The sequence below is a fragment of the Lates calcarifer genome, linkage group LG2 (assembly GCF_001640805.2).
Source record: "Lates calcarifer isolate ASB-BC8 linkage group LG2, TLL_Latcal_v3, whole genome shotgun sequence".
Taxonomy (NCBI): Eukaryota; Metazoa; Chordata; class Actinopteri; family Centropomidae; genus Lates; species Lates calcarifer.
The window spans coordinates 9,638,360-9,876,656 of NC_066834.1; the positions used below are offsets into that span (position 1 = coordinate 9,638,360).

The following is a 238,297-nucleotide window of genomic DNA, read 5'->3' on the forward strand; positions in this document are numbered from 1 at the left end:
CATATTCACAGCAGCTGCTGCTGGACTGTATTACCTATACCTATAGATACATTTCCTGTAATGGGAGGTATTCTGCTGTGGTGTACAAGGCTGGCTCGTTTGACCCCATCGTATTGTTGAGTGACAGCGCATCACTGTCATTATGGCAAACAGCAGCAGTTACTGCATGCAAACACAGGGAGGCAGCACCTGCCAGGCTTTCACCAACACAACACCACACTGATGAAAACAGCTGGTGAGAGTGTGTGCAAAACACCCAGAGGATATTGAGGATTACCCCCTCCCCAAACACACACACACACACACACACACACACACACACTCTTTACTAATTCAGAATGGCAGAAAAGCTTTAATACAGTTTCCCAAAATGTTCAGGAGGGGGAGGTAAAAAGTGAATGTGTTTTTGTTTTTTTACATGTGCACACAGTGACAGATGTCAGTGAGTCATTGAAGTTTACCTGCTTGCATTTTGTTTGTGAAACACACTAATGATTAATCTGAAAATATGCTTCTCAGGGTGCTATGAAACGAGCCAAAAGGAAATCAGATTTCAACCGGTCAGCTCACAGCTACTGACTACTAATTGGTTTCCGCTGGGACTGCTAACAATGCAAATTAAGCCATTTCTCAGTTAGCGAAGCAGGCAGTGCAAAAACATTTCCCCTTTGTGTAGCAGGCGCACATGGTGAAATGAAACGACAGAGATCAGTGTGTATTGTCATAGTACCCCTTGAAGGTGCTTTCACAGCACACCTCGTGAAAGCTGAGTCATCCCTGGCAAAATGAGCGGGTGCGTTTTGTTTTTTTTTTCTCCCTTCCCTCATAGGGGTGGGGTTGGGGGGTGGGATTCAGTATTTAATGTTTCCATTGGAGTGAAAGTAGTTCAACACATGGCAATTTTAACAGGGCACTTTTCCAAGGAGCAGACATCTGTGGAATGCAAGTCGTCTGCCCTGCTCTTGACACAGCCACTGCCTTTGCTTGTTGCCGGAGTTTGACTTTAAATAGATGACAGAAATTATGACAAGCCTTTGAACAACCAGTGTGTCCCAAGCAATTGTGCCCTGCTGATGAAAACTATAATAAATTTCCCTCCTCCTTGCCAGCCGTGCAGGCCTCCCTGCCTGTTCCGCTTGCTTACTGTGACAGCCTGCATACAAGCTAACACAAGGGGTATGCTAATAATGCCAGCGCATGACATTTCCAAAATATCTCCTCCGATACTCTCTAAGCAGTTGTCCATTCGGTGCACATGTCACCCACTGCACCTTGCCGTTTGGCCCATCCAGCAGAGAGGTATGCTATTTTCAGTCCGGGAGGGGGGGATCCTTGTACACCCTTCACCTTTAAACCTTTTTGTCCTGGGAGGTGATGTGATTTCTGTGCCTACAGGACAAACAGACAACAGGGAGCTGTGCTACAGTTTGTCTGCAGCTGATGACAGGAAGAGGAACATGCGGGCTTTTGTTCCCAGGGTCGCACAAGGGCAGGGGGAACCCAAGGGTACAGAGAGAGACCTGTGTCTAATTTTGGGTGTAGTTTGTATAATTTTCAACTTTACCTTTAACTGCTGAGGTTAAGAACTCGTCATTCCTGATTTGGTTTCAGAGCAGTTACATTTACCATGAGCTAAAATGGTTCCTGTCTTCACTGAGGGTTGAGTAAAGGTTAAGGTAAGTATCAGTTATGGTTAAGTTTAGGATTACCCATAAGGTAATGAATGTAAACTCCAGAGATAAACATCGCATTGGTTTTCAACCTGTGGGTCAGGACCACCCAAAGAGGTCTTAAGATAAACCCCAAGGGTCATAATGATTAATGGCAGCGGAAAGACAAATCAATATTGTCTGCAACTCAAAAATATGTTTATTTGTTAAGACTTTTCTTGAAGTTTTGCTTTTCTGCTAGTGAATTACTGAATAATCTCACCTCTGAGGCTCTTAAATGTTCAAATAACTCAATCTGAAAAGGAAAAATGACTCTTCTTCTCTCCGTTCATAATGGGTAGAGATATACCGCCTTTGACAAGGGACTACAAATAGACATTGCATTGTTTTATGAGGTCACAAGCCAAAAGGGTTAGAAACTACTGAGCACCATGTTGACATCTGTGTGTGTTTTTTTTTTTTTTTTTGTGTGTGTGTGTGTGTGTGCATCACATAAAAAGAGATAGTGAGTGAGAAAGCATTGCAGGTAAGTCTGCAAGGGCTCTGAACCTTTATATCTGTGACTGTGACTTTCAGCCAGCTAATCCTGTGCTGTTACTACAGGTGAATACTGGAGGGTCTAAACATAATCTGCTCTCATGCTTAGCTGTATGTATGCTCTGCATCCCAGACGTCTCCACTGCAGGCACCGACAACTCTGGCCATTTCATTTTCATTTTCATTCAAGAGCTCAGCTGTTTACATTGTGTATATGTGTGTGTGTGTGTGTGTGTGTGTGTGTTTTGGAGGGGGTTGGGTGGGGGTACAAATGTAATCTTGAGTCTGTAGATGGCAGCAACACTCTTGGCCAATCTGTCTCAATAAAATTGAAAAAAGTCTTTTGTCTTGGCTGTCAAGGGCTGCCAACTAAAATTGAAATTAATTGGAAAAATCCAGCATGGAGGGAAAAAAAAAAATTTCACTGTAATCGTGAAATAAATCCACTCGCTACCACACTCTGTCCTTGTATAACTGTGCACATATAGAGGCCAAATACATGCAGTCGCGCTCTTGGTGTATTTTGAAAACAAAAAAAACAAAAAAAACAAAAAAACGTGGATATTAGTTTATTAAAATCCACAACATGCAGAAATTGATTAATACAGAGTAACAGCTTCTACGTCACCACACGATGATCATGACTCAGGTCAGGGATAAGCCTCATTACGCAGCAGAAGAAGCTACATAAAGTGTCACTTTTGTTCTGCTCACTTGGTGTGAACTGTAAATTGACTTGCTGAACATGACTGATTATATTTGGCTATTTTTACACAGCTATCAACAGTGTTATTAAGTGCTGACTTCACATTTTTCGGGGGTGTGTGTCTTAGGAGGGTGCTGATTACATAAGTCATTTACATTTCCTCCAATTTGAGAGTGACTGGCTCAGCGAAGTGAGAGACTTTGAGCCCCAGCAGCTTTCAAGCTCCCCTCAGACTAATACTGAAGAGCTGTGTGAAATAAAACCTCTCTCTGAGCTGCCTCTTAGCTTTTAGGAGATGTCACTTGTGCATCTGTTGAAGAAAGGAGCCACTACAAGGATGCACGTCAGGGTAAAGCTGCTATGTGCTGACAGGAGGCTCACATGTGGCTCTTATCCCTCTGCATGCAGATACAGTACCGTACACCACATACATCTCTCCCCCTGTCACTCACTTGCTCACTCAGGCTCAGTTCAGCCCTCGCTCGCTCCCTGAAGCATAGCGCCTCAACATCTGGCTCTCCATCCCCTTCATCTTCTGGGTCACATCCCATTCAGGCAGAGGAGATTCTGAGTCCTGAGGTGTTCAGACTCTCTCCAAGGTGGTTTGACCAGCTGGCTTTTGAGCTTCCTCTTGGGGGTTGGGTTGTATCTATGTGTGAGGGGGGTTATTAACTGGGTGTGTACCCTCAGGGATGGCAGCAGGGCTGCATCTGTAGATGTGGAATGAAGAGGTGTCAACGAGGCCATGGCCTTGGATGTAATACTACAGTACAGATGACAAAAGACCCTGCACCCTGTTGTGTGTCACCCAAGAACAAAAAGGGATATATCTTGAGTTTGCACCATATTTTTTGACTCCTTCTAGCTTAGGCCACAAACTTATCACTCACCCCCCATACTTGTATAAAATACAACTATTGAATGAACGAACGATGCCTTAATAAATATACATAGTTACATTCCACCACTGGTTTTTGTGAATCAATCAAAAGTGAAAACCATGTATCTCCAAATGGGTAATTTTCTCTCAAAAATGTATTGTCATAAAGTCTAAAACAAGGCTGATTTTCTTAGTTTGTCAAAAGTTGACATTGAGGAGATACATGGTTTTTACAGGACAGCACACCTTCCTTTTTCATGTGTGTGGCGCTACAATGTATTGTAATTTTAAATATTTCAAATGCTTGAGGTGCACTTTATTTATCTTTAACTGAAAGTATCTTGACAGTGCTTAGGGTGAACGACTCTGAGCCACACCTGTTCAGAGCTACCAGGGACATTAAATGTGGAGATTTTCTAAAGAGGATAATCAAATGGTTGTTGACATGCTTGGATTAGGCCACGGGGTGAGATGGGGGATGTAGATATACTTATTAATATCTTTAACTTTCAATCAGAAAATATGCTCATGCAGGTAAAATCATAACCACAGGCTCAGGAAAATACAGGACCTGCAACACAGGCTATTGTGTTACTAATGGAGCTTTGAGAGCCTTGTGCACCTGCTGGAAGGGGTGGAGGTACAAGTGGATTGCTACTTGTGGCAAGGGAAGGGGGATCCATGGTATATTTATCCACTGTACGATTTTTCTGCTATCAAATATGTTGTACATCACAAAACAAACCAGTAAATATTATCTAATTAGTTAAATGTACCAAGATGCTTCTAAATATCTGTACCTATGACTACTTTTATTCACATAGAGCAGATATGCATATCAGTCTACAACTGTAAACATTTTCTATCTAATTTGACTTTTCTGACTGAGCAGCCGTGATACAAACACCCCGCAGGGTGTCTGAATGTGCTTCAGTATTGGCACAATAATAAAGTCAGTGTTCTGGGGCATTCTCTTTCTTTGAATTAAAAAAAACCCTCTGTTTTTGAGGAGGTAATTACATTTAGATTATGAAATTTCTGTCTTTATCTTATTGGCAGTGGCTGTCTGGTGTGAGTGTATCTATGTGCACACACATACAATGAGGATGTCTCTCCAGTCCCTACTCATTCATGGATCAATATCCTCTGAGGCCATACCACACACTCACTGTGATTACATGTAGGGTACAGTATGAACTCTGTGTGAGAGTGAAGAACCAGATTAAGGTAACTGAAGTTTGCCTCTCAGTTATTATAATAAGCAAATTGTACTTAAAGCATCAAAGGTGAAAGTGCATGTTCTGCAGGAAACTGTATATTAGAGATATAAAAAGTGTATAGAGTATAAAAGACTACTGGTGCATAATATTGAACACTAGTCCCTAGTTCAAAGTTTGTTGTAGTAGTGGTGGTTTATTGGAAATGTAGAATACAGCTTACTGACCCAGAGTGAAGGGCAGGGGGGACAGTTACATAATGGGTAAGGTATGGTGATATGATAGGATGCAGTCACAGAAGAAATGGGTATTTGTGTTCACAGGCCCTTGAACACACTTGTCAACTTCTACTATAAAGACATATTGTATATTTATACAACCGCCTTTTACGATATCTACCACTACATACAATATTAAGTACTTCTAAGTGATAATACAGAACTTTTACTCAAGACATTGACTTTTACTTGTAAAGGATATTTTTACATTAATGTATCTGCCTTCGCCTCTTTACCCCATGTTGTACAACATCACGAAGAAAACATGGGTATATGACGCTGTTACTTGGAGGAACTTCACAGGAAGTTATATAACACACCTTTTCAAAATGGCGGCCATTTAAATGTGCTCCACTGTTGTCCGTGAGGGCGGCAGTTGTAGTGGCAATTAAGGTGTCAATTTTCTTCACCCTCCTGGTAAGTTAGTGAAATTATAAATAAATTATAAACAAATATAGGCCAATAAAGCTCAACGATAACCTGTTAATAGTTTTGTATTGTCGTTACAGGAGTTATTTATCGGGGGAATAAACCTGCTTACAGCTAACTCCCTGGTTTTCTGCCACCTGCTAGACGACTTCAGACACCGATTCAACCCTGCAGCTTTCCTGTTCTTTCTGGCACAAGCGTGGAGCTACTGAATGTACACATAAAGGATTAAGTCACTGCTGAGTTGTCGACCTTCGTCTCCCCAAGGTAAGTGAATCTGCTGCTGTAACTGCATGTCGTGTTTAAGCTAGGCGTTAGCTTTGTTTGTGCGGTTGGTAGCTAACGCCTAGCTGTTTTATAGCACTAGCATTAGCATCTTTTTGTTGCTTATTTCAGCTTCCCCTGTGCAGTATTTCGGGGTATCTGCAGGTCTTCAAAAGTCTTAAAAAGCAACCACTCCATGGTTAATCAAGTCATCAATTTTATGCTGCTTCTCTGGGCCCAGGCATCGAGGGATTATTGGCCCATAGATCCTTATATCCCTGACACAAAGAGAGAAAATGTCTGTTAATGATTGTTTTACATCCTTTTGTAGTCATTTTGAATCTTCGTGTGGTAGTTTTACATCTCTGTGGTCATTTGGTGTCTCTTTGTGGTCGTGTAGCATCTCTACAGAGTAGTTTTCGCACTTCTGCGGTCATTTGGTGTTTCTGTTGTGTCGTTTTTGCAGCTCTTTGTGGTTGCTTTCTACCCTGTTGTGGTCATTTTGTATCTCTTTACTGTAATTTATGGTTATTTGTGTTTGTGGTCATTTTGCTTCTCTTTGTGGTCATTTTGCATCTTCTCGTGATTATTTTGGAGCCTCTGACCTCTCAGGCCCATGGTCTAGATCTCTTCAGTAATAATCCATACATGGATCCAGGTGATCACATTAATGTTAAATACTACTGAAAGTACTGACCAAAATGTGACACAAATTTCACAAAGTACATGTAGTTATTCAAAATTTGAATATCTTATTTTTTCCATAATTGGCCGGCAGTTGTAAAAAAAGTAAGGTTTTTGTAGTATTAAAAACAAAAAGTCAGTCTGGAGAGCACTGCAGATGCCTTGCTTATATTTCCTAGGTTTAAGTAGTAAATAGTAGATGCCTCTTATAAATGGCATCAACCTTAAAAATCAACGTAGAAAGTAGAATAACAATTAAGTGGATGTACATTTGTTATTTCTAATCACTGGCACCACAAAATATTGCTAGAAAAACTGAGTCACTTTGTTGCTGTTTGTTGTTTTGTGATGTAAACTAGGTTGCTTTTAAACTCCAATTTGCATCATGTGCATCCACAAAATCAAAACATCAACACAAATCAGATTAAATGACTCATCCAGGTCTGCTAATCAGGTTATACTTACTCCAACTTTATTGATGATGACGGTTTCAACATAACTTGGTTAACATAGCGGCTGCATTAATTTGACCCTTGCTTTAATCTGATGTAAGTGCAAAAATGTAACTGAAAATCTCTGCAGTATATCGCCTCACCTTGTTGTACCTCCCTAAGGCTTTTCTCCTTCCTCAGATTCAGCTAGGTTGCAATATGACGATGCATAATATTTCTGCTGTTTTTGCTTTTTTGTTGTTTTATATTTTTGCTTCCCTGCACGAGAAGCCAGGAGCTGTTGATGGGCTGTGCCTCCAATCTCTGTGTATGTGTCACTGATGGGAAAAGGGATTGAGGCTGGAGGTTCGGGTGCAGAGGGTGTGTGTGTTGAAGATTGAGGTAGTGGTGGGAGTTTTTGCAAGTTGCTGGGGCGTAAAAAGTCCACTACTATTTGTCACCGTCGACTCTGTGCCTGGCTGTCAGTGCGCCCGCCTGCATGCTGCAGCAAAGGCCTCTGGGAGCCCTGCATCTCACCGCTTGCATCTGCCAGGCAGGAACCTGAACGCCTGTTGCTCCCTCAGCATGACAGTGTGTGTGTATGTGTGTGACACGGAGGGTACAAAAGAGGAAGTTTGGCCATAACTGTTTACCTGTGCCTACCCTGGAGACTCTTGATGGACTGTTAAAATCTGCAAGGTGTGACTCATGGGGGGTAGCAGAGCTAGTACGATCACTAGGGAGCTGATCTGTGAGCTATTCTTGGTTGACCACCATTAGCTGTGCAAGCTATTAGGATTGCAACTAAGAATTATTGTCATTATGAGCTAATCTGTTGATTTTTTTTTTCTGTCATCCATTAGTTGTTATATATAAAGTGTCAGAAAATGGTGAAAATGCCTTGCTATAATTTCCCACAGCCCAAAGTGATGTCTTAAAATGTTTTAATTTGTCCAACCAATGGCCCAAAACCCAAAGATATTATGTCTACTACTATAGAAGAACCAAGGAAACTAAGGAAAGGCAAATACATTTGATGAGCTGCAACCACAGAATTTGGGTTGTTTCTTTAAAAAATGAGACAAAATGAAAATCAATTGTCAATAGTTACTGATGAATTTCCTGCTGATTGATTAATGGATTAAGTGACTAACCATTATATTACAGACCACAATGATTGTGGGTTTATCAATTTTTTTTGAGTTTTTATTTGGAAAAACAAAATTGAATGGACATGTCACTGGGAATTGATTAATCCAATTAAATTATTATTATATATATTATAATATAATTATAATTATAATTATATATAAAACAATTGTTCAGACATTATGGTTAGAGGTGGCGCTATGTGACCCCCATATTAAAGAATGTGAATGGAAATTCACTCTTAATTGTTATCCAGAAATTGAAATCCTTAAACCTGCAGTAACCTTTTTTTTTTGGCCACTCGGTGGCAGCAGAAGCAATTAGTGAATCTAACTCTGACATATCTTTACGTTTTTAGGTGATATGGTGAATTTGTTGGAAAACAGTTGCTTATTTATGCATCCAGCAGTTATGAAACAACATTAGCATTCATGTGGAGTCCACCTGATGAATGAAAGTCCAATATTCACTTGCTCACTATGTGGTCTCCACTAACTCCTGAAGGAAATACCTAGATCTTTAGCTACTAAATTCTCCACAATGTTCACCAGCTGGTTCCTAACTGTGTCTGCTTGCTGATTGGTGCTGTAGCCTACAGTGGATTTTTAGAGCTTTTTCAAAAAAGATCTTAAGATTGTAATGAGACAAAACAGCAGATTTACAGGCTGGTCGTTTCTTAATGGCGGCCAAGTCCGTTCTGAAGCTAACAACAGTAAACTGCTGGTGCTCAAATTCTTCTGTACAGTACAATAGATGTGAAAGAGTAAAGAAACAACAGCTTCACTATGTTTTACAAATTTTTCATTGACATTTGTGCCATGGGCCTCTTCACTGTTTACCTCCATCTAGCAAGACTACAGAAAACTAGCCCACTAATGCCTTTGGTTATCTCTGTTGGTCTCTTGACCCTCATGCTACAGGCCGAGCAGTCTGTTGAGAGTTTCCAATGTCAACACACTGAAGTACATGAAGCGCTGCACAGACGCTCACACACTTGGCAGTGAAAATATGAATGCAAAAGAAGGATCAGAGTTTGTGTGAAAAGGTTTGTGGATTTACTTAATGTAAAACTGCAGCAGGCAGCAATGGAGACAGGCAGCAACATCTCCTGTCCACACACACACACAAACACTACACACACACATACACACACACGTACACAGACACTGGTCCTCCTCTAGGCCAGTGCTTCCTTTCCACATGATTCATCTCTCTTGACACACAGGTCATCAGCTCAACATGGTAATGAATGAATGAATTCCCCAGCATGTCGAAGTAAACGGCGATCACAAGATGGACCCAGGATGTCTTAGTCAAGCTGTCTCTTGCATTAAGGTTATATAACTGAGGGAGTGGAAAAGGACATGTATGTGTGTGTATTTGTGTCGTGTGTGTGTGTGTGTGGGTGCGAGCTCGGTTCCTTTTATTCACAATTGCATTCTGACTTTGCTCTTTTGAGGATTATGGAGGTGGCAGATAGCTTCAAAGAGTATCGTTTCCAAAGGTCATTATGAGTTATCCTCGCTCTCATTTTTTATTTGTATTTTTTTTGATCTAGCAGAAAATAAAAGACCTTTTTTGAATCACTGAATCTTTATCAAACCCACAGATTCTACTGTGGCTCTATTGTAGTTCTACTGAATGCTTTGTTATTGTTTTTCAGCCACCTAAACCACCCACAACAAACTGTTACCAACATGAAGAGATTAAGAAAAGCCAAGATGAATTAAAGTACCGTCACTTGTTGAGGTCATTTAAACCTTTGCTTGATCAGTTCTGCCTTCCCATCAGGGCTGCACCTCATACCACAGCTGCAACTAACTTATTTTCATTATCAGTTAATCTGCTGAGTATTTAAAAAAACCCAAGGATTTTCAAAAAAACAGAGAAAAACAGAAAAAATAGCAATTTTTGGGACATTTTTGATTGAAAAATGACAAACTATTTATTAATTATCATAATAGTTGCCTATTATTTTTATGACAATTGAATGGTTTTACATTTTTGATTTTATAAAATAATAATACAAAAATTGTGATGGGATTGGATTAGCTTTTATTGTCTCCCTGAGGAGAAATTTGTCTCAGGCATCCAAGCCAAAGAAACACAGCCTCTCCACATATATACTGTCAACTATGGTTCTAACTAACTAACGTTCAGTATTCAACAGCACACAGATATTGCACATTCCCTCCTGTAAAAACACTCACAGATATTATTATATCTGTGTTACACATTCATAAATCAGATGAAATTGTAGAGGAATGTTTGGCTTTTTTATTTGATGAATGACTTATATGATTAATTGATTATTGTAAGTGTTGAGGATTAATTTTATGTCTATGTATTTTATGTTTTCTGTCATTATTTTCACTGTCATTATTTTTCAAGTAGTATTTTTTAAATGTAAAGTTCAATAATACATATTTTTTCTAGTCTTTTATGTTTTTTGTAGCAAAAAACACCTGGCACATACCAGGCTAATTTAAATACCCATACTGTATTGTAGATTTAATTCAGTGGATATATTGGATGGCTTCTTTGGATTTTGGTCGTGATCCACAGCTATGGCGCCCGCCATTTTGGCAACTTGATTGCAGATCCTGTGGGTATTTTTGCAGGGACAAAAAATCAATTTAACTTAAAATGTAATTGAAAGGACTTAACATCTTTCTGTGTAACAGCAAACTGGAGAATTGTTCCGCACTAGCGAAGTCCTTGCCACTTTTTAGGTCAGCTTGGGGTTCCCCAATGTGTCAGACTGTGTTCACGTCCCATTAATTTGCTGTTAAAGTGCCTAAAACCTACAACAGTAGCTCCTGTATCCTGTTTATCTTGACTTTAATGGAGTAATAGTGATTCTTGGTGGTTATGTGATTGGAAGCTCTTGTGCCATGTGACTGTGTGTGACGCCAAGTCAGTGTGTGTGTGCAGGCAGGCAGGGAGGATCCTTGCCTCGCAGTGCACATGTGTCGTTTGTTTGCTCCCCCTGTCGCTTTACTAGCTGGGGGGGTTGAGGCTGCCAGCTCTGACTGCATGCACCACAGAGGAGAGAGAAATGTGTGTGTGTGTGTGTGTGTGTGTGTGTGTGAGTGAGTGAGAGTAAAAACCCATAACAAGGGTTTGTGTAAGTCTGTGTGTGAGAGAGAGAAAGAGAGAGTGAGTGTTTATATTTGGATTTAGTGGTAGACTAGTGTTTGGAAGCTCTGTGGAAACATGATCACAGTTTCCTCAAATTCAATTTTATTTCATTCCCAGACTCCAAAACTGTGTTCTGGCTTTGAACTACAGGCTCCGTCCAAACCACAGCAGCTGTATTAAGGTCAACACTTGTTTTTCAGACACACTTGCTGGACAGTCTGAAAGAAGGTGGGGCTGTTACCTGATTTTTTTGTTTTTGAAATCTCTCTTTAAAGCTATCAGTCTGTCAGTTGTGCTTGCTTTCTGCAGTGATCACACAAATTACTTCCTCCAAAATTACAGTTATCTAATGTTTATGTCTAATTCTGAACTACACCACTTGCCTCTGAGTTGGCAGTGATGGAGGTGGTGTCCTTTTAAACCAGAGACAAGAGGAGTGTTCTGATTGAATATGTCACTCCACATTTTTAAATAAAACTCCTGTAATTATTAAACACACAGAGCTGCGGGGAGCTGCGGCTACCTCTGAATGGTGTTTCAGATTATTTTTTTGAATTTGCCTTCATTTGCTCAATCAATGCAGAAATTATCAGGGATTGAAGTGAGAGAGACAGAGAGAGGTAAGGCACACAACAGAGGTCGTGGATATTGGAGTTAAAGCAGCGTTATACCCTTTTCTCGTTCAGCCACTGGAGCCACTTTATGTTGCTGCAGTTGTTGTTAATATTACCCTTTTAATAAAATTATTTTTATTATATTCAGTAGAGTTCAAAATAAATGATCCCAAACAATTTGTAATCAAAAACGAAAAATGAATTAGTATCTATAAGTCGTTATACTATAATAAACTATTGCTATAAGTTCTTGTTTTACAGAAATTTCTCTCAAGTACAACACATTGCACTTAACTGAACATTGAACACAATTTGATTATTTTATCATTTTGCATACATCTGCCATATTAAATATTCTGGTCCACTTTATTACTATTGTCATTTATAATTAATTTATTTCCTTTATTGGATAGCAGCAGAATGATGACTTGAAGCAAACAGGCTGTGAATAACTCCACTGGTCCATTTTACATTTTGGATGTTTGTCCGTCCATCTGTCCGTTCATCCACACATCTGTCTCAATTTTGTGATTGCAGTATCTCAGAAACACCTCTGGGAAGTTCTTTCAATTTTGGCTCATAATTGAAGAATTCATACTCAAATTCTGACAAATGTGTAGTAGGATAAAATGATGACGCAAGGACATTTCATATTGCAAAAAGTCAATGGTCAATTTCACTGTGACACAATAATGCTGCAAAAAAAAAAGAAAAAGAAAGTGTTTTCTGATGAGAGAGATTTGGTTATGACCTGCATCAAAGGTCTCAGGCCTGATTCAAAGCTGGGACTTTGTAGTTATTAAATACATACTTAAATTACAAGGCCACCAGGACATCCACTGATCCTCACTTAAATTCCTTCCCCACTATTACTACCAGCCTCTTATTCCACCTTCAAATGTAGCAGCCATAAAAAAACATAGCTTCTTCAACATGTTGCCTGATATTGTTCTGAAATATAATTTTCTAACTTAATATATATTCATGTGCAATTTGTTGTTAGATGTTTTTTTTTTTTTTTTTTTTTGAGTCCAGCTTCCTCCCCCATGTTGAGCGAGAAAATTACTTTCTAGGAGTGCACATTGCACCGAATCATTCAGTCAACAGTAAAGTGGACTCACACGAAGACATGCAGTGTATGTATGTACACAGCGCCTCAGGGAGTCTTGCAATGGCATGTTTGTCATACATACACATTCGACATCCATGGCCGGCTCATTATGATAATTCATTGGCCCTGAAATGAGAATGTGCTGCTCAGATCCTGAGGCTGAGGCTTAGCGTGCCTTTCTCAACAGCTGAGAGCAAGTTTTTCCGATTATCTGTAAAACATTATATGAAGAAAGACCAATGGGTCAAGTGCTATGATATTTTTGGGTCAAGTTAATCTGGAAGTTGATCTGTTTTTGAATCAACTTAAAATCCACTTCATAGTTCTTGTTCTTGGGTTTCATGTGAGTTAGATTTAAAACTGGAAAGGTCAGTTGATTGGAGTTTAACAGAAGGTCAACACGACATTAAATTAAAAGGAATAATGTAGTCATATGATATTTGCTTTTATGATTCTGTACGGGGCAGGAAAAGAGAAAGTCATGGACATTTTTCACTTTAAAATTAAAAGAAGCTGCCAGTTGAGCTACACTTTGACATTTAGGGGTGAATTAAATTTCACTTTTTATTTCCACAGCAGCATTCAGACTCACTGAGGAAAACCGTGATCAGCCAAAAACACACACACATTTGCATAAACACATTCACAGAGAGACAAACCGATCATCCTGTAGCCAAATGGACACAAACAATCGCACGTCCTTAACTCAACAACTAAGCAGGAGCCTCCCTAATAGAGCGGTCGGCTATTAAACGACTGTAATTTGGAACAAGTGGATGGGAGCCGCCGACTAATGATATCTATTTAATTTCCTCTAAGCCTGGGTGCTTGGATGTAGGTCACAGGGTGATTCATCGCAGAATCATCCTTGCAAACACAAAAAAATGACAACATGGAGATGTTAAGTGTGTGGGAGCTGCATAAGCCAGCGCGATGCCTCCTTCCATCTCTGTCTCTCTCTCAGTATCTCCCTCTGTCTCTCTTGGTCATTTTCATTCTGTTTGCAGCTCAACGCCCTCACCATTTGTCCACACGACTCTGCGCAGTCATCCTATCTGCCTTGACAAGGAGGGTCTTGCCAGACGCTCATTTAGAAATGGGTTAGGGCTGCATCAGTGACTCAATTGAGATGCATCTGAGGATGTTAGTCTTGCTCTGGGGCCACTGCAGTTGTCGGTGATGTGGCTCTAGCTTCGATCAGAATGGAGCCTGTTTTCTATTCGTTCAGACGTGCTCATTAATGTCAACATGACGTGACAGCGAGGACAATTTGCAGTACTATTTTCTACACACTTTGTTCCCTGTTGTGCTGCACTGTCAAAGAAGTATTTGTATTCAAAGTAGTTGTGACAGCTGAACTTTTCCTAACAGTAACATTTGTTGAGTGTTTTACGCACATAGGTGGTGTATTGTGGCACAAGCTTTGACAAATGTTGATATCTGGAAGGCTTTAGGTCAGCGTCTCAAAAACTGTGTGACGTAAAATTTTTGTAGGCTGCTCGCTCTGAACTGTAAAACTGTGAAAGTTCTTTTTATCTGTTATTACATGATACAGTACGTACGTATCCAGCCACAGTCCTTGTCGACTGGACCGATTTACTCCCAGGGCAGTTTTATCAGGTTGATTGCCAAGCACTGATGTAACTAGGAGCTGACCTCACTCACTTCCAGTGGCATGGAGGGAAGCCTACATATAAAGCCACTGAGCTGGATGGGAGCTGACATCATTGTATGAACCTGACAAAGTCTAACTCTGTTCATTTTCAATGTTCTGTCAGTTCTTACCACAAAAAGGGATGATATGTAGTTGACTTTTGGAGCATCTGTTCAACTTATAAGAACCTCTGAGAAAGCTTCACAAAAGCAAATGAAAGAAATTTAAGCACCAGTTTATTGTTTCATTTACTACTGTTGAGTAAAAAGTTAAACATGAGCCGTTTTCACTCAGTAGTGAAGCTGTGGAACCACTGTCTTCCTTAGATGATTGAAAATTAAATCCCTTAATATTTTTCTTTACTAACCTCTGCCATCTATGATCATTTATTGTTAGTTTTGCGACAATAGTTAACATTTAGACATGAAACAGTGACAAATCATCATAGGGATCACTACTGATTTATTTTGTTTAGTATTGCTGTAAACACTGTATATATGGTCAAATAAATGCACTGATATGGCACTGATAAAGGGAAAGAAAGAGTTAAAAGTGTCAACATTATGGATTAGACAACAAAACTGAAATGGTGGCATCACAGGGTACATAATTAAACTTTCTACATGTTAAAACTTCATTTTGATGAGAATCCTAAACATAGTCAGAGCCTGAGTAATCAGGTAATCCAATGGTTTACCAGGAGAGAAAAAACATTTTAGCGCCTCATTGTGCGCATCACCTGCCTGTAAACAGCAGTGTTTTCATCTCAGGTGGTGGTCAAAGTGAGAGCAGTGGCCCACACACTGATGTATGCCACATTGTTTCACCACTAGGCTTCATGGATGAACAATCCACATGAAGCCTGGTGGCAAAATATATCATGATATTCATTGTTTTCTTATATTGCTCTGTAAGTGCAGTAAGATATTTGTGCTTTAAGACAAGACACAGAATTATTTGCTGCCCTGGGAGCTTAGATCACAACAGAAACCATGAGCTCTAGATCTGTTTGGAATCTCTTGTCTGATACTGACTGTTTTATCTCTTGTCACTGTCAAAAAAAGCATAAATGCAAAGAAAAAAACATATCTTTGAAAGAGATGCCAGTGGGCCCCTGGTTGGCGTGGAGCTCCTCAGGGAGAAATGCCTTTTAAATCTTCTTAAGAGACTAATTTCTGGTGACCTTTCTTTGTCATATTTTACTCACTGAATGACAAACAAGTACAACAGTGTGTTAAAGTGACACATTTAAAAACATTACTTAACCTTGGTAGCAATGCGGAACAAATGGATTCACCACTAGAAAACATCAAAAATGAACAAACAAAACAAATGAACAAATGCAAAATCTCAATCTTTACCCAGTGAGGTTATTGATAAAACATGTGCAATCAAATTGGCCCACAGGATGAGAATACTGTCACATTTGCTTATCCATCAAATGCTCAGATGCATGGATGTTGTTAACTTCCTCATTATTAATAAACAATAGCATTTGATGATAGAGGTATTGATCTCCTCTCTGCTGTTAAATGGAAAACCTTGATGACATAATGTTAGCGTATAAATATTTCTGTGTATTGGAGTGGGGTATTTTGTTCACAAAATGAGATTTCTACTTAGGTTACAGAAATATACAGTTTTAATGTTTCCTCTGTGGAATACCACTGTTAAAAATTACTTGTTTCATGTTTTTTTCTCATGTTTTTACAACAAGCAGGATTTTAACACACTGTAAACTAGCATTCCCGCCACTCCCAAAGATTAATCTATAGTTGAATGACTAGTGACAGGTATTAAACGGAATGCCACATGATGATATATGAATTAAATGCAGTGTGAGCTTAAACATCTTTAAACAGAAATTACTGTACTTGTTTATCAAGTTAGATTTTAAGGACCATACAGTGGCTTTGTATATTTTAATCAAGTTACATCACATAATTGTAATCTTCATTACAGTTTTCCCACCACAGTGTGTCAAATGTTTTTATGTGGTTTTCCTTTAAGGCTTTTACTATTTAACTTTACTATTTATTATTTTACACAACAGGAAAATGAAGTTTCAGAGTAGCTTGGCATCCTTCTTTGAAACACTGATATTAAGATGAAAAGCATTTCAACTATTATATGTGGGTGAATGAAAACAGTAGATCAGGCCTGAGTTGTCACAAGTGGGAGTTTTTCCATCATGAGGAGGAGGTAGACATTTTTTTGGCCATGTCAGACACTCTAGATTAAAAACATTCCACCTTCGTGTTTTACCTGGATCACATTTAAGCAGTGTTTAGTTTAATCAAATCTCCACATTTTTGTGCAGCATAAGTCAGTTTTAAGACAATCTGTGGGTTTTGAGATAGTGTCAGAGAACACTGCTTGGTGATTGATGAAACTTCTCACTGCTGGACATCTGCCTCCTGTCACTGCAGCGTCCCCTCTACCCAGTCTATTTTTGTGAGGTTAGAACATCATGTCATACTCAATATTATGGCTACATTACAACCTGATTGACCATTTTTATCCCGCTGTGATCAAATTAATCTGGATGGGTCTGAAACAATGAATGATGATATAACAATCTGGGCACTGGCCACTTGTCGTTCCAAAAATCAATTGGTATTTGGCCAGAACAAACGCCTGCACTGAGAATCCAGTGTGGTGTGATGAGACACTTCTGAGTTAACAGGCTACTGAGGCAGCTCAGCAGGGGAGATTATTTTAACTAATTTATATAAATATGTTTTCCAATTTTACTTGCAGTTCAGTTTGGAGTTAGTTATGTTTTAGTGGAGGTTTTATTTAGTTCAAGCTCTGATTTATATTTTTGTTAGCCATTAACACTGTTGGGTTTTACTTTCATTTCATTCACCATTTCAGTACATCATTTAAAGGACCTGAAAATCTAAAGAAAGAAGAAGAAAGAAGGTTCTTCACTTTGAGAGGTTATAGTATTTATTGAGGAGGTTCCCAGGATTGTTTAGGAGGTTTTCTTGGCCAATTGGAAGGTTCTAGAGAGCCTTTAGGAGTTTCTAGAGGCTATGGAGGAGGTTGTAGTGTGTTTTGGAGGTTGTAGTAATCCTTTAAGAGGTCCTAGTAGTCATGTGGGAGGTTTCTGGTGAGCCTTTAGGGGATTTTAGGGGTTCTCTAAGTGGTTAAACCAAAGTCATTCAAGGCAAGTCTCACCACTCAGCAGTCATCTTCATATTCTTCAATGCCCCTGGGCAGTTATTTTGGGCTAACAAGACCAGTCTCCTATCTAAATGAATGGGGAGAGCCATGACTTTGCCTTCAATGGTCACTGGGAAATAAAAATTAAATCTGATAAAAACAGCTTAAAAAGTTTTCTGACTCTGCCCCAATGGCTCAATCCAGAGTGCTGTGATGTAACGCTGTCAGATGCTGAAGTTTTTACTTTGATATCCTGCTTTTCCATGCTTACTCTGCACCCACTGCCACCATCAGTTGAAACTGTTTGCATATGTTAGTGCAACAGTATGATTGGCTTGATATGTTTCGTGTCATCACAAACACATTTTGGTTTCTTTTCCCCCATCTGTATGTGTTTACATTACATTACATTTACAACAATACAGGCCTTTTAAAGATGGTATTGATGTCATTATTAAAAAAAAATCTGACTTAGCAATGTTATTTCTATATTTTATGTAACACCTCTGTCTGAGAGCAGCGTAGTCAGAAAAATATCTGGGATTTCATACTAAGAATATGTGGAGAAAATGAGCAGAAACCAATGTAGTACTAAGGTATTTAAAACATTATCAATTCTGTTTAAAACACTCTCCTCCTCGTGTTTTCTGGTGTGGTCCAATACTTGAAGAAGAATCTTTTCAATTCAAATTTACTGATTCAGCAATGTTTATTTTCTGAATTTAATGCTGTTTCACACCCACCGCTAAAATTCTGGCTTATTCAAGCTTTACACAGCACATCAGTGCAACTCATATATGCATATAGGCAGCTAGGCCTAAAAATAAATCTGAGTATGAAACCCTTCAGTCAGGCTTCGCAGAAACAAGTCATTGTCTACAGAGGTAACGTCATGTTAGTTTTACCCGGGGCTACCTGCCGCCTCAGTTGATAAGCACTGACTTGTGCTGAGTTATACACATGTTTACAATTATGATTCTGGATCAACGTTTTATTTATGCGCAGTGACTCACAGTGTTTGAGGGGGGAATTGAGCATTTTTTGCAGCACTTTACCAAAGCATCTTAGGCATTCTGATTGTTCTGACAGTTCTGACTTATTTACAGGTCACAGAAAATAAAATGTGTGAATTAATATGTGTTATTTAAGCATGAGCACAGTTTTTACAGTTGCTTTTCCCACAACACATTAATAGAGGCATTGGGTGTGTAGTGTGTGTGGCTGTTTTTGTACTTCTGTATTCATACAGAAGAACCAAATTGCTTCACAAAAACAGAAAAAAAGAGGTTTAGCATTTTAATTAATCAGTCTTGTTTGTAAAGCATTATATTTTCTCTATTAAGTATTTACTTTCTTTTTATACTTTCTCTATTATTTTGTTCGTTTGTATGTACATTCATTTTTTCTGTCTGTTTTTGTATTAAAATTTTATTTCAGTAATTCTACATAAAAATAATATATTGAACTCCTAATCTAACTTTTTGTCACAAAGGCATGTAATCTAGCTGTTATCACACAGATCCAACCATATGCTCAATCATAGCCACTCCTCACTTTCTCACCCCTCCTCTCCTTCCCCATGTCTTGCCCATGCAATAGCACTGAGGCTGCCAGATAAACTGGATGAATTAAAGAAGTGTTGCTCAGTGTCAGTCAGGTGTTAGACTGTTGAAGTCAGCGGAGTGACATCATCCTGCGCTGAAGTGCATGAGTCAGAGGGCCCAAACCATGAACGCCGAATTTCAGCCACCGACAGCCATTCAGCCAGACAGCTGGAGGTGGCTGTGTGACTGCATTGTGGGGAATTGTCCATCCTCAGTGCACGACACTTGGGTGGACTCTGACAGATAAATGACCAGACGTGATTAATGGCTTGTCATGTTGATTCTGGGGCATGTGGGGCACCGCTGGCGCCTCCAGGACGACAACTTGCGCAGTGGAAGATCTTGGGGACACGTACAGTACTTGGATGTGACACGAGTCTGCTCCAGAGAATAATTTCACATGATCAGTTTGAATACAAAAAACCCAATTGTTGTCATATTGAACCACACATACAAGCAACTTTTGACCTATATAGCAACTGCGAATCCAGACCTGAACTCATTCTTAACTTTCCTTCCTAATGTTCCTTTGGTTCAATATATTTATCAAGATGTTCACACTTTTTGTTTGCTTGTTGTTTACTTCATTAATCCAGACTTCATTTAACAATTAGCTATACTTGAGGCTTTAACATCAACATCATTTCCCATTCATTGCAGTTAATGGACCGTGTGCATATTAGCTGTCAGCTCTCTGGCTAGTTATTCCATTTTTCTTAACTTGCCAGTGTAAATGTTAAAAATTGTTGGCTACATTTCTAAAAGTGCAGCCAGATGAAACAAGACCACACTCAGGTGCTTAAACTGAGCACTGTCAAATTTCATGTTTACATAAGCTGTTTAGACCATTTTTGTGGCATTTAGAGTGGTTTTCTTAGCGCGAGGAAAAGGTGCACCAGTGCATTCACCTGATTACAGATGTGGCTAAATGATGTCAGACTGTCAGCTGCCTGTTTGCACAGTCAAACCACCTCTTTTTTCCCAACTAGAACAAACTAGTACGTGTGTGAAAGTGAAAATGACTGGATAGTTGATAGTTGTGATAGTTTGGGTGGAGCTGAGGTATAAGTTGCTTGAAGAGCACTGTCAGCTGAACTGAGCGTTTGAATCAGCTTCCTTTGTTAAATGGTGGTACAAGACATCCTCCCTGCATCGTACACGCATACAGTTTGTCCCCAGTCATCTTTGGGACTTTCTACCAGCGGGGTCTGTGGTGGTTGTTATTTTCAAAGCCTTGGTTTTCCATGTCACGAACATAGAGGTCCTAGAGCCAAAAAAGACAGGAAAAAAAAATAACTCTACACATGGAGTCAACCCCCTGCAGGTGATCCACAGATCATCCCACTGTCACTATACACTAGTTTGCCCTCTCTGGTTTTCCTGCTTGTTCAAAAAAGCAAACGAATGCTGTTATTGTTGTAGTTGGGGGAAGAAATAACAGGGACTTAGTCACGCTGCAGAAAAAGTACCTAAGGGGAATCCACTTCAATCCAACAGGCAGCTCAGATTCAGTGTATTACGAGATGAGGAGGATGAGCAAGTTTGATGGGCTTTCACAGTAAACTCCCTTAGTTCTCTTCCTTCAAAAAATATCTACTAACCTGTTTTGGAGAAAACATTTCTACTGTGTGGCTTCACAGCGATGTGTGTGGTAGAGATTTGGCAGATTGATATGTTATGATGCATACATGAATAGGACAGGGGTTTCACTTAGGGCTGTAGTCTGCTGGTTGACCATTTGGTTGGTTGGTTGATTCGCATATGAAAACATATACACCCCCCCTTCCCCCAACTTCAAACTCACCCAACCTACTGGAGACTTTTACTGAATGTTTACTGTAGGTTTACTTATTATGTTAACTAATTAAATGAGTTGTGGATTATTTTAAGGTCACAAAGCATGATTTTTCCCTCTTAGGAACATTAAAACATTACGTATTTTAAACTCAGGATGATACTGAAATGCTGATATTATTGCAAGCATCACTTCTCTGCCTAACTTTATCTTTTAGAATTGATTTTTAAAGTACTGCCACTTTACTATACACTTTCACTATAAAGCCTTGCATAACCTAACACCCTCCTATATCAGCGACTGCCTTTCAGTTTTTGTTCCAACACAAACTCTCAAATCTTCCATCTGTGCCTTTCTGTTAGAAGGCACAAGAAATCTGGTGAGGCTGCTCTCTCTTTTTAAGGACCTAAACTGGATCTTAGAACAACAAACTCCCTTGGTATATTTAAAAGGAAATTACCTACCTTTTTAATTTTGAGTAAATTGATTTTTTTAAGTTTATTCTTTTTATTATGATTGATTTTTATTTTAGTTTTTGACCTCTGTCTTTCATCTTGTCTGTAAAGTACTTTGGGCTGAATCTTTGCATGAAAGGTGCTATACAAAAAAGCTATGGTTGTTATTATTATCAACATTATTTATTTTTACACTTTTGAAGGGTGGGTCACAGGTAGTGCAATGAAAAAAAAACAAAACAAAACACAAAACCTAGGCAGATAAATTGAAGGATTACATCCTCCTCTACTGTCTGAGAAAACTAACTTTATTCATATTCTCGAGAAGTTGACATTGAGTTTAAGTTCATCTCATGTTGAATATAAAGTCTTAATCTGCAAATGAATGAGATGAGTGTTGTGGAGTATAAGCATAAAGTCTCCTAAAATGGAAATATCCAAGTACCAGCACCTCCAAGGTACAGTACCTGAGTAAAAATAGTGCTTTTGCTTCACATTTATTGCTTCATTTTTTACCCCAGTCACTACTCCAGATTCTGTTTTTTCTATGCTGAAAATTTGAATCCAACCTTACCAAATGGTGGACATTTGCAGAGTTGTCTTGCTCTGACAATTCTTGTCAGGCGTCCCAGCGCCGGACAACGAGCCAGCCGGAATCATATTGAGCAGAGGAGGCAGGTCCATTCATCACTGGCTGGTGCAGTTCACTCAGCAAATGATACATTGGCAGCTGACAGATGTGGGTCAGTTTTATCGGCCAGAATGATAATCGTTGTCTGTGCCTCCATGAGTCTGGTGTTGGAGGACTGGAGCTGAGGCCCCCCCAAAACAAAGTCACAGTGTTTATAGTAACAGGAGCCATTTCTTAGCTCATATATCTTAGTGATCTGCCTTTTTTCACAGAGGACATTTTTGACGTATTATATTCAAAATTAATGATGGCTGAATTCAATTTAGCTGTTTCAGTTTCATTGAAAGACTGTCATGACTTAATGGTACAGAGCCATCATTATGTTGTTAGCACATACCACACTTCCTGGAGTATAGTTAGATTTTTAATGTGTATATTTTTATATAATTTTATTGAAATCAAGCATGATTGAATGGAGGATCTCTTACACTGTGGTGTGGACCACCCATAGAAGGTGTTGCAGCGTGGTACAAGTGAAAATAAGGGAGGAATAAAAAGTTGAATGAATATATTTCAGAGACAGCAGTGCCCTTTAAATATGGAGGCCAGCCAAGATTCAGGTTAGCAACATTTTTTTTTACTTTTAATATAGTTTTGACTGGTAAAGAAAGAAAAAGAAAAATAAGTGACATTCGTAGAGAAAAGTTACAACCAAAGTCCAGATAATATGACCATCTTGCCTTCTGTCAGTATAGCAGGAGTGTCTTGTGTGATTATGTGTTAAAATTACGGCGGCCTGGTTAGTTTAAATTCATTTCTGCCTCAAGTGTTTCTGAGGCATAATGGGTCAATATTGTTTATTGATGTTATACTTCTTGTAAAAGGAATGGGGCACTAAAGATCTAAGATCTGCTTGCCTTTGTGCTCATGTTACCTTCAGAAGACATGAGAGTTTGACAAATAAAAAGGACATTGTTTGTCAAACATTGTTAGGCCTGTTGTCATGATTTTCTGCCTCCATGCCACTGACAACCGTGGCCAGAGGCATTATGTTTTTGCGTTGTCCGTTTGTCTGTCAGTCCCATTTTTGGGAACACAGTATCTTATAATACCTTGAGGGAAGTTCTTCAAATTTGGTACAAACGATCACTCGGACCAAGGTCATTGTGAAGTTTTTGGCCATAATTCAAGAATTCTGGACAGACATAGGTGTAAACTGGAGCTTGACTGGTTGGAGGAGGCAGACAATCGCGAGGCGGTATTTATACTTTCTCTTTTGACTGCTCTTACATGAAAATTCAAATGATAAGAAGTTTAATTTTAAGTCATGTTACATACAAAATGAGTAGAGGTATGAAACAACCCTGCCTTTTTTGCACACTATGTTTGCCGCCTTTTATACTCTTGGTGAGCATTGGTCATTTGCATTACAATGATATGTAACTGAGTGAGCTGCAGCACTGCTGGATTTCTGGGTGGGGTTGTAGTACTGTGCTGACTAACTTTCCTGTTAGTTTTTGTTAGCTCCTGTAAATCTACTCAAGACCTGAGATCCACTCCAACTGTGACCCACTGATGAAACTGGACAGGATATTGCTCCAGTTTTGAGGCACAATGCAACATTTCTTGTTTCCTCTTGCAGCTTTTAAGGTGCTGTACGTATCTTTTTGTCACAAAGAGGATGTTGATGTTCACTTATATCAGTTTCAAAGCATGCCCTAGCAATGTTAAAGTCATTGTTATATTTGTCATGTTTTGCTGAGATGATGTCACCTTTGTGTGGGAAAGCCAGGCAGCCGTGAACTCGTTCAGACACAAACTCAAAGCCTATTAGTAATGTTGCAACTTCCCCATTGACATTTTTTGGCTTTTGTTAACTGCAACTAATTCATCTTTTGTGTGCTGGCTAAAGACACGCAAAGTACACAACATACACAATGCAAGCTCACAGATTATCCCTCATTTCAACGGGATGACAACTGTCTCTACAAAAAATGCTCTCAAAAACAAAGCAACTATTACCCCTGAATGCCCTTGCTGAAGGATGTGATGGGGAAATATGCAGTTTTTTATGTCTTACTGAATTCAGCTTCAGGCAAGTTGTACTATATTAACCTTGTAAGTAAGAACAAATGAAACAGGGGAACAAAAACAAAAAGAAAACCAGTTGCACCATGCGCAAATCAACCAGCACCCTTTACAAAGCTGATGATCCATCTGAAATACAATGCCCACCTTTCATCTCCAGACCAACCTCAGTACACAAAGGTATGTGAGGTGTAGTGCAACTCAGTCTGGACTATGTTTGAGCATCCTCATGGCAGAATTGCTAAGTCTGCTTGTATTGCAGAGGGTAGAGGAGGTTTAGATGCAGAATAATGTACAGATGGGCTTAGAAAAGATGCATAAAGACACAAACTCTACATTTCAGTTTGTATTTGCATTGAAGGAGGTTGTATTCTTGCAACTGAATTAATATCTGTGCATTGCTATGATCATGATGTTCGAGATATGTACCCTGAAAAAGTTTAATGTTGATGATAAATAAGGTTAATAAATAGTAAATTCCACGGAAACTCATATTCTCCAGTGTGCTCTCGTGAATCTATGCAGTTCCTCTAAATAAGCTTGATGTAGCAGTTTCCAAAGAACCGTTTGTGTTCAGGTGCATGGTGTAGTCTTGTGGGACTGAAAGTCCTTGCTACATATGCCTTTTCTGGTTTGAATGTGACCTGGTATTTCAAGATATTAAAATATTATACACTCATAATAGAGTGGCTGAATGTTAAAATACACACTGTACAAACACCAAAACCACTTTAACCACACAAATTCCAATGGATAAGTACTTTTCCCAGGATTTTTACCACCTCAGTTTATGTTGTGTCACGTTATTGCACTTAATGCTCCGTGTTTCTGGGAGAAACAGTGGGAGCTTGTGACACTGATGTTTAGCCCATGAGTGGAGAGTTACTCTGCCTGTTGTTGCATTCCTCTAAAATCTAATTTTTACAGCTGTTGTGTACATCTTTGTTGCTTTGCAGGTGACCATTTTAAGCTGAGCGAGAGGGACTAAGTGCAAATCCACCTGCCCTCTCTCAGTGTACCTGTTGTCTTTTCCCTGAAAAATGTTCTATATTTTCTCCTTGATGTAGCGACATATTTAGACATCTAAAAGAGAATGTTTTTGAGCATGGTGTTTTCAGAAGTAAAGTCAAAACTGTGCATTTGTATGGGGATTGCTACTGCTGCCTCTGTAATGTATCTATCATCTATTATTATACCAAATCTAGTTTAAATCCAAAATTAAATACTATGAAGATAGTCATTTAGCTTTTTGCCATTTCCACCCTTTGAGGCTATAGCTTCATCCTCCTGGAGGCCAGTGTCGTAGGCAGCTTCCTCCCTCTTATTTCTCAGTTTTCTTTCACTTACAAAATATGATGAATAATTGTTACTGTATAAGTTGTTACGGATTCAGTGCTGCTAGTATTGGTAGATGTAATTGGCTGACAACCCCCCCAAAAACTATGCATAAGAACAGATAAGTTCATATCACAGTCTGTATGTTTGTTGTAACATCAGCACGAGCTGTTACTGTTGCTATATATTGATACTTTCTACTGATTACATTAACATAACTGAGTAGCGGCATGCTAACATACAGGCAAATCTTGTGAAGCATTTTCGCATTATACACAGTATAGGCATTTTCATGTCTCTGGCACACAGTGTTTTCAGTATCCAGTGCAAAAGAAAAACCTGCAGGACATGGCCCTCAGGATTTCTGCTTTAAATCTACATAATGACATCACTGAAGGGGCCAAAGCTCATCTCCTCACAGAGAAGAAGCTATCTGATTCTAACTCATCATAACCAACTGAAATGGCTCAAATACTTAAATTTACAAACTGTTATTTTGTGGATGCATGTTGTGGATTCTCAATATAACCATGGAAGAAAGATACTATTTGAGGCACCCACTGCACCACTCAGCACAATCCAGAAAGAGCCATAGAAAGTAGAGTGTTTCAGTGTGTACACTCTGCATTGTCTTTTGTAAAATGCTATACATGCTTTGTAATGCAGAAACAAAAGGTGGTTAATGGTCTCAATATATGTAAAGTAAAGCAAACAGTAGTGAATGAACAATACACAGTGTTAAAATACATTATAGTATATCATACTATTGTGTTTAAATGCACTTTATCATTTATGTTATTTCTCATTGCTTTGCAGTAAGAGCATTTCACCCTTAATGTTTAAAATAGTACGCTTTAATACATTATATCATACCTTTCCATTTAAATGTACCATAAAGTTTATCATACACAGTAAATTTGAAGTAATTCCCAGATGATACATTGGAAATGTATTTGTGAGCAGTCACACTCCAGGTGAGAAGACAACAAAGGAAAAAGCTTGAAGCTTTAAACAGGCACAGTACCATAAACCAAAATCAGGCCAGAACTCATTAGATGGTCCATGCATAAAGCGGCAGAGACATTAATTCTTCCGGAGAGCCAGTCTGGGGACCTGGACCGGCGCACCATCACTACATCCTGCCAGTCTGTCTCCTCTGATGATCAATAGCAGTGAACAGAAGGCAGCTGGAAGCTCGCTTCTCAAAACTTTTGTAGTGTGCCAACTCATTTTGGTTGGCACTCCTCGATTAGTCTTTAATCTTACTGGCCTTTGCTAAATCCTATTCATCACTGATAAAATAAACTGTCAGCTGACAAATCATAAGGCTGCACAATAAAAATCAGGACATTTTGAATACCTCTGCAGATTATTTATGGTCAATGCAAAAATAACTCACTGAGTTTAAAACAATTAAGATGCTATTTGGCCAGATTTAAAGCATTCAACATGAGATGGATGGTAGTACATTATACACTATAAGGCTAATTGTATTTGGTTTGTCTGAATAAACTGGATGAAAAAGGACAATAATACAAAATTTCACATTCTGTTTTTTTCTTTTTCTTTTTTTTGGCTGTTGCTGAAGCATTTATTCATTTTTATTTACTTTGAGGGGACATAATTAGCAGTTTTGTGTTTTTCCCCATTTTTTTTCTTTGTTTACCAGACATATAGTCTGAGTTGTGCTTAACACAAGAGATTGTATTGTAAACTGCAGTCATCAGTCAGCATGCTCACATTACTTAGACTCAACTCAAAGCACAGCTGTCCTTCAGTAGTACTTATTTGATGACTTATTGCTTGGTCTGAAAGTTGAACCTGATCTCTCAGTGTAGAGCTGAGCCTGACAAGCTCAGTCTGGGATGTCCTAAAATGGTCAATGTACAGAGAATAAAAGTTTATTTTATCTTCTGGGTTCCACTACTGTCAGTGACAGCAGGTCGAAGTATGTATTGTCCATCCAACCATGTTTTTTCTGAAAATGAGCATTATTAATCTAGTGTGGCTGCAGACTTTTAGTCACGTTTCTATTCAATAGATAGTGTGGCTATGGCTTAGGTACAGTGGATTGTCCACTGATTGCAGGGTTGGGGGCTCGATCCCCAGCTCCTCCTGTAAGCGTCCTTGGGCAAGACCCTGAACTCCAAGTTGCCTCACTTGTAAATCACTTTGGATAAAAGTGACTGTCAAATGAGTAAATGTAGAAGACATTACAGGTGCACTCACTTTCTATTCCAAATAAGTGGTTTAGATAACAGGAATAAGCTGTGGATTTGCTAACAACCTGTCAGCTTAGAGCTTACGTTGCTGCCTCTTCTTGTGAGGACACTGCATTCACAATCAAATCGTTAAAAAAATGTTGTTATAAAAGGAAACTAAAATATAAGATCCAGGTTGTGAAAGCCTGATTTTTTTTTCTTTAAACCTGCAATTACAAATTTCATTTGGCCACTTGGGAGAAGAAGAAACAACACAGACATAACTTTTTAAGTTTTTATGGTGAGCAGATACTTGCATATTTACCCACCCAGATGTTATGGAGCAGTTGGAACTGTGTATCTGACAACCTGGTAAATATCCAATATTGACTGTATTTTAGCTGTTTTTGGTCTCCACCAAGTCCCGAAGGAAAATATGTGGCACTTTAGCTTTAAATGCTCCAGTATGCTCCACAGATGTCTGTCTGTTTGACATTGAGCAGGTAATGTGCAGTGGGTTTTTTTCAATTAAAACAGCTGCCTGCTTCAGCCAAAAATGATGTAATGAGAGCAGGAAGAGTAAACCAGAACAGTAGATTTACAGACTGGACAGCTAAACAATAAATAAAAGCTCCATAAAGCTGAGTAGAGCGGCAGATTCAGGTGAACTCTCTGTAGGTTCATCTTTCATTGTCACATTATCATCTGATACATTGTTATTGTTGAATATCAGTTATGCCTACTTTAAAGTATATAATGTTTGTGTTTCATCTCATGACCGCTCAGAAAATATTCTATTAATATTTAATCAAGAACCCTTGTATGGATATTGAAGGAAGTCAGTGAATATTTGCATGTGAATGTTCTCTCAGATACACGCAGAGAAAAAAAAAACATAATCTTTGCTGCATTGCAGTTTCCTCCTAAAAATATATTCGGTAATGCACATTATTTGTATACAAACACTGTAAAGCATAGGACATAAAGTACCAGGGCTTCTCCTGGTCACCTCGGTGTTCCCAACTTCACAATCACTGTGTCTTTTATGTTACTGATGGTTTGGCCCTTGTGCTCAGATTCATAAAAGATAAGATGAGATGAAACTTTATTGATCCCTATGGGGAAACTCTGTCATCACTGCAGCAAAGAAATTAGTTTTAACAAGGAAAAAAGGTAACAGACAGACAACAAATAAAATGATAGAAAAACATATAAAAATAAAACAATTTATAAAGAGTATAAACATTTGTGGGGCTATTCAAGCATAAACTGAATTTTTAATAGTACAGTAGTAAAGTGGGAAGTATGGAAGAGAGACTGATTTCCTGCTGTAATGGATTTATTTGCAGTTGTGTTCAGATGTCTTTTGATTGCTCACATAAATATTGATTTGTTGAATTGAAATAAAAGTTGCATATAAAAGCAACAATGTTCAAATTGTCAAATCAAATCCATGTACTGTGCAGGGCTTTGTAATAATTTGTCAGAATAAGCCTCATAGAAAAACAGCAGAAATGCAGAAAGAAATAAGAAATAATGAAAGAAGAGGGGATGACTGTGCACATTATAACAAGAGCTTAGCATCACCAAACAGCCAGAGAACGCCTGCATTTGTTTATATGCATGATTTAAAGCTTCCAGCCAGCAGGAAGTTGGTGTGTATTGGTGTTTGGTTTAGTCGAGATAGGGAGGGTCATGTTCGCTGCAGGCGTACAGCACGCTGCAACACCCCCTCCCTGCTCTCTCTGTCTCCCTCTATCTCCCTCGTGTCTTTGTCTCACCACCTCTCTCTGTCTCTCTCTCTCTCTCTCCATTACAACTGTACAAGGGGATGATGACTGTGAGCATGTCATCCTCTCTCTGTCTCTTTTTCCGTCTCTCTGCGATGGGGTGAGGGGTGGGTGTCAGTATGAACTGGGGGCTCTCTGTCCTACACAGCTCCTAAGCTGGTGGAGTTTTACACCACTGGTAAAAAAGCTCTGTATCAAACCTGTAGCGAAGTGTCACTCGTATTCTCTGTGACAGCTTTGAAGGAGTTTAGGTGCAGTTTATTTTTTATTTACAAACAAATTTACAAACAAGTATTTTACACATCTAAATTCTTATTTTCATAGTGTTTTGCATAGCTCGACCGAAACTGTTTTTTTTGGATTGATATTGATATTTTGGAGAGTAAAAAATCATAGCGGGACACACATGCACAGTTGAAAAATCAAGTTGTCATTGCTTTCTGGTGGATAAACTATGTAATGACATTAAATCAAATTACTAAATTACCTCAAACCTAGTTTATATTCCATAGTGCTTTTCTAGTGTTAATGACCGCTCTTTACTCTACACGGTCCTTTCACCCATTCACCCACACATTTGTACTTGATAGCACAGCCAATTAGGGGTTCAATATCTCGCCCGAGGATACTTCAACATGCAGACTGGAGGAGGTGGTGATCAAACCGGCAACCTTCTGGTTAGTGGACGACTCAGTCTACCTCCTGAGGCACAACCACCATTTTTTCCCTGTAATTTCTTATAGTTATATAAAAAGACTGAGGGTAAGACAGACTAAGTTGCTGGTGTAGAGGACAAGAATGTACCATATCAAGAGTCAGGGGTTTGCTAACCCAGATGTCAGTGTTGGCAGGACTGGTTACAGATCGCATCAGGATGGAGTCATTTTGAACTGAATTTGATTAAGTTCTGGGCTCTGTTCAAGGCAATATGTTCTTTGTTTGATTGCTTTCTACCTGTTCTGTTGTTAAACAATTGAGATGAGATGTGGCTGAGTATTAACAACAAAGGGGAGATTTTACAGTCTATAAGTTTTCTCTCTTCTTCTCTCTCTCTCTCTTTATGTCTCCCAGAAACCTCTCAGCATTCATACATTTCACTGTCAGCCTTTCATCTCCCCTTTGCAGCAGCTTGTGCATTAGTAAATCAGTACACAGTAGATCAATAAAATAAAAATTTAATTTCAGCACCTCTTAACTTTTTTGGCAAGAAATTTTGCATGTATGTGCAAAGAAGAAAAAAAATCTGTACGCAGGTTGAGAAAAAGTCAGGATTATTACAGTGGAGTGTTGACCAGCATACAAAGTAATGTAGTAGTGGATTTCTATACGGATCAGCGCTCAGTTGAACCACTATTGAGCCACTCTTGCATGAAAAGAGACAGAGTTAACAGTTCTGTGTTTTCATATTGATTTCAACATGTAGCATGAACTACTTTATTTCACCTCTGTCATTCCTCTAGAGCTACAACCACTAGTTGATTTATCAATTCATTGATTGACAGAAAACTGGATATTTTTTTTACTAGTATTCACCTTAGTCATATTTAACTTTTCTCCTTAGATTTTTATATGCACTATATTGTAACTTTGACTTTTTACCCAGATATTTTCCAGTGTAGCTTCTCTTCTTTTATACTGATGATTCAGCTTTTTCATGCCCATTCAGTCCTTGGAAGGACTCCAACCCCCAGTGGTTGTCTATGCAGAATATTAAAGGAACTTTTACTTTGGGATCCTTGAACAACCTAAACAACTTTTCCCATTTCGTTACTCTACAGCGGAGGAAATGCTACTTTTTATCTCCATCTGGTCTGTTATTTTTGTATATGAAGACATTTTGTCATGTATTATTAGTTACTTCAGCAAGATGTGAAAAGTGCTTCTTTTTTATACTTTTACCACAAACATCATAATCAATATGAGTTGATTTAGGTGATTTCTCCTGGTACTTGGTGCTGTGGTGTGACATGTATGTACTGTTGAAAAGAAGGGCTCCTCTGAAACTCAAACCACCTTGAGTGTTTCAGGGAAAGGCCTGTTGAGCAATGCAGTAATGCAGTGCAGTGAGTGCAGGTGGGACATTAACCATGTATCCACAGTGTAAACTAATAGCAAGTGTTCATTTGAATTCACTCCTTCATCTACATGCACGAAGAAAACAGAGCAAAGGCCACTGCGTGTCGTTGGGAAACAGCATCTGTGGAGGCCAGAGGTCGTGTGTCTTATGTACCCAGACATGTGGTGAAAAATAACTTGGGAGGAGATTTTAACATCACATATCATTAGACCTTAATTAGTGAAGTGGGCTTCAGGGACCGCTTTCCATCTGCCTTGGTTTGACATACCTCGTCCTTCACATTTCATTGAGAGGAAGAACGTTGAAATGGCTGTCTTTCACTGCGTTGCTGCATGGATTCAAGTTTATCTGACACTCTGTGAGGGCATTAATAAAGCAATTTGTGTTAGTGACAGAACATCTGTCCCAGGTTATTGTATGGTTGCACCAGCTGTCTTTCATCATTTATTCTCCTGATCAGTTGAGTTTACATCAGTGTTTAGTCTGTGGAAAAGGGAAAAAACCTGTTCTTTTAAGTGAAAGTAAATATATGTGTGCATTCAAACGCACACTAATTAGTTTATTTCCTCCTGAAATTATTTTGCTCCTCCTGAAATCAGTGCCACCACATGTTTATCTCAAACCAACTCCTAATATTTGCAGTGCAAGATAACAGTAGTTAGTGGAAACATGAATCCATTTGCATTTTTCCATTTACAAACCAAGTTAAGAATTTTGACACCAATATTTTCACTTTTACTGTAAATGAATATCGGCTCCAAATATCGGTTATCGGCCTCCTTGACTACTAATAATCGGTATCGGCCCTGAAAAAGCCATTGGTCTATCTCTAATTTGCATTGATAACTGTCACTATGTAACACACTGTCCTTTATTTTTCTACTATGTTCATACATGATCTACCCATAGAAAATTTCAGTACCATTGTATCGCAACGTGATATTTTAAATCTTTCTCCTGCTGAAGTTTTCTTTGCAGCATGAAGAACAGGCTCTTCTTGCTCCACTTTGCTGCTGCTGTGCTCTTTTGCTGTTGCATCATCACAAGTAGCAGTGGGGAGAACAGCTCCATCCACCTAGTGCTCAGAGGGCCCACAACCATCACAGTGTTTGCTCATGTTGAACAAAATGGACAGAGGAATATCTAAAGGCTTATCACTGGCATTGTATTACCCAGAATTCCTTTTGCCTGTGCTCTGCTCATCTCTCTCGCTCCTGATCCACATTTGGCATGGCTGGATGGTCATTTTGCCAGAGGAGAATTGGAAGAGATTGTGTGCAGCCCTTCAGTATGTTCTTCCTTCAAGTCTTTGGATGTTTCTGGGGAGCGGAGAAGCAGCTAAGCAACAGTCTAGAGAGAGGTAATTGCTTCCTGGTGATGAGATGAATTGACATTCACTTGGTCATGGTGATGTTTATTCCCCCCTGTCTGCCCTCTCCACCAAACACAGGAACCAAGTCAGGAGTGTGTATATGTGTGTGTGTGTGAGAGACTGAAATGCATCACCTCTCTCTTCAATTAATACAATATATGGGTCTGTGACTGTGAATGTCTCTTATGCTATTCAAATTGATACAGGATTGTCCATCCAAAGTGAAGGAGAGTGGTTTCTCCTCGGCTAACACACTCTTTGATGGGTATCTCTTACCATCATGCTTCAGTGCATCTGAGCGTTTCTTGCCTCTAGACGCAGTGAAGAGAAAAGAACACATCCTGCAGAACTGACAGGGTTTATTCTTTTTACTGTTGGAGCTATTTGTAAAACAACTATTCTTTGGTGACAATTCTTTGAATATTAACAATGTGCACTTCTTTTTTTGGGAAATCTCTGCCAGAAGCTTTTACTCCACACAGTAGGAGCTGAACGCAGGTAACACCAAAATAGACTGACAGCATCTCCGGGGTTTATGGATGTGGATATTCATGAGGAGGCTGCAGGCTGGATAGGACGTGAGGGTGGGGGTAACTTCTAATAAACATTTCTGTAACATTACCTTCTCAGTGTGACTCCCCGTGTCTGCTCCTCATCAAGTGCTGATGTCCCCAGTGCTGCTTGTTTGCGGCTTTACCGCAAAACAATTTATTAGCAAACAGAAGCTGAAATGAAATAAACGTCTTTTTCTGCCTCATCAGTAAGATTCAAACTGAGCGTGAGTTACGTAAGCACTGCTAAATTTATCAATGCTCATTTTATGCAAAGCTTGAGCTCCCAGGCGCAGACTGTGATGTTCAGAATGGGGAGGAAGGCTTTTGTTTCCCTGCGAGCCATTTTATTTCTATTTTTGTGCCTGGAAAAATAAGATTTTAAAAAGGTCATGCTAATTTTAGCAGTGTTGTCTTGAAGGAAGAGGAGAGATGTGTGGCTTTCCTTTCCAACGTGCGCAGACGATCAAAGCAGACTTCAGTCAGTTTACAGCTGCGGAGGGGGATTACAGTCAAGAGTGAATGGCAGGCACATGCTACGTCTGCATATGCGGCTTTCTTCAGTCACTCTCACTGTCTTCGTGTGTGTGTGTGTGTGTGTGTGTGAGTGAATGAGGCAGAGACAAAGATTGAGAGTGTGTTTTTCTGGTGTGTACCTTGAAGGGAAAAGTGTTGTGATTGTGCAGGAATCTCTCAGCCTCTCTGTTCACTTCATTCACTGAAGTCTGAAAGTTGTCAGATTCAAAAGTGGAGAGTCCCAGATCTCAAACAGGATCTTTGTAGACAAACAAGGCGGCTTCCCTTCTTTTTGATACACTGCCTCTTCCTCCTCCATGACACACAGACACACACACACACAAACACACACAATTGTCTTACTACACTTCTGACGACCTCGGCTGACAACATTCACTCCTTAAACCGTAACCTAAACCCCCTGTGTATTCCTAATTCCATGCTTTAATCCCTGTCCTGACCTAAACTTAATCCTAATTCTGTCAGTTGGCAGGTTATTTTCCATTTCCAGCCCCAGACTTTGAGACTTTATATTTGTCACCTGTGAGGAGTTTGTTTAGTTTCTTTAATCCCTCAATTTATATCACATTGGGAAAGAGGTAAACTGTGGACAACCAGTCTGTCACAGGGCTGTATACGCTATAGATTCATGTTTTGGTAGTGTTGGTGGAAATGTGGAGGAAATCCACACTGATAAACACAGAGAAAACTTGACTTTTGAGCTGTAGTGTAATGTAATTTACTTATTTTTCAATTTAAAACACCAAATAAAAAGTTTTCATTAAATAGGGATAAAAGAGATAATAAAATAGGTTTTGGAGTGCATCTTAGGTCTGTAATTTGATTAATTATTTTTGGTCAAACAGGAAGCTGTCATGGGAAAATCTTGCAGCAGTTAATTTTTTTTTTTTAACAATTGGACATTTGAACTTTTATACAGGGCCTAATGCTATATAAGAAAGACATAAATATTTATATTTCTGGCATTTACAGAAAATACATGTCCTTAATGGCATGACAAAATACTCAGTAATAAGTTGTCATTGCAACTTTAGGTCCATTGCAAGGCCTTTTCATTAAATCTTCATGTATTCAAGATTACTTTTTAAAAATCTGATAATCACTAACATAAACTAATGAGTTACTCCAACCCATTGATGTATTCAGAATATTTTTTGTGTCAGATTTTAACAGACAATGCATCTAATGTCTATGACATTTGCTTGTATTAGTCCATGCATACTACTCTTGGAGAATAGGTTACAGGGCAGAAAGCAAGAATAAGCAGCATAAAGGTTTAGATCCTGTTGATATTTGTCTTGCAAGAATGTCAAAATCCAACTGCAATCAACCAGCCCTGTAGACATTATGTGTTTGTACTGTATTTGAGCTGCCTAAATCCTTCAGGATATCTCAAAAAGCCTTAAACGACCTGAGAAAAGTGTTACTGGGACTGTGTGAGTAGTAGGACTATGTGATACGATTTCTACTCAACACTGGTCATAATCATATTGGGTCATATTATGGTTTTTATCCACAGACCTTGAGAACGATGTATACACTTAATGGCACTGACTGTCTGCTTCTTACATTGTTCAGATTCACCCTTACAGTAAATGCTACTGTTGTTGACATTTTTTTCCTTTCACCTTTACGCATGATTTCATTGAAATCCCTCACACCATAAAAAGAAACGTCTTCCTCACGCTTCCCCACAAGAAGTCAGTGACTCACCTCCCGTTTATGAAGCCCACAATCCACCCTGATAGTACTACAGCCGAGTTTTACATATGAAGCTCTCCCTGTTTCTCTTCAGCTCGGCTGATCTGTATATTTCATATGATTCGGAGCATCACGGATCGTTAAACATTTGTAACACAAGCGGCGTTCCCACGTTCAAAATGGAGGAGGAGAGCTGTGCAGCGAGCAAGGAGCCCACTGGATCCTGATCAAGCCTCTGTGCTAGGGATATGTTTTTGCTACAGACCACACTGCCTGTTACCATGACAACAAACAGAAATTTCCCTTCATACACTTCACCCAAGTGCTTTTCAACACTGAAACCATCCTCCCCTCTCACTCTCCTCTCTCCCCACTCTCCCAAAGTTACTACCCGCTTCCCCAGCTCCCAGCATCCTCGGGAGCTTGGGGAATACTCTTCAATTGATTTCCTGCAGACGAGCAGAGCGAGACCGATCACATGACTAATTCAGATGTCAGTGAGATCACTACCTCGTTTTCTTCTCTCTTTTCAAGCAGGATCAATTTGAGAACGAGGCACTCTGGCAGGTGACTGAATTGCGCAATCTGAAACAGAATGAATTGCTGTTGCTGCTGTTCACAAATGTGTTGGAGCGGAGAGGTGCTCAGCAGTGACCCAACTGTGCGACCACTTTGGGGTACCGTGCGTCGCAGTCTGAGGAAGCTGTGTAGGGAGGGAAGTGCCAACGCCTGGCCTGCGGTGGATGGGGATGAGCAGGAGTGGAAAAGGACAAACTCGGTCACCTGCTCGGGCTCTTCCACCACATGAGCAGAGAAAACACATTTTTTATAGTCTAAACAGAAATAGACTCTCCTCCACCTTACCTTGGAGACAGCAGCGATGATGGGCAGCGAGGATACACTTACACGCTGTGGGAGGCCCTGACAACGTGACGCTAGACCTGCTGAGTACAGATGCCAGACCAGACCTGGTTTTTGACACTTTGACCCTTGACCTCCTTCCAGTCTCACACCTTGAAGTGTCAGAGATGGATGAAGATCTGTCAAAGGCTCTATTCTGGGTGGAGTGTAGCTCTGAGATTTGACATTTTGACAACGGCTGGCACTTTCTATCTTTTTAAAAATACTGAACCTCAAAAGTCTGTTACTTTTAAAAAAAGAAGCAAAAAATCATTCAAACATCATGAATATGTGGATTAAATCGTTGCTATTGAACCAAAAAAGATGCCTGACAGTATCCGTTTCCTCACTGTTTGCAAGAAGGCTGTGAGAAGAGAAACACATTTGGATTGAATTCACACTTAGGACAGTCTTATCAGATTAATAACACTGTTCCTGACAACCCAAACTGTGATTTCTTCTCACTCTGTGCGCAGAAAGATTTGAAACCCAACAAGCTGCTTAAGCCTCCCGACTTCAAAGCAGCTGTTGGGCTGTGAGATAAATCCAATGGAAATCACTGTTGGTTTGATGTGAGTTAGTTGATTGGGGATTGCACTACTGTTTCTTGTCTTTTCCTCCAGCTCGTTTTCTACCCCCCATTGCTGAGAATTGATCTTACACTGTAGTTTGTCGGGATGTTTTCATTTAGTGGACTTACCTGTCTATTTTTACATTGTTCAATAGGTCTAAAAATCTATCCATCTATCTCTGTTTCTCTGTTTCTGTATTGTAAAACTACCATCACAGACAGATAAATATTACAGCCAACTTGTAAAATGCTGTACGCATCCTTGACAACACATCTATCCAATGTCATTGACTGTCAAATTTAATAAATTGAGAGTGAAAAGAGTATGCCAGGGGAGTAAGTCCAAGGTCAGGGCCACTGGATCTAAGTGCAGAAGCTGGTAAATGTTCCCCTGGGGAGGTCACTGGCCTGAGTCATGCTGTATTTGTCTGGCAGAAGGCCTACTGACATTTTCTGGATGTAAAAGAACAGTTTGTCTATAGCTGATGGCACAATTGTTGCTGACAACTTTTCCATCTGCAGCCCCTGCGACAGGATCATAGTTTGTAAAGGAGCAGGGGCAGGTACCTTTTGGTATTTGGCTGATTAGGTTTCACAGGCCGGGCAGCGCATAGTACAGTATGGAGGCATTGGGTTTCCACGCAGAGGCGCAACAGTGAACACCAAATTCACTGGCATGAATGTATGAGAGCAGGCTCCGAGCATGTGCCGAGATATTGTTCCCTGTCAGGTGTCGTCTTACACCTCTGAGTGATGGGGTCTTTTCCTGGAAGACACTAGTAGACACTGACAGAAGCAACAGAAGCTGTGACAAGTGTGAATTGAGAGAAGTTGCTGTGGCAGCACTCTGACTTGTTTTTGTCCGTCTGTATGTTACACTTGATTTAGAGTATTATGCTTTTGCAGCATCGCTGATACACCTTTTTAGCCTTGAATGAACTTTAAGTAATGATTCAGACTGACTATAACTGTTGACACTGAAACTTTTGAGCATGCAGTATTGTATTTTCACATTACTATGCTTTGCAAACTCTGACCTTTTAATCAAGTGTAATTTTGAGGGTCAGCGTCTTGGTGGAGGATGACAGTAAGAGCCAGGGATTTTTGCCTCTAACCTTTGGATTCATGGCTAATATCCAGTATGCACTTACTGTACATTGTGGAGCATATTTAACTGGTTGTGCACACAGCACTACTCTATCGGCTTTTTCCTCTTAGTATGGAAACATTGTAGAACACAATCTCAATCAGAAAAATGACACCAGTAATAATGCACTAACATATAAAATGAGAATTATGTCTTTGAGCCGGTCGCCTTGGTGCATATTTGGAGGTTTGTCCTCATGCTTACCTCAGGATGCTACAATATAGAGACATACAAACCACCTCCAGCTCAATTTAATCCAAATTAGAGGTAACACCATGCTCACACTGTAAAATTCAAAATCTTTAACTATAAGTAAATGAATCATTTTAGACTGTTGGAATAACAAAATATACATTAAAAGAACAGCACTGTTATACTTTTTTCAGTGTGTGTAGAATGCCAAAATCCAACATGTAACAAATGTTTTGCAGCTAACTCAGACTGACTCATTTGTTCATATTCATAGTTTATGTTTATGAAAGTACAACAGCAGGAGCAAAACAGCAAATGACATGTTCTACATCGCTGCCTCTTCAGGTTCACTCACAATGATGAGCCAGTCATCCGAATGAGTTAGTCTGGGTGTGTGGCAAGCATTTACTGCTTGTTAGTATTTGTGGTTGCTTTGTGCATGCACTTGAGTGTGATTGTATAGGATAGATGTTGTGTGCCTTGTCTCATTTTGTGGAGACAGCTGTAAAGGGTGAGCTGCTATATATATCTTCAACGCTGGTCTAATTTTCCTCACCGCGACCTGATCCCAGACTCATACATCGACCTTTCAGGGTCGCTGTCATGAGCAACAAACTTATGACAAACTCCTTTAGTTTCTCAAGGGTTTGTGGAGCATTAAAAATAATAAATAATGTTCAGTATTTGTATTTGCCTCTCCCTGGTCTTGGTTGTGTGTTTTGCAGTGAGGAGGCAGAGCGGCTGCAGTGTGTCCATCACCGCAGTGATGGATGAATTGGTGTTTGTCCAAGAGTCAAGTAATTGCACCACAACGGACCCGTTTAAAATATTTAAACAGCGTCAAACATGAATGGCTCAGGTGTCGAGTTTCAAAAGCAGCCACTGTAAAAGGCCACTGTAGATGAAAACGTTCTGTCACTCTGATACTTAGCCCCTGCTGACAGAGCTGATTCTGACTGAGGGACACAAGTGATGTACACAAACATGTCCCAACAGTTCAACTAACAGCAAACAAAAATGGTCAGGGTGGGAGATATGCTGAGCTTTAGCAAATTAGCTTCTCCATTTGACAATGCCACAGACTTGATTATTTGACTTAATTATTTACATTTGTGAATTAAACTATGTTTAATATACTGTACATCTCTTGAAATGATGTTTTTGTAATCTTACTGCTTTTGCTGTGGTGCTGAAGTAGTGGTTGAGCAAAAGGATGGTTAATTTTTTATCTGTGAAACCACTACTTGACCAGAGAAGAGAAAAACCATCCTCACTCTGTCTTTGTAGATCATAGTCACACTGTGATTTCAACTGTGTAAAACTGAGAGATGCAAGAAGCAAGGAAAATACAACTATTTCCCTCTTTTATTTAATTTATGCTCTCTAGCAACACTTACTTACACAGCTGAAATGAACACATTTATTTTGACAGTGAAAGCAGCAGGGCTGCCCCCTAAAAGTTGACGAACCATCAGTCGAGAAGTCCCTGAGCCGACTCACATTTTGTCAGTCGAATCACTACATTTTTTTATTTTTTAAGATCCAGGGTGTAGGATTTAGTGGCATATAGCAGTGTGTGTGTGTGTGTGTGTGTGTGTGTGTGATATAGACTTCAGCAGACAGTGCTGTCAACTGTGTCATCAGGACACGGAGAATCTTTGGTTTTTACATCACAGATAAATAGTGCATTAAAATTTGAGTCTTACAAATGATTGTTATAAGGGTTGAGTTTGGATTAGCTGCTTTTAGATGCACTGGACTATTCTGTCATAGCCATAGGTAAAAGTGTACTGCAGAGTAGCTGTAGTAGTGCAAAACAAACATAAACCACAAGCACATGGCAAATAAGCACACAATACAGTGTTACTATGCGGTGAGATGCTGTTGTAGTAATCGCAAACTAAGATTTATGTATAACAGCAAAAACAACAGAAGTTCAATTTGGACAAATAAATACATCTCAAAACTCAACTTTTGTTTTCTGAATTTTTATTGAATATATTATATTTTTCTTTAATCAACATTGCACATATTCCATTTTCAATCACATCTCATATTGCTGTCTACAAAATGTTATGAATGTAGAAAATCCAGAAGTTGGAAGGTTTACCAAAAAAGAAAACAAAGAAGAAAACAAGAAAAAAAAGGAGAATTAAGGTCAGAAGTGACAAGCTCCAAAGATACAGAGAGAGAGAGAGAGAGAGAGAGAGAGAGAGAGAGAGAGAGAGAGAGAGAGAGAGAGAGAGAGAGAGAGGAGCACCCTCAGGAAAAAAAAGTACAAACATACCTTGGGTTAGGATGCATTTTTCTCAAAACAAAGCATCATGCAGAATAAAAGCAAGGCTGGCCAAAACTCACATGGATATTTCTCAACACCTGAACTGTAGAAATATTTTACATGTTCATTAATAGTTACTGTCGCTTTTCCTTTGCTTGATTGATGATGATTTTTCCTCCTCTCTTAAGAGTCAAGACAAGGTAGTGGCAAATGGACAGTTTGAATATTAAGCATACACATACGTGAAGCAGTAACATTAAAACAAATGCACCCCTCCCATCATCACCACCACTACCACTACCGTCCTAAAACACAATCACCATCTTTTTAAGACTCTCCGCACTGCATCTGTGCAGCGCAGCAGCAGTGCAGCATTGTCTGTGCTGGCTGCATGTAGATAGTTTACCTCTGTGCAGGTGAGATGATTGTGAGAATCATAATGACTAATGTAGATATACTGTGCTAAAACCACTGTTTAAATGTGACTGTGGCCTCGGCTGACCAAACTGCACCAGCTTGCATAGACACCTGATTATTATGGGTTTGAAACCCATCCTTGTTCTGATAAATTCACATCTAAATATATTCTTCATCTGTATGTTTTGTCTTGTTTGTTTACTTCATTCTTTATGACGCACACAGAGGCCGTCCTTCATCAAGCTCTCATGGAGTAAAAGTTCAGAAACAAAATAATCCACTGTGAATTCATAGCTAAGATTATCGTAGATTGATGAATCAGAGACAGCTTGTTAGGGAAAAAAAGGAGGCTTGTTGAGGGGAAGTATGCCATGCCCCACATGTAGTCTGTTGAGTATAACATGACAAAAGATCTGCTCCAAGTACCAACTGTCACTGGAGTAACTGGTCTATACAGGGTAAAGCACACAACATCTATTTATGCTCTGTGCTTCTACAGAAAGCATCTGCATCATTACCAGCAGGCTGTTAATTAATACTTTTAATGCAAGAATTACGTCAGCCCTGAGAGCTCAGTGTACCGCAATGAGAAGAGAAGACGCGCAAATACACAAAACATAATCAAATGAAACAAACATCTTCACCAATTTGACAACATATTTCGAACATGTATTGTGTTATCTGTTATATATATGTTGTCAAACATGTATTTGTCAATTTACTCCTGTTTTTTTAAGCATGCAGCTTTCTTTTGTAGAAGCTGCACGTGTCAAATTGATGAAAATGTTTTCTTCATGTGCTTGTTTTTTGTCTATTTACATGTGTTGTCTTGGGGCACTGAGCATAAAATTCTTTACCCCAAAAGTGGTGTAAAATATAACATTACTATATCACAGAGCTGACTCTACATAATGTTCTAAAAATCCCTGTTGCTTTCCATTAGGGCTGCAGCTAATGATTATTTTCATTGCTGATTAATCTGACGGTTGTTTTATCGATTAATCAATTAAATGTTTTGATAATAAAATATCCAATTTTTGCTCAGCTTGTTAATTTGATGGCTCAGAACTAAAAAAATATTCAGTTTACTATCATATGTCAGATTAAAAACATCAAATTTTCACATTTGAGAGGCTGGAATCAGAACATTTAACAGTATTGTTTGAATAATGACTAAAACCATTATCAAAACAGCTCATATTTGAACATCCAGTAGCTTGATGATTGAGGGCTGTTGTTATTAGGAGTGTATTAACATCCCCCTGAAACACCCAGAGAGGACAGCAGCAGCCAGGAGAAGCAGTCCTGAAACGGACAGAAGCTGCTTTACTCAAGGAAGCTCTGGCAGCACAACTTTAAATAGTGATAATTAATTATACCTCAGATCATGTGACCAATGCAAACCCTGTTGTTAATCCAGTAATTTGAGCGATGTGCTGACATTAGCGGTATAAACCGAGGCCTTTCAACAAACCTTTATGAATTCCGCAACATTTTGTCAAACAATTTGTCTCCTTTATGAGACCATTTCCGAAATACAGATGTGGCCAGGCAAACACTGTAATCATTGCATTTGCAGCAAAGAGCACTAATACTGTTCTGCAGGAGGCAGATGGTGCAAAACCCGAAATCCAGTCAGTCATGTAATATTCAGCACGAAACACTAAACAAATACAAACTGCGTCACCGTTCAACAGTTTTTTTGCAGTGCTCCTCATAAGCCACCTTGTTTATAAGGAGATTAAGACATAAAACGGATTCCTGGTGTTATCTAACACTGTGGATGTTACAGTAAACACTCTAGTTTTTATCCTCTAGACTAATACATTTCTTTTATGTATGTATGTGTATGTAATATCAAACTGAGCCGTACGGAAGTGTCTACAGTGCTGCCTGGGTGCAAGGTGAAGATATTGGGCTTAGTCAGGTTGTTCAGAAGTTTTTCTTTTTAAATCAAATACAATACGTGAACAATTTCAGATATGGAAATAGTAGGTTTTGTATCAACTCATCCATCCTGATCAGTATGGGTAAATATGGTCAGTGTTGCCAGATTGGACAGTTTCCCATCCAGTTTGACAAGTCATAAAAATTTGGATGATTTGGGTGGCTTCCCCCAACAAAAAAACCTTGACTATTTTTCAGTGAATCAGCCTACATTTTTGCAAAATGTAGATTATCAATAAAGTTAAACTACAGACTGATCAACCACTGAGACATAACAAGCTTGAAAACTCACTTGAGTACTTTAAGTAGTAGGCTGTGGTTTGATGGTGTAAAAAGTGAGACCACAATAGTTAGCAAGTTAGCCTAGCTAAAGTCTGTTGACCAGTCACCATGTGACGCTGTTTTTATCCACCGTTTAAACAGTAACGATACACATGATAAAAACTTACTTTACTTGGAAAATAGTTGTAAATGACTCAAAATAAAACATAGGGAGCAATGTGAAAATGTGGGGCTAAGGCAAAAAAAGAGAAAAGCTTCAAATACTTGGCTAATCAAATAAACTGGTATTTGAGGCAGCCTTACTGTGTAGTATGATTGAGATTAATAGGGCACTAGGTTCAGTAGGCTTGGTTTAACATGCAACAACTGATAACAGAATATCAGTAAATACTACTAATAATATTTTTTCTATTTAATTTTATTACAGCTCAGCTTTTTTCCTGTTTAAATTTTTATTCAGTTATATCTCTGTGATAAATAACCTAAAGCTTACCTTGTGTTGGATGGTTTGCCTACTAAATAAAACCGAGCACAGAGGAACATTCTGAGACTCCTTCCAAGCACTATCTAGTTGTTCGCGTTTGTGTCAATCAAATCTGGCAACACTGACAGCTGTGTAAAATTAATGTACATGACTAAATCTTAACACTGGGCTGTTGTTTTGCATGGCTTTAGGTCTGTGGTCAATTGGTTGTTTTTTTTAGAGGAAATCCTGTTTTATTGATTAGAGGAAGGTGTTCATCTCAAAGTTAATCTTCCCTGGTTGCTCTGTGGAAAGCACAGAGGATTAGAGGAGTCTCAGAGTTGTTTAGGCCACAGAAATATGTGAGCTTCAACAATGTGGACACCGAGATAGCCCTTCTTAATGTGAAATCAATCCCCAGCCAGAATTTTCTTTTGAATGAGTTCAGTTTTTCTTTTAATTTTAGTTTTTTTTTTTCACATCATAACTGAAAATGATTAAATCTTGTTGGGCGAATCTCCTCCTCTTCCTCCTCAGGCCTGTAGCTGTGATAGTGAGAAACATTAGAAATGTAGCCCCAGTGAGTTCTCCAGCTCAGAGCTGATCATAATTAAAATTTTCTCCTCTCACCTTGTTCTGTGTGTTATCTAATGTCCCCGCACAGACTAACTGTTAACCTCCCTAACAGCTTTTTAAATCTACTCACATTAGCTGTGCTGAATCACAACACTTATCATAGAAGTTATTACTGTGGGTAAATTTAACATCCACAGGAATATGTAGCAGTACTAAGTTGAAGAAAAATTGATTTGTTGTTTGGTCTTCAGGAGATATTTTTCCACTCATCCCTTTTTCCACTCATGACATGACCTGCATGACCTACAATCTTGATAAATATCCATGTGGATAACTCTGGATCATGACCTTTTTACCTAGTGCACAAGTCTCATTTAGCTCACACATGAGGATAAATTACTTTTCTTCCTGTAATATTCAATCTGCTTCAAAATCTACCTATCAACCTTTATCATCTTCTTACTTCATACATTAAAGTGCACTTCCCTTCTCCGGGTTCCCACTGATCTCCTGATGAAAGCAGATTTAAGTGAGGGCACTGTGTCAGTGCAACTTGACATAATTGTAGCCTCTAACCAAATTGATTATTTTAATTAATAGATTGAGGAAAAGGGTTTGACTGTCCAGTTAACTGTTAACTGTGCTTGCTTGTTCTGCTTGATTGGATGCAGTGGCCTTGAGGATCAGTTCTCGGGCTGATCCTATTCCTGTTCTCTGTGCTAACCTGTGGGCATATTACTCTTTGGCTTTGCATCTTTTGTGCCGCTTTGTGATAATACCAAGCTGTAGCTCAACATATCACTAGATAGATTAATTTGTCTTACTTACAACTTCAGCAGTATTGATGCAGTGCAGCTTCTGGCCACTGTTGGCTGTTGGTATGTTAACTCTGCATCTGGCCCAGTAACAGCTTAGATCCTAATGTGAGCGAACAGTCAGCTCCTCCTGACTGTTCCCAAGTCAAAACTCAGGGCCACACCTGAGATTTCTACCAGCATCTGTTCTGACAAGATCACTGGTAAAATCACTCCGAAAAATAGATTTCTACAGGCAGGTTATGTTTACACTTCATTTATATCTTAAAGCATTAAATTGTAACATGTATTCATTAGAGTTACTTAGATGTAAAGAATGATACTACTGTCATGTCTGTGCAGAAAATATGTAGCTAAAGCTAGCAGCTGGTTAGCCTAGCTTAGCATGAAGACTAGAAACAGGGGGAAAACAGCTGGTCTGGATCTTTCCAAAGGTAACAAAATCCACCTACCAGCACCTCTGTAGCTTATGTTGTATCTAGTTTGTTGAATCCATTAAAAAAACAACAAACAACAGTTTGAGTGTCAGACTATTTCTTTGCAGAGCGTTTATTCAAAATATTATTATATAATATGCTAAGCTAAGCAGCTGTGGGCAGTAGCTTCATATTTGGTAGTATCAATCTTCTCATCCAATTGTCAGCATGAAATCAAATAAAGATATTTCACAAAATATCAATCTAGTCCTTTAATTTTAAAAGTTAAATTTCCATGTGCTGTTTTACTCATTTTACTTGAGTAATCCCCTTATTATCATGTGCTGTTGCCGTTTGCTTATTCATTCTCAAATAATTTGATAATAGAAATGACATTAAGGGAGCAGTACTATGTTTACTTTTAATCCCACTGTGATGATTCAATTTAGCTATTGAATCACCAGAAAGAAATAACAGATAAATTGTTGTAAGCTCAGACTAATAGGACTAATACTTTACATCTTTACATGAAGGTCATTTTTAAATATTTGCTCTCCAGACAGACATTTAAGTGACAGCTACAACCTAATATTATAATCCACTGTCATTCATTTCTTTTATACTCAGTTTCCTTTGGCTTAAATATTTCTTGTTTTATTTATTTATTTTGTTTTTATGTACTTTTTAAAGTTTGACAATCCATAAACCTTACTGAAGTATACTGGTATTCCTTATTAAAAAAGCTGGTATCGGTTTGTATCTACTCTTTCCCAATAAACATCCTCCCCATAAGGATTTCTCAAGCACAGTATTGACATCTATTTTAAAACTACTGTGGCTATTTTGTGGGTACAAGTTTTTTTTGACACTACAGAAATATCTGGAACATTCAGTAAACAGCTTGTCTGAGGGATACTATTATTGAGGTAATTACAGATACGAATTTTCGGAAAAAAAGAACAAGAATGTGAACTTTGGATTTCTTTAGACGTAGAGGAAACAGACACTAAGATAAAGAGCTCTAAATTCAAGCTTTTAAGTGCCATTATAGTGAACACAGTATGTAAAGGATATTTTTCAAAGGAAAATATAGGAAAATAAAACACTGTCTTCATAAAAATATGTCATATAACTTATTACCTCCAGAAACGAAAATAAAGCTGGCATGTCATTGGACATTTCTGATCAATTAATTCATGGGCAATATCGCAGGTTGAACAGAACAAAATCCAATGCTTATTTGACAAAGCTGCACAAACAGCTTATGTTTTAGTATGCCAAATAAAACTGTAGGTGGATTTTCAATGGGCAGTGTGTAAGAAAAAGAAGAGAAAGAAGAATAAAAGACTGGTAAAAACAATGAAGAATGTTGGAGCAGCATTCGCAACAATATGAAAAACATGATCATATTGGTGAGGACAAACCAAACACAGATGATTATGGTTGATGATCATAACAGTCAAAGAAAGTAAAAAGTCTCAAATTACTCTATCTGCAACACATCTTAGGACACACAAGTATAAACGTTTGTTATTTACATTTTTTTCCTATTCAGTGTGCATCTATATCACAACATTTTCCAGAAGTCCACAACATACAATTAAATTCAGGGTTTCACCTTTGGTTATGTAATTATCAAGGCTAGGTTTAAAAAAATATAGAACACACGTCCATGTTACTTTTGCATACAGTTAAATTCAAAGTGAAAACATATCAACAAAGCAGCTGGTCAGCTCTAAATTTGCATCTGAGAAAAAAACCTAAGGTAATTCATCTTTATGTCGATGATTCTCGGTTGGGTTGAGAGCCCGGCGAGTTTCAGCCGCTGTTTTTCTGTGATAGAAAGTGAGTGTGGCGGATATTCATGATAGTGTTTATGTGCCTGACATCTTTGCTTTAGTGTAAGTGGATCTTAATGTAAGAGGATATTTCTTCTGATGTATTTAAGTGTGTTGCATTGAGCCAGTCAATATTTTGTCGCGCGTTTCTCTCCCAACCCCTCTATACACTTTCTAAATGAGGATTTGGATGTGTTATGACACGATGTGAATTAAGTTTTTTTAAGTTGCCAGCATTTGAGTGAGCAACTCAGGCCAGCCTTGTTTGGTTGACAATATGAAACAAGATAAAAATAGATTAAGTCGTACTGCTGACTGCACATAAGCAGAGAGCAAACTCACCATTTAGTAACCAATGACACCTACGAAGCCGACCCAACTAAAACATTATGTCGACATTACAACCAAACATTAACTCTATCATATTAAAATATTCACATCTGTTCCTTACAAGACACTTTTTTCACATGTAAAGAAAACATCTTTGAGCTTGTATAAGTCTCTTAGTCTCATCGCTCCATACATCTGTATATGTGTAGTAATTAAGGCAATCATTTTGGGCCACGACTTACTCATTTGCCAACTCCAGTCTCAACCCTCCAGGGTTTTGTTTACTGACGTCACACAGTAGCTCTCGTCTCCACTAGTCCGAATGCCGAGTCCCATCCAGTTGTTGTTGCTTTTCGGTGTCCGCTCGTGCTCAAGATGACCGGTCACAATGTTTTGCTTGTTCTCTGCAATTTCCAGAGATGTTAGGGGGCGGGGGTGGGTGGGATACTCCCTCTCCCTGTTAACTGGCAGCGCTGCAACAGAGAGAGAGAGAGAGAGACAGGAAACGGATGCAACTCTATCATCATTCTTGAGAAAATGTCACCCTGAAGATGGAGCAATTTGCCCAAACGCCAAACTGATACTGTGCATATTTTCCTTTCCCACCCAGAGGTTTGGCATGATGCATCCCACTCCAGATAATCATCAGGGTCATTAAGCAGCAGCTCTTTCTGAAGCACTCAGGGAGGGGATAGGTCTGAGGTTTGTTAAACACAGACACAGTGGAGAACTACTTACATACAGTTTTATTACATAATAAATAATTTGTCGACATTTACCCCTCAACATATAATTTTTGCGTTAAGTAGCTGAAAGGTTGTTAAAATCCTCTTGTTTCTTGTTTTCTGTTTGACAACATCGTATTCATTCGTTATCAGCTAGTTCAAGTTCTTTAGTGAAGATAATTATTTACATTGAGTAAACTGCTCAAGGCAAAGACTCAATACATTTTTATGGCTGCACCGTTCCATCAAATGTAACTATTCCACATGTCGAAGCACTAATCACACTCCATTGTTTGTTTTGGAGGGATGCACTTACAGTTGATAACATCAAGCACTTGCTCCAGTGGAGGATGACTGTGCTTGAAAAAACAAGTAATATCCTTGGCACCATTTGTGCAGCACAATTTTGTAATGACAAGCTGACTGGTGTTAAAATTCTATTCACTTTGTTAATTTGTTAATTGCAAAGTTAAACCAAACAAATGCACAATCAAATGCCATAAGCTTAAAAACTACATGTAGAATTTGTAATGATAGATGCATTAAAAATAGATATCTAAACATCTCAAAAATACACATGAAGTAATGCAACCAAGTCCTACATGCAAGCATTTAATAACACATTATGATATAGTTGTAAGCAGATATAGGGGGAATTTGTTAGTGTTACTGTATTTATCAACAGCTAAATTGTTATCCATTATCTGATCATATAGCGGTCTAACCTTGTGCCCAAAGGAGGAGTTATAGTTGTGGACGATTACGTTAATAAACACTTTGTAACATGTTATACTGCCTTTAAATGCTAAACAGGGACAAGGACTTTAAAATGTGGTCAGTGTGTTCAATAATAAAGAAATGCTAATAGTACAAAACTGCATCAAAATATGCTTAAATATTCTTGAAATACTTCAGATTTTAATTTAATGACCGTCAACAGTAATTCATGTATATTCAGGTAATTACAAATTAGCAGCACATGTTAGTTATAAAAGCAGAACCAAATCATCTGTGCCCAAACTGCAGGTGGACTGGTCCAAAAGAAAAAGAAAAAAAAAAAAAAAAAAAAAAGAAAAATCAAAAATTCAGAGAAATTATTTAATTTGTCAATATGCAATGTCTTGGAAATCAGTACGCCAAACACATTCAAACTGCAGTGACAAAAAGGAGAACACACATGCTCACTGGCATTCAGCCTAATGTTACCCTCCTCTGTCGCTGTGTTTGTAATGGTGATTTAGCTCAGATTTAGATTCCTTCTTCATAAAGTGTTTATGTTATTCTGCCTACCCCCCGTAGGGCGAAACATTTCACAGAATAACTGTTCTGTGTCATAGCTATTTGTGCTTATTAAGATGCAGACTATTAGAGACAAGCGTCCTCTTTAAACAGAGCAGCTGTTGTATAATTCTCCACCTCAATAATCTGAGGATTTCCACACAGTCTCCCAGGAGTTGAAGGCATTCTGTATGCAATCATAGCTGCAGCAGGCACAAGGCAATTACAACAAACATACTGAGTGTTTTTTTTTTTTTAACTAATTCCCTTATTAAGACTTTAGAGCTAAACCTGTGGTTGTTTACATTTCAGGTTTTGTTGTTGGTTTGGGAAGCCATTTTAATAAATAGACACAGGTAGTATGTCCTGTATTTACCCTCAGATATCCTATGCTCGTAATGATAAGAGAACAAATCTAGAATTCAGTATTAAAGTCAGCATAAAGACTGAACATGCAGTATTAGACAATTAAATGGCTGATGTGCAGCAATGAGGTGAATTCAGAGAGGATCAGAGAATATCTTTAATATTGTTCAGTGTTTTCTTCTGAGGCTAAAATGTTACTGTGTCACTGTGAGAAAAGAAAATGAGGAAAGTTGTTTACAGTAGAGCACAGTGGAGTTCTACACTAAAGCCTTTTTTGTTTCTCAGGTGTGTGTGTGTGTGTTGAAGTAAAAGTAGCTTCCTTGTGAGTGTGTGTGCGGGTTAAAGTAGGCAACCTACAGCTGGAGGGAAACAGGGCAATACCGGGACTACAGACTACAACACCAAAATACACACTGAATAAAATGTTGGTTGATACGTTTGTGCTGCTGCCAGGTGACCCATGCTGTCATCTCCATTGAGGTTTACAACCGTTATTACAGTAAACTGCATGGAGACATTAAAAAAAGACCTGTCTGTGATTTTATGAGTGGATATCATGGCAACAAATAAAGCTTAATTTCTTTCTAATGGGAGGCAGTGGTGCAGTGAGTTTACTAAAGATGATTAATGGAAAAAGAGTGGGGACTGACAGCCTCTGGAGGTTTTAGGGTGTTTTCACATTGGTATGATTGCTTCTTTTCACATTGGTATGATTGCTTCTTACGAAGCCTGAGTATGATGATACATAGATTTCTTTATTGTGTATTTTTGGCTGGATTGTAACAGAGGGGCCAGCCTTAGAGACGCGAATGTCCATGGGTGAGTGACTGAGTTATTGGTTGGGTTACACCATTGGTCACCCTGCCTTGATGAAGTTACACCATTGGTTGCCTGGCTATTGGCATATTGGCGATAGGATTTTTATACTTAGCATTGTTGTTATATTTTTGTAGAGATGTCAATCAGTTCACAAATCTCAACAACACACTGTGCAGCTCCGCTCATCAAAAATGCTGGATGGTTGATTCAGCTTCCTGTCAAGAGACTGATCCAAAACACACCTAGACATTATGCTGCAAATCCATACACCTGTTAAACAGCCACATGAATGCCTGTGCACATTCACTTACATGAAGTATCACTATACCTTGTGTGTTTACAATATAATAAAACTTGCCAGGATAAATACAGTAGATGGATCAATACTCCCGATCAGCTCAATCCCGTCTGTTTTTTACTTTTAGATGATAAAGAGTGTAACTATGTTTCTGTGTTGGCAGTTAATGCTGTTTAAACTGAAATGTTTGAGTCTGTTTCTGCGAATCTTTTGCCCGGTCTCGAATGTTTAACTGTTATGTTTTACTGATACTGGGTCATTCTGTGATGTTGGTAGGTTACTATTTGGCTTTTTAAATCCACATTTAATCACTCCCCTTAAGTTTCTATTCTAGGGAATTTTTGTGTTTTCTCTCTCTGCAGTTTCAGTTAGGATTATCACCTCTCCACATACATACAGCTTTCACCTGAGAGACACAATACATTGATACAATGAGCAGTTCAGCCCAGTCCAGAAAACAGTTTATAGTCAGAGCTTTAGCTATAAACCATCAGTGATAAAGGAGAAATCTCTCCTCAGGAATCTACTGACAGACGTTGTTAGACACCCCAAACCTCACACCATGTTTGACTCGACTGAATGTCCAGACATTATACGAGAGAGAGACTTAATTCGTTTGGTTTCTAAGACTAAAACAATAATCACTTTTGCCATAACTGTTGATTTGTAAGTCATGTACCTGGCCCTCCAGCTGTGTGCACACCTGGATGCTCCCACTTATATGGCTCAGCAGGAGGCAGGACTGTTTTCGGTTGCCAGCTGCATAAATCCATTCATCCCACAGCCCGTCACTTTAGGACACTGACTGCTCAAGGCTAGGCCAAAAGCACCAGGTTAAACCTGTTCAGATCTACAAAACCACCTGCTACCCAGAAGCTATCGCTATTCACAATTAAAGAGCCCAGGGGCTGTTTTTCCACGGGACTGGATTTAAAATCATTATGGTATTTGCAGAAAGCAGCCAGTTGAGACTGGAACTGCAGGTATGACATTATGAGGGGGGAAGACTGCTGCAGCCCTAAGGCACAAAATGATATTAACATAACTGCAGGAGGTTGATAAAGAGTTAATATTCACCATATAGTTTTGGGATAAACACTTGTTGAAATTTTCAGCCTGAGCCACTCAGCTGGCGTCACGTGACTATACATTCCTAAACTGGAGCAGTTACTGGTTTTCTGAGGGGTGTAGGCTGAGCTGAGGTCTCAACAGTGTTGTTGCAATTTTGCCACTTGCAGATAGTGGTCAGCATAAGTGGAAGATCACTCATGGCACCTTCACAGAAAACATACAAGGGCTGAGTACAAGAGCACAATCGTGACTGCAGAGATCTACCAGGCTGAGAAAGAAGAGAGAAATTATGAGATTATCTGTAAGAGCAGTCCAGTCCAGCCTGTGAACTGAAGTTACCTTTCTGACCTTTCATTACCTTTCCCATGTTTGATGACAGTATAATTAATTAATGTCTAATTAATACAGCTGCTTTAAATAGCTGGGCATAATGGTTGTGCATACGAGAACAGCTTTTCTGGCTTTTCACTGAAATTGTGTTATGCTACTTTTTTACCGTCCCTCTGACCAACACTGTCCCTTAGAAAATACATTTAAATACAGCTAATTTGCAATAGAAAATATGTTTTGAAATGACTAAAGTGTCATTTAACTGTGACTGCCACTGCACTGCCAGGTCTAAAGACTGCAAACAGAGCTATTGATATGCAGGTGATTAAGTGCATGTCTGCAGCATATCTATAGTATTTAAGGTTCAGTGAGCGTGTAAATCAGATTCATGCGTCTGTGCCTGGATTCACAGTGATTGAGATTTATTCAACAAAACTGCATGTGTGCACAGCTTTGTGAGTTTGACACAGTGTGTTTGTATGCATATTTCTGTCTTTGTGCGTGCTCGAGTCTTAGTCTTGAACTGCAGTTTGATGCATCTGGCCCCTGCAGGGACGTGTATAAAGCAGAAAGGTTTTCCACATGGACAGAGCGGTAATGTCTGAGCCCCAGACTGGAACAGACTCCTCAAGGGGGCAGATAGGTGAGGACATTGGCAGAAAGTGCTATTACTGCTAAATCAAGTTGGGAAATGAGACATAACAGCTTAGCTTTGCTCATTACTTATTACTTTGCCTTCACATCAACCTTGCAGTTAAAGGATGTATCTGTTTTTATACAGCATGGGTCCTATTGGCCCTGTTAATCTCCAGGCAGTGTGTGTGGTGTGCGCTTGTGTACCAAACAACTTTCCCTGGTTTTTAGTCCTGCAGACTTGTCAACCAATATTCAATAACAGTAATTAAATTATATAACATTTTAATCAGCAACTTAAAGCAAAACTATGTAATATTTGCTGAGCAACTCTCCAAACTCTGCAGTCACATGTGGTGATTAGGTATGGGACACTGGCACATTAAATTCTGTTCTGTGGCTCAGAGACCGAGCGGTTAAGGGAACTAGCTGTAGAAGCTAACAGCTCATGTATAGAAAATAAAGCCTGTCAATCGCTTGACTGGAGCCCAGACTTCATAGTCCCACTCACTGAGCTGAAACATGGCTGAATGATGTATATTACTCATGACCTGGAAGTGCTGTCGCTGAAACAAACACACCCAACTCTATTTAGAATTCTTGTTAATTTTAAAGTTTCCTCACTGGATATCGAAGATGAACGCTGGTTTTTAACGACTTCCAAGTTGTTTTAACTGATCTACAGTTCAGCATTACTCCTGAACTTGCTGGGCCTGATTCTGGCACTTTAAGCTGCTGACTTCACTCAGTTAGCAGGAGGTCGTACCTGATCACAGAAATTACATAGTGCAAGAACAGGGATTCGGGGCGCACAGTGGGAATTAAAGAGGCACAAGTCTCAGTGTACCATCAAAATGATTTTGAAGCTGTTATTTCAAGTTAAATTGTTAAATAGCAGCATAATGTTGCTGAAGTGCTACAACCTGAACATACAGAGAGACCACAATTCAAATAAGCATGAAGAATAGTGGCTTAAACTATGTAAATAATATCAAGGTTGTGTTTTTTTAATGAAAGGGGTAAAAAAAAAAAAAAAAAAAAAAAAAAAAAATTCTATCGTGACTTACTGGTGCAACGAGGCATGGTCTTCGTCACTGGCTGCTGGCTATAAGCTCATAATTTTGGGACTGTGTCATTTATGCTCTTCTTGCAATTTGACATTCAGATAGTTATTCAGCTTGGCACAGAACAACTCCAACTAAACACAGACACCGCTACAGGTAGAAATCTGTCAACTCACCCTTCACCCTTTTAATTTCTTTTTAACTAGACCCATATGATTATGATAGACTGCACTTAAGCTCTTCCTCCCTTGAGAATATCCTCTGATGCTGAAGTGTTTTTGTTAATACTCTCATCTAAATCCTCTGATCTGTGTGTCACAAGTGCTCTAAACTATCATTATCAAAGAACCAGCAAGATCTTCACAAGCAATTCACCTTTTACTTTAAAAAAACAAACAAAAAAAAAACAAAACAAAACAAAAAAACCCTTGTGCTGTCCAAGACACAGAGTTGTTTCTTAGGTGGTATTATAATAGACACGACTTTGACTGTCCTTCGCTGAGGATTTCAGGCGTTATTTGTTATCATGGCAGTGTTTATGTAGCTTGTCAGAGAACAACAGGTCAGATGATGAACAATCTTGACCCACAAAAGCTGTATATGCTGCTCTCTGGGAGTGGGGCAACAGTGAGACACAAATGTTTATGGAGCCATCAGGAAGTTTTAAAATCACAGGCTGCAGTTTTGCAGGATTTACAGGAACAAATCACTGCAGATTTTGAACCTTGACAAATAAATATTGCGCATCTACAACACAAGGCAAGAATTGCACTGCAGTTTCCACAAATCACCATAATTCGACAGCAATTACCAGTCCGATCAAATGACTCAACATCAACAAACAGATACACTGCAATCCTTATAGATTTTATTAACCATCACAGATTAAAGAGACTGCCACTAAATTGGGAGAGGTTACATTCTAAACCCAAACAAAAAAAAAAAAAGAATAATCCTGAAGGGACTGACTTTAGGAGAGTGCACATGCACATGTAGCACGGTGCTTGGCTTCCTGCTTGCTGACACTAATCCAAAGGCAGCGGGGATTTTCTGCCTCTTGCTGCTTCTTGCCTCACACCCCTGCAGGGCTCTCAGATCCACACTGGCTTTCCCAGTCACACACATACACACACACAAACATACACAGATGAACACATGATAGACTATAAATATTCAGGCCAGGATCGGCGGTATGTGCAGCACAATGTACGCCGGGGACATAACACACACTGTGCTCATTTCAACCCTGCCACCGAGCTCTCTGTCAGCACTTTTCTGTTGGGGGGGGGGGGGGGTTTGAGAGAAAAAAAACTTGCACATCTGCTCATCTGATGCTGTTCATTTAGGCTGACTTGTCCATGAATGTGCTCTGCGTAGCCCAAACTTGAACGGTCCCCATCAATGTTTTCTTGTCTGTGCACACAGTCCTCATTAGATGTGTTAGCTGCTGCATGACAAGCTGAGCTTCAGGTGTTGTATGTTTGTGTTTGTCTTTGTGTCTGAGGGTGAGAAGTGCTGCTTGGAAAGCACATGTGCAACACAGCAAGCCACATTACACCATGACAGACTGTCACACTGAATTAAAGGCTGTACACAAATGGAGGCTGGGGTCAGAAAATACCATTAATGCCAAGATGCTTTTGGCCACTCTGTAGACGACAGAACTGCCTGAATGAGACGTATACTGAATACAACAAACAAAGTATTACTTTCCTAGTTATTGTTGTGTTCAAGCATTCCCTGAATGAAGAGTTATCCATTGTCTAAATGTACTGCTCTGTCTTTGAGTTACATAACCAATGTACAGTATATGTAGCATGATAGGGGAGGCACATGCAGCTGAAAACTGGGTTAGCGCCAATTACTTCCATTCGAGCAGCCAAATAATCTATAAGTTTAGATGTTTTTCTTTTTCTGTGATGCTGATAAAGAGAGACAGCAGCTCTTATCTAATCTTTTAGCCACACAACTTACTGACAGAATGAAGGGTTTCGAGTCCAAAATGTCAAAGTTAGGAGTATTTGCAGTCTTGGAAACACATCTTGACTGCTGAGATTAATAAGATGGGAGAGCAAGAAAACCTTAAATGCAACTGAAATCAAATGTTGGTCTGAGATTTTTCTTTGAATAAGATATGTTGATATGGTTAAGCGTGTCTGAGGAACTGCATGGGTCTGTCCCATTCAATATTGCACTGTACATCCAGACTTTCTAATGAATTTCTACCAAGTTTGAGTTGTGTATTTTTGGCCATTTATGCGGCGTGTCTCTAGGGTATGGCAAAGTCTGTCAGTCCACCACTTTGATCTAGACTGAAATAACTGTTGTTTGGATTGCATGAAATTTTATCCAGACATTGATGGTCCCCAGAGGATGAATTATATAATAATTATGTAGACTCTTAATACTACATGGCAGTGGCTCCCAACCTTGTTTGTCAGACATAACTCACAGCTCTATCACATAAACTCCAGTGGTTTAACTGGATGTTATGCAACATTGTTAATTGTAATAATACGTTTTCTTACACTAGAACTAGCATAATGGCAGAAGCTGCATGTTTCTAATATTTATCAGTATCCTTTTGGCTAATTGTTTTGACTTCTCTGCTCAAGTTTTCACACACTCCCAATCAGTGTTCAGATGTTACAACTGACTCAAAAGGTAGATACAGTACTGTGAAAAGGTTTTTAGGTACTAAAGGTAAAATGAGGGTACTTTAAAACATAATGGCATTAGCAGTTTTTATTTATCAGTTAACTTCATCTAAAGTGCTGTAAATTGATAAAAGTTAAATTAGTATTTGCTGTGACCCTTTGCATTTAAGAGCTAATTCTCCTCAGTACCCTTGTGCACAGTTTTTCGAGGGACTTGGCAGGTAGGTTGTTCCAAGCATCTTGGAGAAGTTGCCACAATTCATCTGTGGATTTAGGCTGTCTCAGTGTCTTCTGTCTCCTCATATAATCCCTTACTGACTCCGTGATGTTGAAATCAGGGCTCTGTGGGGGCCAAACCATCTGTTGCACGATTCCTTGTTCCTCTTGTCTCTGAAGATAGCTCTATAACTCTGGCTGTATATTTGGGGTTGTTGTCATGCTTCACAATGAATTTGGGACCAGTCAGATGACTCCTTGATGGTACTGCATGATGGAGAAGAATCTAAACATCTAAAGTGCCTAAAACCTTTGCACAGTGCTGTATATTTTTATCAGATTTTTATTCTTTGAAATCACTTGAGCTACTCTGCAGGCATTCCATGTAACTGCAGAAGCACTCCCTGGGGTACAGGTACACCTGGTTGGGAATCACTTCTACATGAGGTACTTGATGTCAATTTTTTTGCTGCCTTCTTAAAGTTTGGAGATTGTGTTTTTTAAGGCCTCCATGATACAGATGCATAATTTTAATCTATCACAGTTTGTCTGTTATTTATTTTATGTATAGATTTTAACTGTGGTCGTGGTACATTAACTACAATTTCATAATTTGCGTGAACAAAAGCACAGAGCCATTTAGCCAAAATGAAAACTGTCATTATCTGCTCATCCCCGTCAGTCATGTCGTACCACCTCCAAACCAGCCTCCTCTATCTTGTGCCCCCGCAGGGATTTCTCACATGTGCACTTCAACAGTGACTTAATGAAACGCCTACAATCACTTACCAACAGCAGATGTAGATGCCTGCCAGTTGTGCTGCCAAGCATAAAAATTACCATGTTGTCTCCCTTGATAATGGTAGCTGCTGGCAATATATCGTCCAATTTACAAACTAAATTACAAAATAGAACTCATTTTGCACGACTGACCCATTGTAAAAGTGTTTTGAATACTTGATTACAAGCCTCAAAAAACGTTGGGTGCAAATCTCCTGCAACAACTTCAAACTACTGTGGAGTATGAATTCAAAACAAATATGAATATGTATATATATATATATGGATAGCAAGTAGTAAAATTTGAAAGAAAAAAGCGTGCATCAGGGATATAATGCTCAAAGCCTTTCAAGAGGCAATAATCAATATTTTATAATAACAGTGTGTCCCTTGGCTTTACAGATGATTATAGCGAGTTTCAGGTCAATGTTTAGCTGGACATAGCTTTACTTTTAGGTTCACTCTCATGGCTCTCACAGTGTTGTTTTCAGATGCAGATGGCAACTGTTTTCAGTGAAGAAGCTCTAAAAACTAACTGCACACTTCCTGCTCAGCAATAAACAACAGACAGACACAGTAAGAGACTAACTGGTTAACATTGTGGAGTGTTAAGCAGCTAAAGATCCAGATTTTTCCTTCAAGAGTTGGTAGAGGCCAAAAACAGAGCTTAAAGAGAGTGAATATTGGGCTTACATTTACCAGGTGGCCAGAAACACAAGCAAGCAAAGTAAAAGGATTTGCAGGTTTCCCCCTCAAATAATTTCTTGGATTAATTAGACCCACAACATATTAACAAGGTTCAATAGTCAATTCTTAATTTTCTGATTCCAGGTTAGAATTTGATCAGGTTCAGACAGAGCAATCCTTGCTACCCAGCTTTGCTAAATTAAACTGTGCTGGATAAAAATTGATAAGAAACTTTGACCCAAGACTTAATTGTACCTTGTCAGAGGTTTGGTCGATCCACAAGTAACAAGTAATTAGTTTGAAAACAGCTGCTGAGCAACATGTTTATCAACGGACTATCTGATCAGTTTACCAACTTTGTCCAACAGCCTGAAACCTACTGCAGGAAAGAGAAAAATCAGTTTAGAGTGTTCTGTCAGACAAGTGTTAACACTTCAAAGAGCTGAAATTTTGTTTAAATGTAATGCTGCTTTATATGCACATTGATTGATTGACAGAGCCGCAGTAAACTGAGAGATTTTTAGGTGATTTTGGTGTGTAATGTGCAATGTAGTGCAATATAACGGTCATGTTGTTGGTCACAGAGTCTACCATGCAAATCTACTCCAAAACTTTCCATGACAAACACCTACAAAAATAGTTTTTCATCATTTTTTTCCCCCAGTTATTTGTTATGTTTTTATAATTTTTGGGAGGCCAACCCCTCTGCTGGGCAGGAGAGGAGAGACCTCCATACACATGGAGCTGCCAGCAGCCAACTCGTGTAAATTGCCAACAAGGCAACACAATCCCAATGTTCTTCCTACCTGCAAACACTGCCAAGTGTGTTTGTTGCAGTGCTGGAGGAGTTGTGGTCATTAAAGTAGTGTACACATCCATGTATGGTCAACTGGGGGTGTAGTAATCATGTCTGCCCACGTCAGACCACTGCCACAGCGATTGAGAAATAAGTAATCTATGTACAGATTTAAACACTGAGGCAAAGTATCCATGTATATTTGTCTTTGTGCATTATTTTGTCTTATTGAATTTGCAGTTTTATGTGGGGCTGCAACTTACAATAAGCGGTATAGATAATGGATGGATGAATGAAACTATATTTGTTTGAAGAATTGACAATTAAATTAATCGATTAATCATCTGTCCATGAAATATAATCTGTCCAAGAAATGGTTAAAAAAACTCATACACTCATATAAGAGTAAGGAAACCTACTTATATTTGAGAACTGGACCAGAGAATCTTGGTGTGGCTTCATGTAACCAGACATCACATTACTGCCCACTCAACATCTGCTCCTGCAGAGTCATGCACAGACATTTTGAGAGGTATATAAAATGATGAAAATAGATAAATAAAAAAAGGTGGAGGACACTTAAGCCACCAACAGAAAGAGGACAGAGGCCTGAGCCTCAATAGACACTCAACTCTGACCATCCACATTCTACTGACTTCCAGATAATTACCAACCATTAGCAAAAACAACCATTGATTTGACAGCTGTTTTTTACAGGCATAAACTGCCATAATGGCCCACTCAGTGGCTCAGAAGCTGCTTTTTATCCACAATTGTAGTCGTCCAATATGTTCGAAAGCAACAGATAATTGTGTGGAGTTGAAATGGCCCACACATGAGTCAAAACAACAGACTATGTGACCCAAAGCAAACTCAGCCTCTGGTGTTAAAACTGACTGACACTTACACAGTAAACCAATAACCAACCTTCATGTAGTTACCAAGGCATTGTAGCCATGTTTTGGTTTTGCTCTGTCAGTGTGTGATCTGCTGAGTCCTCCCATGGCTGGACCACAAATATTGCATCTTGTCAAACTGCTGAATTAATTTGTCCGTCACGTCTCCCACAGCGTCTCCTGTCTGCCCTAAATCATGTCTCTCTTAGAAATCTTTATTTACTGTACTTTCTTTCACAAGAAAGAAAATCTTAATGAGCAGTGTCACTCTGAAGTCTCAGCTTGAGTGCATTTTTCTTCCTGCCCCTCAATTTGCTGGGAATTGAAAATGTAAAATGTACAACCTGGAAATCCAATTAAACATGCAGTCTGAGAAGAAACAGCAGCTCCTTTTCTAGCAAAAACCAAGCCCTTACACAAGTCTTTCCCGCAAGTGTTGGCTCTGTCCCAGATGACCAACTTCTCATTGTCTCCTCTCCAACTGGCTACTTTATGTTTCTCTAAATGGGCAACCGTTGTCATGCATCAGACACATGTATCCATCCCTATCCATAGAGGTGGTGCAGAAAAAGGAACTTTTTTTTAATCTCCTAATCCTTCCAGTTTTAAAATGTATGTTCAAATGCTGCCTTCAAGTATAACAGTATGTGCAAAGCAACTTGACATATTTTAGCTATTACAAATCTGTAAAACTGCCCAGCATGAACATGAGAGCAGTGACTCACACATTGGCCCTGTTCACCTGTTTGGGTTGACTCAGCTCACCTCAACACTGCACTTGGCAATTTGCAAGGATGAATAATGAAGCAATAATCCACAGCAGGCCACAGTACAGTGATATTAAATCTGCCGTAGTGTGACATGGACACAAAGAAGAACAGTTTAGTTGTTGCACATCGTGTCAAAGTTGTATTTTGGAGGTAAAAATAGCAGTGGTCACATCTGTGTGTCACTTGGGTGAGGAGGGTTTTACTCAACAGTAATTGATTGTAGCAGAGGTTTTTAACCTTTTTGGCTTGTGACCTTTTGAAATTAAGCAACGTCTACTTGTCACCCCTCATCACAGGTTATAGCCTCAGAGTTGTGAGCAGTCAAACCAAAGAGTCAAATCTCCTCCAAAGATCATTTCATGTGAAGACCTCAAAGGGTAAAAGTGTAAATGTTCCAACGATCTCATTTGTTTGCATGTTTTACATGAATTAGACTAACTGCATGTGATGGTGCATCTGTATTTCTGAAGCTGATGCATTTTAACAAAGAACTTTTGTAAACGTTCAAAGCAATTAGAGTTGCAGCTAGCAAATATTTTCATTTTTAAGTAATCTGCTTATTTTCTTGATTACTTGTTCAGACTATTAAATGTCAGAAAATAGTAAAAAGTACTTGTTAGAACACCCAATTTGATATCTTCACACCGACAGTCTTCGACAGTCCAAAACTGAAACGATTAAATATTATTAGAATTGATTGTTTTTCTGTTGATTGACTAGTGCATTAATCAACTAATTGTTTCAGCTCTAAAAGCAATACAATTAGAATTTACAAAAGCACAAGGAATTTGGTGTTATGACATCTCCGTTTGGTTAAGTGACACATAGAAGAATAATCTTAGTCAGATTCACACAGAGAGGTTTTCCAGATTTCAGGTACTGGAGCCATGCATCCCTAAAGTTTTTGTTTTCTATATTTCCCTTGTAACCATCTTGTGACGCTTATATTTATTCATGTAATACTGTATTATTGTCTACCTAATGCTGATTTATTCAATCCCTTTTCACACAGCTTTGGTGACATTAACTTTCTATTTTCAAAAATTTTGATAATTGTTGATAATTGGGAACTGGTCCTGCATTGTGTGAGTATAGGGCAGTCAATTATCCTGCAGTTTTAACATCACACTCTTTCAGCGCCAAACCACTGTCTGTCTGTGGATTTGCCTCCTTCACATCCTTTCATGGTTAAAAAAAAAGTATTTTTCAGACTTTTCGTGCATAGAGCACATAACTGTATTTGACATTGTGCTTCTTTCGTGAAATTGAGGGAGATACAGCTCCTCACAAACACCTCAGTGACTTTGAACTGTTCTTTGTAGATATCCTCCTGCGCTCATTTCAAAAAAGCCTTTTTCTTCACAACCCTTCTTACTTCTTTTACTACCTAGACCTCACTCTGTACTGTGCGCTCTATAATTGCCACCACTCCTTCAGGGGACTTTGAATGTGTGAATGAATTTTGACCTGAGCATGATTCCTTTGAACTGATTCGGACTCAACTATGTTGAAAAACTCAAAAACAAAGACTACTAGTGCTTTGATGTCTGCAATTAGCCAATCACCTCAGTCTACTGAGGGCAGCAATACGTCAAATGAATCACTCACTGTGTCCTGTTGTCATAGAAAACTATTTGCACTTGGCATGAGTTTGTTTGGTTGCACTGTAAACAGACACACCAGCTGCTCTTCTGTTAACAAATGGCACCCACAAGATGACAGCATTTCCTTCAACTGTAAGGATTTTTTTAATAGATAATTGATGGTGGCAGAATAGTGTTGGATTTCATTTCGGTATATTTGCTATATGCAGTCACAGCAGCCAGGTTCTCTGTTTGTACTTATCTACGTGCATAATGCACTGTTTTCTGGATTTGTACCCAGAATAGCAGGAAAAAATGAATGTGATAATTTTCTTTTGCTGTGAAAGCGGAACAGGGAAGAATTGTTTGGCGTTTGGTCAAGGCAGCTGATTCAGGCATTTGGACTTCATTAACAAAAGAGAAAGGTGAAAAAGGCGGTAGGAGAAGATGGGCTCTGCAAACAGCTGATGAGGATGACTGAAAATGGTCTTTTTCTCTGTGCTCAAATATTGCTTGATTAGACACTTGAGGTTAATTGCAGTGGTATAAAGGTAAGCGTGATTACTGGATTGATTATAGGCCAGCTTCCCGGACTGTCATTAAACCTTATTCTGGACTCAGTGAATCCTTCAGTAGGGAATTTCTTTTTTTTTCTAAGGTTTACATTAAAGGGAGACCTATAGGGACCAAGCTGATGTGCTTTGCTGTCTGTTCTCTTGATTTTCTATCATTATGATTATGAGTTTCAGAAATAGTACCACTGTACCATGACTACTATGTCTGTCTGTAGCAGGGCTTTCACACCAGAGTTCAACATTGTTCATAATTTAAAATGAACAGAGCAGCTGTATCATAAACTTTTCTTTCTTTCTTTTTTTTTTAACTGAACTGAACTTTGACCTCTGTTACCTACCTATCTATATAATGTGATTCTGACATTAACAAGAGATGAAAGCTATGGTAATGACAATTTTACTATAAAGGCAAAGCGGTAGCAATGTTTTTCTGTGATCTCTGATCCTACTGGATTCTGAATCATGGCAGAAAGAACATTAGTATTGTGACTATTTACAGTCTAATGTGGTCTGTATCTTAGCTCCCGAGCTGCCCTTCATTATGCCTGCTACCTTGTGGAAACCATTTGTTTTTGTGTAAACCAGGTCTAAGGCACTTCCAAGGTGTGCTGTGACTGCTGAGTGACATGCTCTACATGACGTTTGTATGTGTTTGTATGTGTGTGTGTTACACTTTAATGTGGTTTGGGGATTTAGGAGAAGCTCTGAGTTCAAATACATTAAGCAGATTTTAGTTTGAGCAGAAACACATGGCACTCAAGTCCAGCTTTTGTGGTCCCCCAGACAAACGCTGAAGTGACTAATATCAGGTTTAATCTTCTATGATGGTAAATTGAATATCTTTAGGTTTTGGACTGTTGGTTAGACAAAACACCACGTCTGAAGATGTCAGCTTGGACATCAAGTAATGCAAACCTTTAATTTTTTCACGATTCTATGTGACTAAACCAGTTGGCTTCTGCCTGGCTTTATAAATGTGATCTGTAACTTTATAACTTTTCAGATAAACACCTCCAATTACACAAACACACCTGTGATTCTGGGTTCTTGTTATCTGCCTTCTGTGTTCATGTAATCAAACCTCACTATGTGGAATTTAAGTAGATAGTAGGCAGACATGATGACGTCAGTTGTCAGACGTAACAAGTGATGTAAAAATGGTTTTCAGCTTGACACTGTTGACATACTGTATAGCATATTTGTATCAAAAACAACAGCAAAACTGTAAGGCATTGCTTAATGTTGTTGTACAATACCGACATTTTTGATGCGAATTACAAGCTGCACAGAGCAAAAATGGTCCAGGTGTGCTACAGTATCAAAGTCTAGAAGTATATTTTTGTTTTTGTTTACATTTTCCTTATTAGACTAATATGTAGACTTAACAGTGACTGTTATGGTTGTTAGGAAAGGACAGGTCTATTTCCTAGTGCCTACCCAGCAGGGAGTCACTGGTCATTAAATGAAATGCATGACTACAAAGAGCGTGCAGATCTGGATGTTTGAAATGAGGAGTGAAGAAATAAAAAGGTCAAATTCTGGGCATCTTGAACGTCTGCAAACAGAACACATAAAAGGACCTTGAAACTGAGAGTAAAAAAGAGTTCAAGAATACAGCACATCTTCAGCAACATACAGTAAAAACTAATTGTAGAGACACAGAGAAAATTCTGCATATAACACCGAAGTAGCTGTTATTTTTCTCTCCTGCACGCTCTCCCTCTTCATGTGGCATCTACAGCTGAGTAGCTGCAGAAACAGTGTAGGCCGAGAAGACAGGACAAGCACTGCATTTAAATAGACATGGTGTAACATTCACAGTATAATGCATAATTCAGCCCTGCACTGTGGATTAAACCCTGCTCCCCAGCTGTTACAGAGAGCCACTTAAAAACAGCATGTAGCACGACAGCCAAGACCCTGAGCTGTTACTGATATCATAAGGTTTCTTTTTGGTGTTTAGCAGTTGAGTTTCACTCCAGAATGTGTGGCAGATTGAGTCACATAAGAAAGTCACTCATATATTATAATTTTTTTATAAGTCCTCCTGTTTGCCAGTGCTCTATTTGGAAAAACTCTGCTCTCCAAAACACACATTTTCCAAACTGAGGGTGAGACATGGAAAAAAAAGTGCAGAATTACATAAAGTGCAAATGTTCACACACAGATGTTTTTTTTTTTTTTTACACTTAAACAAACTTAAACACATGGCCACACACACACACGCACACACATACACACACTTGAGGATAGTGTTTTCCATAGACAAATAGCCCCTATCAGAGATTCCAGTCCTTGTTGCCATGACAATGATTACATTTACCCCAAACACAGGTTTCTTCCTTATGACTTATGGTGCCCTCCACCCCATCCTCGGGGAGACCGTTTTCAACATAATGCATGGGAATGCAATGCTGGAACAACATTACATGGAGCCAATTGATCAAGTCTGACACAGGGGGAGAGGCTGGTGTGCACAGGGAGAGAGGATGATAACAATAGACCAAAAAAAAAAAAAAAAAAAAAAAAACCTCTGCCAGCACTGAACAAATTCTCAAACTGGCAGTCTCATCTGAAGACATCATACCTGTCACTTGCATCTGAAGATTTCCTGCATGCATTAGATTTTGATTCAAAATGGTGTTTCTGTCTGTTCTGAATATAAGTGCACGCTTCAGTGACCCAAATCTCCAATGAAATCTTACTAATTGCACTAAGCAAGAAAAGAAAAGGAAAGTCTGTCTGCCTGCTAAATGTAAGAGACAAACAGACATTTCTGATGGGGGTTTTTGCACAAAACTTGAACCTAGATAAATGCAACATGATGTTATCCAGCAGCATCCTGCACTTTGTCACGTCATTAGGATAATTGTACTGTTTATGTAATGATGATTTGAAAGGAGGATAATATGATAACTTGCCAGTTTTGTAAAATCTCTCCTTGTGTTTTAGTGTCTGACAGACCTAACATCTCCTGAATCTGAATATATATATATATATGTGTGTGTGTGTGTGTGTGTGTATATATATATATATATATATATATATATATATATATATATATATATATATATATATATATATATATATATATATATATTTATATATGACTAAGAATCGCCACAGACCAGCAGGGAGATCGGTCCCATATTCATTTCTGCAGCATGACAATGAGCCCAAACATAACAGACAGAGTCATTAAGCACTATCTTCAACACCGAGAAGAACAACTGTTGCATCCTGCAACAGTTGGTCTTTACCCTACAGAGCCTTGATCTCAGTATCATGGAGTCTGTCTGGGATTACGTGAAGAGACAGAAGACACTGAGACAGAGAGCATCCTCACTTCACTTTTAGTGCTTAAGCCCTTTGCGCAGTGTTCTTGCTTTTGGCAATTTCTCTTTCAGATGAGCTTGGGAAGAGTCAAGGGGACCAACAATGAAATAATATGTCAACCAAATAGTCTGCAGTGGTAAAGCTTAGACCAGTCAGCCACAACATTAAAACCACTGACGAGTGAAGTGACATTAATCATCTCTTTACAATACAAAGTTCTGCAGGGAAACCTTGGGGCCTGATATTCATCTGGATGTTACTTTGATACATGCCACCTGATTTAACATTTTAGCAAATGCACTCCCCAGTGGCAGGGGCCTCCCCCAGCAGAATGGTGCTCCAATCACACCCCAAAAACTGCTCAGAAATGGCTCAAGGAACTCGGCAAAGAGCCCAAGGTGTTGACCTGGCCTCCAAAATCCACCAGATCCCAATCTGATCGAACGTTTGTGGGATGCACCAGAACAAGCCAGATGTTGGAGGCCCCACCCTGCAACCCCCTGGACCAAAAGGATCCACTGCCAATATCCCAGTGCCAGATACCACAGGACACCCTCAGAAGGGCCCATTTCCATGCCCTGACAGGTCAGAGCTGTTTTAGCGGCACAAGGGGGACCTACACAATATTATGCAGATGGTTTTAATGTTGTGGCTGATCAGTGTATATCAGTGGTTCACAGCTGCTCAGTCAGTGTATGTGCCTTAACTGTACTTCGAATGGACATCTACATTTCTCAACAGTATTTAAACCTCCAGTCAGAGTTAATGTGCCACTTTATATTATTGTATTTACCAGGATACTCCTTCACTCAGATGCCAATATTAATTATGTCAAGAATCAGTTCAGAAGGACAGGCATTATATGTGATAAAATGTCACCCATGATACTGCGTGATGAGTGCATTATTTAGTGATACACTGTAAGAAAAACATGGCGTAAAGTCTGGTTTGTTATTCATAGTAATTTTTCACCATTGCATCAAGTTATTGGCTGGAAAGAATATGACATATTTTTGCCGGTTGTGTTATTTTGCAATACCTCCTTTTTAAAAACAGTTTCAGTGCATATTGTATTTTGTTCGCATTTGTACACGATTGCACGATTTTAGCTGCAGCAGCTGCCACTGGATTTAACAAGCAGAACCAAGGTGGGGTCTTTTTGAAACAAATCCTGTCCCTGGCGCAGCAGGAAATGCTGTACCTATTTTTAACCACAAACATGCAGTTTTTCAGCTGGGACACATGGGAGGGCTCCAATTAGTTCACAGGAAACCCACAGAGGCAAACACTGAGATAACTAATAATGTGTCTTTCCCCACATGCTGACACACTGCACCAGAAGGAAAGAATAAAAACAACTTGTCGTGTCTGTGAAGATCTGTTTGAGAGGAAGGATTTGGTTCTGATTATAAGATGTCTAAGTAATGAGCATCAACATTTCATATATATGCATGACAGCAGAGTTCAGTATCACAGTATGCTAGGTTTATAAATATTTCAAGTCTTTCACTGACATTTTCTTTCATTCATTGTTTGACTCATTCACTCATTCATTCTTTGGCACTCTCTTTCATTCACACATGCACTGAGTCTCATCCGTTCATTAATTGACTCTTCTATCATTCACAAGCTCATCCACTGACTTTGATTCATTCAGTTATTCCTTCATTCTCACCCACTGATTCATCCTTTAAGCCATTCATTCACAGGCTGATCACTAAATACCAAGTCTTAAATTCATTCACTCACACATACTCATACTCTTTATTTCCACTTTCCTTTATTTTCCATTTCCACACTCATTTATTTGTTCTCCAGCTCTTTTTATTCATTCACTTACTGACTAATTCATTCACTTTGCTCTCTCCGTCATCATTTACCTTCTTCCTTTCATGCACCAACTCACAATTCATTCATTCATAAATTGATTTAGTTTTGCATTCACACATTCAGTCACTCATTCACTGATGGGCTGGCTGATTAATATGATTTATTTATTTATTGTTCGTACACTCATGTATTTATATGTTCTTCCACTGATTTATTCACCAAGTATGTATTTATTCATTAACTGACTGACTAATTGATCAGCTATTAATTCATTCTCATTTTAATCTCCAAGTATCTAATATATTCATAATGTATAAATATACATATAGAAATTAAATAACAGGAAATTGGCTAAAAAGGGCACACAGGACCGTTTCTGTTCCTACACATTCTGCTGTTCGTAGATGAAGTACGTCAGAGAAATCATATAATAAATAGAATTAAGTTCCACACTGACAAATACAGACACTGAAGATGTTTAGTCAGTGATTCCAAATAAAATCAGTGTCAGAAAATGAAAAAAAATTAAATTAAATGCAAATAGCAGAAACTACTAAAAATTACTCTATAAATGAAATAAAACTCTGTTCTATTACGCTGCTTCAGCTAATGTATTATCATTACTATCAGACAGAAAACAGAGGCATGCTCAGATCTGTGTGTTTCAGTTCTGCAGTCATAGAGGATCTACTGTTAACCGACTCAAATGGCCACTGCAGTTCTTTTAAAGATGTTTGATACTTTTTCTTCTTAACATTGTGAGTAGGAGCAAAAGTGAGGGATTTTTCTTTTACCTTTAAGTCTAAATGTAACTTTTATGTGTTTTGCCCAGAGTGATTGTCTCTTTGTAATTCTGCTGAACTGTGAAGGGTGTTTTTTTTTAAAAATATTTCTAACTGTGTTAATCTAAACAAAGTTCACTAACAGTGGTTAAATTAAAAAGATAAAACTTCTGGATGTTGCACAAAGGTTACATCTGAATAAACAGCTACTGCATTACAAGCTACTAGTTCGCTAGAATAATACTTAATAATACTTACTTCACTACTGTCAGCAGATTTTTGCTATTCCATTCAAATAAATTGGGTCTGGTGCAAAAAGTTCACTGACTTAAACTCTGGCAGGTAAGACAGCTAAGATTATTAATTAACAACAATGGTCTGAAAGAGGAGATTAAAGTCAAGGTATGATATTATCTGCACTAATGACAGATTTACTGAATTGTCTCAGTCACAGTTAAATATGCTGTAAGAAGGCAGTTCATGCCCTCTGCAGTTTAAGACTATAAAAATCAGTTTTATCTCAGGCGTAGAAGCTGTCCTGAGATTTAATAAAAACATGGGCTGGTGGAGACATCTGAATAATATTAAGATTATATAAAAAGTGTATTCACTTTTAACTTGCTCTGTGTCATTATTTGTTATGACTGTTGTCTAGCATTTACATAAATCACTACACTGCAGTGTAATTTTGAGACGTTTTCTGTTTTCTGTACACCAGATAGCGTGTGCAGAAGATCCCCGGCCCACACACAAAGAGATACTGTAGCTGCAGGAAAAATCAACAAATCAACCATTTGTTAACAGTAAAAAATTAAATGGAATTTTCCATCAGTGCTGTGGTAGCAATTTAAATCTGCCAACTGCAGAGTCTAACGTCTAACGAAGAGGCAGAAAACCATGACTGTATAAAACCAGGAGTTGGCTGGAGGGAGAAAGGATTTACTGTTAGTGGCCTGAGAAGTAAAACAAAAATCCTAAAAGAGGACGTTGTGGTTTCTCTGCATAATCCAACAGACGTCAGTGAAAGCTTTCCAAAATAGCTGCGTGGACCTGGCCCAAGGAAAATGAAACTGCAAGATCCCTTGAACATAAAGACATTTTTCACCCTCTGAGGTATGAACGAAGCCAAAACTGGTAACAGTTGTCTGCTGGGAGAATTATTTCCACGTCATGTTTTTAATAACATGTCACAGCACTTACAAAGTCAATTGCTGAATCTTTAAAAAGATAACTCTTTAGATAAACAGTGCTGGCAGTTTTGTATTGGCATCCTGACGAATCATTAACTGATATCAGATCCTTGAGAGAATAACCAAATAAACACTATGAAAGTTCAGTTAGTTATGATTTCATCCACTGAAAATGGCTGTGTCCCCCATTCCAGAGTTACATTATTTGTAACCCTCAACTTTCACAACTTCATCTTAACATTTAAAGTATCAATGTGAAAATAATTTCAGGGTCAAGCATGATGCTGGACCCACACTCGTACATTTAAGAGCTACATCTAATCCACACAGGCTAATGAAGTGTCCACTAAAACTGATTTAGAGGTTATTAATTTACATATATCAGCACAGAAAATAGTAACCACAGTTCTCACCTCAAAAGAAGCCATCAAGAACACAGTAATTGGAGACAAATTGGAAAGGATCAGCAGAGAGAGACATGGAGCAAAATAGGCCTGATAACAAATTATCTGAATGAGACGTAAAGCAGCGTGGAGAAATTAAAACCGACCTGCTGCAGTAAATGAAATCAAAAAGGAAAACAGAAACCGAGGAAGCCGGTAGGAGGGTGTGTGCTGCGTGTTAAGAGTGTGTGTGTGTGTGTGATGAAAGAGGGGGGAAGAGGGAGGGAGGCTGCGATGAGCCCACTGAGAGAAACAGTGGAGCAGTTTGGTGAATCACACAGGTCTCGAGTTTACATTCAACAGATATTTGCAGAAGACGGAAAGAGAAGTTATTTGAGCAAACGTGGCAGCTAAAGTGAAAATTTCATCCAGCACCGGAGACGTGCACAGACATGTTGAGGGACCTGTGGTTCAGTTCAAACACCACCTCGACTCTGCTCTGTCCAGATGCTTCGTCTTGATATTGGTGCAATATAAAGTCTCCTATCAAACAGTAGACTATGTCCTTGTATGTTCACTCTGTAGCATTTGTGTGCTTCAGCCACTTTATCTAGATATAAAATGAATCATAAGATATATCCCAAATATAGAATAGAATATTTCACTCATCGTTACGTTAGGATATTTTAAAATCTTAAAAACAAATAATGGTAAAGTCATATTTATCATACAGACAGAGCAGTCTCAGTCTTCTAATCTTTGGCAAGAAAGCAAAGTAAGCATATTTCCCAAAATGTCAGATGTTTAGACCCTCATGGCACTTGGTTAAGACTGAGGAAAGATTTTGGCGCTGGTTTAATGCAGCAAAAGTCAACAGTGACTTGAAGCATGAGATATAAAGTGTTTACTTTAACATTTAACCAACACCATGAATATTCTCTAACTTTAACCAAAGTGCTTCTGTTGCCTAAATCTAACTACACATGGGACTCAGGACTTAAAGTAATGCTGGGAGTGTTATTTTCCCCTGGTACTCTAAATGTATCGAGTATTTCGAGAATTGAGTGTTGCACTCTTTTCAGGCCACAAAAGTGAGTGTTTTTACTTAACTTAGTGAGATTGTTGAGGCTACATGTGTGCTCTTATGTTAAATAAACAAAAATCTGCCAGCTCATTTGTAAATGTATGTTGTTTCATGACAGTAGCAGAAACACCTGGAGACAGTAACAGTTATCAGAACTAACAGGTCCTAAAGGTTGTAACCAAACTGCAGCAGTGAATATGTCCAAAGTCCTTAGAAAGCAGCAGGAGTAAGGAGCAATATCCATGGGCTAACAAGCTAATAGGCTAACTGGCTAACAAGCATTGAGTCTACTGTCGGTCTCTGGTACATGAACAAATCTGTCAAGCCCTGAAGCTCCCACGTGGTCTCTTTGGCAATGTTTTGGTGTACAGGATGCAGTTCAGCATGCACATGTAGTATCAAGGGCAGCAAGTTTGTATGAGAGCTGGTGGAGGTGGTCAGAGATTTTGTCATGTTGGCAGTGTATGGCTATTTCCTAGAGGCAGTTCATACCAGTGTAAACCTGATTCATATCAAACAAAAGCAAAAATGGGAGTAGAAATTATTAGTTAAGTCATTTTGGGCAGTACTAACTCAAACCCTGGTCTCTCAAATCAAAGTGCTGCAATTTGTACTCCCAGCATGCACCGCGGCATCCTTTCTACGACTTCTTTGCAGTATAAAAATGTGGTGCATATTTGCTAAAAAAAAGCATTTGAACATAATGTTTATGAATTTCCCATCAACTTGTTGGTAGTATACAAATACTTTCTCTAGACAGAGTGGAAAAACCCATGTGGACCAAAAATACAGTGTGTGTACAGAACTGTTTGGTAGATATTTCAGTTGTAATGATTTACCTGCTAGCCAGCTGCTGCTTTGAATTAATCTTTGTAAAATGCTCTTCCTTCCTTTCACTTCTCTGTTTCTGTTTACAATGGCAGTGCTCTATAGAGAGAGGTGACAGAGGCAATGTGCAACACCCACTATGTTTCTTTTATAAAGCTGCTTTAACCGTAGCTAACCAGTGAACAATTACCTTATTAAGGTGATGAGGAAATTTGAGACATCCAATGCAACATGATGAAATCAGTGAGAAACAGCATAAATGCTGGAAATTTCATCACATTACAATTACATTACAAAGGTTCAGGGCTAACAGTTAAAACAAATGACCACAGTCCAACACAAATACAGTAACTGTGATGTGTACTCTATGTTAAAATATAAGCTTCAGGCAGACCAGCATCTGTTGAGTAAATCACCTACATAAGCCATCCATCCATTCATTACCTGTACCAAACCAAGGACCTTCTTGCTGTGAGATGATAGTGCTAAACATTGAGCCACTGTGCAGCCCCACCTACATGATGATAACTGCATGGGAACTCACACAAAAAAGTTGTATTGTTCAAGGAAAAAAGAGAGGACTTCCTCCAGACACTATAGGTGAGCACCCTCCCTTGTTAAACAAGTGCTTAAAAGGCTTTCTCAAAAGAGACATTAATAGAATTACAGGGGAAGGACAACAAAACCAGTTATTTTTGTAATAATGATAATTTTTTATTTCTCTCAGAAGGGAACTTCAGCCATTACAGACACCATACCGTGTCTCCATGTAAACAACACTATTAACTAACAACTTAACTGCGACTACTACTCCTCTTTGATGGATCTCAACATGTAATGCATGAATGGAGCACTCATGAAAATATTGTCACCTCATCCGTTGTCTATCTGCTGTACATACAAACAGCCATTTGCAGTGTGACAGCCTCACAGTTTTAAAATTCTTTTTTCTTTTTTCTATTCTTTTTTTTTAAATCATTTCTGAGCACACAAACATTATCATCTCCCATCTATTTCAGTATAAAACAGGCATACAGTGAATGTTATTGTTTGTGGCAATTTGCACTCATCAGTCTCACCTCCAGCCTCCTCCTCTCACTGTAACTCTCATCCGAGTGTCCTTAAATGCGCATGAATTGGCACTACAGGGTTATGGTACACAGTAACTCCTATGCACAATTACAAATCAAACCATTTGCTTGGATCGAGATGAAGTGTGTGTGGGGGATCTCGGTCTTTGCAGACCATGAAACTGACTCATCTTCATGTAAGCTTGCTGATTGGTTGTGTACAGCATTCGTGTGTGCGCACACACACACACACACACACACACACACACAAACGCACATACCCGCACACATGCACACACAGTGAGATACACCCCAGGCCCTTTAGAGCGAGCATTAGTCACTCCACATAAAAGCATCTAGTCACTCCAAAGCAGGAGAGCAGAGAGTACGAGTGGGAGACGGGGTCTGTAGAGGTCTGGTCATGGCAGCCATTTTCCCAACACGTACAAATGCTGCTAGGGCAGGACAAAAGCCGAGAGAGCTTTAATGTTGGAGAGCTGTGCTCAAGTTTACATAACAGTGATCGATACAGGAGGAGACACCCCTCTGATCCAGGCCCATCTAGGATTTGTGTTTTCCATGTCCATACCGACCTAGACTGACCACCGGGTGAAACTTGAGGTCGTCTGACTGTAATTGATGTTGACTCACATCTGGAACTTACATAACTGAATATTACCTATCAGCATTTAACATTAACACTGCAAAAAACTTTTGTCTGACAAGATATTTCTTCTTTGCAGGCAGTTTCTATGATAAAGCATTTCACCTGTTTCAAGCTTTTTATGTCCTTAATTATCTTAGTAAGATGTTATAATTTGTTACAGAGATTTTATTCTGAATAATTTGAAGAGGAATTACCAGAATTATAAAGCTGCTGCACTAACTAAGCCCTAAAAAACAAGGGAAAAAAGGGAGAAAATAGTACTTAAAATAAACAAAATTATGTTTTGTTTTAAAAATCTTGGCAAGTGAAATTTTCCTGTTCTGTTTGCAGATAATTTTGCTTATTATAAGTAATATTTCCCACTTTTATTACTTTTTTGTTTGTTTTTGAACGGTTGTTGTACTGTCTAGAGGAGGTGGAGGAAATACTCAGATAAGAGACATGTATTCAATTGTACAAAGCAGTGAATAATGCTCTGAATTTAAACCTAAGTTGTCTCTGTTCAATAGCACCACAAGTGAGTAATATACCATGTCTCTGTAATATCTGCTAGATAATGGTGATATACTACTTACTGACAGTGTTATCAAACTGTGTAAGATGTAATCACTGAAACATTTTGTCAAGCTGCTGATATCTAACAGACCAAGGAAAAAATGCAAGAAAACCAACAGGTTTTTGGAGAAAAGGATACAAGCAGAGGAGGGATTTTTGCTAGTGTTCCAGACTGTGCAGGATAATGTTGTGGGTGATGAAGAATCAATGTACTGTCCATCTAACTGCAGACACAAAGGTTTTGTAGAGAAAGTTGTATCAAACTGAGTACAGTCAATGCACAGTGTGCAGTGTATAAGAGCACTCCACTCTTGCCTTAAAGGAATTTTGAACCATTGAACCCTATATTCCATGTTTTTGGGTGGAAATGATTGATAGGGACAAAAATCTTTGCACTCAGCTCACTATTAAGCAAGAACCGTGTACCAAGCCACTGCAAACAGCTGCTACAGTGTAATCCAACTGGGCAACTGTCTGTGTCAAGTATCCACTAAAGTGCTGTTTGCTGCTGACATGCTCAGATTTTTATTGTAAATGTCTAACAACGTTATGAATAGGACTCCTACAGACATAGACCTTTTTATTAGAGTAATATCCCTTTTGTTTAACCAGAAACGTTGCTGTTTATCACTACCAGACTCAATTAACAAAAACAGTAATTTTACAGAGAAGAAAATGGGAGTTGCTACAGTACTGTTGCCTCAAGTTTGTGACTTTCAGTGGTGGAAGAAGTATTCAGATCCTTTACATAAACAATAGTACAACACAATAACACCAAGTATCACACAATTTGTTGCTGTAATGACACAAATTTTGAGGCTGGAATGAAGCACCTGACAGTTAAATAGACCTTAAAAATATGTCAACAGATACACATCCCGTACGAAGTATGTAATTAGTATGTATGAAGTATGTCGAAGTAGTTTCTTCACTATCTAGCTGTTAACTCTTCTGTTTGCTGTTTGTGTCAAAGTGCTTTATACTGCTTTTTACATTCACCCATTCACACACACATTCATACCTGATGGGACAGACATTAAGTGGAATTTGGGGTTCATTATCATAGAAGGGAAAAGTTGGGGATTCAACCACCAACCTTATGATTAGTGGACTGGCTGCTCTACCTCCTGAGCCACAGCTGCGGACATATTTTGTAGGAAATATGTTGTAGGATGTTATTTTGCAGAAGTTAAGGCTGCGTGAGATGTATGCTGTATCCTAATATAGCAGGTCTACATGAATAATGTACATTATAATTAGTCAGAGCCTCTCTAAAGCCCCTCCTGTTATTTTGGTCACATTATTCAGCAGTGTGTGCTCAAGGAGCAGATTTTTTGATTGAAAAAAGCTCTATTGTCATAAATCTACAAGTTCAGTTTGTGCTCAGTAACTGTTGACTCCAATTGTGGTGTCTCTTCTGTTTTAAAATGGGACTCAAATTTGTGCCCTGCAAAAAAAATTAGTAACTGCAGAAGCATCGTATCATATACAGACTAATGTCATATAATGTAGATGAGTGCTGCACATTAATGTGACGCACTGCCTGACCCCCACCGTCCCCATGTCATCAAGTCTGGTTTGTCCTACATGCGTCCTTGGTGTACAGGAAGGAGAATTTGTCTGTTGTCTAATCTAATCATGACTAGCTCAAGGTATTTTTAGACAAACTATTGTAGCAGCACACAGTCACCATTTAATTACAGCTCTCACTGTCACCGATCCAATGAGAAATGATGAAAACAAAGGGTAGAATCAAATGAGTCAATAATTATTGTGACGGGCAAACACTGTGCTGACTGTTAATGTTTGAGAAAAGCCAAAGTATGCATACATTTAGAAATTTGGTGGACGATAACAAAAGCATTTGTGCACAGATTTGGACACAGAGATTTAAGACATGCAATCTGCCTAAAACTAAATCTTTTTTTCTGGGTTTATTTGCTGTCTTAAATCTGATCAACCAGTGGTATGCATGTCATATATAACTATTAATGGAGGAATATCTGTCTCTCTACATTTAAATTTTCTTGACAACTGCTCATCGGATTGACTTCGCACTTAATAGGTGTGTTGCTGAGGACCCAAGGAAGAGGAAGTGCAGTGTCAACTGTGAACTTTTTTGGAGGAGCAGTTCTCAAGAAAGCTTCAAAGATCACTTTTCAACATGTTACTTGATGTGAAGAAAAAGTTGGAACTACATAACAGGGGCTGTCTGTTCATAATTCTTGACATTTTCAAAGTTTCCTCGCTGAGTATCAAAGATGAGCGCTGGTTTTTAATGACCTCTAAGTCAGGGCCTGATTCTAGCAGTTGCAGCCGCTGACTATCACGCAGTTAGCAGGAGATCGTACCTGCTCACCAAAGTTACATAGAGCAAGAGTGGGAATGACAGAGACTCAATTTTCCCTATTATAAGTCAGTGTATTATCAAAATGATTTTGAAGCTTTTATTTTGAGGTAAATTACTTCCATGATGTTGCTTTAAATGGTAAAATTCATGCTAATTTGTGGGAGCTGATACAGTGATAGTTCATTATCGAGGCAGATGGCCGCCCACCCTGAGTCCGGTTCTGCTCAAGGTTTCTGCCTCTTAAAAGGAAGTTTTTCCTTGCCACTGTCGCCTAGTGCTTGCTCATGGTGGGATTTATTGGGTCTCTCTCTGTAAATACCTATTTTAAAGAGTATGGTCTAGACCTGCTCTATATGAAAAGTGCCTTGAGATGACTTTTGTTGTGATATGGCACTATATAAATAATATTGAATACTAAGCTTAGTATCTATCCAGAGAGCTAAATCTTTACATTGCATTTTACAATAGATGACTCCTGTATGCCTGCCTGTCGACTTTACCCTCCAATGGTTTTGCAGACACATACTGATGTGTGTGTGTGTGTGTGTGTGTGTGTGTGTGTGTGTGTGTGTGTGTGTGTGTGTGTGTGTGTGTGTGTGTGTGTGTTTTTTTTTCCCTGGTTCCCACAGCTGATGATCAGCATCTGCTGCCCCTCAAAAGTTTACTGGACCAGCGGGGCGCCCGTCCTCTGCTCACCAGCTCATCTTCACAGGGAGCGGGAGAGAAAACTTTTTTATGGTTGAGCAGCTGCTCCATTTAATCAAATCTCAAGCTTGTTCATAAAAAGCTGCAGCGCTGTGGGGTTTTAGGTAGCACACTGAAAAATGAGGGGGAAAAAACCCTCAACTTGATATGACAAATCTTTGAAATGCTTACCTTTCCCAATGCCATAACAAATCTGTAATCCTCTGTTGCCCCAGATTGTCTGTGTGTGACAGCAAACTTAATCAACATTTTGACCACACATACCTCTGTATCTGAATAGGATACATTATGATATTCTAAATATTGATTTATAATCTACATTTTATTTTATATCTTTAATATCATCCCATTGTTTGGGAATGTATAAAACGAAATCAGCATTTCTCTTTAAACATGTAATAACTGCAGTTTTTAAATAACGATAAAGCAGCAGCATAAGCACACAAAAGCAGCTGATTTTCCTGTGGGTGGAGAAACCCAACACAGAGGCACATGTGTAATTAGCAATACAATCTACACGTCTAGAATGAAGTAACATAATAAAGCCTCTGGATAATGTCAGATTAATGCAGCCAATTAGAAAGAGGGGAAACAGTGGAGGGTGCAAAGAATCAGGTTGCTATCCTTCAATAGAGGGACATTATGTAACTGCTACATGGAAACCACGAGCTGGTTTAAACTTACACTGGGGCTGTAATCCCAAGTGTGCTTTATTAACTGCTCTCGTCAGATGGGGCTGTGAACATTGTGTTTACATGGAAAATTGGAGGTGACAAACACTGTTTGTCAAGTGCGTGATTGCCTAGAGCAATTATGATGTTAAGGTGGACCTATTGACTGGTCAAATTGTCCAATTAGCTGTTTGTAACTATACTCATATGCAGTTTATAACAATAATGGTACCATAGAAATTCTCAGTCATGTTTCTAATAATCCATCCTTGATCTCAGACAGTAATATTATATATATATTTGCAGGCTTCTTATTCCTAGCTGGTGATTGTTTTTTTGCCATCTGAGATTACTGTCACTACACAGTCTGAGTCAACCATAGATGTGAGTCATGCATTCGCGAGTGTAAACATTTTACAGCATGTAAGGTCCGCCATCCTGGATTATCACAGTTTATTCAATACCGTATTTTTCTTACCTCATACACAAACTCTCAAAAGGACTCTGCCGACTATGCCAACATGCCACTGTCTCTTCTAGGGGGTCAATTAGGCCCATACGAACCACACTTTAGTTTCTTTTCACATGTAAATATACATGCCAGTATTCTATCACCTGTGTACATCAGTGTAACTCATATCTCTACTGAAACCTCTTTGTCTCTTATTGGTCTCTTTTTTCACATGCAAATTGGTTGTGGTAAAATGTGGTGAAATTAGGAAAGTGCGACTCAAATCAACAGATGACTCAGATTGTGTAGTGACAATGACAGCTGTCTCTGGCAGATTTTGTCAGCTGTACTGAGCTAATATTAGCTGTATGAGTCAATCAGAAAATAACTGAATAGGATAAGCTTGTTTCAAATCTATTATAGAAACTATTGCTTTTTACAAAAGATAAAGAATTTTGGGTATGAAAACTCACATTTTTAATTTAATCATGTATCCTGTATCATATCTACAGGTCTGGCATTTGTAACAAACCAAACTGCTGTAAAATCAGTTGAAAATTCTGAGAGTTGTGATGGTTTTAATTGTGGATAGTCTTCCTGCCTTGGTAGACATACATGCATGAGGAGGCACAGCTTCCCTGTACCAATATTGCAGCAGTGAACAGCAGCAGCTAATGAGGTGACTAGATATATACATCATGGGTTAGGCTACAAATACAGGTAGTGAGCTTGTTTACCAGACATGCTAACGATTGCAGCTTATGTTAGAACATATAAAAACAATCCATTCATCACCATTAAGCTGTTGTGTTTTTGATTTTAGAAAGGCACCGACACCATTATCCAAACTTTTTAAATCCAAAGCTAGACGGGCCTGCCGTGCCTCGTTAAGGTTGATATGCAATGATTGGACAATCTTCGTTTGGGGGAGGGGTTAAGTGACAGAACCAGTACCAAAACCAGGTGGTGATGTTATTTCTCACCTGGTTAAAAGGCTCTTTATCTCACTACTCACTGCTTTTGGCTCACTCTTTCTTTCAGCTTTCCTTGACCAATAGGTTTGGACAGCAGCACAGCAACAATCAGACTCAAGTTGAAGTTGATGAATTGATCCCATCCTGTTTAAGTTATTGTTAATGATTTCACAAGAATGTAGCTCAGGTCGGGTCATTTTTAAAAGGGGACACCAATTATCGTAAATACTCACGCAATGACAAAGGCTAGGATCGTCTGTTGTGTATGTTGGCAATGCAACTAGCCGACAGCTCTTTATCAGGCCTGATTAATGTATTGGTGAGGCAGATAAATGGGGGAGACATTCCAGCCTCATGAAATTCCACTGTTTTGTTATTTCTGTTCTCTTTTCATGTTGCTTTGGTTACTTCCAAACTGATTTTATCAGTGAGGCATGACGGCTCATCTACAAATTCATTGTTTACAATAATTAACTTAAATCAATACATTTAAGATTCTTTTCTCAAACAAGCAGACATTATTATGTTGTTCCAGTCCATGTAATTTTGCAGGATTAATGATTTTTCCACAAAATCATTACATTTATGAAAACATGACCAGCTGGATCCGTGGAAAAACTATTATAGCAAGAAGAACTTTCTAGGTCAAATGCTTTACATTTAACCCTTCATTTTTTGTACACACAATACAATATAATGTGCTGATAGAGTGTTTAAATCTCCTACATGCCCTTGTTGATATCATTTATTTTGACTGATTAGACCTCTTGTCTGAATGAACAGTATACTCTGTTTGACTGACATCTCTCTCCTGTTAGGATGGCAAGAGCTAATGTCAGGTCTTGACATATTCCATATTTGATATGGTCATGTCCCATATGTCATACCCTCACAAGCATGGGGCTTACTATAATTTGTTTACATTGCCCCTGAAAAGGAGGAGACTTCCGAAATTTGACCAAATCTGACCGGGCTGACCTGAAGGGCTGCATAAAGGGCCAGTGCAAGATGAATGAGGATTTGACTGTGATTCATGTAATGCTGTTGTAGTGAAGTCCAAGAATTACATTTTAGAGTTGGAAAATGAGCATATTAGGTTCGCTTATTGAGGGAATACATGTGACAGAAATTAAAACTCTCCCGTAAACACAACAGAATCTGTCATTGTGCACTCACTTCAAAAAAACATGGGATACAGTAGTATTAGTAAAGAGATGTTCAGTTGACTGTAAACGTTATTCAACAATTCAACAATTTATTCATCAATTCTCATTTATGGCAACAATAGTGGGTTTGTAAGGCTGCTAAGTGATGGTCAGAGTGGTGGTATCAAATTAAAGGGGACCCTACAGAGATTTTTGACCACAATGGAGCAATGTTTTGATGTTTGGGTCCTTGTTTTTGCTTGTATCATCTACACACACACAAGTGCACAAGCATGCCAGTGACATAATACACAGCCGTGCCAATGGTTTCACACTATTCCACTGCTCGGCAGGTGGTGGTGATGTGGCAAGAAAAGCAGCAACACGCCAGCAGAAGGCAGGGAAGGAGAGGACTGCAAACCAGCAAACCTGGATGTAAGCAATTCACATTTCTAAATACGTTTATGAAGAAGAAAATGCCTTCAGCATGTCTGTTAGACCTCAAACATACACACACAATGCTTTTTGGTGATAAATACGTGAAGCAAACACAACTAGTGTTGTCATAGCCTACCCCCTATATACCTGTGGTTTCAGCTCATGCCAGCATAGCTCCACCCACCTTCAACCTGAACAGATATCTAACAACTATTAACACTTCTGTAAGAAAATTTACAGTGCAAGGTCTCATATGAAAAACTGAGTCTTCTCACATTGCACTATTATTACCATTCACAATCTGCTACTAACTTCCAACATCAATGCCCTTTTTGCAAATAGAATAACACTGCTGCATGTGTTTTATGTCTTGCCACTCAACCAAATGCTAAAAGCATTACATGGACACATTACACAAACATGTGGTTTAAAGGACTGTACTTAACTTGTTGTGTACAAGCTGTTTTCAACCTTGAATGTGCCAGAAAAAACTAAAAAAACTAAGAGATCATATAAACAGAGTGCCTTAAATTTTAGGCCAGAGCATCAGCAGTGAAATAAACTGATTTATCTCATGGCTAATACATTCAGTCACGTATTTCTTAATAACACCCTGTTAAAACTAACATAATAGCAACAATATGTAATACAACAACATTAAATCTTAAGATGTAATGAGTGTGATGTATTTTTTATAAACTGTAAAAACTGTGGAAATTTGCTTGGCTTTACTACCACTGTGAAGGTTACAGTGTTTTTTTAGTAGAAGTTGTTTTAATTGAACTTTTTTGGAAATTTTGGAAGCTGTAGTTTGTAGTGCTGTTTAATGGTATTGTTGTTATACTGAAAATACTAGAAAGAACTCTTCTTAAAACACATTTCAACGGGGCCACAAACCACAGCTGTCAAAATAAAGTTCTATAAAAATAGTTCCAACAAAAGCGTCACATATTACCCTCATGGAAACAGGATTTACTGCAGCGCTTTTGTATCAGACCACCCTTGTTTTAAGGCGTGCAGCAGTTGATGTTATGTCATAGCCATAACTGTATACTGTAACATTGTCCTTAACTCCTCTGCACTGTATGCATGACCTCTTTGACTTTGTGTGGGTTACCTGTAGGTGCTTCAGTTTCCACCCACAGTCCAAAAACATGCTAGTCGGGTGAACTGGAAATTCCCAGGAAGGAGTGAACATGAGTGTAGATGTGTTTCTGTCTTTATGTTAGTGTTATGTGAATAACTGGCTACCTGTGCCACCCCCACCCCCTACCTCTCACCCAGTGTGTGCTGTGATGGGCTCCTGCCCAGCCCTGTGACCCTGAACAGTTATAAGCGGATGTGAAAGATGGATGGATGTCTTGGCTGCAGCTAGGAGTCATTTTCTGAACAGCTAAATGAGCCATTTGTCAGCAGGGTCAGCCGTGACTTTGACCTACGGTCGTCAGCACAATTTGGCTTCTGTTATGCAGAGCAGGTTGTTTCAATCCAGAAGCGTCAACTGTCGCACGAAATGCAGTGTGTGTGAACTGGTGAGGAGTGAGGAGCCTAATTCAATAAAACATTAATAAAAGCAGCTCTGCATGCAGGTGATGCACTGATCCTTCCCATGTCTATGTGATGCATTTCAGATTACATGTGACTTTTTGAGGGTGGGGACATTGGGTGGATGGCTGGGGACTTTTCTGGCAAAAAGTTAAGTTGCACAGGCAGCAGGAGAGCAATGTTCGAGAACAGTAGCTAAACATTATGACCCTCATGTCTGGCATTGTAATGCCATTAAACTGCAATTTAATGTTTTAACCCAATCTTTCCCTAACCAAGTGGTTGTTCTGCCTAAACCTAATAATTTAAACCCAAACAACATGGACAGTGCACTGCACGCAATTTAAAAGTACATGTCATTTTTATGCAGATTGATGATGATATGAATGTTGTAAATTATTTTTCATCTGACCCTGTGTCACTGCCTTTTCACTTGCAGGAGCAGCCTCAGGGTACTTACATTTTCAGTTTTTAATTGTGCTTAAGAGTTGCATATTACCCACCAAATTTGCAATTCATTAAAGTACAACAAAGTAATTGCCACACAGAAAAACCCGGGGCCTTTGGGGCCCCTGGGCATTTGCCAACGTTGCCTGGCTGGTAATCCAGTTTTGGCGCTATTAAAAGCGTGACTCTAACCATTAGAGTTCATTCATTAGGAAAATCAGAATCACTGTGGTTTACTGTTGTTTGCACTGTATGCTAGAGTGGAGCATTGTAAAGAAACATTTATCAATGAGCAGTCCATCCACAAGAGTACAATGCTGCAGCTGTGGGATAATTACTTTCATTATCAGTAAGTCTGTCAGTTCAAATCATATGATTAATCAATTAAGCATTTAGTCCATAAATAAAACATAAATATTGACAAAAGCACATCACTCCCTCTCTTTACCTTAAAGTGATGTTAAACCCTAGTTTTTCTTGACTACAACAGGCCAAACGCCACAGAAATCTTCATGTTACAGTGGTATAACATAGAGACAAGCAGTGAACCCTCACATTGGAGAAGCTAGAACCAGTTTGGTGTCTTTAAGTGTCTTTAACTCAAATGATTAACTGATTAGCAAAACTGACGAGTAACTTTCTGTACATCAACTCGCCTCATTTGCACTCTGTTCTTCCTGTTGTTACATAACGTGGTTTGACATTATGTACCACACTCACTTTCTTTCCACTTCTCCTCTGTGTCCTTTGACAGGCATTAGAATACCTTTTAAGAAATAACCACAAATAAGTCTCAACTCTTTCTCACATAGCCCGGCCATATGGTCTGAATCTGCACTACAAATACTCACCGTGCACGTGACAATAGGTCGCCATGAACCGTCAAAACCATTCAGCTTTGTTCTGTGGCTCAGGATGATACAGGCTGTTTTCACAGTCAGCTCAGCAGCTACAGGCCTAAGAATATGCCTGACCCACACACTTTGCTTGAAAAATGTTTTGGATTGCGTCTCTTGCCATAAGCCATATTATGTAAGTGCTAAGTGTGAGGTATCAAGAGGAGCTGGCTCTGTGCCAGGATGGTGCTCTGTGTGTGTGTGTGTGTGTGTGTGTGTGTTTGGTTGTGGGTGCAGGTGTTGAAAATATCTTGTATGAATAGTTCCTCTGAGGATACAGACACACAGAGCAATAAATGATTATATGCTGATTTTGCAGTGATTATGTGCTGGGGAATGCTGAGAGGCATTGATGAAGTGAGTGACAGGGTGTATATGGATCTACTGTATGAACGCAAAGGTCTACAGTTTGTGACAAAACTTGGAAAAAAATCACTTTAAATTAAGTTGTGATGCAGTTACTGTTACTCAGAAACACTGCAAAGCACTGTCAAGTCACAGTTTGGCTTTGTTAACTTTTCCAAGAGCAACAGTTCTAATGTTTCCTAAACTTTTTCCAAACATATGACAAAGTTTTATAGCTCAAAACTCTCATAACCCCAGCAGTAAAGAAAGTATTCATGGACCATATAGAACTGATGACACATTTAACAAATATTCTTATTTCTTACTTTACGATTTACTCATTTAGAACAGAAACCCATTGTACCTCTAATCTCACCATGGGACCCTCCAGTGACGTTTTAAGATGTATAAAAATACTCTGCCTTGAAGAATAATTTGTGTCTGATGTTTTTTCCACAGATAAAAGTTCAGTTACCTATTTAAATTTCTTAAAATTACATCTAATCTCTGTGGTGCATGTGTCACATTGTCCTCATGTTACACCTGCAGTGGAAGGTGAGAATACAAATGGACAGCAGGGACAAAACAAGGAAACTCTAAACTAAAACCACTTAATCTAGACCGTCAACCAAATCAGGGAGTAAACTCTGCAGCACATCAACGGTACACAGAATATCTACTGTTCTCTGATAATGAGCCACAGAATCCTTTGTGGTAAATCTTCCAAAGCCTTTGGCATAAGTTCTCAGTGGGCTGACCTGATGTCATCTTATATTAGATTATTACAGCTATTATAAATGACAGGGTGTTTGTAATGGTTGAACCTGCAGCATAAACGTCGTTTAGGAGAAACATTACCTAACTGCATGAGCACGTGCGCCTAATTCGGCCATCTACAGTATTTACGCACTATTACGCACGCGTAACCATGCGTCATTCTTTGGTCTAAGGGACAACAAAGAGGTGACAATAAAGGCCTGGTGAGATATAATTAAAAAAAATATGTTGAATATCTCAAATGACTGAATGGCTCAGTCCTGTGACACCGAGAGTCGTTTTCATCATCAATGGATTAAAAAAAAACACACGAACTGCACGCGACATACCTTGGAAGACATCCACATCCCGGAGATCCTCTGAGCTCGGAGATAATCATAGTCCTCTTGAGAGAAAAAAAAAATATTTTGTGCACGAAGTCCAGCGGACAGGAGAGGAAGTTGCTCGCAAACTCCCCCTCCGAGGAGTTTCCACAACAGAGTCATTTTTGCTATAGCTTTCCATCTGCGTCCGTGTAAAGGGATATTGTCATTTTTGAGGTGGTTTAAATGAAACTGGGGAAACTGTTGTCGCCAAGGCTCCAAGCCTGTCCATACAAAACCTGGCGGGGCAAGTCATTTCTCCAGCCATTTTTTTTTTAAAACTCTGATGATTCATGTGCTTAGCTCTCATGGTGGGTCAACAACACAAGGCTTTTTTTGGCCTGTTGTGGAAAAGCATATTTGTGTCGATGTCATAAAAATAATTCTAGCCCTGGTTTATTTGATGACTGCTAAATGCTATGTCTTATCATGTCTTGTTAATATTAAGTGTTGGAACTGTCTTTTTTTAAATCTGTCTTAGCCTTTTCCTTTATTTGAGTCCAATTTTTAGTGGCAGCATATGGAAGGGGTTATTAATATCCTTAGTTTGCTCTCTTTGTGGAAGTTGCTCAAACATTCTTCAGCTAAATGGTCAGAGGATGACTAAATTATTGCCATTTGCATGGCCTACAGTTTTGTCTCTGAAATAAAAATCTGCCAAACCAGGCGCAAATTCTACATTAGTGCAAACATTTTTTTAAACTTTATTGCATAACAGCAAAACTATCATCCCCTATCCTTTCTGTTATTGACAGATGAAACTCATAAAGTGCGAATGCATAGCCTGTCTTCTCGAGAATTTCGATTTTATGTCTGGTTTGGAAGCCCGCACAGGTCAGATGAAAGAATTAATAAACCCATTAGGCAAATATTGGTCGTAATTGTACCTAAAGGTTTCGTCTGTGTGGAGAGGATTTGGAAGAAACTATAGTTCTGAGATGGAGAGAATGAACATCGCCAATTGGTGACTTGTGTGTGTGTGTGTGCGTGTGTGTGTGTGTGCGTGTGTGTGTGGGCTCTGAGGCGTGCGTAAAACTTGTGTTAGGGGGACCACCTGCTGTTGGGCATACAGTAATTTATAGGGAATATTCTTCTTGAGAAAAAAAGAAAAAGAAAAAACGCAACTCTACTTGTAATCACACGTCAGTCTGAATGGATTTTGAGTTAGTACTGTTTTTTCTGCTTATGTCTGTGCCGTTCCCTTTACTGGGGCTCTTGTCCAGGCCGCAAAGCGACTCCGTTACCCCTTCCTCCATCTCCATATACTCCGCTTTGTCCCCCAGCGAGGATCCAGAGGGCGAGCCTTTGAATTTCCTTAGAAAGTCAGGGAAGTAAGGGCAGCCCGGGGGCATGCTCTCTACCACCGGCGTCTGGTCTTCGTTGTCGGTCTCCCTGTGGTAAAAGTAGTTGAAGTTGGACACTATGACAGGCACCGGGAGCGCGATGGTTAACACGCCCGCGATCGCGCAGAGAGAGCCCACTATCTTCCCACCGACTGTGATGGGCTTCATGTCGCCATAGCCCACTGTGGTCATGGTCACCACGGCCCACCAGAAAGCGTCGGGGATGCTCGTGAACTGAGACGTGGGCTCGTCCGCCTCGGCGAAGTACACCGCGCTGGAGAACAGGATGACACCAATGACCAGGAAGAAAATGAGGAGGGCCAGCTCCCTCATGCTGGCGCGCAGGGTATGACCCAGGATCTGCAGCCCCTTGGAGTGCCTGGACAGTTTGAAGATGCGAAACACCCTGACAAGGCGGATTATTCTCAGGATGGCAAAGCTCATCGCTTGCTGCCCGTTGCCTTGGTGCTGCGCCAGGTCCGTGCCGAGAGTTATGAAATAAGGCAAAATGGATACAATGTCTATTGAGTTCATAATGTTTTTAAAGAAAGCGGCTTTGCTCGGACTCGCAAAGAAGCGGACTATAATCTCAAAGGAGAACCAGATGATGCAAACCGTTTCCACGATGAAAAACGGGTCGTTGAAAGGAGTAAATCCGTGGTCAGGTTGAGTGGAGTTGTGTCGTGGCTGTAGATACTCTTTTTCATCCCTGAACTCCGGCAGCGTCTCCAGGCAGAAAATGACAATAGAAATGACTATAACCAGGACGGACACGACAGCTATCCCCCTGGCAGGGCTCGAGCTCTCCGGATACTCAAAAAGCAGCCAGATTTGGCGCTTGAACTCGTCCTCAGGCAGAGGTTTTTCCTCCTCTTTGACAAAACCCTCATCCTCTCGAAACTTGAGTATCGCCTCCTCCCCGAGTTCATAAAACTTCACCTCCTCGGAGAAGATGTCAAACGGGACGTTGACTGGTCTTTTCAACCTCCCCCCTGACTGGTAATAGTAAAGAATGGCGTCAAAACTTGGTCGGTTCCTGTCGAAGAAGTATTCGTTCCTCAGTGGGTCGAAGTACCTGATTCGCTTGTCGGGGTCTCCCAGGAGAGTGTCCGGGAACTGAGTGAGAGTCTTTAGCTGAGTTTCAAACTTCAGACCCGACACGTTGATGACAACTCTCTCGCAGCAGCCGCACTCGCTGTAAACGTTTTCGTATCCGGACTGAGGGCGCCTGTCAGTGATCGAGACGGTCTCCTCCTCATCATCCATGTTACACAGAAAGCTCGACCTCTTGCTTCCCCGGTCCCCCTCCTCCTCCTCCTCTTCCTCGGCTCCCTCGGCCTCTTCCTCCTCTATCATGATGTCCTCCTCAGATCCGAGCAACGCCAGCTCCGAGTGGCGCAGATCTCCGCCGAGAGTCGTCCGGCTGCGTCTCCACCGTCCGACGCCGCGCTGCTTTTTCCGCTCTCTGAGAACTCTCTGCTGCTGCTCGGGCTCCTGCTGGTGCTGTGGCGGCTGCGAGGAGGAGGTGGAGGAGGAGGAGGGGCGCGAGGCGGTACCGCCGCTGCTGATGTTGGCGTTCGCGGAGGAGGCGGCGCGAGACTGATGCTGGCGGTTGTTAAGGAGATGAGCGCTCGAGGAGGCGGTGGAGGTGGTGGTGGACCCCCCTACGCTGCTGCCGCCGCTGCCGCTGCCGCCGCCGCCTCCTCCTCCTCCTCCTCCTCCCCCCTCCGCACCGGATCCACCTTCGGCGGCGGCCGCTGCAGCCGCCGCTCTAGACTGTGCAGCCTGGCGCTCTCTCTCGCGCTCCCTCTCCCGTGCGCGAGCTTGGGCATATCCATAAGGCAGGTGACTATTGCACCCGCCGTCCGCACCCACCATAGCAAACTCCATCTTTAGTCAATGAGCGGTTCGGTCCGTGAGCGCTACAGTAACCGCCTCAGGGCGATGTGGATGCAGGCCAGAGAATAAAAGTTGCAGCTCGGAGCGCGCAGAGAGAGAAAATGAGACATCAACCGGTTCGACCAATCAGTTGTGAATATGAGAATGTCAGAATAACAAACACACCTCAATTAGGTCCATGTTGAGTGCAGTCCATGTGGCTACTTACATGATAGGAGATATTGATCAGCCTATCTTCCTGGTCAGGCCTTCAGTGTTTTATGACATCATTACCATAACCAAAAATTGAAACGGTCGGTGGCATAGCCTGTTACGCAGACGCTCTGTGTCAAACTTGCAGCGTCCTTTATTTGTTCAGCATTATAAATCACCAAGTCAACAAGCTACACCAAAACAGTCTCCCCTCGGTTTCTCCGGTGCCCATCAGGTGGTTAATTTCTCCACGACCAGGGCTTGCGCCCAAATGCGTCTTTTGATCCTTCGTGGTCATTCATGGTTGCCATTTTATGTGATGAGATTCAAAAAAAAAAAAAAAAGAAAGAAAAAAGAAAAGGATGTTTGCTGTTATATTATGGAGCTCCGGTGAATGTGAATGACTTTATCCCTCTGACGCTCTCTGGAGCTGCGAGAGAAAGAGAAGACAAGAGAGAACAGCAGTTGGTTTAGGCATTAAAAAAATGATGTATTCACATTGATGTCCGTTGTTTTGGCGACTACACAGTCCATGATACTACGCATCTTTACAATATAAGGCGGTAAAACTTAATTGGCATATTATTTTTTTTTTAAATCATATTATTATTATTATTATCTGGCTATTATTACCATTATTATTACTGTTGAGTTCACATGAAGGTAGGCTTCGGAAATAAATGCATGGAAGACATTTATGTTTAGCACAGACATTACGCACGAAATTTTCTGCTCATTAAAATAGCCTCCCTTCATCCTGACATTCATACTTACATGTGAAAAGGGGCCAAAACGAAATCGCCTCAGCCCCCCTACAAACAAATCTGCTGGAGAAGGAGGAGGAGGAGGAGGAGGAAGGCTAGGTGAGGATGCAGTTCTTCGCTTTTGCCCAAATTCCCCACTTGATTTTGGGGGGTAATATCACACATATCCATCCGTCGTATCCAGCCAGCGACCATAACATCCACTATGTACATCCGTGGTCTGACGCACACTCTGAGGACGGACACTTTTTTGGCTGCGTCTCGACGTCTTGTCTCAATTCAACAGGATCTATTGCCACTTCAGCCCCCGTTTGTGCTGCATCGCTCCTGCTATACGGGCAGCAATAGTCATTTAAGGGGAAAAAAGAAGAAGCAGGTGTGCAAGCAGCGAGTTGGCATCAATGACAGCTCCACACGGTCACGGCGAGAAGATGCGAGGGTGGGTAAAAGTTTACGTTCACGCAGGCGAGGGGAAATGGCCCCATGGTTAAGTCTGAGCATCACACATCTGTCTGTCTGCCGCTGTAGTCCTACCTATACTCCTGTATCCCTCCCATTGTGTATATGTGTGTGTGTGTGATGATGATGGAGAGCCTCGGTGAGAAAGTCGTTCATGTACCGCAGCGCATGCAGGCGGTGCTCGGTCCTCCCCCAGTGGATGCAGCCGGTCACTGCGCACCGTGCTGCAGTCTCACACCCGAGCCGCCTCTGCTGCCCTTCATCATCACTGCTGGGTGGCAACCGGTGTCCTTACCCCCCCCCCCCCAAAATAAGAGTAACGCATTACTTCCCACTCATTCCTAAAGTAACGTCGCCAGCGTAAAACGTCGTCATGCTCGCAATTTTAAGACAAAATCATCCTCTCAACCCAACAAAACACTGGCTGTTTTTGTCACGTTTTACCTTCAGATATTTCTGGGCAAAAATGTGTCAGAAATCTTAAGTTGTTTTCAGTATTTTGTCTTAATCGAGTATACCCCACGTGACCAGAAATCCATATAAAGATTTCACCTGAAGCTGCACAGGTGTGTGTACCAAATGAGCTTACGTTCAAAATATGTGAATTTACAGCCCTGGAAACACTTCATGCTAAATATACTTTTCCCACAATTTCTCTGTACCCAGATACTGATCAGGCATATCAATTCATTATTATCAGAGCTGCAACAATTAGTCGATTCATCATTCGTCATTTTCATAATCAGTTGTTGAAATCATTTTTCAAGCATAAATAAAAAATGCTTTTTCCTGCCTCTCAAACATTAAGATTCTCAGTTTTATTTCACAGTGAACTGAATATGTTTGGGTTGGCCAAAAACAAAACAAGACATTTTAAGCTTTCACCTTTTTCTCTGGGAAATTAGGATGGATATTTTAGATCTGCAGTTTCCCCCATGAGTAAACAGGAAAACTAAACGTCATTCACCTCCATTGTTTCTGCCCTTACTTTGATATTTGATACAACTAAAGAGAGCACCTAAAAGAGAACACCACCCTTGTGGAAGTGAAGTGAAATCAGTTATTTGTTCTTTACCCTTTCCCAGAGCAGTTCAGTCAATAGAAATAACAGAGAAAACCACTGAATTTGTGTTGACGCCGCAGATGTAAAATCAGCAGCTGCTCAAACGAGTAATGGGCCGTTACGGGTACAAAACGATACAAATTTAGTGGTCTACCATTGCGGAAATTTACTTTTGACAAATCCTCAGCTGTATAAAACACTGCAACATGTAAAAACATCACCTAAGACACAAATAACATCAAATAAATACGTGCAGCCAAAGAAGTGCTACTGATTTCAGCCAAAATGTGGTGGGAAATAAAAGTATAAAACATGATAAATCTATTCATGAGGTTAACAACAAGCCTGAAGTGGACAGACATTTCAGCAGCCCTCTGCCATCATCTGGTCCCTGATAAAACCCCAACAGCAGAAACAACATTGTGTCTCTGCCCCCAGAAAATGTCACCCAAATATAATTAGCATATCATGTAACTACAGCAGTTTCAAAGACTTCCCTGTCCAATTTGAATCATATAAATTAAGACACCAGTTCATACAGTGTATAATTAAAGGTCATCCTCTCACCCTGAACTAAGAGAAACAGCTGCACACTTTAGTTTCTGTTTTCTTCTTTCTTCATGAGAACCTGATATAAACCTGATTTTTCTGAGAACAACAGAGAGTACAGTCTCCAATTTGGAGTCTCCAATTTGGAGACTGTAACACAAAAAGCAGCCTAACAAATTACTGTGCTCAGGTATTAATTAGTCAAACAATGCATTTACTATTGATAAAGCAATTAAGAGTGCATTACTTTTTTTGAGTAATGACCATGAAAACCCCAGACAAGTCAGGGTAATGAATATTGCAGTGATTTTTCACTCATAGGGCCACATTAACTCTTATTTATATACAGGTATATGCAACTGTTTTGTGGAAACAATGATACTTAACAAAAGGAAGATTGCTTTTGACCATTATACTGTACACAAGTAATTTGATGATTAGCGAAGAACTGAATGCAATGTCAAAAAGTCTGTGTTGAAACTTTCAAGTGACAAAAATTTGACGTCACAGACTTTTAACATAATTAAAAGTAAAGCTGACAGAACTCTCAATAAAAACAAGATAAGGTGAGACGGTTTATTATCATATACTGTTCCGTAATATTACTTTTGCTTTATCTTCTTTTTAGCTTGAAAAGCGGATGTTTGTGTCGTTGGTCTATGTCAGTAGTGCCATATAGCCGTGTCTTTTGGGAGAGCAGGTGCACTAGCTTTAAAAAAAAACAAAAAACAGACATTTCAGCACCTGGCGAGTTAACTGTTGAGTCACTGTTATTGATCAACCACCCTATTGCCACCACAGATTTATTTGGATCATTTTGCGCCACAGGACAGTAAAGGTCTTATTCATTGCACCTTTGAAACCTCCCAGATTTAATTTGATTGTGCAGATAATTGGTTTTTCTGCAGGTAACACTGCAGGCCCAGTGCTGGGACGCACAGTAATCAGTAGCTGAAGCCCATTCAGTCCTGTCCATTTGATTCAAAAACTCTAATTAGGACAAAAGGAGCCTGTTATTCCAGAAAGCAGATACAATATTCCTCTAAGGAATCCTAATAATTCCCTGGGGTGTTATTTTAAATCTCTCGCTGTAATACTCCTGTTGGGATATTTCTGGTTGCTTGTGCAGTCTTCTACTAAAATGTATTATACAATCACTGTGCTTCTTTTTCATAAGAGGAAAATCTGAAACAAAATGTAAAATCCAATGCAGAGGCTTATGCTTGCGAAATAATCAGTGCTGCTGACAGTGCAAATATCACTCGCTGATTCTTTAAAGAGTCATTTCTGCTTCTTTCTCTCTCTGTGTTACAGATACTTACCTAAGACATTAAAGGCGCTTTTTTTCCGCGTCTGCACAACATGTAGGCAATCTTCCACCCACCACATGCGCACACATCACATGCACACTCACCCCTTGCACTTCATTGAGCATCCACCTCAGTCAGCACCAGGGGGAGTTGTGAGGTCAGTAATAATAAGAGGTGATAGAGTGAGGATAGAAGGTGGCTTATTACACACAAGTTTAGACACACTTTGAACTGATCCCAGAGCTGTAACGCCGCTGCATCTGTTGACAGCATCCTTCTGCATCTTCTTTTCCTATTGAGACATACATGGTGAACAAATCCAAGTTTATTAAAATCAGATTATTTGAAAGAAAAACATGTCATTCTGAAGCTCATCCTGTAATCCAGAACATATATTTATTTCCAAGTTACCCATTTGTTCATCGTTACAGCCAGGACCTTTACCACAGGAAAATGACAAATTCAGAAATAATTATGAGGTGTAAAAAATGAATAAATAAAGCTGTTTCCTTTGTGTCATTTTTAAAAGAACATCATTTAAAACTAGTAGATGAAGTCAGAAAACTTTGAGACATTTGACACTGGAGTGTAAGAGTCAATGATGCAATGCTAACCTTTTAACCTTGTCAGTGTGATGGAAAATCTGGTTTTGCATCAGTGGAGCACAGGAAGTTTTCATTTAGTCAGGTACATTTGTCTCCTTGAGACTGAGATTCCTGAGAACAAATAGCATAATACTACATGAAAAAAAATCATTCACACAAGTGTTCAGCTGACATAGGGCTGGCCAATATGGTCAAAATCAGTATCATTATTTATAATGAATATGTATCCTGCACTGATGAACTCTATCATGAAATGGCAAATACATTAAAAAATAAAATTAATCAAATTTAGAGAGTAACCTATCACCTAAACACAGTATTTTCTTTTCTTCCAGTGGTTTAGCTTCTCAGTTTGCTTCAGTGCTGTACAGGTGTACTCCAGGACCCTGTGTCAGTGTGCAATAGTCCTTCAGTTCATGGTTGGATCCTTTTAACTTTTCACTGACAATGAGTATCAGTCAACTCATGACTAACAGGTGTACCAAGTGGGCTATCTGTGGGGTTGTGTTCGGGCAATTTGGACCTGTGAGCTCAGTATATTTTAAATTCCTGGACTGCATGGACCACGGCATGTATATGAAGCATGTCCTGAACCATGTGTTCATGAGACATTTAACAGGCAGCAACAGACCACAGATATGCTAATAAAAGAAATAAAACAACAGATATGAAATGAGATTGGATATAAACATGGTAAGGGAACAGAGAGAACAGGAGGCAGTGAAGAATCATCAGCAGTCGATACACATAAACACACCTACCACCTACTTCCACACAGAAACATCCAGCACAGTCACCAAACAAAAGTCTTGTCCTTGGCAGTGCTGTGGAGGCGTTTGTTTAGACCTGATGGAAGGAGGGAGGGGTAGGTGGGGGGGGCATGAGCGTGGGGCGATGCAGTGTATTCAGGGCCTTGGTGAGTGTTTTTTTGCATGCGACACAATGATGTTTAAAGGAGTCCGTTTCTGTCGGTGACTGTGATCACGAACTCGTACAGTAGCAGATGGAGCGGCAGAGGAGGTGAGGCTCTGCAGAGAAGATGGAGGGGGGCAAGGTGTGACTGAGTGGGTTTGTGGATGCTGTCAGTCCCGTTAAAGCTGTGTTTACGGTGTGTTGATAAAAAGTGAGAGGATTCTGTTCCAGAGCTCAAAACCAATGACCCGGGACTCAAATTTGTGATGTCAGCAAGATGTACAGCTTGGAGCTTTTTTATATGTGGCTTCATATAAAGCTTGTTTGAGCTTTTGCACCCAAAGGAGATTTTTTTTATAGTGGTGCCTAGAGTTATGAACCAGAAAATCATTCTGGGCACTGAAACCATCACCTCGTCCATCATTTCTAAATTGATTCCCAGTGGACGTTAATGTGACATTACAGGGCGGGCCCTCTCTTCTTATGGCTGTGGAAAAGAGAAATAAGATGCTCACTAGGATATCTTTTGCTCGGTTCATTAGTATTATTTTCTTTTATCTTGCTGCAGTACAAATTAGCTATTTTTAGGACCATAATATTGACATGTACTTGAAAGTCTTACCTGCCCTTTCCAGACTTGAGGTTGACTGTAAATAAGGTGTTTATGTAATTAACATATCAATGCAGTGCAGGCATGGATGTTGTGTTTTCAGCTCCATACCTAATAAATCAATTTTCAGTACAGATGTGCTCATTTTAAGAGGAATTACCAGCTGTTGCAGAAAATGACTGATGATGTGTTCTATTCTGAATGCAGGATTAATCAACTATGACTGGTGTTCATTAAGGACAAAATGCAATGCTAACAATGATGTATTTCAGCTTAGATTTCCTAAAGGGAGTGGCGCCTTAGAGGACAGGGTTGACACTCTATAAAAGTCCTTGCAGCCTTGTTAAGCAGGTATGGCAGTTCAGCAGGATGCTTGGGATTCTGAGTCCCTGGTGGCTGCAAGGGCAGACGGAGCAGCAGTTGGATGAACCGTGGCTGCTGCCCAAGTTGTTATATTGTATTGTCACTGCAGACTGTCCAGCTCATGGTGCAGTGCTAACTTTTTACTGAATGCAGCACACTACAGAATTCCTAAAAAAAGATGCAGGAGCAGGAGTAGGCTTGGGGGCTCCTTTAACTGTATGGAACAAAAGTCAAGCAAAGTGGTGTAAAAAGGTGTATATTTGCTCAAGTACTGTGCTTAAGTACAGTTTTGAAGTATAGTACTTGTAAGTTACTTGAATTCTTGCTTTGAATGTTACTTTATATTTCTACAGCACTATATATGTCCTTTTTACTTTTTAAAAAATTATATGGATTAAACCAATTAAACCAATCATATAGAAATTGTGCAACATCTTTACCAGCTAGAATATTAACTAGAATTACCACTTGTATAACTCTGCCAACCAATCCATCTGCAATTAGCATGGGAATTCTTGAGTTTTGCCCAAACATGTTTAGTGGGTTCACAGTGACCTTGACCTTTGACCACCAAAATCTAATCATTTAATCTTTCAGTCTAAATGAAAATTTGTGCCAAATTTGAAGAAATTCCCTAAAGACACTCCTAAGATAGGTACTAAATGATATGAGAACTCCTCAATTACTGGATCCAAGTGAAAACTAAAGTGCGCCTCATTAATAAAAACATGCTACTGAGAAACTTTGGAGTGATTCACACAAATAGATTATTCATACAGATTTATTCCTGCCGATGAGCTTCCCTGCAGTTGATGTATCAGTTTTTAGATCACGCACAGAAAAGTACTTAAAGCCACTGTGGGAAACTTTTTCGACTTTGGCATCCCATAGTGTTAGGATCAAACACTCTCTGGCAGTGTCTTTTTCTACAGTGTCTTGAATTTGACTCCTAAGATGAATGGGCTGAAAGCAACACACAGACTATACCAATATTCACTTGGATGGTCTCATTTCTCAACAAACAAAAGCCTATGCCAGAACTATTTTAAAGATGCCAAAAATACATAAAAACTGTGGTTTTAGAAATAAAACACTGACTTTCAAATGTCACATTTTTTGGTGAGTCTGCCATTAGTCTCTGACAACCTGCTCTGTCAACATAATTGAGTTTATAATGAACTTATGAAAGTTTATTTCATGGAAGTGACAGAAATATGCAAAGTCGCAAAGCTCCTTTGATGACTTGTAGAGTAATGTATGCCTCAGGAAAAGACGTGATGCATTTCAGAGATCACTTCAAATATAAGCTTGAAAAGACTTATTTTAAAAACTATTAACTCTAGGGTTCCTTTATAAGGTTCTAGTGGTTACAGAGGAGGTTTTCAGGAACATTTAGGATGTTTTAGTCACTGATTGGAAGGTTCTAGAGGTCCATAAGGTTGTTCTAGGGGTTTTTTACAGAAGGTTTAAGAGAACATTGAAGAGTTCCTATGGGTGGTGTTTGGAGGTTTTAGAGGTCCTTTAGGAGGTTGCAGTGGTCAGTTTGGACGTTTCTAGTGGGCTTTTTAGAGATTTTAGGGGTCCTCTAAACACCTATGGGAGATTTTGCAGTGATATGTTGGACAGCAACCCCACTCCACCCAACCCCTCCCCCTCCATAAGCAAAACACCAAATGTGGAAATGTCCTTCGATGAATGTTGTTCATCTCTCCAGCAGAGTTGAAGAATTTATGACAAGGAGCACTGAAGACATTGTGCAGCCTTGTGGTTGAATGTCCTTTAGTTTCTTTTCCTTTATTTTGTCCCCCATCTGTATATGTATAATTGAACTGTGCATACAGAGAAAACAGTGAGAATGACTTTCTTTAATACAGTGGAAAAATGACACAAAGCAATGAAGATGGAGCACAGCAGCTTAATTACTGATGCTCGTATCAGTGTTTTATATCATACTGTGGGGGCAGATTCATGTTTATATTTCTGTGGTCCACCTAAGCCTTTCAGTCATGTAATCTTAGCGAGATTTCTGAAGATACCGACTCGCTCCTCCTCATGTGTAGGAGGAAAGGCCTTGAGCCATGGGCCATCCCTGAACTGTTGAGGGAAAGAGACGAGGATTTGCTTTTAAGTCTAAACAGGTAGGAAAAATAGCACAGAGTCAAGGTTAAACCGATTAAAAGGATTTATGAGCAGCACTATTTAAGTATAAGAAAGGACAGTCACAGGTTGAAAGCTGTTACAGATGTTTAGAGAGCAATAGGGGGAACCAAACTTGCAACTTCGGTTCAAAGCAACTACAGAGTTCTAAAGGTACGTCTTCTGTTAAAGACTGGTGTAGATAATATGCAAACTGCTTAAAATCTATAAATTATTTGTTATAGGTTTATAATAAAAAATGGAGTTGCAGCACTACATGTGAAGAATTAGATTCTCTCAACAACCTTGTTCTGTTAAAAATAATATCTTCATGTAAATGCTGTGTAACTAATGTAAAGGAACAGTAAATACAGGTAACTAGAATCTCATCACAGTGTGGTAGATGTGAGGATTAGAGTCTAAAGAGTTAAGAGTATTTTCAATGTAACAAGTCTCTTAAAATCCTCATCCCTCCTTTATCCCTTTCGTTCTGCTGGTGTTGTTGAAGGATATTTTCTAACATGCAGCTTGATGAGTAGGTTTTCATAACAGTCACTACAGTTGAATTACAAAAAACATATTTTCTTACTTACCTATCTGCATCCATGCAGATAGTTCTGGGTTTATTTCTCTGGGTTTGGAGGGATCCACCTCTGACATTTCTTCCACAGGAACAGTCGTTTGACAAAATTTTAACTGACGGTAGATACCTTCTGAAAAAGCTACTCAACTGACGTAAAGATTATTTTGTTGATTCTTATTTATCTTTTATTAGATCAAATGTAAAGAAAGTTACTTGCTTGCTTGTGATTTTTAAAATGGTTTTTTTTGTTGTTGTTGGTACTTTGAGCACCACAAACATAATTCTGGTAACCTCAGTTGTATTGCAGGGGTGGCAGAGTCAGAAGCAGATATTTCCTAACCTTGACAAATAAAACCAGAACTATTTATATGACTGAATAGGTGTCATTTTGTTGAACCAACCCTTTAATGTCCTGATAGAGAGTCTACACAATGAAAAATATTAAGAAATGGATTTCATTGAATAGAGGCATGCTAAAAAACTATTTGTTTAATCTCTCTTTTCCAACTAAATTTATCTTCTCATTCTGCATTTCATCACAGATTCTATTCTATGATACTGCAAATAAATACTACTAACCCACAAGCCCCAGAATAATTTCAATTAAAAAAACTGGACAGTAAAGTCACACTGTGCCACCCTTTAACCCACATTAACTTGTTGGATCCCCTGATATGGTTTGAAGTATCTGATGTGAGACCTGATCCCCTCTTGTGGCAGACGTTTGTGTTGCACCCAGCAGAGGATGCAGCTGGTTGTCATGGCAGCAGTGCTGGCAGTGGCGGGGGCGGGGCAGGGCTGCAGCTTCGGCTGTCATCTAACCAACATCAGTATCCCTGTGGAGAGCTGTGGCGGCACCGAGTTCGTTTACACCACCATATGCGCAGGACAGTGCTACCACGAGGTGACAGATGATTCAGACTCTAAACATACTGTCTGTGACTTGCGGAACAGCCCTTGTCCACAGTAACTAATGAGACATGTGCAGGCCTGTGCATTTAATCTACCTATATGCATGGATATGTGAAGCTCAGCTCTGTTAACTGATCTGTTGTCTATTACTGATTTTTTTCTACGTCAGATAAACTTCAGGGAGCTTTTCCTTTTAGTTGATTTCACCTCAGTTCAACTAAATAACTATCACAGATTTATTTAAGTTAAAGGCCAGAAACAGTTAGAAAAGACAATTACATTAAATCACATAACAGGACAGAGAGAGAGACTGGCCAACACACATTACAAGATTAAAGCTTGTCAGGTTCCCGTATTAACTCCTAAAACACCTCCAGTGTAAGTGATGTTACATTCCAAAGTTTATCTGAAGTTAATAAGTAGCTTCAGTCGTCTGAATTAGACAAATTAAGTGGATATCTTTCTATACAAATTTCCCTATACCTTCCACTGCAGCTTGGCAAAGATACCCACATAATTTGGATTTACTCAGACTGCAGGAGCCTCTGCAGCATGTTCAGATGAACTTTTTAATACATTTTTGCACAAAATAACGACTGCAGGATTTTGACCCCTGTCACTTACATTGACAGTGCATCAATAAGGAATCAGAAGGAACAGGAGGACCTCATTTTGGCAACTATTCTGTCATTCTTTGCAATTTTAATTTAACTAACTGTTATAATGTGTAATAATTAATAATCAAGACTAGAAGCAAGAAACAAACAAACAAACAAACAAAAAGTTAGCTGGACAACTTTATTAAGTGAAACCCAGAACATGGACTAACAAATAAAGACCTGTTGAATGTTTTACTTCAAGAAGTTAACTCTGCTTCCTGAAATGCTTCCACGTTTACTGGTGCATCTACAAACATTACTGATGTAAATAGTCCTTCAACAGTGACATAAATCATTTTAGCCTCATAGGTTCATTTATTAAAAGACCTGCAGATTAGGTAATAATAATACAGCAGGTTACACAGCTGTATTTATCTGTTTGTGGTTAGATAGCCCTTTTATCCATTCCAATCACACTTTGCATTTTGTTTAAATATTTTTTAATTATATCTACATCTATCTCTCTATCTATCTACATCTACTATATATAATCTTTTCATTTATAAATTTGAGGATCATCTAGATTAAAGATCATCTTTCTTTCACTTTTTGTTTTCCACTTGTGTAAGAAACTGAATTAAATGTGTTTGGTGTTGATGACAGGATCCGGTCTACATCGGCCATGATGATTGGGCTGAACAGAGGGTCTGTAACGGGGACTGGTCCTATGAGGTGACACACATTAAAGGATGTCCAGTGGGTGTCACCTACCCAGTGGCCAGAAACTGCGAGTGTACTGTATGTAATGCAGGAAACACGTACTGCGGGCGGTTTCCGGGAGACATATCCACCTGTCTGTCCTCTTAAAGAACCCATCGTCCATCCTTACCTTTACTCGTGACTTGTTGTCACTCCTCTTGAGTCTGAAATAAAAAGGCATCACTTAGCTTTTTGGGTTTTGTCTTTTTTTTCACAAGTTTCCCTATCTTTTAAATTTGTTCTGTCATATCTATCAACAGCGTCCACTGCACACAGTTATCTTTAATCCAAAATCATAAGTCAGTTCGTATTATTAGCAGCACATTTCAACATGCTCTGCTCTGTTCTGTAGTTGTCAATACCTCAAACAATTTGTCAACGCAGAGAAAATGTGATAATTCAGTACAAAAGAAATTCTCTGTAGATGTATCAGTGAGATAGCAGAGTGACTTTAAAGGCTCAACGGCAGACTAGAGATTAAATGCCCCCCCCAACAGTTTCCCATTTCTGCCCTGACCACGGTGACTAACCCCTAAAATTCAATAATTCTGCGAATTCAGGTTTTCAACTGGAGGTCATCCTGTAAGAAAAAGACAAGTGGAAGTGAAAATATAGAATTTGGAATAGATCCAAAAGTTCCACCAAGGTCCACAATGATCAGTGGCTTATATATACATATGCTAGTGGTGGTATTTGTTTCTGTGCTTGAGACATTATTGCAATATTGTCCCAGTTGTGGTGATGCTGCCACTTTTTTACTTTTTCTGCACTGAGCTATTTGTAAGGTTTTGTAAGTTCAGCATCAAACTTTATTCCTTTACTTGCCAAGAGCTGTCTCGACCAGTTTAAATCAATGACAGTATTTTGCATCTATTTCTATCACTTCTTCTTTCTTCGCTTATTCACTTTTTTTGCCTAATATTAGATGAGAAGCTCTATGTAACTCTTGTTTGTCTGTAGATATAAAGCTTAAGGAGATGGTTAGCTTAGCTCAGCATAAAGACTGGAAGTAGGGGAAATAGCTGTAGTCCAGCAGACAACTCCTGGCTTTCTCATCATAATTACCATACAGATATGAAACTGGTAATGATGTCTCATCTGGAAAGTAAATAAGTATATTTCTCAAAATGTCAAATTCTTTTAATGCCTGTGTACATTGCATTACCTCAATACCAACAATTTCCCAGTTGCTGGCTGTTTATGCCAGCCAATATTATATTGTGTCATACTGAATTATTTGCCCTGTAATACAGGTAACTGCTCATCAAACTGCCTGAAACAACAGAAAGTGCAAACAGCCAATATTGGATTGAGGAAGATTTATTATGAGCAGTCAACAAAAACATGAAATATTGTCTCAATCACTGACCAATAAAAATGAGTGTCTGCTTCTGGTCTGCACGACTGCATTGTCTTTATCTCAGACAGCTGAGTTTTGCCTTAAAATTCAGGAAGCTAGAATCCAAAACTCCACCAAGGCAGAACTAATGGACATCCCTGCAAAGAAATGAGAAGAATAATAAATCAGCTCTCTGCCCTTAAGTCCACTGGAGACTTGTCATTGTTTCTATGATAGTATGGAAATGGCTTGTTTTTAGCCAAAAGCAGGTGTGGCCTGCCTGAGTCTGCAGCTTGTTAGCATAACATCTTATTAATCTGGAGAGCTGGACGAACCTGAGGCCCCTGCTCGTGACAGAGAAGTGACTCATTAACATGACAAGCTGTTAATTACTACCTACAGTGTTGTGACTTGGCAACTTACCAGCTTTACCCTAACAAGACCTCGTTTAGTGTGGACGGTGTCTACAGTAATTCAGGTTAGCAGTATAATGTGTTGTCAGCAGGAGTGCAGTGTAGGAATGTCATTGAGAAAACCATTGTGTTGTGATTTATTTTAGTATTTAATGTTTACTCTAAGGCACAACAGTTATGACCCTGGCAGGAGAGAGCAGGGTCAGTTATTTCCCATTTCCCCAGTTATTTCCCTTTTTTTCTAGTTGGTAAAAAGAGTAGCTCCAAATGATGAAATATTTGTTCCTATTGCTTGTAAAATTGAATATTTTACAAGAGTGAAGAAATGGAGAGAAGAGTGACACACATGTGAATGTGGGCGGTTGTGACAGCTTAGTAATTTTTTAAGGACTGAAATTTTAGTACTATGTATCATTTCCCTATTTGACAAGGTTATTCTCATAAATGGGCACAATTTAGTATTACACTTTCAGAAGGTTTGGGTACTCACAAGAGACAAATTAAACAACGAACTGTCAAAATTGAAGCTGCGGGGATCGAGATATTCTCACTTATAGTTCTGATAGTATGGGTTAATCTTCAAAGTAGCATCCTATATTTATAACAAAGCAACATAACAGTGTCTTATTCAGATTTTGGAGAAATAATCGTTTAACATTTTTGCAATTAGCTTTAATCCATAGTCATTTTGAATGCGACAGTAGAAAACAGCCAGTAGTGCAAGGGTTAAAGCCAAAGTGCCTTTACAAGTGAAACAATCAATGAAATGATAAATGATTGGACAGGTTGGAAAAGAAATAAGATGTGGGGAGATTACAGAAAGTATTGTTATGCCTTCACGCTGGCAACAGCCATTACCAGATGCATGTTATTATGTTTTTGGGTTGTCCGTCCATACATCCCATTCACGTGAAATCTCAGGAATGCGTTGAGGAATTTCTTCAAATTTGGCACAAACACTCACTTGGATTCAAGGGTGAATTCATTAGATTTTGGTGGCCAGAGGTCAAAGGTTAAGGTCACTGTGACTTCACAAACCATTTTTTTTGGCCATAACTCAAGATTTCATACGCTAATTATGACAAGATTTCACACAAATGTCTCATACTTGCTTCAGTGGCACACTGAGGGTGAGCTGTCAGTCAAGTTTTCAGCTTGTTGGTTGCAGGCTTGGAGGAAAAGTTAAGGCTAGATGTGGCCATGTCTGACCCTGCAGGCGAAGCTGACCTACTGTAGGCTGCTTGTAGCAGAGGAGTGCAAGCATGCAGAGATGGACTATACCCTGAAGGTACTATGTGAGACTAGCCAGTGATATATCACAGCATCAACATTTTATATTCCACAAGAAGCAGCCTGAGGTTTGCAGCCAGCAGAGGATAGAGGTGGCATGAAGGAATCTGAGAAGGATAGAAATAAAGCAGTTCTCCAGAGTGTTATTCCTGGCAAATAAAAGGCATTAGAAGAGCACAAACCTGCACCAGTGCTGAATAATTCCCCAAAGACAAAATTTCGACCACTTACAGCTGGGGTTAAATTGAATTGATCAGTCCTAAACCCTAAAGCAAAAGTTGGAAATCAGTGTCTACTATCTCTGTGAGTTGCAACTAAGAAAAGACAATAGTGATGGGAATCCCATATCTGCATCGATGCCAACCTCTGATTAATTGTTCTTTGGCCAGAGGCTGAGCAGCAATTTTTAAGGAAATCTGATGTTATGTTTAAGAGATTAGCTGCTCACAAACCAACAAACTTGCCAGAGGTTTAAATGAATTTGTGGATTTCTGCCCAGAGCTAAATAGACAAAACCAGAACGATAAATGACTTTAGGGCTGGGGGTAATGATTATTTTTTTATTATTGATTAATATGTCTGTCAGCTCATTGTTTGTTTTCTAAAAAAAATTGCTCAGAGTGATGTCTTCAAAGTAGGACTTGGACCAACAAATTTCCACAGATTTGCAATATAGAATAAGAAAAGCAACAAATGGTGGAATGAGCTAATATTGGCGTTCTTTACTCCTAGGGTCGGTCAGTCAATCCATTAACTTTCACTGATAGAGGCTGAAATATCTCAACAACTGTTGCTATTACATTTTGTATATACATTCACGTGAGCATCAGGATGACTCACAATAACCTTTTACATGGCACCATCATCAGATCAAATTTAAAGTTGTCGTATGAACAAATTCCTGCAAAGCTAATGACATTGAATCAATTACGTGACTAATAGTTTATCCTGAATTTAGTAAAACAGGCTAGCAGTTCATCAGATTCATAATACTAAATACTTGAACACATATAGGAGTGAAAGAAGTTTCAGAAACATCCAGAAGAACCTCAGACCTTTTCACACTCATGTTCATGGATTTTGTTTCAGCCTTTGACTCTACTCAGCTCCACACGCTCACACAGACTCTTCAGTCACGTCTGCGGTTCAATGTGAACACTGCAGGCTGGATATATGCTGACAGATTTCAGCCCGTTCGGGTCATTGGTGTCCTTTAATAGCAGCTTTGTTTTTACCCAGCAGCTCCCTGGAGGTTTGTGCTCTCTCCTCTCTAATGACTGCTGCAGCCAATATTTAGATGGACATTTTATCAAGTTTACAGACGACTCTCGCTCTGCCGTCACTGCTGGAGGGAGGAAATGGACACGGTCATGTAGTGGATGGCTTTGTGTCAGGCTGTGATGAATTCTTCCTTGAGTTGATTTTTTTAAACTAAGGACAGTAGATTTTTTTAGAGGTTCCAAATACTTATCATCACTGCGCTCTTTTTGACTGCTGCTAAAAGCACACAGGGCTCTGACTGGGCACATGAATACTATGTACTTTCCAGGGATTTGCAGGAGAAAACTGTTTTAATTTGGGCAGAAATTACTATGTTGTACTTTTCTTGTATTTGCTTCATAATGTTGTGTGATATCCTGGTTTGGCCTCTCAAGTTTAATTAATGTGTGATTTAAATCAATGAGAGTGAACTGAAACGTGTAAGAGGCAGAGCTGCTACCCTTCACTGGTTTGACAAAATAGAATTTTTATCTGATCGTGACACTAGATGAAAAATCAGGGGATCAAAATTACTCAAGTCCCTCTGGGGATCATGACTTTTGTGGAAATCCGTTCACCTGGTGGTGACCCCGGGTGATCACCAACCTCAACCTTTTTTTTTGGTCCAAGATGGCGGTGCACACGGACGTAGCTGCTCGAGGCTCCCTACTTATTTATACTTGTTTACAATTTTCTTTTTCTACTGCATTGTGTAAATTTTTTGTATTATTTGTGTAAATTTTATATTTTTATTGTACATACATATTTTCTACAGTGCACTGTTTGTTGTGTGGAGCCCGTCCCCCACCCCCCACTGTTTACACCGATTCATTTTGACAGAGTGATGGCCAATGGGGAAACACTTGGCTGACCAGTGGTGTAACTTCGTCAGTCAGTCAATCAGTCAAGGACAGTCATTTGTGTTTATTGATCTGGCCTTGATCTTCCAGCCAAAAAGAAATAAGAACAATAACAGCTCTCGGAAAGGAACGGAGCCATAATTCCCATCACTAGTGAGCACCATCCTCTGAGGAACATGAATATGTGTGCCAAAATTCATGGCAATCGGTCCAGTACCTATCAAGATATTGTTATGTTTTATTATTATGTATTACTATCATACCGCTAGCTTGGCTAAAACATGACATGATGGATTCAATTTCTTATAAATGGCTCTAGTCATAAACTTATCTTTTAAGCAATGAACACACAAAAAACTGGGCTGCTATCTGAACAAAATGTCCTGATATTACTCTTAACATCAACATAACAGTAACTGTGTGTGATTAATATTCCCACCGGCAGTCAGAATAGAGAGAGTGGGTGTCATTTAAAAGGTGATATCTGGTTTTGGAGCATCTCCTGTACTTGGAACTGGTGCAACATGATTTTTCTCACTGTGAAAAATATTTTAACTTGAACTTAAATCTGAGTTTGGAGGAAAACTTCAGCTGCTTTGATGAATGACTTGCTCTCTGCTCTCATTGACTTGGTTTTATAAATATTAATAAGCTTCATTTATATGTAGCCCTTTAAAAAATGAGCTGTAAAATGCATTATGAGGACAGCAGCAATGAAAACATAGCAAATATAACAGGACAGCATTCCTACATTTATTAAAACAAGATGTTTTGTATGATGTTATGGTAAATTGACTGCACATCACATCTCCTAGCATTTAATTTACAAGCCATTTAAAAACAGAAATATACGCCATTGTAATTCTTCAGTGTTCCCTGGAAATAAGTAGAGGATGTGGAGGCAAAGCAGATGTGGACTGCCTGATACTTGACCTACAGCTGAGCTCAAGGACAGCAGGATGTGTATAAATGAGACATTACTGTCTGAGCAGTTCTGCAACTCTTTCTTTAGCCATCATGATGAACTGCTGTGTCATGCTGCTGCCTGCTGCCTTTTGTCAGTACCTATAGGGGAAAGTGAAAAGATAGGTCCTCTAGTGTGTCCAGTCTGTGCTAATCTAATGGAAATAAAAAATAATTACATTTTATAAGGGCATTAATTTACTAGTTGGATTACCGAGATGACTCTGCACATATTACATTAATTAATGGCTTTAAAAGGCCGCCATATAACAACATCACATTGGTGGTGCTTTCTGTAACACACATAATGGAATTATGACTTTTAACTGTCTAAAAAAGTGCCATTTAGGAAGGATTACCTTCCCCTGCACCACTGCCTCTGACAGAGCACTGGGCAGATATACAGTGGGACTGGTCTGACCTTTAAACTAAGCTTGTTTTGTTTCCTATTGAAGAGAGCGTGATCTTCTGATTCATTCTGCTAATTTAACAGCAGCTTTGACAATTTGCTTCCAAGTGCTGTGCATAGGAAGCATTTTGAAGCTTGAATGCTTCAAAGACCAAAATGTTTTTCTCCTTCTTTAAAGATCTCTTACATAAGTTAAATACCACACAATAACACAAACAAACCAACCAATCAAGGCAGCAGTATTCCAGCAACTTCTGAGTTCTCCAAAGTAAAATTGCTGTTTTTTGTTGATGGAGTCTGGAAGTGATATATAGTAATGTCTCTGGTTTAACAAAAAAGATCTTACTCTTTAATAAAAAGGTCTAAAAAGGTCTATCTGAAGGAATCCTTACTTAAAATACCAATCTGAGCCTGTCAGTGGCAAAAACAAGCACTTTAGTGGATGTGTTTTTATGTGGACAGTAGCCCGTTGGATTACATTGCAGTTTTTTGCAGCTGCCAGGTGTGCTGTTCAGGTAACTGATAACCCATTTCTGATTTTAGGTGATTCCTGATATATTTTTTTCTCTTCTATAAGTAATTCAAGTAAAAATTAAAGACTACTTAAAGTATGACAAATTACATGAAATTCAGCAACTCATTGGGACAAAGTGGAATTTGTGGTTTCACTTGAAACAGCTGGACATGAAAATATCACGTGAGGTTAGAAGAAGAAAGTTTATTAACACAGTTTTTTTATTGGAAAACAAAAGGAAAAAAAAGTTAAAAGACAGGGACAATAAAATGCACATCCATCATTCAGTGGAATACTCACATTGTTCAGCAGAGTTTTCTACTATGGGCTGTAGCTCTGCAAAACCGGATATCACTTAATATTGTGGAATATTCCTTTAAACAGCATCACAGTCTTGAATGGTCCCCAAGCCTGACTTGGAGCTGAATGCAAGGAGAGAGAAACTGATTCCCAGAAGCCTCCTGGTTCTGGGATTGAGCGATTTAAAAGCCTGAGACTCACTGCAGACTAAATAGTAAACCTGTTCCGAATGATCTCTCCACCTTCTACCTCCACCTGCTCGTATAGCCACTTCCTGTCGCAACGGCACTCGACCCCACATTTGCGTGAGCCACACTCGGGGCAAGGATAGAAGCAACCCATACAGTCCACGTCCAGACAGTCGCACATGTCATTGCCGTTGGAGAGCAGCCGACCTTTGCTGTCATACACTCTGCTTTTGGCTCCGATAGACTGTCTGCACGATCCAGAGGAAAAACTGACGTCAGTGTGTGATCTGTTCATTCTGATACAAGAATTAGACTTCCTTTTCTTGAAGCATTTTCCCCCTCACTGGATTTCCATAATTACTTTCTCACTTTTATTTATGTCTGACACTACAACAATGTAAAATGATCACAGCTGAATATAAACCATCTCTGTATAAACCTACATCCACGCTGCTGGCAACTACAGCAGTCTGGCAATGACAATTAATATTATGGAGCGCTCAGTGAGGAGGGATAAAAAACCTAGGGACAGCTTTGTCTTTCACTTCATTATGAAACAACGGTCAAATCTAGTTTTAGATTTGAATAATCTAATTAAACAACCTAGAGCCTAGAGGAAAACCCATCCCTCTGAAAGCACTCACAGGATTGGATGGCATCAGTCTGGGGTGTATTTTCCAGCCATTATTTTGTCATAAAGTGTTATAATTGTTGTAAAAGCCACACAGTGTCTCACCTGTCAGACAACTGTTTTCCTCCACGGCTGCCTCGTCCTCCCTGGGACAAAGCAAATAAGCACATTTTATACTCAAATAAATTATCATTGCATTAAGTGATGTGTTTGCTATATTTAACCCTTGGAAGAAAACACACATCTGAAAAAATGTTAGTTGTGGTTTAGCATTCAAAATGATGAGTACATGACACTGATTAACCTCTCAGTCTGTAGTTCAAACTACTGCTGGCAGGCATACAGAAATGGAGGAGAGCTCGATGTGGCAGAAGTTTTGTCCTTTCTGCCACAGCATTACTAAACAAACTGCCTGGATGACCTTGTATAGAGTCCATGGGCGTGATGTATGTACATGTGTGCATGTGCTTGTCATCTGTATGCTGTGGTGTGGTTACCTGTATGTTTATGTTGCTGTGAAAACGAAGTCCCCCAGGACAATAAAGACTATTGACAGTCATGAAAATAATGATCTGATAATTTATACATTGGATGTATTTCTGTGTGATTCATAAAAGAAAATGATTAAAGTTAATACTGGCATGATGAATATTGCTAAATATCTGCATAGTTTTGATCATTTTGGCTTTATATTGATAGAGTATTTACCAAAGCCTCTGAACTAATGAGTCAACTCTTTGTTAGAATAATATAATTTTTCATTCAGTTCTGCAGGTGGAAATTAAGCAGTTAAGCAGCAGACTTTATAGCACAAATTTATATGTATGTACTTACCCTCAGCCCTCCTCTTTTGTCTCTGCGTAGACTGGCAGCTTCTCTCACTCTGTCTCTGTCTGCTGGTGTTCCCATTTGATTTGCAATGTTTGACTCCTTTGGTATTACCCCCCTTTTCCGAAGCTCAATCTGTGGAATATTCACAGTTATTGAACGAGCTGACTTGTTTTTGGAAAAAGAACTGTTATTACAGAAGAACAGTCTGTATAAACGCGCACACCTTTGATGAATCCTGCCCCTGAGAGAAAATGGTGGGCACTGCATCCTCCCTCAGAAACTGTTTGCCGTTGTAGTCCCTGAAGCAGTCAGTCCTGAAGTGCTCTGAGCAGAGGCAGGTGTTGGCAGTTGGTAAAAAGTTTTTCATCCCCAGGCTGTGTACCCATTTGCTTGCAAGTTGAGGCTTGCTGAGTGGAAACCTGACACACAGGAGAGGGAGAAGATGGTTTCAAAGCAGGCTGCAAGATACATAACCCATCACACACTGATTTATGCACAACATTTTATCAAGACATAACGTTTTCATAAATATTCAGGAAATTACACGTTAAAGGGCAGAGTGGAAGTGCAGGTTACTGTTTCCACCAAAAGCTTTGCCAAAGAGCCAAAAAACAGCAACTTTGAACTTGCTGCCTCAGTGCTAAGTTGCCACTAAAACAGGCTCATGCTTGTGGTTTACATAGCCTTTAACGTAAAACGCCTTCCGCTCAACCTGTGAAAACTTACCTGTAAAATCTTATCTCAGACCCTTTGACAAACTTGTTGTTGCATCCGATTGCCGCACAAATAACGGGCATGGTGTACCTTTTGTAGAAACTGCAATAATACAGTGCCGAAACGCTAAAAGAAGAAACAGCAGCACGTTGTGATTGTTTATGTTTGTTTTTCAGAGTCGTCGAGCGTCTTCTTCTTCAGTGGATGTAACGTGTATATCCGCTTCATTTTCCTGTTTTGCCCGAGAAGCTTCTGCCCTCTAGCGGCGGCTCCGACAATCATGCAGAATTTACAGCACAGGAGATGTAATCCTTTCCTTACTGTCAAAGAAATAGGGATACATCTGTGAACAAATGTAGAGTTTATAAGCCTGTGCCAGGGCTGTAAATAACATTATAGAGATCTCACACACATCTTAATGTTTTGAAATCTAAACAGAACCATTGTAGATGAACAGAACCAACTTTATTAAATGTCATGTGTTACAAACAGATAGATCAGGCAAAAATCTCAAAATCACGAGTGTTCCCGCCCAGATTAAAATAATTGGGGGGTTGCTAGTATGCAGCACAATTTTAGGCACTTTACTATTCATACTGGTTTTCTGTGAGAAATGTTGTGCTTTTTTCTCCATTACTTTTCTTTCACACCTGCAGTCCCTAGATACCTAGCACACTAATATTTTATATACAAAACATTTTCTTAGATTGTATAATTAATTCATGGTTATAGATCAAACTATTCAGACAAATAGTTATAAATAGCCCAATCTCAATCTCAACAATTACAGCATTATAATGCTGATTATACATTAATGCATCAATAATAATAAGGTATATAATATCACTCTCAGTGGCCATTTTGACCCAGATAGTTACATTTGGTTGTTTTGAAAAAGGATATGTAAATTCTATAGTATAGTATACTGTAAATATATACTATATACTACTGAATAAATATATATAGTACATTATAATAATTAGAACAATAACATAACATGGATATAATGATAATAATAATAATAATAATAACTTAAAGACGTGAACATTTCTTCAGTTACTGCTGGTATGAATATGAGAGTCCAACTGCTGTGGCATATGCTCCCTATAATTTCCCAGTATGTGAGAGGTGGGCAGTAAACCCTCCTCTCCCTCCCTGGCTCTCAGCGTGATGAAACCCGTTTCCTGCTGCAGTAGCCGCAGCAGCCTGAGACCCGTGGCCGCTGCTGGATCACATGATAGAAGTACGCTGCTGGCTACCTTGGCGAGCTAACATGCTAGCTTCGATTGTCAAAGCCGCTGTCAACAGCAACGCACGGACGGAGTAGCCTACACTGCCTGATAAATGGAAGAAAACTCGTGAAGTATCCGGCAAGTCAACCAAATTTGTCTTTTCTAAACGTGCTTATGGTGTCTTAGCTTAGCTAGCTAAGCTAAACTTGTTAGAAGACAGTTCCTTTTCGAGTGCGGGGGTGTTAGGCTAACGTTAACGATATTGGCCTTGTTTGGATTGACCATGGAGCTAATCTTTCCTAATCGTACCTAAACACTCCGTCCTAATTTTCTCATCAGCATTGAATGGTACATTCAAATAATGATAACGCTGCGTTATGTTTACAAGACGAACTTGTAGCTAGCTGCTTGTTTGTCTACCTATATAATTGGCAGTACTGGTAAACTAACTAACTTGGCTAATGTTAGCAGGAAAGTCTGTGGTCAAAACAACCACGACATTCAGCTATCTCAAACAAGTATCGGCCTCAGGACCAAACTTGTCACACGTGTTTTAAGTTACTATTTGTTCTTTTTAGTGTTTACATAGCTAACACTGTTGCGAAATAACAGTTGACAACTACCTAGCTAGCCATCCAGGCTAATTTAGCTTGACAAAATGCTCAACAGTCTCATCTTATTGCCTGGTTGTAACTTGTGCGTGTCTGATCAATATTGTCACTAAAAGCCCCTATAAATTCCTGGTCCACTCACACAGGTGTCTTCACTTATTTAGCCTGTTTAGTCCTCTGTGAGGGCTTGAACACACATGACATCTGTTGCATCTGCTGCTGCTGGATGACTTGTATCTTTATCATTTTTTTATTAGTTTGGTGTCCTCACATAACTGCCAGCACTGCTCCACCCAGTGTTAACCTGAACAGAGGTCTCTAGCCAGAAGAAGTGAAAACACAGGGTGGGTCTGCAGGGCCTTGAGGCACTGAATGTACTACTTCTTCTTCCATCATGACTGTTTTTTTGTGGGAACGTACATTTTTGGGGCCTGTGACTCCTGAAAGCACTGACATTTTGCTTTCACACCAACTTGTTGCTGAGTATGGTGGTACATTTTTTGCTTCACCGTAGAGAGTTACATCCGTCAGTACTCTGAGAGTTTGAGAAAGTAACATTTCCCACTCCTTCCTGCTGACTGTGTGTACACTGGTGTTTAGTTTACTGACGGGGTGGGGGGGTATTTATGCTTTAACACAATCACTCTATAACCTACCAACATGGCCTCCGACAGTGATAGTAACTGTCACATACTTAATATAACAGAAATATTCTGTTATACTTAATATAACAGAATATTTTTCTGTCAAACAGCAGTTCCTGATTGACTGATTCACTATTTTGTAAGAAAATTGGGGGAAAAGGCCATTACAATTTCCCATCACATATAATTTTATAATTAAAGATGCTTATTTTCTTCAAGTAGTGGTCCAATCATAGAACAATCATAAAAGACTAAGAAAACCAAAAAACATTCTCATTTGAGGAGCTGGAAATTTTTTAGCATTTCTGCTTAAAAAATGACTGAAAGAGTTATTAATTATTTACATAGTTGTCCATTCATTTGCTGACACATGTCTAATTGTTTAGGCGAATAATTGTTTTAGCTCTATTTACAGTTTAATTTAGGGTGTCAACAAGATTTTGTCTTGGCTTTACAAATCCAATTGAACTATAAAATTATTTGTCATGGAGCAAACTGAACTTTCACTCACTGACATGTGTATGGTGAGAAATGGTCATGTCATTTAAGTTAGAGGCTAAAGTTTAACATTGACTGGTACATTATAATCAACTATAGAAGGTTATAATGACTAAACCAATTTGGCTTTTTATTAACCTACCGCATAAGTAGATTATATACTGAACAGGAGAATTCAGTGACGATTGTGAGAGTAATAACATGAGGATGAGAGGAGAAAAAGGCGTTAAATATGATCAAAGATTCTGGTTTTATTCTGTGCTTCATTGATTTTTTTTTTTTTTTTCTTTTTTGTTGGTGCTTCCATTTCATTTTCAGTCATCTAGGAAAACATGCACATGGACAAAGGTGACTGACTGATAAGATGCAGGGGACATTGGACTTGAACAGAGACATCAGGGTGCGGATGACATATGGTCACAGGAAGAGTAGAAATGTTTTACAACCAAAGAATGTGAATTCACCCAATAAAACCTGATGCCTTTGATTAGCAGGTCTATTGTCTGTGAAACAGATTTTAGAGTTTGTTTCAACTATGATCAGAAATCAAGCATGCGTATACTCACAATGTGAAATACTGATATGACGTTTGACATTTTGATTTGTGGTTTCTCAGTATGTGAATATCAGACTTGTTCTGAATCTCAGTAATTGGTGCATTCAATCTAGATACAATGAGATTTTTGTGAATTTTCCCTTTATAAGCTGTGTGACATTTCTCAGAGGGAGCCTTTGAGTAGTGACAGCCTTTCATCCCAGGCAGTGTAGCACAATACCCGTTGTATTTTTGAAAGAACTAGAGAAAATATGGGATCATCACCAGGTGTCTGTGTGGTATGTAGCTGTTTTTAGTAAAAAATCGGCTGCTTTAATACTCAAAGAGAAAGAGCCTGGAGCACCACAGCCCTGTGGGGAGTTAAGAACCATGCAAATGACCAATAGTAACCTCTTATGTTCCCTCTTTCACCCTCTCTCCTCCTCCCTCCCCTCTCATTCTCTCTCTCTCTCACTGTTTTCCCTCCTGTCTCCCATAGGGTATTGTAGAAAGGGACTCCTCTTCTTCTCTACTCACTCTCTTCAAGATATTGAGTCATTAAACTTTCCACCCGATAAGTCACAGTGGTTTTGGCATCCTCAAGGCTCATCAGCCAAGCAAGTCCTCCATCAGCACAGGGATATCGACAGACTGAGGTTGTGGACTTGTATGGGCAAGATGGATAGACGATAAATAAGACATCAACCTTAGAGGTAAGGTCAGTCTAACACAATGCCTGTCACAGAGTCACTAAGGCAGATTCATTTGAGCTAAATGGGACTTTGTATTAAAATGTTGTCCTTCCATTTCGGAATTAAATGATGTTATCTAGAGCAAAAATACTCTGTAATTGTCAGTGGACACATTTAAGTTGTTATGATCGAAAATAGGATTCAAAATCATGTTTCATTCTTTGTGGCAGCAGCATTGCGACATTGCCACTAAATGCTGACATGGATATTTTAAAGGCAAACATAGTATTTGTCATAGTCACACTTTATCTCAATTTAGTGTAATATTAGCCAGTGTAAGTGAACACAGTTTTAACCGCTTTTACAAAAAAGCCAGAAGCCACAAAGACATCGTTATACCATCAAAAATGTTGTCTTCGTCACTACTTCCTGTGTGGAAGCTTTTATCTTAGACCACAACAGTAACGGCTTTAATGGTTTACTTTGGTATTTAGAAGCTTATCAGTGGGGTTTGGAAAATTACTGCCATAGCTGTAGATGTTTCATTTGTACTGTTTTTTTATGGGCTTTCCCTTTGATTATAAATTTCTGATTCAAATGACATAACTCTAGCCAGGTTATGTTTACAACAAATCTATTTAACTGTCTGTGTACATTGGCAGCATGAACAACTATAAAATGCACAGAAATCCTGTGTAGTAGCCACACAGAAAATACAACCTTGGTATTTTTTGTCAGAACGTCTTGAATAGTGTCACTTACAGCCTGTTCAAGGTGGAAATGTTGCGCTGTTATTCTACCTGCAAAGGTATGAAGGCAGACTGGGGGTGCCCTGTTGTCCCACCTTTAAGCCGGCAGCAGAGGTAGTGTCAGAACCGAATCAATGTCTGTGTGAACGGGACAGAGTGGCCGGATAGACATGACCAACACTGCTGTGTTACACATCATGCCTACTGCACTTAAATGCTAACTAAAACCACACACTGAGATAGCATTACTCCAGCTTTGTTCAGCTCAGTGTAAACAAGCAAAGGTGGCAAAATCAAGGGTCTTCTCAACACCAATATAGCACAACGTCTATGTAACAGGAGCTAAAGGTAACTTTTTGTTTATGTTGCTGCAGAGACAGACTGCAGTGCCTAAACGTAAGCCTTCATTTTTAAATTACTACCAGTGATCAGACCTACGATCAGATACTGATCACCAAGCTTGATAGAACTTTCACGACATGTTAGTTAAGTGATAACAGGCAATTATATAGACCTCGCACTTATTAAGTAGGTTATATATGTAATCTGGTGATCAAATACTAGACCGAATTTCAAAAAATTTACGAACTATCTGAAAGAAACAGCTCAGTTCTAGTTAGGATGTGCAATCTAATGAAAGTTGACAAAAGGAAAAAAATTTTATCGTATTTTGATATAGGTAAAATTAGGGTTGCGCTGTATGACACTATACACCTGAGATGAAAGGAGTTTGTCAGTTGTTAGATATTTCTTCCATACGGTTTGATTTTAGATATGGATTATTAAACAAGAAAAAATCCAAGCAATAATGATGCGTGAAAAACATTGATTATTTATTGCCAAGATGTTAAAAGATAAAGACAAAGTGCAAGACATTCAACATAAAACAACTAGATAATACAATCCTAAACTCCACAACACATCACCACAATTTAAGAATAAAAATTATCACATCAGAAAACAAGAACAGCTGAAGTAACAATTTCGTTGCAGAGTCTATTATTAATCTGTTACCTTGTTTCATAAAAAAGTTCTAACCTGACTTTTATAAGCTTCTCTCATATTTAAAAGTTGGATGTGTAGCAGAATGAGCAGAGTTGCTTCAAGGCTTCGTTGCACTGAATACATTTTCTAGAAAATGTTCACACACATAACTTGTATCGGTCTCAAAATGTAATATTACATAGACAGTTGTAGAGGTTTTTACCCATACCATCTATCGTACATTTCATAAAAGTGAATTAATAAAATGGGTGAAACACAAGCATGGTGTTATGTTGTATCACATAGTATTAGTAAAATACAAAGGGGTGATGTGCATGAGAAATTACAGAACGCTATGTATTTTATAACCTGGTTTTCCATCGTACAGGGTGGTTAAAAATAGCCAAAAATCATGCATGGGTGTCTGCTGAATCAGTTTCCTGAAATGCATCCACATCTGGCACATGACAAACTTTCATTTCTGCTTTTAGAGCCAGTTGGTTTTCCTGTACACGCAATTTTTATAGGCAGGGTCTGAGTTGAATCCAAGGCGTTTCATATTTTAGAACTTTCTAAGAACCACATTATCCTGTGCAAGAAAAATAATAATTGCCCCTCGTTGAATTTAATTTAACTGCATCCCTGTTTTGAGTAAAACAGTTGACTGACACTGTCAGCATTCATATCCTGTATTACACTGCTTTATTGTGTATGTGTCTTAAGTCTCCTGCTAACATGAATGTCTTTCTGTGAAATGAATTCAAGTTCAATTTAAACAAGACTATGTCATTTTATGAAACTGAGTCTTGCACTTTGAAGTATGTCACAGGAGTTTGCCAACATATTGAGTCTTTGCCTGTCTCTTCATTGGAAACTCTTTGTTTACTTAATGGCTGACTGCATACTGTGGAAACAAGCAAGGCTGTTAAATAGAGCAGGGGCACAGACATTATTTTGCTTTGGGGAATTTTTTGGTCATACTTGGCAAAATTGGCACCCTAATCAAATATGATTTCTACTTGTATTTCACAGGTACACGTTGATTTCGTAATGACAAGCTGCTGTGCAGAAGATGTCCACGCTGTCTGTGACTGATATCCCAGATGTTGGTCATGGTAAGAGCAACAACTTTCACATGTATTAGTCCAGGTGGTCTAGTTCTTTCAGTACATTGTTATACTATGCCAAATATATACTATGACAAAAGTATGCCCTAAGAGTGAGTATCCTGGTCTTTATATTGTATTATCTATCATTTTGTTGAGTCACACTTATCAAAGTGTTGAACAATGGCACAAGAGTTAACAGTTAATGACTGTTTTGAATGTGAATGTGTTTGTGTCTCAGATGAGAGTAAGGTGTTTGACGGGGCCTCTGAGCTGCAGCTGGACTGCATGGTTGAGGAGAGCAGTGGAAGCACCACAGTGAAGCACGACAGCCTGCTGTCGCTAGCTGACCTCTCCCAGCCAGATGACTTCCCTGTCCCCCCTCATAATGGCCCTTCACTGACTGAGATGAGCAGCCCTCTGCCGGTAGAGCCAAATGACATAAAGCTGGATCCAGCTGCAGGTGACACATCTGCCAGCCTAGGTGAGAGTAAATTACTTACTTTAAATAGCATCAATACAAAACTTTATTGTTTCTCTCCAGAACTTACATTAAATTTAATCCTTTGCTGTATTGAAGTTTTCTTTTAAAAAGCTGAATTAATTACAGCATATAGATTCAGAAATGACAGTGTTAGAGCAGGAATGGCTAAAATGAGTCCAGGAGCGATCGTAACATTTTATAGATGTGCAGTATCTATCACAGTCAGCACTTGATATCCATATCATAAATCTAGAATCTCATACAGTTGGGCAAAGTCTGTATGTAATTGAAACTGGTTCCACAGACCAACCAGTATTTTCGTATATGTCTGTCTCACCCATAATTTGACCTTTTTTGACCCAATGATATTGGATATGCTCATTTTATATTGCAAGTTTCCATTAAACCTCTGTCTTAGCTACACAAGGAGGTTTTCTACATCCACTCTACATTTTATTAAATGTATCTGTATTTTGATTATTATACTTACCACACATGTACAACCTAATGAACAAAAAAAAATGACTACAGCCTCTGAATACTGAATTGTAATAGAATAAAAAAGTGCTCATTGAGCCTCAGAGAATTTCCATGACTGAAATTGTTCAAGCTACCTCTTTTCTTGTGTGTGTGTGTGTGTGTGTGTGTGTGTGTGTGTGTGTAGATGGTCAACCAGTGAAGAGAAAGAAGGGGCCTGCTCCAAAGATGCTGGGCAATGAGGTGTGCAGTGTATGTGGTGACAAGGCCTCTGGTTTCCATTACAATGTGTTGAGCTGTGAGGGCTGCAAGGGTTTCTTTCGTCGCAGCGTCATTAAAAGTGCCCAGTACTCCTGCAAGAACAATGGCCGCTGCGAGATGGACATGTACATGCGCCGCAAGTGCCAGCAGTGCCGCCTGCGCAAGTGTCGGGAGGCAGGCATGCTGGAGCAGTGTGAGTGTCTGTATGCCAAGAGAATCAGAGATGTAGGAAAATTAGATTCCATTGCATTTTGGTGTGGGGGTTTGCAGCCAGAGAGAAAATCATGAGAATAAAATTGATCCTATTGAGCTTTAGTCAAGATGTACATCCTCTTTGACCTTTAGGTGTGCTCTCTGAGGAACAAATCAGACTAAAGAAGATGAAGAAGCAGCAGGAGGAGGAAACGGCCCGGACGTCCACAGTGGTCACCCCCACACCTCCACAGGAAGCGCCCACACTGGATCCACAGCAGCAGGACATGATTGAGAAGCTGGTGGCCATGCAGAAACAATGCAACAAGAGATCTTTCCTTGACCGACCAAAAGTGACAGTAAGTGAACTTCTCAGAGGATAGATTTGGGGTCGTCTGGGGTCAGTTATTTGGCCAAAGCTAATCCAAGATGGATACCATCAAACTGCTATATAGTTTTACGGCAGCAACCAGTAACTGTGACAGTAAGAGAAAATATAGCAGTTATAGCGATGACGTGTAGTTGCTGTGTGAGTGCTGATGTGTGTAGGCACAGACATCTGTAGTTAATTTCTGGTAAAAGCCTACTTGAGTTGAATCCAGGTTTAACCCCAGAGTATGCTGTGTCTGCCTCTTTGTGGTTTTGAAAACATATCAAGAGAATGTTTACTCCATGCTAACCAATTCATAAATTTGCTTGTGTATATGTTAATGTTTTTTGTGTGTGCATCCAACAGCCGTGGCCACAGAGTCAGGACTTGCAGAACCGAGAAGTGCGTCAGCAGCGGTTCGCCCACTTCACCGAGCTAGCGATCATGTCAGTCCAGGAGATTGTGGATTTTGCTAAACAGCTTCCTGGTTTCCTGGAGCTCACAAGGGAGGACCAGATTGCTCTACTGAAGACATCAACCATTGAGGTTTGTCTCAGTAACTGAAATGTTTGTTTTGCTCTTGAAATTCACGGATTTCAAATCAAATTTCTTGAAGATGCTTTAAGTGGAGTACATGCACAAACTTTCTAGAAGGGAGAATAATGGACTCATTTCAAAGCATTGTTCCAAGGTCATAGTTGCAGTTTTAGCATACAATATACAAAATAAGTTACTAATACATTTTATAAATGCTAGCACCAATAGACATTTGGCTCCTCAGCAGTGTTGTTATGAAAACATTTTCCAACCTCTTTGTGCATGTCAGTTTGTCCTAGTTTGGCTGTATATTAATATTCCACTCACCAAGACGTGTCTCTCTTCCTCAGATCATGCTGCTCGAGACATCTCGACGGTACAACCCTGCTATTGATAGCATAACATTTCTGAAGGATTTCAGCTATAACAAGGAGGATTTCGCCAAAGCAGGTGCATATGCTCATTTCTGCCTATCAAGTGTTTATGGAAGATAGGAATATTTTTAAGCTGACTGCCTGTATTCCATGTGTTTTATATGCTATTTGACTTTTTTGCACTCAATGCAAATTTTTCTCACCCAAGCACATTTAAGCTATTTCAGTTATTAGATGGTCACAGTCAAATACAACATATTAAATGTCTAGGTCTTGTATCTCTTTGTGACAAAAAGGGTATATTTGATATGCATTTTGTTTAGAAAAAGAAACATTTGTTGCTCCTACTTCACTGTTTAAAATAATTACACTCTCTCTGCTAAGGACACTGTAGAGTCCACTGTGTATTATTTCACCACATTTCCTTGTTGAAAATGACTTTTTGTTTCCTTGTCCCACTCTCAACCCTCCCCTCCTTAGGGCTTCAGTTTGAGTTCATTAACCCCATCTTTGAGTTTTCAAAAGGAATGAATGACCTGCATCTGGATGAGGCCGAGTATGCTCTGCTCATTGCCATCAACATCTTCTCTGCAGGTCAGAATTCATGAATTACATAGCCTGCAGTGAATCCTCAGTATCCACGGCTCAAATAGAAAATGCAGGACAAACTAGTTAGTTGCAGATTTAGCATTTTTCAGGCAACACAGTTCACATTTTTACCCCCCCCCCCCCCCCCCAAAAAAAATATTTTAATCTGTTTAACGTGTCTTTTTGCTTTGTATGCTGTTTAGATCGGCCAAATGTGCAGGATCACGATTTGGTGGAGAGGTTGCAGCAGCCTTATGTGGACGCACTGCGCTCTTACATCATGATAAAGAGACCAAATGTAAGTGCCCAGCAGCTTATGTAACCTCTTCTCTTGTGACCGTCAACATGTCAGCATAACCTGGTTGTCGTCATCACCAACAAGCACATTGGGTCAGGGCTGAGGTTATATATTTTTTTTGTTCAGACAGGTGGGGGGGACATGACCAGCTACAAGACTTGTGTGTTAGAAAAGAAAATCCTAAATCCACTGTTGCTTTTTTAGGGCTACAGTTCAACATTCATCATCAGTCATTCCTACAGATATGTTGAGGAAGTGATCACAGGGCTTTAAGTGTCTCCTCTCGTAGTTTTTTTTTTTTTTTTTCAAACTTTGTTGCCATGGTTTTCTTAGGATCACTTGATGTTCCCCCGTATGCTGATGAAGCTGGTGAGCCTTCGTACACTAAGTAGCGTCCACTCGGAGCAGGTCTTTGCCCTTCGTCTCCAAGACAAGAAGCTTCCCCCGCTGCTCTCTGAAATCTGGGACGTCAATGAGTGACTGCAAACCTGATGCCGCACTCCGTGGCTTTATGAAGCCTGAGACAGACATGGCATCCAGCAGGAACACTGACTCCTCTCTGCCCATCTGGTCAGGGATTGGTTAAAGCATTGAGATTTTATTTTCTTGTGGGAGGAGAGCATCGTTGCCCTTTTGCTCTCAAACAGACTGCTAAATGGGTTTTTTGTGTTCATGAGAGACATGAGCACATAGTTTTCTTTGAGCCTTTTGTTGTTCTTCCTTTTGTGTAGATGCTGACATGATTGTGGCGACATTAAATACCAGCATCAGGCTCTTTAGCCAGTTATCTCTGATTTAATATTTGTTGAAAGTTATGTCAATCTTTAGTGCAGTTCTATACTCATCCTCTAACCATTATCAGAAAGCTCTGAGCAGGTCCTATCTGTGGCTGTCTCACGGCTGAACATTCAAGTTAAAATAGTGATTTTTGCAGTCGTGCAATAGGTGGAAATGGATACAGAGTTGAGCATGAGCAGATCAATATCTGCTGATCACTTTATCGATGTTAGGGTGAAATGGTAGGCCATCTGGTTGGTATTGTGCATTGTGATATGGCAACAAATAGTTTGTGTTCCTTTTGAAGTAAGTTCAGAAATCAAAAGGTTGGTGTAGTTGCTCAGGTAAAGTAATGTGAAGCAGACCTCTGGGAATTGGAGGCTTCTTAAATTTGTATTAGATGACTTAAGTTTTCTTCCAAGTGCATAAGGGACCCTTTTGGTCATTTATAGATGCCCATAAACTTTTCATGTAAATTGTATATTTATTTTCACAGGAAAAATGTATAGAGTGCACACATAAGAAGTATCCACAGGATTGTACAATCACATACTAACGCACAAGAACGTAAACTCTGCGGGTGACTGGCAGACTGTGCCCTCATTTACAGGAAACAGTGATGTGACTAAATTTTTTTCCTTTTTTTTTTTATTTTTTTTTTTTTACACAGATATACTGGTACCTTGAAATAGGTGGCCCTAAAGTGTCTTTGGATTCTATGTAAAGATGAAATGGTTAAAAAAAAAAAGTCAATCTACCGTCTCTGTGACCCTCCTTTCACATGAATAAAAACCCTTACTCTCAAAGTTGTGTTCATAAATCAAAATAGAAAGGATCGCCTCTACTAACACCTTTGTCATTATGTATATGTGAGATGTACTTTTATTCATTTCATTACAAAGCAGTACAGTTATTTTCATATTTTGATTTGTGATTTTTATTGCTAGCATTTAAAGGGGTGAGAAATGTACAAGCAACATAATTATAGTTTGAACAGGATACAGAGAATTTTGAAGCCTTTTATTTTTGATAATATACTGTATGAATGAAAACTAACTTGATCCTAAAGGTCTACCATAGTCTGAGTATCCTCCTTAAGTGGGTACTTGGCACAAACAGCTTTAACTGGTCAGATTTTGAAAAAAAAAAAAAAAAAAAAGTACCAAAATCTATATTAACAGGGAGCAGAGAACAACAGGAAATGGGTAGAAACATTAAAAAAAATGTAAGTTATAATAAACATTATAACTACAGAGATCTAGATGTTTATGTTCATTCTGTGTTTTCCTTGCATTCCCCTGTGCAGTGTAAGCTTGAAATGCTGCATAATGGTTAATGAATGTGTGAAGTTTGTGAAGTTTATTTTCGCTTCAGACGATGTTGTATCAAGAGGGCTGAAAACTGGACAAATAAACACCACTGCAGCCCGTTTCTGAAATTACAGTAACTTCATTAGCTGTGTGTGTAGCTGTTTCCAGGTACTCACAGATGTAAAAATGCTGCTTGCTCAGTCCTAACACGTCTTCAACCATTTCAGAGGTACCATGTTAAAACCAGACATCATGCATTATTGTTCAGTTTTGTACCATTTCCAGCTACAGTTTTTATGGCTTTTAATTAATAAAATTGCATTTAACAGCTAACATGTTACAGCTAGAACGGAACATTGATTCTTCACATGGACATAAGCAACGTCCTCTTATCACAGGTACAACAGACAGGACAAATTATTTTGATTTGATCCGAATTAGAAAATCTTGTCTAAAAATGACATGTTTTAATGATTTGAATTTCAGTTTTAGACTTGGGTTTTCCCGTTGTTTGTTTTTTTTACTTCATCTACCAACAAGTCTGTATTGCATAATGTTTGTTTAAATTAGTGACCAGTTATGACTCTCCCAGATGGTCAAACATGTTTTTTTTGTTTTTGTTTTTTTAAGATAGGCCTTTTTCACAGCAAACATTTTGTCTTGTCACAACAGAAAAATACAGGTGTTACAAATAATATTAATGCGCTTTTCCTACTGTGACATGTTAAAATGTCTTATTTGGAAAAGATCTATTGTTCTATGTCCCTGTCCACCGCACAGGAGAGGAGTGTATCTTGGAAACCCAGCCTTAACACATCAAGGGAATACTGCAGTCACTGATATAACTCTATTAATGCTAAAAGCATAAACTGATGAGGTAATTGCTGAGGATGTATTTGGCATTCAATCCATCTACGATAAATAAAATGGATTTTTACGTTTAATTTTATTGATTAAATGAACTAATGACCAGTTGAGCAGCAGATCATAATTCACTGCTTCTGCCTGAACACTGGTTGACTCTGATTTTAAAGATATAACTCTAACACTATATGATACAAAAGAGTAACTTTTAACTGTATTGACAGTGGTATGTTCTTCGACCTGCAGAATCAACACAGAAACGATTTCCGCAACTGGAAACAAGTGCACTCCTCTTAAACAAGACAACACAAAGAGTTTCATTTCCATCTTTAGCTTTACTATGTTGTGGTGCTAATTTGACAGTTGTCTGAATTAAATCTCAAACCTGATGGAGGAATTTTCTGAGGCACATAAAGACAGAAGTCTGTGTAGTCCTGGCATTTTCTGACCATGTATTGTATCAAGCCTTTTTGCCTGTCCTCTTAAAATTTGATTTACTTTTTATTGATACTCTAAAAATGGGAACATGTTTTGTTATTGATTTTCTTGCACCCCTCTAACTCTTTAATAATGTATTGATTTTCTTTTTGACAGAAGGATCAATATTAAAAGAAGCAGATTAATTGTATCCAGCATTGTGAAACCATAACAGTGATTTGTTTCAGTTGGCTATGCGAAACTTTCTTTTGGGCCTGTTTCAGTGCTTTTGTATTCTGGGTTTGCTGTTTTGCAGGGTATCTCTATAGCCAAACACTTAAAAGCATGAAATTTAAAGGTTGCCTCTGTAATATGGATGAATTTCCCACCATGCCCTAATGAATCCCAGGTCAACTGATAGATGAAACTGACATTTTCTGGGTGTGCTGTACTCTGATAAAAGCATCAGTTGTTGGCTCTTAAATCTTTGTTTCTCAGTGTAAATGTTATGTTAATGCTGTAGGTGTCATGATTAATTGTACTGTATATACTGTTAATTGACATCTCTGATCTCGTTTTAATTCCTGTCCTCAAAGGGTGACACTGTAAACATTATTGATATATAGAAATGCAAACCTATTTTAATACTTGTAACTCCTGAAGAGACCTTCTGTTTTGTATGTACAGTATAAATTAAAGCTATGCTGTAGTGCTCATATGTCTCATATGTTAGTGATTGTCTGCATGTACTCAGATTTATTTGAAATTGAAACAGCCCAGTTCCCATCTTGGTTTATTTGCTCTATTACTGACTGATCTCAGTGACTCCTGATTACGAATGATGGAATCACAGAGGGTTTTGAATAACTACAGAAAGATACGCTGTTTGTTAATACTGCACCAAGTTTTTTTTTAATAAGCCACTAATATGGATGTGTAAAATGTCTGATTTTCCTAGATTAATTCATTTAAGTTGTCCCTTGAAGAAAACCTCAGTGATTACAGAGGATGATGGGTAAAATATATGGGGCATTATTGTACTACTATGTATAAAACTTACAGCATTGAATCGGTATGAAGTAGTCATAATCATGATAAAAAGCAGAAACACCACAATTTTGTTCAATAAGCGAGGCCAGTATAGGTTGATAACCTAGGTTTTTCTTTATTTCTTTAATTAAAGTATTTAAAGAAAATATAAAAATAACTTAAAAACAATAGTTTGCCCCTCCACCCCAGAATAAACAACAACAGCAAAAAAACTCAAAGCCAACAAGATGTGGTTGAGACCTTGAGTTAAAATTACATATACATAAAAATATACACCCCTTCATCACAATATGTTTTCCTAGCAAGGATTTAGAAATTAATTGACTAAATAAACAACTAGAAATCTATAGCAAATCAAATAACTAACAAAAGAAAATTAAACATTTATTTAGAGAAACACAAAATACATAAATAAAACAGCAAACAAACTGATAAATAGCCTTCGGGGCCGTAAATTATTTTTAATAACTGCACGCTTTCGGGATGATTAAAAGATCACACTCATAGGGCTCCATATAAGGCTCTGTCCAGTCGTGTTAGGCGATAAAACACCGTGAAATACTGTAAAACCGATAGGAGTGATTATTGAGTGAACTACAACTACCACAGACACACTAATGTTGGTGCGTGCAGGGAGCAGTAAGTGTTTTTTCGTCAGGCTTATTTGTCGCTTCCGTTAGGTCGGGCTGTGAGTATGCGGAACTCCCTGCTGGCTGATGATGATGAAGGGGATGTTGTGAAGGCAGGTTGTAACTGACCGAGCTACTCGTTCACCGAGCAGCAGAGAGAGGCGGACACGCGTCTCGCATTTTTTGCAAACGCTGCCAGCCGCTTTTAAACGGAGCAGCTAGCCTTTCAGCAGCCGCCCCTCCTCGACGTCTCCAATGATATACCGTAAACTAAACGAAATAAGGCTGAATTCAGGCGCACACCGTTGCATCTCTCCCTGTGTGACCGAGGAGGGCACCTACCACCCAGGCCGTCATCAGCAGCAGCTGGCTTCGCAGCGAGCATTAGCGGCTAATCGGCTAATGTAAACAGGTAAGGGTGTTCTCAGGCAACACCTTATCCATCCAAACACAACCACCGCATTTGTGGCGTTTGCTCTGTGCCTTTTCCCGATGTCGCCACCGTTTGTTTCATTTGACAGGTTGCCATTTATGAGACAAATCGGTCAAATTGCTACTGTTAGCAGCTAGGCGGCTAGCTAGCTAATCCATCCGTGGCGTAGGAAACCGTGGAGCTAGCTGAGTGGAGGTGAGAGGATGCATCGTTGGGATGAACGTCGAGGACGAGTCAAGGCCTGGCAGCTTGTCATAAATATATGAAAGGATAACACAGGCACAAGCCACTCTCTCGAAGCTATCAGGAGGCGTTGGCAGTGCCTTATCTCATTTATTTTATTGTTGTGGTGACTGTTATCCTCGTCTCGCCGTATGTCGTTATTCTAATCTCCTCAGTTAACCGAGCTTGTTAGGTATACCGCTAAACGTCGTAACTAAGCTTAGCTCATATGGGGTTTATCCTGAGTCAATGACTCCCGTACTGTTGAAATACTGTGACATTGTGGCCTCATCCCTCATCACGCCTAAAGCATCGTTTTGCTGTTGCTCAATGTCAAACCAACAGTAGTGGGAAGTAACTGCACAGATGTACAACTGTGAGGTGCTTACTACCCTATACTAGAGTATTTCAATTTTATGCCTATTAATTGTAAATACATTTCAGAAGAAAATATTTTACTGTTTACTCCTACATTTATTTGGCAGATCTAGTTACTATTCATAGAAAGATTTAACATTTAATAATGTTATGAAATATACTGCATTGTGAAAGGCATAACCATTGCATCCCAACCATTTTGGCTTGTGACCCATTCAGGTGTCTATGAGTTGTTCGCACTTACAAAAGAGCAATTTCTCTGTTCAAACTTCAGTAACATTTCAAGACCTAAATAAAATTATGTTTGTTTTTCTTTTCACAAAATAAGAGACCGCAACATTGTTTTTTCTTCATTCCTCTCCCATTAATTATCTCATGATTCCATCAGTTTTATGTGCTGATCCTTTGGAGGGGCCTGACCTTTAGGTTAGGAAACCACCAAAGTACCAGCTTCATCTTGAGCAGCTACAGCAATAAAATGCTGTATGCTTAAATGATGCATTAGTGTTAACACTGATTAACTTTAATATACAGAGTATATTTTGCTAAGAGTATGTTTACTTACTAGGATTTTGAAAGCAGCACTTTTGCTTGAGATGGTACTTTTACTTAAGTAAAGGATCTGATTACTTCTTCCAACACTGCAGACCAGCTTCAAACAAAACTCTTGGTTATAAATATTGTGACAGACCTCATGCCTCAGGATGTAAGGCAGTTAATTTAATTATAAATGGACTAAATGACCATGACGGCGGTAGCTGTAGACGTCAACAAGGTGGAGAACAGAGGATTCAGTACAGAATTAATGAACCTATTTTACTGGTGCTAAATATTTTGATATATATTATGAGTTTTAAGACATATTTACTGTTTAAATGAATTTGATACACATTTTAATATAATTGTATTTTTTTAAATAAGGCAAAATATGAAAAATGTCACTTTCAGGATCAGATGCTGAAATAGATCGCGTGTAAGCAGTCATAGATGATACAGACTAGCAACATATTTATGACTTCAGACTAGATAATATTGGCCTCCTTGATCCTGAAGCAAATTTTGACTTTGATATCAAAGCCTCAGTGCAAAATATGTAAAAATACCTCAATGAAAGGCGGACAAGTCTTTACATAGGACAAATACATCATCTACTATTTCTTAGCTGTGGGTTAGGATCTCCTGTGGGATCATAAAATGCAAAGCGACGTGGGAATATTTTTAAAGCAAAGGAAGGAGTATGCAACTTATTCTTAAGTAAGAACAAGATTTGCATGTCATCATTGTTATGTAATACACATTGAGCTGAGCTCCCTCCCTTTTACTTAAGAAAAAGTAAAAGCTTGACATGCTCAGTTTGATGTGACAGCTTGCAGGATGACACATGATCCAAATGCACTGTGTCATCACATCGCTACGCCCAACTACCCTTGTTACAGTGAAAAGTGAACCTATAGGATGTAATGCAGATTGACATATACATTTATTTAATAGATGAGTGAGATCTTAGAAATGAATATACAAATTGAGAAGAGAGTATTCTACTTTGTTCATGTTGGCCTGAAGAGGTCCAGGCTATCATTTTGTGCTAATCAGTTTTATTGACGGGACCAAAACTGTCCTCATATCTGCTCAGGCACTGAAAAGATTGCCCCCCTGGCTCAGTAAGAAAGATTGTAATCTAAAAGTGGGAATACAGTGATCAATACTTTCTTAATCTACACTTCATCTCCCTCTCGTTTCTGTGTCCTTGCACAACTAAATCTAATACAGCAAAGCTTTCTCCATCGCTAGCTAATGCGGTTCACTGTGACTGGCAAGAAATGTTGTCCATGTTGGAGGCCTATGAATCATATCTATCTCCTCTCCACGCTTACATAACCAGCGACTGCCGCCTGCAGACCACTCTGACCAGATTCATCTGTTGTGTTAACCTACATCATTAACTTGCCTTTGAAGATTAGACGCTGTTTTGGTGGTTCTTATATCTAATGCTTTTTGAGAGAGAGAAAACAAGGTTCAATACCAAGCTCACTCATTAAATGCAATCAGTGAAGTGGTGTAGTCCTTGCATCCTCATCTAAAAATACTGCTGTGGTTCTGTATATTTGTGCTGGATGAGTCTGCTTTCAGCTCTGCTTCCAGCTCTGCTGCTTCATAAAATAGCCATTTTGGCTTTGCACCAGGAAGCGTTCATGTTGCCAGACCTGCATGTTGATTCATTGTCTTGATAGTTTTGCAAGATAAAAAGGGTTAGATCTGCACCCTGCATAGGCCTAGCCCTCGCTGTAGGAATATATTATGTTGTTGGAATGATTTCCTTCATTCCTCCCTGTAATTAGCCATTACTGTGAGGAGGGTTGAAGTTTCTACCACTCTCCAACATGCTCACAGTTGTGGCCATGTATTTAGAAATAGCTTGAAATGTGTGAAGAGCTAGCTTTAAAAAATGGTGTGTTTTCATACACAAGAATATGTGTTCTTACCAGCCTCTCAGTGCAGATATACTTATTAATGTTAAATGACAGTTCACTTTGGTCTTCTTGTTCACCGACATGCAAAAAGCTGTAGGAGACTGTCAGGCTTGCAGTGAATTTGAATAATTTTACCAAATGTGATGATGAGCATTGACATTAAGCTTACTCAAACAGACGTATTTCAGCCCACTGTGTAGTTCAGTGTGAACCATGTCAGCCTGTTTACTCATTCCTTGTGTTAACCCTGTCAAGTACGGACCAGCTATTTTTTTATTTCCTAAATACAAAAAACATGATAAAGTACTGAGTATTACACTCAACTATCACGCAAATTAAAGGAAAAAACCTGAAAAATGAGTGGAGAAAGAGGATGACAGCGCCCTCATCCACAGGGTATAAAGGGTCACTGAATGGTTTGAAAATGATGTGAATTATATGTTGTGATCTTCACAATCACCAGACTCCTATGGGAGATTTTGGACTGACATGTTAGACCGCTCTCTCCACCACTATCATCAAAACACCAAATGAGGGAATATATTCTGGAAGAATGGTCTTCCATCCCTTCAGTATAGTCCAGAGACTTGAAGAATGAAAGCCAAGGCACATTGAAGCTGTGTTGGTGGCTCGTGGTGGCCCAGCACCTTACTAAGACACTTTATGCTGGTCCTTTCTTTTGTCACCCATATGTTTTATTTCATACTAGTGTATCAGTGAGTGTTCTTTATGTTGGACCTTAACTAATTAAGTAAAATTTTGACCATTTTACCGTCATGCTCCATTAGGGTTAGTCTAGTTGAAATCTGTCTTACATCCATTTGTAAATGATTGCTCTACTCAAAAGTAGAGCTATTAGGCATAATTAGACCCATAATGCATCTGAGGCCTTCTATGATGAAGTCACCCCTAATGTCCTAACGTCCACTGGACACCGCTGCATCACATGGCGGCTGTACCGTGGCTGCTGGGGTTAATGACAGCCTGTGTCAGGATGTGTGACTACAGGGTTCTTCTCATGACATAAATGCTGTCGATTTGTCTGCACTGTTATCCCTGTGTGTCTGGTCTGTTTTTGCCAGATGAGCTTACATGCCTGAAGCGTGAAATTCACAAGTCAAAATTTATTTGCAGTTGAGGTAAATTCATCATTCAATCATGCATTTCAAGTGTTAATCAAATTAAAGGTTGTTATGGTTTAATATTCATGCAGCCAAACTGTTTGTAAACAGCATAGAAGAAATAAAGACTGCATTTCCTAATGCCAATTTTAACATGTTAACAAACCGGTGGGTGTTAATGAGATGTTATTTTGGGGTAACAGGCTTTCTCTTTCTAGGAGTAAATTATTTCTACTAATGTGATGGTTACAACTGAAGCTAGTGAGAGAGAAACATTATGGCAAGTCAGTAACACGTGTAATTGAAGTTGGAAAACCATGGAAAATTACCAAAACAACATAAGATCTGTCAGGCTGCTTTAAGATACAGTATACTGCAGTATACTGAAATGTGTCCAGTGGACACTGACACCATTGTGGAAACATGACACAGTGATGGTGCAGCTAGACAATGACAGAACCATGTTTCATAGACCTTCATTCAAACATCACTAAGACAGGAAACTCTGAGCAGTGCTCTATGTTAATGTTTGTTTGTTACAGTGGTTGTTTATTACAATTGTCAAGGTACGTCTGCAAACACAAATCTCTCTTTTTTTATTGAGCTGTGGGTTTGTGAATCAAATAAATTCACAGCTTAGTAAATAAATTTAAGCTTGAAGCTACTGCAGTCTTTTCTCTGATTATTTAAAATGATTTTGCTTTGGTTTTGCTTGCAAGTGATAGATGTGTGGTCATCTTAAAGCTGTGACACATTTTCTACCAGGTTACTCTCCAGTTGAGAGTATATAAATAGCATGAACCACTGGCTAAGTTATAGATCCATTAGCTTATCTGAGCAGGGATAACAGCCCTTAAGAGACAGTGAAACACTACTCTGTGTTCAGAGTGTTTGTGTTTCAGGGTGGAGTTTCTAAAGCACAGCCTCATGTGGCCTTTGTTGATGTTAAAATAAAGGCTGTTCACCATGGCATGGCATGTCAGTAGATCCTGCCACTGTAGATTTTCTTATTACAGTTGCAAATATGAGCTTGTCCTGTCAAATATGTTGTAACACCTTGGAGTTTGTTTCTCATTGTCCATACTGCACTGTGACTGATATATATGTAATGTGTATATGCAAGTTATGAAGTACAGTATAGTCTAATAATGTGTGTGTTTTCAGTCTACAACTAAAGAGTCAGCTGTTAGCAGTAAGGGTTTTGATGTTTGTCCCTGAGAATTAAAGAGAGAATGCTTCTTTGTAGAGCTGCCATTTTGTAACAACATTTGATGAGCATGCTGGGAGAGATCTGCTGTGGAAGTAACAGACAGCAATCTTAATAATCCAGACATCACCTTAGCCACAAGATGTCCCTTGAAATGATAATTCCCATTGTTAGTCTCTTTTGGTGCTGGTTGTAATCCTGTGAATGTACGAGACAGTGGTATTAACAGTAGTTAACTAACCCATGTAAATTAAGCAGTTGACTTCTGACTTCTTTGTGTGAAGGAGTGGCAGGTTCCTTATGTACATCAGTAACGTATCACATTATTGCAGCTAATGGCATGACACGACATGTTTATGGAATTATGGAAATAATGGCGTCTCTGTAAATAGTTTTCAGCAAAGGTCTGAAGAGTTGGGCCTTTTCATAATCCCTTCTGTCTCCTGGTTTGTTTGTTTTTAAATAGAGTGGCTCATGCATTATCATCACCTTAACAAGAGTACATCCTGAGCCCTGTTCCTTTGAGATGATTAACCACCAGTGTTGTTGGTTTAGCTTTGTTTGACTTAACCACAGCCTGCTTGCTTGCAATGTCCTGTCACTGAAACAGCTTAAATATTGTTTATTACACTTTGTTGTTGTGATGTTAGGGAATAGCTGTTGCACTCAGTCATAGCAGTTGTACTTGTATTTTTGCAGTGTAAGAAGCTGTCTCAGGTTCATAGTTTGATGGTTACTGTATCTTGTGGCATCTTGATTGTGAGAAGATGCTACACTGGAGCTGTGAGTGGCTCTGTGTTGCTGAATAGCCATCTGTAGAGGTGCTGTTTGTCTGTGCTGTAGTTAGCTGTCAATCACAGGTTTGTAAAGGCCATAGTACAAGCAAAGAAGGGTGCTTATTCAGCCAAGGCCCCTAAGCTGCTTACTATATCAACGAGCCTCCACTGAAAAATCTTTATCCTTCAAACGAAAACAACCAGCTGATATAATGGTAATAACAAACACTTACACTGAGTGTTACAAGAATGTATCATGCATTTTTGAGTCTACTTTGGTATGCTTTTATTACCTTTTTGATTTGTGGGGTAAAATGTTTTGCCAACATTGTTGTACACTGAAGACACTGATGTAGACTTGTCATGTCTGACATTTTTTGTGCTCCTCCTGCTTTATCTTATTGTATGCCATGTCTGGAAGAGATTAACACACTGAAAAACGGGTATTTCAGAATGACAACTTGACATTGTTGTGGTTGTTTGTTCATGTCCTGTAAAGTAAATGTACAGTAGTTGTGACATTGCAGACATTTCTAGCAGTGTTTCAACAATTTTTGATTGCTACAAAACATGTTCGAGGATTAACTCTCATGTCATGCTCAAGGGCCTTTTTTCCAGTCAGATATTTCAAAAATGGCAAACTCTCTGACAAAATGAAGTGCAGGTGCATTTGATGTCTTTGCTTATCTGTCATTATTACTTTGTGAAATAAAACTGCATCCTTGGTGGCTTATTTGTCACTTGTTTGAACAATCAGGGACAGTGAAATACCACAATTTGAGTCCACTTGGATGTGTTTCTTTTTTAACTGAAAAATATAAAAGGGAGAAAGTTTAGTGGGTTTCATGCCTCTCTAAACTTACCAGTATTTAACCACCTACTGTCATTTGGGGTAGAAAGGCTTTTTGTGAAAAGTAGTTAATGAAGAAGATAACGAAACTAGTAGAGGGAAAGTGGAGACTACTGCAAACTTGTGTAGACACAGCACATTTTTTATTCGTCAAAGACTATAAATCATGATGCCATCTTTAGCCCAATTTTGTGGCTGGTTGGTGCTATGCAGTGGTAGTGGACCAGGTGCTTTTGCAATGCATTCACATTGTTTTTCACTGATTTTTACTCCAATGTTTTCATTTCATTGTAGCCATAAAAACATGTGACCTAAAAAAGATTTTTTTTTTTCCTTCTTTTTTTGTGTGTTACAGGTCAGGCTTAGTCGATTTTGTTGAAGCATCACAATGATAACCAAGGCAGTGTGTTTCAACTTCACACTTCAACTTTCCCAATTGTGATGGAGAGGCACCACTGACTCAAGAGGGAACATATATCCTGGATGCCGTGACATACAGGAAGTGGCCAATCCAAGATGGAGAAAAAGAAAATGTGCCCTCGCCTTCTCGACTACTTGGTAGTAGTTGGAGCAAGGTAAGAACTTAATCTGACTTTAAGTAGCAGTTTTGGTTTAAAAGAATAGTCAACTTAGCTGTCAGGGAGGCTGTAATTATTGCTTTGAAAACTGAAACTTTTGTCATGCCAGCTGAGGAAATATGTGTCAGGTCTTAACTTATTAACAACAGTTCATTTTCCTGACAAGCCACTCTGACATCTTACCTCTAACTTGGCTGTGTTACAGCTTCAGAACTCACCAAAGCCCTGTCAGAAAGACTGCAAAAGACTGCAGGGTAGTTTTGCAAAAAATACATAAAAAATACCTAAGTATAGGTCCCAGTATAACACAATGAGTCTCAATCACAACATCAAATGCTGTATTTGTATGCACATATAGCTCACCCTGTAGCATGTGCTAATTAACTGTTCACATTGCATCTTTCAAGACAGAGGAGAGGGATCACATTTGCTGTGATTAAATTCCCAGAGTTGTACAATCCAGGCTCAAAGGATGTGTAAACTGTTGTGGTGTCTTGGAGTATGATGAGCATACAAACTGGACTTCTTGGTTGTTGCATCATCTCCTATCTGTACCCCGCAGCAACTCATTAACACATTCCCCTCAACGCCTCTCGCTTATTTTTGTGGCACTGAATTTGTTGGTCTGAATACACTGTAATTGTTTGCTGTGACTCAAAGATTTTTGGGAATGCCCCTTGTCTTGACATTTAATGGTTTCAAGAATTCATAATTTTGAATTGACATTGCATGCATAATGAAGCACTGTAGCACAGTGTTTCAAGCAGCGTAGCCAGAGGGAAAAAGGATGATTCACATGAACACAGCAGAACTGTCCAGGCCATGACTGTTCTTAGAGTTAGCCACTGAGTATCTCTACTGGAACATTTAAGGATTTAAGTTTTATTCTTAAGAGTAATTTCAGAGTTGTTGTGGGATGGGTATTACTTGTTTACTTCACTAGTTCTTGGGTTTTAAATTCTAAATCAAGTTTCAAATTTCCTCCTGTATCCATTGGACTGTCATGGCTTTGTTAGCCATTGTGTTGTACTATCAAGTGATCAATGGGTTTGGCTTTGATTCTTCCTTTATGAATGCATCTCTCATCAGTTAATGACCATTTCAAATTAAATTTAAAACTGTTTATAGATGAGAGGACATGATTTACATAAGAAATCAGTTATGAAATGCACAGAGTTATTAAACCACATAGCGTGAATGATGGGTATAGCACTAAAACATATGTTGCTGATTTAAAAACAAAACACGTTTGTCCATCTCCCCTCCAGGCAACCAAGTAGTGACAGTGTGGCCCAGACACCTCAGCTCCTCCGCCGCTACCCGCTGGAGGATCACCACGACTTCCCACTCCCACCAGATGTGGTGTTTTTCTGCCAACCAGAGGGCTGCCTGAGCATACGCCAGCGTAGGGTTAGCCTTCGCGACGACTCCTCGTTTGTTTTCACGCTGACCGACAAGGACTCAGGAATCACCCGCTACGGAATCTGTGTCAACTTCTACCGCTCTTTCCAGCGAGGACATCACCGTCCTCGAGGGGACAAGAGCAGCCACACAGAGACAGCAGCACAGGCAGCTGAGACCGCTAGTGAAGGGTCTGATGGCAGCGGTGGAGGCCCACCCTCCGCGTTACCTCCACCCAACAATGCTGAGTCAGCCACTCCACCTGCCTCCGGAGAAGAGGGCGGACAACCAGGTGCCGAGCTAAATGCCGGCAAATCCCCACAGCACAGACGAAGCGCTGCTAAGATGGCAGCCAGGAACCGCAATAGCACGCTGACCTCACTGTGCATACTCAGCCATTACCCCTTTTTCTCCACCTTCAGGGAATGCTTATATATTCTCAAGAGGCTGGTGGACTGCTGCAGTCAGAGGCTAACACAGCGTGCTGGGCTCCCTCGTGCCACCCAGAGGTGAGGCCTAAGATTTCACCTACAAGTATACACACAGCTCTTGTGCGTTGCCTACTTTTTTCACACATTAACATTAACTCATACCTTTACCGTTATGGTCAGGCAAAGCTTTCATTAGCCAGGCTCCCTTACACTAATCATATTAAACTGTGTGGATGAGATCAAAATAAACTTGGTATACTCCAAATACCAGAAATTCAGCAGTTAATTGCTGTGAAAGTGCGCACATTCATTCTTGTCAGTTGATGAACGTTCATTGTTTTCAACACTCTATAACCTTTTTTGTTGTGCCGCCCTGAGGCCAAATGTCAACTGTGATCACAAGATCTCTTAATTTAACAGGCTGATCACTGTGAAATTAGCTTAGCACACTCACACTACCAAGGGGATGAAGCCTTTGATTTTAATGAACCCATGGTATTTACTTTCACACCATCAGTTTTTAGTCCTTGACTTGGTTAGTACTATGTGCATTTCCTTCGACATTTTTAGTTTTGTGGAATGTAATTAACCTTACAGCCTCTGTTGGAGGCAAGTCTTGTTAAAAGCAATTGGTCGATAATACTCAGTGATAAATCTATTCATGCACACTTGCAAATTCTTTGAAAAGAATGAATAGCAGTGCAAAGTTAAGTAAATACAATTCACACTTTATAAGTTGTTAAATGGCACCTGCATGGTCATGCAAATTATTGACTCTACAAATGCAGGGTTGATACAGTTGCTTAAAATCCTTGTTTGCTGTAATTTTAAGATTTCAAGGCCAGAAAAGTTTATAAAAATCAGAAAATTGGAAAAAAGCCAAAAATTGTTGCTTTTTTACAGTGTTGCTGCTGCTGTTGATGCAATGCTTACTTCTCTCTCTCTTCTCCCATCTGTTTCTCTCATTGTCCACCTGTTATGTGTATGTTTGTGTTGATACAATTGATACAAGAGCCTTTGTCTCTGGCACCATGCAGTTTTTGCAGGCCATCTGCAGCTTGTGTCATGTTTTCACAGTACGCTTTATGCTATCACACTCCACCTTGATGATAAATAATGGCAACCAAAATATTCACAGTGCATTTCTTTGGTTTTGTTTAGACTTATTTGTGTTACAGCAAATATTATTTCATCCAGTGTTACAGGTTCTGTTGAAGTACTGATGAAGAATGATAAATATTACTTATGTTCTATAAAAAGGGTGAAGTTATAACCCTAAACTACAAAAAACAAAACAAGTGAGTAGGACCTGCATGGTATACCTACTGTATATACAACAATATGAACAAATGGCATTTAGCACAATATTTCACAAATAGCATTTCACCACTTAAAGCAAAGAGTTAATCATATTGTAAGTTGATTAACCAGCAGGGGTGATGGATTCATATTTTGTTTAAGCTGCAAAAAATTCCCATAGGTGTACACTGTATTTTGTTGTGACATTGTGTTGTGGCTGCATTTGCAGTGCTCTTTGTGTTATTGTGTTGCCATGGGTGACACAATAGATTGTAATTTTGGAGTGACAAAGTGTTAATTAGGCTGTCACTTAACACTGGCTTAGGCCCAGTATGATTGTTGGTTTTCACCCAAGGTGCTCATGTTTTCTCCACAGTGGTCTATTTATAGCTGTAGAGCTATAGAACCAGTGCAACCCCCCTCCCCATCACTACAAGGGATTGCAGGAATGTCTAATGCACAGTAAATCTCATACCTTGCCATTTTTTTCTCTGGTAAAACACTGCAGTGGATTCATACATCATCAGTATGGAACTATGGTTTTGGTGACAACCTAAAAAAGGCCATTCAAGCTGAGCAGACCTGAGAATCTTTTTTTTTCCTCAACATGGCTGGTTGAAATGTGATGTGTCAATGACAGAGAAGGAGGCAAACCATTGCATAATGGCTGCGAGCGCTTTGTGTTATGGTGCCTCTGACAGATTGAGGTCTCTGGCTGCCTTTGGGTAGCAGCTGCAGTTGGTGGGAGGGTTCCAAAGGACTAATGATTTATCTCCCATCTTGCCACACATACACGGAGTATACACTCTAGAAAGGGTTTAATGGCACCATGTGAGCGTAGAGTGGAGGGTTTTCACGTCAATATCTCGCAGTTGCTTAAGAGCCTCCCCTGTGTTTCAATCTCATTTGCTCATTATGTTAGTGATTTAATATCACTGGGTGTTGGTTTAGGCCTCTTGGTTGCTGTTTGCAGCAATAAAATGAGCAAATGATGTAGTAGTTGGTTTTTAACCTTAAAAGTACTGCTGAATGACATAATTTCATGTAATAATAAAGCTTAGCATGTTTATTTGTTGGTGAGAAGTAAGTCACATTTTGTATCACGTCAGTGGACGTCATAGGAGTCACTGTGATCATCAGTCAGTATGTAATCAGACTGTTAAACAATGTGCAGTGTTGTCTATTTCTACAGTTTCTCATAGCTGTTGAGACGGTCTGTAGTTTTCAACATGACACGATCAGTTCCAGTAAGTTTGCCGCAGTTTCAGAGTGGCTTTTGCATTAGTATTTATATCACAATGTGGCCTGTTCTTGCAGGGGTTTTTGTACAGTTCATCACTATAGGCACAAATGATTAATCAAAGTTTTTAATTTTATCATGCTTCTCACAATATTATCACATTCTAAACTTTGTATGTTTTGCTTTTGGACTGTTGGTGAGACAAAACTAGACATTTGGAGATGTAAGGCAACAGTGTGTTGTGTAGCCAAGGCATGAGAGCTTTTGAAATGGGTTTTCTAGTGAACTAGCAAATGATTTATTTTCCCTTTTCTTTCCCTGCTGTCTTTCTGAGCCATAACTGTTTTTGGTAAAATCAGATGATAGGATCCTGTTATCTGCGCAAAACTTTTCACAATACAGGTAGCCACTAACTTGCCCCTCTAAATGCTAGACAGTCACTGACATCAGCCTCTCAAATTTTGGATTTTCTCTAGTGTATATTATTAAAACTTTAATATCTTGCAGTGGTGGATTGTTGGTTGAACAAAAGAAGCAATTTGCAGAAATCACAATGGGGTTAGGAAAGTTGATAGAAACAATTGCTCTATTTTTGACATTGTATTGATGAAGTATTAATAATTACAATTATTAATATCACCTTAAACCTCAGCTGAAAGAAAGTAAAGGAAATACAGGCATATACACTGATTCCTGAATATACACTGTTTTCCTTCCCAGGGACATGATGTGGAGAGTTTTCACTGGAGCACTGTCGGTGGAAGAGAAAGGCAGCCAGCTGTTGGCCGACCTGCGGGAGATTGAATCCTGGGTGTATCGCTTGTTGCGTTCACCAGTACCAGTGGCTGGTCAGAGACGTGTGGATGTGGAAGTGTTGCCCCATGAACTCAAACGGCCACTCACCTTCGCCCTGCCTGACAACTCCCGCTTCTCCATGGTCGACTTCCCCTTGCACCTGCCCTTAGAGCTGCTGGGTGTTGATGCCTGTCTTCAGGTCCTCAGCTGTGTACTGCTAGAGCACAAGGTAAGGATAGTACAGCAGTAAGTTCAGGGTCTTTGTTTGCTCTGCTGACTTTTCCAGAGTAGGAACATGAGATGTGCAGTTGACTTCAAACTGCAACCAAATCACCCTTGGGATTTCATTAAAGACTAGATAGATTGTTTCAAGGAGAAAGGACAAGCAAAGCTATTTTCAGTATGTTGTTATTGGTCAGTGGTTTCCTCTGGGGTGCAGCTGTGTGACCCTGCCTGGACCAAAATCCTCCTTAGAAAAGTGCCCGAGTGACCTTCAACACATATTTTCTGTTAGCTGTAGGCTCACTGAAGCCAGTTGACTTCAGTATGGGACAAGGATGATGAGTTAAAAGAAGACTATGTATACTATATGACTGAAAGGAAAGACTCATGATTTTTCTCTCCCCCATTTTCACCACTAGAAGCATTAGTAGGATTGTAATAGGAAACCTTGTTTGGCTGGTGCTGGTGTAGTGTTCTGTTGTTGCTCTTGGTTTACAATGAAACTGATACGAAGGACCATTTGCAACAAACCCTTCACAGCTTCACTCACACTGCTGAAAGGCGATACTGTTGGATAAATACTGGACTTTTCTCTGCTTTTCTGGCACTTATTCATATATAGGATTTATTTGGCCCACCTCCCTACATGAATGTTCTCCCTCCCAAAACATTTTTATTCAGTCAAGCTTAAAATGTCTTGTCAGAAAGGTGCATCCATCTGTAGCTCTCCTCCCCACGGTCGACCACCACAGATAAACGTTCAACCTGGATGAAACGTTGCCATTTTGTATTCATCCATTTTGTGTTTTTTTTTTTTTTTTTTTTTTTTTTTTTTGAAGATGAATTCAATACATCATTAAATTCAGTCAGGCTGAACTAAGTGCTGCCTAAAAGCTTTCAGAGTGACTTCCTTTCAAGCACTTTGTGCTGCCAAATTAATTTTTCATAAAAGCTCAGTTTTTAATACTGCTGTTAGGAATCCAAATCAAAATTGGTGTTCACACTTTCACATTACAGACAAAAAAGAGGAAATATGGTTAGATCAGTCAAATGATTATGTGAAAGAGCACTGGAGCAAGAAGTCAAATAGATGGCTGTGTGTCTTTTCAAATATGACAGTGAGAACATAAGGGGACAGTCCAAGTTTGTCTTGACATACACAGAATATGCGTTTGTAATGTTTGCCCTACTAAATTTATGTTGGTTTTTTCAGGTAATTCTTCAGTCCAGAGATTACAATGCTCTGTCTATGAGTGTCATGGCCTTTGTAGCCATGATCTACCCTCTGGAGTACATGTTCCCTGTCATACCTTTACTGCCAACATGCATGGCCTCGGCTGAACAGGTAAAATTTATCATTTGTTATAAATATATTTCAAGTAATTAGATGGCGCTTTTAAATTTTTTACCAAACTTGGGTGTTAAATTGTAAATGCTATCTGTTGTTGGTGTTGTGAGTGAGTGACTGGTACGTTTTCTCCTCTCCACAGCTCCTTCTGGCCCCCACTCCCTACATTATAGGGGTACCAGCCAGTTTTTTCCTCTACAAATCTGATTTCAAAATGCCAGACGATGTGTGGCTTGTGGACCTTGACAGCAGCAAGGTCAGTACATCAACATGGTGTTCTACCCCTCCTCCTCATCTTGTTTTGTCTGCTTTGATTATGTCCAAGTAAAGCTGACAGACAATTTCTAATTAATCTACTATTGGAGAGACATGTCTACGCTTAATTATTTAGTATTTTGTCCTTTTCTATGCTCAAATAAATTATAAAATAAAATGAGATGACTGTTATTTGCCTGCAGGTTATAGCACCCACCAATGCAGAGCTGCTACCACCTCTTCCAGAGCCTGAAGCAGGCGAGCTTAAGAAACATCTGAAACAGGTACAACATGTCTGATTCCTCTTAGATTTGATCAGTGTAACATTTTGTAATTCCTCTATACCGTGGCAGCCGGCCCAAAACCAGTGGGACTACTGGCACATATAAGCAATGTGCAGAGAAATTACTGGAACCCAGGTGCTCCTGTGGAGCTGACCTTTGATGTTTGTTCCTGTGACTGATTGCACTCTTATATAAATATAAAACTTCTCTTTCAGCAGTGTGAAGAGTAGGGGTTTCCTTCTTCACCACAGTTGTATGTATTCTACATGAGTGTGGGAGCATTTGAAATGGATTTTGTAGTGCACTAACATAAACCAATGTTTTTTCTTTTCTTTTTTTCCTGTTTTCTTTGCATGCTCTAGCTCTTGGAGGTAAAATCAGAAGCTAGGACCCTGTTACCTAAGCAAAACCTGTAGTAATACTGGTAGTCACTAACTTGCCCCTCTAACCTGATGATTTAACATAACGTCAGAATCTGGTTCTGATTCATGGAAACACTTCCCTTTTTCATACACATTGTAAGCAACATCAATAATATATCATACAAAGTCTCTTCACGTCTTAGCAAACTGAATGATCATTCAAGTTTATCTCAAACTCTTATAGTAAGGCTCACAAATAGCAACAATGAAAGACATCCTTATAATGATTCACTGTAATCATACATTTAAATGATATCACAAGAGTCAAAATCACTTTTGATTTAAAAAAAAAATATATATATTCAGTTGTTTTGCAGATGAGAACTAAGGACTCAAAGCTTCACCAGCTGTGTAGTAAATGCACATAGTGTTGTTTTATATGCTGTTTTATATGTTAAATATAACTTTTTATTGTAATGTGTCATTGAAAAAAACAACACATAACTCTCTTGATATGTTCCATTCAAACTTTACTTCATGTTTTTGAAACTAATTTCAAAAACTGTTTTTACATCAAACACTATGCATATGCTTATTGTGTTTAATATGCCTTGAATCAGAGCCGGTTCATTAGCTGTATGTGATTAGCAGCTCTCTCCCTGTGTGCGGATGTGTTACTGAGAGGCTGGTGTGTAGGAGTGTGCAAAGCCTCAGTTTAGCAGTTGTATATTTGGAAACAAGCACACAATATTGATATCCGTGAATGGAGAAAATGTCACTGAAGATGGTTTAACTGATTATCAGAAGATTTTGATGCCAAAGCAGAATGCTGCTGATGTGAGAACCACTGAAAATACTTGCACTTAACACTGGATAAGTAAAATAAATTGGTCCAAAGAAGTGACTGATTTATTTACTTTTGGCTGGTTGTATTATTTGTTATTGATTAGGAGTTACAGTTAAGGCTTTTATTTTGCTACAGGTTCTTTATTCTGCAAGTATTTTGTCTATGTGTCTGAAAAGATCTGCTGTTTTGTATCTGTCATCACCACTCCATTGTAACCACTGGTTAGTCCCAGTTGGTCACCATGGATGGCCTTCATGTGTCTTTTTGTGGCTGGATTCTGTGGGTGAAGATTTTTGGTCACATTATTGCTTTGTCTGTGTTTCTCACTGTCTTTCATGTTAAACATAAAGAGCATCTCCTCTTTCCTCATATTCCTCTTTTTCTCCCAGTCTTAATTTCTCAAATTTACTGTCTCTTCACTTTCACTGAGACTTGCAAATTTTCTCGCTTTCCTGGCCATCCATCATCTTTTCAAAACAAACACAATTTTATCTTTTCTTATCTCCTTTCTTCAGTAAATTGTAGAATTGAAAATGGAAATGATAACACAGCAAGACATCTCTTTCACTGCACAAACCGATCAAAAACATTTTTTTCCATGAAGCTAGATCTATTTGCTTCACATTTGGGTGCCACCAAAATATACTTATTTGCTGTCAGCAAAACCCAACAAATAGGGAAGCACTGTTAAAAGGAGACAAAGAAAAGAAAGGGAAAGGGCTGTGGTTGTGACCCTTCTGTCGTGTGCTGTTCCAGTGTCAGTCACAAAGTTGTCATCCCAGGCCTTCATGTGATTCTCCTCGCATCTCTCTTATCCCCTTCCTAGTGTCTGGTTAGGTTGACCGTGATCACCCAAAAGCAGATCTTCTCCTCTGAAAATAAGGTTACTCATTTCTCCTCCTGTGGAATGTGTAATGCCCCTGCACGGATATCTTCTCTCTCACATTATTTTTGCTTGTCACTACTACTTGTCTCCTATTCTCAAGACTTGAATAAAATGCATAACAGTGTCACAGAATGTTGCGGACCGGTCTTTTGATACACTGCTTAGCTCTGGCTTGCGCATGACTGAATGTGCGTGCATCTATCTTGGCATCAGTGAGTGTTCTCGTAACCAAAACAAGATATGATGAAGCTAATCACTTTGACAAAGTTAACATTCATCCAGACCCAGCAACTTAATGTTCCATTATGCTAAGCTAAACATTGACACTTGAGTCTGCAGCAGTTCCCTCAAAGCAAACCATGCATAGTGACTTACTTCCCTTGTGCCCTTCCTCTCCAAAATGACACACCCACTTCAGGCATCAACATGCACAAAACTCCTTCACTTGCTGTATATAATACAAGCAAAAAAAGTTTGTGAAACTAGTAAAAATTGAGAAAAATTTTTGTTGGCACCCTATAGTTTGTTGTGTTACCTCTCTTACTATTAAGATTAATTTTTGCAAGTGGGATCAATCCATAATATCACCCCCTCAACCAGATTTTCCATATTAAAGTCCTCATTCTAGCAATCAGTCATTTGGGTCCTATTTGTTTTCCCCCTCAAAAGAGGCCAAATGACCCTTCAAATGTAGAAACTGATATTATTCATTAAATGTTGATGCCAATTGTGGGAGTGGTCCATCACAGCGCTGTGTTTTTGTCTTCAGATCCCCTGCTGTGTTTATAATGAATGTCACTGTCACTTGCTCTAGGCCTTGGCCAGCATGAGTTTGAACACCCAACCCATTCTGAACCTGGAGAAGTTCCAGGAAGGTCAGGAGATGCCCCTGCTCCCACCTGGACGAGACAAAGCCTCACCATCTTCCACAGAGTTCAACCCTCTAATTTACGGCAATGACGTCGATTCTGTGGATGTAGCTACCAGGCAAGCCTCCAGTCTCTCTTTCCTTTGACTGTCTGCCAGGTTTTTCTCAATGTGAAAGGTAAAAACTGAAGTAACTTCTTTGTCCCCTAGGGTGGCCATGGTACGATTCTTCAACTCCCCAAATGTTCTTCAGGGGTTCCAGATGCACACTCGCACCTTGCGCCTCTTTCCTCGGCCAGTGGTGGCTTTCCAGTCTTCGTCTTTTCTTGCGTCTCGGCCGCGACGCTCTGGTTTTGCAGATAAACTGTCTCACACCCAGGCTGTGGAGTTCTATGGAGAGTGGGCTCTAAATCCCACCAACCTTGCCTTTCAGAGAATACATAACAGTAAGACTCATTTCAGATGATTAGAGTCTGTATCTCATTTAGTATACTTCACAGAACGTGTTGAAGTAAGTTGAGAGTGATACAAATATTAAACGCTACACACTTCTGTTTCAGATGTGTTTGACCCTTCCTTAATTGGAGACAAGCCTAAGTGGTATGCTCACCAGCTACAGCCAGTGGTTTACCGAGTGTACGATGGAAGCTCCCAGCTGGTTGAAGCTATGGCTGGTCCCTTGGAGGATGAGGGCAACGAATCTGACCCCACAGACAGGTAGAAAAGAACAAGATCCTTCTTAGCATAACAATCCAGTTTTATCTGCGTAGTTGAGCTCTTCATATGTTTTCTGCGCAGCTGAATGGTAATAAATTGTATTTGCTGCAGTGGTAGTGACAGTGAGGCATACGATGACTCCAGCTCATCCTATTCCTCACTTGGTGACCTTGTGAGTGAGATGATCCAAGGTGACATCCAGGGAGACACACCAAGTAAGTTGATGTTTGATTTGAAGATATGCATTGGCCATATTCAAGGCATTTTCATCCTCTGAATATTTTATTTTGATGTCTTAGGCTTGGACCCTCCTACCCATGCTGCGTTGGGAGATGCCAGTGAGGTTGAGTTTCAAGACTTCCATGACTTCAGGGAAGGTCATGGCTCAGAGGGTCCGCCCAGTGGGGAGGGATCTGCCGAACCTTCTGATGGACAACCTCTTCGTTCAAGCTCCAGCACAACTGCAAGCTCAAGTCCCAGCACAATCATCCAGGGAGTCAACAATGTATGTGATCTTTCCAATTAGTGTAAAGCTTTAATTCACTTTAGAAACCTCGTCGTCCATACGAGAGTAGAAACTAAATATTGCTCCGACAGGGCGATTTTGTTTTATGTAGTTATTTATTTTTTGCTTTTTGTAGATACAACTTTTATCATAGACTGTACACTTTTCAGTGTCATATTCCTCAATAAAAAATGAATATGGGCAAAGAGTAGTGCTGCAGAATTTATCTAATAAGTATTTAAATTTAGGGAAGAAGAACAAAATTTACACAATTCCCATTGATCTGTGTGCTCATTTTTTCAGGAGCAGGGGGAAGTACCTGAAATTGAAGCATCAGCAAGTGCTGCTTTACAGAACCCTGTCCCCGGATTGGGCAATCAGCCATTTCTCAGGCCTACAGCTGATGCGGGCCTGGTGGACCCAGCCAACAAAAAGCAAGAGTATGACAACCCATACTTTGAGCCTCAGTATGGCTTCCCCTCAGAGGATGATCCTGATGCAGAAGAGCAAGTGGAGTCATACACCCCTCGATTCAACCAGAACCTCAATGGCAACAAGTGTGTTAAACTTGTTCATCACTTGAATGAATGCATTATCATCATTCAAATGAGCTCTGACCAACCATGCAATGTTCTCTATAAAAACCCAGCATGTGAAATTGCTCTCTCCATTCATGGTGGTCTTGAATCTTTGGTGGTGTGACATTGTGATGTGGTGTGACTGAGTGTTTCCCATGCTGTATACATACTGCATGTTCCTGTGTCTGTGACGCACAGTAACAGTGTTCTGGTCCTTTCTTTAGGGCACAGCGTCCGTTACGTCCTAGTAGCCTGAGGCTCCCAGGAGAGTCTGATGGGGAGGGAGACTCCCGCAACAGCTCGCCAAACTCCACCATTTCCAACAGCAGCAATGATGGATTTGGAGGACTCATGTCCTTTGCCAGTAAGAATATTTGAATTTCATTTGGTTGCTTTTTAGTCGTGTCCAGGTTGTAAAACATGGAAAGTGGGCTGATTTATGTGGATGACGACGAAGCAGAGCACCAAAACCAAAAACCAGTTTAAACACCATCCCCTCATATATTCAAAAATGTAATTCAAATCTAGAGTGCTGTACTGTAAGTGAGGTTGCCTTGTCATAGAACTTTTTCTAATTTTCTGTTTAGCCTCTTAAAACAGAATTACTTGATTTTCTCAGAGGTAAAGAACTGACATTGTAATGAACACTGTGGACTGGAATTAGAATCAATAGAAAGTATATTACTCTTAGTGATGAACTCACAGAGTGCTGTGACCCAACTCTTTCCCTAAGCTCTATGGAAGTTTTAAGTGTCTTTTAGCTCCTTGCTTTGTTTTTTTGGTCTGTAGCTTTACTGTTTTGGTTCACTGTCACTGCTCTTATAGTGTGTGAGGGCCACAGCAGGCAGCTATTTCTCAGAAATAAAAATTCCAAAAAAACCACCCATTGTATGCCTCATGTCCAGCACTGAAGCCCGACACACACAGTTAGCATCTAGCTGGTGAACATCGCGAGTATTTAACAGATATTTCCCTCAGAAGTTGGAAGAGATCAAAAACAGGAGAGTAACTGTTGGACTTAAATTCATCAGATGACCAGAAAGAGAACTCAAAATCAATGCTAATGTTCTGAATGTGTGAATAGGCAACTGTATGCTAACACTACATCAACCTTTAAGGTGGTAATATGTTGTATTCAGGGCTTGTTTCCACTTCCCCAGATGGCTCAAAAATCCATTATGACAGGTTTAAGAGATGGGTTACATTATTAGGTTTTGTTTTAATGTGAAGTCTTCTATTTATGAAGACTGAGTTTAAGTCAGTTTTATTTTAGACGCGGCCATTTATGTATTTACTGATGGTTAATTTAACAGATTATTTTTCTATAGCTGGGGCTGAAGGCTGCTTTGATCATATAAATTTCACTCCTGGTGTCTGATTATATGGTTATCACTCCCACCACAGGCAATCTTTACAAGAACCACGGCACCAGTTTCAGTCTGTCCAATCTCGCCCTCCCCAACAAGGCAGCGAGGGAGAAATCAACTCCTTTCCCTAGCCTAAAAGGTAGGACAACATAGCGAATCTGACTGCTTTTACATCTGTTAAGGTTCTTCATAAAGTTGTTTTTTCTGTCACCAGCTGCTCAGTGTGATTTCAAAGGGTAATAAGCAGTATTTTTATAAAATATTTTGTTCAGAACATACTGGTACAGTAGGGAGAGTTGATAAAGTTAAAAGATAAGATTCAGTAAAAAAAGATTTTGTGTCATTATTGTAAATTTTTTTTATTTTTCTGACTCATTCAATTTTTTTCATCACTGGCTTCATGCTTGCAGTCATGTACATGTCATGTAGATATTTTTTAATGCTATTTTACCAAACTAATTTCGATCACACCACACAAATACTTTGATCTGAATCTTCTCATTTAATATCCTTAAATAAAATTAATAAACCCTAACCAACCATATTAATGTTTATGGCCAGCATTGCCTATGCATTAAAAAGGTAAACTATAACTAATGTGCACTTACCTAAACAGAATTACACAATATTTTTTATTGCATTAGTAACTTTAGTAATATTCAGTATTAATTCATTTACTTCTGTTTTTTTCTGCCTCTTTGTTTTAATTTCTTATTCTGTATTATCTTTTGCGGTAAAAGAATATTTTAATTTTGATATTGAGGAGGAAATGGAGCAAGCAGGTTTGTAGAGCTGTTTTTAAAGCCTGACTTTCTTCCCTCTGGATTGCCAAACGGATATGGCACTATTTTAAAGGAGAATATTGAGGATATATCAAACAAAAGTTTTTCTCTCAAGAGTCTTAACAGGAAAATCCACTCAAAAACAGACTTCAGACTTGCTGTTGCCATGGTTTCATTTTTTCCCAGACTGATTCATTTTTCTTTTTTTTCCTTTTCTACTATACAATTAGCTGGTGGTGTAAAATGTACTAAGCATTATGGAGTAGTTCATATAACCCTGTTATAATTGTGTGCCCAGGTTTGGAAATGTGTCAAGACAGGTCTCAATTGTTTTCAAAGTAAACTGAGAGTAAGCAATATAGACCAATGACAGGATTTATGGTTTTATGGGTACCAGGACTCAGATATGAAATGAAAGGACACATATCAAAATGAATCCAACCTCAGTCATAGCTGATGCTCATATTCAGCTGTTTATTAAAGCCTTAACTGTTATGAACACAGGAGAAGGTAAATTATGCACAACACAAAGTTTAAGATGTTTATATGAATTCTGTTTAGGCTGGATTTTCACTTTAACTGAGAGAAAAAACAGGTGGAGCATGGTAATCTAACTCAATAGCTCCCCTCCATGTGGAATAGTTGCCATAGAAAATGTTCTGTTCCTTTGATTATGATGTGTTTTGTCTTTGTTTGTCAGATGACCCTGACAGCCCGGGTATGTTATGTCTGGTGTGATAGTTTGTTTTAGCCCCCCTGACTAGGCATTTCTTAATCCTTGAAGTGACCTCTTCCTATCTTACACCCTGTTTCTCAGCATAGGACTAAGATAGAAGACTCCTTTTAAAGTCATTCATGTATATCCACATGCCTTCCCCCTCTGTTCCTTTGCCATTCCTCTCTGTGTGACTGGTGGGAGTCTTTTTGTAGTCAAAACATTTCGTCTGTGACCACAAACTGTTATTGGTGTGGCATCTGCACATCCTTACCACTACAAGAAGGATGCTCAGTCTTTTTAACTGCATTTGAATGGTTAATGTTTTAATGTAGTTACACTTATGTCTTTAAATGGCGTTCACAGAAAGATCTGTCCTCAGTGAATGGAACTTATTTCCCACCTGCCTCCCGATGCTCACGTGTGTTTTGCTTTGCTTGCTTGTTTGGTGGCTTCCATTGTTGATTGTTTCCTTCCCTTTTTGCAGTCACTGACTATTTTAGCAAAAACAGTGATGAAACTTTGAAGATTGCTGATTAACTGATGAAGTATTTTCCTGTTTATCCTGATTACCCTTTCTGTTTTTGTGCTCAAAACAAGATTTCTGCCCTAGTCATATTGATCATACTCAAATTTTAAAGAAACAACTTCAGTCATTGCTCAAAATTTACTTTTTCATTGTTGAACTGAACATTTTTCACATGGTTTATGCCACCGTATATACAATAGAGTATGAGCTATGCACAGCTCCTACTTGATACTGTAAATGTTTAATGTCTTGCTAAACACATGGCATTAGTCATCTTGTCAAACACTTTGATTGAGAGTTGATACATCATCATCAGTACATACTGTATTTTTCTCGTTTCTGTCTGCCCTTTTCTCCTTTACTTTTTAAAATTTTCTTTCTCTGTTTTGGCGCCATGTTGAGTGTGCATGTCTGTTGTGTTATGGGTTGATGTTCAGACTGGTTGTGTCTGGGCCGGTGTCCCTCTCTCTGTCCACCTTTTCGCGGCACTAATTCTGGGTTTTGTGTGCAGTATTTGGGCTAAATTCTCTAATGGAGATTATTACTGAGGCCGGCCCGGGGAGCGGAGAAGGTGGGTTCTGCCCTTTTATTGAGTGAGCTGCATGCTTCTCCAAGCCAGTCAACTACATCTCCCAGCATTCCCCTTCTGTCTATCCTCATTCCAGTCACTGTGTGTCTCATCAATGATCCAGTGGAGCATTGAGTCTGTCGTCTTACCACGCCACCATTCATAGTGACTGTTCCCCTTTCCTCAGACTAACGGTCTTTTCACTCCACAGTATGTTTAATTTTATTTATTGAACTAGCCCTATCACAAGTGAGTTTCAAAGGACTTAAGAGAAAAACTATACCTTGATCTAACATTAGTAATCACAGGAAAAAGCGAAACAATACATTATGCAACCAATAACCACAGGGAAGCAAATGAAGCACAAGACACAGAAGAGGATGTTGGAGTTACAGAATAAGAGGAGAATAGACTAAGCAAATCTACCCACATCCATTGTTTGTCTTTGTTTTCTTGTCCTCTATGCTCCCACAGAGTACAAATGGGGTTGGGCCTAATCAAGCTTTAATTGTGCTCTGCACAATGAGCAGTGACTAAATGTAACATTATGCAAATTTTGGACCCAAGTGATGAAAATCTTCTTTAGCATTAGAGAAATTCAGGAAACCAGGAAAAATCATGGTTAGTTTACATGATTGTCCTGTGTCATAAAAACTACAGTCTGGCAGATACGTTTCTACAGGCATTACAGTTATATATTTAGACACTCTTATAGATTAGGTATGATGTTACATATATCCTGGAACATTTTGTGTGTTTCAGAGCAGTTTTTAGGGGCTGAGGGAGGGACTGAGGCTGTCACTGTTTGTTAGAGAGCTATCTAAAGGCATTTTGGGTAGTTGTTTGTATAATAGTACTGAAACATAATATATCATAGAAAGCTGTGGACAGCATAATATTTCAAAAATAAATTGAACAGTATTCTTAATTAAAGTAAATGACTTGTTTTCAGTTTCCAAGAAATTACCCTTCACTTACTCTGTGGTGATTTGCTGCTGAATTTTGCCTCTAGTGGTGTCATAATTACAAATTAGTAATGCATTATTTACATACTACTGTTCGAAACATAGATAAATGAAACCTGTTTGGTTAACCATGTTATAACAAAAGATACACAAGTCAAACAGCTCACAGCAACAATTAAAGACATAATGGCACCACAATAGAAACACTAACACAGAAACTAACACATATATCTAGAGGACTCAGTGGAGCTCAGGAGCCCTACCTAGCCATTAAGTTTATAAACGGTATATTAATTAAATCAATTGATGAATAAATAAAAAGCTGACCATAAGTAATGCACCAAACGGTAGGACCAATAGTACAGGTATTAGATATGTAGTAAAACCTTTAAAACTATCAAAGAAAATAAAAATAGTTTAAAACAAGACAGTAAAAATTACGTAGAAAACATCATTTGTATCTCAGGAAACAGGCGAGTTTGTATGTCATTCAAACATTTCACAGCTGTGGGCACAAAAGACCTTGTAAACTGTTCTGTGGAACATTTTAGCATCTTAAACTGGTCACTGTGCACCTCTGCATATCAAAAACCCATGTCACCAAACAACCATGCAAACACTACATCAGGCCATCTGCAGCACTTTCATTGTCCTGTAATGGCGAATCATAAACTGTGACAATCCCATTATAAAATCAATGAAGTTGGCCAGCCTAGATAGAAAACTTACCTGTAGCTCACATTATAAGAGTTCATTTATTGTGTTTGAAGGGTCTCTCTCCCTAAAGGCTTTTCAGTTTTTCTTCATTTGTACTTGCAGGCTCCCAATCAGGCTTGTGTTTTGGTGTAAATGGTTTCCCATCCATCAAGTTAACCAAACAATTTCAGTAGTTCTACTATGCTCCACAGACTGTGTACAGAGCTGATGATACTCAATAACAGAAATATTTAGGTTTTCAGGGGTAAAATCTGACTGACGTTGATACTACAGAGATTGTTTGTATGCTGATGATCTGCCGAGCTTCTTGTTGTGGGTTGGCTTAGTTAACAGTGTTTTCTAACTTTGTTTGCAGGCTGACCTGTGTTGTTGCATTTTAAGCTTTTGCTGGCTCAGACAGCTTCAGATTGGCTTCACTGTCATCTCTCTCATCACTCTCAGGTCAAATCATATGACCCCTAATGTCCAGGACATTTTAAAAAGCTGCAGCCTCACAGTATCTTCCACCAACAAACCTTGGGGGTCTTCTAGACTCCGTAAAAAGCAGTTAAAAGGTAGTGTCTTACCAAGACCTGCAGGCTGTCCTGCAGAGTAAATTGAAGGAAGTTTCCAGCCACAGATTCCACTGGAGTCTTTTCATGGTGGGCAAAATCCAAAAGCAGTCTCTACCCTGTCCCTGTGGTGATGTTTATTATAACTGTATCATCTCATACTGTTCCTACTGCCATCACTTTTAGAATAAATTATAACAGCTCTGCATTATTGATTTCTTAACTTCTTGTCCTAGCAAATGTAATAAACAACAGATCCCCACTGTCAAATAAAACTGACGAAGAACCAGCCTGTAATGACAGATGTCAGATCAGAAAAGCTTTCTGTCTTCTTGTAGGAGGATGTTCCTCCCCCATCCTCAGATGCCTCAGAAATAGAATCAGCAAGTAACAAAATGGAGAAATTGTGAGCTCATCTTATCCTTGCATTTGTCTTTATATCTGTGCTCTTTGTGTAGCTCAGGACATGCTTTTTAAACAGTGTAGGGCAGTAGAGCTGTGGATTACTGCACCTGGATCACATGGATTTTTCAGTCACCTAATGACAAACTTCACTACTTGTATTTCATTTGAAGAGTTGTCTAGGATTTACTGTGTTGCAATGAAATTGAAAGTGTGGTCATAGAATTGCCAAAGCCTGATTCTCTAAAACATCCTATAGTGTGTAAGATCTTTTGTTGTTAAAAGTTTATTATATCTGATGATGACATGCATCCTTTGCAGAGCAGCCATAGCAGACCCTTATTTTTCTGTCTTTGATCATTTTGGGTTTTATTTGATTAACATGTGAACCAATGTATTGTGTCAGTAAGTGCAACAGACATGAACAGATGCTCTACAGATTAAGCCTAATTTTAACTCCGAGTTAATTATCTCAGACTAATTTTTGGCCCAAATTTCTGCCAGATTCCTTGGTTGCACTCTGAGGAGGGATCTCAACGGTTGATTAACTGCTTTAACAATCAAGTTTCTGGCTCTCAGATGACTGGTCACAGTTCAGTGATCTGATTTCCAACATGGCTGCTCAACTGTAGCAAAATTGATTTAATATTACTGCAGTAGTATTTTACATGATGTGTGGTATATCTCTGATATAAAACTGAACTTCAACACAGAACTGACTCCATATTGTCTGCAACGTCCAGCTATCTGTGGCTTCATGTTTAATTTTTTCCTCTTACTTTGCATTAATACTAGAGCTGTGCATAGTAATGCTGATTAAAATGTGCAGTGTGATTTAATAATAATAAAAAAAACAGTGTCAGCCTAGCCTTAAACAGATTTAAAGATTTAACATGAGGAGAAGAGATGGATGCTGGGATATGGATATGGATATGGAATATGGAATATATTTTTGGTATGATTAATAGTGGGATGACAGATCTAAGGTAACACAAAAAAACAGGAAAAAAATATATATATATACACACAGACACACACACACAGAATTGAGTGAGTTGGATGAGTGAACACATAGGCTTGCATAAATGTTTTGAACCTCTTTTAAAGATTAAATTGTAATATAATGATAAAATGATTGACCCAACCCCAGCATGTGGTTCACTTGCAGATGCTGAGCAGCAGTGTATAAAATAAGTCCACTTGTGACCTTGAATTGTAGCTCATCTTCCTTACCATCCACTCATCTCTTTATTTTCTTTCATGCACGATATCACTGATGTAGTTGATGCTGACTATCCTTCGTCTGACCTCACATCTCTATGCTGCTAATGTGTGATGCCACCACCAAGAGCACCATTTGGACTCCTGTGTGTGTGTGTGTGTGTGTGTGTGTGTGTGGTGCTGTATGTGTGTGTGTCCCTGTTTGATTTGTCCTTCACCTTTCTTGTTGTAATAATAGACTCTAGCAGCTCCAGTAATTTGTCTATTCAGCAGTAGATAACCTTCACTAGATTCCAGGTGTGACTGTCCTCTTCACAAACTGCTTTATTTTCTATTTGATGTAGCTTTAAAAAAATACTAGTTTGAAAGTTTTTCCTGTCCCGGTTTACAGTTCCTGATGAGCAAGTGCCTTTGTGTGTGTCTGTCCACTTATACCGAGTGTTGCTCTGTCTAGTGACCTAGTAGTTGGCAGTTTTTGTTTTGGTATTTTAGTTTCTTGCTCTGTGGCGTTTCAGAAACCTCATTGTTTTGGTTCTTCTCCCAGGCGCGCGTGCACCACGAGCACTTGTGGACCAGAAGTCCTCAGTAATCAAGCACAGTCCAACAGTGAAGAGAGAATCTCCCTCTCCTCAGGGCCGAGTCAACAACACAAGGTGATGACAAATGTTCAGCCTCTGTCTTGCAACATGAAGCATGTATTATCAGAATACATATTTTATTTCATTATGCTACATTGTTTGGTTTAAATGTTACAGTTATAGCCTGCATGAAGTGTTTAATCTGTTGAATATAACTGAAACTGTGTTATTGTTATTCAGTGAGAACCAGCAGTTCTTGAAGGAAGTGGTGCAGAGTGTTCTGGATGGTCAGGGAGTCGGCTGGCTCAACATGAAAAAAGTGCGCCGTCTCTTAGAGAACGAGCAGCTTCGTGTTTTTGTGCTGAGTAAGCTGAACAGAGCTGTCCAGTCGGAGGAAGACGCTAGACAGGAGATCATACGTGATGTGGTGAGATGCATGTTTTTGCCCTCCACGAAATGTTCCAAGAAATACACATTAGCAATATTAACAACTCTTCGTTGGGAACAGAAAAGTGAACTCACTGCAAGAAAAATTTGTCTCAGAAGACATCATAATCTGCACAACATGTAACACCCTCTTTCATTAAACCACTGGGCTTGTAGTGTTTCTTGTATTTGTCTGTCTTTGTCATTATAAACCTTGTAACTACATCTTGTCTCCAGGAGGTGAACAGAAAGGTGTACAAAGGCATGCTGGACATCTTGAAGTGCACAGTCTCCAGTCTGGAGCACTCTTACACTAACGCAGGCCTCGGAGGAATGGCCAGTGTTTTCAGCTTGTTGGAAATAGCACGCACACATTATCAAACCAAAGGTACGTCACGTGTTAAGCACAGGAACGGTGGATTGTGTAATTTTTATTGAAAGCTGATTTTATAAATTGTGTCACCTCATTATTTTAAGACTTTTTGCGCTGAGAAGCATAACAGCAGTGGGCCTATGCTACTAACACTTGTCTATGTCTTTGCATTGTGTTTATACTAAGCTTTAACCTGCATGCAAGACTTTGACTCAAAATGTTAACTGTAATTGTAAATTTTAGACTTCCTCACTGTCTTTCCTTCTTTGTCTAATATTGTTAACCCTCTCCCAGTTTAAGCCTCCAAATATTTTCTTTAACTGTAATTTTGATGAACTCTGTCTTTGGCCCCTTAATTTTTGGTAACTTGGTAGACCCAGAAAAACGCAAGCGAAGCCCTACAGACAGTGCTGGCAGCCCAGGGAGTAAAGAGAGTCCTTCTGGTCGTATGGAGACTGCTAGACCTCAGGGGCTTCTGAATATTCCCCACCTGCAGCTGCCGCACCACACAACGGGCAAAGGAGCCCGGCATTTTGATACCCGGAGTCTGAACGAGGAGAACTTTATTGCCTCGATTGGTGTGTACACCACCAGCCCCGGTTGCATGTGCACTGTGAGATCCCCCTACAAGCTCATCAACCTTTAATACCAGTCTCCCACCCCACCCCACCCCCCTCCAACCGTCTCACAGAAAGATCCCTTCACTTTTCCCAGACAGATTCTTGCAGGTGTATTAATATTCCACACACTTTGACCTGAAGTACTGCTTATGATCACTGGAATGACAACACAGTGAAAATGTACTCCTCTGACCTGATTGATTTAAAATGAAAATCTAAATTCAGAATTTGGTTAAAGTCTTCTCACTGTAGATATGAAGTAGTCTTGACAAGTGTCTGGAATATTCCCCTGTCTTTCAGCCTGGACTGCGTGTGTTTGTCTCCCTTTCCTTTAACATCTGTGCTCCTGTTTGCCTCCTCCCTGGACTTCTGTTGTCAGCCTCTTAGCACCTTGAATGCATGTCTTTGTTTTGGTCTTCCAAATACCTAAATCTGCAGTAGTGGACAAGGGAAACCAGAGGTATGCGCATCGATAGTCAAATCGGTGCTCGTCTATGCCTTTACTGCAGGTTTCTGCGAGGCGTGCTGTAGTAAATGGCAGCTCCTTTGCTCTCAGCATGGAGGGTGGAAGCAGCACTCCCCAGTAAACAGTCCCAGTAAAGAGACAAATTTCACTGCAGGAAGTGTTTTCTATTGGTTGTTTAAGAGCCTATTGACTTAGAAAATCCATGATAATCTCTTTACCAGTTAATTTTCCACGAATTATTCTGGGTCTGTATACTGGGGACACTTTCAGTCAACCACCCTGACTCCTCTCCTACCCGCACCCCCTCTCTTCCTGTTAGAAGTTGCACCTTCAATTCTACAGAATGCTGTGAGACTGTGAGCATCCCGGCTTCTGCAACTGCTCCATTTCACCTGCTGGCTAGTCGGCCTCTCAACCCCATCCCATGCTCTTTTCCAGATCACCCATCAGCCTCCCTCGCACCTTTGCTCTGGAGAGCCAGACAAATGCAGTCAATGAAATCAGTGGCCTGCGGTCAGAGCCAAAGCTCATTCTGACATCACTGTGTGGCTCTCCAGGACTTTGGGCTGGGACCCCTGGGTGTCTTGTAATGTTACCTTAGTAGCTGTTCTGCACAGTGGATCCAACTTAAAATACTTATTTTTCCATGTTGTCCAGATTAAAGCACAGCTACATGCCAACATTACAAAACACCTCAATTCACTAATGATAAAAAAAAATCTCAATGCTTATTTTGTTTTTGTTTTAATTTTAATGCTCATCCACCATACATGCCTTTTCAACCAGCTCTCTGACCCTCTCTCTGTCTTTCTCTCCTTGCTTGCAATGCATCTTGGGTAGAATTGTGGAGCAAGCACCAGGATAAGCAAAAAGCTATGGAAAAACCACAGAGTAAGACACTTTTCACACACCAAAAAAAGGCAAAAGAAAAGAAAAAGAAAAAAAAGATGGGGCGCTCAGTTGTTGACTTTTTTCCACCCCCTTCTCTCTGTCTTTTCAAACTCACCAGTGTCTTTATACATGAATAAGTGAAAATGAATGCTCATAAGCAGCATGGTAAAATGGATAATCAAAAAAGGCAAAAGAGTCTTGAGAGTATAGAAGTTCAAGATTTTTACACTGGATTGCTGCATTATTTCAGATGAGAATGAGAATATAGTCTGGAAATCTGATGTTCCAGTATTTTATGCACATGACACTGGGTTTATTATATGCAGTAGTGTTGATATCCTTTAGTTGTATTAAATGTGCAGTATTTGGTATGTGACTTCTTCAGTCACATAATTTCTCACAGATACAGTGCTGTGAGAAATTACACCATTGTTTTAGTTAAAAAAAATGTTTCATTATGTGTTTAATCAAGATTTCAAATGACAGCCAATCTTGGTATGTTTTCTCCCTTGCGCATAACCGTTCTCTCAGCAGGCTTTACTGCAGTGTCTGCTAGTTTTACTGTAATACAGAATGTAATTAAATCAGCTATAGCTCACAAAGTTGGTTGCAGAACTTACCGTAGAAGCCAACATTGTGGGAATGTAGTACTGTACAGTTGACATTTTTTTTCTCACTGATACAGTTTAGGCAAGTATATTATTTAATTTTCTACAGTATTTAGAATGGGGTTCTGGATATACAAAACATAAGAGAATTTAATGTAATAGTCACTGGTTTCACCGTAAGAAATATGTAATTTTGTTTTCCAGTGTGTTTTTTTTTTTTCTTGAAATCATGCATCAAGATGAACAGAAATGAATACCTGCTGCCCTGTCCTGCTCTTTTAACTGTATTTTTTCCAGTTTCAAGTGGCTTGCTGTAAATTGTGTATTTATAGCCAATATTCCACAGTTGTTGGCACATGGTTTTATAAAACGGTTTTCAAAAATTAAGTGTCTCAAAAAAACAAAAGAAAAAGTGTCAGGGTCTACTTGTCACCATATCTGCACCCGCGCAGGTGATGAATAACAAAGTACAAATCACACTTGAAACAGAAAATGTCTCCTTTACCGTCCATCAGTTTGTCTGCATGCCTAACTGCCTGTGTCTGTTGTTTCTGGTGTAACTTGAGCCACATTTGCAGCATTGACTGACAATTAATGTCGCGCTCTTGCAGTTTTCTCTTTTATTTATTTATTTTTTTCATTTGTGACTTTTATCCCAGTTTTACCGCACTCTCTGCTTGCCCCTTTGTCACTTCTCTGTCTGGTCTTTAAAAATCTCACCTGTTACTGAACTCAAATAAGCACCGAAATTGTATATGGGAAGTTGTGGGGAAAAAAAGTAAAATGTATTACAGTCACCCTGTATTTTTAGCTAGAGACAGCTTAAGACTCTGAGTCTTTGATATCAAAATCATTTCACATGAATAAGGTAGTGTTATACTGTATGCTTTGCTGTGTAATGCAGTGTTGAAATAGAAGCTTTTTGCACTTTAGATGGACGTAGTGTCAGTGTTGCTGTGCTGTGGTGGCTTTGAGTGGGGCGACTCAGTAAGGTAAGAAGATAATGTAATTGCATACATGGAAAAATGCTGATAATCATGTGTGTCCTACAGGGTCCGAAGGAGCAAAGCAGCAGCGCCCCCACGTGACTGATGCAGAGGAAAAGAAGTCACAGATCAGTGCTGACAGTGGCCTCAGTGTCACATCTGGATCTCAGGTTTGTTCATGGAGTATTGAACTTCAGTGAACAGCTGGATGTGATTCACCAGTTGTTTCTTTTTTGTGATGCTAAACAAATAACTAATAACAGTCAAATACCCTCAAGTGCAAGATACATGCACACACATACACATTCTTCTTTTTCCACACTGTTGTTTTTCTGTGCTTACAGAAGAGCGACACCGAGTCTGTAACAAGCTCGGAGCCACCGATCCTGACCAGAAGCACCAGCCAGGACTCGGAGGCCAGCACAGTGGTAGGGCACGGCCAACTCAGATACTAATTCACTTTGTTCCTGTCTGTTCCAGATAACCTAGTATATCACAATATTAGCTGGAGGTTCCAGTACTTCTTTTCTCTGCAAAGTCTGTGATTGAAAAACAAAAAACAAAAACATGTTTAGCTTATTGTTAGCAGCCTTTTGTTTACCAAGTCATCAGTATTGGAATACTTTATGCCATGTAGAGTTAAAATCACAATTTCATTGAAGGGCTGGATCAAGTTGATAAACAACACACTTCATGTATGTATATGATGTTGTCAGGCTGAGTGGAATAAGATGATTTCAAACTTTTCTCTCTTTTTTTCTTGATTACATTGAGGTATTGGCTGTAAATATGACTGCCAGAAGCTGGTTTTATACAAAATCCTTGTCACTGATGTATTGTTCTTACACTTGGATTTTTTTTTCTTTAGATAAGCAATAGCTCTGGAGAGACTCTCGGAGCCGACAGTGACCTGAGCAGCACAGCAGGAGATGGCCTTGGAGGGAGAACTGCTCCTCATTTAACTCAGTCCAGAGGGACCCTGTCTGACAGTGAGATTGAGACCAATCCAGCCACCAGCTCAGTGTTTGTAAGTAGATGTAGAAGGTGCCTGGAACTGATGGGATTTCAGGGTTCATACTACAGATTAATTTTCCACCGCTTAAAGACACCTGAAAATGAGAGAAAACATTTAATGTCCTGGAAAATTGTTTCTGTATTTTTCTTTTAATGGGTCAGAGCTCATTAAATGAGCAGCATTTGTTTATATTTCAGTCACACACAGATGCATTCAGGTTCACAATATAAAACTATACAATGGGCACTACTGGACTTTTCCATGTGGCGTTTACTTAACAAATATTTGTATTTATATTTTTGGTCATCTGTTGGTACACAAACCTTATCCTGTCTCCTCAGGGAAAGACCCACACTTTGAAACCCGGCGCAAAAGATCATGTACCTGTCATGGCAAAGGGGCCGCCTGCACAGCCCATGGAGGACATCAGTATGAGGATTTACCTTTGTGAAGGCCTGCTGGGTATGTTCAACTGTCTACTTACTCTCATAGATATGTCAAACAGATAACAGTTATTACTGATACTTTTCTGTCACTGTAGATAGTTCCGCATTGCTTTACTAACATTATCTTTGTTAGTCACGTTGTCATTTGTCAGATTTAAATTTCTGTTACCTCTCACTTGATACAACTTGCGAAAGCTCTTACTTACGGGTTCACCCGTGGAATGTAACCGCAGTGAACTTTGGCTAATCATGGAAAGTTATTTTGAACAGAAGGAGAAAGCGGAAGTCAGACATGTGATGACCCAGAAGTCGTGTAATGTTAAAAGGTGAAAGGTTATACCCTGATGTAACTTTACATAATGTGATTGTCCAATTTTACGTAGTGATGGTTTAACCATAAGTAGATGAAGGAAGTTGTGTTCACTTCTGTCTGAGAATGCCTGTCGAACATGTTTAGCAAAATTTGTTTTAAAATATGTAATTAAGGTGTGAAAATGGAACAAAGGAATAGGAAAAAAATCGTAATAAATGTATTTGCAAGTCTATTGTAATTGTATGTTTAATGAAACAAACTCTGCGCATTCTAAGTTAAACTATAATCTTTACATTTGTGTATAAAAGGATTTACAGATTATTGCTCATCTACCCAGATGTAAAAAAAATTATGTAAAAAAAATAAAAAAAATAATTATGAGTATAATTTCAAGCCACAGGCTATAAATCAGTGAGTAAATGAACTTGTTATTTCCTTGTTTGCCCTAGTTTTTGTTCCTCTGGTGTGGTTCTCGGCTCACTCTGCTCTTGTTGTTGCCATTAAACCTACTTGCCTCTTTCGCCTAACCCCCCTGCTGCTCTCGCTGCTTCTTTTCCCTCCTGCTGCACCTCCTGGGAAATTTTTCCAGGCCGTGATAAGAGCTCCGTTTGGGATCAACTAGAGGATGCTGCCATGGAAACCTTTTCTCTAAGTAGGGCTAATCTCTTGCCTTTGCCCCTTTTCCTGTGTATGTGTGTGTGTGGAGTGTATCCATTGTTGGCCTGGACAAGCTCTGTTTTTAGTCTTTGATGTGATGTGATGTGGGCTTTTTCCTGTCTGTTGGGAGCTGCACATCTGTGTGTTTCTTAACATGACATAGAGGTGGAAATATGGTCACAATTCGCCCTCATGGGGAGATCAAAGACAGACAGTTTCCATTCACTTTAATTTCTTAAGGTCTGCTAACCTACGATTTCACCCAGTGTTCTAAGCAACTTTCATGTTGAATTAAAAGCTTAGCATTTCATGGCTTTGCATGTTGAATGAGTGCATGTTGCCTTCAAGTGCTGTCGGAAATGTAATTATGAGTTGAGCACACTCTCCAGCTGTTCAATAAGATTGGGACATGTCAAGATTTCCAATTAGTTGCTCATGATGGTGGGACAAATCAAAGAGGCTCAGCCACTTAATTCCTTTTTCACATCCAGTGAAAATTATTTGTCTTGTTTCTTTGATCCTCAAAGTTTTCATGCATTTGTGTTAAGGTTATAAGTATTTTGTGTTTCCTTGCAATGTTATTTCTAAATTAAAACAGCAGCCAGCACATAAAATAAATGTAATTTCCTCAGTCCACATCAACTGAGCAGCACTTGACGGCACCATCAGGCACCTCTATAAATGCAAAATTGGTCCTTAAAAAAAGATAGCTGCTATCAGAACAATTACAGTAATGGTTTTATTAGACCTGTTAGTCATCACAAACCTCCCTAATGCACGGTGCTATGCTAATAGACCTTATTATGTGTAACTGTAATCGATTTAATTGACTCTAGCTGTTATTTTCATGCATGACTGAGGTCGATAAACTGTCCTTTTCACTTTCTGGAAGCAGATTTTGTTGAAATGGAGAGCTACAGTAAAATGTTACAATATCATTACTTCATTACTGACAGTAAACCTTGTAATAACTTACAACCAAACTGTAGAACAACATGAAAATGTTTTCTGATAGTTGGATGTGTAATTTGTATTGCTGACTTTCATCTTAACATTTTATTTTTTGAAATAACTTACAGACGTCGGTTTGGTCATAGAGTATGTGTGTCAGAGAGAGTGTGGGTGTTATAGAAAAGTATTTATTAGCTGGTATGCTTGTGGCTGCGTATCATATGGGTTGTGTGTGGATGGATCAGGTGTGTTGCTGATTGAATTGTCAAGCTTTGGTAGCTACATGTGTACTATCCTCATATGTCCAGGTAAAGAACGTTCCACACTGTGGGACCAGGTGCAGTTCTGGGAGGATGCCTTCTTAGATGCTGTGATGTTGGAGCGTGAGGGCATGGGCATGGACCAGGGACCTCAAGAGATGATCGAAAGGTTCAACATGGCTGACGTTTTATTCAACATATTTATTTTCAGATCATTTTTTAGATATCTAGATAACTGTAATTACAATTCATGAACCTCCCCTGGACTATTAACTCTGGCTTTATTTGTGTTTTCTTTGTCAACACAGATATCTGTCACTAGGAGAACATGACCGCAAGCGTCTGGAGGATGATGAAGACAGACTTCTGGCCACCCTGCTGCACAATATGATTGCATACATGCTAATGATGAAAGTAGGGAGCCCTCTTTGTTATTTTAAATCATGGAACAGACAAATTTCTTACTCCATGCTTCATGTTTGACATTTTCTAATCAAGTGTTGCTTCCCTGAATGTTTGTTTTTAGGTGAACAAAAATGACATCAGGAAGAAAGTGAGGCGTTTGATGGGAAAGTCCCATATTGGCCTTACATACAGCCAAGAGATCAATGAGATACTGGACAAACTGGCTAACATGGTGAATATCTGTCCTTTTGTTTATTCAGTTAATTTAACTGGTAATGCTTATTTTTATGGGTCCATAAATTCATGTAATTTCCCAGAAAGTTTCCTGAAAAGAACTGCATAATCTGGTTCAAATTATGGGTCAAACAGAGAGTGATTGCTCTGTTTATTTCCAAATATTAAGCTACAACCATGAGGAGACTTGTGGGTAGGGTAACCAGTGAGCTGAACATTCAAAATCTAACATCAGTCAAGCACTCAATATAAATAGGGTAGTTTTAATAAATGAATACTAATTAAAAATATATTGTGGGCCTTTTCTTTCATGGAATTTCCACAGGTAAAATCAATTATAAACAACTAATTAAATTAACTTCAATAACAGTCTCAGAACTTTATCTCTGTCTTTCCTGTAATTGGGACCAAATTACAGGAGATTATTGGGAAATGAAATGTTGCTCTTCAACTATTGAGCATTCTTTGTAACTGTTTGAAACTGCATTATATTTGTAGAATGGTCGTGAGCTGTCCATCAGGCCCAGTGGAAGCCGTCACATCAAGAAGCAAACATTTGTTGTTCATGCTGGCACTGACACCACTGGAGACATCTTTTTCATGGAGGTAGGCAAAGTATAGGCCATATTACTAATTATGAGTGGAGCTTGTGGTATATAGCATAATGTCCATTTCCACAGCGCTGATTCCGTCCGTATGGCAAGAGACATTCTCTTTGCCTTTTCCCCCGAATGATGTCAACTACAATGAATACTTCAACACTTCATTTTAGAATCTCAGACATTCTTTGCATACTTGCTTGTATTACATCTAAGGATACACTGAACTCATCATTGTTTCAGGTTTGTGATGACTGTATAGTCCTGCGCAGCAACATCGGCACAGTTTATGAACGCTGGTGGTACGAGAAGCTCATCAACATGACTTACTGCCCCAAGACCAAGGTTCTGTGTCTCTGGAGACGCAACGGCCAAGAGACACAGCTCAACAAGTTCTATACCAAAAAGGTCAGAACCTGCATCTGTCTGCTCTGTGTGCTTTTTATTCATTTTAGGACAACATTGATTGGAAATTAAAATGACTTTTTTCTTTGCATTCTAGTGTCGTGAACTCTATTACTGTGTTAAAGACAGTATGGAGAGAGCTGCAGCAAGACAGCAAAGCATTAAACCAGGTATGGAGCAAGTGCTTAACCTTTTTTGCACCTCCTTCTTTTTGCTTGTATTTCTTTTTCTGTCTTTCTTTCTCTGATCATTTCTCTCTGAGTTTATTAAAAAAAAAAGATTATGCAGTCTGTGTTTTCAACATTACTAATCCTTTGTCAGGAATAACATAATTCTGATGACATTTTTGATTGTAAAGGTGTACAGGTACACATAAACAGGTATCAGGGTCACAGTTAAATGTACTTTACAGCAGGGAAAAGACAGAAAATATTGTTAAAAGATTAAAAGAGTGCATTCACACATCAATTATTTTTTCACTAAATCAAAGAAAAGTTTTATATCTACCCAAATGCACTGTAACAAGCAGTTTGGGGAAAATGCAACCACTGCTACACAAGGCCTGTCATGATTATTACATAATTATCCAAGAACTACTATTTAAGGTGACTGCTGTTCATTTTACATGATTGTGAAATCTTTTCCATTGAAACTATGAGAGGTCATATTTCCATCAGTTTTCCACCATCTCAGGTTTGACAAGCGCTCTTTAATGACATCATCTCATGGTGATCCCCTGTTCTGCTATGGTTTAATGGCACAGTGCCGCCAACTGTTTATCTTGAGGCACTTCACTTCTAAAGAGCATCTATTGACATTAATATCATGGATTAAGTTGCAAAGCCAAACACCTCACTGCCACTGTGGACACATTTTGGTTCTCAGTCATATGAAAAAGGAGAGCCCAGCGAGTGGGAGGAAGTGACGTGCAGCAAAAAGGTGGTGGTCAAAGATGCTAATATGGTATTAAAAAAATACAATTAAATTGTTAATTGCAATTTAAAATTTTAATTTCAAGATTGTTACAGCCCTACACTGTATCCCTGTTGTTCAGTGGCTGCAGTGTTAAAAAAAAGGAATCCACAACTAAGACAAAATATTCCTGCCCGACGTCCCAGCACTGTGTATTTAAAAAAATAAAAAAATAATTACTTACATGCAGTCAGTGAATTAATTCTTCGTACCTGCTCTAAACTCAGCTGCTGTTTCCCTCAGGGCCGGAGCTGGGCGGAGAGTTTCCAGTTCAGGACATGAAAACCGGCGAAGGTGGACTGCTGCAGGTCACGCTGGAAGGAATCAACCTTAAATTCATGCACAGCCAGGTAAGAGCCCAGTACCACAGCAGAGAAAACTGCTTCTCATCTCACACAAGGGCATGAAAATAAAAATCACTCATGATGGTTCAGAGTTCATCCCGTCCTTCTGTCCACCTTTCTGCTCGTCTCTCCTGTTTGCCTCTTTATCATTTCCTTTCATTTTGCAATGTCTTCCTCTATTGTCATAAAAAAAATAAATAAATCTGTAGTCAAAATGGCGGAGATGACTGATTACAACATGTTAGATTGGCATTTACTCATACCTGATATTTTCCCTTAGAGGAAGAATTCCTGTTTGTGCTTTTGCTTTTTTGTATTTGCTTTTTTTTCAGTTTCAGATTGTGTTTGTTTGTGCGTGTGTGCGTATCTTTGTATGCATGCATTTCCCTAAAACAAAATTAACACATCTTTCCACACAAGTTTCTTTTGACATCTGTGGTGCTCAAACCTCATGTTCATTTACTGTGTGGGAGGAGATGAAGTGTTAATGTGTGTGTGTTGTGCATCAGTGTAAGACGGACGACCTTGAGCAAAGACTTTTCATTAATAATTGGCTATTTAATAGCAACTTTCACATTTAAGTTTGGACCCTTGAACATCGTCATGTGTTGTCTTCACGTCTGTGCAGGTAGTGAGAGTCGGGGTTCGTATATTATTTCTTCAGGTTCATTAGAGTGTGCAACTGTGATTGAACATTGTGCTGTAGCTGAATAGTCTGAGAAGTGACCGTGCTGAAAGATCAGTGACCCATGCAGTTAACACACTTCATACACATACAAACATACAACAAATATACAACAATACAACAAAACAAATGAGTAAGGTTTTGCCAAAGAGTAAAAAAAAAATTAAACAATAGTATTCTTTATTAGAAATCATATATTTATAAACTGATTTCTCAACAAAAAGTAGTAATTTTAAGGATCAGTTCATCCAAATTACACGGAAAAAACAGACTACTTCTCACTTCACCTTATTGGTGTCTAGCCATGGGAAAAGGTTTGGTTGAATTTGTCCAGGTTTTGAGATGTTTGTCTCTGAGTTCCCTGCCTCCAACCCAGTATGATGGTAGTGAATCAAATCTCATTTGTGGTGTTTTCAAAATTGAAATCCCAGTAGTCACCAATCCACAATACTCTGCACATTCTCTTTGGGGCTACCAAACAAATAGTTGCAACTGAAATTAAATTGCATTTTTGTATTTTATTCTGTCACAGCATACGCATCTAAATAAAGTAAACGAATTGCACTACATGATGTTCTCATTTGAGAGAACATCAGAACCCAAGACTGAGAAATTTGTACTTTAAAACTTATTGTGTCATGGTGGCGCTCCCAATCTGTGCATTAACCATAATGTTAGTTTCAACTGAATATGCCCATCACAACCTCCCAAGCTGCTCTTATAGCGTTGTATTGTAGTGAAAAAGCTCTAACTGTGCTCTGTACTCCACCTGACCAGGACTAAACAGCAGAAGGACAAAGTCAGAGACCAGCTGGTGAACATAGTGGAGCATTTAGCAGCTAAAGAGCCAGATTCCCTCAGGAGCTGGTTTAAAGCAAAACAGAGCTAAAAGGAGAGTAAATGTTAGATTTAGTTTCTCTTATCAAGTTAAAAGGCGATCATGTAACAGATGTGTTTATATGATCTTATATTTCATCGCTGCATAACAAATAAAATATCATATAAAATTTCATTCAAGCATTGTAAAACCTGGGCAGATAAAACCAAAATTTTCTCCTTGGCCACATACAGTATATTTCTATAATCTGGGTGAACTGACCCCTTACATTACTACATTGACTCACTGATATGATAAGTGTCTGTTTTCCTTGCTGCCTCCATTTTTTTCTACCTCAGCCTCTTTGGCTCAAGTTGAATTTTTGCTCTTTATATTGGAAAGGGTTGAGTGCCAGACATAGAAAAGTTTTTTTAAATTTCATTTTTTTAGTCATCAACCTGAGTTTCCTTAAGAGGCTCAGGGTAGAGGACATTTCTAGAATTAACAATTTTAATAAGTAGTTTTGCTACAGTTAGTTACAGTTAGTTAGATTGTGTTTTGTTTGTAGATTAGTTCAAACATCTTCACGGAGGTGATTTTTGACTCAAATAGTTTGTGGATGCCTTTTTTAAAATTCTATGACTAAATTCAGCATTATAGTGAAAGAGCACCAGGTTGGGTCCTGGGTAGCTCTGCACTGAGATGGTGTCAGAGGTGATATCCTACATCATAGCGGGATTTACTTTCCATCAGTGACTGCCCTCATTTATCTGTTCTGCTGTGTGAGCAAGTGTTGTTGGTGCCAGCCCTTGTTGCTGGAGGAGGAGGCATGGAGGGCTCTGGGGGACTGAGATGTTTAAAGTCAAGGAAAACAAAGGTGAATCCAGCACTCAATACCCTAGTCAAACCTCTAGTCCTCTTCTTTTTTTTTTCCGATTTCCTTTTTTTTGGGGCTGATTCGTCTTGTGACAGGTTTTTCTTATTGGCTCTGGTAATCTCTTAGATAGATTCTTGATCTGAATCTGTACGAGGCTCCTGTGGATAGCGCCCTCTCGGAGTGTCGTCGAGTGTTTGTGCTCTTCTGTCCGATAATAATCCAAACCATTTCTCTCCCATGCTCTCTCCCCCTGCAAGGAGCGGAAGGTACACAACCTCTGCTGTGTTTGCTTATTAGCAGTTACATCTTATTGGGTTCCTTTTGTTTTCTCTATCTTTTCTTTTTACTGTCGTAGCTGTATGGCTAATCTAATTTTGTGTCCTTGTCTACATTCTTATATGAAAATTCCATGTATGCATCATCATGGGCCATATTGCATCTCTGAGCATAAAAAGAAATGAGTTTTTTTTAACTACCTTTGCTGTTTACATCAAAATATAACTCTAAAATATTCAGTTCTGAAACACTTCATTGATGAAACAAGTCATGCTGAATTAGTTTTGAGCTTTGAGCAGACTAAATGCATTTCTCCTCATTTAACCGTCGCCCATGTATGCGTTTGATCATGGAAACTTCTCATAGTGTGCTTTTCTTTTCTTTCATTAGCTGTTAAAAGCTTGCATCCATGTGTAGTTGTTTCATTTTTTTACCTTTCATACTGAATAAAACAAGTTTAACATGGTTAATTTTTAAATATAAAGTGTTTTCATCCAGTGTTGTTGAGTTAATAATGTTCTGTCTTGTTTTGTTTGTTTTTTGTTTGTTTTTAGGTTTTCATAGAGCTGAGTCACATTAAAAAGTGCAATACAGTGAAGGGGGTCTTTGTCCTGGAGGAATTTGGTAATTACACCATCTATTGATTCTAGGCCTGTACTCGGCACGGCAGTAACTCAGCTTCATGGCAAATGTATTGACGAGAGCTAATAAGGGTTTGCTAAATTGGATGCTCGTTCTTCTTGAGGAACACTGAGACACTGTTGTCTGCAGGTGTTTGAGTGAGTGATGAATTCTTCAGAGGATGTGGGTTTCTTTCAATCACAGGGTAGTGTTGAAGCCTAGAGCGAGCAACATTTCATTTAGCTGATAAAGAGGGACAGAGTCGGTTCAGAGAAACAGTATGTCTGTACAGTGTAAAAATGAAGTGAAGTCAGAACAGACCAGCTGCCTTTCTCCAATAAATAGGCACAAGTATAAATCATAACTAAACCGTTCCATCATTAGAAGCAACACCAGTTCTTGTCAACACTTTAAATGGTATAGTTGAAATTGTGTAACAGGATTTGATGTACAACTTTTAAAAGAAAACAAAGTGGGAATTTTTAGACTTCTGAGGTAAACAAATATCATGTTAGCCGAAAGGGAAAGATAAACATTAAAGGATATGTTTGTTAATATTCTATATCCTTTATATTTGTGATAAATCCCACGAAAAAACAAGTGTTTTCTGTATTCTAAGCCTGATGTATGTGTGTGTGTGTGTGCGCGTGTGTTATTTCTCTGTTCTCCCAAAACTATTGAAAACACATCAGTCAGCCACTGACATGGTGACATGTTCCTTCATCACTATGAACACACACACACACTGGTGTTCATTTTGAATCACCCTGCTGCCCTAGATACTCATCAGAGCACCAAATGTGTATTAATCCACAGCTGAAAATAGTCCCCAACAAATGCACTATTTACTTATGTTAACTTATTGATAGTTGTTTTTTTCCTGGGATTTGACAGTAGTAAAAAATATAGAATACTAGGACCTTTAATTTACATACAGCCATTTTTCAACTTGTATGATGATTTGCTATTAAGTTTCCTGACAAAAGAAAGTCACTTAATGAACTTGAGCAAAGAAAAAATAGTAGATAGACGTGCCAGGTGTTGCTGCGTTGTCAGTATGTTTCTCAGGTCCTGTGTCAGTCACATCCTGTAGGGAAATTTAAAGACTGAAACCAAACACTATGGCCTATATTATATTTATTTAATGTTTACAAAAAGATTTAATTTTTTAGATGTTTATTAAGAGCTTCATTTCAGCTTCAGAGAGTAAGACTTAACTGTCAGATATGGCAAGTAGCGTAACTGAGAGAATGGGACAAAGAGCTTGTTTTGTAGTTAAGTCTGTGCTTCAATGAGCAGGCGTTTGAAGGGTGAGTGCATCCTTTACTCTTCTAAGAAGAAGTCAAAAACAATGATTTACAGTGACAGTGCAGTTATATGATCGTCAGAGGTTGAAGTTGAGTGCCAGGCTGGGTTACTGTCGTGTCTCTGTGCTGCTTTTGTAATGTTGCCCTCATCTTTGCCACTATGAAAACCTTCATTCTCCAGCAGGTAAAGTGTTGTCACCTTTCTCCTTTCTTATTCAAACTAAATTCTGTGCAGAATATTTCCTCACTCGATCCTCTCATTGATTTATTTTTTTCCTCTTTGAGTTTCACCTGCTTCCTTCATCACTTGCTTTTCATTTCGGAGATCACCCCAGACTCCATCTCTCATGTGGTCATCATTCTCCGACAGTCTGCCTCTGTATCTCAGCCAAGTGGAGATCTTTGGTGGGACTGTTGGTTTTTTTTTTTTTTGTGGGGGGAGGGGGAAGGGGGGGTTGAGCAGAGGGATTTAACATCTCCCAGCCCCTTCATCTTTCCAGATCTCTGCCTCCTCATCTCTGTTATGGGTTCACAGTTACTAATGAAAAGTCAGTCTGTCCTGTGGACAGTGACATGGTCCTGGGTCGAAGGATTTTGGCCTCTTGTAGCTGCTTTTCTGTGATGTCTTTTAACTTTTGGTTCACTGGGGTGGAAGGGATTGGGGAGGGCAGGTTGTCCCTTTTTTTCTTGTGGTTTTTTTTTTTTTTTTCATATTTGAAACTTTACAACCTTTACAGTCTCTTGTAATAAGACATTTGTGTTTTTATTTGTCCATTTTGTGGGCCATGAACTTTTCACCAGCAGTCCTAAGCTCAAGTTTTATACTATACTTAAACAGTAACAGTAATCATTACATTAGTCTTTCACATAGGCCCCTAATGGATTGTAAATCATTTGAAAGATAAAATATATAGTTAGGATTCAACCACTGTATTTGGTCTAAACCTATACTAGACAAGCCACTCTTACCCTTGTCATCCTCGGTCCAAAATTCAATGTACTCTGACTGTTGTGGTGTACTCTTCTTGGCCCACATCCCATTTTACACATTGTTGAAAGTTCACCCCTGCAACCCCCAAAGCTCTCAAACATGAACTCACTGAGGTTCCTACTGCCTTTGAATTCTTTGTTTTGTCTCTTGCACTGGCATAGTTCCTGAAACTAAAGAAGTGGTGATCCACAAGTACAAGACCCCCATGGTGAGTACTCTCTCTTGTCAGTCAGTCAGTGCTTTTTACCAGTGCATGTGGAGTGCTACTAGTCACAAGGTGTGCCTCACAAAGTCTAACAGCTGCACCTGTGAGCATGAAAGACCTGATAATTAACATGAACTTAAGTCTGAAAAATTAAGCCATACTCTCAATGGAAGCACTTAAAGAACCTGTTTTTAGATTTTATCCTCATCTGCGTGTCTCTACATAGCCAGCATTAGCATTAACAGTTGTTTACTTTGTAGTCTAGAAGAAACATTGCGAGTTCAGCATCAAACTTCATTCCTTTACTCACCAACAGTTGTCTCCAAGCAGTGGAAAACAACAGCAATGCTTTGCTTCTTGTTCTATCACTTCTTTTACTGAAGTAAGATACTAACCAGCTAGCCCCAGCCCGACCCATCTCATTACTTCTGATAACAACTCACTGTAGCGTTTGACTGCCCTTAAGAAGTAGCTATGCTCAGAGGGCGTATTCTGACCTTTTGTATTGTAAACATAACAATGGCCTCAAGTTCTAACAAGTTCTTAGGAAGCAACCATCCCTGGTCCCAGCAAGAAACCATGTTCATCAGCTGAATATTGTACAGTCTCAAATAGATTGAGACCAAGATTTTATTAGACCCATCTCATACAGTGTGATACATTTGAGAATGGGTGCTAATATGACAAAGAAATAAGCTTTATTTAAGAAATAAGCTTTATTTTACAGGTCCACTATTTCCTAATAATGTCTTGAAAGTTTCCTGGAAAGAACAATGATATATGCAAATGATATACAGCGGAAACATTGCAGACATGAAGTTGGTATCTTGTTCATAGCTCACTTAAGAAATCATACAGCACCATGTCTCTCCTGCTGGGATGTTGACACTGTCAGCCTGTTTTAAATCACCATCGCTGCATCTGCTTTAGTTGTATTTATTCCCACGACACCATACAGCTCTCAGCAGGTAGAACTTACTGACACTGGAGCTGAGAGTATCGCAGCGGACAACAGAAATGAGTCGTTCTGCCCTGCCTCATGCTGTCTGGCATCGCTGTGCCCTCCATTTTCATTAGGTCTTTATTTCCATCACAGTTAGTTTTGTAAGTTGGCCTATTTAAGACAAGATATGGTAGTAAAATTAACAACTCCTGCAGTTCACTGTGGTGAACTGTGAGGCAGCTAAAAAAATAAAAGTGTAACACCTCATCGACTGACTGAGTCTAATAAGGGACTTCCTGACAGATGCATCAAATAGTCGAGTTTTAGGGGGCAGCCCTGTTAATTTCCATGGAAGAAATTGCTTGATTTACACCCCAGTGAATATTTATTACTCATACATTTATTAGTGGAAACCTAATATTTTATTTATACCCCAAATTTATGCAAAACATGCACTTTACATGTTCAGCTTGCCTGCTATCTTCTGAAGAAAAGTCTCAGGGGTGTGCTAACTTAGCATTTACAAGTACTGTAATTGAAAGTGTACTAGATGGTCACTCTCTGTTTTACCTTTAATTTGTGTCAAAATTAATTCTTTCCAGGAAACTGGAATACAGACAAGACAGGGACCCCCTCCAGAGTTTTATTAGTGCTCAGAAACTCCACAGGGCACCTTTTTAAATACTGAAGTATGCAACAGTCCATATTCCTCCAGCATTCAGACTGCGAGGAGCCTTCTGTCTAGCGTTGTTCCTCATTTTATTTTGTACACAGATGTAACCTCACACCTGGGATATTATCTTCCTCACAGCTATTTTTTTCCTCTGCAGGCACATCAGATCTGTTACTCGGTCCTCTGCCTTTTCTCCTACGTGGCGGCAGTGAAGGGGAAGGAGGCGGAAGGAAAACCCAAGATTCTGTCGCCAAGACCCCTTCCAAGCTAGTCTACACTCTGCGCCATTCCCCTCCACCCTCCCAAATGTCCTTGATGTGCCTCTACTTGAAATGGCATCTCAGCTCTAAAACCACAGACTTCTGACAATCCCTAACTTTATTCTAAGCACACAATTCCTGCTCCCTCCTCCTGTATATACAAGCCTTTGACCCTTTTTAGATCTTAGTGTAGAAGTGTTTGGTCTGTGATGTCATGTAAATACCTCCGGCCCCCTCATTGCTGTCGTCCTGATGATCATACCAACTAGCTAAATGTTCCCCCTCCCCAGCTCTTCTCCTCTGCGTGAAAGTCTTCTATTGTTCCTGCTGCCAAGACCCAACCGTTTTTACCAGTAGGAGATGTGAGGGATGGCCCTGAGGTGCAGAGTGCATGCAGGTCCCATGCACAGCCTTGACATTCACTACAGAATAGTCCCCCACTCCCCATCCCACCCTGCCTGTCTCCATACGACTGTGTGAGTTATTCTGTGATATGTGGTTACTGTAAAGTTCCAGTCTGTCCAAGTTTAAACTGGTGAAAAAAAAACCAAGAGACCCTCTTGTAGTGCAGGACATCCCATACTGAAAATGCTACTGTATACTGCACCAGAGCACCGCATGTAAACGCTTCTTAAAGGTGTTTGAACCCTAAAATAATGTGAGTGTTCTCAGACGTGTTCTCTTGCCCTAGCTCAGCCTGCCAGGTTGAATTATTGTTCTAGTTCTACTGTAAAATTTCTTGTCTGTGGTCTGCTGTTATCAATTGCATGTTACTATGAGGATGAAAAATAAATATTATATATATTTCTATATATAGTATTTATTTAATATATACATATATTGACTGTACATTTCTCCAAAAAATGTTACAAATTGTTGATTTGCTAGATGTGCAATACTTAATAAGTAGTTAGCCATTGCCAGGGCCAGGTTTTCTTGAGTTAACTGGCTTTCACAGGGTGAAGAATGTAAGAAAGAACTTTTTTTTTATAGTACATATTGATTGATGTGAATATGATGATTCAGTGTGACTGTTTAAAGTTTGTCTTTCAAAGGTAAATCAACTCCAAATCACACATAGGAAAAGCCAGCTGCTGTGTTGCTCTCTCTCTGGGTGCAAACTTTGGAATATTTTGCACTCAGGCCACAGCCCCAATCAGTGTCGTCACAGCAGGTGTTTTTAAAGAACTGCAGGTGGCGGAGATGTCAGAGAAGGTACAGTACCTTTTCCATTTGAACTTAAATCACTACAAGGCAACCCAAGTTCATCTTGGGTCTGAATTATTTGTGTCACTGGTGGTGCACTTTTTTTTTTTTCATTAGAAACAGTTCATGTTCATTTGTACGCTGAAGTAAAAGCCAAATCCACATAGCTAAAATTGGTGTCACATATGCAATGTGTGCAACTGCAGAGGGTTGCTGTTGATGGTCTTTAAAACAGGTCAGCAGATCCTATTTTATGCTGGCAAGTAACTGGTTGTCAGCTGCGCATTTTAGCTGGAAATTATTAAAAAATTGCTGAATCCAAATATGGACAGGTACATGCTTGATTGTTTATACCATAGTCTCAGATATTGCCCACAGCTGTGGTGCTTGAACTACAAGACTCTCAACAAACCAGTGGCAGAATGGTTCCAAAGCCTCCACTGCTGGCAGTTATCGAAAAAAATTCAGTATTGATAGTCAGTTAAATCAGTGAGTTTAAACTGTTTAGATTTATACATAGATATAGATACAGTCTTTTTTATCCTACAGGAAATCATTTTAAAGACTGAATAAGAACAGCAGCAACCACTTGTAATGTGTGCCTACATCCTACAGTCTCACATTTTCATTCTTGATTCATCTCTTGGTCAGAAAGTGATCTTAAATGCCCAATTGTAATTTCCTGTAGTCTAAGCTGACGTGATTATATTGTCTGGCCAACAGTTCAAAACTCAAAAACGGTCGATATACTGGCATAAAAACAAAAAAAACCCAGCAAATAATTGCATTCTCTAAAGGTCATTTAACAATTGACACCTTATTCTACAACTAATGCCTGTTTTTACATCACTGATTGGGCTGGAACAAAAAAAAACAAACAAACAAACTCTGAACTCACAGCAGCAGTTTTCCGTCCTGTGATTGGTGATTTACCGTTCAGACATGTTGAAGCCTACAGATGTGTTCATCTGCTCCATGAGGAGAACTCCCAAGTCTTAATGTTGTTTCTGTTCCGTGGTAGTACACAACTGGTGAATCTGGTCCCATCGCTGGCCCCGTTAACTTTCACAGCAAGAGTGTGTGCGTGTGTGTGTGCAAGTGTGTTCATGTGGTGAACGGTTTCTTCAGATCAGCAATATATCGGTACAGCTATATCACTGGAAGATGTTTTATTTTGATTCTGACACGCTTGTATTTTTAGTAATTTAACTGCACAAAGGAAAATAATTGGTAGGATGTTCAGACGATGCTGTTCCATCTATGAGTAACATCACATGTCAGTGTAAATAAGACAGAACTCGATCTGAAGCTTCTTCACAATTGGTTTGGGAATGGGACAAAGCTCTTTCTGCTTAAGTTAAAAGGACTTTTTTTGTTTGTTTGTTTATGTTTTTGTTTTTTAAAACTGGATTATTACAACTCATCTCTTGTCATTGTAGTAGCCAGCTGCTGTAACGAGAAGAAAGAAATGAGATGTCAGGTGTAAGTACTCCAGTATTTGAAAAAGTATTTATAGAATATGTACAGCTTTGGCAATATAATAAAGTTGTCCCAAATGAAGCTCAGTGCAGTCCACTGTCCTTTTATCAGAGGGGAAAAAAATGTGTCAACAAGTAAAAGACAAATCTCTTTAAGCTTTATAGGTTTATTTTAGCAAGTGGTGTGACAGTTGATTGAAGCATACTGGTTTTACAAATGCATGTTTTCATAAACATTTGAGTCCATACTGAACAGTAATAGTGAAAGCATTAAGACTATAAAGAGAACAAAGACCCATCATTACGAGAGGTAAGTGATAAGTTTGTGGCCTAAGGCAGGAGGAGATGATCATTTGAACTCTGAGTGATTGTGGAGAAATTTTGAACTCACTTTAACTTTTGTGGTATTTCTGTTTCAGGTCATTGAAAATTGCAAGTCAGCACAGTCTGAGAAGCAATGCACAGCAGCAACAATGTCATCTCTATCAAAATGGTGACCACTGACCTCCTCCTGTATCTTGGGGAGGAGGTAGTAGTCTTAGAGTGCCACATCAGGTAACGGTGAGTGTTGGATGAGTTCTAACCCACATTCTGGGTTTGACTACACAGAAGCCAATGCTGTCCATTTTCTCAGACAGTGCTGAATTACAATTTTCCAATTACCCAAAACTCAGAAATACCACAAAAGTTACTAACCTCAAACTTTCTGCATAATCACTCAGAGTTAAACTGCATGTGCACATAACGAGAGCTGTTGAACTCATCTACTTCTGCCTGAAGCCTTCGACTTACCAACCATCCCTCGTAAATGTGCAAAATACAGAGGCGACTAAGGCAAAGGTTCAAACTGCTACACAGGATGAACCATCAATCAAACACACCACTGTTAAGCATGACTCTGTGAATGGCTGATCAGAACTACCTGGTTTTTTTTCTTCTATGGCAGAATACATCCGTATTGTCTTTAACAATTTTTCAAGGGTGACATAAAAACACATCACATTAAGTGACAGGCTTAAAAGAAAAAAAAAGATTGTCTGGGCTCTTTGGCTACAGGAAAAACTTTCAAGTTGAGATCAAAATGCAGGTTTTTTTGTTTTTGTTTTTGTTTTTTTACAGTAACAGCAGTGAGTACACAGTACACTCATCAATCTCCAGCAGCTACAGAATAAATCACTCACAAACTGGCCATATTGAAGCATTAGAACATTGTGCTGTTTCATAACAGTTTATGGATATTTGAAGGCTCGCTGCATCATTGCATAGTTGCCCAAAATAGCTTTCTCTGAAACTTCCCACATCCCAGCAGAGTGGAGGTGAAAGAAATTTAATTTATGCTGCTCAAAACACTGAAAAACTGCACAACAGCATTGATACTTTGTAGAAATAGTTACTGTTACTCTGGATGATCCACAGAACTTGCAATAGGTTTCAAAGGAACAGTTTCTTTCTTGCTGTTGAGTTTTTCAGTGCTTTGTGCACCACAAACACAAATCTGTCCACCCCAGTCATACACAGGAGCAAGAGTTTCAAAGCATATTGTCACTGTAATTTGAATGTCAGCTTTTTATTAAGTAAGATAAATAGGCTCTTTTTCAGCTTTGTGTCTATACATTTTTTCCAATAATCCTTTGTGTTTGTTCATGATTTATTTAGCTTAGGAAGCAGTCATTTTCTGAACAGAAGAATGCCTAATCCTTAAATGAAAATTACATGGTTTTACTTGGTTTCTTGGTTCAAAACTTCAGCAGCTAAAACAAAATCTCTGTTTTTAGCACTGGGATTAAGAAGAGAAGTATGTACAGTGTGTTTTTGTAATTTGGTTGAACTTAATTCATACTACCACTTCTATTATAGCTACTGTATCTGTAGCTTAAGGCAATTTTCAGACTGCAGTTATACAAAATGAAGGAAAAGTCAAGGACATCACATCCTTTGTATAGGCACAGGATTAAATTGTGGAGGTAGTGAGAAACTCTTAGCAGGTGATAGGATGAAAAAAAAACATACTGTTAAGTGTTAGAATTTACACAGGGACTGTGTCTGAAATCACTCCCTCATTCACTTCTCTCTCTATAAAGTAATAGACATTAAATTGAAATTTGATCAGACAAAATGTCAGACAGTAAAAATAATGCTATATGCAGTAAATTGGGAGTGATTTCAGAGAGCAGCCAGGATGTCCTTGAACCAAATTTTTAACCAAGAGGACCAGGAATGATAAAACAGCTTAGAAAACTTATAAATTACTCAATATTATCATAATGTGGAGAACCCAGGACAATATATAAAACTTTGTAGTTAAATTTAAGCTTATAAAACTTATTTGTCACTAGTCACTATGACTAATCAGTCCAAAAGCACCTTTAAATTTAAATATAAGGTGTTTTTCTTAATCTTTGCATTGCAGTGTTGCTGTCATCTTTTAACTTAAAGGGAAACATCTTAGCTCTAAATCATTGTTGTGTAAAGCAAATTGTTTTAGTCGTGATTTGATGCTTCAGAGTCAGAGATTTAGCTCTTGACCTGTTGTCTGATATTTCAGTGTCTTTGCACTTTGCCCTCTGGCATCTCATTTTGTTTAACTCCTAATTAGTGTCAGCCACCTGACATGTTTTTAAATTCTCTGTAAAGGCTGTATGTAAATCTACTCATTGAAATTTGACTCAGAGCTCACATGTCCTCATGGACGGAGTTGCGGAGTATCCGGAGGCGAGACATGACTTCGTCCCAGTCCAGGTAGGCACCCTCCAGGTGTCGCAGCCTGTCTGGCCTGCTGATGTAGCTCCTCCGTCCATGCAACAGACGCCAGTTATCAAAGGTCACAATGTCGCCTGAAACACAGCAACACCCAAAGATCAGACATGAAGGTGTGAGGTGGATTTCATTTGATCCTTGGTTCTTCTCTGTAAGGATTTTTGTTTTGTCACTGATACCTCTGTCTCTGACTCTCTCTATCTCTGCTTTCTGTCTCACGCCTTCCTTCTCGCTCTGCGTCTCTCTCTCCCTACCTCTCTCTTTCTCACTCTTCTCTCTGCCTCTGTCTCTGAGTCTGTCTCTCTGCCTCTCTCTTTCTCTCCATCTTGCAGTCTCGCTCTGATTCTCTCTCCTCTCTCTGTGTCTCTGACTCTATCCCTCCAGTTCCCTCTCTCTTTGTTTCTCTGTCTGTCTGTCTCTCTCTTTCTCTCCCTCTCTCTCCCTGTGTCTCTCCTGAGAGGTGCACACTGACCTGGCTCCATGCTGTAGGTGACCACGTTCTCTGGTCGGTTCATGATGTCCACAAAGGCCTTCAGTGATCTGTAGAAGGGCTGAACCTGATGCAAGGGGAGGTCTAGCACCGAATCTCTGGTGGCGTTGTTGTAGTTGATCCTGGCAACTCGTCCCTCAGCATCAACGCTGCTCAGAGAGGAGAAAGAAGTTCAATGTCAACCTGGGATGAATTCTGAGTTTCAGAGTTCATTACTGATTAGATGATCAACAAAGTAAATGGCAATAATTCTGAAAACTGATCAAGCAAACATGGCAAATTCACTTGTAGCACTGCAGCTACTGACTGTTTTATTATGGTTTTATCTCTGTTTGGTGTACATAAACCTTTTGAAATAAAACAAAACATTATCCAAAACACCAAAATGTCTTTTTTTTCCTCCAAACATAGTCAGAAAACCCTAAGATATTCAGTTTAATATCACTGAAGACTGAAAACCAGCAACTATTCACATTTTAGAAAGCTCAAATGAGTGTTTTACATGTACATTTGAAAAACAACTTGAATGGTTAATTACTTTTCTGTATATCCACTAATAAATAAACTCATTAAGTTTGTCCTTCACTAATTCAACTTTCTCTAGTGTGATGATTTGCTGCAATTTTCTTAGATACAGAATTGTAAATTAAATATTTTTGACAGCCATTTTTCACTATTTTCTGACTTCTTTTTATTCATCAACTATGAAAATAATCATTGGATCCAGTTACTTTTACCCAGAAATGATTTGACATCATCAGACATATTAAATATCATCTCTTCTACTGATCTTGTCATTTGTTTGGGAAGATTAAGTTAAAATGCATGGCGAAAGGTATGTGGACACATGAGCATTACACCCAAATGTGGTTGTTAAACATCTCATTCCAACCCTCCTCTGTGAGGGTTGTCCACATGACTTTGGAGGCCATGTAGAGTATATCTGGACATAATAATTCTGAACAGCAGATGGCAGTGTTCCATTTCAAATCACACGCACATGAATAAATTGACTCACTGGTGAGATATACCACTGCACCTTGTTTTTAAAATGCTTGTCACTTCAGGTTTTGCAAGGTGAACCTTTGCTTCATGTGGAGAGAATAAATGTGTGTGTATGTATGAGAATAAAAAAAAGACGACATGTGACATCTGACATCTCTCCACTTACTCGATGATGCATTTCTTGGACTGCAGCATGAAGTCGCAGTAGTCTGTCCCCGTGTCGGTGAAGTCCACGGGGAGCGAGGTGAGTGTCCGGAAGGCCTCTGGGTCTTCTCTCTGCAGCTGCTCGGCCATGTGGAAGCCATCCACCACCTCGCTCTCTCCTCCCTCCACGGCCTGGTTGATGCAGTGCAAAAACTGCACCTACAACGCACACATGCCGCGCAAATGCTCATTTTACAACTTAAACAACATAAAAGCCAAATGCCAGCGGTTGAAGCAAACTTTTAAAAAAAGCACATAAATTCATAGGTGATATCGTATCTGTTTAGTGCAGTTTAATCCTCTAAAGAGACCGTGTAAATCAGATTGTACTCACTCCAGGTGCAAAGTGCAGTGCAGGGTAGTCTGTGTGGAGACTCAGCCTTCCGGAAGTGTAGGCTACATTGTTTGCCATGTATTTGTCCTGGACCTGCCATGTGTGCCTGAGGACAAAGATAACATTCATAATAAACTCCACGTTAATTATTTAACTTTGGCTTTAGAAGATCAGCAGTGACAATTAGGCTGAGAGAGAAAAGGATAAGATGAGATGAACTTTGCAGGGATCCCTCAGGGGAAACTGGGCAGCTTCACAGGAATGCTTAGACTGTAGCCTCTGAAGTAGATAACTTCATTGAGATGCAGCACGAGTCGAGCACTAATGAGGTAAAGTTATCTTCCATGTTCTGTTTGCATGCCTCGTTTGGATGCCCAACTCGTAAAACAGTCTAGTTTCTCTGATGGCAGGCCTTCAGTTTCAGTCTGCAGTCTCTTTACTTCCAGCAGTATGAGCTCATCCGCTGGCAGTGGAGAAGCTTTACGCTCCAAACCTCTGTTCTGACTGAGTGCACCAGGTAAATCCTCTGGCTTTAAAAAAAAAAAAAAAAAAGCTGGAATGCTTTTAGGTTGTTTTCCCCGTCTCTGTCCTCAAGTAATCAGCACTGCAATAAGTCAAAGAGACGAACTCTGGTGTGATGAAAGGGCCAACAGACACTCTCTAAGCTTCTCCATGGAGCTATAATGAATCAAAGCTACAAATAATTGACTGGTGGACACATTTTCCTCAACATTTATGTCGTAAAGTGAGAATCTTTCATCAAAAAATATGACTGTCTTGTTTGAGTCCCCTGGAAAAGATGTAAATAAAGATCTTTTGTATTTATTTATTTTATTTTTTTTACTAATAACACTCCCTGGGATCTGCTCCAGCTAAAATATGATCAGTGGAAAATTCAACAGCTCAAGATTTAGTGGGGAGTCAGATTATTAAACAGTGGCTTGGCCGAGGATGACTGGAGCAAAATGGATGAACGTCATGCCGTCTTACCCATAGAATGTCAGCCTCAGATAGCCAATCCTCTCAGCGAGTCTGGCCACATGGCCTTGCTCTGCCGGAGCCCCCCTCAGGTAGACGATGCCAACACGGCGCAGGGCCAAGAGCCAGGCCAGGGCAGCCTTATCGTCATGGAGGACTTCCTGGTAGTCAGCAGTGGGTATGCGCAGTTTGGAGTCCCAATAATAACGCTCTGAAATAAGAGAGAGGACATGGAAGAAATGTCATTTCACTGCAGCTGAGTCTTACATGTGTACTAAAGTTTATTTAGATTTTTGTTTTATGTCAAGAAATAAGCTGGGTCTGCAATGTGCCGACATGAAGCTTTTCCAGCAGTGCATCTTTGTCCTGATGTGCAGCTGCTCTGTCAAACAAACAATCACTGTGCAACAAAAACAGAACTGTTCCGTATCATAGCAACTTCAATAAATGTTAGATTCATTTTATCTTCTCCCCACTATCTGTTATAAACCAGTCACCACTTGCTGTACTGAAAATCCGCATGCTCTTTTTTAAATGAACATCACTCCGTGCCACATAAATAATCCTTGACAACTGTTTTATTAAGAATATTGGCAGCTTTTTGCATAAGAATAAGCAGCCACAGATGGATACTATTCAGAATTAACAGATGTAAGCTTGAATTAAAGGGGACCTATTGTGCTCGTTCATCATTCAATTCTATATTTTTATTCTCTGATGCCACTACAGTAGCTCTGCATGAATCACAGTTTTTAAAAAAATCCTTTAGCTCCCCATATGTCCACTCTGTTCTGATTGGGAAAGTTTCCTCTGTTTCTGGAGCAATGTAAAGAAACTATAGTAAACCAGTGCGTGTGAGGTTGTGTAACATGTCACGAGCTGACAATCAGCTTGGCCTGAAAGCAGAAAAAAAAAAAATGTTGGAACCTGGCGTTCAGAGCAGCCTGAATCCAGGTGTGCAGCAGGGATGAGCCACAGAGCATGGCCATTGTCTTATACTTTACATCAACACACACTGCTAACCTTCAGTACACTTTGTATTTTCTGAGGTGGCGGAAATTAAGTCAACATGTGGAAAGTGCTCACTGGCGTGCTACAGGTAAAAGAAATCAAATGAATGCACAGTTTTTATTGACTAAGACACATTATCAATGTGTAGATGGAACTCCTCAGACTTAAAAATGAAAGTAAATTTAAAAAAACACGTAAGTGGTTAACAGTATGAGAAATTTTATGTTTCTTTTACTACAAAAAGGAAGCAATTCATTTACAAGGCTGTTGGCTATTGGTCCCCTGCTTATTAGAACCCATTTCATCTATAAAAGTTGCAGCTTGCCGCTGCATGCGATAGTCTGCACACTTAAAGATGAATAGCTCACTGAGAAAAATCAGCATGTCTCCATCAGACAGACAGAAGTGGAAAAAATCCTCCCACTGCTCTCCACCCAGCTGGCTCAGTTCCTTTTTCCATGGAGTCTCTCTCCAGTGACTTCCACAGAAACAGCTGCTAAGTACATTTGCGGGAGGGGAAGGGTTTAACTGAGGAGATTGTGTACCTGTCTGATGTTTGTGGCTCCTCCTCGTGTCTCTTTTCAGTGCCCACCAACTTCAAAACAACTTTCCAAATGGCTGCATCACAAACAGATTTCAAGGCTAAAGCTCACAGGCGATGGACACACAGGGCGAGCTTGTGAAACGTCATGCATAATTTATCATCATCTAAAGTGTCTGAAGCTTTAAAAGAAAATGTGACTGTTCACTCTGAAGGCCATAAAGATTTACAGATGCAACAAGCAGACTTTTAACTGTTGATGTGGAGTTTCAGTGCCTCATTTTTTGAAATTGTGCATTTTTAAAGGCAGGGAGGCACAAAGCACACCATATGCACCATCAGTCAGAAACACAGCGATCATCATGACTCGCAGACCTCCCTCCAGGCTGTTGTCACAGACAATGAGTTTCTGGCTGCACAGTTCAAAAGGGTCAGGAACCCCCTGCTTGTTAAAACTTGTCAAGAGGGCGGAGGGAAACAAAGACTGAGAATGAGAAACTGGGGCAAAGGTCAAACCTGAATGTTACAGTTGCTCTTGTGAAACTGGACCTGGATGTCTTGTACAGGCTCAGTGGTGTTTCAGCTCCACGGCTTAGGGTGTCACCCGTGACAAAGAGGCTACAGCACTGGTCGCAGTGTGCATATACATCAGCTGTGTTCTGGCTGCGGTTCAGCTCCACTCTCATTTTGAAAACTTATCACGTTTACTGCTGTCAAGTGAGTTCACACTGCAGCGGCTGGGGTCGGACAAAAGATGAGAACTTTGCATGAATATCTAGCCTTTGAATCATGTAATCGCCTCCTCACATGTGCTTGTTTTTAACTGGGAGGACTGATCACAAATCTTAGATGTGAAGGATAATGAGGAAGGTCTGTCTTTAGTCTCTTGTCAGCTCACACTGCCTGCAGATTAAAGAACAAATAAGGGCCTTGCCATTCGAACTGCTGTAGATACAAATCTGGTCAAATTTAGAGCAGATAAAACAGAGCAGAGAATGTACAGTTATCCAAGTACTGTAGGATACTTTAGTACAGCTTTGGGGCATGTTTACAATTTGCTGTATGTCTACTCTAATCTGTTTCACATGGAAATATTGTGTTTTTTACTCAATTATGTGACAACTACAGTTACTTTGCAGAATAAAATTTTAATCAAAAACTGTAATTATAGATTGTAAGTTACTGTACATAAGTATAAGTACATAAGCTGGAAAATGCTGCTTGTATGTTAAGCATTAGCAACAATGATCCACTAATATAATGCCTCACAATAAACACTGTGAAATGGACCATTCTCCCTATGTAATACTTTCACTTTTCACATTTGAATACATTTTACTGATGATTCTTGTGTTCTTTGACTTAAAGCTGCTTTAACGGTTATCTTTATATTAACAATGGAACAAATGACTATGTGTAGTGTGAACAGTGTGTAGTAGTGATGAATCCTTAGAGAAGAAAAAGAAAACAATGAGCTGAAAAATGGAAGTTGGACCGTATTATACACAGTCTTGCTGCACTGATTTCACAAAACATAGCAATTACTAAATGTCAACTAAGCTGTCTTTAGTGGTTGCTGTCCAATTGAATGGTGCTGAAAAGCAATATCAATTCATAAATCATATCTAAGAAGTGGATCAAAAACTGTATGTGCGATTGAACACCCTGATCATTTAATAGCATATGTTATCCCTGCCTGTTTATTCATTTGGAAGCTATGCATCAGACTCTTGTTCAAATAGTGTGACAGTTGCTCAGTCTGTTTTTACATATATGCACAGCACACACACCTGTGCAAATAATTCAGCTATCGCCAGTTGTTGGACTGACAGCGACCAGTTTGAAAATTTTAACATATCGCCCAACCCTAGTGTCTTCATCACCACAACATTCACAACACATAGTCAGCATTATACATACACATTGTTAAAATATATAAATATATTGATTGGAACTACCTCAAGTAAATGAGCTGGATACCTCTTCCATCACTCACAGAAGAGCTTTGAATGACTTTCTTTATAGCAACTATACTTGTGACATAGAAAAACTGACTAACTCTGGACCAAAAAAGAGACACAGGTATTGGTTAATGCCTCAGTGACAGTGCTAAGGCAGTAAAAGATGAACAAAGAAGGAAATGAACTGGAAATAATTCTAGAAAATGACTGAAAGATGGAGAGAGTGAAAGCATGGTGAACAATGCTAGATGATCGGGCTGGCATGCTCTTATACAGGCTTCAGTATTATGCAGCTGTAAACCTGGGCTTGTAGATCCAGATGTTCTGGTCTTATAGGTGTCCAATACACAACACTCTTATTCACCAGAGGCAAATTCATCACACAGTTTTTTTTCTTCTGGAAAGGCCTGTGCATCCACAGTGCCAATGAGAAAAATCTACTTCAGTCTCTCTTGCATAGCATGTAATTTACTTTGACCCACATTACACTTTTTATTCAGTTTACCTTTCCACATTACAGTTAATTTAGTGTTAAATAACTGATCTAATCTACGTCACACTTTCCATTTTTGCGTGTTGAACAACTGTAACAAAGCAATTTCTTTGCAATTAAGTTTTTTTCTGATTCTGATACTGAATTAGCATCTGATTTTTAAGTATTTGTGTGCAAGAACAAACACAGTGAGGGCACATCAAACTAAGACAGCTTTGACTTTCTGGTGTGTGCTCATTTGTGTAAAATCACTGCGGTTTTCACAGGAAGGACTGTGCTGGCATGAGCATGAAGGGACACCTCTGACAGTCTGACAAGATAGTATATGTGCATAATCCCCTCCCCCGTTTCCCCCTCTCAGTCGTGGTCTGTTACAGTGGCTTTTCCAGATGAGGAAACCTGAAGCCACGGCTCCTGTGGCTGACAGGCAGCTCATGGCAGTTTGGCTCTCCCCTCACTGTGCTCTGTTTAAGCTCGGAGGGCTGCGACTGCATCGCTCTCCTCTGCAGCTGGGAGCGCCTTCAAAGCTCTGCTTGAATCACTGCAGTCATCCAGAGAACTTTTGTTTTGACTTGGTTAAGTTTTATCGCAGACCTCGGATCAGCTCACTTCAATGGGCCATCTATGGAATGCACAGTTTAAGGGCTCAGAACCAGATGGGCATAAAACGACCTTTTTATAAACAATGGACTTTATCGATTAGATTAAAAGCTGCTGTTTACACCAAGTGCACTTTCTAGAGAGAGTAGGACTGCCTTATTTCAGCAGAAATTAATTTGATTTTAGTGATTTTTCAGAATCAATAAAACCGGTGGTGGAATGTAACAAGTACATTTACTCAAATACTGTGCTTAAGTACATATTTGAGGTAGTTGTTCTTTACCTGAGTGCTTCCATTTAATGCTATTTATAGTTCTACTCTACTACAGTTCCAAGGGAACTGTTGAACTGTTTACTCCACTACATTTATTTGACAGCAGCAGCTAATAGTTACTTCACAAATTAAGATTTTACATACCAAACATATGATAATCCTCTAAAATATGATTACGTTTTTATGGATTTATCTCCCCAAAAGTGACTATAGGATTAAAATTATAGCCAATAATATACTATATAATAGTACAGCACTTACAAAGACTGTTCTGCATTATGAGTACTTTTACTTTTGACATTTAAAATACACTTTCCTAATAAAATGTATGTTCTTTTGTTAAGTCGATGCAGGAATTTTACTTGTGACCGTATTATTATTTTTACTTTAGCAAAAGATCTGTACACTTGTATCGTGTATCTATGTTAAATCATGCGTTATGTGTTTTGGTTGACCAATAAAAAACAAACATCTGAATACTTCCTCCACCATTGAATAAAGCATCCTTTGACTGACTTCCTTATTATTCACAGTGAGTAATAAATCATTAACACTGTTTTGTCTCTGTTAAAACATGTGTTAAGTGAATACAGATTACCAACTCTTATTTAACCCAGGTTTTTCATCCCCAACTCAGCTTGTAAACAGCTGCAAGTACAAAATGACTAATGATTAGAGTACTCGAGAAGACAAAGCGCCTATTACATTACCATGCCACCAACTTGTTGTGCATTCATTAGTGTTAATTTCTTATACAACTCACTGAAGTAAATTAGCCTGACAACTTAGAGTAACTAAATTACTTGTTTAAAAGGGCTAAAAGCACAGTGTTTCGTAAGTCACTGTTATTCATATCTATCTATTGAGAAATCTAAACTTTCCCTTAACAGCCAAATCAACCATTTTCCAAATATATTTATTTTTATTCTTCTGGGAATCTTGACAACAAAGTTAAGTAAGAGGGTGACCATGCTTTTCTTGTATGGAAAAAATGTGGAGGCCGTCATTACAGGCCTTCATTAATGTTTTAAATTGTGAGAAATAATCCTGTTCTTACCAGACCAATAAGTCCAGACATTTGGAAAAAAAAGAAAAAAGAAACAGTGTTCCCCTGTTACAGGTATATTCCAGTCAACAATTAGCATGTATGTTTGTGTTTTCACTGAGTACACAATGTGTGTATCACTGCTAGAAACTCACTCCACCCTCTCCTAATTCGACAAACACACCTTTATTTATGAAACGGACCTGGATGACAGGGCGGCCCAGTTTGGTGTAGACAGAGTGAGCAGTGTTTTCTCACTAGACAGCTGCAGGCTCTCCACACACTAATCCAAACTCAACTCTTCCTCCATCAGCAAGTTTAGGCTCCCAAAAATTCTACTGAACCTTGCGGTAGTTTGTCAAATTATGTCCTTTTTGCCAACTTATACTCATACTGCTTTTCAGTATCATTTGAAGCTCCGAACTGGAGGTCTGGCTTGCCAAAGAAATGAAAAATCCAATCATTATAATCACCAGGCTTTCCATGCAGTCTGATGTAAAGGTGTTGAAATTTCAAAAGAGATGACAAAAGAAAGGGATTTAACCCAAATATAGTTGATCCGAGAAGGAATTACAGGAATACACTGTGAAAAATAAAATGTGTGTGGATGAAACAGGGACAATTTAACAAATTTCTGGAAAGAGAGACCTAAGAAGTGGAAGGTTTGGCTGACCACAATTATTTCTGACAAGTCTGAGTTGTTATAAGCCACAGCAGTCCATTATCACACACTGCACAATGATAAAAGCTAATTTTGACAAATGAAAACACTCGAGTTGTAGTTTACAGTTTGGATTCCTCAAATTCCTTTCAGGTTGATAGCACAGTACATACACGTGTATAAGGGCACGTGTTTGGAAAAGCCAGTTCTGCTGAGGCTGCACATGGCGTGTGAAGTGATGGTCAGGTTTGGAAGAACATACAAGTTTTTCCATTGATGGACCTCCACAGCTATGTTTCCAGGAGCCTTCATGTCAACTGACGAGTGATGACATAGAAGACTAAATTGAGACCAGATGTCAAAGGGGAAACACCAGCCAGACAGGGAATTGACAAATCAGCTGCTACTTGGCGCAGATTTATACAATCAGTCAGCGGACTTAATGGAGAAAAGTCCAAACTCAAGCGAGTCTGTTTAGGAGAGCCTCGGACCAATCTGTCATAGGAAGGTTACAGTATCTATCCTGATTCAGATAGAGTACTAATTGAAGTACACTGTAAGTATTCAAAACAGGTAATGAGGTCCATAAAAACACACTGCCACAAGCCACACAGCAAACTACTGCCAGGAGTACTGCAAAGAAAACCGGTCAAATTATATAAAAAAATTACAGAGTTACACTCCAAACGTGTGCAAACACCAAAAGATGATGTGCAAACAGTTGTGTTTATATGTCACTGGAAGTCTCCATAGGCAGATGTGTCTACATGTGCAAACTGCTCATGGTCATAAATTTTCATCTGCAAAGGGTCAAAGAGTGAAGCAGTGATCCCCATAAACATGGGAAGATAACAAAAATTCACATTACTGACCTTCATGGCTACATAAATGTGGAAATTATAATCTGACCTAGAAATGGCTACACAAAACATTTTCATCCTGTACCCTGAAATATGTAAAATGCATTTTTTATCTAAACTACCATACGTAATTAATTTTTAGTAAAAAATCTGTAAAGGCAGCAGATTTATGGATCAACATTTACTGACTAATTATGTTTTTGGTCAACATGACAGAAACATTTACATTTGTCAGACTTACTAGAGATAATGTGTCCATATTGAGAACAAAATGTACCACAAATAGTGCCACAGTCTACCATAACACACACACTGCTGGGGAATATTTTCCACCTTGTATTTAGGGCATGTATGGCCTTTGTCAGACTTTTGACAGCTTCACAGGGATCTTCATACTTCTACAATTATTTATGACCACATAGTTGAGGTAAAGACAAGGTGAAGTACCAGGGGTTTTTAGTACTTCTACAGCTGATGATTGGAAATGTTTCACATTTTTGGCTGTGACAAGTGACTAGGGATCTTTTTTGGTAAGCCAGGGTAAGATATAAATGGACAACTGTTAAAGTAAGAGAAGTCTCATTGCACCTTTGATGTCATCACTGTTTTCTGTCAGTCACACTTTTCCTTAAATAAATCCTTTAAAACATTTCACAAAATTTGTCCATCATACTTCTCATCATACATCTTATAATGTTTCCTAACCTTTTACATAGTTATATTTTGCAGCCTTTTCTCTGTATGTATTGACTGAATAGCCTTTACTTACATTTAGAAATGTCTGCATTTGAGGAATAAAGTGATCATTTATAGCTGAGTTCCAACTAACTAGGCTGCATCCTCATGAAAGACAGAATAAAAGGCAAGGGTAAACCTGCACCTCTTCCCTAAATGACTGGATATTTATTTTCATTTATTTTTTATTTTATTTACCTGGAAATTGCCCTCCATTTCCCTCAATTTTTAGAGTACGAGCTGATGTTTCACCTCAAAAAACAACTGATATCTGTGGAATATGGCATACTGAGTACTGCAAAGGAACTGCAAAGAGTAATGCAACAATTGTGGCCCCCAAATACAGCAGCAAGAAAGCTTTGTTTATTGGATAAGAATCTGAAAAGGGACAGGTCTGTTCTGACATATTCTGAAGACTTCAGAGGATCCAGCTCCTGAACTGGGACACAGCACATGTGTCTAGTCCTCATTGGATAATTGGTTCAGAGTCAGCCATTTTGTGGTGTGTATGTGGTATTACTCATTCTGTAAAAAACCCAGATGAAGGCCATGCACTGAAAACAGTTGGCTAAATAAAGTGAACATTGTTCCACTGAGTTGGTGAGTGTTGTAGAGTTATCTTTCACATATTTTATGACACAATAACACAATGTTTCACTCGTCAAGGCCTCCCTGTACAAGACTCCCTCTCCATTTCGGTCATTACACTCCTTATTCAGCTCATGGCTACATATCTATATGCCACCTTAATTCAAACAGGTCTGTAGATCTGGAGCAAAAACCTTCAGGTATGGCCTTGAGAAAGACGGCCTTGAGGTAGACCAAACCACAAGTATAATCCCACACAACAGCACAACAATTGGTGACTAAGACTACATATCACATTGTAAAGTACATTTCAGTGAAAGCTATCATGAATGAGCAAGAGATATTCTCTGAAATCCAATCCAATAAAAACCCAAACTTATATAAAACTTCAGGTGAAACCTCTGTGAACACATTCATTTAATAGTAAAATGTGTGTTCTCTGTTACAAAGTGAACTGCAGTTTATGTATTTTAGGGTGCGCTGTCATACACGCATCTTTTTTTGTACCTAGGGTTACTATATTATTATACTTTCTATTGTGTTGATGATATGATCTATGAGACTGAACTGTACTGTGGGTACTATGAACTGTCAAACTCCTGTGTTCAAGGTGAACTTTCTAGAAAAAAAAACTTTCTCATTTCAAGTGTATGTTTTCACTTTTGACTGATGGCTTCATTAAAAGCATATAAAGGGTAAAATATTGCTGTGTGTCAACTGTGCTTTTGTTCTACTAAAATATAAAATTAGCCATCAAGTGAATGAGCAAGGGGAACAAAAATAATCTGCAAATAATAATAGTAAACAGAAGCAAAAAATCCTCATCTCTTGTTCCTCATCTACACATGGTCAAACTACCACTGAACCACTGTTGCTTGATGCATAAAACCACGTCAAACTTAGACCTGCAGAGCATACAGAAATGAAGGGAACAGAAGACCATCCAAAGAAGGCCAAGATGTGGTACTTACTTCTATTAATACAACTCAATGCAGTTATTCTGAGTGATCCAAGCAAATGACTCAACTTGCATCAAAAATGGCACGCCATTATGGCTTGTTGAAAGCAAGCAATTCCAACAGTTTACTGAATTAGAGAATGGTTGCATTTTGGAAGGAGTACTGACTCTGAGTACTGATACTAATGTGAGGTGGTGTATACGTGTGAGAAAAAGCAGTGATCCATGCATCTGGGCATATTTTTACTTTTTAAGGAATCCATTTAACCTGTTTCACATCCGTCTTTTAAATATCACTGACATGAAATTAGTCATGATTCCCACCCCGACTAAATAAACATGACAAGCGCAAAATGGGAGGCCTGAGACGATGACATGCTTCAAATATTAAAAGCATCTGGCAGGCGTTGAGTAAATCACTGACAGATTTATTGGTGAAAGGAAGAGTCATTGCAGATAAGGATGTGAGTGACACAAGCTTTTGCTGTTCCCAAGAGCAATTCAACATCATCACTCTCAGTCAAGTGACGTGAAAGGTCCAAAGTGCTCATGCCAGCAAGAAATTGGCACGTGAATTCCAAAGGTCCTGACCACATCTGTAAATGAGATGTAAACACTTGTACAGATGCAGTACAGAGATGGAGGTGTTGGAATACATAAATCTGAAACCATGCTTGTCACACAGTAGTTGGCATCTTTGCCAACTACTGAACCAAATGAGGCTAAGAGTCTGCAGCCACTCTAGTGGCTAAATGAGGACATAATGCTCATTCTAACGAAATCCAAACTGGCAGATACTATGGATTTAGATAAAAATTCAGGGGATCATCAGTTCACACAAAGACCTTGGAGGTCTGCATCAAACTGAATAATGATCCATCCATTAGTTTCTATTCATCCAATAGAAATATCTTTTAGTTTCTGTAACAATAAATTCCAACCTGTGGTGGCACTAGAGGAAAAGTCAGTGATCATCACAGTCATTAGGAATTATTTCTGAGAACTATGAATGTCTGTATAAAATTTGTGCCATTTGATGTTCCAGATGTGGAGACATTTCTCTGGACATATGAACATTTTGACCTGCTGGTGGTGCCAGATTCATCCCAAGGAGAACATGAAGGTATGAATCAAAGTTCATGGCGATCCATCTAATATCTGGCAGTAACTTCAGTCAAAACCACAAATGTCAATTATTGTTACACTAGAGGAGAAGTCAGGGGATCACCAAAGACCTTAGGATCCACCATACGGGAACCAAGATTTTGGGAGCTTCCACTTATTAAATGAAAATGTCAACCTGTTGGTGCTTCTAGAGGAGATGTCAGGGGATTACCAACATCAGTTGGATTTACAGTCTGCTGACAATGAATGTTTGCAAAAAATTTCATCGCAATCTGTCCAATAGTTTTTGAGGTATTTCAGTCTAAATAAAAGCGGTTTAGTGGACCAACTGATCAACCAACAAACAGGTACTGCCACCCCTGGAACCACACCACTGTCTTGGCTAAAATAAATTCCGCATAACACACTGCAACACAATCAAGATTCCCAAATAAGACAGGCCCAATAAAGACAGGCCCAAAAATGCGGCACAGTTTCCAACAATCTCAATATGTTTAAAAAAGTGACAAAGCTCCCAAACATGAAACAAAAGTGGTAAATTCAAAAAGCTGACCGTAAAAGACAGTCAAAAAACAAAATACACTGTCCAAACAATAAGAGATTTAGTAAAATAAATGTGTGTAAGAACTCCTCACTCTCAGACACCAGCCAGTTTGAGTTCAAATTCCTGGTTACACTTACCTACAGGCTCAGGGATTTGTTCTTTCCCAAAGAAGGAAACACTAGTGTTTGGTAAGAACATGCAGATCTTTTCTTGACCCTCACTCTAAATAAGTTTTCCATATGGCAGAGGCAGAGGCAGAGGGGGGTCTGGATGAGACTCTCATTTAAACAGATGTCAGTGTTACTGCTTTACACTGTTTCACATGCAGATATATTGTACCTTGGTTTAGTTTTGTGTGGAGTAGATGTGTAAAGACAATAAACTAAAGATGCTGACTAATCCCATGTGCTTCCAACACCCTACAGTGGACATGAAAATTAAGACCTACCTGAAGAACTGCCTGAACAGTTACAATGCACGTAAATTAAATTCATATAAAACTAAACATTACTGTCTGAGATGATGGAAAATAGGAATTCACTGACTAATCAACTTGATCCTAAAGTTTACCTAAATGTGCCTGCTCCATCAAAAACTATTGATAATTATATATTTATATAAAAAATCCAATACATTCTAGTTGATTCCTTTATCTGGGACTGTATAATGCATGGATTAAAATGTTTTCTTCATAAAGTAAGCAGCCATGAATAGTACTAGTTCCATGTTTTGCTCCAATAATAGCTGCTGCTGAACTACATATTGTGGTTTCATTTGCAGAACTCCATAGAAACGGTAAAAGCAGACGAAAAAACATTACTTCAGACATAAAAAAAGGAGGTATAGCACAGGCTGAATAATATCCCCACAGCTCCAATTATCATATTGACCTAATGGTGTCCTGTGTGCAGTACACTTTCACTGTTGAGAACACTTTAACAGGCAGACCTGGGCCTGTAAAATCTAGGTGCTCTGCATGAAAAAGGAAACAGAAATTCAAACTGTGGACTATGCTTCGGTGAGTTAACGTCATGGAGAAGTAAGTAGTGAGAATATGAGAAAAATCCTCAGAGGTGAAAGCTGTTCATCAGCCATTCTTTTGAGAATGTAGACTTTTCCGGTATTTTTCGGTGCAAGGAATTTCAGACTGGCGCTCAGGAGGAAATAATTAAACCCAGAGTCTGTGTGTGCGCATGTCATCTTGTATTGTGTTTTGGTGCATGAGCTTAGCAGTGTCTTCCAGGAGCGCTCCTGGCTCTGCACTGAGAGTGGCTGAGAGAAAACCCACACTACAAAATGACTATCTGTCTGCAAATTGCTATGAGGGGGATCTGTTTACACTTCAGCATGAATGGAGGAATTCCAAAACACACACACACATATAACCTTAATCAGTCTGGAACAGAGCAGGAGCCGCTCAGCCCTGTGGGTCCTTCAGGACCACGTGTGTGTACACAAACCGACTACAGTCCATCCCCCGCTCCACTGAAGGACTGCTACCTTGTTCCACTTTTGAACTTACTCCTCTGCTGTCTGGTAGACCGTAAAGTGTATTGGGCCATTGTAAATGTACTGTAAAATGAGTTCTCTTTCCAGTCTTTAGGAAAACCTCCTTCCTTAACAACCCTGTTATGTTACTGAGAAAAAATGTGTGGAAAAGAAGAGTTTAAATCAGGGACATCTTTTTTCCCCAGAAAAGGTTAGCAGAGAAAGTACAGCAATTTTCACAGACACAAACACACACACACATCAGAGAGCTGCTGCTTAATATATATAATGGATGTGAACAAGCGTTTTGTTCACAATGAGTCAACTCCTACTATTGCCGAATGCCCAATATTTACCTACTGCATTTCAATTCAAAATATATTTCTCTTTAAAGTTGTCTTAATTTTGACTATTAAAGCCAAAGTGTCCTTGGGCAAGACACTGAACCCTTGGAAAAAAAGCACCAGCCAAATGAGTAAATGTAAATTGAAATGTAAATAGTAAACACACTTAATTTAGACAATTCTTACTGTTGACAGCGGAATCTATTTGAATACATATGTGTTTGTAAAACTAACACTGAATAACATATTAAGTGATGAAAAAATGCCAAAAACTTCTACAGTGCATAAAAAAGACCACAGATTCACACACCACACATTTTGTCATTTTGCACTAATGAATGATGAAATTAATTTCAGCTAACACTGACAAAGTTTGTCAACAACAGGGATTAGACGGCAAAGGATTACACATCAAAACATAAAAGTGATTCAACAGAATACTGACACTACTGTGCTCATCTGTGACACTGAAAAAGCACAAAGTTGTACTGACTTAAAAACAGACATTAAACGTCATGCAGGAAAGTACACAATTATGCACTTTCCAATGCGGTTACAGTGGAAGGAAAATATGAGACTTAGGTCATCTTGTATTGTGCAATGAATTACAGTTAATGTGTTACCATATTGGTGTTTTTGATTAAAAAAAGTCTAAATCAATGCCGCCAACTACTTCATCACGCAAGTGAACATTTGAAGATTTTAGCTGTGAAAAATAAAGTGTGACATCTGCATGGGCTGCTCGGATTAGACACAGACTTTTTTGGATTTTGGACTGAGATGTGAAGATGTACAGTACGTAGGGATTTTGTTGTAACTACAAAAATGTGTATCCAATGTGAAACACGACATTCATAATGGTATGTGGTCACAGTATGGAAAGTGTCCATGATAAGCTTCATCGAGCCAGCTGGTTTACTATTTATGTACAAGCTGTTTGGCAAGCAGACAAATTACTGTTCTCTGATACAGCTTTAAAAATGCAGTTAGTCATGACAGGGTTTGTTCATCCTGTTAATACTAAGACAGCTGTGCTGTGATTTATGGCCTCCTTTAAAAATCACCTCTTTGACCATTACATAAACAGCAAAGTAATCAATTACAAAACAGTCATTAGTTTCAGACCAGTGCTGTCCAATCACTCCCAGGCTTTTCTCTCAGCAGTTTGTATGCATTAGTGCCATCTCCCACAACATGACTGACTTCATGTGTGCATACAGATGGTTAATACATTTGGGAGGAATTGAGCACATTCTAGTTTTCATGTATATCATGAACTGAACGTTCCACATAAAAATCCCATAAACTCAGTAGAGACTTATTTAGGTACACCTAGTTAAAACTACTGCATTCTAATACAACAGTTGTGCAATAAATCCTATATCCATTAAGGCTGTAAGAGATAATTCTGCTATTAAGGCTACCCTCAGTGATATAAAGGAGGTGGACAAAATAATAGAAACACCAGCAGCACTAGCTACAGTCTACAAAATGACCAGATTAATCAACAATTCTCTGGGACATTAAAAAAAACTTCAGAACCTTCATGAATGTATGATTTATTGCAGGTCTGTTACAGTAGACTGTATTAGTTTTAGCTAGGTGTACCCAATAAACTGTGAATTGACTATTTCTGTAGGACAAAGTTCAGTAGAGCAGCTGTATGGCCACGGACAGGCATAGTCAGTGTTCCACTGCACCACACAGCAAGGTAAAGTAGTTTACCTTACAAACCGACGACGACTGCCTCTGTTTGTACAATTCCTCCCTGCGATATTAAAACTGAATTGCACAGAATATATCCATCACTAATAAAGCTCTACTAAATTAATGACAAACACATTGCATTCCCTACAACATCTTCACAAATAAAAATCATCATGCTGGTTTGCCAGTGCAAAGCCTTTTATGTGAAGTACAAACAGCAGGATAGGCACAATTTGCATCATCAGTAACAGAACACAGCTCCAATACAGCTGAAGGCGATCAATTAAGAGTAAAATAAGGCTGATATCTGAAAGTACAAACAGGAACACAGGACTGAAATAAAACTCCCTACCACAGAGATTCAGTCAGAAGCTCCCAAAGCTGAACAGAGTGGGGCTAAACAAGGAGAGACTTTTAAAAACAGAGCTTTCTCTCTGCTCTCTAGTTCAGAGACAGGGGAGGAGACCATCACAGGCTGGCTGTGTTCAACCCCGCTACCCAGCAGGACCACAGCAGTGGGGCTTGGTGTGACCACCCCTGCTGGAGTGGGAACTCATGTCATCACGGCTTGGCCTGAAATAACATGGCTAAAGCGGACAGACATGGGCCCATAGAAAATCCCTTACAGTGGCGGTGGTCCCCAATGTTGACTCATACGTCAAAACCTATATATATATATATAAAAGCTGGACTCACCATTTAGAAAAAGCTCTTCTTGCATTGCTTGTCTGGCAGCAGGAGAGAAACAGCGTTTCTTCAGCCATTCTGCGTCAAACACACTGGTATGCTGGTCGGGCCACACAATGGACACCTGACAGAGAAAACGCACATTGATCCCAACTGACCAAAAATGTTTTAGCTCTTTTTCCATGTTTCCATGTATATTATCTGGTTTTCAATAATAATTCACTTGTTTCCAGAAAGAAGATTGGTCTATACCTTTAAGGGTAAGCTTTGAATGTTCTCCTTTGGTTCATTGCTGACTTATAGAAACAGTCAAAACAGGTTTTAGCTTTTAAAGAAACCCCAAGACCATATTTTCCAACTTGTCCACTTACTGAAAGGTGAGAATTAAAGTTACTGCTCCACAATGTCCTTTATTACTACCCAATGGAATTGTTAAACTACAGTACTACAGTAGGAGGTTGATATTGAACCAAGATGTAGACTATAAAATTTATTTGACATTTACATAACCAGGTGGCGTAACAACTTAAACATTTGTCTTTTTCTCCTATTATGAAACATCTATACAATGTGTGTGAACCCAAAAAAACTCATAATGGCAGAAGCCTACCTTGTTGTCATTGGTGACTTCCACAACGTCAACTCCTGTGTGAATATCCAGATCAGACATCAGCAGTTTCCGGGCCTGAGCTGACTGCAGGGTACACAGCGGACACTGGCAGTTGTCTCTCAGCCAAGTGAATGGGTACAGACTGTGCCCTCCATCCTCCCACTCCACCTCCATCAGCCTGTCTTCATCCAGAGCCCGGACGTGCCTCACAGACTGGCGAGCCACAGGGAGGGAAGCAGACCCCAGTGTCTGATGCCCACGGAGCTGCATTGATTTCAGACAAGAGGATAGCAGACCTGCAGCCTGTCCTGGTCTATGACAAGCCCTCAGAGCCTGGCAGGCCATGGCAGATGTGCTCCTCTGCAGGGCAGGCAGGGCAAAACGTGCAAATGTACTCATCCACATTTCTGAATGGCTACCTCCAGGCAACTATGTCTCCAGATCAGAAATGGACACGAACTCTGTGGTTAATGAGAAAGAGAGAGAATACATTTCTTAAAAAATGGTAAGAATATGGAGAGAATCGTGAACTTCTGCATTTCAGTTGATATATTTACAAACCAAGGCTGAATAATAAACCAAATTTATCAAGTTGTCAGCATTAGGAGTCTCCTGCCAAGCTAAACTAAGCATGATTGTCATTAAATATGTTGCCTCAGTGCAAAATACTGAGCCAGTGTGAGGGAAGTGAAATAATGCACTGATGTACTAAAAAGCACCAAGAACATTTTTAGAGGCTTAAATTTTAAGTCATATCTATTGAGCAGTCATGGTGCTATGCTTGTTTTTGAACAATGCCAAGCTTACTGGATACAGTTCAAAATATGAGCTTTTTCATAGGGCTTTGAGCATTGTGACTATTAACTGTGCCAACCAGAGGTATTTTCTAAGCTTGATCAGCTGACTGTGTGCTGGAAAGATCTGGGCAAAGCTTAAGAGCAAAACAGCAGCAATATTAAATTAAAAAAAAAAAAACAAAACAAAACACAATATTAAGTGTCCAATATCCTATACCAGACATATTACTGAATTCAAATTATGTAAACTAAGGCTGCAACTGATAATTATTTTTATAAGTTATTAATCAGCTGATTATTTTTGGTTCACTGATCATTTGGTCGACCAAAAAGAAAAAAAAAAAAAACACAAACAAAAAAAGTGAACAATTAATTATTGTCAAGACATTTGCCAGCTAACTGGTCAATCATTGCAGTTCTCATGAATACCAATAACAATTGATCTGATACATTATTGATTTGATTTTGTCCGTGTTTGTCCGTGTTTCAGGACAAAGTTTGTGTGTAGCCTTTCAAATACAACATACAGTCTATCTATCTCAGAGTATCTACAATACCACACAGAATGCAATTTAATGCCTGTTTCACAAACATACCAGACAAAGTATATAAGTACAATCAAAAACCAGAAGCACATTTTTTCAGCACTTCCCAGCAGTATATAACAATAATTTCAGACAATTTAATTAAATAAATTAACACAACCTGGACCCAGGGGAAATGGAGGCAGCAGCAGAGACAGTGTTTACTATAGGCATGATGGTGTTGACTGAAACTCCATAAAAACGGACTGAACAACCTTTTGTAGAACAAGCTAATGAGGCTGTTAGACAAATCAAGTGGATATCTTCCAAAGTTCCAGTCTTTTAGTACCATTTTCTATACTAAAATGACTCTGGACAATATCTACCTGATTTGAGTAACTCAGCATGCTGAAGCCTCATATTAGTTTCAGATAAACTTCTGAATAAATATTTGCATGGAGGGATGACTGTGGATTTTGTCCCCCATTAGCTCCTTAGAGAATGGATCTTTCATGGCCAATATGAACAGGAATCTAATAAATAAAATAATAAAATGTCAAATAAATGACCTGTCACAGCCACTCCTGCACAATTAAGTCACAGCACTCAAGAACTATTATGTTAATGTGGATGAATCAGTCATAACAGAGTTTAATTGTGTTGTTTCAGAAAGTATTTCCTATTCAGCACATGCTCCAGAATATCAGAAAAAATACAGAATACAGAACAAAAAGATGGGTGACAAGATGGAAAGACCAGTGGAAAGGGTCTTAGTAAGGTGTTGTTCCACTTGGAGCCTCCAAAACAACTTCACTGCTTCCTTGTCATAGATTCTCCACTGGACACTTCTCACTCTCACTCTCACTCACAATCGTGGTCACATGTCTGCCATGTCTCATTTGACACATCTCTAACCTGTCAAAATCCATACACTATGTACAGCATGCAAGTATAACTGAAGTATCCAACTTGAGGTTCAGCAATATAATTTAGTGTTTTCATGATGGTGGCAAGTGCTGTCTAACATGTTATTCCAAAATCTCGATAGGTGCTCAGTTAGACTGAGATCTGGAGACTGTGAAGACCATAAGTGATGGGTTGATGAAGCCTTATTGAAGCATTGAACCTTTAAGCCAACTGTCTATTTAAAGTGTTTACATGGGACATGCAGAAATAAAACTACACAAACTGTCCCTACTTCACATACAAGCTCCTCCATAGTTTTTCTATGAACATTTCAAATCTCCATACTGGATGACAACAGGAAAGGCCTCATCATCTCAACATAAAGCTAAAATATAATTGATTTTCACACTTAAACCATGCAGTGAGCCCTTGCACCCTGTATGGAAACATCTGCATTTGCTGTGACTGCACACATTTATTCGGGTTTTTCCTTTAACTTGTCACCTAGCTGTGTGTTAAGGAAGAGCACAATCATTTCAATCATCACAATCATCACAAACATTTCCTTCTTGCTGTGGACGAGCTTACAATTGCACTAGTACTTTATGACTTGGAAGTAGCCATTCAAAGTCGTAACATAAAATATTTGCAGTGTTTTGGTTTAAAGATAACACATCAGCAAAATATATGTCAAACTCGACACAGTCAACGAAGCACACATCACTGCCAGCTGCTTGATTTGAGTTTCATTAGCACACAATTTGCATCCACTGCACACAATAACAAACAAAAAGAGCAAAAAGGATGTGTGTGAACCCAAAGCTACCTGTGCCGTGTCTTTGTGTGGTTCACGTAACGTTGGAGACAGTTTAACTGCTAAATACCACATTTAACCGGTAGCTTTTGTTTTGGGGAAGGTGCTAACCCGGCTGTTAGCTAACTAGCTTGTTAACAAACACACACACACGCACACACACACACACACCCGGCTCCTCCATCCTAGTTTCAGTATCTGAGCTAACACAGAAGCTAACCACAGCCGGTTTTCTTTAACAACTTGGGTTTTTAAAGATTATGTATTAAAGTGCACTTAAATTAGAGTAAAAACTCAAGTGTCTGCTAGTAACGAATGTTACCTGTAATACTTTAATACGATGGTTCCTCTTTACGGCGCGCGACGCGTCCGTCAACACAAACGCCGGCTGTCAGTGTGAGACAGAGGGAGAGAAAGTAGGTGAAAGGTTGACCGAGAGGCTGTGCTGTATGACATAACCTCTACAAGTGCATGAACGTTGCCCCACTTTTCAGTCCCAACCATAGACTGTACATATTATAAAAAAGGGTCCCTACTGACAACTTAGTGCTGAGCCACAATGGATGTGTTTTCATAAACAATAATGATTTAAGTACAGTAACCCCACCCTGCAAACTGGCAAACACAGGAAGCTGAGACCATTTCTTCTTAATTTAATTGCTTTGTTGAAACATTTCAGGGGGCAGTGGCTGCTTGTGAGTTGCAATCACAACCACCAAGTGTCCCTAGGGCCACAAGTTTGTGGTTTTATGTGATCTGAGCAGAATATTAGTAATTAAACAACACAAGAGTTCACAGCCAAGCTAAATCCCTGCAAGAGTTTTGGCACAGTGGCGATTTGAGTCATGCCTATGTCATCCAATACTTACAATACTAGCATGCAGATGCCCAGCAGCAAGTAAAATGTTTGTTGTGGTCACTATTAGGGCTGAACAATTAATTGGAATATTAAAGAAATCGCAGTATGGTCAAGTGCTATATCCAAATCACAGGAGCTATAATTTTTTGATAAAGGTAAAATGTGTCATAACATGCCATTGTAAATGAAGCATTGTATTGTTACAGAGATGCCGTGGTCTATAAATCGTATTTTCCAGCTGAAAGGAATCTAAAATTCAATGATTCCTGCTTAAATAGTGACTTGTTTCTTGTACATTTCAGCACTGTTCACCATCTGAGTTTATTGAGTCAACATGCTAATCAGCGCTAAACACAATATACAGCTGAGGCCAGTGGACATACCATTAGTTCTGCAAGTATTTTAACATTAATTTCTGTACCAAATTTAACTGCAGTCTATCCAGTAGTTGGCTGCAATGTCAACCTAATCACTATATAACAAGAGTGTCACTAATCATCATTGTCTGAGAACCATTAATCTCTGTACAAAAATGTCTTTTCTACTTCCACTGTTTAAGATGTACTTTCTTGAATTGTTAATTGCTTTGAGATGTGTATCACCCTGGGTGGCTTGGACGGTTAACCACACCTGTCATCATGAGCCTGTCAGCCTGTGGTATTCATTTTCAGGCATTTAAACAGATCCATCTGGGACAGAAGCATTGTCTTTGGGGAAAAAAGTGGCTTAGAGTCAGTGTGCTGGCTTTACTTTTTTCATTGATACAAAAATTTGTGCAAGTCCACCATGTAGATGTTAAGATATTTCACCACACCCACGCAGACCTTTTGACTTTCTGTTGGTTCCATAGGAAAAAAAATAGTGGAGCACCAAAGTGAGATCTTCTATGGACTATACATTCCTGTGCAAAATGAATGGTAATTTAACCACACTAAAAGTCTAAAGCTCAGTGAGACTGTGGACACTGTGATGGTTTGAGCTAAACATCAAGATGCTAACATGCTCAGTGACAATGCTATTCTAATAACAGACATTTAGCAGGTTTTCAGACCTGCAAAGAAACCTGCAGTTGCTCCAAACACAAGTGAGTCAGTACAGGATTCCATGACAATTCATCCAATAGTTGTTGACATATTTTTGTCTGGAAGAAAGTGGTGGACCAAAAATGACCAAAATTTACCATTCTGAGAGCCATGCTGCTTTATTTCTCAGTGCCCAACAGGTCTGTGTCCTGTCCACAGCTGAGTGCACATTCAGATACACAAAAATGCAAAGATCATCACAGTCAAGGCTTTTCAACTGCAATAGAGCTGAAACAATTAGTAAATTACTCAATTAGTTGCCATTTCGATGATCAATTCATTGTTTTTGTTATTCATCTGGTACAAAAAAATCCAAACATTCACTGGTTCCAGCTTCTAAAATGTGAGGATTTGCTACTTTTCTTTGTCTCATATGACAGTAAATAGAATATCATTAGGTTTTGGACTGATGATTAGATAAAACATGGAATTTAAGGCCACAACCTTGGGCTCTCGGAAACTGTATTCTGAATTCTCCACTATCTCCTGACTTTTTATAGACTACACAATTGCTTGATTATCAAGAAACTCACTGACACATTCATTCTGTAATGAAAGTAATTGAAGTTGTTTCTGTGTTCAGTCATACCTCTTTCAGTTTAATGTTTTCTATGTCCTTTGCAGGTTCAGGGAAGATGACCACTACCCAGTGGATTGTGCAGTACGGTCTTGAGTCCAAGTGACACCTACTAACATTTCCGTTTAGATTTTAAAAGCTTCCATTTTGCAATTATTAACCAGGATCGCACAGTCACCCAATTTATAGCTTGACAGAGCAGAGTTTCAAAGGATATGTGGTGATTACAACTCAGTCACCTTTGCAACTGATATCACACGTGTTCATTAACAACAACAACAGTCAGACTGATACTGGACTTTGAGGCATTGGTTCAAACATACAAAGTCAACTTCCATGGAATCCACTGATATAAACAACTACACCTGCACAGAACATTAGAACATTATAATGTTCTACATATATCAATAATAAAATATGTCCTGCATAAATGGTATATATATTATATATATATACCCATATATTAATATTTATTATTTATCTACACACACACAGAGGGAAGGAGGGAGGGAGAGGGAGAGAGAGAGACCAGAATAGCAGAATTTGACAATATATTTAGCCATACCATACTAAACCACTTGGGAAAGTGACTGGACCCACAGTAATAAGCCTTTCTGGATGAGGTAACATGATATTGTGTTCAATGTCAGCCTGTCAGTGATACTTAAACCTGCATCATAAACTCACTGGCATGATTTATCTAAGTATACCAAAGGTTAACCTGAGCTGAAGGGAGCTGACATTATGCAACACTTAGTGATATAGTAGTGATACAGATAAGTAAAATGCAGTATAAAAATACAATGTAGAATAATGTACTTCCTGGAAGGATAATAGTTAAAGCAGAAGTCTCATGTTAGCCACACTGTTGTATGTGACATACAGTGTATGGTTTGTCCTCTACATGATGCCAATAATGTGTTTTTGTAAATGAGAAAACCAGGAGCTTGCTTCCCTCATGGAAACATACGATGTAGGTAAAGGTTTCCGAGGCTGTGTGTTCACTGTACTGTATCTTACATGTATGTGTCCTTTATGTTTCCTCATCATGAGTGTAATCTATGGGCTTAAAGTATGTATGGACTGTGTGTAGTCACAAGTGTAGTTGGCACTTTTCAAGTAAAGTAAGCAAAGTATGAAGTTGTGGATGCTCTCATTTTAATTACTTTTTACCCAAACTTATTCATGACCTTAAAAAGCTAAAGTTTCACACACAAAACAAACAAACAACAAAAAAAAATGCTCTTTTCAGCAGACTGGAGTAGAACACAGGAAAAAACAAACTGTTTGTATGGCCACACCACTCAAAATACCATCAACACAACATCCTCACATCTTGGCTCCTCATAAATACTAACAAGCAGCCTCTTCCTTCAGAGCCCTAATAATTAAGGGGCCACTGCCTGTGTATAATTCACAGCAGAAAAAAATGCTTGTAAACGTGGAGGGGAACATTGTAATTTTGAAGCACGTGGCACTACAGTATGCAGTCCTAGTGGTAATGGGTTTGCTGAATACCACAAAGTCCAGGGACCTCATGGATACAGCTCGATGGGGATCCCTGGTAACATAAGGAATGGTTTAACTACTGGAGGACATCAACGAAGGATGAATGTTTTGACCCAAGTTGCAACTCTTGACCAACTCATAACATATTTTCTATGGGAAAAATGATCATTTTTTCCTTTGAAAACAAATGGTCATGCAACAACACTGTATTTGAAAAACAAACTCTTTATTTGAGAAGACACACCCAATCCATTAAGAATGTCATCACACAGATTAGTGTTTAACATAAAAGTCCACAAGTGCTGCCTGCAGTCTTATCCATCACACATATCTTAAGGGTACTAGAATAGATATATGCTGCTCTATTTCAAAACTTTATATAAACAATGAATACATATTAAGGTGTTCTGTAATAAAGATATTGGCAATCACAGTATTTACTTACCTCTAATAATACACTGTACATTTTACAAGATTATACTGCCTGTGCAGCACAGCACAGTAAAGGCCTTGCATGTTAAACCTTGTCACAACCTTTAGCACCGAAACAGTAAAGAACTGTGCAAAGTCTGCTAGCCTATGAAGCAAATAAAATACAACAGATAGGTGTCCACATGTAAACATTTTTAGAAACATTCATCTGGAGTGTCAGAGAAGAGCAGCAATAACAGTTGTTCATGCTAGGAGCTTTCAACCAAGCTACTGCATGAGGTTCACCCTGTCAGCTGCTTCCTTGCTAAATGAGGAGTCTTCCAAAGCTAATTTATTCAATGTTTGGGGTCAAATTGAACCAAACGCATTGCATTCACTCTACAATATTGACATGGACATATAATCAGTCCAAAAATTTGACTTACTCCTCAAATGAATCTGCTAAACCTCTACAAAACTCACCTCGTTTTTTTGTGGTCACACAGGACTGAATGAGTTTTGGGAAACCCTTCATGTTGTAGTCAAACATGAGACTACAGCACTTAGATTTTGAAAACTTTTGATTGGCTGACTCATGTTTGAAGCCATTGTTTTACACATACACACACACATACACGCACACGCACACACACACACACACACACACACACACACACACACACACACACACACACACACACTAACCTGTGACAGGTAAATCCAATGCACTGACCAAAAATGACCATATATCATTAAAAGAGGCATATCTTGCTATATCATTTGACACACGGATGAAATTTGACAAACATTAGAGGTATCAGTTATTTACTGGGAAAATGATTACTGTTTTTTGTATTCAGTCATCTATCACTGTTTGCGTGTGTTGTGTGTAATTTCTGACAGTGGTCAGAAATCACAATGGTAGTAGTGGGCAATATCACATTTAGTCCACAGTTCATTTAGTCAGTTCACCCAATGAAGACAGTTTTGAATTTACTTGCATGCTGAGGTTTTGAGATATACCTCTGAGACTTGACATAAAAATTCTATATTCTATATAAATTCTATATTTTAAAAATGCAAGAGAGGCATCAGTTTCTAGAAACCTTGTCCGAAAACATTCCAAAGCTCCAGAAACTGATGGCAAGTGGACATTGAGTTGGGATGGTTTTGGCAAAATGATGTTTGAAAGATTTCAGTATTTTGCAGTTTCACTGAAACCTGCTGACAGTATGTTCTGTGTATTAACCTGAATAACTCTGACATTGTTTCTGGAGAGAATACTGCTCTTGGATTTTTTAAAAAAATGCAATTACTAAATTCTATAAACACCACAGACCAAATTATGTTCACCTTCAATGTACCGCATTGGCAGCAGAAATGTCACAGAGACATGGTCATATTAAACCGTTAGGGGCCCAGGGCAAAAATTAGCTCATGCTCTCTATGCAGTCTGTGTACCCTGGTGCACCCAAGTTCCAATCAAGCACAGACTACACAGAAGACTAAAGCTTCATTATATGACCAGAAACCAGTACTCCTATGGTGGAAAAAAATCTGCTTGTGGTAATGTGTCTGAAGCCAACTTCATTTAGGAATATGAACCATGTGAGCTCACTGTAAATTTAAAATAATTAAACAGGATTTTGGCACAGGGCGCCTCCACAAAGCAAGACCGAGATATCAGGTAATAATGCAGAACCTGTCTTAACTGATGTTCTTTAGTGATGCACTTTTGTAACATAATTTGCAAATTATGTGAGCAGTGAATGGGGACCTTTTGGGGCCCCTGGTTGCCTGAGACCTTGGGGCTGTCGCCTTCTTTTCCTCTTTGGTAATCCAGCTTTGGAGACAGACATCACAAATCCTGGGCAAATTACATACTAATTTTTGAAGTGATAAGAAGCGAATACAGCCCCTGCAGCAAACAAGACATTAAATGTGAGAGTAAGTCAGTGCTTAGCAAACCCCCCCCCCCCTTTGGCAGATATCACAGCTAGCAAATCCTTTGTGTAGCCAGCTGAGCCTCTTTCTATTCTTGATTTAGGAATTTTCCTTTCTTGCAGATCACTTCAAGTTCTGAGATATTTTTAGTCTTCCTTTCACACACAGTATGTTTAAGATCTACCCACAGATTTTCAGTGATGTTCAGGTCAGGGGGCTGTGAGGGCTGTTCCAAAAGCTTCAGCTTGTGTTTCCTGAAGTAGCTCATGGTGGATTTTGAGATCTGCTTTGTATCATTATCCTGTTGTCGAAGCCAGCCTCTTTTCACTTTCCCTTTCTTGATTGACTGTTGGACATTAGTGTCCAGAATTTCCTCAAATTTAGTGGAATCCATTCTTCCCTCTGTGTAATGTTTCCTGTGCCACTGGCTGCCACACAACCCCAAAGTTTAGTATTTCCACCCCCATGCTTGACAGCTGGCAAAGTGGGAGTTACTAAGCACTGACTTAGTAGGGTTCCCAAACTTTTGCACACATTTTTTTATTTTCATGAATGAATATCTGTTTGCTGCAGTGGTTGCCTTTACTTCTTTCTACCTTTTTGGATTTTTTTTTTAAATACATAACTTGTAATTTAAGTGAACTGACATTTTAAGCTTTGATTTTATATCCCTGATAGGAATTTTCACCCCTGCCTCTGCCTTATGGTCACACTTAGCTATAAAACTTAAACAAATTAAAATAGAGTGTTGCTTTATTTTACAGGCCTGTAAATTTCAGTTTATTTCCAAACCCTCTCCTACAATGTTTCCTGGAAAGAACTATGTAATTTAGCACTAATTAATTTAGTATAATATGAATAACAATGTTTGCAATGATAAATGAACAAATAGTTAATAAATATTCATTGGGGTTTCAATGCAAAGAAATTCATCGGGAAGCCAATAATACACTTAACACAACTAATTGAACTAACTAAAGTAACAGTCCCAGTACTCTCTGTTTTTCCTGTAATTAGTACAAAACTACATGGTTCTTTCCAAGAAGCTTTCAACGAAATTATCAGAAAATAACAGACCTGTAAAATAAAGCCATATAACATATTTACTGTAATGAGACTTATAGGAACTATTTTCTCTCAGAACTTCATGTACTCGTTCTTCAGTCTACTCAGTCTTGTACCGTGGCTGCGGATGATCAGAGACAAGAGCTCGTGTTTGTCCTTCAGTCCCAGAGAAATGTCCAACGTCTCCTTCAGGACGTCCCGTGTGTGCACTATCATGTTCAGAAAGTCGTCGCTGAGCCGGTGCTCCTCCTTCAGCTCGCTCTCCTGGCTCTGCTTGAATTTCACCTCCAGCTCCAGCAGAGATTTCTCCGAGTTTGTGAACGCCTCGCCTATCTGAGCCGTCTCCCTCCGCAAATATTTCCCGTAGCTGTCCTCTCCGTCCAGGTCATACGAGATGCTTTTCCCGATCCCCTCCAGCACCCTGGCCGTGTCCTCGATCTGCCTCTTGATGATGGTGAAGTCGTCCCGTATAACCGCGTCCTGGTCCTCGTCGAGACCGCACTTTCGCTCGTCGGTCATTTTGAAAAGCATCTGGCATTTCTCCGGGTCGTCGTTTTCCTCGTAGTCTCCGTCCGGCACGAAATAATGATGAAAAGTGCCGTTAGACATCTCCGGATGTAAAGGTCCGCGGAAAAAAGCTCCACACATCGGCAGCGATAACATCCCGGCGCACAGGAGCAAGTGAAGAAAAGCCATGATGCACACACTTGTCCCCCCAAAACACACTTACAAATAGGAAATATTAGAGTTTATCTCAGCCCAAATGTCAGCCAAATACCGGACTACTTAATTCCAACCCGGCGTAGAAACACAAACATTTCAGTCAGGTTTAAAAGTCCAAACTGCGTAGTTAGTTGGGGCTTTGTTGTTGTCCTCCTCAATATCCCCTTTGTCCAAACAGATATCACAATTTTTGTGGCGTTAAAATGTTTTAAACAGCCCCACTTCTTTTCCTTTAATCGAGGCTGCCAGTTTCCATCACTGTAAGTGTTGAACAGGAAAGCAATGTATGAAAAGTTTGTTGAAAACAGTTGCTGCTCCTAACTTCACTCGGTGCCTCAAACGCAACATCTGGATGTCTCAAGTGCCGCGCTCCGGTTTTTGGCTAATAATACCTCTCTGCTACTCTCAAATTACAGCCCCTCCGTCACTTAAAAGGCTGCATTCAGTCTGGACCAGGCTACCAGCGGGGCCAAGCTGTTCAAGCCTCACTGAAACCGGAGGAAAGGCCCAAGTTTGTGTTAATTCACATAACCGTGACAAGTTGGCATGGATGGTTCAAAAAGTTATATTAGACTACTGAGAAATACATAAGTGACCACTTATATAAAACTTGAAATCCAATCCAACACAACAGACCTGTAATTACAGCCCTAGTACATTTATGAAACTTATAATTCTTACTACCTGATGACATGTGGCAGAAATGTGGATCCAACTGAATGTAGAAGCCTAATTTTTGAGACTCTTGTGGTGTTGTTGTAGGCTATTGGATTGGGTTATTACATTAGGCCTATTTGATTGAATTACACTGTATGTCTTTTGAACAGTTTTGTTCCTTAAAGACAAGGTAGACAAAATATTGGAAACAACTCAGTCACAGCTGGATTTATCTCCTAAAGGACCCCTGGGGGCAAAGATTTGTTGTTGGGCCCCTATTTGCCCCCACTAGAACAACCATGACTCTAGAGCTTATGTGATTAGTTACCAAATTGATGAGTTGATGGACAGAAAATAAAGTGTTCAAGTAAATCTTCAAGCAAAAATTCAGTGGCACCAATATAGTTAGTCAAAACAAGCCTTTTGAATTTGTGGGTATGCTGTTAAAAGTATTTTCTTACATTTTATACACTGAACAATAAATCGATTAATAAAGAAAAATTGTCAGACATTTTGATAATGACAAAAACTGTTGGTTGCAGCCTTACAGTCCTCCTATAATGGAATAATACATCCTTGCCAAAGATTTTATGTGTGTTAATTAGTTGAAACACACAAAAAATGAGAGCACTCTGCTAAAAAATTAAAACAAAAAAACAACCCTCTGCCAATCTCTGGCCATTCTTTCTAACTTCTCTCATTGTTTCCATCTGTAGAACTGACACTCACTAGATGTTGTCTGTTTTTGCATCATTGTGAATAAACTCTAGAGACTGTTGACTGCATAAAAATCTAAGGAGATTAACAGCTTCAGGAATACTCAGACCAGCCCATCTCGCACCAACAATCACACCATGCTCAAAGTCATTGTGATCATATTTTCCTCCATCCTGATGTTTGATGTGAACATTAACTGAAGTTCCTGTCCTGTATCTGCATGATTTTATGCACTGCAGCCACACGACTGACTAACTGAATAAATAAGGTGCACAGGTGTTTCTAGTAAAGTACTCAGTGAGTTTATACTCCTCAGAGCTACATGTAAACCTAACTTTTGGTCACTTCACCCTCTACTTTATCACTAGTAACAGCTGTAACATATAAAATCTGAATTGTAAGGCTTTAAATGATTAAAATAACATCTGCAGTTTTATTTAACAATATAACAAAATGTTATTATATAATACAGTGAATTACACTGCAGAGCCTGTGTCTGGCCTTTGTAGTTGGCAGCACATAACATTCAAGAGGCGTAAAAACATGTTCAGTGAGCTTCCTTCAACAGACTGACCACCTGTTTTTAGTCCCTTCCCAGCATCAAATGACAAGCCCAGTTTATTTCAAGGGACATACATGTGATTGTTACCCGCTGAGAAACAGGAGCTGAAAAGCTTTGTCATGGCTTGGACCTACAATTTGTCACTATGTTAATTATAATTGTACTTACAGTTGGGAAAATTAAGAAATGTTGGGAACTATGTTCCAATATTGAAACATATGCCAACAGAAGAAGCATTTTAAAACGTTGATCCAAGAAATGTTGCTCAAATGAAATGATACTGCTTTTTCCAGTAAGATTAAGCCGGTAGTCACAAAAGTACAACACCCCAAGGGAAGAATCATTCTGTTTTTTAAGTGTGATCTTCTATTTCAAGAACTAACACGCTGAGAGTGATCTAATTTGCTAAACCCACAATTCCACTCAATGTGTGCATATCTTTCCAGTGGAAACAGCAGACGTTACACCATCACCTACCTCTGAGGAGTCCTGCTCTCATTTTTCCACTGCATGAGTGATTATTCAGGGTTGTGACCTGCATAAATTCAACTTGAGCAGAACAAGTTTTAAGTGGTAAACACATGTCGTTAAAAATACAGGTTTATCGTCAGATTTATTTATCAAATAAAATATCCTATTATAATACAAAAACTGGAGGTTAATGACGAGGTTACATAAGCCTTACATAAACCAAGGTCTGCAATGTGAATCAGTCTGATTCACATTGTACCAAACTTAACAGCTCATCTTGTCTGTAGCTAACCTCAATAATAACACAGAGAAATTGTCTTTGTCTCAAACTCACTCTTGCACTCAAGTTTCAAAGATTTTACAACTACAAAATTCTTCTCTCAATGCCAACAGTAATAAGATGCATGGACATGTGTCCACCTCCACTTTTATTAGAAACCTGCTGTGCCAACTGCACTAGAAAAGGGAATATACTGCCCCTGTGTCATTATTCTGCAGAGAGAATTTCAATGTGGTGTCAAACAAAAAAAAAAAAGAAAATGGAAAATGAAGTAATGTTATGGGTTTAGGGTGTGTCACAGTGTCTTGATTTGAAGTCTTTTGTGGCACGTTTACATTTACATTAAATCATGTTGAAGAGGAGAAGAACTCCACCTACTCACATAGGACAGTCTCATAAAAAAGCCTAGCAAGGAGTTGTTGGTGACCTCCCTCTTTTTGCACTGAAACTGGAACACAAAACACAATCCAGAAATTCTCTTTCTCCTATGTGTTCTGTGCTGTGTGAGCTGCTGAAGTGTCAGTTTGATCCTCTCTGTTTGGATATTGGATGAAATTTGAGTTTAACAATACATAACAACATGTAAGAGATTCATTTGCGATAAAGTGCCTCCAGCTCTGAGCTAAATTGACCAAGTTGGGATTAGATCCCAGCTTGGCAAACCTTTGTTTCCAAACTGAGGTTGACTGAAAATGGTTCTGCAATCAAGCTTGAAGAGTGCTTCCTGTGATTGCAGAAAATGTTTTATTTATTTCAAATTGTTTGGACAAACTGTGACTGACTACTTCACTGAACTGTATTATGTTATTGGAAACCTTGACACTGAGTTCACATATTTAAAAGCATGATCATTAATGGGATCACTTATTGCCACATTTCTGGAAGGTGTTGTGTGCAGAGCAGAAGTCAGCTGTCAGCAAGGGCAAACAAGTCCAAAAAGGAGCAGGCAGGCGGATACAAAAAGGCAGAGATCAAACCTTACAAAACCAGCAGGCAGAAGAGGAACAGATGACTGAAGCACAGCAGCACAAGGCTACACTGAGCAATCCTGCAGGTGATGATCAGGTGACTGGTGGGAACTGGCTGAGGACTGGACAGGCAGAGAATGGCAGGGTCTGAAAAGACAGGACATGTTTGAACTGGAAGGCGTGGATGATGGCAAGAAAACCACACTTAAAAATACAGTATTCCAAAGCCATGTCATGCAATGAGGGCAATGGCCTTGCAATAAATGTTACTTATGCTGACAGTGTCAGAGATGTTAACTCAAATCTGTGGAAATTATGGAGACCTTACTTTTATTATTATGTATCCAAATAGGTATACCTTAAAAATCTATGTATATAAAAAAAGTACCTAGACGTAGTTTTATATTTTTGCCAATTTTGAGCTTATTCTTTCAGTCAGTATCAGGTGGTATACTGTACATCAGATGATTCAGGAGAACCTACTTGTGGGTTAAATTTAACCATGACACTAGGAGGTGCACTTTACCACTAAAGGCCTAGTAATATATCCACAATATACCAAACATCAGCAACTAACAGCATAAAATGCACAGTCAACAATTATCATAAAACTAAAGGTAGAGACTCAAACCGGTATTAAAGTAGTACTAAAATAAAAATTTTAAAAAGTATGAAAAGGGCAGTATTCAGATGTGTTGTTGACTTTTATCGAGTTGCATCTTCTGACTTAAACTCAGACGTGGAGTGGGAAAAGTGGCTTGCAACAAAAATCTGCCACACTCACTCAGTCCCACCCAATTAGACATAACTGAAAATCTCCTATGAAAATGTTTTTGGCCGTACCTCTGCCTTCTTTGAGCCCTTGTATCACATTTTGCTTCAAATTATATCCAGACACCATACTTTGTAATATTCTCCCAGAACCCTCTGGCAGTCTGCTGCATAGCCTGAAGCCAAAGAAATGATGACCCAGCGTACCCTCATGACTACAGGATGGTGGCAGTGACATCATACATCATGAGGACTTTCAAGAGACTGCTTGAGCAACAACTCAGACTCTGCAAAATGTAACACAAAGAGAAATTCCAATATTCATTCTTATCCTTTTTCATTATCAGTTGTTTCTCCTAGTCAGGAAATCTATTGTATTTCTTGACAGATTGTGGGCCAAGGAGGATTTAGATAGTAGAGCAGGGAGACAGCCAGTGCTGAAGATGCATTGCCTTGTCTGAGGATCCTCAAACTATGTATCTGTAAAGCCAAATGTCCTTTGTATCTGTAAATTCGACGGTCCTATCATTTTTTTGCGTATAAAACTGTTTCTCTGCACTGGCAAGACAGAGCTAGTGCATAAGTGTGATGGTCTTTCTTCTTACAGCTGTAATAAATTTTACCCTTCCTGTTGGTTTAATGTTAGTCTTTTATGTGAATGTAACTAACAGAATCTCTGGACCCTCTCCAACTTGCATCAGGCTTATGTAAGTGTAATATGCAGAAGACATCATAATCCTTATTCCCTTATGAACAGATGTGGCAGTGTTAGCGTGAGAGGGATCATGGTGTTTAATTTCTCAAGGTTTTCAGGACTACCCAGCTCAGACAGATGCAGATGGGTGTTTAAGACAGTCTGCTTACGTCCACAACTGTGCCTGCTACAGTTGTGGACATCAGCTAACTGGAAATAACAACTGCTGGATGCACTGTGATGACATTTTGTACAGTCATATGTGGTGTCCAGAGGATGAAGCCTACTCACTTTACTTAAGTGACCTCTGATGATCCCTTGACTTTTCTTATAGGGATGAGGTTTACAGTTGTGGTCAACTATTAAATGGACTGCCATGAAATCTGGTATAGTATAGTGGTATTCATGTCTCTCTTAGGATGAAATATAATCATCCCTTAGCTTTTCATCTAGTACCGTCATCAGGTTCAATATCTGTAGAGCTAATGAAGCATCCATCAGCCTCAGCTTTACTTTGTTTGTAATGCTAATAATTGAGAAATGTTAGCATGCTAACCTCCTAAACCTAAATGGTGAACATAATAAGCACTCCAAAAAGATTGTTACAAAAACCTGAGTAGTACTACTTTTTTCGTCATGTATAACCTTTGCGGACAATTTTTGACTAAAACAACTCTGATATTGACGGTTAATGGATGTACTATTTATGTATATTGTACATTTATCCATTTGTCAGTGTATTTTAGGTTCCTTATTGGTTTTATTGTCATATTTGTATACTGAATATTGTGAATATTTAAGGCAGTATTATATCTTTGTTGCCATAGTGTCCTCTATCTGAGTTTGCACACACACAGTAAAGGCCACATACTTTTTAAATGTATTTTCTGTTTTTGACTCTCACAAATATATCTTTCACTATGGTAACTGCTGTGTGCACGATGTTTACTTCAGCCTAACTTATTCCATCCATATTCATTCTTTCTTTCCTCTCCTTGTGTCTATCTTCTCCTGCTCCAGCAACCCAGGCTCACAGTTTGTCCTCCCACTCTAATGAAATTATTTCTTTTCAGCCTGAGATAATGGCCCAAGAACAAATCCATTTGTCTGCACACTCAGTGCCCGTGTCATTACAAAAGACATTTCAGAATGGCTGGTAATTCATTGCTTGAAGAAAAATGTGTAATATTTGTAAATTGTGAGCTGTGTTTTTACTGTATGTTAGCCTCATGTGAACTTCTATAGTAAAGTGTTAATGTGGATCCACTTTTAAACTCTGACTTTGAACTCTAAGGCCTCTACACGCTGGGGATGTTTATTGCAAGATTAACTCTGGTTTTTAAAATAATAATTACTGTCCCTGAGGGATGTGCAGGATTAAAATAAGATGTTTCTTGGTATGTCGTTTTGTTGTGGTATTCATTAATTTGAGCACAACATCATTAATTAACATGATTTGTAATCGGTAATTGGATGTCCCTGACAGCTGTGACAGAAGTTCTCCTTGCTTGATATGATGCCAGCGTTGTTATTGTTGTTGTTGTTTTTTAGGATTATTAATTATATTTTTCTTCTGATTTGTCACAAACAATATGGTGAGATGGGCTGGGTGCTGATGAGGCAAACTGTCAGATAAGGCTCTAAATGATTTCTTTTGACAACTGAAGATAAAGTGTTCATAGACATCAACCACCAACTGTGCTGTTCTACTAGTGTGGACTGAAAACACTGGAGAGAGGTAGTCATGCTCACAATATGGCGGCATAAATTCATTCCTTTTTGACACCCAGAGGTCTGGATCTACTAAAACGCTCAAACATTCATCCAGAACTTTCCTCAAGGTGTAACTTCTGAGGTGTTTTATGAATCAAAAGATGAAAAGAGTATTTTATATTGCTATTCAAAGACACTTTTCTTGATGTCGGATATTTGGATTTTTATTTGAAATCTTAAAGAAAAATGACAGTCTGTGAGTTACAGTTGAATTCTTTGGAATGAACCAGCGTCTTGTCTGTTTTAAATCATGGTCTTCTTCCCTACGGCCACTGGCAGGCTCCAGCTGTTGCTTTTCAGGCTAGCTCACATCCTTTGACTCACTGTGTAAAATAAAGACAGTTCTGACTAATAGACAGCAAAGCACAGACTTGTATTGGCACTGTGTCCATGCACATGTGTAGCTTGATTGATCTTTGAGAAACAGGGAACACTTCACCACAGTGAACCTCATGTGAACCTGTTTTTATGCCAGAAAAGAACTGGATTTAGGACAGTGGGTGTTTCGTCATTATTTCTGTGGAGACTAATAAGAAATTAAAGGCATTCAGATTTGAGAGTTTTCAGAGGAAATTACGGTTTCTGTTTTGTGGAAATTTCTTTCCAAGTACCGTATAACATTCATTGGCAAATCCTCAGATGCCAAAAATGATTCATCCCACATAAAATTGCAATGAAACACAGTCACTGGACTTCATTTATATGGTCTTCAGGAGTAATGACCTCAGTCTGAACATAAACAAACACATTTTATTATTTAAACATGGATGATATCAATCTCTCTTTTTAAAATGACTTATTTGGCCATTTTTATGATAGTGACACTGGAGAAAGACGGGAAATGTGGGGAAACAGAACAGGGGTATGACATGCAGCAAACAGTTTGGCCAGCCAGGAACCAAAGTGGTGACTCTCTTGAGAGAATTTAATTGCACCAATGTGGTATGTGCCCTAACCACTTGGCTATCGGGTCACCCCAATAACAATCTTTTAACAGCCACGTACAGTAGCCAAGGAGCAAAAGTATGACATTTTGGGAAATATTCTTGTTCCCTCTCTGGCAAAGAGTTAGATGAGAAGTTTGATACCACTCTCATGTCTGTGCAGTAAAGATATAAAGGTATAGCCAACAGCTTGTTAGCTTAGCACAAAGACTTGAAACAGAGAAACCTTCCAATTTTTGGTTTTCACTGTTTCACAGGGAGTTGTGTGCTCTGTGCAGTTGTCAGTTACCCTTGGTATAATGATGAATTGTTGTTTTAAACATGTTTGTTTTTTGTACAAATTCATTGATTGTTAATTAGTGAGCAGAGGTGCTGTTTGGCAGATATTATTACAGCTAGACAGAGCAAGTCTCTGTGCTACGCTAAGCGAACTAGCTGCTGGCTGTAGCCTTTTTGATTAATGAGCAGACAGGAGAGTGATACTGATCTTCTCATCTATCTGTCTGCCAAAACCTCAAGCTATTCCCATAACATAAGCTTGCCATATAGTGTTTCAGATTTACAATGTGCTACCAGAATTACGTGTATCTCTAAAGGGGGCAGGAAATGCTTCAACACAAGTTTGACAAGCCACTGTCTGCGATAAAAGACGCTGTGCTTTAACAACCATGAAATCTTTATCTCAATTATCGAGCCATTTTAAGATGATATGATTTACTTTTTTGTACTTTCTAAAATGTTATACCACCACTTACTCATATTCCAAGTCGAGAAACAAAACCAATTTAAAGTCAATTACAAGGCATAACACATAATTTATACCTTATCTCCACTTACATTACTTACAACTATTAGAAGATAATTAATTTCATTTGCATTTTCATTACTTCTCAATCCAAACTTCAACAGAGCAGCAATTTTATAACACTGGGTTGTTTTTCTTATGATATATGTAACAGAGAAAATATGTCACAGCAGAATTAACTGGAGAGTAAACTGAATGGAAACCAAATGCTTGTTGATAACACCAGTAGTTCTCGGCATATTGCACTATAAATCTAATAAGACAACTGCATTTTTCAAAAACAAATCTGCTCAATCAACAGAGCAATGGGAAGAAGTACCAGGCATTTAAGAGCAAAAACCCCACAAACCTCTTTATTAAGAGATTTTGAAGCTTGGCTGCAGTCAAAGGAGTCCTGCGTCACTCCTCCTCCTCTGATCAGAGACATAATGCGCCTTGTACTCTGTCCAATGGTGACTTCAACAACTACACAATTACTGCTATAAAAGACACAACAATGACTGAGGGGACCTTTACTAAGGCTTTGTATAAAGGCACTTTTGAAGTTAAATGGGTAGCAGCTTTGAGATAAATCCCTGGTAGCTAAATGGATATTAATTTTAATAGAGTTCATTTATAGCACAATATCCTCAGTTTATCTAGTGATTCTTGTTTTTGTAAATAGAAGCCACTGAATAATTTTTGCACTGGGATTCCTACAGCAAATATAACTCAGAAATATAATAACACAAATAGACAACTTTATTTCCAAGAATAAATGAAAGGCAGGGTTGTGTGCAGAATGAACATACTTTGATGATACAGGCAACAACTTTTTTCTCAAAGCGTTGATGAGACCTGATGAAACCCACACCCTATAGCGTCAGGAGAACTATAATCATAAAATGATAATGCCTTGCATATGCTGTCAGGGGTGGCGTCATTCAGTACGTCTCATTCAATGGATAATGACTTCAGGGACTCTGTGGTATTTGAACTCCGGAGGCATAAATAATGCACTACTTCATTCAAAGCACAGGAAATTTGGAAAAATAAACATACACAGCAGCCAGCTAATTCTGCACAACTCAATTTTACAGTGCAGTTCCGATGAAAACATTTACCAGTGAATCTCAAGAGTCAAATTTGCTGATTGTGGTTTTTAGGCTCATCAGCAGGGTTGGAAACGGTCTAACTTTGCAAAAGGCAGTCAATTTTGAAGAGTCCATGTCAAAAGTTGTAAGGTTTTGCAGTCACATGGTGGCACTGAGTGATCAGAAGGTTAACAGTTACAGAGGGTTAAAGGTTTTTGTTGATTAACAACTGTGTCTAACTTACTCAGACATGGAGCCATCCCACATGTCCATTAAGAGCCTGTTGAGGATCAGAATCTGTAGGACCAGGAGAGATTTTTAACTTAGACCTGGGTTGAAGACAGAGATATAGAGATAGATTTCAGTGAAGCTCCGAAATACCCTCACTGAAAAGTATAATAACATAGCTTTGAGACACTGACAATTTATTCTGTATATTTGACCATAAAACAGGCTAGCAGGTTGAAAAGTAGGTGTGCAAAAAGAACATGACTGTAGCCAATCAGTCCTCTGGAGGATATGTGGAAGACAAATATGCCTTTTCCCCATGGGTCATTATGTTTGAATCTTAGGCAACACTGCTGCTGATTTTCTTGTTTTGCTGCAAAATGCACACCTCTGAAATCCCTGACATGATAAGGTTAAAGTTCATGCATTATCACCTAATGTTAAGGCCACATTTTGTAGAGATGCCCTTCATCAAAACTCATGGGAGTTATGGGAAATTTGTACTTTGTATTAATTTACAACAAACTAACAGACACACAGTAAATTTGAGGCCAGATATTAGAGCTCCAGGCAAAATATAACTAATCTGCTGCGTGTGTCCTCCTGTGCGCACTGCGTGTGGGCGTTTGAAAGCAACACTGTACATACATAAAGAGAGGAAGGTGTAATGTGAAAATGTAATTGCAGAAGCTTATTCCATTTTCCAGTTCTGCTATATTTTCACAACCAATTAAAACATATACACATTTGAGAGGGCAAAATGCCACTTTAGCATTGGACTATGGTGACAACTAAAAATCAGCAGCTGTGAAACCCCCACTGTTACTGATTGCTCAATAACTGAGGGTGAAAAAGAAACAGAAAACTAGAAAAGAGAAACTATGAGAGTAACTCTGAGTAATACAAGTAATCTAACTGTTAAGATAGAAGTTTTTCGCTGTACCCTGTGCTGCACTGAGTGGGAGTAAGCAGCAGCAAAGACTGCAGTGCTTGGGGATTTGCCTGTTCTAAATTTGTTGAAACATTGGTAAAATGCAGATAACTGCACTGTATAAGGATTGTGTCATCTTTTAAACAACAGCAGAGCTTGGACAATTGGTTTCAAAAGGTTTAGTATATGCGGCGATGATGACACACAAATTAACTTTATGCAGAAAAACAAAACTCAATGTGTTTACAGTACAAAGTGGAAGATGACAAATATCACATAGACAGAGCAGTGATTCAGAATGAATTTAAAGGCGCTTTGTCACACAGAATTTGATCCATATGCTCATCATAACTGTAAAATATAGGCTGTATATGAGTGTTTATGATAAACACATTGCAAACAATTCGGTTAATCCAAAGTGTGGGGCAGATGGGCATTTTCACAATATGTTAGGTGAAAATGAAGTCTGAGTGGGTTTCAGAGAGAAGAATGGAATAAGAATTGGTTTAACTGAGAGATGATTCATTTAACCACAGTGAATCACTCTGGCAGTCTGTTGGAAGAGTTGATATGAACCATAGAATCATTTGGACACAAACAGAGATGACTCGTACACCATACTGCATCAAGGGCTGTGTGTAAATCACAGCCTGTGATAGGGACGGGTGTGCAAATCTCCAGAGCTACAGTATGTCCAGATTGGCAGACCAATTCTAAGTCAGGCTGCTTTCATCATGACCTCAGCGTTAAAAAACACACATAGATATAAATTTTTTGCAAATCAATTTCAGACCGCTTTCATAGAGGGTTTACAAACCAATGCAGATCAAAGGAGAGGTGCCTCAGTTTGGTCTCAGAGTTTAAAATATTCTTTATACCACTTGTGACACATTGGTTTCAAATCCAGAGTGTAATTAGACGCCTGTGACTGCAGCATGAAACATAACCTCGTATCAGCCTCCTCCGTCGTTGCTGATTCTGCTTGATGTGTCTGAGGCGTTAAGCACCATGACTAAACACTATGGCCTCAAGTGAAGGAGGATACATCTGTATTCCTCATCTAGCCTGCAGCTTGCTGTTTTGGTTTTATTTATTAGCATACTGTGCACACTCATGCTGTTACCACAGCAACCACTGCAGATAGAGGTTAATGATGCCTGAACCAAGAAAATGGACACAATCACTTACAAATAACAGCATGCTCTAAAGATTAGATTTGATCTTTGTAAAATGAGATTTGCTCGCCATCTGAACAGAGGTGCTGAGGGAGAGCATGGACATACTACCTGAAAAGAAAACTTTGTAAAATATGCTTTAAAAAACTAATTTCTGTCTCTATTTTGAACATTCAAGGACTCATTTATTTGTTGATTGAAGGGTTTAGTTCAAACAACTAGGTGGTAGCAGTGATAGAAGAATTTGACACTGTGGGAAACAAGAAGACTGATATAACTTTCATGCCTGTGCGTTAGGTACGGAACTGAAGCAAGATACAACTAGCTGATGTCATTTGTTATATGTAACAACAAAAGGAAATGATGTTCCTAAGTAATAATTACAGCAACTCCAGTTCTCTAAAATGTTAATGTCAAGTTAACTTTTCTATGATGGACTACAAGTTTTATTACTTTGTCTGTAAAATTAGGTGTAAGGTGTACAGGAAATTACAGTGTGGTGGAAATGTAATTGCTGGATTGGCTGGATTAAAAAAATCTAAAAAAAAAAAAATGAATGAATGAAGCACTATATTTATTAATGACAGTCACCGGGAGGTGGTTGGGGTGGATAGCAGGCGCACAAAGTGCCTGACTGTCACACCATAGACTGAGGTTTTTATGCATGAGTCCTGTCTGTGGTTAGCTTTATGCATAAAAAGCACTTTGGTTAAGGTTAGGGAAAGATCGCGTTCTTGGTCAAATGTAAATACACAGGTTGTGTCTGAAGTCACTGACACTAACACTAACAAGACCAGGATCTTTCCGTAACTTTAACCAAATGTTGAAGGTGCCCGAACATAACCATAAAAAAAGCTGAATGATACTGTAGTCACTACTGCACTGCAAGAATGGATATTTTGGTTGTCTGTGAACATTTTACTGATAGGTTTAGTATCAAAGTATTTGCAACTTGTTAAATATGTAAACATAATTTCTAGGAGAGAGAGTTGCAGCACAAACACAGATCAAAGTGGAATAGAAAACACTATCTTAACATTACTCCAGTATTGTGAAGCCAAACAAGTGTGCAGTGGCTCGAAGAGTTCAGCATTTGCCTCAGTGGTTTTATAGGCAATTCATTTCCAACAAAAAACATCCAATAACAGTGCAGCAGATCAATAATACTGTTCCCCTGAGCACAGTCTTCCAAATGTTCCATCATTACCACAGGCAGCATCCGTGTGTCTCAGGAGAACTGTTCACCTGGAGTGGACACTGTGTGAGGATGCAGGCCGAACAATGGTGGTGTTTCTCAACCTCCTGAACCATGTATGTTTCTTTTACCTCAAAGAGTTTATTTTCCATGGCGGTGCTTGAACCTGCTCTATTCTGACAGGGACTGTCCTTGACTCTGTCCTGTTCACTTTAGGTGATGACCTTACAAAGCAGTGTTGTAGCTTTTATGGGCTGTGTACAGCTGTGCTGTGGGGGTCACCAGGCCAACAGGTGCTGAACTGAGAGTCTGGCCTCTATAGTTGGCAGTTATTTGTGCACAGTTTTTGCATATCATTTACTATAGAGACACAACTATTGATATTCTTAACCTTGGAAACAGTAAATGGAAAAGCAGTGACAGCCATTTACTGGCTGTTTGAGAGCTTTCTGATACAGACAACGGTCTACAACAATCTACATCTTCCATGACAACTAGGCAAACTGCTGAGGATTGTTTTGTCAGCAAATAGTGTTGTCACGAATAATACAGCTTGTCTGAACCCCTGCTTTGTGTCTCAAGGTGTCTGAGGAGCATAAACACCTCCGCCATGATGAGAATATTATTGTGATTAGTTAGCTAACCCTTTGTTTCTCACTGAGCAGTGTCAGCAGAGCACCTTGGAAGTTCTGGGTCAAAAAGGGCTCAGACTTAGGTAAGAGTAGATCTGTTCCAGAGGTAGCTTTAATATTAGTGTCAAAAAATATAGTTATTAGGGTTGGGGAGTTCCTAGTTGATTACTCCTAAAACCATTTACAGTCTTGTGTAGCTAAACAAGAATGATTGTATTTGTACAATTCCCAAATATACTGCCTATTTAATAACCTAGGTCATGCTGATATTGCTGAGGTAATGTGGAGTCTTAAACTTTTATTTCCTTGAATACAATGCCCCATGCTGACTGATAATGAGCAATATTTTAAAGTCAGGTAATCATATGCAAATCCGTTTGCCTGCTGATCTGAATTAGATTGCACAGATCCATAACAATAATAAGAGGACCATTAATTCTCCCCTTTATATTAGGCATTCATGTATTTGCTGACATACACGGATTAACTGTCTGCAAAAACACACATGACTCTGGATGCTGTCAAAGGAATCATTGTCTAGCCAGTATTAGTGGAAGGAAGGCAAGAGTCAAGTTAGTGCTGAAAGTCCTGAAAGAAACCATGGCTGCCCTTTAATGAAGCTTACGCTTTTATTGCTGCGGCACAGGGGTCTGCAGCATGTAATTATACAAGAACACTTATTAGCCACAGGAAAAGGTCACAGATGGTGGGAGTCTGTATGAAGAGCATAAACTGTTGCACCTCTAACTAGCCGACTTCTACACGAGAGACTACACTTAGGGCTAGAATCAGTAATTGAGACAACTCTCTAAATCACAACAAAAAATAATCCAGGTAGGATTTGAAAAAATTAAAGAAAATTTGCTTGTGCTGTTTCCCCTCTGTTCTTGTCTAAAAGGTTAACAATAAGCAAAGTGCTTAATTGTTGCTTTGGGCTCTTTACAACTTAAGGAGATTATTTAGAAATTGCTGTGACCCCAGATCACACAGTCTTAAAGATAAATTACACCAGGTGTAAAGCAACAAATAAAACACAGAAGCAACTGAAACACAGTGATTGGATCTGTATATACTGTATAGTTACACTGTATATACTGCAGCTTTTAAAACATCCATTCAAACACAGCACAATGGAGTTGTTGAGTGCCTCTTGAAACCCTGCCACATGGTCACTTATTTTAGCTCAGTGTGCGCGCATGCTTTCCACATGCTGTAAGCAATTTGTGTGGTAGTTGGCAAGACAGCTGAACCAGTGCGGTAATCTTTGGATCGTGCTGCTACATGAATGGTGGCTGTGGCTCTGTGAGTATCCTGACTGTCTGCCTGGGTGCCAGGCCGCGGGAATGAACCCATCCCCACCACTGTCTGCCTGTGAACGACACTGTTAATGCCCACATTGTACTTGACTGAGACTGAAAGGTCTGCTGTGTGAAAGACTCCTCTTTCCCTAATATTATTCAGGTTTCTTTTTTTTTTTTTTTTACAGAACTTTTTCACCAACTAATTTGCAGGTCAGAGAAGCTGTCCTTCACATGACCCTAAGGGGACTCTAGGTGGCACTGTTTCTAATGTGCCACCACCATTTCAGATCTTCGTGTGCTTTGCTCTGCATTGTATTTGCCCCCAGCCCCCTCTAAGTTACTACTGCTAGTTACTGTCACATTTTCTGTTCTCAGGTGACACACATGCAGTTGGCAGTGATAACAATGGCAGATGTACCATTAAAATTCTTTGTAATTTTTGAAACAGTGGGTCCTTGATCTTGGATAAAAGCAGACAGGAGCAGTCTTCACATTTCTAGCCATTGATTTTCTTAGCCAAAATAAATAACGTGATGAGAATTTTGTAAAAGGGCTTTTGAATATTTGAAGACTGAGGCTAAATCTGAATGTTCCTGGCAAAATCAGCATCCTCACTGACTGATGATACAACGGAAATAAAGACAAAGCATTTTTCTTGTATTGGCATATAAAAACTAGCTAGTCCCATAAGTACGATAAAGAAAAATGTATGATTGAATAGTCATTTTGTTCTATCATAAGCCTGTTCAGTTTAGATTTATGGTTTATTTTTTGTTTTTAAAAAGTATATTTCACTTTTGTTGCTACAAGAGGAAAGGCTTGGAGCAAAAAGTAAGAGAACTAACTGATGTGTTTGGCAAACATAATACTATTTCTGGTAATGCTGGCTGAAGTTGCTGCTGTGTGAACTTTCCCAAATTCAATAAAGAACAGAACACAGCTGCTAACTTTAGGCTTTAAGTCTGATAGAATCCAGGACTGGATACTACACAGTGTTGAAATACTGCGCAGTGGATGTGCTGGTTTGAAAATGGCTTCACAAGGATGCTAGTTTGACAAAAGCATGCTAATAATTACAGCTAATGGAACAGATCAGACAACCCCCCCTGTTAAATTCTTTCCTTACAACTTTGCTCTTTTGTTTTTGGTTTTGGAAAGGCTAAGAAAGACACCGCCATCCAAATTCTCTAAATCCAAACTCTTTAAATGTTGTGTATCACCCATACTACAGCCCTATGCGCCACACACGTGAAGAAATCCAAGCTTGACACGCCTGTTGTGGCTAGTCATTGCTGCTAAGCTATGATTAGACAATTATTGTTCAGGGTAGGGGGTTTAGTGACTGGTCAAAGAAGCATTGACTACTTTTCCATCCTGTAGTTACATAAGATCTGTGTGAAACAGCTGCCTTTGAACAACTGTGACTGTGCAGTATTATTTTCTATGTTTCTCAGGATTTAGCTCCATCTGAACATTTGGCCATTAAATGTTAAATACTAACTTTAACATCTGTGTTGCAGCTCTTGATACTTTTTTCAGAGCACACTTCAAAAAGTGCCCACTGTGTACACACACCTTGTTAAACTCATTTTTATAGAATAGTCATTCAGTAATTTTATTTTGAGCTTAGTACCTCATTCTTCATATGGTTTTATGTACTTTGTGTGTTAATATTTTATATGTAATGGTTTGCTTTACTGATATTGTGGCTTTCTGGTTTTGGTCCTGAACATTTTTTTTTAATTTTATTTCTGTTCTATTTAATGAGGTCATTTCCTGAGTGTGGCCAAGAACTCAATGAAAAATACCCTTTTAACCTTGGTTGTAAACACCCATTGATTGTCGACAGTCTTTTTGGTGACACACTGCACAGCTCAACAATGTGGCATATGACTTTCAAGGTAACCATGAAAAGGAGCATATGAGGCAAGCATTGTGGTTTGAATGTCATGAAACAAAGCTTTTCCAATTCTGCTCTCCCATAACAAACTAGAAGAGGTGCTGAATACGCAACTCTTTCCATTGGTCACCAAATCACTGAATGACTCCAGATTCTCAAATTAAACAGCCCTTGAGACACTTCCTGGGTACATTAGGTTATAGCCGGGCATGCATGTCAAAAGGACCTTTATGGAAAATGATCTAATCAATGGGCAAATATACCTTGAAGTGAACAAGTGAACATTGAGGTATTGTAGAGGAAGATCAAAGATTATGGGGAGGTTAGCCAGTGGCCTTTTTGTTCCACATTGCTGTAAATCTACAAAAACTGGCAATGGCTTTAATTCTTTCTGGCTTAATAACACTCATTAAATACTAATGTGGGCTCAAACCTCCAAAAATCACGAACACCTCTAACAGGGCAAATGTTGCTGGGAGGCAAGTGACAGATTTTCCGTAATACCCAAAGCAGTAAATTTCTCTGGAAGCAAACACACTGAACCGCAAAATGCATTTATAATGTTATCGTAGTGTTATTGGGTTGTTTGAATAAGCATATTAAAGTGCTAACCATATTCAAATACCAGCTACTTTTTTTTTACACATCCCAGTTTGAGTGGTCTGAAATACATTGTGTTTTTTCTATATTTTTTCCTATTTATTAATATTCCTAATTTTATTTTGAGTCTGTTGTTGATTTGTGTGTATTTTTTTGGGATTAAATTGTTTGATAATTGAATTGGCCTCACATGTATATTTGACCCATTCTTCAAATTTATGGATATTACTGCATTTTCAAAATATTAGACTGTATGTCATGTAGTTGCACTATACAGTCATGTATTTGGAGCTTGCGATCACATGATGAGTTCACTATTTATTCACACTTTGTTCTCCTAACTGAAGAGACTAAGTGAGCCAGATGAGGCACATGTGAAAAGCACTGCTCATGCTTCCACTAGTAGAGAATGCTTGAATAAATATAATTTTTAAGTTGGACCAGAGTTAAGATTTTTGGTGTGTGACAAGCCACTTCTTCACTTCAGTCTGAAAACTGCTCAGTGAAAGTCACTGGCAGTTACTGCATTTGGCTCAAGGCTTTCTGTCCAGATTTGCTTGCTCACCAGTCACACCAATTCTGCATTACTTTGCATTAATACCATTCAAATGCCAAAATAAATGTAATCATAATAATTAGTAATGTAATGGAACATTGAAACAAAATGTACTTTTTTGCAAACCAGATAAATGTTTGCACTCCTGAATCCAGGCTTTTCCAGAGGTAAATGTGTGCAGCCAAGATAGAACAGTCACATCTCATAGGACTACTTACATACTAGCACAAAAAGTAGAATAAGATCTTCTGATGCAAAAAGAATCAATACATTCCATATGCAAAAGGTCTGCAACACAATTTACAGACTTCAATGGGCTGAGAGGAGAAAGGTAGTGGGGGCTTTTTGCAAACCAAACTTTAGTCAAGAAATGCAATTTTTACACACTTATAACAGGTTATTTACAATAAAGAGAAACTGGTTAATTGTGCTTGAGTTAAATGTTTGTTACACAGAGAAAAACAGACAGTGATGTCTGCAAAGGCTGTGAAAAATCTCACGGATTACATCAAGAGCCTCATCCAAGTGAACCATTTCCAGCACAGATTGGACACACTGAGCGTCCAAGAAATGTCAAAGGAACAATGGAATAAAATCCAATGAATTCCTTTGTGCATCATGAATTCCTTTGTGCATCTCTCAAGATATTTTCTCATAGGTCTGATGCTTCTGTGCCTGCTTCCTTTATCTGTCTCACTGTCTGTGTGCGAGTCTGGATTTGAGGGCGGCAGACGTTTTAAGCTCATGACTTGATGGTGAGGTCATCTCTGTGGATGGCCTCAGTTTTTATGCTTTGACCAAGTTTTTCAGCTTTGACTGAGCAGAGATGTCACACTGAGAGAGGTTGGGGTTCAAATGCCAATTAACAAAATCCCACATCTTCCTTTTCATCTTCGCATGCATATTCAGTCTCAGTTAGTGTTTTGTTGAGTTGAGATCTGAGACTTCTGGAGTAAATTAAACACAGAGTAATTTTCTTGGAGTTACTTAGAGAACTGCAGCATGCGTTTGTGTCACGAAGCATGAGGCGGTGAAGCTGCAGCACAAAGAGACACTGTTACATGCAGTCACAAGAGGTGTTTGCAGAATCTGCTCTTCATCTTTCCACACAGGACACACTCAGTGATCTCAGTCATACACTATTCATAACACTATGGCATTGTCTTATTCTTGGAATCATTCCAAACACTAACAAACAGAATCTATGAGGAGGTCTCAGTTATTACGGGGCAACAAACTCTGGAATTCAAAAAGTGATTACATTTGTCACCACAACATAAATGAGGAATTTCTGATGGCACTAGAGGATAATGGATTCAGACTCCGTAGTAAATAGAGAGCGTTTTCGGACACAGCCACTGCTAAATCCAGATTTGAGACCAAACAAATATTGACAGGCATCTTTAATCCACCCTTTGTTGGACCATTATTTGTAGGTACTTCATTTCCAAGTGGGTGAGTGTTTACGTCAGTCTCCAACTTTTCATTCTGAATTAAACTTCAAATTTCCAACACAAACGAAATGTCCCACTTGAAGAAAAGAACTATAGACATGTCAACATACTGTTGGCAGAATGGCTGCAAATACACCACCGCCACAATCTGTTCAGCTAGTTTAAAACAAGCTACGCTGTTTGTTTGTATCTGGTTCCCCTTGGTAGCAAAAGGCTACCACCACAAATGCCGCTAATTTAAGCTGTTTATCTGGTGGGTCAAGATTTGGACTACCTTGAAATAATGTGTGAACAAATTAGAGTAATGGATGTTCCATCCTGCTGACATTGAGTGGATGCAGCATGAAGCTTAAGTATAGCTAATACAACATTCTAAGTAAGTCTTAATATAGTGTTGATGTTATGTTGCTCTTTTTAGTGTCACTCTTTTGCAACCCTTGCTACTCGTACTACATACTGTATACTAGATTAATTGTAGGCTACTTACTTGACTATGTTGTTCTTTCACTGGTGATACATTGTTTTTTCCTGGGGAACAATGTAACTATAGAAGTTAATCTATACCTTTTTCTTGTTATTGTGCCAATTTCATTTCTAAACTCAACCACTTGTGACTCCTAACACCACCAGGCTGTGTTCTGCTGGGAAAGGAACATTCAGTGCTGCCATTTCTGTTTCTAGATTTAAGACTCAAATTTTCAGCCAGGCTTTTTATTATGTGGATCTTTGGTTGTTTTCTTCATGCAAAGTATCCTTGGGTTACGTGAGAAGGTGCTTAAAATTGAATTTATTACTGGTACCTTTGGTCCAACCATATATTAGCTTTTTCAGATTTGTATTTATTACTATTATTGCTCTCACAGTGTCTCAATCGCTTCCAGCAAAATTAAAAAAATGTCCTCAACTGTGATTGGAAGTTTGTTCAGTTGGTTGCATTGCTGTGCACCTACACACACAGTGAGGGCAGAAGAACTACATTTGTCAAGAGAGTATTTGTAAATGCACAATGTATTCTGATATATTTTTCCTGCCCTCTTCAGTACAAGAGTCACTTTGGAAAAATCTTCCACATTTTATTTATAGATGTCCTTTGTGGCATTGTATATTATAGCCCTGCTACCTTGCAGCGCTAGACTGTGCACCATAATTCTGTTATTCTGTGTTTCTAGTACTTTGTAGAGGTGTCCTTTTGCAGTTTTTTTAATACTATAATGCTGCCTCTCTATGTTGTAATTTCACTATTAGTTTATATTGTCTACTTTGTATACCTGTCTATCCTGAAAGAATGATCTCCTCTCTGATTCTAGTTCTAAATGTGTGTCCCTTTTTCCCTTTTCTTTCCAATAATGTTTGTTAGTCAGTGGTTTGAGTCAGTTTCAGAAAGGTGTCAAATAGAAAACCTCAGAAAGCCCCTGAGATACTACAAAGGTCAGTCTATCCTCATCAGGGATCTACTGTCTGTGACTCAGATGAAGGTGTTGGTTGATGCTGACATCTAGTGGTTGTAGGTGCACCAACAACATCTCATCACTGCTGGAGGGGAAAACAATAATAGAAATAAATAAATAAACACACATAAAATAAACACACAGGGTACCAAATAACCTCGGGGCACCCTATGATTTTCTACTCCCCTTAAAGTGGCCGTCCCCTGTAACAGAGATAACAAAAAGTTGCTTCATACAGGGTCACCTCATCAAAAATTCAGCAGCCTTTATTTGTTTATCTCATGACTTGAGGTGCAAAGACAACACTCTGCATTATGTATGGGTCATTTTATTACCATGACAGCTCCTCAGGAAAATACATCATAACTTAATTTAATGTTTGTCTGCTTTTGAATTTTTATGTGAACTCACCAGTGGCTTTGTTAACTAAACATTGTAAAATTTGATTTACAAAATGCAATAAACCTGTCACCCCAAAGATAGATAGATAGATAGATAGACAAAATCTTGAAAACTTTACATGTTAAATTTCTGTAATAAACCTTTGTTGGCCTTTAGCACACAGTATATTGGATCAAATAAATACAAAATGAAGCAGAGGCACACAGAGGTCTTTGATCATGTGTGGTGATAAAAACATTTCAGCCACATTTGCCACTAAGTTTAGATTTTTAATTATGATATGATCCAGCAGGATATTAAAACTGGGCAGATACTTAGACCACAAATATTTTGTTAAAAATAAATGAAACTACTTATTGTTTTTCTGGAAATTTACCATTTAGTGCACGTATCAGTTCTTATAGTAAAAGAGCTGTTACACATTTTGTGTGATGCCTTTTATTTAATGTCCAGAAAGCATCACATGACCCTGTTACTGAAACTGTAAGGTTTTAATCAGTCTGCCATTATTAGTGAGCAGATGGCAAATGTAAATGAAGTGCTATCTGAACCAAAACCTGAAGACTTTGTCCTCAAAGGAAACAGTCTTGGCTCAATTTTCCATTTGTCACATGTTAATTATCTGAAAGCTGCTTGCTCTTGTGATACATTGCTCTATCCTGATATTTCAGCCTTTCTTATGTCACATCAAAACCAGAAAAGTGACAGAAACCACTTTCAGTTCCCTGCTTTTGAAAGTCAGTGGATGGCTTTTGGATGGTGACAACTCAATAATTTTATAATGTATCTTTTAACTGACCTGGATGTCGTCTTGATAATTTCCCTTTTTGAATTATGGTTCAAAAACATTTTGCTATCACTCAGAAAAATTGCTGTTTTGGAAGAGTCTCCAGATATAAAGACTGGAGCCTGTAGAGATGCTGGTTGGCATAGTAATTCAAAGCCATTATGTTTGCTGTTGACTGTGTATTAGTGTCCCAAAGGAGAGGATAAACAAACATCACATAATAATGCCAATGTTTTTTTTAACTGCTGTCATTCACAGCTTGAGATGACTCATTACGCAAATATCAGCTAACCACGTCAAGGCGTGTCTCATTTGTCAGACTGTCAGTGCTTCTGCTTTTAGCACAAAATTGCTTACAGTCATCATTCTGGTATTTGTTTTTATATTGTGCTTGATACTCTTCTGCAGTGCTTTGATGTCAGTGGTATTACACATCCAAAGGAAGAGCATGTGACATGATGCGACATATTTGTTTGCCCAGACAAGCTCTGTGTCCGAGTCAACTTCTTCTGACACACACAGCACATATATGAAGGAAATCAGGGATTACTTGTCCAAGGAAACCAAAACTGTAAACAGAAACTTCTGTGGTGCACCGGGAGTTCCTACACATTTTCTATATTAACAGTGGATCTGTAGAAAGGGCTGCTTGTTTCAACAAAGTCTCAGAGACTTATTGCCCTACTCTATGGCTCTATAAAGCTTTTTAGACCCTTTTAGCTTGTTGTTATATTTTTATAGCACATTTGCTGCATGGTTAAGACTGATCCTTTCATCAAATCAACCAAGAGTTGGAGAAAAAGTTGGAGAAAAAAGAGCTCTGCCCACACAGGTTCAGTGCCATCATGGCTTCTTTTATAGTGTGCTGTTACCAGGGTGGAGCCAATCACCTGCCTCATCAGGTACAAACCTGTTGGCATTCAGGCTCACTCAAGCACGCACATCTGTAAACCATAATGGCTAAAATTAACACTGATTGAGAGAACATAATTATATATGAACACGACTCTAAATAAATGGTAATGTTGCTCTGTGTCTGCTGGATATCTAAATAGGAAGAAGTCAGCCACAGTAACCTTAATAATATGTCAGTGGTGTGTTTTAGCCCCCTAATTGCAAGAAAATGTATTAATCCAGGTTTAGTTTAAATATGAATTGAACATAGCAAAATAACATTGTTAGACTGAGGTATCTACACGGCCATATCTGTATTCTGAGCTTCAAATAATTAGTGTTCATACAAACATGTCTGTCTTTGGCTCCATGCAGAGAATGGCCTTGCTACTGGCTGCATTCCAGTTAAGCTGTTTACATGCACCTTCAGCACCCTGTAACTGAGTCTCTCAGCATCCATTAATAAACCAAATCATTTTTTGTGCCAGCTGGGGTGTGCACCTGCCCACAGATGCAACACCAGAAAAAAGGATGAGAGCCAAGCAGTCACCAGCTTTGTAATTTGAAGTAATAATTAACTTGTCCAAAATGGATTTTGGTTAATATCTAACCAATAATGATTCCATTAAAGACAATTTGCACACATTAAGGAAAATACACTTAAAAGGTGCTCAATGTTTCTACAGCACAGTGACCCAGTTTGAATCACAGTAACCAGAGCATCCTAACCAGATTTCTCTGCAACTGCAGCATGCCAAACATGTCAAAACACATTGTCTTCTCTGGTACTGTCCTCTTGTACTTCGCTACTTTCCACTGACATTATACAAACACAAGCATCTTTTACTGACATCTTCAAAATCCAAGGAAGATTGTGCTCTTCCTTTAAGATGTTACAGAATGTCATGAGACAAAAGAGATGCAAAATAGGCCCATAAAGCCTTTATTGGCTATTCATAATGAACAGTTGATGCAGGCAGGCTGTGTGCCTTATGAATGCCATGAGGCTGATATAGATTCACTTTCAAGTGAAACAAAAGCATTTCAAACTATTTTGGATTGAATTTCTTAAGGTAGAATGAAGTGCCAAGCAGTGGTTTAAAAATAGGGACTGTTAGATTGTGTACAGTGTGTATCCAAGGGTTAAACCCAAAAGATATCAAGACAGAGCCATTCAGCTTTCTCTCCTGCCTTCTGGGTCTCACTGGTTTCTGCCAGATACAAACCTGAAGAAGATAATTCAACTCTGACAGTGAAGTATCCTCCCCAGATCAGCAGAAATACATCCACATGTGCGTACAGACACACACACACACACACACACACACACACACACACACACACAAAGCCACACAAATCACATGCTCTTTGCGGGTATTAAGAGGGTGCCACTAATGCATTTTGTGAGCTCGCTGTAATGTAACAGTTGGATAAAGACTGTAATCAAGACAAGAGAAGTCAGGAATACATAAAGCCACAACCAGCCCCTGTCTGAAAAACAGCTTTAGATCAATTGTTTTCATGGCCACCCTGAGGCCACATTCTTTTGTTAAAGCTGTTATGATTTTCTCATTGTTTTCAAATCTCAAATGACACCTGTATTGAGCGCCCCGACTGAATCAGTACACAGGCACGTGCCAGGCGAAGTGTCACAAGCATGTTAGTGAACAGAGAACACCTTGAGTGTGATTACATGTTGTTTTCCGCAGATGAATGCATCTTCTAGAGGCAATTAACTGCTAAGTTTCATTTTCACTAACTCTGAGTCAAAAACCATTAAAACCTCCTGAGGAAAACCACACAGGATTTGACTTGGTAGAAATTATGCACTTTTATGATCAACTGAGGAAATAAGAGGGAGCAAGCACAGTCTGGGTTTTTCATTATGCCTCTCCAAAGATTTGCAAAGTGTTTCTGTTCAGACTGAGCCACAGAATCTTTAGCATACAGGGAAAATACTCATCAAATCTAATGTTTATCCGGAGCATCTGAGCGCTTCATTTTAGAAAACTTAGAGGAGAAAAGAAAATAATTTCAATTCCACACATGAAACTTTAATCCAAAATTATCATTGTGGAATTGAAAAGTAAATTAAAACATCTGTAAACTGCTTGTAAAAGCATGAAAGTGTTGTGTTTTATGAAACACATTTCCAATTTGAATTCAGACACAGATAAACATCCACAGCATGACCTGCTTTTCTGTCTGTCTGCAGCTAATCAGACTGAATTAACCTTTAATACAATAATAGCTCAAAGCATGCTTCAAAACATTCAGATAAATGCAGACCCATTATGCCATTTTTGGTTGTTACGTGTTCTCTCTTGCAGCCATTTTCCCAAATTGACTCTTACTGATAAAGCCAAAACGGCCTCAGATCTCTGGAAAACGCTAGTCCACATATTATAATATTTTCTTCAGTATCCAAAAACTGCTGAGGATATTTCACAAGATGCCAGAGTGAGCAATATCCTAATGTTAATGAATTATTAATCATACATTGGGATATTATATCTCTGAATTCTCACACCGAGTGTGTTACTGTTATTGAATGAAAACCTCATATTTTAGTTATTTTAAATTTTTCACCTCATTTCCTGTCTGCAAAGCCTTTGTTTTATCAGTTCAGTTCAGTATCAGTCTTGAGCCACCATGTATAGAAGATAAAAATATTTGAGTGATCAAAGGTAATAGGAAAAAACATTTTCACTTTCATTTGTGATTTCCTGGAACTGGATAGTTAATATACTGTACATAATCTGTTTTACAAGCAGTCTGTTTGATTCTGCCCTTAACTGTATGAGCTATACAGCTTATATGACAGTGCAAACAGCTGTTCAACATCAAATGGAATTTATGCAAAAACATGTATGCTCAGATGTATACATGCATGAATGAATGAATGAATTCTGTGCTCTATGTTGGAAGCGTGGGTACATGATGAGTAATGCATATCAATGAATAAATGAATGAACTAGAGTTATTAAATCAAAGGGGAAATCCTCTCTTGGCTCTTATGCTACTACTGGTATGCTTGACAAGTCTTTTTTTTAATGAACAAAGCTCCTGAAAAGAATTTATTTACCTATATGTATCTACAGTGTGTGACAGCCAAGTTGAGAGAAGAAAGACAGAAAATGAACGTTCCTTTCCTGTATCAGAGAAAACGCACCATCCAGAGAAGGGGGTTTGCTCTTCCATAGATGATTTAATGCTTTTTCTTTCAGATCCCCTGGGTTCAATAAAAACACATTTAACATTATATCAATCCATCCATCAGCTATACTGCTTTGAGGGTCGTGGGGGGGCTGGACTCAATTTCAGCTGACACAGGGCGAGAGGTGGGGTACACCTTGGACTGGTCTATTACAACTTGGTCTATTACAGAGCTGATCACCATGGAACTAGTTGTATTCTAGTTGGTGCACCTAATTTTGACCTGTTCTGAGCATTTTGACAAAAAATAAGTTGGTTTGGAATCCAAAATGTTGGTTTCCAAATTACCAAGATAAAAAAAGAGGCAGGTTTTCAAGTGTGGATGGCGAAAACAACATGAGTGTGTCATATTCTACAGGTTGGAAAGAGAGGATGGAGATGGCATATGGGAAATTATTAGGGGAAAAAAAGAGCATGCTGTGGTCTGTCGACAAATGTCTGTAATAATGGTACAAATGCTTTCAGGAAGACAGTGCAATTTACCATTGTGCATTGTGCACCTTGTACAGCCTACTACAGTGGTTCCATTTAAAACTGGTGGAAGTGTGGGCTGGTTCGCTGGATAGCCCCAAGGTCCCAAAGAATCTCGATAGAAGTGCTTTAAGGGCCAGAACTCATTTGGTGGGAAAGGAGTAACAGAAACAAACAATCATTCACGCTCATATTCACACCTAAAGGCAATTTAGAGCCACCAATTAAACTAACCTGCATCTCTCTGGAGTGTGGGATGAAGTGGGAAGACCCAGAGGAAACCCAAGGAGGCACATGGAGAACACAAACTCCACACAAGAAAGGATCCAAACTGGTGACTGAACTCAGAACCTCTTTGCTATGAAGGGACAGTGCTAGCCACTGCACCACCGCGACAAATAAAAATGTGGCCAAAACAGAAACATAATTATCTGCATGCTGATGTTATTAAGAATTAATTAATAATTAATTAATGGGGGTTTGGGTAGTTTATAAACAAAAATAATGTTAATGTTTTATCATATGAAACATCACAGTTTCATGTCGCCTGATCATTTTTTTGTCGTACTGTAGTTTAGCACTCTGGTTGTGTTTTCCTTAGTCTCTATTCTCTGAAAATGTAAAGCCTTTCCATGATATTTTCCACTGACATCAATGAAAACTGGCCTTCAAAGGAAAATGGATGTATCATATTTGACTACCCAGTTAAAGAAGATTTCAAAGGGGGAAGTGTAATGTATCGCATGTTAATTTTTATCCCAATTATTATATGCATCCTGATAATGACCTCAAATGGTTGCCCCTCAGAACTTCAACTTTACAAACTCAGTTCCTCTAACTTAATGTGTAAAAGCCTGTCAGACTTAAGGCAAAAGTAGGTTTTTCACACTTATATCTATTCAGCTGAGCCCTGAGTGAGAGCTGACATAAAACTTGAATTAATATAAATGTGCCATATCTCTGTTGTGAAGCACTGTAATGTATTTACCAGGTTTCAAAGTGCCCTACCTTTTAACTTTTTCATGGCTTTAGTACACTTTTGTTTTGCACTGAAGTTTGAGGCCTGTTTACCTCCTCTGTTTGAGATTTAGACATTTCTATTATTCACGTCCCTGATGAGGCTACATGATCCCATTAGCCTCAAACGCTGGCAGGCCACGTGAGGTGCCAGCGACAAGCTGTCTGTGAGGAACTCTCTGTGTGTGCTTGGGACAGTAAGTCACTGTGAAACCTGTTATATGGCATCATATCAACAGCTGGCCTCCTAGCAATGATACCTTTATTGCATTGTTTTAGAGCAAGTGTCATTTGGTTACAGTAAAAAAATGGAAATACAT

At 39.1% G+C, this 238,297-nt stretch overlaps 7 protein-coding genes across 29 annotated transcripts; 3 read left to right on the plus strand and 4 right to left on the minus strand.

Annotated features, from left to right (window-relative positions):
- The first annotated feature begins 5,615 nt into the window (after positions 1–5,615).
- fshb (follicle stimulating hormone subunit beta) lies at positions 5,616–101,862 on the plus strand. Of its 2 annotated transcripts, XM_018683405.2 has the most exons (5): positions 5,616–5,705; positions 5,798–5,984; positions 82,161–82,242; positions 100,126–100,309; positions 101,580–101,862. In XM_018683405.2, exons 4-5 carry the CDS (start codon positions 100,151–100,153, stop codon positions 101,781–101,783), a joined length of 363 nt encoding a protein of 120 aa, XP_018538921.1. In that variant the 5' UTR covers positions 5,616–5,705; positions 5,798–5,984; positions 82,161–82,242; positions 100,126–100,150; the 3' UTR covers positions 101,784–101,862. The 2 variants fall into 2 exon arrangements, with proteins under 2 accessions (XP_018538921.1, XP_018538920.1); XM_018683404.2 differs by lacking the exons at positions 5,616–5,705; positions 5,798–5,984; positions 82,161–82,242 and adding an exon at positions 98,882–98,996.
- kcna4 (potassium voltage-gated channel, shaker-related subfamily, member 4) lies at positions 47,467–91,390 on the minus strand. Its single transcript, XM_018683403.2, has 3 exons — positions 90,826–91,390; positions 86,585–90,481; positions 47,467–48,715 (listed from the first exon to the last, which is right to left on the minus strand). The coding sequence occupies exon 2, from the start codon at positions 89,848–89,850 to the stop codon at positions 87,754–87,756; it is 2,097 nt and encodes a 698-aa protein (XP_018538919.1). The 5' UTR covers positions 89,851–90,481; positions 90,826–91,390; the 3' UTR covers positions 47,467–48,715; positions 86,585–87,753.
- A 7,040-nt stretch (positions 101,863–108,902) lies between the features above and the next one.
- arl14ep (ADP-ribosylation factor-like 14 effector protein) lies at positions 108,903–111,718 on the minus strand. Its single transcript, XM_018683402.2, has 5 exons — positions 111,400–111,718; positions 110,897–111,092; positions 110,677–110,805; positions 109,948–109,988; positions 108,903–109,459 (listed from the first exon to the last, which is right to left on the minus strand). The coding sequence occupies exons 1-5, from the start codon at positions 111,468–111,470 to the stop codon at positions 109,231–109,233; spliced, it is 666 nt and encodes a 221-aa protein (XP_018538918.1). The 5' UTR covers positions 111,471–111,718; the 3' UTR covers positions 108,903–109,230.
- An 846-nt stretch (positions 111,719–112,564) lies between these two features.
- On the plus strand, positions 112,565–123,602 carry nr1h3 (nuclear receptor subfamily 1, group H, member 3). 4 transcript variants are annotated; one of them, XM_018683396.2, is made up of 11 exons: positions 113,482–113,574; positions 115,407–115,620; positions 118,365–118,447; positions 118,680–118,922; positions 119,587–119,853; positions 120,006–120,211; positions 120,589–120,768; positions 121,110–121,209; positions 121,614–121,727; positions 121,925–122,019; positions 122,353–123,602. In XM_018683396.2, the coding sequence occupies exons 3-11, from the start codon at positions 118,405–118,407 to the stop codon at positions 122,497–122,499; spliced, it is 1,395 nt and encodes a 464-aa protein (XP_018538912.1). In that variant the 5' UTR covers positions 113,482–113,574; positions 115,407–115,620; positions 118,365–118,404; the 3' UTR covers positions 122,500–123,602. The 4 variants fall into 4 exon arrangements, with proteins under 4 accessions (XP_018538916.1, XP_018538912.1, XP_018538915.1 ...); XM_018683399.2 differs by having other exon boundaries at positions 113,488–113,574; positions 115,407–115,625; XM_051075190.1 differs by lacking the exon at positions 113,482–113,574 and adding an exon at positions 114,749–114,772.
- A 3,419-nt stretch (positions 123,603–127,021) lies between these two features.
- On the plus strand, positions 127,022–176,926 carry madd (MAP-kinase activating death domain). Of its 19 annotated transcripts, XM_051075205.1 has the most exons (37): positions 127,024–127,478; positions 127,588–127,694; positions 134,880–135,099; positions 136,371–137,012; positions 140,194–140,497; positions 141,704–141,835; positions 141,981–142,094; positions 142,297–142,377; positions 144,413–144,469; positions 145,287–145,459; positions 145,550–145,785; positions 145,900–146,056; positions 146,168–146,271; positions 146,356–146,561; positions 146,865–147,118; positions 147,364–147,503; positions 148,544–148,645; positions 155,501–155,609; positions 155,775–155,961; positions 156,198–156,348; positions 156,708–156,911; positions 158,260–158,310; positions 159,971–160,074; positions 160,249–160,332; positions 160,773–160,931; positions 161,261–161,381; positions 162,268–162,330; positions 163,595–163,715; positions 163,855–163,960; positions 164,073–164,183; positions 164,684–164,791; positions 165,028–165,192; positions 165,287–165,359; positions 166,405–166,511; positions 169,715–169,784; positions 172,241–172,287; positions 174,058–176,926. In XM_051075205.1, the coding sequence occupies exons 3-37, from the start codon at positions 135,041–135,043 to the stop codon at positions 174,169–174,171; spliced, it is 5,016 nt and encodes a 1,671-aa protein (XP_050931162.1). In that variant the 5' UTR covers positions 127,024–127,478; positions 127,588–127,694; positions 134,880–135,040; the 3' UTR covers positions 174,172–176,926. The 19 variants fall into 19 exon arrangements, with proteins under 19 accessions (XP_050931177.1, XP_050931169.1, XP_050931182.1 ...); XM_051075220.1 differs by lacking the exon at positions 127,588–127,694 and having other exon boundaries at positions 127,022–127,478; positions 146,865–147,001; XM_051075212.1 differs by lacking the exon at positions 127,588–127,694 and having other exon boundaries at positions 127,022–127,478; positions 146,871–147,118.
- A 69-nt stretch (positions 176,927–176,995) lies between these two features.
- Positions 176,996–204,498, minus strand: bbox1 (butyrobetaine (gamma), 2-oxoglutarate dioxygenase (gamma-butyrobetaine hydroxylase) 1). The gene is made up of 9 exons (XM_018683393.2): positions 204,416–204,498; positions 202,208–202,273; positions 198,845–199,305; positions 198,244–198,358; positions 182,625–182,823; positions 181,635–181,740; positions 181,263–181,459; positions 180,074–180,240; positions 176,996–179,678 (listed from the first exon to the last, which is right to left on the minus strand). The coding sequence occupies exons 3-9, from the start codon at positions 199,247–199,249 to the stop codon at positions 179,518–179,520; spliced, it is 1,350 nt and encodes a 449-aa protein (XP_018538909.1). The 5' UTR covers positions 199,250–199,305; positions 202,208–202,273; positions 204,416–204,498; the 3' UTR covers positions 176,996–179,517.
- A 1,621-nt stretch (positions 204,499–206,119) lies between these two features.
- Positions 206,120–210,443, minus strand: fibinb (fin bud initiation factor b). Its single transcript, XM_018683395.2, has one exon. The coding sequence runs from the start codon at positions 210,026–210,028 to the stop codon at positions 209,405–209,407; it is 624 nt and encodes a 207-aa protein (XP_018538911.1). The 5' UTR covers positions 210,029–210,443; the 3' UTR covers positions 206,120–209,404.
- Positions 210,444–238,297: the final 27,854 nt, after the last annotated feature.

What these genes read in the sequence shown, in the direction of transcription:
- kcna4 (XM_018683403.2), bottom strand. Translation starts at nt 89,850, where the DNA reads ATGGAGTTTGCTATGGTGGGTGCGGACGGCGGGTGCAATAGTCACCTG.
- fshb (XM_018683405.2), top strand. Translation starts at nt 100,151, where the DNA reads ATGCAGCTGGTTGTCATGGCAGCAGTGCTGGCAGTGGCGGGGGCGGGG. An exon ending in CAGGACAGTGCTACCACGAG is followed by an intron (nt 100,310 to 101,579) that starts GTGACAGATGAT and finishes TGTTGATGACAG; the next exon opens with GATCCGGTCTACATCGGCCA.
- arl14ep (XM_018683402.2), bottom strand. Translation starts at nt 111,470, where the DNA reads ATGCCCGTTATTTGTGCGGCAATCGGATGCAACAACAAGTTTGTCAAA. An exon ending in TCTGAGATAAGATTTTACAG is followed by an intron (nt 111,093 to 111,399) that starts GTAAGTTTTCAC and finishes CCTGTGTGTCAG; the next exon opens with GTTTCCACTCAGCAAGCCTC. An exon ending in GGAAAACAGTTGTCTGACAG is followed by an intron (nt 109,460 to 109,947) that starts GTGAGACACTGT and finishes TGGATCGTGCAG; the next exon opens with ACAGTCTATCGGAGCCAAAA.
- nr1h3 (XM_018683400.2), top strand. Translation starts at nt 118,405, where the DNA reads ATGTCCACGCTGTCTGTGACTGATATCCCAGATGTTGGTCATG. An exon ending in GGAGGATTTCGCCAAAGCAG is followed by an intron (nt 121,210 to 121,613) that starts GTGCATATGCTC and finishes TCCCCTCCTTAG; the next exon opens with GGCTTCAGTTTGAGTTCATT. An exon ending in CATCAACATCTTCTCTGCAG is followed by an intron (nt 121,728 to 121,924) that starts GTCAGAATTCAT and finishes TATGCTGTTTAG; the next exon opens with ATCGGCCAAATGTGCAGGAT.
- bbox1 (XM_018683393.2), bottom strand. Translation starts at nt 199,249, where the DNA reads ATGTGGATGAGTACATTTGCACGTTTTGCCCTGCCTGCCCTGCAGAGG. An exon ending in AAGTCACCAATGACAACAAG is followed by an intron (nt 198,359 to 198,844) that starts GTAGGCTTCTGC and finishes TTTCTCTGTCAG; the next exon opens with GTGTCCATTGTGTGGCCCGA. An exon ending in CACCTACAGCATGGAGCCAG is followed by an intron (nt 179,679 to 180,073) that starts GTCAGTGTGCAC and finishes GCTGTGTTTCAG; the next exon opens with GCGACATTGTGACCTTTGAT.
- madd (XM_051075205.1), top strand. Translation starts at nt 135,041, where the DNA reads ATGGAGAAAAAGAAAATGTGCCCTCGCCTTCTCGACTACTTGGTAGTA. An exon ending in GTGTACTGCTAGAGCACAAG is followed by an intron (nt 140,498 to 141,703) that starts GTAAGGATAGTA and finishes TGGTTTTTTCAG; the next exon opens with GTAATTCTTCAGTCCAGAGA. An exon ending in AGCTATGGAAAAACCACAGA is followed by an intron (nt 158,311 to 159,970) that starts GTAAGACACTTT and finishes TGTGTCCTACAG; the next exon opens with GGTCCGAAGGAGCAAAGCAG.
- fibinb (XM_018683395.2), bottom strand. Translation starts at nt 210,028, where the DNA reads ATGGCTTTTCTTCACTTGCTCCTGTGCGCCGGGATGTTATCGCTGCCG.